This window comes from Genypterus blacodes, unplaced genomic scaffold, assembly GCF_046128005.1.
Source record: "Genypterus blacodes isolate CSIRO-AG114 ecotype Tasmania unplaced genomic scaffold, CSIRO-AGI_Gbla_v1 ptg000156l_1, whole genome shotgun sequence".
NCBI classification, from domain to species: domain Eukaryota; kingdom Metazoa; phylum Chordata; class Actinopteri; order Ophidiiformes; family Ophidiidae; genus Genypterus; species Genypterus blacodes.
Genome location: NW_027466957.1, coordinates 1339217 through 1580560, shown reverse-complemented (window position 1 = coordinate 1580560; position 241344 = coordinate 1339217). Strand labels below are relative to the sequence as shown.

At 43.2% G+C, this 241344-nt stretch overlaps 17 protein-coding genes across 24 annotated transcripts; 9 read left to right on the top strand and 8 right to left on the bottom strand.

Annotated features, from left to right (window-relative positions):
• The first annotated feature begins 3405 nt into the window (after positions 1-3405).
• Positions 3406-15738, top strand: tmem240a (transmembrane protein 240a). Its single transcript, XM_076166095.1, has 4 exons — positions 3406-3462; positions 3840-3946; positions 8482-8690; positions 15584-15738. The coding sequence occupies exons 1-4, from the start codon at positions 3406-3408 to the stop codon at positions 15736-15738; spliced, it is 528 nt and encodes a 175-aa protein (XP_076022210.1).
• A 1765-nt stretch (positions 15739-17503) lies between these two features.
• LOC143013397 (uncharacterized) lies at positions 17504-25709 on the bottom strand. Its single transcript, XM_076167012.1, has 16 exons — positions 25416-25709; positions 23925-24001; positions 23716-23817; positions 23490-23549; positions 23335-23404; positions 23010-23175; positions 22774-22843; positions 22496-22651; positions 21992-22048; positions 21743-21868; positions 20896-21020; positions 20623-20674; positions 20466-20536; positions 20191-20358; positions 19862-19970; positions 17504-19766 (listed from the first exon to the last, which is right to left on the bottom strand). Exons 1-16 carry the CDS (start codon positions 25609-25611, stop codon positions 17787-17789), a joined length of 3585 nt encoding a protein of 1194 aa, XP_076023127.1. The 5' UTR covers positions 25612-25709; the 3' UTR covers positions 17504-17786.
• A 1018-nt stretch (positions 25710-26727) lies between these two features.
• LOC143013166 (succinate dehydrogenase [ubiquinone] iron-sulfur subunit, mitochondrial-like) lies at positions 26728-29665 on the top strand. Its single transcript, XM_076166700.1, has 8 exons — positions 26728-26884; positions 27721-27854; positions 27961-28046; positions 28189-28325; positions 28419-28535; positions 28736-28837; positions 28976-29098; positions 29189-29665. Exons 1-8 carry the CDS (start codon positions 26819-26821, stop codon positions 29267-29269), a joined length of 846 nt encoding a protein of 281 aa, XP_076022815.1. The 5' UTR covers positions 26728-26818; the 3' UTR covers positions 29270-29665.
• A 19991-nt stretch (positions 29666-49656) lies between these two features.
• fam43b (family with sequence similarity 43 member B) lies at positions 49657-52442 on the bottom strand. The gene has a single exon (XM_076166742.1). The coding sequence runs from the start codon at positions 52326-52328 to the stop codon at positions 51309-51311; it is 1020 nt and encodes a 339-aa protein (XP_076022857.1). The 5' UTR covers positions 52329-52442; the 3' UTR covers positions 49657-51308.
• An 8804-nt stretch (positions 52443-61246) lies between these two features.
• Positions 61247-63470, top strand: mul1 (mitochondrial E3 ubiquitin protein ligase 1). Its single transcript, XM_076167038.1, has 4 exons — positions 61247-61868; positions 61955-62042; positions 62155-62275; positions 62367-63470. Exons 1-4 carry the CDS (start codon positions 61749-61751, stop codon positions 63094-63096), a joined length of 1059 nt encoding a protein of 352 aa, XP_076023153.1. The 5' UTR covers positions 61247-61748; the 3' UTR covers positions 63097-63470.
• Positions 63471-64011: 541 nt separating this feature from the next.
• On the bottom strand, positions 64012-83166 carry vwa5b1 (von Willebrand factor A domain containing 5B1). The gene is made up of 22 exons (XM_076167037.1): positions 83013-83166; positions 82628-82789; positions 81612-81831; positions 81345-81499; positions 80625-80756; positions 79831-79955; positions 78880-79056; positions 78251-78361; positions 77919-78121; positions 76685-76799; positions 76329-76514; positions 75961-76162; positions 75635-75834; positions 74648-74891; positions 74010-74303; positions 73780-73917; positions 73489-73623; positions 72917-72988; positions 72186-72255; positions 71707-71830; positions 70461-71412; positions 64012-64118 (listed from the first exon to the last, which is right to left on the bottom strand). Exons 1-21 carry the CDS (start codon positions 83149-83151, stop codon positions 70750-70752), a joined length of 3867 nt encoding a protein of 1288 aa, XP_076023152.1. The 5' UTR covers positions 83152-83166; the 3' UTR covers positions 64012-64118; positions 70461-70749.
• Positions 83167-87109: 3943 nt separating this feature from the next.
• ddx19a (DEAD-box helicase 19a) lies at positions 87110-89047 on the top strand. The gene is made up of 8 exons (XM_076166820.1): positions 87110-87171; positions 87349-87451; positions 87527-87641; positions 87751-87928; positions 88044-88281; positions 88471-88633; positions 88720-88911; positions 88986-89047. The coding sequence occupies exons 1-8, from the start codon at positions 87110-87112 to the stop codon at positions 89045-89047; spliced, it is 1113 nt and encodes a 370-aa protein (XP_076022935.1).
• Positions 89048-89761: 714 nt separating this feature from the next.
• Positions 89762-91106, bottom strand: ubxn10 (UBX domain protein 10). The gene has a single exon (XM_076166971.1). The coding sequence runs from the start codon at positions 90826-90828 to the stop codon at positions 90055-90057; it is 774 nt and encodes a 257-aa protein (XP_076023086.1). The 5' UTR covers positions 90829-91106; the 3' UTR covers positions 89762-90054.
• A 139-nt stretch (positions 91107-91245) lies between these two features.
• Positions 91246-93109, bottom strand: cptp (ceramide-1-phosphate transfer protein). The gene is made up of 3 exons (XM_076167237.1): positions 93013-93109; positions 92759-92911; positions 91246-92629 (listed from the first exon to the last, which is right to left on the bottom strand). Exons 2-3 carry the CDS (start codon positions 92890-92892, stop codon positions 92107-92109), a joined length of 657 nt encoding a protein of 218 aa, XP_076023352.1. The 5' UTR covers positions 92893-92911; positions 93013-93109; the 3' UTR covers positions 91246-92106.
• Positions 93110-93378: 269 nt separating this feature from the next.
• ints11 (integrator complex subunit 11) lies at positions 93379-97901 on the top strand. Its single transcript, XM_076167015.1, has 16 exons — positions 93379-93589; positions 93831-93928; positions 94035-94108; positions 94207-94435; positions 94548-94646; positions 94722-94756; positions 94862-95000; positions 95100-95164; positions 95330-95519; positions 95610-95693; positions 95766-95855; positions 95984-96146; positions 96314-96486; positions 96596-96738; positions 96897-97026; positions 97716-97901. The coding sequence occupies exons 1-16, from the start codon at positions 93562-93564 to the stop codon at positions 97779-97781; spliced, it is 1806 nt and encodes a 601-aa protein (XP_076023130.1). The 5' UTR covers positions 93379-93561; the 3' UTR covers positions 97782-97901.
• LOC143013400 (lysophosphatidic acid receptor 6) lies at positions 97476-99798 on the bottom strand. The gene is made up of 2 exons (XM_076167016.1): positions 99624-99798; positions 97476-99225 (listed from the first exon to the last, which is right to left on the bottom strand). The coding sequence occupies exon 2, from the start codon at positions 99143-99145 to the stop codon at positions 98180-98182; it is 966 nt and encodes a 321-aa protein (XP_076023131.1). The 5' UTR covers positions 99146-99225; positions 99624-99798; the 3' UTR covers positions 97476-98179.
• A 4723-nt stretch (positions 99799-104521) lies between these two features.
• On the top strand, positions 104522-146316 carry acap3a (ArfGAP with coiled-coil, ankyrin repeat and PH domains 3a). Its single transcript, XM_076167025.1, has 25 exons — positions 104522-104703; positions 123408-123465; positions 125735-125854; positions 126566-126619; positions 132250-132308; positions 132552-132735; positions 133279-133323; positions 133460-133555; positions 134083-134157; positions 134748-134759; positions 137864-137976; positions 138345-138396; positions 138643-138743; positions 138840-138951; positions 139039-139247; positions 139879-139948; positions 140093-140187; positions 140286-140503; positions 140639-140728; positions 140949-141041; positions 141139-141365; positions 141516-141625; positions 141797-141907; positions 142022-142083; positions 145210-146316. Exons 1-25 carry the CDS (start codon positions 104657-104659, stop codon positions 145314-145316), a joined length of 2520 nt encoding a protein of 839 aa, XP_076023140.1. The 5' UTR covers positions 104522-104656; the 3' UTR covers positions 145317-146316.
• A 1120-nt stretch (positions 146317-147436) lies between these two features.
• On the top strand, positions 147437-155188 carry hipk1a (homeodomain interacting protein kinase 1a). 5 transcript variants are annotated; one of them, XM_076167100.1, is made up of 17 exons: positions 147437-147815; positions 148172-148923; positions 149021-149394; positions 149495-149618; positions 149704-149823; positions 149934-150020; positions 150130-150311; positions 150409-150559; positions 150659-150863; positions 150957-151075; positions 151363-151500; positions 152205-152356; positions 152456-152608; positions 152787-152957; positions 153061-153260; positions 153340-153470; positions 153585-155188. In XM_076167100.1, the coding sequence occupies exons 2-17, from the start codon at positions 148186-148188 to the stop codon at positions 154008-154010; spliced, it is 3471 nt and encodes a 1156-aa protein (XP_076023215.1). In that variant the 5' UTR covers positions 147437-147815; positions 148172-148185; the 3' UTR covers positions 154011-155188. The 5 variants fall into 5 exon arrangements, with proteins under 5 accessions (XP_076023215.1, XP_076023220.1, XP_076023219.1 ...); XM_076167105.1 differs by having other exon boundaries at positions 153340-153465; positions 153585-153771; XM_076167104.1 differs by having other exon boundaries at positions 153340-153486; positions 153585-153771.
• A 264-nt stretch (positions 155189-155452) lies between these two features.
• On the bottom strand, positions 155453-160037 carry sdf4 (stromal cell derived factor 4). 3 transcript variants are annotated; one of them, XM_076167005.1, is made up of 7 exons: positions 159890-160037; positions 158951-159287; positions 157925-158061; positions 157666-157779; positions 157408-157566; positions 157029-157204; positions 155453-156888 (listed from the first exon to the last, which is right to left on the bottom strand). In XM_076167005.1, the coding sequence occupies exons 2-7, from the start codon at positions 159259-159261 to the stop codon at positions 156712-156714; spliced, it is 1074 nt and encodes a 357-aa protein (XP_076023120.1). In that variant the 5' UTR covers positions 159262-159287; positions 159890-160037; the 3' UTR covers positions 155453-156711. The 3 variants fall into 3 exon arrangements, with proteins under 3 accessions (XP_076023120.1, XP_076023119.1, XP_076023121.1); XM_076167004.1 differs by having other exon boundaries at positions 159906-159986; XM_076167006.1 differs by lacking the exon at positions 159890-160037 and adding an exon at positions 159397-159802.
• Positions 160038-161200: 1163 nt separating this feature from the next.
• c1qtnf12 (C1q and TNF related 12) lies at positions 161201-173421 on the top strand. 2 transcript variants are annotated; one of them, XM_076166819.1, is made up of 8 exons: positions 161201-162350; positions 169566-169670; positions 169805-169916; positions 170101-170285; positions 170935-171043; positions 171189-171282; positions 172213-172291; positions 172415-173421. In XM_076166819.1, the coding sequence occupies exons 1-8, from the start codon at positions 162189-162191 to the stop codon at positions 172511-172513; spliced, it is 945 nt and encodes a 314-aa protein (XP_076022934.1). In that variant the 5' UTR covers positions 161201-162188; the 3' UTR covers positions 172514-173421. The 2 variants fall into 2 exon arrangements, with proteins under 2 accessions (XP_076022934.1, XP_076022933.1); XM_076166818.1 differs by having other exon boundaries at positions 161201-162368.
• A 12446-nt stretch (positions 173422-185867) lies between these two features.
• olfml3a (olfactomedin-like 3a) lies at positions 185868-190621 on the top strand. The gene is made up of 3 exons (XM_076166905.1): positions 185868-186135; positions 187249-187558; positions 189224-190621. The coding sequence occupies exons 1-3, from the start codon at positions 186025-186027 to the stop codon at positions 190006-190008; spliced, it is 1206 nt and encodes a 401-aa protein (XP_076023020.1). The 5' UTR covers positions 185868-186024; the 3' UTR covers positions 190009-190621.
• Positions 190622-191522: 901 nt separating this feature from the next.
• Positions 191523-200775, bottom strand: syt6a (synaptotagmin VIa; the record flags this gene model as incomplete). Its single annotated transcript, XM_076166195.1, has 6 exons — positions 191523-193664; positions 193841-193991; positions 195466-195637; positions 196617-196737; positions 199136-199697; positions 200366-200775. Coding segments are annotated over 6 exons (1488 nt in total), but the record flags the coding sequence as incomplete, so codon positions are not given.
• Positions 200776-241344: the final 40569 nt, after the last annotated feature.

Below are 241344 nucleotides of genomic sequence, written 5' to 3'. Positions count from 1 at the left end.
ATCTAGAGTACATAGTGTTCACATGGGACAAATATCTACTATGGAGAAAAAGCAAATATTGATTCATATTCAAACAAATGCTATTATTGTGAGAAGAATGTGTCATTGCAACATCGTTCCATGGGCTTCAAATGTTATGATGATGCAGAAATTTCTAGAGCCATCTGGAGCATCACCTGGGGGCACTTCAGGCACATCCGCTATTACTCATGCCACAGTTTGAGAGCTGTGCCGTACTATCTGCAAGGAAAGAGATCATTAAATAATGATAATAATAATAATTAATGGATGAATCAATGGACGAATTCATTGATTGTGTCCCTCCAGCCTGCAGCTCAGGATAAAATAAAAGGTTATGTTCACCACAGTCTACTGATGAGGAAGTTGGACGACAGAATGTGGAGGAGGAGTAGGCCAAAAAGCAATAAACAGAATGTTTGCTATGTAAAAGATCAGCAGACACACACTGGGACAAAAAATAGCCTCAAGTCACAAAACTGCATCACAAAACAAGAGGTAACAGAAAGACTGCTGTACTAAAGCTAAAAGAAAAAGGATAACATTTTACTTATACAGCAGGCTTCAAAGAATCATAACACACACAATCAGTACACATCTGCGGACTCAATTGCTATGTGGCTTATTATAGAGCACAGAGTGGTGTGTGTAGTGTGTGTGAACAGATGTAAATGGCCGGAAGGTTAACCATGCAGTTCTTCATATGCTGTGATCAGTGGAACAGAAGAGCAGTCAGCCAAGCCTGAAATAAAGAACAACACACCCTATATACTATATGTACTGTACATACATAATGTGTATGTGTGTTTGTGTGTGCGTGTGTGTGAGAGAGAGAGTAAAAAGAATAGAGCCAGTCAAAAGGTTAATCAGATGGCAAGAATATTGTGATTGTAGAGATTGTCAAGTCAAGTCATATTACTTAGATAGTATTGGATTGGAATGAAATCGCTCCACTTTTAATGAACATACAATATATAGGCACATAGCGCGCGCACACACACACACACACACACACACACACACGGAACACACACACACACACACACACACACACGCACTGAGGTTGCTTGTGAATCTATGGAGCTTATTGTTATTATTATAAGTAGTAGTAGCATTAGTAGCTTTATATCAAAGATGTCCACAGTACTGCATTTTACATTTACCATTGCTTGTCAGCTTCACTGTTTTACTGCTTAAGGGCTGCTGACATGGGCAATAGGTGTGTGTGTAGGACTGCAGTGTGTGTGATGGTACTTTGGGTAAGACTGGATTGCTCACATGATAACAACCGATACATAAACTTTAAGAGGTTACAATTATATTTGCAGTGGTTACTGTAAGTGCTGCATGCAAAGCAATTTGTTGGTAAATATTGAATTTCCTATATGCAAACAATCATAGGGACATAAAGAAAAAGAGAACATAACTTAAATCCTGAAGTGATGAAAGGAAATAAATCTGCCCGGCAAACAAGCAAATTCAAATAATTCTACGTTGATTGGTCAAGGGGAGCATTTGCTGTGAATTCACCACTGCTGCCTCATTATAATCCTGCAGTTTGTCAAATGTTGTTGTGTTTGGTTCCTATTGACCAATTTAGATCTTTTAGTGAATTACATTTTTTGACAAACACACCTGTGATTTGGGTAGATGATAATTGGCCACTTTGTATCACTTTGTGTTCATTATTTCAAATTTCTCTAAAGCATGTATTGTCAGGTCTGTGATCATAACAAGACCATTCTACCCCCTGTAGTTTCCAATTTAATTCTACAACCCTGGTGCTCATTTTGGTTCCTATCCTGGGTAGCAGTGATGGTGTGATTGTGGGTGATTAGTACAGTCTGTACTACCATATTGTAAAACTAACTTTGGGTTGTTTACAAGTTTTAATTTTAGTAAAACATATGGGGAATAAAACATATGAGTGGTTTAATGAACAATACTTTCTGTTTCATGGTCACTGTCCAGGGTGCTGAAACACATTTTAAAAATAAACGTTTATCTGGAGCAATTTCCTACAAACTTGCTGTGCCTAATTGTATTGTTTGTTCTTTATTCTATATGGTTCAATGCTGATGGTTTGGGGAAATATACTGTACTTGACATGTGGTAACTAGATTTGGACCTGTCATTTGTCCTCTGATACGTATAAGGTTTCAAATTTAGATAAAAGTTTAGTGGAACAACATGCATTGGTTACTGCTAAAACAATTCAGTCTGGACAAATTGGACTTGATTTGGACACTCAGGACAAAAAAAATGGCAGAATGGTATTGGACCAGCACCAATAACCCAGCAGGGTGGCACAGAATCAGAAAGTGAAGAAAAGATGAACAAGGATGGTGTGTGTGTGTGTGTGTGTGTGTGTGTGTGTGTGTGTGTGTGGGTTTGTGTGTGGGTGCAGGGGTGCTGGATTTTGGGGGTTCAGCCTCTGGAGACAAGGGGGGTTAAGCGATCACAAAGAGTATTATTCCTGCAAGCCTCTCAATGCATATCTGCAGGTATCCAGTAATGAACCCATAGGCCTGTGTGCCATAAAGGCAGTTTGCAGCGTTTCTCTCTCTCTCCCTCTCCCTCTCATACCGCCCACTACTCTCTCTCTCGCTCTCTCTCTCTCTCTCTCTCTTGCTCTCATACATACACACACACACACACACACACGCGCGCGCGCACACACGCACACGCACACACACGCACACGAGGTGGGAGTGGGTGCTGGTGTAGCTGCTGGAAGCCAGGATGGGATAATCATGCGTGTCTGGCTGCGGGCGTTGATGCAGCTGCCGTTGCTGGATTCGGACTGGACTTGGGGCGCAGGGTGGGTCTAGTTCCCGACTGGAGCTATCTGGACCTCATGTCGATGTTATCAAGTGTTCCGGGAAAGACGAGGGCGAAGGCCGTGAGAGGAGTTGGTCCAGCTCTTTGAAACGTCCAGGCGAGAGAAATCGACAGTTTTCGCCGATGGAGGATTGAATTCAACGTTAACTCTTAGAATAAAGCGCCGGTTTGGGATAACTCGGGGAAGGGGAGAGGATATCGAGGGACGCCGCCAGGACCTCGTCGTTTTCTTGAGGATATTTTTTAAGGGGAGGGGGGGTATAGATCTGGAAGAAACAATCACAAGGAGAGGACCGAGCGGCGGCTGCGTCTAAGCGGCGGATCTTTGGATGGAGAGAGCGCAGTGAGGGAAGATTGGCTTGCCGTGTGTAGGAGGACGGGACGGAGGGGGGACCGGGCTGTTTGAAGGGACGGGGAGCCAGGAGCGGTGCGGCGGCTCCATGAGCGGCTCCTGTCGGGACAGAGCGCCCAGAGCCCAGCCGGAGCGTCTTCACCGCCGCGGGTAGAATCCCGGGCCACAGGAAGGCGGCCAGTTTGGAAGTTTTAATGCATATGATCACAACCACCATGATTTTTATGATTCTTGGTGCTTCAGTTGTAATGGTAAGACATCTCCATCCTCCTCACTCACACCAGGGGTTTCACGTTCAACCACTGAACATTTTATGTAATCCGATTCTTACAAATATACATATTATTTCGTGAGAAAATAAATTGCAGCAGTTTTATCAATGACTTGTGGAAGTAGGTTAGCCTACCTATAATTACCTGCTGTCATAAATGAATCATCTAAGTCCGTTTCGTGGCAGGAATCACCCACTCTTAGATTGGAGAGGCTCTGCCCAGGATATCATCTCTCATTTCTTTGTGATTATAATGATTGTTATTTATCTTCATAATAATAAAATCATTCGCCTTCTGTAGGAATAGCCTAGCATATTGCATGACATGTCCCAGCTGACTGCCATGGTTCTTTGCAGGCGATAGCCTGTTTAATGGACATGAACGCACTACTGGATCGCTTTCACAACTACATCTTACCGCATCTACGAGGGGAAGACCGCGTCTGTCACTGCAACTGTGGAAGGTAAATGCCGTCACCCCGAACTGTATTTCGGATAAACATGGTGCTGTGTTGCTATTTTATCGTCAAATCCTAATTGCTGAAGAGGCCTGGAAGATTTCTGGCGGCGAAGCCGCGCAAAGCAGCCTGATCTGAGCCGATCAGTCCGTGTATATACCGACCGATGTTTTCACAGATTTGAGTCGTGTTGCTTACCACACAGATCCTTAACACGGTCGGTCGTGGTGGTTTATCGGCAGGTCGGATTTGGGTTTTGCTGCATCTGAAGGTGTGTGTGTGTTGGAGCCATAAATAGGTAATGAATTATGAGCAATATAAGGCCGTTCAAAAACAATCCGAGCATCAAGTGCGCCTTGCGTTTTACAGGCCTGCATGGTGTCGGAGAAAATATACACCTGCTGAGACAATTATGAACATATGAGTGTGGAAGTGAAGTGCTTATGGCTGCAGAGGAGCTATGAGGTGAGTGTTGGTTGCTCATCAGCCTACCTGCTGTTTGCTGTCACAGTAAGAGCAGACCTCAGGTCTGAGGTGGAGAAAAACAGCAGCAAGACATTCATTAATATATTACATCGGCTGTATTTACTCAGCATCCTGCATTTTCATCACCAGGGTCTCATACAGTGTTCTACGTGTTTGGATGAATATAGACATAGGGCACAGTGGGCATGTTTTTGGTATCATAGCTCCACAGTGCCCAAGGGTATGGCAACAGTGTGAGAGCAGGATTTGAAGTAAGAGTCCTTTGATCCAATAGACTTGCACCTATAGAGGCTGTGATATCAGAGCCTGAACGCTCTGTGAAGACTCATCACAGTTTAGACAGGTCAGTAGCCATTTAAAACAACAACCTGTAGTGTTCATACTGCAGTGTGTGAATGTTGGAGGGGGTGGGGGGTGCAATGTTAAATACAGAGAAATATGCCAGAGAATTCATATTCACAGGACAGGACACAGGCCTGAATGAGTGTCACAGATCTGGCAACATGTCTGGCAACATGTTGGATAAGATGACGGAAGACTGGAGGTTCAGGCTCTGCTTGTCTGTTCTTCCATCCATGAGCGGTGGAGGTGTTATGACACCCACTGTGCTCACCTTATTAGACTTGAGGACAAAGCCAGTGTCATTTGGTTTGGCAGTATGTCTTCTTTGCTTTGGATGTAGCTGTAGCTGAAGCATGCCCTAGCTGCTTCTGTGACAGAGAAGCCACTTATTTATTTGTACAGTATCACCTACAATGTTGGCAATGTTGTAGGATGGATTTTAGATGTCACACTGCATCATAATAATTTCACGATGGTCTAAATGATGTTGAAAGCATTGAGTTTTTGAGAAGCATTTAAAAGCAGGTGAACAGGAAGTAGGTGGCATATCCAAAATACTCCGTTGTTTTAGGAATATCTTCACCAAGGAGGCTATGTTTTCACTTCAGTTTGTGTGTTAAAACTCAAGAATGTACAGAGAGCTTTATCTGAAAGTTTGTGGAGGAAGGAACAATTGATTTGATTTTTAATAAGTATGGAGATATTCAGGTTACTTTTGGGAGGTTTCCAAGATCAAGGAGTTTGATTATAAAAGCCAAATATACACAGAAATGCAGGTATTGGGCGTTACAGCAGATTAGTGAGAGGTATTTGCTTAGTGGTTAGTTCTGATGCCTCACAGGAAGAAGAACCATGGCTTGGTATTTGGGTGACCATACTGCTCAGATCTCAGGCATTCCACCCAGGCTGCTGAAGTATCCTCTAGGTCTAGGAAGACATTGAAACAGTTCACCTTCAAGATCTGGTTTTGGTCTCCATCATTGGAGCGAAACACTCTTTGCTGCATTCTTTTCCAGAGATCACCTGCCGGTCAAACGGTGTGGGTGGACTCTCTGCTTAATGAAGTTTGTAGGTGGAGTTCTTTTCTTTGTCTGTCCATGATAAACACCCACAGTGTTTTCGGTCTATTCCATACAAAGGAACAAAATGCAGCACTCTGTAGTAACGTCTTACACAATTTTGGTATATCAGATGGTACATCAGATAAGAGCAACACATGGAACACTTATTTTTATAAAAAATGTTCATGATTCATTCCTTCCTGGAACCTGAAATAGAAAGTTTATATAAAACAAATCTAAGAATGGATGGATGGTCTTAAATATTGGCACAATATTATGTTGATCAAGTCCAAAATTGGAGACATGGCCCTGATCATCAGCCAAACCCTCTGAAGTTAAGGAAATTAAAATAAGATCCTTCCTTAACCAGTGCCTGTAATGTGCCAAAGTGTGCAATCTTACAACCAGCTGTTTCCTGTTGGAGCTCCCGCTGTGTTCTCTCATGGTGTTTACCGGACTGCTGCCTGTGTTGTTAGATTGGAAGAAGCCCTCATCCGCTCTCACCAGGGCAGGAAATACTGGTTTCATATGAAATACCTGAACCGCTTTAAAGTTTTTCCTTAGTCTCTTTGGGTACATTTCTCAAATTATCCTTAATATTTGCAATACAGTAAATGCATTTCTGAAACAATTTGTACACACAGCAGCACACAATAGATAACCTGCAAAAGCAACAACAACACAAGTTACACATTACTATATGAGGGAGATGGTAAGAGACTGAACAGGATTCACAGCAATGCAAAAGACCAGATTGTGTTCCGTCAAAACGTGTTTGCCACTTGAAGGTTCATGAGATGCTCCTCCAATCTATTTTAAGGACCTGGTTGATCATTGATTGATCTCACCTTCATTTTTGGAAGTCAAGCTTCACCTGAGAGCAATTAATCAATTCTGGACACACTTTTACCGAAATTTTGATTTATAGAAATGTACATTATGTGATGATAGTAAACATATAAGGGGCCTGACCTTAAACACAATAGGGTGAAGAATTGACTTATCTGTTACAAACACCAGACATTTTTTTCCTCAGATTCACAGATTCAATATTTTAGTTTTTCCCATATTTTCCACTCATACTCTCTTTTCTTTGCATGTGTTTGTTGCAGTCATTCACTGTGGATCTGTGGATATTTTTCATGAGATTTTTCAGAGATTCTGTTATGACCTCAACGTGAGAGATGAAAAACAGTTATTACCACTTTGACAAAGTAATTGCTGGTATTCAGTGTCACTGTCGTAAATGTAATTATAAGATCAGTTATGAGCTACTTGAACGCTTTTCGATTATGTATTTTGTCTGCAAGCTTTAGTTGCCGCCAGCAATGAAGGTGCATCAAGATAAGGCATTTGCATCAATTTTCTACAAATATATGCACGCATGTGAACATAGTTATCACATGATAGAATATCAATAGAGTAGGTGGACTGGTCTGGTTCTGATCTGGTTGATTCTGACCCACATAAGGATCTGGACCTGGTGGATTAAAAAACATGCTTGGATAAGGGACACAATAATGAAATTTTGTAGATTAACAAATAGGGCAGAAACAGCAATTACTTAAGTGTAGCTGGGATGTTGATTCATGACCTATATTTAATAGAGAGATAGACCCAGATATGTTGTTATAAGTTATATTCATTATCTTATATTCATGGTCTGGGAGGTGTCTTTCACCAAATTCATGGCTTGAAATGATGGTGTTGTAGTCACAAGCCTGGCCAACGCTACATTAGTTTGACATCATTTACATCAGTGAAAGTTTACACACCTATAGCTGATCTTCTGAAATGTTTTGAACCAACTACATCCCTTTAATAAAGGAAAACCTCAGCGACCAATCACAGAAAAACCTTCTGACTGCATGTGTACTGTGCTGAAATTAATATGTGTAGAGTTTGAGCCTGAAAAAGATGGAACATACACAAATGAACACACCATAAATAAAAAACACCAGACCATATTCAGATGTGACATTACTTCCACTTGAGACTTTGCTATACGTCATTGTGACCCTGGTTCTGTTGTGGCTAACGATTTGTATACAATCATGCAGTAATCATGATGTTACCTATGACCCTTGACATCACAAGAAAAACACTGAATATGACATAAATTGATCCTTTCGCTCAGTAACAGACCTAAGTTATGTAACTGTAAATAGACATTTAAATGTTACAGTCAGTAAGTAAGACACCTCTGCATGCATATCCTCACCTGTTGGACTCCATACCCCATAGTTCGATCAAGCAAAGCGTCATGTATATTCAGCAAATAACCCAATTATAATATTTTGTCCATGTATTTACTTGGTATTATCAGTGGCCTCAGTTTGAGAGCCACTGATTAATAATGCATTATACTCAATAAGCTAATATTAATTGTATGGAAATCACTTTCACACTCATAGAGTATGATATGATACAGCTTCCACACTGAATGGCTGGATAACTTTGATCCTAAAAGTATTCATGAAACTTTGCAACACAAAAACATTTACATAGGTTGGGTGAAGTCTGTCTTTGATATGCCTGTAAGTGTGTGATAAAAGTGTGAGAGAAATTGTCCAGGAACTCTTACAGAGACAAAAACTGGCCTTCATGTGCATCTAACACTTTTGTTTGTTCCCCTGTTTGATGTCCCCCCAGGCATCATGTCCACTATGTAATCCCATATGATGGAGACCATTCCTTGGTGGACTCATCAGAGAACTACTTTGTGAGTGACAGTGTGACCAAGCAGGAGATGGACCTGATGTTGGGGCTCTTGCTGGGCTTCTGCATCAGCTGGCTGCTGCTGTGGCTGGATGGAGTCCTACACTGTGCCGTCAGGGCCTGGAGGGCCAGCCGCTACTACGGTAAGCAGGCCGTCACCGTCTGCTATTTGGCTGAGGGCTCTGCTACTGTCAGGGCTGCTGCCAAGATTTTACAAACACTGAGGGAGGGGGTGTGCCTTTTATGGAGAAAAAGAGTTATTGCCTTTAGCTTAGAAAAATTAGGAATCAGGGGGACTTTTGGGGTTAATAATGTAATATTACCTTTCATCAAATATGAGTTCAACAATCCTATTATTCTCTCTATAAAAGTTCACAATTCATCAAAATTTCCAGCTTAATTCTAAAAATTTCCGAACTATAAACCACAGAAGATAAATCAAACCATGATAATAAAAGAATAAATCAAGGTTGTCAAATTGGACAAAAGCAAATTCCACATATAATTGCAACATGTTCAAACAACAAAGGGTTAAAGCCCCTCAATATACAACATATTTTGTCTGTTGTAAAGGTTTATCACTGCCATTCAGCCTCTGGTGGATCCATCTTTACAAAGCCCTGCTGCGGACACAAGGCCCGTTCAAAACCACACTCATTTATTTTAGTATATATTGGAGATCTTAGACCTTCCAAATGTACCAAATATGTGGCAGAAATCTCATAAAATGTGTTGAAAAATATGCATAAAACATCTGTTATATCTGGTAATGAAATGGTGTAAAACACGTTGGTCTATGAATATTTCATTCTGATTAAGTTCCAAAATGATTCAGTTGAGGAACAAGAAGATTGTGAATACTGCAATGCAATTATGTAAATGTTTTTAAGCTATTTAACTGCTGTATTCGCAGGGGTCAAGGTTCAAAATGTGTCTAAACTGTGTTATTTTTATCTAAAGCAACACTATTCCACACGTGATGTATCATTATTAAAACAGCAGCAGAGATCATTTTATCTGACCGCTCATATTTCATTGGTTATTTCCTAAACCATATATCAATGAGAGCGCCTGAAAAAAGTCCTGATCAGATCAAAAATACAAACTTATCTTTAAATCAAAAGCCATATTTGTGGTGAGAGAAAGCTTTGCAGCATGGTTTTGTACCTGAATCCATGTGACCTGTCTGTGCACGTATGAAGGGCCTGCCAGTTTACACAGCAGTCGGAGCTCTGACCCCACGCCATGGCTTGGCCCATTTTTGGCTCTCCTCACCTTTTCCCTCTGTTCACCGCAACCTCGAGGAAAATTACAGCCAAAACCCCTCCGACGGTGTGATGATTCAGAGGTATTGGTTGAGGTAAACACACATCGAAAGTGCAGTGAAATACCTGAACTGGAAAACCAGCTGCAAAGAGATTGCTTGATTTATTGATCTTCGTGATTGGCCGTTGCTTAAATAGACAATAGAACACAACAACAATCAAAAACCCAAGACGGAATTAAAAAAACGTAAAAGCAAAAACACAACACATAAAAGCTTTTTTTTCAGTATTTATCATACTGAATCTCAAATGGGGCCAGGACCATTGTAGGTAGAATATGTTCTTAAACTAAGTTAAGTATAAAGCACACCTTAGCATTACACTAGATACTAGAAATCTATAGAAACTGTTCTACTGCGGGAAAATTATTTTTTATCAGTGTTGTACAACGGTGACTTGATGATTACCAAACTGCAAATACAGCTGCAAATTGATCAAATAAATTATTCTTTTATATTCTTTTTAAAATTAAAACTGAGATATCTTTCGTTCCAGAAAAGCACAGATACGGTTCACACACTCGTGAGTTCATGGCGAGTTGGTAAGGCAGTACTTAGAGATTTGGCTTTGCTCAGAGGTGACATATGAGAGAGTAAGTGATGCTTCTGACATACTTGGGATATAAAATGTGATGTTTTAAACAGAACTGCAGAGTCGTACAACTCTACGGAAGATCGGAGCGTTTTTCCACACGACGCCAACAACATGATTGAATTATGTGTTATTACCATTGATGTTTCTTTCACAAACAGCTGATCACACCACATCTCCTGCAGAAGGAATATGTACTCCAATCAATCATTCTCAAATTAATTTTGATGCTATAGTTTAATGGCCCCAAGGAAAATGAGGCCCCACTGTCTGTCAGCATTTGTGTGTGTGTGCTAAAAGGCTTTTGTAAGCACTGAAACAAACAGCTCATGTAATGGCTTTTAAGCATTACTGGCTGTATCCGTTTCCTTATTTGATTCGATGATACAATATCAAATGTCAGCTGGCTATTCTATTCATTGTTTCAAACCACAACTGATACATTAGCCACACTCAGATTACTGTAGGTTTTTATTATGCGATAACAAAGTAGTAGTAGTTGTAGTAGTTTTAACTGAGTAAAGATTCCTCAGAGGCAGAGCTGTTATGGATGCAGACATCTTCTTACTGGTTAAGCTAAACAGCAGTGGGTGGAGCAAGAACAGCTCTGCAGAGTGCAAATTAGCTAATAGTCTAATATAATAGGCTAATCGTATTATAAAACCTGCAAATGGCATCAAATGCCTCTTCCATCCACGATCATGGCTTTCCTGATTGCTCAATGTCAGCAGAACAGTTCATTGCTTGCCTGGGCAGCTATAGGCTAGTGTGGCTGCTTTGAATTTCTCAGGTCATCTGGCCTAACAAGGCAGAAGTGTGTGTGCCTTCCATTAACAAGAGCTCCGGCCCCATTATATCAGCAATCCTTTACTTTGGAGTAGGACTCAGTCTGGAAAGGTGTTGTACCATTTACTGCTGCAACTGTCAGAGCAGCTTAGATTATTGTAATCATTGATTTCGCCGTCATCTTGTCTCATTTTTTTTCACTTTTTCCTCAGTGCTGCTTCAGAAAATGAATAAACGTAGTGAGAGTTTTTATTTTGTCATGTACAATAAAACCCAAATATGAGTAGTTGAAAAAAAATGGGTAAGTTCGTGTCAGCTCATGAAATCACAGTGTTATACTTGTTAATGTGAGCACATTGCATCACATCAAACAGGTCCTGGGCTTAAATCTCTCTCAGAAATCCACAAATCCACATGCAGTAGTAGCCAAGGATTGATTTCACTTCACTATCTGCTACAATGCAACAATCCCACATTCAAAGTGCTTAAATCACAGTGCATGTGAGTCGCTGCTCAATTTCCTGTCACAGCTCTCAGTGAAATATCTCTTTCATTCCTTTTACCATCTCCTCCTGTCACTGAAGACTGATTAAGGGTGCATGTAGCTTTAATCAAAGAATGCAGCTGATTTAATGAGACTTACCACGAGGTAACAAACAATACGCTTTCAACGCATCTACAAGACACATGTGAAATCATGACAGTATAGCATGATGTACAGTTTTAAACCCAACAACACACAGCGTCAGCAACAACATGTTCACGGCTGAGCTCAGTATTAGGCTCCTGGATTACAGTGGTACAGTCTCACGGCTCTGTCAGAGGCTTTTCCAGGCTGTTTTCCCACAACTGCCTTTAAAAAGCCAAAGACAATAATATTAGGATGCGATTTCAAAACTGCGGTGGAACCCCATTGAACGTTATACCGGCGCCCGCTGTCTCAATGTCATAGCAGGCCTGTAATGTGTTGGTGGCCTGGATCTTCGGTTTTAAGAATGATGCTAAAGTAGGTGATATGTGACCTGGATACTCGGACCACAATGGAAAAGCTCCTCGGGCTGAGAGGCGATCGTGTCTGGCAGCATTTTAATCAAAACACAAGTGCACCGGCATGGAAAATATAACCTAAATTCAAAGATAGCAAATATCATATACTGTATGTATTACACACAGTCCTTCAATCAATGCTGTAGGTGTGTGTGGCTTGGCCTCATGCCTTACACATATGTGCGGACAGGACTGTCTTACCAGTGCATTATAGTGCGAACCATAAAACACCCAGTGAAGGGACATCCATATTCATTACAGCAGCTATGGAGTGGGGGATATGGGCTTCTATGGGACTGGGAGGGAAAGCCCCTTTGCGTGCGTGTGTGTGTGTGTTTGTGTGTGTGTTGGCTGTGACGTTGATGCTAGGTCAGACTCGTTTAGCCTCCCCAAGATGAGGAGTGAAGGTGAGGCTGACAAAGGGGGGAGGATGAGGAGGAAGAGGATGAGGAGGACGAGGAGGAGGGTAGGGTGTGTGTGTGTGTGTGTTGTGTTGAGGGTGTAGGATGAAGATGCTGTCACATCCCCACCCCCACTTACACACTCTCTCTCTCTCTCCTTCTCTCTCTCTCTCTCCTGAGCTATAAATAGAATGAGAGAGAGCAGCTGGAATGGCAAGTGAGACACACACGGACACACACACACACACGCACCACACCACACTCACGTACACACTGCACTGAGACGCACATTGATTCCTATTCCTTTTCCCCTCCTAATTCCATCACTAGCTCCTCCCTCTCTCCTTATTCACTTATTGAATCTTCTCCTCATCCTTTTGCTGCTCGTCATCCATGTGTGTGGAATATCTGACATTGGTCTCTTTTGGAAAAGCTATGGGGGAATGAAAAAACCTTTTTTAAATGGAGAAAATGATGACTTGACGTTTGCTATGTCTCCCCCTCTCCCCACCCTCCCCTCAATGTGTCCTACACCCCCACCATTTTCTGCATTGCATTATCATTTAGATTTTTCTTCATCTCCATCTCTATCCTTTTATTCAAATGAGAGAAACCTTGTCTTCGTTGACCCCTTTCCTTTGGATACCCTTCAGAGCAGTCCTTGTGGACAGCATACCCATTCACAGCTATAAATAACTCACTCTTCCTCCCACCTCCCCTCCACCCAACACCTCTACCCCCATTTCTCGTCCTCCTCCTCCTCCTCCTCCTCCTCCTGCTCCCTCCACCCATCCTCTTGCATGGCCATTTGCTACTGGGTTTGCTGTCTGGGGCTCTCCCTTTTCTCTCTCTCTCGCTCCGCCTCACCGGCTCCAGCGTTGTAACCTGACATGCAAAAATCCGATGCTCCGCCATGCCTCCTTCACATTCATGAAATCCCACTTCGTTTCCGCCCAGTCACCGATTTGTGACAAGTCAGTCATTAGTGTGGTGAAAGAGAGCAAGAGCAGCGGGTTTGGCAAATGAGCATTGTTGTTGCTGAGCTCTTAAAAAATCGGAGGCCATTGTATTTTCTCCAGTAATGTCATCTGATGTAAAGCAAGAAGGATGAAGGGCATCCCATCATCATGCACTTGGAGTGATGCTATTTTCAATTCTCATACAATATTTCAATCACTTACTGAATTTCTTTCACTCATGTGAGAGTAAATAAAACACAATTTCACTCTCGAGATCTCTCATTTTTGTGTTTCTTTACTACAGTAGGGCCAGGATAGGGGTGTGTGAATGTGGGATTGTGTGGCTGTTAGGGTGGGGGGTGGATATCAGGGTGGGTTTGCTCCCCTTTTCTTTTCTTTTCTTTTCTTCCCTTTCTGTCTTGCCACAGCCCATGATGTGTTTTGCAACTACTGGTACAGCGGAGTGAGTCATGCTGCCAAAACTGCATCCACCCATCGTGGTACTAGCAGCACTGATGTTGTCTGTAACTCCGCGGTTACATTGGCACGTCATTTCACAATATCTTTACTGGCTGTGACTAGTTGCTGTCGCTCTGTATTGCTTCCCTTTCACAGATATTGCAAGCAGAGCATTGTTTTGGAGTGACTCTGTATGTGAGTTGGCTCAACACAGACACCAGAACAGTGATCTGACTCAGCAGGCCATCCTTCTTTACTGTCACCTTTGCATTTGCCTCTGTGAAACGCCCAGTATCGCCCGACTTTGATTATTATTTTCTTTTTTACTTCCATCAAAGGATGATAAATGTCATGTCACTCAGCAAAAGTTGCACCTATGATATCATCCCACTAACAGCATTAAGGTCATCTGAAACTCCAGGGTGAAATTGTCATTGTCCTGTCATCATAAGTGGCTGTGCCTTACCTCCGCTACTTTGTTTCCATTTTCATCTAATTCACATGTGTATTACATATCCGTGTTCTGATTGTTGTTTTTGTTTTCTATTTCTTAGTTCTTACTGTCTCTGTATAAAACAATGTAGAAAATGTCTCCTAAGCAAATGTTCATTCTCCACTCAAACTGAGGACAGTATCTTTCCTGTGCACAGAAATGACTCATGTGTGTGTGCTGGTAGTTGGTGTGTCTTGACTAAGACAGATTTCACACGTGCCACTGTCTTCTGTGTATTTATGAGCTGCTTGGATTTAACGTCTCTGAAAGCCTTTTTTCTTTTCCCATTTCTGCACAGCTGTGCAGGCTGAAGTGTTATTTACGATAAACTATACACACTGAATATTTTTCATGTTCTTGGTGGTATTGGTGATTTTGAGTTTGTAAACCACCTATTTATATCAACAACTACAGTGGATTATTGTGTATTATCATGAGAGAATGCTAAATGACTTAATGATTTGCTGAAATTTACAACTGCAGACCTTGTAATTATAAAATTAGAAACTCATGACCCTTTACTCTCACTTAATGTTCAAAACCAAACAATAAACAAACTAATGGATGCAGGTAAAAACATGGATTTCTCCCAAACTGGTATCTAAAAAGGTGATTTTATTTTTTAACTTGCCACAACAGAATTTCCAAATATTTCAATGAACCATGTGCTATTCTAGCTTGAAAAAACTAAGTGATTCTTTGAAGCAAATGATCCCACAGACTCCTTTGTTTATATCATCAACAAATATTGCTCTACCATGAAACCTGCGGAAATTGTGGCTCTACTTTCACCATTTCATCAACAAATAATGTTAGTCTGTGTATTAAAAGACCTGCCAAACAATTTACGATCCACAACAGCTTCCAATTTTGTGTGCTTGTTATAATGATGACCCCTTTGTTCTACACTTAGATCTCAAATTGTGCATTTGATATATACTGCATATAACTAACATGATGAAATCTGCCCTCCAGACACCCCGTCCTGGTCATGGCTGCCCCAGTTCTGCAACCTTCGAGACCTCCGTCGCCGAGCCCAGCTCAGACAGCTGGAAGACTCAAGCGGCAACATGGTCCACATCAAGCAGAAGCTCTACCACAATGGCCACCCCAGTCCCCGCCACCTCTGACTCTAAAAAATTAGAACAAAAACCTGATGCTTCCCCAAACCCATATCCTGTCCCTTCCCACAACCCTTACCCACTATCCAAACTGCCCCATGGCCAGCTGTTGCCTCAGAGACCCTGGAAAACTGCCCTCCCACTGTTCTATAACGCCCCCCTAAAGTCCCCATGACAAGACTTTCTGATGACAAATCCAAGTGCGTGTCAGCACTAACACCCCCGCCCCCCCTCCCCCACCCCCTACCCCCAAAAGTCAAAAATGGAGCAAGATGATTATTTGTTGCCACTGAAATCTTGTCTTATGTCCATGTCCACTGTTGGAGAATGAAAAAAAAATAATTTTTAAGGCTGTTTTTCTGTATAGAGACATTTTCTGTGTTCATTGTTAAACTTGGCATGCTCTTTTAGAACAGGGTAAGATGTGGGCAGTGTATGGAACAGGGTGGCAAGATGGGTGTCATGACTTTTTTTTTCTCTAGGGTGGGAGGGAGGCTTTATTGGGGCAGGGAGGTCTGAATGAGAATGGAGGGTGGGTGGGTTTTGTGAGGGTTAGACGCTGCTTCTGTACATACTTATAAATATGAGTAGGTCTTCAAAGTCTGGTGTGTGGGGGATTTTTGTGTGAGTCGTTTATCAGTAGAATACTTAATGATGGGACAGTGTGGATAAAGATTACAGGAATGAAACAGAAAGACGAGTCTGTCTGAAAACTGGATGTGAAACCATGTGATTTCTGCTAAAAACAGATTAATTAGCTTTGTTACTTAGTGAATTAACTGAATGTATTAATTTTTCCTGTAAATATGTGAGGGGGAGGGGAGCGTAAATGCTTGCGGTCAGGGTTCTCTTTGCTGTCTTGTTTAGTCGACACAGGAGGAGAAATGAATGCCAGCCAGTCTGTTCAATGCCCCCACCCTCTCCCTACCCATCTTCCCCACACTGCGTTCAACAGCACAGTTCAATTTGCTTTATCCAATTCCCTCTCACTTATCAAGAGCAACCAGCCTATCAGCAGAGGGAACCCTCTCCCAGCCCCCCCTCACCCTCTCTGTCCAGACATTGCTGTTGTGAGGATGAAATGTCTGTTTTATTAAAAGTGCCATTGAAGCACAACAGTGACCTCTGATGTTTGATTGTGTCATTCCAATCATGAGCGTGAATATGAGACACATTCCAGGAGGTAATTCCAGAGCTGCATCAACCAGTGCTGCTCTGTCACAACATTCAGCGAACGCTATATTTTAACTCAACAATTATTTGCAAGCGCCTCCATTTCAGGAGAGGGTCTTTGGTTTCCATGCGGTGTCTGCGGTGCTCCAGTTCAACAGACATGCAGGTAAGATGAAATGGAAACTTTAATTTGTACTCTTGTCAACACGAGTGTGAATGAGTTTGTCTTCATGCCCTGTGATAGACTGGCAACCTGTCTGGATGTAGTGGTCTCTCATCAAATGGATGTTGAGGGAGGATAAGATTTGATCATTATCATTAACATTAAGTTGACTGTCAAACACCTTCATGGATGACGGGTTACTGTGAACCAAGTCTTACAACACACACAGCAAATCTCCTTATGACATTTAAAAGAAGGTCATTAAGAACCTATCATTCTGCAAAAAGAGGATAGAATTCCAGGTTGTCTGAATTTAATCAAAGATCCAATCCTGTCCCAAGATTTACAAACCTTTTCCTAAAAAATGCAAGGGAAGAAACACTTACTTACTTATTTACAAAAATGGATAAATGTTCAAACACACAAAATGTTGTCTTTTGTTTAAAGATGTTTTTTTTAATCATTGATAACAGACAATATCTCTGAAAATAGCAACAGACACCAGACCGGAAGAATGCAAGCATATAAACATGGTGAGTAGTACAGCCAGAATGCAAAGCCTTCGTTACAATCATCTAGACATTATGGAATAAGGCATGATGGAAATTCCAAAAGCTCTTTAGTTACAAAATCACTATCACCTATCATTATTTATTCTGCCAGAGTGGTCAAAGATCTGAGGTGGTCATTTTGTTGCATTGGAGTGAGCTTCTGGTGGGTCTCAATTCTGTGTCTTTGGAGGAGGCTTTTTAATTTCCTCAGCACTGGGAGTTTGTTGTTCAGTGGCTCCATTCTCAGGTGTTGTAGACAGTTCTGAAGCAGCAGTGCCTGCATCAACCTTTGTTGCGATATCACCCTTCTCAGCACCTTCAGTTAACACTGCCTTTGCCTCCTCTGGAGCTTCTGTTGCTATGGCTGTAGACTCCTTGGCATCAACCTCAGTGGTCGCAGGATCTTTCACAACTCCTGCAGCTTCCTGAGTTGATACAGGGTCCATGGTCTTTGAAATCTCTTCTGCGATGTCAGCTTCCTTGGCAGTTTGGTCTGCCTCTGAAGGTTCTTGAGTCTCCTTGGCTCCAGTTTCCGTGACCAACTCCTTCGCTATATCTTCAGCTTCTTTGGGAGTTATGTCTGTTTCTGATGGTTCTTGAATCTCCTTGGCTTCAGTTTCTGTGACCAACTCTGTCGCTATATCTTTAGCTTCCTTGGGAGTTATGTCTGTTTCTGAAGGTTCTTGAGTCTCCTTGGCTTCAGTTTCTGTGACCAACTCCGTCGCTATATCTTTAGCTTCCTTGGGAGTTATGTCTGCTTCTGAAGGTTCTTGAGTCTCCTTGGCTTCAGTATCCGTGACCAACTCCTTCCCTATATCTTCAGCTTCTTTGGGAGTTATGTCTGTTTCTGAAGGTTCTTGAGTCTCCTTGGCTTCAGTTTCTGTGACTAACTCTTTCGCTATATCTTCAGCTTCCTTGGCAGCAACCTCAGGGGCTACAGTGTCTTGAACTGCTTCAGTAGCCACAGACTCAACCTCCGTTTTAGCCACAACATCTCCTTCCTTGGCAATCTCTGCTGTTGTGGCTTCAGCTTCGTTGGCAACAACCTCTGTTGTTGAAGGCTCTTTCTCTGTGTCTAAAATCTGAGCACCTGTAGTTACAGTCTGAGCCTCTTGGGTTATCTCTGAATCTGTGGCAATATCTTTCGTGATGGCTTCTGAATCATTTGGAGCGACCTTGGTAGGCTCAACATCTTGTGCAATTTCTGTAGCCATAGGCTCAGCCTCGGTGGTTGCCATGAGCTCTGCTTCCTTGACCATCTCTGTAGCCAAAACCTCAGCTTCTGTGGTAAGTAGAGCATCCTTGGTCACCTCCAAATCTATCTCTACCTTGGTAGCAACCTCAACAGTCGCATCAACAGCAGCGTCAGCCTCCAGAGTTGCTATGATCTCTGCCTCTTTGGACACCTCTGCCACTTCCTCTTTGGCGACTTCACTTACGACTGCTTCTACCTCCCCGCTGACAGCTGCCCCCACCTGTTCTGCGGCGGTTACTACAATTTCAGTCACCTTAGCCACATCGGTTGCTATTGCTTCTGTGTCCTTCACAATATGTGCCAAGGATTCAGTGACTTCAGCAACATTACTTGCAATTTCCTCTGCTGCCTTTGCAACATCAGTTGTAAGTACTTCGCCAATCTTGGCAGCATCTGTTTCTACGCCCTCAACAGCAGTGATTTCTGAATCCTGGATAGCTGTCTCTTGGGCGAGTCCAGCTACTGCAGCCTTTGGCTCCAGAGATTGTTCTGCAATATCCCCTACCTCTTTATCTATTCCTCCAGTTGTCTCAGTAGCAACATTACTGTCTTTAACCAAATCGACAGCCTCTTTAAGGATAACATCTGCTTCCACCTCAATAGCAGGTACACCGGCCATTTCTGCCTGGGCACCGGCGATCACTGCCTCAACCACTGGAAGCACTTGTTGGATGGTCAGGGGTGTAACTTCAACTTGTGGAAGAGAAGCAGCTTCCCCCACTGGGATCGCTGATGTCATTTCCTTCGGGAGAACTACTCCGATCTTGCCAACCCCCCCACTTGCTTCTGTCAGCAGCCAGTCCATTTTCTGTGCATGCTGAATGATGGCATCATCAACTCTTGCGTCTATCATTGCTTCGGTCAAAACTCCATCTTCTGAAGCATATGCTGCAGACTTTTGAAAATAAAAAATAAAAAAATCACATTAAAGTTAATTTTGCATTTTTCCCAGCAATGTAATATTTTTTTAATCTACTATTATCTACTCACCTGCCAGGCCACACCCAGTTTGGATATTTCACGTCCGGACATGCCTTCTGCTCGCTTCGCAATATCATTGCACTTCTCCCCATAGTCAAACTGAGCCAACTTTAATCTCCTGGTGAGGACAAGAGATTTGTAAGCTTTGACAGTTTAGCTACGATTGCACATTATTACTTACTTATATTTTTAAGTATTAAGTAAGATTGAGACACACTGTCTCCAGAACTTCACACACAGAGAAAATGGACCATTGCTTTCTTTTCTTTTTTCTTGTAGTAAATTGATTCTGCTCTAAGAGGCAGGAGAAACTCCATTATTGAAATGACTATACTCACTGTCTCCCCGTAGTGGCAGGACCCAGCACAAATTTGTCAAAATACAGGCGCACCAGTCTCTCCCTCTCCTCCACTCCCGGGAGAGCAAAGTTTACAATCTCGTCAATACGATCATTAATGGCCCAATCAAACTGCTCTGGCTGGTTACTTGCCAGCACCAGCATAAACCTGAGAAGAGAAAACAGGATTACTTGGACCCAGGAAGTGACCTTTTCAGTCACAGCAGTGACCTTTTCCTGCCCTGTCACGCACAGTGAATAATTTAAGATACCTACTTGTTGCTCTGCTCTCCGGTGCGGTAAAGGAATGCATTGAGAGTAGCTCTAAGGTCCTCGCTGATTTTCTCCTGCAGAGCAAAAATCAAGACTTGTGAATATATGATTAAAACACTGAGTCTGATCGATATGCATTTGGCACTGCAGCTTAACTTACTGTGGCTCGCTTACGCAGGAACGCATCAGCTTCATCTACAAACAGCAAGACGCTGCAGAGGGTCAGAGCACATCAAAGGGAATAAGGTTAATAACTCACTTTCATTACGCCTTTAAAGTAATTAGCAAGCGGAGTCACAGCAGCACTCTTATCTAACTGACATTTCTAGGTAGTATATAACAAAAATATTCAACTTTCACAGCTAATATTAAACAGGAATTACACATGGTAGAGCTTATTTAATGAAAGATAATAACATTATTACTGCCGTACCCACGGCCGCTGGTACTGGCCCAGTCAAACACTTTGTGCATGGCAGTCACTCCATCACGTCCCATGGGTGCCACATCTCCACCTGTCATGATGGCAAAGTCCATCCCTGAATGCAGAGCCAATTTCTGGAAGGCAACGTACAGAGCTACCGTCAGGATGCACCGGAGTGGCAGGAAGACATGCATACTTAATGAGTCAGTTTTGATGATTTTACAGTGGATGTATTATTTTACAGGCCAGTTCTTTTCTATGTAATCTGCATCCAATCTTTTTGTGATTGTTTTGTTATTGTTTACAAAGCAGAAATCATATCCATGCAGAGAGATTTTGTGCCGTTGACAAATCATCAGGAAGTTCTAGAAGAGAATTAAACAGCATTAAATGTCTGCTAACATAATGCTAACACAATCAGCCAGATTAGTCCCTGTGCACGGATACTGTATGATGTCATTGGTTATTCATTGTCATCAATTATCCAGGTGACTGACTGGCCAACATTATGCTGTGAAATACTGCAGCATTATAACAAGCGGAAGGCACAAAAAAGGAAAAAAGAAAAAAGCCAGCATCATTTCCTGTGTGGGAGGAAGTGAAGACTTTACAACACAAAATGTATATTCAATGGCTTGGCATGAGAAATAGTGACGAGCCTATCACTATTTCATTAGCAGTAAGCAGTACAAGAGTAATAATAATGTAAAAAAATGCTATAGGTAGAGGTACTTCACCCCCCCACCCCCATCTCCTCACATTTCCCATGTATTACTTGCTCATCGAGGCAAAATGTCAACATATAACCTTAAAAACAGATAGCATTGGACAACATATTGCTGAAGCCAAAGCGTACCTTGGCAAAGAGTGTTTTTCCAGTCCCAGGGGGTCCATACATCAGGATATTTCTGTACAGGCCTCGGTTTTGTCTGGTGTTGCGAGTGGAGATGGCGATGTCCCTGACTCGCTCCTCCAAAGACGGCTGTGATCCCGAGAATAATACCAGCAAGTCATTTTAAGGAGTGCAGAAATGATGCTTAAGTTGATGTTGTGGTGCAAAACAGACAGCTAAGTATGATAATATGATACGGCATAAACCACTCACACTAAGCACAACACCCTGCAGAGCATCCTGTGGTCTGCTTCTCAGACGCTTGACTGTCTAAAGGAGAGAAAAGTGTTACAGTGTGAGTCAATCGATCAATCATTGCAAGCCCTATATGTCAACAACTGAATTATGTCTGATGTCTGGGTGGTTATAAATAGGATTTCTGCCCCAGAGGACTACTGATAACTCAAACACTCACAGTATTAACCAACCAATGACTGAATGGCTGCTGCTGAAATTCAACAGTTCAGTCGCTGCCCATCATTTGATTGTCTTTCTGATTTTGACTTAATATCTTACAGATTCATAACTAAATAGACATGAAAATGGCATTAAGCACTCATCTGTTATCATGTCTGACCTTTAGAACCACCAAACTTACATTGGCATTACTTGTACTCGACCCACACATTATCCTGTTATGGTGCCGTTCGTGTAAATCTGTGAGCACCAACAAAAATACTTCAAACCATCTACCAACCACCAACTATCTAGTTGTACCTTGATGGGGTGTTTCACGCCTTCCAAGAGAGTAATCCTGGAGGTCTCTCGGACCAATGAGGGTTTTCCTAAGCGAGCCTCTATGTAGCGTCCAGCCACCGAGGTGGCGTTCCGAGCAGAATACACTCCTACTGCCAACAGTGTAAACCCTGCAACCTGCAAAAGAAATACACATTTGTCCAGTTCAAAAGGGATCTACTTTCTTGTGTGTACATAAAATTCACCCTACATGTCTGCAGGATTCCTATGATGAAAGTTAAAAGAAGCATGTGATTTACCGTGGCTGTGAGTTTGTCCCAGTCAGAGACGAAGGCCTTGAATCCTTCTCCAAACACTGTTCCCGCCGTCCTGTCATGAGCAGCAATAAACAGTTTTTACACAGATTACCACTTTATGGCAGCCATAGACACTGCTGCTTCCTTAACTGACAGCACACACTGACATGAGAAGATAACTAGACTATTACTCGGAAGATTGAAGATGAAAGAGAAGCCGAAAATCATTCCGCCTTCACCTTATGGATTCAAGGACAGTTTGTCGGTGCTCAGCCGCTTTAAGGCGGATCTGTTCCCTGATGATGTCCGCATTGTCTCGTTCCACCTGAGCACGAGCTTTGGCCTCCGCCTCGACTCGAAGCAGCTCGTTCTTGTGCCGTAGCTCCATTTCATGTTCAATGGTGGCTAGGTAGGAATGAGACAAATCATAATCAACCTCAGTACAGTCTCAGGCTTCAGCCCCACTTCTCCTCGGTTCTAAAAAGGTATTAACAATGATTATTTGTCCCAAATGTGACAATATAACAATGAGCCTTTCCGTATGTATTGACTGTTTACTTCTACCTTTTCTCATAGATTCCTGCTTCAAAACTGACTCCTCTTGCTTGCGAAGGTTCTCATCATTGAGGAATTGCTGTAGACGTGGAAAGTATTATAAACACTCCACCTGGATGTATACAGGTTGACAGTCATTCACAGTGCCACTTATAAATGATTACCTGTTGCCTGAGTTGATCATCATACCTCTGCCTGGCAAGTTTGTCTTGATATTGAGCCCTCTGGAGGCGATACAGAATAAGAAATTACAAATCCCATCAGAATCCATACATCAAACTTGGAAAGTGAGTAAAGAAAATCCTTCTGAACATGTATCGTTTTTACGTTGCATTGTAAAAGCGTATCTAGTGAACAGCACTTTCAGTTGCTGATAAGAAAGCTCCATACTGCCTGGTTTTGCTTGGTCTCCTCAACAAGTGTCTTCCGTCTCTCCTCCCCCTGGATCTGGATCTGTTCTCCCTTCAGCTGCTCCAAAGCCGCCTCATATTCCTGTTGAGGATATCGATAGTCGTATTCATCTTTCCTCACATCAACACATCTCTTTAAATCAGCCAGAGGTGCATCACTTTGATGACCTTTCACCCCAGGACACATACCTTCACTTTACTCTGATGCTCCAGCTGTACCGACTGCTCCTGCATGCGAGCCAACTGCAGAGCTTCTTTGGCATGTCCTATTGTGGTAAAGGTTAGAAAACACAGACGGCTTGCTTAGAGTAATGTTGGAACTTAAAAAGTCAACTAGCAGTTACGTGGTGGCAAATACAAACAACAATAACTCAGTTGACAATAACTCAGTGATTCTTAAAGTGGGGGTTGGCGCCCCCTAGAGATGCACGGAGGTACTGCATGGAGGGCACACGTGACTGGCTGAGAATGTGGAGCAAAATTGGAGTTGGAAGAATCTGTTTCGCATGGGAGCAATAAACAAACATGGGACTTAAGCAATGCTATTCATTCACATAAGAGCAGTTTTAATTTACACAGTGGAATAGAATTTAATCAGGGATAAAAAAAAAAAAAGGAAATACAGCTCACTCATCAGAGACAAATAGTTTGGATTGTGGTCATTAAGGGATTTATCAATTGACTTAAAATACAAAGACAACAGACGCACTTTGTTGTATAAACTGAATGTCCCCTTTTATAATCGGACATGTCCTTTTGTCAATACAGAAAGACAAGTGAAAAATATCAAGCTTATAAGAAGCACATTTGAGAAACACACATGCTGGGTAAAAATAAAGCCCTGTACATGCCGTTGTGTACACACTGACATGCATGTAATGGGACCAAAGGGTCAGACAGGTGAAGAGCTCTGGGACACTTTGTTCTTCTTCTATCACACACAGCACACGACACGACACGCCCCCCTAACACGAGTAACAAAGATCATTCATAGCTGCAGTATGTGCAGGGAATAAACTAGTTTTGTTAAGCCTTAAGTATGCGTGATCCGATATGTTGTTTATTTGTAACACGTGTATGCAACATGACAAAGAACTTCCAGCATGTTTCGTTCCGTCTGTGACCCTCTTCGACAAAACTTCCGACCAAACTCCATTCAAAGGGGAGACGTCACAGCACCTGTCCAAATACCTCACACACGCCACAAACTGACAATGATGACTTATTATTGACTACTTTGGGGTTTCTAATCACGCGTTACTGTTCCAATTTACGGCCAACTCACGGCAAACACTGGTTGAGCTTAATAGCAGCTTCTTCTTCTTACTTTGATGGAAGAATAGCGGGTGAAGTTGAAGTTGAATTTTGACGTAAAAGCGCTGAAATGTGCAATAGTTGTCTGCCGAATTAAAGAGTGACTGATAAACTATCAGTAAAGCATACAGCTTGTTCTCCAATCAGTGTTAACAGAGCAAAGCAACAACATATATTTGCCCTGCTAATATTGCAACGGAGTCCGTCAAGGGGGGCTCTGTCTGAAGAAAGAACGAAATGTACCGAGACTGTTTATGGACTCGGGGAAAAGGGATACAATAAATGTGGAACGGCACGTGAAAAATTAAAATGAATAAATATGTGATGTTTTATACATTTCAAAATTAAGGCGAACTTTGCACGTACGCGATTTGTCGAGATCCCTTGCAGCTTTTGCAGCTCTTTCCAGTCCAGTGGGGTCAAAGTTGCTCCACTTGTCTCCTGGTTTGTTTCCCCCCGAACCTCCAGCGGCTCCCCCGGCCCCTTCCTCAGGTGTACCCGCTGTCTGCTCATCCCCCGGCGGCGTCCCGGAGCCTCTCCCCCAGCCGAAGAGCCACGACATACTGCCTCAGTAAGCTTACAGGCTGGGATAAGGATCCGGTGCTTCAGCGCCTTCTACACGTTGGCTCTGTGGTTGAGGAATACCATGCTGCTTGGGGAGGTCAAACCCACCACAAACTGAAAACGGCTGCTTCCGGTCACAACTTTCCAAGTAAAATATTGTATGTTGTGACGTGTTCTCAGATTTAACAAAAACACTCAAAAGCATTCAAATGTTGAATCATAGCACATAAAATTCAAAATGACGTTGAAACGATAATATGTTGATGTTGTTCTCAGTCATGTCGACAAATGTCATGCTTCTACTTTGAAAGTACCTACATATGGAATATATAACATATCATGTGTGTGACGTGTAACGCGTCACCAATATTCCATGTGGGGTCTACAGGCAGACAATAAGCGCTCGATTCGGGGGGCCTCACAATATTATTATATTAATATTTATAATAAATTCCAATTTGAAACATACACAATTAAGTTATCCTATTACAATAACTGGTAACAATTTTCTACACAATTAGGGGAAGTTTGTTTCTGACCTTGAAAGGTAGTAGTGAATGATAAGAATTATTGACAAGAAATATTAAACATCAGCAGCTAATATAGACATAAAACAGCACTGGTAGTGGTTAATGTGTTTTTTTATTTGTGTGCATTAAAGACGAAGAATCTGGATTAGTCATTCTGAAAACATTGCAATTACATGAACATTTCAAGGTAAAAAAACAAACTGTTGCATCGGCATGAGAATCAAAAGTTAAAATAAATGTTTCCGTTATTTAGCATTTATCAGGGAAGTCACTATACACTGGAGATGAGAGTATACTTTATTCGGGGTAGATGTAACTGTCTCTCGTTTACATCAATGAGAGTTGTGACAAAGATGCTGCCTTTGAGGGAGTGTCCGAAACAATATTCACTAACTGTGCAGTGTACAAAAACATGTTTGTAATTGGAAAGCCTTGCCAAATAAGGTATTCCACGTAAAAGTTCTTAAATTTTCGTGTAAATGCAGTTGAAAATAGTGATGTACTGATTGTTTAGTTGTTTTAAAGTTTTGCTTAAACGGATGCTGCTGAAGGCAACACCAATGAATACTTGACGTCACCAGCCTTCGCCCTCGGAAGGCGGGGCTTGGAGTCACATAATAAAGTGCTTTTAAATCGTAAACCGACTATTGAGAAGCTTTGAACCGACCGATCAAGATGTCCGTGGCGTGCGTTTCCCTGAGCCGAAATATTTTGGCCATTAGGAAGTTTGGTGCGCTGGTGGTAAGTGGAAAATAATTTCTTTCAGGATTTGTGTAACAGCAGACAAATGGCTAACGTGCTATATTTGCTGCTTGTCTGATGAATGTTGGAATTTCTTCCAAACTAAATAACGTGAATGACACACACGCATTCCACGTTTCTTTATGAATACATTTTATGTTATGAATATCGAATACTTACCTCTGTCTTCTGATGCCGATTCATATACTGACTGTAATTTACTGCTGTCCAACTACGAAACCCTTCAGTTTAAACTACATGTCAACCTTGTAAGATTTAAATCGTTGTGTGATTAAGAACGACATTCCTTCTCAGAACTGAAATGATAAAGATCTACAATTCAACTTTCATTGTCCTCAAACAGCCACTTAGGTAACTTCAAAATACTGCACAGTGATGTAACACACGTGTCAGTTCCGCTCAGATGCCTCTAGGGGGAGTCACAGTACATGCTTACGAAACACCAAGACAATAGATGTGGACAATCTCGAGTTAATATTGATTAAATGATCACGACGTGGCAATTTCAGTTGCTGTTATCTCCACTTAATCTCCATTTGATTATATTTGTCGAAGTGGCTGGAAAACTTCAGTATATAAGTATCCGTGTCCCTTGTTTTATCTTAAATGCTCCTTATTTTGTCATGATTTCCTAAACCATATTTAGTTTTACTCATTAGGTTTGGTTCTTTGTTGAGATGTTGTTTTGGTATTTGATATCTGTTTTTTTGTAAGCAGGTTATGATGTGGCTCTAATGGTTAGATGGTCTCAGTATAATCAATTTCCAGTATTACTTGAACAACCTGAAATACTTTGTACTTTGTTTATCATGCAGATGGTTCGCCATGCTCAGGCCGCAGCCGCCCCAGCTCCTGAAACTAGAATAAAGAAGTTCCAGATTTATCGCTGGGACCCAGACACCGCCGGTGACAAACCACGAATGCAGACATATGAAATTGATCTTAACTCGTAAGACATGACTGCTTCTATATAGAGAACAACCTTGGCAGAATTAGTATTTTTTCCATCAACAGAATGAACCTTATTCACTTTTGTTGTGTGCCTGTTCATACAGCTGTGGCCCTATGGTTCTGGACGCCCTCATCAAGATCAAGAATGAGATTGACCCGACTCTCACATTCAGGCGTTCCTGTCGTGAAGGTAAGCAGAAAAGAGTCGGGGGAAAAAATAATATTTGGGTTCTACATGTACATTAGTATGTTCATATATGGCATTCAGTTTTCTCTTTGTAGTTCAACCTTATCCTAGACTTGAGTAATCAGACCACTGTGTATCTGTGCAGGTATCTGTGGCTCATGTGCCATGAACATCAATGGAGGCAACACACTGGCATGTCTCAACAAAATCGACACCAACACCAGCAAACCAACCAAGATCTACCCACTCCCACACATGTATGTGGTGAAAGACCTGGTGCCTGTAAGTGCAGAACTTGACTGAGTGATATGTAGGTGTCAATATTGGCATCCAGTGTGTTTTGGTTGGTCATTATCTCATGTTTTATCTTACCAGGATATGAGCAACTTCTATGCACAGTACAAGTCCATTGAGCCCTACCTGAAGAAGAAGGACGAGTCACAAGAAGGGAAGCAGCAGTATTACCAGTCAGTGGATGACAGACAAAAACTGGTACGTTTGTTTATTTTACAAATAATACGCAACTCACACACGACACACCCTCAGACAACCATACTGAATGTTTTCAGTTGTGGCCATAAGTAGCTGAACACACTGCATTCACACATCTTTTCACTGCTGATAACCTTCATCAGATGTAAGCTCATCTCAAGGCGGTTGCACTTTCATGATTTACTGTGGTCATTTTTCAGGACGGTCTGTATGAGTGCATCCTGTGTGCCTGCTGCAGCACCAGCTGCCCCAGCTACTGGTGGAATGGAGACAAATACTTGGGACCTGCTGTTCTAATGCAGGTGAGCCTATACATTCTAAAATTAGGGACATTGAAAATGTATTCAATCATACAGAGGTGACCCAATAATCAAAGAGACAATGTTGTAACTGTCAGAAGTGAACGCATATTGTAAGTACTGTGTGATGGGTATTCACAGGCGTATCGTTGGATGATTGACTCTCGTGATGAATTCACTGAGGAGCGTCTGTCAAAGCTTCAGGACCCCTTCTCCCTCTACCGCTGCCACACTATTATGAACTGCACCAAGACTTGCCCCAAGGTACAAAATACAACATAGACCTAGGTTTGCAGAATTAACAAGTTATTAGTAATGTGTCTCTCATTGTATGTTAATCTCACTTCTCCACAGGGACTCAACCCAGGAAAGGCAATCGCAGAGATCAAGAAAATGATGGCAACCTACAAAGAGAAGAAAGCAGCTGTTTCATAAAAATGCACTTATTCTGAATGAATTAAGAGAAGAGGCAATCATGATGCACATTGTCAGGATGCAAAGATTTTTTTTAAAGTTGTGTGTATGTGTACTGAATGGGTTAAGGAGAACAAGAAAGGGAATTATCAAAAAGGGTGCTAAGAGGAAAGATAAACCAAGGATATTCTAAGTTGCTGCTAAGTGAATCCTGCATGCAATGGTGATGTCACCATGCAGGACCAGCTATCATTTATTTGTTGGTTAGTGATAAAACTACTGGGCTATATTGTAAATGTTATTGACAAATAACTGACAATTGTATTCACACTGTAAATATGAAATGATGTTCAGCCAAGACATTCATCTCAAAATGTAATTTATGTTTTTGAACAATAAAGTTATCAACACGTGGAACTATTTAGCTATTTTCTCAACTGAAACGCATCGCAATACTGTGATTGTCACTATATTTGGTGAATCCACTGATGTGATGAAGCTGACATACTTCTGATGGCACTTAGCCACCATGGTAACTCTAACTGCATGGCAAGCCTGTTTGGACCAGCATATGTTGGAGCCTAGTTGAAGTAGTGCCTTGACCAATCGCCTAGTTTAGAAAATAGTATCACCGTTAATGCAGGAACTCCTTGATGCAACTCAAGTCCCCTCATATAATGTGGGGCCAGTATATTTAGAGAGCAGCAAAATCAGCTTGATTTCCCTGAGGATATGCCTGACTAACATCTTGTAGACATAACATACTAACTGACATCCCCCAAACGTTCCTCCTGTACAAAGGCAAAATTGATGCAAAATAAATAAAGATGCCCTCTTCACCCTGTTTCCCCACCCCTGCATTAGACCAGGGGCGGGGAATTCCTAACCAGCTTCCTGTCTACATTTCCATGCAATTCTTTGTCAAAACCACAGGGAGGCACTGGAGAGCTGCAAACGAAGGATTGTAGAACTATGAATATGTGATACAAACCATACAGTTAGTGACAATACAAGAGATGTGTCAGACACTGATACTTGTCATTAGTTGCCTTTGCACCCTCTGTCAAGGTTCTGTTGCCATTTCATCACATCAAACTCTGTACTGGCTGCAAAATGTTGAACAAAGAGTGAGGCCAAAACTTGAACATAACGTGATAAACTTTGACTACAAAGCGTGAAAATATCTCATTTTTTAGCTAAGTATCCACCTTTATTTGTCGAATAACCATAGAAGGCCATGCTCCACCGCTCTGACTTTACCTGGCCAAAAATGGATAGAAATGTTTTGTCTATCAAGTATAAGAAGGGCTGAAACCTTCCTATAATATCAGGGTGCTGTGAGTGATGAGCCTACAGGTGAGAAGAAAACCAGCAAGGCTTCTGACCCTCCATACAAGAACGTCTCTGCCTTCAGGTAATCTGCCTCTACATACTTTATTTGTGGCTTTAGAAAATGGGACTACAGCAGTGATTCTCAATCCTGTTCCTAAATTGTCTCAACACATCAGATCGCAATAATTGGGTGTAGGGAGGACAGGGAAAGATGGAAAGAGGCATCGCTGTGGCCACGAGTTCAGGGTTGACAATGACTTGACATGACATGGCATCTCTGCGCCTGCTGATCCCGCTGTTGGCGTCCTGCTGCGTCCTGCTGCTGCGTCTTCAGCAATGAAGTCGACACCACCATGTCTCCAGAACAGGAGGATGTGCAGCGAAAAATCAAGAAGAAAAAGGCAGCCGACACATGCAAGAAATGGGGTCATGCATTGGGACGCTTCGTGAGCTCCAGTGTAGCAAGTGTGCCATTTGCAGGGGGAACCAATTCTGCTTCAAAGCCATACAGGAAGCGCATCCTGAAAAAGAGAGACTGGATGTCGTGAGCAGGGAAGTTAGACACGCCAATGTTAAGCTTGACACCCTTCAAATTGGTATAACATGGGAAACCTGGGCTGCTGGTGCCTACCAAAAACCAATGAGCAACAGTGAAATATCCTGGCTGAAGTACATCGAGCTAGAGCGCACAGAAAAGGAGAAGCTGAAAAACAACTTCTTCACCCCTCTTTCAGCCAGTTTGAAGATAGCACTTTCATTCTGTACCCGTTCCTGCTGATCTACTGATTCTTCCCTCTGCCAAGCCTTTAACTTTTTGAGCGAAAGGTACAGGAAGGTTCTGGTTTGAGCTCATTATAGATCAAGCAACAGTAAAGACTGAAGAGGACATGAACCTGTTGACAAATTCCTCCTGCCCCTGTCTAGGAGTGGAGTCTTCAAACTGGTAACTCTCACTGCAATGATAATAAATAAATAAATAATTGCAAAGAACACCACTTCGCTTTTAATGCAAGACATTTACCACAGTCACAATGGATCGGCGAGACGGATGTGAAATGTGTCATCTCTCTTTTCATCCCGAGACAGTGAGGCGGAAGCAATCTGGGAGAAAATTCTCCAGATGCCAAATAAATGAAACATATGTAATTATGCAAATGCCTCCTAATGCATCTTAGTCTTAGGTAATGAATGAATGACAAGAGAATTCAAAAAGCTTCATCCATTCTCTTTTATGTATTTTTTTGCCTCCAGTTCGTTCCGCGTCTTTTTTACTGCTCTGTAGATTTATCAAGTTTCCCCTCAGAGAATTAGCAGAAACTGGAGCACTTTAATCATGTTTCCTGACTTAGGAGTGCCATCAAAGGCAGGGGGTGTGCTTTGTTCTGTGGGGAAGATTTTGCTGATAACCCCCCCTGAAGCTACAAACAGCCCAGTGACACACAATTGACACACCCCCCTCACCTCTTTACCGGCTAAACGACAAACACACTTGTAAAAACATCTCACACACATTGTTATTTTCCCTGCTTGATCTTTTTAATTACTGGGGGCTGTGCCTTCTGATTATCACTGAGTTAATGTGATGGTGCAGCCTACACCAAACTGTGAAACCCAATAAAAAAGTAGACAACTGCGCCAATTTCTAAGTTGGGGCGGTAGCGGCTCAGTCCATAGGGATTCGGCGCCGGAACCGGAGGAGGGTAGCCGGTTCGAGTCCCTTGTGAACCAAAAAGCATAGAATGGCAGCCGTAGAGTTGCAAGTCCTGCTCTATGGGCGCTGGCTGCTGAACTTTATAAATACTGAAGAAGAAGAACATCATGGTTTTCTGCAATCTAATCCAATGATAGAAATAGCAGTCAAGACGTGACAGCATTTGTTTGGTGCAGGAAAACAAGCTGCCCTCCTCTGCACTGGAGACATCATGGTTGGACATTTTGGACTGAGTGGAGTCTGAGTTATGCTTTCACACTGAAGAGAAGAAGAGAAGAAGAGAAGAAGAGAAGAAGAGTGAAGACACTGACACATTTATCACTGATTTAACAGACAGCAGATTAAAACAAAGTGGAAGGAAAAATGAGAGATTTCAGCTTTGACATCTACCAGAGGAGACAAAGTTGAAATTGTGCAAGACAAAAGGTAGCAAGAGGACAAAGTTTCGCTCCATGTCCTCTGAAGGACCACCGTGTAAAATTAATGTTGCCAGACCAAACTTATATCCGAGTCTCCTATCTGTAAGTCTTAAAAGGGGTGACAGAAGAGATCTCCAGAGCTGCCACGCAAAGGAAAGCAAGAGCAGCTCTGACAGTGACTGGTGGGTTTGGCTCTGGATGTCTGTTTGATGTTGAAACCATCAGACAGAATCTGAAATTTACTTGGCAAACAGTCAGAATCTTCAATGGATCTCAGAAAATCTTATTTCTTTACAAGATTCTCAATCTCACACGAACACACAAGCATCAGAACTCAGTGACAGTCAGATCTCATCTCAGAGCGGCAATATCATGATCATTACATGCAAAGAAGAGTCAGAGTCAGAGTCAAAATAGAGTCAGTTGTGACTTGGGAAACCTTTTTGATAAAGTTATATGTATGCCAAACCCTGATTAAGGCAGTACATCTGTTTAATACCATATGCAAATTCAAATCAGCATATGTCCATGTTAGCTTACATTGAGTAACAGATGTCGACTATTTTAGTTGCTCCATTCTTGTGTAATCACAGGAAACAATCTCTGCATGTTTTTTCCCCACCTGGTGAGCTTTATCTCATATGTGGCTAAAACGCTGACATGCGTATATTTGGTGAACATCCTGTTAATCCCTCACAGGTTTAAGGCTTAGTCTGCATGTTTGCCTTATTTGCAGTACAGGCAAGTCTGAGTGCAACATGTTAACAATACTAATACTATGAACTAGGCAGGACAGGCCTCTTCTTGTGTGTGTGTGTGTGTGTGTGTGTGTGTGTGTGTGTAAGCAGAACCTTCCAGCTCTCCTCCGCTCCGTCCAAGAGACGCGATCCAATACCAAACCGTGACAGAACACAACAGATTAATTTCCGCTCCCGTGGCCCGCAACCACCAGCGAGCTCTTCCAGCTGGAAATGGCAGACAGATTACATCTCATCCGCATGCAGAATGCAAGAAGTGCTGCCATTCATGGTGATTACTCGTCAGGGAGAAGGAGGGGCACCGATCAATATGGAGAAAAAGAGAGTGATGGGGTTCTGGACTACACGGCCATGATCCCCACTGCTGCCTGGCCACTTCCACACAGAGACAGGTGTGTTATGAGGCCTGCGCAGCTCCCCGAGCAACGCACAGGTTGTTATTTGAGCATCAGGACAGGAAGAGAGTAATGTATGTAACAAATTGCTGTTGATACATTTCTATTCATTTCTATTGACGAGCAAAGGGATCATCAATGACAAGATTATGTAGAGATCACGACAATGTCAGTTACTTCTGAATGATTCGATTTCACGTTGGCCTCTGCTTGATCTATCTGTCCGCAACTTCATGATGATCCCTCATTGTGAAACGATTCACCCGGTGGCTTTCATTATCCCCCAGCATGCAGTGCGGGCAGGCCCAATGCCAAACAAGATGGATCTTTTATTCATTAGTGGTTTGGGGCCCTCCCATAGATTAATAATAATTCAGCCCTCAGCTTTCACCCTTTCTCACACGTTCAAACAAGCAAACCACAAATGTTGATGTGATGCGGAAGTATCAAGGCGTTCAACAATTGGTTTGTGGCGGAGATACACAATAGCAAAAGGAAAGGATTGACATGTTAGTGGTGGAATGTCTTCATTGGTCTATAAAGATGGAGGAGTTTTACCCTGGAACTTAATTATGATTTGCAAAGCTCAAGTTATTCCTGGATCATCATCAACTCAGCTGAAACATCACATACTATATTATCATTGGCTTATGGAAACATTCTTGTGCAAGTGCAAGAATCGAGAGTTGAGATTCTGTTCTGCTTTCTCTGCTGCTGAGGAGCGTTCACATTACCTTCATGTTTATTCGCATGGGACTAATGTTAGATGATCTCCGCCGATCCACATGGGATTCAGATGACAGACTTCCTCTGCAATTAATCCAAATCCCACCAGTTCCCCAGGTAATACTCCTCCTCTGTGAATAGGGCATACAGAGGCTAAACAAGCATCTTTGGTAAATTAAAGTGCATAATATTGCAATGTAGCATGTAACAGAGGCCACTGAGGGTAAAACAGGTCAAGATGAAAACAAGTGCATCCCCAGCAGCAGCAGCAGCAACAGAGGCAGCTTGGCCGAGCGTTCTGCTGGCTAATGGCATCATTAATGCCGGGCACTAATTAAGATGAACGAGCTTTCCCCACAACAAGCAACATCCCTGCACTTAAATCTCCATCGCCACGTCAGCTTTTGGTATATTCGCTATCATTACTGTTTTAGGTGCAATTCACATTGTATCCTCGTTAAATGCTTGTTAAAGAGCAGAGTAAATTATGATTCACTTACATTCAGTTCCGATTGGGGTTGAAAGTTGCCAATTCGGACTGTTCCACTAATTCGTACGTCTTTCTAAGGGCCGCTTTTTCTTAACTGACCAGTTGTTTAGAGCTCGATTTCTCTCATTTAAGCTGAAGCCTCAATGTTGTTTTAATGCAGAATCCATTTGAGCAAAAGACCTAAAATTGGTGTGAAAAGAATAAAAGGAAAAGAAAAACAACATTGAGTGGAAAAGCATTACAACTAAAACAAATGTTATTTTGTTTGATTTGTCAGTTTTCTATTGCTCAACTGATCCCTTCAACATTTTAGAAGTACTTCTTTAACAAACGACATTTTGACAAGATAAGTAATCAGAATAATGCTTGACTGAACACATGAACAGATATTCGTATCTCCTCCTCCTCTCAGGATCTATTATGTTCTCCCGACACATTTCATTAAGAAGCTTTGAAATGTGGCAGAAGTATCTTTTACTACTAAACATTACCATCCTGGGAACAAACAACATCTTTAAACCAATGAATCATCCAGAGAGACCAGGGACAAGCCAATTGATCCAAAACCCCAAGTGGACACGTCATGCATTTTTTAAACTTCATGCCGATAACTTCTTTACTTCCCCCAGCAAACCCCTACGCATCATGGGAAATGTCCATCTCAAGCACATTCAAAATTGCAATTTCACCACATTTGCCGACATTTTCAGCAACGCGGCAATTTTTGTGTATTTGTCAAAATGTTACAGTCTCAGGCTCTTTACTGTCTGATAGACCACAGTGTTGGAAATGCTGCACACTGCTGAGATACGAGTTGGTGGAATAATGCTGGTTCAGCTTGGAGTCCCCTGTGAATATGTGTGAAAGCCTTAATCTACTCCAGCATGAATGTGCTGGAAAGAACAAGGAGTATGGATTGAGTACAAATACTCACAACTACTCCCTTCAGTCAAACCGTGACAGCATTATGACCTCCAAGAGCAGGTGAAAAAGTTCTGTATACACCTGGACAGCAAGACCAATTGTTATTCATGGGAAAAGTGCTCGAAATCAGTCGCAGTGTGCTGTCCAAGGTTCTTGGATCGATGTGTTTCATTTCGTCAAATGCATGTTTTCAGGCAGTAACAACAGTTCAGCTTCTCGGCCACAAATGAAGGTTGTTGTTTTTTCGCTGGGCAACTTTTTCAGATAGACTCCCTGTTCCTTCTCTCTCCCCTCTTCCATCTTGACCCTTCTTGTATTCCTGACAAATCTTCACAATATTACCCCTCCGAAAGATAAATCCAGGAGGCTTTTCTGGCCACGTTCCCATTCTCCATTATAATTACCCTTTATCATTTGGGTGAGAGACCATTCATCATTGCGCCATCACAACAAAGTTCATTTCAAAGGCACAACCAAAAATGTTTTACATCCAACTTATCTGGCTTGTAACCAACCGGTTTCCAGCACCGTCAGCAGGATGACACAGCTAAGATTTGTCACACTTCCTTCCAAGAATGAATGCTTTGATTTTGAAAGCTCAGCAGGGAAAAGGCAATTCTTTAAATAAAATAAATGTGACCTTGTAGCGGTTGCACACCTCTTTTGCGCCTCTACATTTATCAGGCGATAAATAAAGGCCAATAAAACAAAAACATGTCAAAAAGTTTGTGAAGATATGATTTTCCTGCGCTGTCTTGATTGTGAGCGTCATTTTTGATACGGCTCCATCTCTCTCTACGGGTCAATTAGACTGGAACACAGAAGTTATGGGCTTGTTTATGAAACACAGTAGATGCTCAGGCCTGTTGACGGGGCTTTGCGTGTGTGTTTGGACGTGCCGGTGCATCTTTGCGTGTCTTGGGCGCGGGAAGAAAATTGCAAACCATTTCTCTTTCCCACCTTCCCCACTAATGTCTCACTTGGGCTCCCTCACTCAGATTGCTCATTTTCCAGCCGCTGCTTTTTAATAGGAAGTCTATCCTCTGAGATTGGACAATTGGTGGAAGCCCACAGTGGGTCATTTACCAGCAGGATCAGTGCTCTATTTGGAATTGAAAGAGCATGACATACCTATTATATCATCGCAATGCTTCTGGTGGCTTTTTACACTCTGTTTGTTTGCAGCTCCTGACCTTCTGAGCCATGCATTATTGAATCTCTGATATTATAGGCCCATGAAATAACACAGAGAATAGTCATGATTTCATGGCTTGATGTTCTAGTGACTCGATTGTGTGTGTGTGTGTGTGTGTGTGTGTGTGTGTGTGTGTGTGTGTGTGTGTGGGTGTGTGTGTGTTTCATTTCATGTCATAAGCCATATTACCAGTCAGAAGTTTGCAAATTACGCTAAAATCAAATCTGTAAGGTATTAAGAAATATCACTTTTAGACAGCATTAAGTAGGGTAAACCAGAAGGGGACTTATTAGAGCACAGAACGCTGCCAAGGCCAAACAAGCTTAATTGTTGAGAAAGAAACAACAAAAAACAACAGAATATTGTTAGTGGATCTATCACTGGAACTGCAAAACCTCTTGTTTGTAACTGAATAAGCATCATTAGTGGTTGTCGCATGTTTCTAGCCCTGTTTGTCTCTATACAGTGCTACCTCATCTATGTGCAGATCAGGCATAATTAGGCATAATAAGATGTCACATTGCTTCAGGGGGGAAATTGAAAATGTCCCCTCTGAGCTGTAACAAATAAATAAATAAATATGAGCATCAAGCAGCATGAAGCTTGGTGTTCATTAGGAGAGGTGTTGGGATCCACTGGGTACATAAACACAAACTGCTGGGGTTCAGTTGCTCAAACTTTTATTAATTACTGTATATCATTACACAGTTGATATTTGTTTATGACTTAAGTGATGCATTAGATTGAATACATCAAAAGTGCCGCAGATAAGATGGGATAAGATAAGAAGAGTAAATGACTGCTGTGAGGTTAAGATTTAACCAACACCTTTCCCTCGACTACCATAAGCGGACTCAAATGAGGGGGGCTTTCCCTCCAATAATGAGGGAGGCTTTATTTTTAATCTACAATTAACTTGAGTCAGATTGAACAGACCGGCTTTGCTGTGTAGCTTAATTACCAGCTGCTAAATTGAAATGTAAATTTGCTCTTTCTGTTTCTACTGAGGCAGAACAATATAACAGCTCGCAGTGCAACCACAAGACAAAGAGGAGCATTTTCTGCAAAGAACTTTGAGGGTGTAATTCAGAACACACACACACACACACACACACGGCTGCTGAATACGGCTAAAGGCAGGTAAACACTTTATGCTAACTCTGCGTACTCATACGCAAGATGGCTGCCATGCCTTTCCTGCATTCTTTTGGAGCATTGGTTGTCATCCCAGAGAACTAATTTGCAAGATTCAGAACCCACAAAAGTAATGTAGACAAACCAACACAAACCACAAAGTTGACAGTTGATAGTTCATAGTTGATAGATGATGAGGAGAAGCAAAGTGGAATCCATCTCCATTTCTACCAAAGTATAAAATACAGATCTCATTCTTTGTCTATTGTCGCCATTTTTGATGACTCATGTTTTGTCCCTCACATTGCCCCCTAGTGGATAAAGTATTAAATCCAGACTGACGAGAAGAACGCAAGTGAGAATCTGAGCAACACCACTCACATATGTACTGCGGGAGGCTTTGGGCTGTATGATGAGTATAAAGCCCAAGATGTCTTCCTGTTATGGGCATAGTAGCTGGTTGTGATGTGGCTCATTTTCAGAATATGTTAATCAGTCAGAAAACCATAGTTAATTCAAGTCAAGGTTATTTGTGCAGTCCCAATGTCACATATCTCTCAAACTGTTCCCGACCCCAAAGGTCTCTAGAGGAAGACAAGGAAAAATCAGAGAGAGAGAGAGAGAGAGAGAGAGAGAGAGAGAGAGAGAGAGAAATTTATGTACATATTGCACATAAATAAATACATGAGGAGAGTCAACTTAAGTCAACAGGAGCAACACAGGAGCAGGAGTGAAGGCCACGGACGTCAAACCTTCACTATTATTTTGTCATAACGATAACAGTCATGAATTTATCATTCTGGTTTGGGAATGGTTCGTCATTTCCATATTCATGCTCCGAGGACATATTTGTTGTTATTATTATGATGTTATGTAATCATCCCTTTCTTTGTAACAGCGGATGACTAAGTCCTTCCCAAGTCCATCTTTTTCAGCGTTGATATTCTACTGCGGGTTAATTTAGACCCAGTTCATTAAAAATAGGCCAGGCATGCTTTTTCATTATTCCTTCTCCCATTAGGGCCTTGGAGGTAATGGTCTCGGTCTTTGCATAAATATTTACACCTCCATCCCTAATGTCTATCTATTTATTTAAGAGAAAAAATAACTGTCTCTCTCTCTGCCTCTCTACCTCCTCCAGGCTCTGCCTCTTGCCACCTACATCCTGTGGTCCGCTCGCTTGGCTCTTACTCTCGCTGTTCTCTCCAGACTAGATCCTTGCTTGTTTTGTATTCAAATCTCACATGAACGCCAACTGACTGAATGTTTAAGAAAATTTCGAACACAATTCATCTGCGCTCTCCACAGAAACCTCAACTGAATTTCGTGAAGTTCAGTCAATCAAACTGGAAAGAATTCTCAAATGTAGCCGTCTCCATCCCTAAATAATTAATTTCATTTGACCCTTTCACATTTAACACATAACAATCACTCCCTCTCCAGGTGCAGAGGTACGAAAGCATAAACTGCATACTTAACAATGAGACGAGTCTGTCCTCGTCTCTTTCAGCTGTGTTGCTGCTGTAGAAAGGAAAGACGAGGAGTTCATGAACCCTTCTTGCTCAAGAGAGAGAAGGAAAGCATTACAGCTGCTGTGTGCTACTCCAAAACTTTCAGCACTGAAGGCATATGAACCTTTATTACATTAAATAAAGCCAGGAAATCTGATATATTATTCATCTCCTTCGTAAAGCGATGAGATGCTCGCTGTACAATGTTTGCTTGGGCTGGAATCGTGTGTGTGATTAAGTTAAGATTTCTTGAGGCAGAGTTTTAATGAACAGTGCACATAGCCACCTCCACCATAGAGGCAAAGAGGTTGAGTTTGGATGAAAGAGCAGCACTTTTGCCTCGCTCACAGTGAGGAGGGACGAACTTAAGCTTAGTCTGAGGGTCCTCATCTTTTTATGCATTGTTTCAGCGAGACCAGGGCCTGAAAACGTACGCAGACTGATGTTTGTGTGTCTAGACAAGGCAGTTTTAGTGTTAACTGAGTCCATCTGTATGAATACAAATGAATAAGACTTCAGCACCAACGATGAGCACAGCTTTCCTATGCTCAGCCAGTACTCAGTCTGCATACCTGTCACTTCCCTACAATGGCATTCATAAATGGCAAAAGCCTTGAATAATGATAAGCTGCGTAAAAGAGTTTTTGTCAGGATGTGGACAAAACCGCGGTTGACTCACTTTTGCTGTGTGACTTGTGACTGTGTCCTCCCAATCTGCATGTCTCACAGATAACTAGGAGGCGGAGTGAAGTGACTAATGTGAGGCTATTTAGGGACGTCAGCGAGAGCGTCATGATTACCGTATCAAGCGTGGGTGATAATGATTTTCACACGCAACAAAGTTTACACTATACACCCTTCTCCTCAGCTGAGTTTGTCTCTTTGATTTATCTTGTGGCTTCGGAAAGTCATCCCCAACTTTCCTTCCTGAAAAACAACAACAACACTATCTGTATATGTTCAATGTTTCAGCAAGGACTGAATCCCTAATGAGGCTCTTTTGCTGTATTCACCAAGCTTCAAACACCCAAATGCATTTCACTCTCATTCTTTTGCACCCACTCCGTATCTAACTGCAGCACAGCAGAGGACAAATCCTGCCAGGCATCATTTACCAGTCTGAGAGTCACATCCAGCTTTGAGGGGTTTTGGCAGGCCGTGCCTCCTACCACCACATTGTTCAAAGCCTCAGCAGATTAGTTAAACCAAAACCCCTGCTGGGCACTGATATGACTGCTGTTGAATTTACTGCAGGCAGGATTGTAAGAGGGTCTGGCTCGGGCTCAGCCTCTCGCACTGACAGGCAGGTGTGCTTCTGCCAGCTGAGCAATGGGAAATACGAAGTTGGAGAGCGGCTGTTTACGCCAAATGAAAGCGTCCGGGGCGCTGCATGCGGAGGAGGTTGACAGAGGTTAGGACCCTCTGGTGAAGCCCCCGACCCAAGGCAATCTCCTTTTAAAAGGCTCTCATTACCCACAAGCCATTGCAATCAGCTATGCTGTAAATCCATCGGATCCAATTTATTCTGGAGTGGGCAGACACAGAGCTTCCATAGCAACTCACAGCCTACCGGGACTTCAACCTCACATCTACTCGCACCGCTGATTTGCAGAGTGTGACAGAGAAAAAAGCATCACAAATCAAAGAAATGAATATTAACACAGTGTCACAGTGTTCATCTATACGCTAATTTAATTACTTGCATCTCCAAGAAATCGCTGTAACCCATCATCTGAAGAGTCATAACTAATTAATTGTGCAGGTGATAATAGCAACACAAGTGTCTTTATGCTAATATGAAACACTAGACTTTGGAGGAAAAGTCCCATGGGTTTGCATCAATTCCTGTCAAGACACTTCCTCTACGTCTGTTCCCTCAGCTGAGACTAATGGAAAGCCGCTGCCTTTTTTTTTTTTGACGTGATATGCGCGGCTCCCCCTGTCTTCTCTTTACATACTTTACAACCAATCATGTTCGAGGAAGGACTGGCCTCATTGCTTTTTCTTGCAAGTGTGTCAGACCTCTAACTCATTTCACAAACTAATCCCTAAAGCAGGAATTGGAAGTTTTAACAGTGCATGCTCCCAGGGTTTATGGTCTTGAGAGTCACAGTGCCTGCATTACTCCATTAAAAAGGGAGATGACAGTAAATATTAGTAATTTCAGTAACAGTTTTACATTATTATATATTATAGATCAATTTAGTAAGTGACTTTCTTTGGGCAGTAGTGATATAATTGCAGAAATTACTTTTCAGCATGAGCAAGCTACATCTACACAAGTGCGCAGTGGGCAAAAGGGACACACTGGGCTATTTTAATACCAACACTAATAAAAGATCATATTGTTTAACTTATAAAAAACAAAACATCATCCTCTGGCCTTCCAGGTACTTGAAAGTACCATCGGAGGGACACAAACCACAGTTTGAGAACCGCCGCTCTATGTTGTTCCCGATTTGTGCTGATGTAGACTTTTACACGGTTAATGAGGACAAGATATGAGATTACTGAACAAAAAAATCTACAGCAAAATTCATCTCCCACAGACGCTTCACTGATCTTACGGGAAATGAGGACTTTTTTTTTTTTTTAGCTTGAAGCCTCAAGTATTACCGTCAAAAAAGTTCATTCTGATGTAAAACACATTAAACTCAGCGTCCCTAAAAATCCTGCTCTCCATTAATTTTTAGTAGAGCAGCTCCACGTTTGGCTCCTTGATGATTTCCCACCCAGAAGCTTTGGCTCTGTGGTTTCCATCATTAAGAGAGTTAATATAGGTTTTAGATATAAATTGTCAAAGTTGGGCATTTACTGTATAGACGCACATATACATGAAGTAAATCTGAACGTGTGAGTCGTTTAAATGAACAAACCTTATCCACAGTAATTTCATTGAGTGGTAGCAGAGATGTTTTCCTCAGGTCATCTCCACAGAGAAACCACGCTGCATATTTCTCCCCAATTTTCAGGAAATACTGCTCCTAATGAAGACTTGAGGTGGCTTTGCCGTGTGCACTCCAGCATTCATTCTCTCCCTCTAAATGCCTTGTTAGCAGCACATCCCACCACTCTCTCCCTCCCTAGCACGAGTGGAGGTAATTGTTTTCGGTATGCATCACTGAAATACACCCAGAAAGCAATAAACTGGAGGGGAAAACACAACAGCATGACAGTGGAGGCAACATTGTCTTAAATTCTCTCTCTCTCTCGCGCGCTCTCTCTTGGCCTTTCTGTTCGATGCAATGTTCCCAACAATTAGAGGGATACTTTATCAGAAATTGTTCTCCCCACAGTTTCATGAAATTTTAATGTGAGAGCTTCCAGTCACTGTATATTGTGTCAGTTCTGTCCTCATTATGATGGGAAGCAGCGGTGGGATTTGGGCATCAATTTTGATTTATTCCAGGCAGAGACAGTATTGAATAGAGAATGAGCAGATGTTACTATGCAACCTTTTTGCAAGTGAGAGCAGGAGGTTTTACAGTTGCAGATTGAGGTCACGGCGGGCTGTTCCTCCTTTCCAAAACCGCTTCAAGCTGCTCTTGTGTTATACAGTACAGTACTCTCCCTCTTACCGCATGTTAAACCCTGCTGTCGCCACGCAGAATTCACCCCTGATTGTTCCGTTCTTTTGCGGGGAATTTTACAGACAGGTTGGCTCAGCTGGAAGTTTGCCCGATCAAGCAGCAGCGCCAGAAGCTCCTGGATAAGCAACATTAAACGTCTCCAAAGACGGATGGCTAGTTTAAATGTTGTCATTTGCATATTTATAAAGCCGCTAATTTCACGTGGTGCGACAACAAAGTGAGACAATATAAAAGTTCCAAATCATTATGTTTATATGCAAACATATGGACGCCATGTTGGCACAACGGGTATCACTGTTGGCCAAGCAGATATGAGGAGTTTGCATGGTTTCAGTGCGTCTGAGTGTGTTTCCACCTGGTACTCTAAGCCGCGTTTACAACTTACAATAAAAGAAACATTGATATCTTAAACGCAAATAACTGTAAATATAAATGATGGCATATGGACACAAAAAGGCCTCAACAAGGTTATTAAATTTCAACAAAAATGGAAACTATCCCTTTAAACGAGTCACAAAATGCTTCTCGGTTCTGCTGTGCTGCTGTTGTCAGATAACAACATTTCTGTGGTGCTCAGGGTCACAGCTCCATGGCTACTGAGCTCAGAGTGGCAGCTGCGTTAGCCTGCAGAGTCTCTGTGGAGCTCAAAGGACACTGCAGGGTTCATGCTAACTATGTTAGTTGAACTGTGTCCCCCATCGCTTCTCATAAGCTCGTCTGGTCTACAGAAACAACATAAAAACTTAAATACAGCGTGTACACAAGCACTGGGGGGAAAGGGAAGGAAGGAGGAAGCAGAATCAAATTGCCTGTATTGAAACAGTAGGTTGACAGCGTTGGTTTTGCCAAACTCGGACAATACGACTTCAGATATCAAATCTCTGAACCTAATCTCTGAACCACTCAAATTATACAACCTGTTTTCCTGTCTTGAGGATGTTGTCGTGTGCACACTACGCATCTGCCGCTTATCACAATCTCATTGGCTCTCGTTCTGGAGCTGCTCACAGTAGAATCTCAAATTGCCAGTGACGGGCATGAGCAGGGGCTTGGCTCTGATCTCTTGCGTTTTTCGCAGATCAGAAAAGTTTGTTTGGGACTGAAACCTCACAGCTGAAATTGTGTAGTTGCATAAACGGGCCTTTGTTCAGCTGGACTGTGTACACATGCAAGGAAACACTTAAACACTCCAAATCATGACAAAACAAACACAACCACACACAACACACTGCCACCACAGTGTGTGTGTGTTTATGCTTAGCATCATAGATCAAAGGCCAGAAGCAGTGAGCCAGAGAGAACGCTTTGCCTGAGGACAGAGTCTATGTCTGGGGAGGAGTGTATGGGCTTTGAAAATGTGATTAGGGACAGGGAAATGAACTTTTGCTTAAATATATATGCTTGTCAAAGAGAATATTAAACACTCAAAGTACCCAACAGAATACCTCAGATCCACTCCAACTCATTTGTCTTCAAAGCTGATAAAACTGACAAGTCCAGACTGTATTCGTCGGGCTGGAACAACCAAGATATTAATGTTATTCCCCAGACGTGTTTGAAATGAGTGGCACCACGGAAGTGACAGGACGTGCAAGTGACAGGAGCGGATTCTCATCACTTAGGCTTTTTTTGGGGCAGTTTCATTGTTGTTATTCTGAAACAGGCCGCTTGAAAAAGATGAGCGTTGACAGAGGGCGACGTGGAGAATGACACGTAGAGTTTTTTTTAGGCAGTCTCGTCACGAAAAGGGGAGCTCCATTCATACATCTCAATAACTCCCACTCAAAAGGGATTAAAGCTCTTGTCAGTCTGTGCAAATCCCACTGCTGGACTGTAGAGAAATGTAAGGAATTTCTCGAGTGTGTGTTGTTGTGAGGTGCGTTTGGGTCACACCGCCGTGCCGTTCCTGCACTTGTGAACTTCTTTAGATTTTCCATATCATGTTAAATGGATGCTCACAGGAACCACAAGGACACTTACCAAGATGGAAAGCTTACTGAATAATGAATAACAATGAGAGTGTGTGTCTGAATGTTCCAGTAAGCCTGTCATACATCGCTGTTAAAAAACAAATAAACCTGAAGTTGTATAGCTTCAACCTTGACATCAACCTTCGTGTGATGTAATAGTTTGCATCTTTAATCTCCCTTGTCTGTAATGTAACCATGCTTGTGATGATTCCTCCCCTCTCCATGGCTGCCCCCTATAGAGATGGGCAGGTTGTGTAATGACCTCCTGCTGATCCTGAATGAGCTGGAGGGGTTTGTCATGCATGTAAATTGTTGAACCCTGAGGTAAGGAACCCGGGAGAATGTATTGAGATTTTAAACCAGCATTTAAAACCTCATTATATTATGTTTTGACGTGAAAATATCATCTTCATAATTAGATAGGTTTATCACAATAGAGGGAATGTCGGACCGGTAATTGTCTTCTGAGTCGACTTGCTTTATGATGTAAACAAGCTGTGCCACGGCCGTCTTGGGTGCGACTGGGCATATACACACACACACACACACCAGCTATAGGGACTCATGTGAGAGGGCGGAGACGAATAAAAAATGCCTGTCTGGGACTCAGGAGAGAAGATGGGAGAAACACTCACTCTGTCATGTTCATGGAGTCAAAACAGACATTAAATTGACTTTTTCTTGATCCCTAGTAAATAATAAAAGCTGTTTCTATAACATCAATTTTTATCGCTGAAGCTTTTTGTCTTATCGCTATGAAAGTACCTTTATCTGGGTTTGGAGTTTTGCAACGGTAACTTAATTGCAAACAAATAACAATAACATAATGCTAGAGGGCTTCAGAAATGACACAGAGCTGCTTTAATTAAATTGAGGAGGGAGGGAGTACAGGTTTAACTCCGCCATCTACAACTGATACTTCACTGTGTTGCATAAAAAAGATGCGCCAAAGATAAAGCTGTCCGATTTAGAAATGTCCCCTGGCTGTTTGTTGGTGTGGATCCTGTACCAGGGCCAAGGCTCCTCTGCGGCACACGCCAACCCACCCACAAGCAAGCGCACACACTCTGCCGTCTCCTTTGTCCACCCGTCACTGTCTGGAGCTCATCACAAGGTGAGAGAGGCTGTCTGCAGGAATAAAATGCAGTGTTGGGTGTACATGTTTGTGTCTTGGTCTGGCTCTCATTTATGAGTGTGTGTGTTTGTGCTCTCATGATTGCTTTAAGGTTCCTTGTTTTCCTCTCCGGGAAACAGGAAGATTGGAAACAGAAGTATGCTCGGCTGAATACTTTGTCATCCAATTTCAACGGCTTTTTCCTGGAGAAACAGATACAAATCCGCTGCCAGACTGAACACTGAGAACCAGATCCCCAAGTTTAATGACGAGCACATCTCTGCTGCTGCAGATATGATGATAATTGCGTCCAATTACCTTCCCGTTGCCCTGCAGGTGTTATGTAAGAGCTAAATATATGGAGCTTTGAGCCAGGAGCAAAATGGCGTAAGTGTCATGTTATTCCTCCGTCCAACCGCATCGAGCGATCGCTTCCAACAATGTCCAAAAAAACCTCGAAGGGTGTGTTTTCCTTACATTTGATACAGCTGGGTTATTAGTAACAGGATGAGCCAAGGTTAATATGAAGTGTCACTGGATTTCGCAATAACAATCAGTGAAGTCAGTGACGCACAAACCCAGCGGCCCAGGAGAGAAGCACCAGCAGCTCTGATGAGGCGCCATAAAAGAACAATTCAGAGACATTAAACCTGTGCACGCAGGTTATTGATTCCATGATTAGACTGTGTAATGTCTTTGTGACGTCAGGGGAAAACACATACGTGACACCTCTCTGTCCTGTCGCCTGCAGAGGAAAGACATCAGGCGATACAATTCTTATATGTTATAGTTAAAAGGAACTAAATAGGCTTAATAGTGACTCAGGGCAGGGAAGGGAGGGCAAGAAATAACTTATGAGGCTGAATTTCAACAAACTCAGCAGAAACTGGCTGCACTGTCATTTCACCAGCATAAATGTATCTGCACCATTTACCTTGTTACATAAAAACTTTCACTGCTCCGGGATGAAAAGTGGCTGAGATATGATTCACTTTACTGACAGCATTATCAAGCACAACGCACAAAGGAGGAGAGTAACGTTTGCTCAAGTACTGGATTCAACACAATTTGGAATACTTGACTATTTCCATGAAACTTCTATTCCGCTGCATATCAGAGGGAAACACTGTCACCTTCTACTCCTCATTTCTTTGATAGCTGTTACAAGAGTGTTGCGAACAAAACATACAAGCTTATTTGAAAGTACTCTCAATAGCTCCAAAATCCTTGCTGCTCATGACCAAATAAAGTGAATTTTATGTGTCAGACCAGTGAAGTTCCCCTTGAAGTAGGTGAAGGATTTGAACACTTTCTTACGCCACTCGCACAACTTCACTAATGCACATTTTTCATCCCAGACTCCTTTCACATTAATTTTGGCATTGCGCATAATGTTATCATGGGAATAACACTATAAAAGTTTCATGGCAATAACTAATCCCTGTTTCTCATGAATTAGTTAGCTGTATAGAATAGCTTTGCTCACTCGCACTACATTTTTTTCCACGAGAGCCGAAACTCCAAAGGAGCCGCCGTGGCCTCAGGAGATCATTTGACTGCTCGCTATAATGAGTTTTCACTCATTCATTTTAACGCCGTATGGAAACGATCCTTTTGAAGTGTGATACAATATTCAACACAAAGTATTTCAATCGGCGCAGCAAGAATTCACAAACGTATTTGTTTGTAAACTGGCACACCCTCTGCTCACGAGCATCCTCACCCTCAGTGTTGTTTTGACAGGGTTGCAGAGAAGCAAATCACAGAGCGTCTCATCTCCAAAATTGCCAGGTGTGCAAATCATTCCCTCAGAAGAATCAACATAAGATATGCATGAGGTGGAAAATGTTGCGTGTTAGTCTGCAATGCTGACTGTGTGGCTGCGGCGACAGGATAACCAGTCTTTGTAAGTAACAATGTGGAGGGAAATGACACTGAGCAGCATTCATAAACTCTCTCTCTCTATCTACATCTTTCTATCAAGGCACATTGATCCACAGCATCCTTCGCCAGCATTGTTAGTTTGTTGTCCCATGCAGAGGTTTTCCCCTGACTAAAGAAAAAAAAAAACTCCACTGCTGCCATCTGCTTTAGGACAAAACACTGTGTCTCTCCACACTGTGACAAGAGAGGAGCTGTTGTGGTTCTGTCACTCCGTTCTCTCTCTCTCTTCTTCCCTGCATGTTCGCTACAGGCACACAACATGGCAACCAGGTAAGCCCTGAACAGCTGCGTGCAGACACAGGGACAGCTTTCAGGGTCTAAACACACCCAGCACGGTGTCCGCTGTTTGCTTAGGCTTCATCGTCATTAAGACCGTCGCCGTGTCTGACAATGTGCCACAATAACAGAGTCTCTGGCTCAGGGTTTGAGCCCTTGTTATTGTGGAAGACGACCACGGTGTAGCCCAGCATGCACCTTGCTGCTGCCATCTGCTCCCTCATATCTGAGCTGAGCCCTGTTTACATAAAAACACTGTTCTCTTTGCTAACCAGTCCGTGTTAACAAAACACTGGCAGCATGTCAGGGACAATGCATTCCTGCATGAATGTCAGTGAGCAAACAGTGTGACTTCATCACATTGTGTACCGTACATGTGAATGTTTACCTGTGCAGAAACAGAGCATGTCCAAGCTGCTGAAGATCCAAATATACAACCGTGAAAGTACACAAGACCTTTCCTGGTATCCTGCCACGGCAGTGCAAGTGCTGCTCTGAGCGGATTTGTGACAATGACGGGGCCACCCTTTATTATCTATCTTCTGAAATTGGATCCTGTTCCTTTTCAGAGGTAGTTTATTTCAGGAAAATACATTGATGTCAAAGGTTTCAGATGAAGCTATCCCTTCAGAGAATCCTATCTCAGTAATTTCACCTCAAGTAACTTAAAATCATTTTGTTTTTCAGCCGCAGTTACAGAAAAACACCCTTTGTCTGCTGTTCAAAGACCAAACTGATCATGTGGATTGAACGCTGTCATGTCGTGTGTCTCTGCTGCTGTTATGTAAGACAATTAAACAGAACGGTGGAACAGTTTAACATGAATTATTTCACAGAACATTAAAATATTTATTGGAATGTAAAGTGATGTGATGATCTCATAGATAATGAAATATTGATACTTAGAATGAAGAGAGGCTGAGGACTGCAATCTGCCTGCTTACAAAACACACACAGACCAAACACATGCCCCAATGTGACACTACATGCAATCAAGCTGCTTATGTTGTGTGACACCAATAAAATTGTTTAACGACTCCGTCATCACTAAAATGGCTGATGTTTGCAGTAAAATGGTTGACGCGTGGGTCATCTTCTTGCATCAGTCGGTTCTGTCAGTGCCTGACAGCGGACCTGCAGAGGCCGGTGCTTTATGTTTGTTCCCCCGGACAACTCAATCCACTGATTGATCGCTGCCCTCAGAGTAAAGGGCCAACAACACACCGCTGGGCCCCGGCGCAAATTCATCACATTACATTAACATCTGAGGGGGACAGACTCAGACGACTTGTTTTGAAAGGGTTGATATTGTGCAGCAGGGGGACGTGATCTTTTTTTATTCTCTCTGGTGGCTCGGGATGCAATCTAAATATGTTGTTTCCTTTTCTCTTTGAAATGCAGGTACTTTCATATCAGAAACATGCTAATGATCCCTGATGGAATGCAGAGTTCTTGAATTCATTTGAATAATCACTAAGTTAATATCTAGAAACGCCTCCCCGAGAGATTCGACCAGGAAATCCAAGTGAGGGTTAATTTTTATTCATAATATTTGGTAAATAAATATTGAAATAGCTTCATCTTGTAATAACCACAATGCATCTTTGCGGGACAGGTATAACAAACAAGAAAATTTGCCGTGAGACATGTTCAAAACGTTTGTGTACTTACTTAAATACTTCACTTACTGCATTTTTGCCAGGGCTTTCTGTATGAGGTGCTGCCTGAAAGGAACACAGCAACGGCTACTGCAATATAGAAAACTACATGACATAAACTGGACATTGCTGCATAACTAGGTGTATGTGTGTGTGTGTGTGTGTGTGTGTCCCTGGTATCACAGTGTTATTTTGAAAAAAGCCAAGGATCAACAGCGTCACATTAAAGAAGAGAAAGGCTCGGCACTAAATGTCACCGCTGACATGTCATGCATAAAGGATAAGGACAGTAACGAATGAAAGCAATAAACGTGTCGACTCCATGGCTTGTTTCCTAAATTATAGCCTTATTAATTACTCGGCTGTGATCGTTAGTAAAACAGTATTAAACGCCTCGCCACTGAAAGGTCAGTGAACATCGTCGTGTTAGAAAAATTACACAAATTTACAAAGGACCGCTCTGAAAAAATATTACAAGTCAATCCGGAAAAAAGTGTCCCTGCTGGCAAACATACTCACAAAAATAAGGGATAGACGACTAACAAACACGTCCCCGGGGATTAGTGGTGCGATCGTATTGTGACCTGCACGCCATCTCGTCACGTCACTTCTTTTGAACCCTTGTTCCCTCATTGTGCTTTTGTTAGTCTGTGCGGCGCCGGCCCACCCGTGCAAACACGCAGTTTCCTCAACGTGGCAAACATGCGTCGGAGCCATCTGGCCGGTAGTTGATACGACTCCCACATAAAGACCATCTGCCGTTTCTCTACGCAACCCAGTAGTGGGAGAAGTTTGTGGTGAGCACCTCACGTTACGCAGATGAGGCAGGAGGGAGAGCCTGAGCGGGACACCAGGCAGAGAGGGCAGAGACAGGAATGTGTTATTGTGGTGGTGCACGAGCGTTAGACTTTTGTCACACAAGAGAGGTTATGAATGATGTAAACGTGTTGTTGTTGCTGTCACTGACAAAGTTGATCTGACACTGCTCCAACATGGCGATATCCCCCAGGTCCAACTCGGACAACAACTGAGTTGGGTCGGTGTTTGTCGTAAAAATCTTCTGCCGCTCCTTCTGCTCTTGATAGTCCGCTACGCTTTCGTCCGTGTACTCCTCCTCATCCTCTTTGTTGTCTTCATCCTCCTCCTCCTCCTCCTCCTCTTCCTCTTCCTCTGTGATGGAGTCGAGGCGGATGTCGCTCCCTGGGTTGTCGGCGGGCGGTCTGTAGTGGCACTGCCCATTCAGCAGCCTCCTCAGGGGCATCAGGGGCACGGCGTCCTCCCCCAGCAGCTGCTGCTGGCAGTGACGGAAATCACTCTGCCGCTTTAGCCGTTTGAACTCGCTGAAAGCGGAGGTGGCGTTCTGGTAGAGGCTGGCGGCGATGGCCTGGGCCTTCTCCGACTTACTGACCAGCACGGCGTGACACCGTAGCACCACTGCCATGTTCTTGACCTGGTGCCTGTAGATCCAGGCCAGGATCTTGGGCCGAGAAGGGTCGGCAGTGCAGTAAGTGATTCTGTTCAGAGAGTAAAGATGGATGGGTTTCTTTTTCCCAGATTTGTCTGGACTCATCTGGATGCCTTGTGCGCCCACCGTTAACCTCATTTTGATGCTCTGCTCTCCGTAGTTGCTCCTCGCCCAGATTTTGGCCACTGCCTCCTGCGTGCATCCCTCTCCCTTGGCTGTGATGGTGACCACACTTCCCAGGTAGCGCACATTATAAACAGGCTCCGCTTTGTTCAGCTCCACCTTCTGTCGTTTCGTGTGGAAAATGTTGCCCACCCATTCGAAGGGGCAGTCGGGGAGTAAGTCAGGACAGGAGCGTAGTAGAGAGGAGAGGATGGAGTGGTAGGTCAGCCCCGTCCCCAGGCTCTTAGGTTTACTCTTGGCCTCGTCCTCCACCAGAACAAACTTATTCCTCCTCCAGGGCAGCATGGTGCAGGGAGAGTTGCGGAGTGAGTCTCTCCGCTGGGTTTGCTGTCAGCTTTGGCAAAAGCGCGGAAAAACCAGTGTGTGCAAGAGAGAGAACTAAAGAGAAGCTGCTTTACGGAGCACAGAGGAGAGACTGAGAGCTGCGAGGCTCAGCCAGTCTGTTTCCCTACTCGCTCCTCCTTCCTCTCCTCCTCCTCCTCCTCCTCCTCTTTCTCTTGTGTTGTCTGCATCATGCAGCGCTGATCAGTGCAGGAGCCTTAGCCCAGCACTCAGCCACCCTAAAACCCCTCCCTGCTTTGCTGTTTGGCTTCCAAATGGCTCCCTACCAAAGCATTATTTGTCCGTCCAGCTTTGCACTGAGATATCAATGTATTTTCGAGTAAGGACAGTGCCTAGTCATGCTGTCTAAAGGGGCTTAACAGGCTACTTGTAAATTGTGGCTATCAAAGTCCATATCATTTAATGAACTATTCGTGTTCAGTGGCATGTTCAACAAGCATGTCAGTACAACACAATAGGTCATACTCTCACCATGTGGATGAAAGATATGCAGCTCTCTCTCTCTCCAAAGATTGCATATGTTGCCACCGAGAGGCAGAAGGAGTTCTAGCTGAAGTTGTGAAGTGTGTTTAAAAGAACTAAAGAAGAAATGTTTCTAAGCATCAAAGATTCAGAGGCCTACAGATAAATTATGCATTCGACATATGGATTCCCTGCAACCGAGCATGTAATTAATATTCTACACGGTCTAGACAAGTCATTATGCCACATGTGCTAGAGAAATGAAGTAAAATGCTGTGTGCATTCTATTATACATATACGGAACATTACACAGGCATTTAAACATGTGAACGAGCACATGAGTGGACACCTGCCCTAAATTACTGCCTAATCTTCCTCACATCTAGTGAGTCGCCGGCACTTTATAAGGAGGGCAGATAAAAGCTGAGCTCTTTCCTGCCGCAATGAATCAAAGTTAGTATCGTCTGTATCTGCCTAGCAGCCTGGACTGAATTGTCATGTGTAGATGAAACTCACTGCTGAGAGAATGATTCCGGCGGACAAGTAAGTTACTACGGCAACACTGCAAAAACAAAATGAAATGAAAAATGAGTCTGAATTGCTTTGGAGCACAATAAACTGGATACAATTTATTCCAATAATTACAGAGACAGAAAATACGAGTGCATAAAGCAATTTGGGAATTTTGTTACTGTTATTAATTTCTCTGTTTAAATCATGCACATTGACAACAGCCTCTTAGTAAACAACCCTGTACAGACAGATTGTGTGTGTGTGTGTGTGTGTGGGGCCAAATTCAAGACAGTCTAGAAATGTGAGAGCTGATCTAATGGTTGAGAAACAATCTGAGCAACTGAGCAGCTCCCATAATGGAGAGCTGGCGTTTCTTGTCCACACTCGAATCTCCTCAGACAATATGACTGAGGAGATATGACCGAGAGGCTTTATGCAAATAGCTCCGCTCCCATAAATCACCTCCGTTAGGCGAGATCGCTAATCTGTAACAGAAGATGAACACAAACGCCATCAAGCAGAATTGAAAAAAATCCATCACGGCTTGGCCTTTACAAAGATGGATGCCTGCATTCAGTATTGACTCATCTGCCATCTGAGTTATCAAGTCTATGAGAGGGATGTTCAGTGGATTTAGGATACGTGTCACCCTTGTTATGCTGCTGCTCCATATGGCCCCACTTACACCTTGCTTTAACATGCAGTCAGTATCTGAATATGTTAACCAGATGAGGAGAAAGGCATGTTAATGTGTAGAGTAGATGCTTGCAGAATGCGAATGCGATCTGCCAGAGCTCATATAGATTCGATCAGGAACACAAGACAGCTCGGATTGCAGCTGGATCTCTACTAGGCAATCCAGCTGGACACATGTGGCAATAAAAACCTGCCCACAGTTCTTAAACGTTAACTCACCTCAACCAACTGCTCACTCTCATTAATAAAGTTATTTTCATTCTGGAGTTGAATCTTGCCATAAATGGGTATCAGGTTATTAAAGTTATCCTTAATCTGGGTTCAGTTATTCATACAGAAGCTTTCATAGGTAAACAAACGCCCATGCACACAAACTGAAGGGTTTCCTGCTATTTTCCAATCAGGACATTGAGTGGAGAGCTGAGGATGATGATAATAATAGATATGTGTGAATTTAAGTTGAAAATTATAACCCAGTTTGATAATAGAGAGCAAATCAAGCATTTGGAGGAACAGCTACATCAATTTTACAGTTTAATGTAGTGGAGGATCGGTGACTGGTGTTCATTAGACCTTTTCCACTGGAACTAATGTCAACAATCAGCATCTGCGCCAACGCGTCATGGACTGTAAAAAGACGGAGCGAGTGCAGAGTTTGCGTTGATTTCCAATAACTCTCACTTCCTCTCTCTCCCTTCGACGTTCATACATGCCCATCTGCTATCAACACACACCACACACACACACACACAGCCAGGGTGCAGGGTGTTATCATAGCAATCCAATTACTTTTATCTGAGCAGCGGCCCCTCACACACCTCTTTGTCCTTATCCTTATTTATTTCCTGGAGACACCCTTTCCCCCCCTGGACATTGTATGCTACATATTTCTGTCTCGCAAGGCAGCCTAATTGAATTGAATTCTTCATCAGGCTGCACTTCTCCGTCACGGTGTAATTAATGAGAGGGGCCAGGCAGAGAGAGGGCCCTGGCTCTTAGATGGCTGATTTATGGCCGCGAGCGAGGGCAGCAGAGAAAACAAGACGGCGAGTAAACACAGAGGGAAGAAACGGTGACAGAAAGGGCTACACCGCTCTTCATACATCAGTCTGCTGCCAGAGATAACGCACTTTAAAACGCACCCAATCAAAAATTAAAGATGCGACAAGACCGATGAAGATGATAAGGCAGTGTCTTGTATATTGCTTTAGCGGTACAGGGATTCCTCCGTTTACAAAAATGTAGTCTATGCATCAAAGAAAGGAAATCAATAACATCTCATTCCCATACCACAGATTCCTCTAGGCTTGGCTGAATACATAATGCTGTACTAGTGAATCCTGTTTTAATGAACAGGCCGAGTCAAAGGACGTTAGATACAGCAGCTTGGTCTGTTTCTTTAGTAATACAGTCACAGATCAAGTCCTTTACTCCTATACTTTTACTTTATTGTAGGGGCTTTACAGTATAATGCACTTTAGTAGGTGATGCATCATTTGGGGACTTGCGGCAAAAGCAGAAATCCGTTAGTGCACCTTATTTAGAATTCTGAACACCACACTGATTTTCAATCAGCATCTGCATTTTAAAGTGTTGAAATTGCTGTAACTTTGTGCTGTTTAAACCTTATTTTGCATTCTCGCGTTCTCAACTTTGATTAGAAGAAGCCGTTCCTGTGATACATGCAGATTACTGACACACACACACACACACACACACACACACACACACACACACACACACACACACACACACACACACACACACACACACACACACACACACACACACACACACACACACACACACACACACACACACACACACACACACACACACACACACACACACACACCCTCAGGGGAACTGTTCAACGTGATTAGGATTCAGTGTTTTGTCATATGCTGCAGGTAAACATGTCACAATCTTAAAGGCCAGAACATGAGACATCTGTGCTGAGTACCTTTATTGTGCATCCTTTAATTGTGTAATCCTTGGAGGCAATCATCCGGGCATTGAATTCCATCCGAGTATAACCAAATTCAGGATAATCCAGAATAATGTGCTCTTCAGTGGGACAAAAGCCTAATTGTTTACTAGATATGACCAAAAAAAACATGCAGTCCAGTGAGAATTGAAAAATCCCTTGATCCCCATGATCCCCATGATCCCTTACTTATGTGATTTGTAGTCATAACAAAGGCGGCCTGTGACCATAATAACATGTGAATCAGAGTGCAAATTGTTAAATGTGTTTTGCCAGTTGAAAATCTGTGTTACTGTGTAAACCTGACACACTGACACAAGTGAGTGTTTGGTTGCTCAGCATGTAATTGGCTCGACTTTGCATCGGCGAGGAGGCAGTTTGTGTGAGGAAGACGAGGTGCCGGGCTTATCTGCACCAGTCACAGCCATCGGCGGAGTCATCCCCTTGACATTACGGCGTCGACACAGACGCAAATGATGTTCTTGTCCCATCTCGTACTCCTCCCATAAAGCTGCTGCCTCCATCTGCTGTCGCTATTCCTGATCGGTTTGAAATCTGTGTGAATGTGTGCGAGGCAGAAACCTGAACAGAAGTCATTTTGTGACGGGAGCAAAGAAAATGAAGAGTGAGGGTGTGGTGGTGGTGGTGGGGGGTCGCTCTGATCTGCAAGGTAGACTGTGTCCTCAAAAACAAGGTGACTAATGTTGAACAGAGACCCCCAGGACATTTCTGTTCTTTTCCCGGCCGGAAAAAGAGAGTGCACCTTTTCCCGACACAGGCCAGATGCAATTTCTCGTAGGCTAATCACTCATATGTCAGTCTGATTACATCAGCCTGATTCACCCAGGGGAAGTTTTCTGTAGCAGTTATTCATATTGCATCACAAAGGGTAATGGGTTCTGAAAGGTAGTTTGGGGCAGAGGAAGTAAGACTACATTTTAGTTTCTGTACAATGTAAGAGAAAAAAAAACATGAGGGCTACAGCCTTCCAGTTACTCTTTATATTAGCGCTCTCTTTAAGTACAATAATAACTCTGTAAAGTTTATTGGTTGCACTTAATGACTAAAACAAGTGTGGAGATGAAAGACAGAAGTTAAAACACGTTACACTAACACACAAAAAAAGTTGCGCTGAAAGAAACCAAGATTCAGAGAAATTGGCCAGAAAGTCAGAACACAAAGCAGCAGCAGCATATTGCCTTTGAAATAAGACGACTATGCTCTCTCAACTACAAAACCCTTTGCACTTACTAATGGAGGATGATGTACAAAGCAGACAGTTTGACTTGCGATAACTGGATAAGCGCAGGTGTATTAGATATTTTAAGCGTCCTGGCAAGACACTAATGTAATTATTGGTATAACCCACTGTTAGAAAGCTCCATTCTGAAGTGCTTGTCAAAAGTAATAAGAAATCAATAATTTAACATGATTTCGACACAAATATCTCCCCGGATGCACTTAACGTGGCTTATTTATGATGGAGTACTTTGACCAATTACCAAAATGGGAAATTTTTCCATCAGTACCAATACTGTTAATTTTTGAAGCAGCCTGAAGCGGCAACTGGGGTTCAGCTGTCTGTAAAGTAACTTTTGAGTTTCTTGTGTTAAATATAGAAGCAGCAGCAGCAGCAGCAATGCATTCATTTACACGCTGACTTTTTCAGTTGTAGTGTTTTGGGCAAGACTTGAACTAACCAGGCAGGTAAAAGACTCAAGTACACATTATCTTACCTCAGTAATGAATATTTCTAATCCACAGGTCTGTATGCTTCATTGTTAAGTCTGCAAAACAAAGATGCCGGAAGCAGCACAGTCAGGAGGAGGAGCAGTACATTTACAGACACTCATTCATTAATTTTTCAGTCTTTGATAACTTCTACATGAGTAATTATGGACAAAAATGTACAACAGCGTCTTTAATTAAAAGACAATGTGGATGATTTCCTGTTATTTACTGCAAAAAGGGATTTTGCCGGTATTGAAACAGCACATTTCCAAATTATTCCATTAGATCTACTGCCAAAGACATGTGGTATCTATCTAAGAACTATTTGGCTTTAGACGGAATGGATGCGATTGCTGTTGTTCTGGCTATCTTGAGAGGTTTGAGGTCAAGATGGAGAAAGTGCTTAGCATTGGTGCCGGCAATTAATCCTGTAATGATGGGAGGCTTCAAACTCACCAATTAAAACTGGTTTTGAGTTCCAGTAAAGCACAGAGAGACATGCAAGTCCGTGTATGAGACTGTTTGATCATTCCCATCTGCTCTGTGTGCAGGAGATTCATAAACCCGATGACAAAACATTGATGTGCTCAAAGCCTATTGATGGAAATATCTCTGCTGAGCCGTACCTTGGCTTTACGGCGGGGATCAAGGCGGTGGAGCTGAACCGATGCCCTGAGGAGGAGTGAGAGAGGAAGATGTGTGAGCTACATCTTCTCTTTACAAAATGTTTTGAAGCAAGCAAGGCTTTCAGATTGTGTAGGGATATTGCAGGGCACGCTTTTGTTCACAAGCACAGGGGACAAAAGCTGAGACAAAACTCAACACCTTCTGGGTTTTTGCTGTAATGGACGAGGGGGAAAATAAACAACATGGAATTCTGGGAAGAAATGAAGCAATACAGAGATGCAGCCGTCTTAAACCCAGTTGCCCTCCATCCTGCTCCTTTGGACTCACACTAATGCACGTCCACCATCTCTCTCTGTTCCCTAAGACCTGATGAGACCTGGTCTACACTTTAATTGTTGCTACCTGAAAGGCATTCATGGCTTGCATACATATTAGTACATGACTAATCGCCCAATGTTTCAATGTTGAACAGAGTGAATTCATCTCTGTCTCTGCAATTGAGCACAAAAGTTGTTCAGTTTCAGCAAATGTCATCAATTCAGACTCACTAAAGCAACACGGTATGCTAGTAGCATAGTATGTTAGCCTGTTTGACTCATGAAACTGAATCTTATGTTACTATCAAGTCAGCCTTAGTGGGTAAAATAAAGGTAAAAGGTAATAAAAAAAGTAGGTCAAATGTCTTCTGGTTTCCATGGATTCATTTACACTCGTTTAATTGACCACAATGCTTCAGGTTAGCCATTCAATTTTGTCCAGGCTTTGTAGCTTGTTGCTTTTGGACGGTTCCATTGATTCATAATCACTCATTCAGTAACCAACCAAAGTATAAAGACTCTGAGTCTCTACATCAATAAATGATACACTTAATTACCAGATGCCAAACATGTTATTTTCATTGCTGTTTTATCTCAACAGCACAAACTATTGCTCTTTGAATCCAAACACATGCCATCATTACATGGAAACAGAGTGAGCCTTCATACCTCCAACTGGCTCTTATTTCTCTCCTTTCCTCTGGGAACAATCCTCTGCCGTGTTATTAAAATCGCCAGCTCTGACATCTGACTTAATTGCTATACAGAAAAAGCCTTTGCTGCTTTGTTCTAAACTAGTTTATGCTTCAGGCTACATGTTCCAGCTTGAAAGGATCTTTGTCTGATTGCTGATTTCCACTCTGTTCATTTAGTAGTTAGTGTGACAAGGAACTGACACTACCATATATGTCCCATTATCTCCCTGCTCCACACACACACACACACACACACACACACACACACACACACACACACACACACACACACACACACACACACACACACACACACACACATCCCTGATTGGCTAAACCAGGTGTGTGTCATTCTAATCTGAGAAGAGTTACAATTAACTAAAAAGGAAGAGAATTGCTGTTTCTCAGAGTGTGAGTCAGGAGATTTATAGCAGAAAGCTTTTGAGTCCCTTCCTGTTGATGGATTGAGCTTCATATATTTGACACAATCCATATTTCAATCAAATAACCATATATCCCTATACATCTATTGTGCCTTTCATTTAATCATGTTTATGAAGGGAATTATGTTAGAGCTGTGCTATAAACTGGACTGAGGGTTTGCAGGGGGGGAGGATACAGTGGACAAACCATGCTGGCAACAAAGGCATGTGAGGGAAAGAAACTACTACAATGAACAGGATAACATTTGTTTCCCATCTAAGACAAAAACAGAGGGGAGAGAGAGAAAAGAACACTTTCAGCAGCTTTCAATAAATCCGCCAGAGAATAGAAATAACTTAGAAATAAGTTAAATAGCATCGACACTGTTCCTTTTATCACCTCACCCTGCCCACAGTGGAGTCCTACATCATAGGGGGAAGTGTTTTCACTGGGCTGTCAGCAGAGACTCTACTGGGATAAAAGAGGTTTAATGAAAAACACTCAACTCAATAATAATAATAATAACTCAATAAACCAAAACAAAGAAAACAAAATAACAATTATTGTTACATTTTACATCAGATTATTATATCCCAACTTCAAATTTTGAACTATATATTATCAATTTGTGTTTATTTTTGGAAATCATTATTGTGGTGTGGAATAAAGCAGGAAAACGTTCAAGTGTGTCATGTGACCCCAAACAAGAACAACGCAGAGACATGAGATATTTAGTAACAGCTACAGTCATTTATACTCAACTCAGCTTCTCTGTGGATATTGTGACTTGTCAAGTGCAGGTGTAACAAGTAGTAAAGTAAAGAATGCATTACATTCAGGTGTGTCAGTATCAGTCCTGGTATTGTACGTGCAGATTCCCTAACTGGTGTATGTGTCACCGGTGTATGTGTGAACAGACTGAAGCCAACATGAGTGGTATGCATTACAAATGTTTGGTATTATGAGCCACGATGTCTTCAGAATTGTAGTCTATTGTTGCAGCTATTGGTGCAATCATCGATGTACTCTTCAGACAGAAAAGCAAAATCTCATATAAGGAGGTGTTTTTCTGTCTAAAGCAGATGTGTGCATGGTAAAGCAGCAGACAAATGACATGTAAGATAACATGAGTAACACCAGTAAATACAGTTTAAATTTTTCTAACTTACAAAACGAAATATTAACAGATTTAAACATTGAAAAATAAAATTGATTTAGTCCCATAATGATCATTCGTACCAACTGTATGTATTTATTATGACATATGCGAATACTTATCAATTTTGAACTCGTCTATAATTAATAATTAATATTCCATTTGGCATTCGGCTCATTCATGGAGACCAGTTTACCATGAGTGATCCTATACTGACATCTGCTGGCTATGAAGAGAATTACAACCAAGTCGTCGGCATTATTATAGCATGACGCTAACTTTTGACCTGCTGTCCCCCGTTGGAGAGGGCGGCGAGTATTTGAGTAAGTTGACCAAATGGCGATTGCTGAGAGAAATGCGGTCATAAATATGGCGCATTATATCGTGAGGATTTAATTACGACATGTTGTTCTTTAGACAGGCGTTCACTAGCTTACTTAGCTGAAGCAGCGCTGGCAAAACAGCTAACTTAGCTAGCTAAACAAGCCACCAAAACATTGAAATGCACTGTAGCTCGCTATTTCCAAACAAACATGTCTTTAGGTTTATATCCCGGTAACACCGTCTACTATGTTAACACCACCAAACCAAACAGGCATTTTTGTATTTGACTAGAGTGTGTGGGTGTGTGCAGTTAAGTTATATTCTAAGACGGTGAATGTAGCGGACAGAACGCAGCTACAAGCTACATCAGCTGATCGACCAGCTACATCAGCAGCTCATCGCCACTGTCAGCACCGCGGTGAATACCCGGTGATGGATTCAGTTGGGAAACCCTCGACTGCACAACTGGTGGTTCTAGCCACCAGTTCGGCCCTGACTGCGGTATTCTATTCCATTTACAAGGGCAGAGCTACAACACTCTCCAGATTAAAGGTCAGACACACCTTTATTTTGTATTTGTTACAGATAGGACTCACTTTGATACGCTTGTTCACTGTTTCGTTGCTGTTTCTCCCCAGGATGCCAAAAGAGTGTCCATCGATGCAAATCTGGAGACAATCTTGTCTGAAACACCTGGGAGATGTGTCCCTTACGCTGTGATAGAAGGTGTGTAGTTGCTGTTTTTGTCTGTATTAATGTTAATACTGTTTGACTGTTTGGTTGTGACGCTTATCCATTTCATAGTTCAACCTTGCGTCTTGCTTTTGGCCCGCTGCAGGTGTGGTGAAGTCGGTAAAGGAACACCTCAACAGCCATTTTGTGGACGACTGCAAAGGTGTCATTGAGAGACTGACCCTCAAGGAGAAGAAGATGGTGTGGAATCGCACCACCCATCTCTGGTAAGGATGAAGAAGAACAAAGCGATTGTGTTGAGATTGCGAATAAGATCATTTATGTCTTTTAATCCATCTTTTCTTGTTTATTGTACAGGAATGACACAGAGAAAGTCATTCACCAGCGCACCAACACAGTTCCGTTTTCCCTGATGTCCCACGCTGAAGACATTACAGCCACCGTACGCGTGATTCGTCCCCTAGATGCTGCTGAGTTGGACCTGGAGACCATCTACGAGAACTTCCACCCCACGGTCCAGTCGCTGTCCAATGTCATCAGCCACTTTATCAGCGGGGAGCGACCCAAGGGCATCCACGAGACGGAGGAGATGCTGCGGCTGGGCGAGAGCGTCACGGGGGTGGGAGAGCTGGTCCTGGACAACAGCCTGGTGAAGCTCCAACCCCCCAAGCAGGGTTACCGCTACTTCCTCAGTCGGCTGGACTACGAGTCTCTGCTGAGGAAGCAGGAGAGTGGCGTCCGACTGTGGAGGATTCTAACCGTGGTCTTCGGCGTGGCCGCTTGCTCCATGCTCCTCTTCATCCTGTGGAAGCGCTACATCCACCACAGGGAGCGCAAGAAGGAGAAGAGCGTCCTGGCCGAGTTCAAGGAGCAACAGAAGAAGCGCATGCGTGATCTCAAAGTGGAGGAGAGCAGCGTGTCTCCCAACACCTGTACTGTCTGCCTGAGCCGGGAGCGCTCCTGCGTCTTCCTCGACTGCGGCCATGTCTGCGCCTGCGCCCAGTGCCACCGGGCCCTGCCAGAGCCAAAGAAATGCCCCATCTGCAGGGCCACCATAGCCAGGGTGGTCCCCCTTTACAACAGCTAGTGTGGAACGGGAATACAATCATGTTTGTCAGATTCTCTAGCTGCACATTCAATCAATGTCAGGATGTAATGAGTCCTGAATGAGACGCACGATAAATCTCTGAATTATTTGAAATGAAGGAAATCTGGTCCTTGTGTTTGGCGCAGGGGAGGGAGGGAGGGAGGAAAGGTGAAGGTTGCATGCTGAAATGTTCCATGTTAGAGTGTGAAGAACATGGTGGGAGGATAATTGTACAAGCCTCTGTCAAGCTGTTCCATTGTCCTGGATAGAGAGAGAGAGAGAGAGAGAGCTGACCCTGTCCTGTTGGTTTTGTGATTTTCTTTTCTTCCCTCCTGGCTGCTTGCTAATAAAGAAATGTGGAGCAGGTGTTCAGACTCTGCGGGTCCCCAGACGTTCATTTGCACCAGACAGAACAGAAGTGTCAACAAAGGTAAAAATCCGGCTCAGTGCCAGGCTGGAAACATTGCAGTCACCTAGGGTGCAACAGTGAATGTGGCTAATTGTTGGTGACCATTTAATGAAACGTGGTTACGGCACAAATACTATATAGGCTAATTTCTCTGAAAGTGAAGGAAATCTGATTTTTTTTTAAGGAATAAAACGCCTTGAGAAAAGCAGTAAAGAGTCGTTTTCAATTATTCAGCAGAGCAGAGCTGCCAGGAGAGGGAGATGTTTGCCTTTGGAGACCATCTGAGGAGAGAAAGGAGAGGAGAGGAGACTTTGTGATTGGTCTCCTCATGTTGGAGAGTAAACAACTTGACAAATGCATTACCAGACTTTGAACTGTTCAAACTCAATTTTTGGTGATAAAATGAAAACGTCCCCAAACATCCTGACAAGACATTCAATCTTCAGTTGCTCTCCCGTATTATCCATCGATCAATGGTCTCCTCCCACTCATTCTGTTGCAGGGTCACAGGGGTCTGGAGCCCATCTGGCCGACTGAGAGGCTGTGTACGCCCACAAAAGGTCACCGGCCAATCACAGGGGTCGACACAGATATTGGACCGGATGATTTAGGACTTTGGGGATGATTCACAGACGTAGAGAGAAAAACGTGTAAACAAACATGGAAGTGGATGTTCTTATCGTCAATCATGTTCTTATAATGAAACTATTTAGCACAGATATAGAGGCACAGTTGTAAGTACAGGCTACATGTTCATGACCCTGACCTTAACCAAAACAATAAACCATGAATATGCAGAATTTGCTCACTTACTGGAATGTTCCGCCTTGTATTGCCTACGGACGGTTAGGCTTCTCGGCTCAGAACCAAAATAAAGTGGTGCCGAGCTCCCAATGCACCATTTATCGAGAGGGAATGACTCGGTTTTAAGGAATTGTTTTCTTGAAACAGTTTGCAAATTATTCTTTAAATTAATAGAAAAAAAACATTTGGACTATATTTCTGTACAATGACGTGTAAGGCATTTAAGGTCAGCAACAACATGTCAAACACAGTTCCCACACACACTGAACAGCTGGGGGGTGTTTTTTGACCCTGTGGCATCATGGGAAATGTAGTTCTCGATCAGGACTCAGCTAAAGTTAGATTGTGTTGTGACAGAGTGTAACACCTCACTGACATTTAGAGGAGAGTTTGATACAACCAGTCAGGGAGGAGCGTTCGATAACAAAACACTGACATTTTTGCTCAATCAAGGAGAGGAGACATTAGACAAGAAAACCAGAGAATTTAAAAAAATGTATGTTGATCAACCCCCAGAAATCCTCAGCATTACATCACCATGTGTAACGCTGTTTGTGGCCTGTAGATCAGAAATACTCACAACAACAATATAATGAAATATATAAAAAATAAGGCATATTTATTCAATTTATGAATGCTTGGCTCTTTATCAAATACATCTGATATGTTGATGAACAGAGAAACATCACAACTCCCACTTCCTCGCTGTGTTCCAGCCACAGTCATTATTCAATGTGTGTGGGTGTATTTTCTTTATTTTTAGGGAACCGGTGAAGTATAAAAGTTTTCTTTCATTAATGCACATTTGCCCGCATGAAAAGTTTAATAATAAATCAAGCACATTTTTAATTCAATGCTTTTGGAGAGCAAGGACAGAGACGGTTAGATTCAATTTAAGGAGCGCAGGGATGCATTTGTGGGATCGGAGGAGGACGACTGGAGGCAATTTGGAAGAAAGACAATGCCATTTGTACATTCAAATGATCTATCATTATGCAAACAATGCCATTTGATCATCTGATATTACGCCATTAAGCCCTCAGATGTTTTATGTATCACTACATGGAGACCTCTGCATTGACATTCATACTGGCTGGGCAAAGTCCAGGAGTGCACTGAGCAATGGGTCTTTGTATGAACCTCTGCTAAATGTCAGAAGTACAATGTCGCCAAGCTGGAGGACTATTATGTACTAAAGGCACTGAAAGTCACATCGCTACTTTAAGAGGCGAAGAACTGAACCCCCCCCCCCCTGAGCTCCAAGTGCAGCCACACAACGCTGCATTCTTACCGCTACTTTTCCCTTTGGAACATTCGATCATTTCTACAGAGCATCACTCAAGCCGTTTATATGTACGATTAACTTTAAGTAGCGTCGGACATTTCTGATCCATGGTCAAACATTTGTTGTTCACAGACTCTAACCAGGATCAATCAGAGTAGAGAGGAGGTTTTACCCTAACACTGCTTTTTAATACAGTTTGACAAGAAATCAATGATCTCACTTGAGAAATCGATGCTTACTCCAGCTGTTTTTCACACATTAGCCAGATACACCGCTGCTTCTCATTGTGCCACAAACATGAAAGCGACAGCTCTGCCCGGCCTTAACCCAACACCATGGTAACCTATGAGCTCCAATCAGTCCTGCAGTGCTTTTAGCAACAGTAGCCATCACTGTACTGTAAGAGTGGCTGGACCATCAAAGACATTCTCCCTATTATCCCCCCACTTGGGAGTTTTGAATTTCAATGCCACATGAGGACTATGCAAGAACTGCATGCTAAGAGCTACACACAAGCTTAATGACGGAGGCGAGATGTTTACCCTGCTGCATTTGCTCTAGAATGTCAGCATTTGCAATTGTAAAGAGAGTTCCACCCAGGAGCATTTGAATGTTGGATTCAAATCTTCAGGAATCAGATTTCACCTGCTCCCTCGTCTGAGGTTACCGCTCACGTCACCGCTGTTTTTGTTTTCTCAAACAAGGAGTATAGCAGACATTCTGACAGGAAATTCAATTAGGCAAATGATTCCTCGTATCTGAATCTGAAATTAGATCATTGTGTAATTTGGAGACTTGTGTAATGACTGAGGTCAAAGCTTGAACATCCTTTTTACTCATAGAAGAGAGCTGTCAGCGTAGATGTCAGGCAGCGGAGAGGATTGATCTCCACAGATGGGAAGCAGGTCATTTGGTGCCATGCAGTACGCAGAGGATGGAAGGACTGTGTGTGTAGATTGTGTCATTTACAGATATATGCAGTTTCTTTCTTACAAGAACAAACCTTGCCAAGGCTGAACATATGGCTCTTATATGCCATAACACCCTTGATCATGAATATATGTCCCTAGAATTTAGAAGATGCTCATTTTTCTGTTATTTCTTGTTCATAATCTGAGGATGACCTCTCCAGAAATTGTCTTGAAATTTAAAAAGCTTTGAACAGGCAAAAACAAACAGAAGCTAAATCATAATTTCCTCTAAAAAGAAATTAATATCATCTAGTTTGGTTGTTTTTTTGATGTTCCTTTAATTTTTTTTTAAATTACCACAAAATTGTTGTCATTAGTTTTGTCATTAGGTGAACAAATGTGCTTTGAAAGCTGTTCCATCATCCCTTGGGACTGTTTGGCTAAAAATAATGCTGCAAAAATGAAGAGTGACGAGACGATGAAACGATTGTCTTTTTTGTTGTTGCTAGTACTTGTAGTTGAATTGAATTCCAGAACTACACTTTGCATTGTGGTATTACTTTTGATTCAGTTCTTCGGTACTTAGGTATTTTCCACCACCATACTGTATATGTGACAAGATTAGAGATTCTTGACAGTCATTGAAGATCTCTGTTGCCTGGCGACCAAGGCAGCTCCTCAGAGAGCTCTCCAACACTGAAGACTAAGGAACATATGGACTTGTATCTGAGAAGACTGTGATAAATAAATGTGTTTGTAAACAGAAATTAGTCGACGTGGATTTTCTTTGTTTGTAAATAAGAAACTCTCAACAAGTGTTTGACTGTATAAACTTAATTGACTGTTTATGTAGGGTCAGGGGTCATTCTCCGGGGGATGTCAATATTCATTGTACATTGTCAATCTTACATGGTTAGAATAATGTGAACGGACCCATGAAAAAGTAAACAAAACAGCAAAAAGGAAAGGAAAGGAATAAATAACTAAGGCGTCTTTGAGGAACACTTGATAAATAATACATTGACAAGGAACACTTCAGACTAAAAGCAATATAAAATGCGCATTCAGATCACTTTCCTTGCAGCTGTGAAAGCACATTTTGCAGCGATAGACACCAATAGTTGCCATGGGAACTGCTAATCATCCTATTAACTCTTGTACCCCAAAGTTCTGAGAAGGTTCTTCTAAAGTAGCGAAGGACCTGCCTCAAGACTAGATTTGTGCCGGACTGTGCCAACACTCCCAATTGTTCTCTGTGCTCTATATGTGCAGCAGTGTGATAAAGTGGTTTGGGTTCAATTAGACATTACATTACGATCATTTGGCAGACGCTTTTATCCAAAGCGACTTACATTACCACCCTTCGCAGAAGGGGGAGCAATTGAGGGTTCGGTGCCTTGCTCAGGGGCACCTCAGCAGGGGCTCGAACCGGCTACCCTCCGGTTCCCAAGCGGAAGCACTACCCACTGAGCCACTGCCATCATACCACTGTTCTGCTGTGGAGGGAATTCAAAAGGCTGTAGTATAAGAGAATCTTTATGGAACACACACAGACAGAAGTAATTGTGTGAATGATTGAAGATATTATTGTTCCTTTATTCTTACCTATTTTTTCTTAGTTTGAATCATTTAACCATGTAAGCTGAATATGTGCCATGCTTGAAGTGTTAGTGGAAGAGCACATTATGACATTTAACGTTTAAGTAGGTGCCTCTTAGTCTTAGAACGCCATTTAGAAGACCTTGGACCATTTAGAACTGCCTTGGCAATCACCCAGAACACCATAGCAACCACCCCAGCCACCACCCAGAATGTCACACCAACCGTCAAGGACCACTGTAACAACCACTCTACAGGATACACCATGGCAGCCACTCAAGTAACAATACAGAACACCAAAGCAACCAGCTTATCACCCAGAACACCACAGCAGCAAGTCCTGCTCAAGTCAACCCGCACAGTTTGAATTTCTTATCAGAGAAATTAAGCTTGTCTCAGTAGTTGTATCATTCTCAGCACAGTGTAATATTAGAGTGACCTTCTGTTTAAAATGAAATATTGTTTACCATCATTTATACTCGCACAGCCCTGTTGTTATAGCAATGAAAGGCAGCAAACCCTGTTGTCTGTCTGCTTTGATAGATGTATTTGTATATCACCATAGCAACCCTAAACTGAGGAGGCAACACTTAATAACAATGAGGAGATATCTACCTGAGGCTTTGGAATTATATCAGTTCAAAAGCAAATGTCATGAACTATAACTGAGATAATAGTAGTTGAGCCAACATACCAATGTCTCATGCAGTAGATAGTACCCTATCAACAGCTCAATAAAAACACCATTTGGGCATAAATTGGCACGGTGCATTCAAACACACTGTACACAATGCCTCAATACTGCTGAATAGATTACAAGAGAATATAAATCCATGGAAACATCACCCTCATCACATCTTCATTGTAAGTGTCGGTGTTCTTCAGCACACTGTACATGGTCAGGGTGCGTTTGATCTCTGAAGCAGGGTGGAAGGTGATCGTCGCACGGCGCCACATTAATGAGCCATCAGTGACGTAGACCAGGGTCCTTATCCCGTCTCACCCCCTCTTCACATCTCTCGCACATGTCTCACCCTCTCATGTTTAACAATGTACTTGGTATGACGCTCGGCTGCTGTCGTGTCATCTTAATTACCACATGGCTCTTTATTATGACTCCTTGTGTTGGTGTTGTACTTGTGTGTGTCGTGCATCTCAGCGAGCAAACCTGTCTTGTACAGGAAAGAGTCTGTCATCAAGGAGGTCATATATTTGTTTGAGATTTTAATGATCAGGGTGTGGAAATATTTTATTACATGCACCTGCAGAGCTGCTCATAGCATAGACATTTAGAAAGACACAACAGAAGCTTGAAACAGCCTCGAAACAGTCAACAATCATTTTTTAAAGGCACACACAGCAAGTCTAAAAGTACTACACTATACCAACTGACCCAGTACATAAAAATACAATTCCCCACTACAGTTTCACTGTTGTCACTGCAATTACAGCACAAAAATATTACTATAGGACATCTAGTATTACTCAGCTGGGTGAAGAACATAATACTGCACTTACTGGCTCCAACCATTAAACACCGTAACACAAAAAGCGCCTGTGTTCATGCGGGAGGATTTAGGCGACTGTAGCCTGAGCGGAAAATAAAATACCTGAGTGAAACAGAAGGAAGGAAAAGAACAGGAGAGAGAAAACGAGAGAGAAAGAAATGGGAACGGAGAACAAAAGAAGCATTACATTTCTGCCAAAATACAGCCACATAATACTCATACTTGAAACCATGGTTAGGCACTTGCGGTTAAATGAGCTGTGAGCATGGCAGGACTACATCAAGGTCCTCTCATCTCTGATTCACACAGCAGGACTGTTGATTGCTGCCCATATGTTCCTCAAGGCTAGTTCACACACACACACACACACACACACACAACTGAAAACCACAGCTAATGTGTGACCAAAAGCTCTAAAATCAGACACTCAGAGAAAAAATAAAACATAAATAGGAAATGAATAGTAAATAACATGCTGGTGGGATATACGATATATTCACAGCTTCCCACCCGAGCCACATATTTATATATTCAGTCAACCAAACACGTATCGTGCGTTTTCTTTAAGTTTTTTGCATATTTCCTGTCGCGGCCATCGGAATGCAAAATGGCAAGAATTACTAACTGCAATTCTCAAAGGCTTTCAAACAGACTTTTTTTTTTTTTTTTTCTTTGTCGGGGTAAAATAAATACGACACGTAACATCTTTTCTTAGAACAGGAAATTATTGTAACGGAACAGTTTTGCAGCATTCTCTTTGTAATACCGATACGATGACGACGATAGCTTTTCTCAGAGGTCAACAGTCCAGCATGCTACTTTTACTTCAAACACGTGACATACCTCACCTTTTAAACTCAAACCTCGTTTGAATCCCAAGTAGATCCCATGCTGAGAGGAACCCGGCTACAGTTTATGGCACCAGTAAGGTAATAGCTTGCACAAAGCGCCTCTGAAGTGCCTGTGATATGTTTGGAGGAGGAGGAGCACACAAAAAGACACGAAAGGTTCACAACTGCAACAGCAACGATCAGACTCCAGTGGACATACAGCTGAACGGAGAATAGTACAGCCTCAGTTAGCATAGTATCACATGGGATGATGTACTTTCAGATGTCTGTGTTGTCAGCTGGGGTCTCAGACAGTGTTTGGGTTGTAACAGAGCATGTTCAGCTGTAGGTTTTCGTCCCAGTGTCTGAGGATGATGAAGAGCTGGTTGGCAGCAGCCTTGATGGAAGCTAAATCCCGGCCCTCTGGGATGCCCTGGGCGTTCAACCACATGCTTGCTTTGGCGGCTAACAGCTCCCATTCGATGAAGTAGCTAGCGGAGCTGTGCTCCAGCCAGGCCAGAGCCACAGCTGTGGCCCACACCATGCTCTCCGGATCGAGCATCCTGTTTCCCGCAGAGCCGGGCAACGCTGCTTCCATACCGCCCAACACAGATCCCACCCCACTGTCCACCTGGGAGCTTAAGCATAGAGGAGACTCGGCGGCGGCAGACGGACTGCCCACCGAGGCGGGTCCAGCATCTGTCTGGGTGCCCCTGAGCAGCTGAGAAGGGCTGGGGCTGCTTTGGGTTTGCTCTGCGGGTTGCCGGTGTGTGTCAGGTTCACACGTTGATGTGTGTCCATCATCGGCACTCTCAGAGCGGCGGCTGCTGCCTGAGTGTGACAGGTGACCCAGACTTGTGCGGTGGCTGGTGAAGGGGGAGGTCCACTTCAGCTTGTCCATTGGCACGTTGATGGCATCGCACAGAGCTGTGTCGAGGGGAAATGCACCACAAGCCAACTGCAATAAGACCTGAAGAAAGAAACAGTTCATAGTGTGAGAGTACATGGTGTTTGGTCTCTGCACATTCCAAAACCAATGAAGCAAAGCGAGAGGAATGAGATGCAACAAAGGTCAGTATAAATCAGGGTTGCCCTCCCCTCACACGTGTTCCATAATGGGGTCAGATATAAAATGCCCTCAGAGCCATTTCTCTCATTAGCTAAATCAAATGATGATGACATAGTATATGAAATATATTTATGTGGTTTCAGTATTCCCTATAATGAATCCACAACACCAGGCACTCATGGATCTGTTACCCACCAGAGGAATGTAGTCTTTGCTTTCGTTCTCGCTCTCTCCCATTGAATCACCAGACTTGCTGTGTGATCGACACATGAAGCCTTTGGCAGCCCGAGAAAGGAGTCGAGTCCTGGTGAGCGCCAGTCTTGCAGGAGAGAGGGAGAGACAAAGGTAAATGGCAGCAAAGACTTCTTGGATTCACAAAACTAACTGTTGTTTCATGTTATGATGATGGAATATCTCATTATTGTCAGATAATATAATTCCATTAAATGACAAAGGCTTTCTATAAGGTTGTTTTTCCTTATTTGATATTGTATAATTGTCCGAACGAAGGTTAAAAATATATGGTTGAACTTCAACAGAACTCCCACACAGTCGATGACTCAGTGTTCCAGAGCGACTCGATTAATTCTCTCAGGTGTCTTTCTTTGCTCATGTCACATATAGGAAAGCGGCTCCAGCACATTTATTCTGACAGACATGCTCTCGTGTCCCACCTGGCAGAAAAAAGGCTCTCCACTGACTTCTGCGATTGGTCAGAGGTCACAGAGGGGCTCCTTTGGGAAACTTTGGAGACAGCCAGAGAAAGAGAGGAACAGAAATACAAAGAGAATGAGAGGCAGTAGCATTTTTCCAGTTGTCAACATGACTCACACAGCGAACAATAACACCAGCTGAGCTGTAACAGTGACAGTAGAGGAGATACTGAATCTAGTCGAACCCTATTTGTCAGAGTGAATCCCGCTGTGTGACATTGTGTAGTGTGTGTCGTGTGTGTGTGTGCATGGTCCTTAAATGCTTTCATTCGAGGATCGCCTCGCCAAATTAGCTGAAACAGTTGCACTCACTGATAAGAGTCCATGTGCTCAGGAAGAGTTCGTACCGTCTCAAGGTAAAAATGCTTTACACAGGGTACAATGCATTAAAACAACATTTAAAGGACAATAAGAACAAAAAAGCTACATTTTAAAATGAGTAAAACACGATCAAAAGAAAATATAAAATGACGTACAATGACAGCTTGAGAACCACAGCTTCTAGACAGAGAAAAATTGTGTTGACTGCTCTCGTCGCTTTACAACAGCAGGGGCTAAAATGTTAACAACCTCTCGTTTCACAGTTGAAGCAGTACAGGGATGCCCGGGGACAGCTTATCTGGAGGCTTTCTGTAAAGGGCAAATTGATGAGATGCGGCAGATTCCCTTACTGGTTGACAGATAGCACTCACCCTCTGTAAAGCTACATCTCTCCCAGCCGGAGGAAGAGGGGGTGCTGCATGGAGATAAGCCTTCCTCACCATCTAAGACAAAGATAAAATACTTACATTGATCGGATGGAATTGCACAATATTGCGTGACAATGTGTGTGTACCCACTGTGAATCTCTGACATAGCCGGCAGTGTTAAGCAGATGTTTGATGTTTGCTCGTCACCGCTCCTGCTGTTGCTATGCCACCGCTGAAATCCAATTTTAAATGTTGTGCTCCTTTGCTGTGGTCGGAGCTTTTTTAATGTTAAACACACAGCTCTCGGTGCGGCTGATGCCAGTGACAGCATCGTTTCAAAGATAGAGAAGAGTAGATCTACGTAGCTCTTCCTCCTTTCAAGTATCTAATTTAAATGCCCCTTAGCAAAGAGTATTTCCTCTTCGCTCCATGTACTCTGTCAAGGTACTCATGTACTCTGTTAATTTCCTCATCAAGGAAATCTAACTCTCTTCTAGTTGAAATTATCTCAAGTCATGTCAAATGTGTACCTCTAGTCCTAGAGTTTATGTGATTTGCAGCACATCACTTCTTACTGTGGGGCAGCAGAACATCTATAGCTTCCTCTGACATGCAGCCAGACTGGGAGCGACCCAGTCCGATGGAGTAACCTCGGTGCTTCCTGCTGCCTGAGCGAGAGCTGGAATGTGAGCCCCTCTTCAGACCTTCACCTGACAACGTTCAATGATATAACAAAGGGCACATGAAGGAACAGGTTGGTCCAGCACTGAATCACAATTTAGAATCAAAATCCATTATAAGTTTCTATGGTAAACTGGTGTGCATGAGTGCGGTTGACTTTATCACAGGAGAGCCATATGACTTACCTGGGTTTGTGTATTCAATACATGTCTGCAGATACTCATTAGTGTCCAGATCGATGGGTATAAATGCTGTGTATTTGCTCAGTATATTGCAGGCCTTGCTGGTGTGAATAGCATAGAGTTGATACTTCCTTCCAGAGCCTGTAAAATGATAACACAAATCATAAATAATGTCTAAATAATAAAGGGTTACTTGGATTTTAATTTATACCCCACTCTAACATGGAGCTCACCGTGCTCAATCTCACACTCCTGATCTGCCATGTGCTCAAAGTCGTGAAGGATGGAGCGTCCGGCCAGGTGATGGAAGGTTTCATTCCACAGCTCTTCGTGAACCTTTTCCTCACGTTCCCTGCCGTTCAGGTAGGGCTCGATGTCGAAGACCACCTCCCAATCCACCGCTTTCCCGCACAGCAGTCCAGACACCACAGCCTTGCAGTGGCCTTTGTGTTGGCTGCCAGCCCACAGTCCTAAGTTATGGCTCTCCTGTGGGGTTTCTGCTTGACATAACTGGTGGCCGTAACCATCTGAAATATCACAGGAGCGACACGTGACTCGTGATGGGAATTTTGATTTCATTAAATGTATGACTTGAATTAAATGTATGAGTTTTCATCGCCTTTGGTTGGATTTGTGATTTGAGCTTTATGTGGTGCTTTGTTAAACAATCTCCTGCTCAGTGATCAAAGCTTTCTATCTGAACACAAGTGCTGCCTCTTTTATGTTTTTCATTCATCTCCTTACCAATTTTCCTTTGAATTCCTAAACATAGAAACACATTTCCTGTTTTCTTTGAGAACCACCTCTGTGCAGTACAAAATTGTATTTTTTTTGTATCTTTCCATAACAATGGTGTTGCTTCTAGCCTCACCCATGTCCCCGCTGCTGCCCACGGACGGGCTGTCAGTGGAGGATCTCGACCCCTCCTCCCCTGCAGTTTTATAAGATGCGTGTTGTACGTTGCTGCCGGGTAGAGGGTTAGTCTGAGGCTGTGGAGGAAAATCAGGCTCTGAGTCAGCCTCTTGCTGCAGGGGCCCCTCCTGCTGAGGAGCAGATCTGTGGCAGCTGGCAGGGCGCCCCCTGGAGGATGTGGCACACAGGCTTGCCAGCTGAGGCTGAATACAACAGAGAGGAGAATGGACCCATTACTTCAAATACCCTGGCACTGGGCCTGCTTGTTGACATCAACCAGTTTTAAGCTATTTATGGAACCTCTTGTGCTAAAATGTATGTAGGCCATTTCATCATGCTTATCCAAGCTCATATTTGATGAGTTAGTGATGAGTCATTCACATTTGTACTAACCACAGCCCTCATTTACAGCAACATCAACAGAGGGACTTTCAATGGTTATATTCTTAATCTCAATTGCCTTTGTCGTTGAAGTCACAGTTTTCCAATAATCAGTGTTTACATAATTAGGAATATATAGATTAATAAAGGTAATTTGTAGCTTACAATCGATCCTCAGGTGAATTTACAAACAGAGGCCATAATTTCTTCACTGCCTGGTGAATTGGATTTGATTATTCTGAGGCGGCCCCTGACCAACATTCTACCCAATTAATTGTCATTAGTATATTTAGTGCCTTATTACTGAGGAGAGAGCATTCCTCTTTTGTTCTCCTGATTATACTTCCGTCCACACAAGGGTCAGAGACGGCTGTTTCCACAGTCTGAATACAAAAGTAATTGCAACACGTAAACATGAATATGACAATTATATTATGTTGCAGGCTTAACATCTGTGTACAACAAATCAAATGCAATGAGTGAGAAATAACCTACGTATTTCTTGCGTTTCATAACCTGCTAATAGTCACAATCACATGAATTCCGTCAAAGTGTGGACCCAAACCTGGTAGTCGTTCCTCCACTGCCCCTCGTGTTCAGGGCTCATCTGGCCTAACAGCTCCTGAACTTTGACTCTCCTCAGAGGATTCTTGGTCACCACAGAGGTGGGGTCACTGGGAGTGTAGACCTTCTTTGTTGGGTTGTAGTCCACTATCTGGTTAGTGCTGTACGCACGCCTTCTCGGTGATGTCTTTCTATCAAGTCCTTCAGTTGTATTCAAAGACACAGAGACATTCTGAGCACAAATATACTCTGAAGCACCCAAATATAGATTGCAACTGTTTTAACTTTTCAGACATCTGTGACATTATCTTGGGAAAAGATTCCTACCCATGTTGTCTTGTTCTGTGTAGACAGCACCACCGTCTATCATGGAGTCCTGATAGGAGTCATACAGAGCTCCAGAGATTGTTTCCCTGTTGAATCCCTGGCTGTCCACACCCATCTTCACCGGGTCCTCTTCTTGAGAATGGTAGAACACTGAGCTGGCTGATTCCATGGAGCGCATCATGCTGTATCGCCTCCTCTTATCCTGTTGAGCGATACATCTCGGCCAATTAATTCACTGAATAAAGTGTAGTCCTATACATCTCCTCGTGATACATTTCCTCTAACTGTGCTGACTTAATTGTGAACTAGAATTGTGCATCATCAACAAAGAAAATTGCCATGTGTATTGTCATTTGCCCTGCACTCACAGATTTAGGGTTGGAATGGTAACGCATGGTGTCACAAACCACACAATAACCAACCAGGCTGTCCCCTGGAAACAGAAAGGTGTTTCCCACAGGGGAAAGCAGCACTTCCTTAGTCTCAGGAAAGAGCCATTCAATGGAAATGTCACTGAGCACTGGAGCCATAGTTATCTTCAGGGACTTTATCATCTGTGGAAATAAACAAATTGGGTGTAAAATACGTGTCTTGAGCCGTTACTATGGAAAATAAGGTTCTTATTGAAAGTGGTCTATGACACATCATGTCCTAATTGGTATCACTGGCAGGCACCCAATGCTTTGCAACCATCGCATAATTACATAATAATGGCAAAAACTACCTTGGGCTGCAGCCTCTCTCCATCTGTCAGGAACTCTGCTGTCCCTTTGGAAACAGTAGCAAGTCCCTGCACCAGCCTCCTGCAAGCATTCTGTCCTATGCCAAATGTAAAACATCTGCACAGACAGATTAATCACTGCAGCTCTGCAGACAGATCCCGAGGTACATGAGCAAAGAGATCTCAATCATTGTTTCACTGCAGAACTGTATCTTGTGACATACTAATTAAAGGCTAATCAAATTTGTCAAAGCCGAATGAAAAAGAAGCACAGATGTTGGAAATGACCGTCCATGCTGCGAACCTAAGAGACACCTGGAGCTTCCCCTGGGACGTTAGCTGGGGCAATATTTTTATATTATCATTCCACTCTTGGCTGAGAGATGGGATTGCCATTTCATTCCACCAGAAATGGCCCCTTACAAATGAATGAAAGCAAGGAGTGGGGAGAAAAGGAAATGTGACCTTTTATATGCTTACAAATCTAACACAGATCTTCGCAAACAGAGATTCCTTGTTATTTGATCTTATCTCTGACTGGGTGTGACGAGTTGTACACACTATGTGATAATGGCCCGGGAAGTGATGAATGAGTTGGCCAAACTCTGTGTACCTAATGTAGTCATCAGGGGCCAGGCAGCTATTAAAACGCAGGAGACAAAAAGTCATTTATTTCCGGAATGGCTCAGGAGAGGACTCGCTGTGTGAGATGTGAATAGCAAAATAAAACAATGTCCCTGTATACTGCAGCTCTGTTTTGCCATTGGTGCACGGCTAGAGTTGGAATCCAAAGGGGAGCAGTTCTATGAATGTATTAGAGAGACACAGAGACACACCGAGAATGCTACTCTGAAGAACAATCTGATATACTGCATAACCAACAATGATAACCACATATGGTGCAGATTTCCTTGTTCAATTTTGACAGGATTAGAGGTCAATAACCAGGTGTTAGATTCAGATATGATGAGCTTTGCATGTATTAATTGGACGATAACTTAATTATCATTTGCTTTGATGCAATTGATCTGATCCTGTGTGGTTGTGCAGTTATTGCTTCAGTGGCTTTGAACACACTCAAATTACTCTCAAAAACATCCACATCAATTTGAGGGATGTATGATAATGCATGTGGGTATGAATCACATTCCCATTCTGTAAGTGCTTTAGAACCTATACAGAATCAGCTCTTAATGTAAATGTCCAACAGTATTAATGTGCTAACAGTAATACTTGCCTGATGTGTCTTGCGTGGCTGCGCACCAGCTGGATAACCTTGCCCGTGTTGCTCACGGCTCCGTCGGTGAGCAGGAAGAGCAGCCGCGGGTGACCACTGAACATCGGCTGCCTCATGATCCAGTTGAGCGGTCCCAAGATGTTGGTTCCCCCCATGTCGGCTCTGATCTTCTTGATATACTCACAAGCCAGGCCCAAGGCTTCCTGGACCATGGAGAAAATATATAGTGAGATTTATTGAGTTTATGTAAATCCACTGAGCCAGCGATGGATGGAGGCGTAAGGCGTTCATGTGTTGCTATGGTGCTGCATGTCTTTCTCCAGCTGATATACCTCCTCATAATTCTGGCTGGTTGTGAATAGGGTTTTAAATGTGGAGCCAAAGCCTATGATGTTGAAAAGGCAGCCAGGTACGAGGCTCTTCAGAATCACCACCATGGCGTCCTGAGAAAAAAAGAGTGTGGATTAAATCAATGACTAGGAAATGCAACAGAGCATAGATGCTGAAAACACAGAAAAAGGCAAAGAGCTCGTATGCGTTAGATGTTCATATTGGCAGGCTCATATTAGCCTTCAGCTCAGACTCTATATGACGCATATACAAACAAAGCCTGTAGGAGTCTAAAGCATGTGTAAAAGTCAACCAGGCCATTACATGGTTTGGTGCACAACAAGCCGCCCAGACAGACTACTAATTTACAATCACATTAAAAATTCAACCCAGGGTGATTTAAATTCAGATCTAATCTACTGGCATTGCAGAAGCTTCATGTGATGCCTGATAAAACCTGGAGCACTTCAGAACATGTGTGGTGAATATTGAGCAATGTATCCAATCATTAGTTTACATGGACTTTACACGGTTGGCACACACACACACAGATTACAAGAGCAGCCTTTTTTCGACCGTTATATTTTGATCTATTTGGTGTGAAGTAAAGTGCATTGAGACGAGCGTGCACCTTCACACGGTTGATGTTAACCCCGCTCATGCTGCCACTGCGGTCAATGAGGAAGATGAACTCGCCATGCACCTTCCTCAGGTCAGAGCTGATTGACTTGAGATCAGGGCAAAAATTCAACATGACCACAGGGTTGTGGAGGATGTCCTTATGGAGGCGCTTGTGGATGACATCTACCTATACAGTGGAATGCAGACAACACAATCAGAGTGTGACAGATTGGCGTTGTGGTTGATTGGTCACATAATAAGTGGACACAGCGTCACAAGCAACCAGCTCAATAGACAGAGCACATCCATTAGTTGATGTGTGCACAAAATTCAGGGCGAAATGTGACAAGCCTTTGGAGGGTTTCCATAGAAACATTGTCTTTCTTTTCGATCGCACGTCATTTTATGGCTAAGCGCTCTCTTTCTCCTGCCTGTTTTGGTCACTTAAAAACCCAATCACAGCTGACGCGTGGACGGACAGATATGTCAGTCTAAAGTGTATAAACAGCTCTTCCACAAGACATACAGCAAATTAATCCTTAAGAGAAATAAATGCAATGTTTATTCAGTAGCTATCAAAATGACAGAGTGTTGTCATTACAGTATACAGCGATATTGTGCGTTGTGTTAAGACAGGGACTATGTCTTGAAAGAGGACACTGTGGATGCAATTTGAACATGAAGTGCAATCTGGCTCAATCCAATGCAATAACACTGAAATGTATATAAACTTTGTTAAAGTTCATACTGTTTGTGCTCGATAGGCTGTAATTTCTGTTCTTGTTGCACTGCATGTTATAACACAAAAAACACTTAAGTGCTTCGATACAGCAGCACAACCTTCATATAGAGTTTGTTGTTATTGCAACTAGACTTCATGATATCACATACACTCAAATGGTGTCATTACGATATTGTTGCTCCCTTGGGTTTCACTCTGAGCTGTTCATGACACACTCACTTTCCTGTCATTACTGGAGTCCTTCTTTGTTGCCTTGATGAAATCGCTGCGGCCATGCAGGTACTCATCATACTCCTCCTGTGTCATGTCCCCGTTCTCAATCAGTGCATGTGGCAGATGAGGCTCTAGAAAGTGAGACATTCCATCAATGTGATATGAGAAATAGAAACATTCTAACACAATAACAGTGGAGGAATTCTATAAAACCTGGGGACTGTTTTGGACTGTGAAAATGGTCTGCAGTTATGCAATCTCTGCGTCCTTAGTCAGTTTTCACACACAACCATTGCTTTGTGATCATGCTGGCTAGTACACCTTTCATTTGTGATCTGCAGTGCACACTGCCTTTGCAGACAAGCAGGTCACCCCCCCCCCCCCCCCCCCCCCCACCCCCCCCCCACGCCCCCTCCACCCCAACTCAATTGTGCAGCATTATTGGCCGCAGGTCTGTTTGTGGACAAAGCCTTCATAAGAGGCCTTATTGTACGAGCAAGGCCGGGCTCATTCTTGCCTCTGGAAGACAACTAGCCCACACATACTGTTGGTCAAGGCGATATTGAGGGACAGAGAAAAGCAGAGCAAAATAACCTGTTCCTGCTCACCCACACACTCTGCAAGCATGTCAGTCATTAATAACCGGTGGACAGTTTGCTGCTATGGACACACACACACACACACAGTGTGACACTGATGCGATTATACGCTTACATGAAACTATGGCGAAATAGAGGCCTATGTTTTTTCTGATAACTGAAGTATTGTACTTTGAGTGAGAGTTGAAACTGCAGACCTACCGCTGGGGTAGATGAGGATTTGGACAGGACAGTCATAAGTGTACTTATCAGCCAGCGTGATGACCACGCTGGTGGCAGAACGGGCCAGAGGGTCTGCATCAGCTCGGATGGCATGAGAGGGGCTCTCTACACCTGCACACAGCAACCACCAAAGTAGATCAAATAACCACAGGCTCCATTAGTACAACCAGTACTAAAAGTAATAAAAAAAGAAATGCAATTTCAGAGCCCATACTTCAAATATTTAAAGAAGGGTCTAATATATTAATGTCTTCACGTTCAGCTGCAGCTAAGGCTCACAAGAACAATCTAACAAAGCGGCAAATATGGGTGTACAATTTCAATGCTACCTCACATATCAGGTTTAGTATGACCTATTACTGAGAAGGTTGAGCAGAGAATTGAGCTTGATTTCACTGATACACTCACCCATTCACAAACACACAAAACACTGCCACTCTCACTCTTAGCATTTCACCACTTGACATAGCACAATCACTTCTTACTTATGAAAGCAGCTTTACAATGAGAGCTTACAGAAGGGCCACCACAGGGGAGCTCATAATAGGAGAGCATACCAAGTAGAGGTATTTCACATTCTTAGAGAACTGTACTCACTGTGCTGTTCCATACATGTCAAGAGGAACTACACTCATAGAATCAATATCCCTGCAAATGTTTATTGCCAGAACAGCCAGAATAACCAGTTTATTCTCTGACCTGCAAGCAGGTAAGGGGCCCGAATCTCCAGCTGGAAGTTGAACTCGTAGTCCATGGAGTTAATGGTCTCTTCCTCCAGCAGTGAGGCCAAACACAGCTGAGCAGAGTTGGGCATTTGATCATGAGGACTTGAGGCGGAGGCATGCCTGTCCCTCCTTAAAATGCCAGAACACAACACAATCAAATGGAGCTCTCAGCTTGAACAACAAATGTTTAAATATGTAACATGGCGCATAGGGCTGGACATGTGGAACAGTGTTTTCTTACGCTCTGGGGAAGTTTGGCGATAGGCCCTGCTCCTCATTGATGGTCCTCTGCACCCGAGGCGTGCAAACTGCTGGGGAGGAGACCCTGATACCCCCACTGGGAAGGGTGCACAGCTCAGAGGAGGTACTGACTAGAATGTGGACCGTCTCCATTGGGGGAATGACCCCAAGGTTAACCACTAACACAGTCGTCTCCAAATCCTCATCCATCACTATGTGCCCTGTAACACCAGACTAGATTAGTCAAAAATTAAATTAAAACATTTACAGGCAGATGTCACAAGGATAACAGTATAACAGCTCTAAGTCTCTAAGTGTCAACAACCCTTTCATTCAGTGAAGACCTTTCCAACCTCTCCTGATTGTTCAATCTCAGCCCTGAACTCCCAAATCCTACGAGAACAGAAGGTCTTCTGTTCAATGCTCAGAGCATTAGATTGAAGAGTAAAGCAGGCTTGTCTCTAAGGTAGTCTTTTACATTACGTTATCCAAAGCGATTTACATTACATTACCACCCTTCGCAGAGGGGGCAGCAATTGAGGGTTCGGTGCCTTGCTCAGGGGCACCTCGGCAAGGACTCGAACCGGCGACCCTCCGGTTCACAAGCAGAAGCTCCACCCACTGAGCTACTGCCTCAATTCACACTCAATTCAATTCTTCAGAGCCCTCCCCTAAGCCCTCCCGTTCCTCCACTCAATCCTATTTCTACACAAACACTTTCACACAAAGGTATTTCTAGTTCTTTGTTGCAGTAAATTTCACTGCAATGTCATCATGTCATATTCCATTGTGTCTTATATATACACTTCTTTTTAAAAACAAAACAAAAAGTAACCCACTATTCCTCCTAGAGGGTAACATTACTTCAGTGTATCTACATAATTGCATACACTATATTCAGATGCATAAACAGAAGAAAGAAAGAAGACAGAAGAAACTTTATTAATCCCCCAAGGGGAAATTATTGGTAATGGTACATTTTTCACATGGATATCTTGGTGAAAGATGTGCACTTACCGCTGCAGCCCTGGGGGGCTCCATTGGATGTGTTGCAACAATCCAAATAACAGTCATCGATTTTTGCCTTGTCTTTGATTTGCAGTGTTATAATTTGGCTGGATATCATCGCCTCAAACCCCACAACAATGGAATTTTCCTCCAGTGGAAAAATGAAGATTCCTAAATAACAGGTAAACGTCAATGAGACAAGACAAGAGGATATAAGGGCACGAGCCACAATTCAGACAAGCAGCAACAACTCATATTTACTCACTATTGATGATATTTAGCACAATACTAAAAGAATGTTAAGCAAAGGTTTTTTCGGTGAGTTTTGGAACAAAGCATGGGTCATACATTGTACCCAGTGAAAATGTGAATTGATCTGCTACAGCATACTCACCCTCGATTGCGTGGTCTTCAATATTTTCAAATGTCATAGAAGCTGTCATGGCCAAAGTATAACCTCTGACACAGGAAGTGATGTCACAGACACTAAGGGGTAGAGCGCTCCGATTCTCCTTGTTAATGAGTCCAGGCATGGTGCTGGTTTTACAACTCTGGTTCGTCGCATTATGTCAAGAGAAGTTCAGAGAATAACATTGTCAGATAATTATACTGTATCCCACATACCTCTGTAAAAAAGCCTTCTTTCCCGGGTTCCTTTTTTTCAACCATTCTTATCTATTTGTTATGCAACAATAACATCAAACACACAACAGGGTCTCATTACATAAACTAGATGAGGCGGCCACCCAGATGTCTATTCAATTCATCACGTTCTGCATCCATGCTAGCCTCAGTCATATTCTCCTAGGGACATAATTAAAGCCTAAAGAGTCTTAGGTTGGGTGACAATGGTGCTTAGGACTTGTGTAGCTTGGTTTAACCTTATTCATACATACAGGAACGATAATCATAAGAGTATAAGACTGATCATACATAACATCATTGAAATAGTCAGTCGAAAACATTCAGATACATCAATAATTCTCAGGTTGATTTTGTAAGATACACAATAAAATTAGCTGCTGCTGCTGGGCTGTTTCATTCTAAATGTCATTTCATCCACAAGTAATCTTGGTTATATGCTGTCAAGGGTCTGCCTCTGCCGCTACACCAGAGCCCTGGCACAGGCTTGATAGGAAGGGTTATGACGAAAGCAATTTCCATAGAGACAGTGCTGCCTGCTTGCCTGCAGACTAACCAATAATGTCTCCAAAGTGTGCTATTATTGATGAAACCATGGGTGTCTGTGACCAAAATAGGTGATTGGCTGCTAATATGAGCCCGCAAAGATGTAGAAACCTCACATTATCTATTATTATTACGGTGCAGAAGAGGTTTTTGAGAATGAAGTATCTACTGTCAAATGTGATCGGTCAAACAGCCAGACTGGGGTTTTGGGCACCACATGGTTATTTATAGTGAGAAAAGGTCACGCAAATGCAATTTAACGCTACTTTGCTCTCTGTCTCAACAGTGCCATCAAGTGTCCAGTGACCCACAGACTGAGAGACCGAAAACCACATACAGCATACGTCCCTTTGTTCCTCTATCGAAACAATTTTCCATTTTAAGTAAATAAAGGCTGTTTAATTAGGGGTTTTGCTGTCAAAAGCACAACTCAAGCACAGTTACTGAAGCCTGACAAATACAAATGATTGTAAACTTGCAATTATTTGATTGAAATCAATTCTGCATAAGTAATTCACAACCGGTATAAGGCTTTTAAAAACAACTCCGTTTTACGTAAGCTGGTGGTTCCGTTTTTACAAGGCTGCCTTTTTCATTTCACTATTTCTGCTTGGATTAATTAGTGTTAAAAAGTGACAATCCCATGGTGTCCCTCGCCTCGTTGATTCAGCCACTCGAGTCATTACATGTCCTTTGGGCTTTGCTAAAGACCACCAAGCCATCAACTAAACGTTTTCTGTCAGCATTGCAATACTCTGTTCTTGTTAGTGTCGGTGAGCAGTGGGTGCAACCACCTGTTGAAACACAGTCTGTATCATCAGCCTGAATTTCTGTTTCTTCTTTCTATAAATCAGGATGTATCACTGGCAGTTTTTCATTAGCTTTCTGACCTTCTCCTTCTTAAAAACACACCAATGATGTAGTGTAAATATGCATCACTCACTAGGTTATGCAGAGATACACTGCAGCATGAAAAGAGATCATTACTATCATTACAGTGTCTGCTTCATTATCTTACCTTTCATTTGAGTCAAAGGGGTCTGCAGTGAGGATGTCTGTCTCTTTCAGAAGTCCACTTATGATAGCAATCCTTCTCCTCCTCTCCGACCTCTCTCGTCTCCCTTTTTTTGTTCTCTCTCTCTGTGGCGTAGAGAGAATAGGGGTGCTGCCACAGGTGGCACAAGCAACAGATGCAACAGATGCAACAGCCACAGCACCAGAAAGGGTTACAGCACAGAGAAAAGGATGGAAGGCAGGTGCTGCAGCAGCAGTTCAATCAAGCACAGCAACATGTGGTTATAAACACTCTCCTTTATTTCGCTTCTTCCCCCACTCCTCCTCCCTGTGGCTGCCGGAGTTGGGAGGCTTTGCTGACAGAGAGGGAGAGAGAGAGAGAGAGAGAGAGAGAGAGAGAGAGAGAGGGAAACAGGGGCTGAGAGAGGGTCCACTGCTATCAATAAACATCCCCCTCCCCTCCCCTCCCCTGTGCATTCAAAGCATCAGCACCACCCACTCCCTCTAGCTCTCCCAACAATCAATGGCAAGAAGAATCATTCAGGTGTTCTTTTTTAAAGCTACCGGGATCAATCAGTGTAGATGAAATGCAACATCGGGGAAGAAGAACAGGTGACAGGAAACCTATAATATCACCCATAATCTCTTTCAGTTTCTTTCTCTCTCGCTCTTTGTGTGTGTGTGTGTGTGTGTTTAGGTAGGCTGCAACACAGTATCTGCCTCCAAATGAAATTAATCTGCAGCCAATAAAACTCAGTCTGTATCATCCTCTCTGCACAAAGTGCATGCGAGTGTCTCTTTTTTTGCAACAGGTACAGTATATTGTGGATAAAAAATGATATTATATTTCAAGATGTAATAACAAGCTGGATGTGTCACAGCAACAGGTGCCTCCTCATATTGGCTGGAAACCTGTTGTACATATGAGTGTGTTTGGTCAAGGTGACATGTTTAACTGCATGACAACACACTCCAAACCTCGTTATGACCCTGAAGGAACCTCGTGGGTAGAACAGACGGATGTCAACAGCATAGTAAAAAAAAAATCCTTGAATTGAATGGAAGATAATTGTGCTAGTCAGTGGATTGAAATAAAAATAACACTAAGAACATTTTTAATATTTTATCCTACAATGCACCAATAATTTTATACGGATTTTAAATACCCTTAATTGTAAAACTCAAATTATAAATGGCGATGGTTGTGCGGATTATTTTACATTATGGTGCATTTAAGTGTTCTTCGTAAACCTCGTCATTCGTAAATCTCGTCATCAATGTCTCAACTCGTATATGTCTAACAGAAGCTGTAGTGGCTTTAGCTGCAATAGCTGAACAAAAATAATTCCGGCCAAGGATTATAAACGCCTCCTAAACCATTTGGGAATATATATGTATAAGGTTGAAAAGGCTGACAAAATTTATGTTTACGTTGTATGAAGGCAGCGTGGGTTGGTGGGAGTTTAGTGGGCGAGTCGAGCGGGTTGATTGACGACGACGACGCTCCGCCTCTTCACCTTCGCACTCATTTACAACTCTGTGCTACCAATTGCAGTCATTAAAATAAGTTTATTAGGAGTATAACTGTTGGGATATGTTTGGGAAATCTTCGCCGCAAGTTTCTGACTTTAAAGAAGTCACGACTCCTCCTGTGAAAGTAAGTTTACTAGCGGCCGAGCTGCGAAAGTTGAATGAAACGTGTGCTAATTAGCGCTGTGCTCTTTGGCTAATACCGCTAATTTTCTTCATATCGCATAAAACGTCATTTTCTTCAAACAGTCCTCTTCGAAATTGCATCGACTGAGTGGTAGAGTAATGGTGAATGATATAAATGGTAAGTATACAGTGTCATACTTTCATTAATCAATCAATTGAGCTCCCTGATGGCGTTTGACTTCCTTGGCTAATTGTCCCACCTGTGTGCTAGGAAACATCGTGCCGGACTATGGAAGGTGGGGAAGAGGGGAGGACAAAGCGGACCCCGGCGGCCTGACAGAAGCGGGAGATTCGGACCAGGTTGACCCGACTGAGCAGTCGCTGTTGAACAAACAGCTCCGTCGCAGTCTGGTGAGGAACAGAAACCAGGTGGAGGTTCTCCAGCGGGACCCCTCGTCTCCTCTGTACTCCGTGAAGACGTTTGAGGAGCTCAGGCTGTGAGTCTGTAATGGAGGCCGCTCACAGTCACTCTCTCCCTCTCTCTCTCTCTCTCAGTGATGAAGCTCTGCAGCATTCATCCGGGTCATTTTGATGTCTTACAGGAAACCTGAGCTGCTCACAGGTGTTTACATGATGGGCTTCAACAGACCCTCCAAGATCCAGGAGGCTGCTTTGCCCATGATGCTGGCACACCCGTGAGTTTGTACATGTTTTTGGAATTTGCAGAACTAGTTCTTGCAATATACTTACCAATAGAAAACTGCTATTAAGTTTGATACTTGAGCCTTTTTAGTTCACATGGCAACCAAACTTGGACTCTTAACTCTGAATGATTACTGTCTCATCTACCTGTTTACATTCTCTGGTACCAGACCTCAGAATCTGATTGCACAGTCACAGTCTGGCACAGGTAAAACTGCAGCTTTCTCCCTGGCCATGCTCAGCAGTGTAAACCCAGATGATAAATGGACTCAGGTAAGCAACATTTGTAGTTTGCAACTTGCAGGCCCTGAAATGTTTCTTCGTGCTCAAACTGTCTGCTTCTTCCAGTGCCTTTGCGTTTCCCCAACGTACGAGCTTGCTCTGCAGATTGGTCAAGTAATTGAGCAAATGGGAAAATTGTGTCCTGATGTGAAACTGGCATATGCCGTTCGAGGCAATAGAGGTGATTATGATGAAGGACAACGGGTGGGATCTGCAGCCAAGTGGCACCGGTTGCCATTTGATATGTTGACATGATGGTGTTATATCAGTGATATGTGCGTTCTGTTAAGGGGAGCGAGGCGTAAAGCTGCAGGAGCAGATTGTCATCGGGACACCAGGCACAGTCCTGGACTGGTGCACCAAGTACAAGAACATTGACCCCAAGAAGATTTCTGTGTTTGTGCTGGATGAGGCTGATGTCATGATCTCTAAACAGGGTCATCAGGACCAGAGCCTTCGTATCAAGAGGTGAACTCGGAATATGAAAGATTCTCACTTATTTTCTTTTGTCAGTTCCGTGTACAAGCTCCCCTCGTCCTTTGTCATTGATATTTTTCTCCATTCTGTGCCGTGACTGATGCAGACTGCTGTCAGACGACTGTCAGTTGCTGCTTTTCTCTGCGACCTTTGATGACTCTGTGTGGAAGTTTGCAGAGAGGGTGGTTCCTGAGCCGAACATCATCAGGCTGAAGCGGGAAGAGGAGACTCTTGACAACATCAAGCAGTTCTATGTGGTCTGCAAGGAGAAGGAGGACAAGTTCACAGCGCTTTGTAATTTATATGGGGTCCTTACCATTGCACAGGCTGTGGTCTTCTGTCATGTAAGTCTGGTGTGTTGTACTAAACGGCCGATGGTACTGCGTATGCTAATTGCCAATACATTTTCCATACTCAAAAAGATGCTGAGTGCATTTTACTGAACGTACCGATCATGGGCACCATATTTTGTACTTTTATTTGTTGATTATGCTGTTGGAGCTTTTCAGACACAACTGATGCCTTTCATACAGACTCGCAGGATGGCTTCCTGGCTCAGTGGACAGCTTGTTGCAGAGGGCCACCAGGTGGCGTTGCTAAGTGGGGAAATGACTGTGGAGCAGAGAAACGACGTGATCAAGCGCTTTAAGGAGGGCAAGGAAAAAGTGCTGGTGACCACAAATGTTTGCTCCAGAGGTCAGTTGTTTTTTTTTAAAGCTTGTTTTTATGTCAGGCTGTGATTTGAACATTTCAGGTACATTTTTTGCACGTACTGATTACAGGAATTGACGTGGAGCAAGTGTCGATTGTGGTGAACTTTGATCTCCCCATTAACAAAAACGGGGATGCCGACAATGAGACTTACCTCCACCGGATTGGCCGCACGGGACGCTTTGGGAAAACAGGCTTTGCCATTAGTATGGTTGACAACCAACACAGCATGAATCTCATCCACCAGATCGAGAGCCATTTCAGTAAGTTCCTGTCTGTCTCCGTTTTGTTCTGTTTGATTGTTCTGCTCCTGACAAACATGTTGTTTTTCTCACAGACAAAAGGATCTGGAAAGTTGACACGGAGGATCCTACTGAAATTGAGAGACTTGTAAACTGAATACATGGCTGCAGTTGGACACCTTACTTTAGAAGATTTAGGTCCTTTCATGGAAGCACTCACTAACTACTTTTTCATGTTGCATGGGTCTTTAATATTTCCTTGGCCATATTGAGATCTTAAGTCTTTAAGATTTGATTGTCTGCCACAATTTTTTGTTAATTTAATAATTAATGTTTTAAGAAATTAAGAGATTTTGGTTTGCAGTGTTTAATATATGATTTTTGGTGTGGCGTGGTTAATATGTTTGGATTGGTTGGTAATGGTTCAGTTGAGCTGTTGTATCCTCGAGTGACTTGAAGCATTTAAAGTTTTAAAATGCCTGTTTCAGCCCATTATCAGCAGGTGATAAAGGTGGCTTCATTTGGGTTTATGTCAGACTGACAGATCGAGCTTTGGCTTGTTTTCTTTTTTAGTACCTTTATCAATTCCTGTCATTGTATTGTACTTGTTTAAAAAAAACAAAGGCTGTGAAAAAATTGCAAAATGTTAAAAAGCTGATAAAGATGAATGGTATGTAACCTCATCATCCTCTGTACTTTTCAGTATGTTTGTAATGGTGTTGGAATAAAATTTCCAAAAAGAGTCGGTTGACAGATTCTTGCTAAATCACATTGGTACTTCACAAAAAAATAATACATAATGGCCCATATGTTGTTGCTACATTACTCTGTGTCCCTCAGCAGGCCAACAGGTATCAAACAACTCTGGTTTTGTGTTGTGATAAAACATCAATACTTCCACACAATTAACCTCTTTTTATTTTCCAGACCAATGACCTAAAATCTCTCAGATTTGCTGCTGGTCATTAGCCAACTATACAGCATGGAGTTTTACTTAAAGCACTTTATAAGAAGATAACTTGTGTGGTATTATGTATAGTTGTAAGGGAAGACAACCTTGAAGAGTTGTTACATCAGCTGATTCAAATATTACATTTGCTTTAAACACTCAAAACGCCTTTCAACACACTGATGTGTGGTCTGAATTCAGCAAAACAAATAACTTCATTCGTGGTCCAGTAAGCTGTCACTTAGAGAGATACACACCACTGATCTGTTTATGATGCCACACTGGGCCAAAGTCATATCCATGTCTGTGAAGCTCCTGCGAGGCACATCCATGGTCTCAACGGAAACCCGGTCATACTTGGTTCCATACCTGGATTCTGCACTGGCTTTCACCATCAGCAGGGTGTCTGTGGGCTTAAAGTGCTGTTGAAACCTCCCACCACACGGTGCCCGGACAGCTAAGAGCAAATTATCACAGCCAACAGCCGAAGAGCAGCGTTTTTTGATTTCTCCAGCCATCGTTGGATCTGAGCCAGGGGAAGGAATATTCAGGTCTGCATCAGCTTTTTTGGTCAATCCTGTGGTACTAATGTGGGACCCAGACCAGGCCTTTGCTGTGTGTGGATCTGGTTCTGCGTGTCCATGCTGTTGCTGAAGGCGAATGTGATCAGATAAGTTGATCTCGGACATCCTTTTGTCCAAGACTTGGTTGGGGTTCACCTCTGATGATCTCCTCTCGATAGATGGGAGGACCTTGTACTTGTTTAAAGACGGTGTTGGAGCTGCAGGAATGTGTACCACTTGATCCTGGCTGAGTGGGCTGGCCTGTCTGAGCGCAGACTGGGGCTGGGTGTGGCGCTGGCTGTCCTGCCTGATGAACACAGGAGTTCCAGGTGGCGTTTGGATGCTGTCTGCCTCACTTCTATCTCCAGAGTGGTTAACAGCAGGTCTGCTTCGCCCTTTGGAGGACTTTGGCCTTGCCAGATGCATTGGTCTGCAGGTGTAGACTGTCTTACATCGGAGTTCAGGACAGCCTGCCTGTGACGATCCTCAGTTTCTAGACTTCAGTCCTTTGAGTAAGAACCTTCAGCTAAATTAACAACATGCTTTCTATTAGCTTTAACAGACGGAGGTTTATAATCTTAATCTATAAAAACATCAATATTACTGCAGCTACATTCTACAACAAATCTCTGTACAGATTTCTTACGAGCCCGTCCTGTTTCAACAGGAAGTCCTTCTGTTCAGCGTCAGCGAAGTTACCTTGACAGTATGGTTACCTTGACGACAGAGGGCAAGGAGCCCCCTGGTGTTGGAGGCTTATAATTGCACTTCCTTCCAATTACCTCAACAACAAACTTAGGCAACATAAAGGTCCAACCTAACTCATCAAAAATCACAATCAGAGCCATTTAAAAACATTTTATTTGTGTTTATCAATCACATATTGTTGTAATCATTCACTATAGTTGGAAAAAACATTAACGGACAGAGAAATATATGTTTTAACAATTATTGGTGCCTTTATATCTGTTCATAAGCTATAAACATTACATATTTTATAGCTTGTACATCAAAAAGTAAAAACTGTATTGAGGCGGTACAGTGTGAGTACAGTAGGGTTAAAAACTCAGCAACCAGCAGCTACCTCGAATGTGAATAGGAGTAGAGTGGACCTTTCCTTTGGTCAGTGGTTAATGTGCAAGACAGTCAAGACAAGACAAGACAAGACACACTCACACTTACATATTTACTTCATGGTGACTGACAAAGTTTTATGCACCTTTGCAGTCTCATTCTCCTGGGGCAACCCTCTTATACTCACTTCATTGTAATCAATGTCATTAGTTTTGATAAACAATGAAAGCAGACTTAGAGCCTTAGAACCTTTTGGGTCCCATTGTTGTTCCCTTCTTGGATTTCAAGTAAAAAGTAACCCAAGCTACAAAAAAGAGCATGACAAGATTGTTCTTCATATTCAGTGATAAACAATATATATTACATTCAACATTCATCTATAGTAGAATCTGGAATAAGAGCTACATTAGTCTCTTAACATTCATAGACCCGGTCCCATCATGTTTGATTATAGCTACAGTGTTTGAGTAAAATGATGATAAGTGTCAAAGACTTTACACATAATACATATCCCTTAACCATACATACATTAATCATCTCCGACATGACAATATTAAAACAGCCTATACTTCATAACCTGTGTTCACTCATACTGCATGTCAGTGGTAAATGTTTGCACCTTTTGGCGATCTAAGGTATCTCAAGCAGGTTATTCTTAGCATAAAGTTCCTCGGTGATCTGATACACATCATTGACAAGAGGCAGAGCTTCTCCTAACATGGTCACCACCTGCTCAGGAGTGCCTAAATTCATGGCTTCAAAGAAAGCAGAACGGCCTGAGAGCATGCAGAAAGCCATGCCTGCAGCCTTACGGACAACCCAGGGGTGGTGCTGGGCCAGAGACTCATTGTAGGCATCTGCACACATGACAGATGTTTTGCTGTCCTCAGTGCTGGTGCGAAGGCGCTCCAGGAAGAGCTCCAGCCACCTGAGGGCACGGTGGAGCCTCAGCAGAGTACGGCAGCCTGATTCTGTATGGATGCCTCTCTTGGTGATGTCCACTAGTTGATTATCCAGCTCATATTTCACCATTGACTGGATGGTGACATAATGAGAGGCATTCTCGCTGTTCAGATAGTTTTCCAACACCTGGATTTTGTTGACAGCATCCTTAGAAATGAAGCCAAACACAGTCCCCAAGTTGTTTAGAAACCTATTACAGAAACAAACATATTCAATTAGCAATGTATGATAACATGGATTGCCGTTTAAAATGTGATAGGCAGTACAATTAGTTTTGGAATCCCAGGAAAGACTGATCCTTTGATTCTAAAACACATACTTTACAAGACCACGCCACCCAGCGACGTAGTGTTCAGTAAAGACTTCCTTGTCTTCCGACAAACATAGTCGGAACGCGTCGAAGACCTCTCGTAAAGAGAATTTCTGCTCTTCTGAAGCCACCGAAACTGCCATGGCTTTCTATGCGGAAATGCTGTCGATGGAAACAAAGATTAGAACCGATTCGATTTGTCCAACGACTGTTTCATCGAAGTCAATTATAGCGTCATGGTTTATTTAAAAGAACGAACTCACCTTAACGTGAGAGTGAAAGCAAAATTACTCATTACTCTTCGTCGCACTCGTATGACGTATGAAGGTTCTTATGCGCCTCCTCTACTGCGCAGGCTCAAGACCGGAAAAATACCGGAAATTAGCTATTTAACTTCGCAATAAACGTAAATAAACTCGCGCAATACTTAACAACAATCGCCATGATGTATAGTGTATTGTCTTCATAGCAATACATATAATTATATATGTATTACATATAACATATAATAAAATAAGTCTACAATGTCTCAAAAGTATTTTGAATGTCGCCTCGTAGTCCTGCAACAGATTTTACAGAGTGGTTTTATTTTGAATTTGACAACCGGATGTTTTTGGTTTTCACCCTGGCTAACTTAATGCTGTTAACAAAAACTCGGATACACGACATGACCCACATGTACACAAGTTAGACAAAAACATTTCCTTGCAAACGAGACCCTGTAAATCAGAAACAGCCAGTCCGTCACCAGTCTGCAGAGGCTCGGTGCCACTCATCTATCTACATTAACCGCCCATCCCGATGAAAGAGCAATGCCGGAGATAAACGTAACACCGCTGGGTGAGTACAGATGCTAGCTAGCACGTCCACAGCTAGTTCCGTCAACATTGAGTTAGTAAACAAACTGTATTTATATAGCGATTTTCGTAAAAGGACGTCACATTCACATTCTCTGTCTAGCACTGTCTTAACCGTGTTAAGTGGTGTATTCTTTGTTGCCTAGGTGAAAAACAGCTGGTAAGTGTCCATATTAAGGGTCTGTATTTTGGTCGATTATGTGTCTGCATCTTCCCTCTCCTAGGTGCTGGACAGGATGTGGGCCGCAGTTGCATTCTTGTCTCCATTGGAGGCAAAAACATCATGCTGGACTGTGGGATGCACATGGGATACAATGATGATGTAAGTGTTTTATTTGTAAGCCTTTTATGTGTAGTTGTAGGTAGTAGTTAAGGGACAGATACACAGCAGTTGTAATCCCAATGTTGACTCTACATTGTAATTCCAGAGACGTTTCCCAGATTTCTCCTATATAACCCAGAATGGACGTCTGACCGACTTCTTGGACTGTGTGATCATCAGGTTTGTCATCTGAATAGTCACTATCAGCCATTTCTATACAATGAATACACGCAAAGTAATTTCAATCATTTACATTTTAATAATATCTCAATTCGTAGCCATTTCCACCTGGATCATTGCGGCGCTCTGCCCTATATGAGTGAGATGGTGGGCTATGATGGACCCATCTACATGACGCATCCCACCAAGGCCATTTGTCCCATCTTGCTGGAAGACTTCCGAAAAATCTCCGTCGACAAAAAGGGAGAAACCAACTTCTTCACCTCACAAATGATCAAGGATTGCATGAAGAAAGTGGTACCTTTGAACCTCCACCAGACCGTCCAGGTGCGGCGCTGATATCATTTCTCTGTGTCTACTCATCTTAATCCTATCTGCACCAGCGACCCATCTCCTTTGTTGCCTATTAAGAAAGCTGTGTCTGTTGTGCTGACGGCAGGTGGACGATGAGCTGGAGATCAAGGCGTACTATGCAGGCCATGTTCTGGGAGCTGCCATGGTGCAGATCAAAGTGGGATCAGAGTCTGTCGTCTACACCGTGAGTGTAAACATGCCTGGCCTCATTTTTGAGTGGGTGGATATCAAATACTAAAGTCTGTTTTTGTTTTTGTAGGGGGACTATAACATGACACCAGACAGGCATTTAGGGTAAGGAGCGTTTGTTTAAAGATCCGCTGCCTGAGCTTAAGCCTACACGGTGGTTTATGTCTTCAATCTCATGCTGCTCGGTGTGTTTGTTTTCTGTCTCTGTAGTGCTGCGTGGATCGATAAATGCCGTCCAGACATCCTCATCTCAGAGTCCACGTACGCCACCACCATCCGTGACTCAAAGAGATGCAGAGAGAGGGACTTCTTGAAGAAAGTCCACGAGTCCATAGAAAGGGGAGGAAAGGTCAGAGTTACGCTGCGAGTGGAAGATTTGCCTGCGACTTTCTTGAGGTATCATGAAGAAAAATTTAAATGTTCTTTTCTTGTGTTCTCTTCTTTTCAGGTTCTCATTCCAGTTTTTGCCTTAGGGAGAGCACAAGAGCTTTGTATCCTGCTGGAAACCTTTTGGTAAATCTATCTATTTTACAAACAATTCCCCTAATTCCTACATGCTGCTTATTTGCATCCAGTATCAGTTTGTGTATGTCATCAATTTTAGGTTTAGATTTGTGAGGAAGATTTCACCCTACAGTCAGAAAAGGCTTCTTAAAATGACTTCCCCTCACTCCACAGGGAGAGAATGAACCTAAAGGCCCCAATCTACTTCTCCACTGGGCTGACGGAGAAAGCCAATCACTACTACAAGTTGTTCATAACGTGGACCAACCAGAAGATTCGAAAAACCTTTGTACAGAGAAACATGTTTGAATTCAAGCATATCAAGCCCTTCGATCGCTCCTATGCTGATAATCCCGGACCTATGGTGAGTGGTTGGTTTCCAGCGGGGTTAAAACTAATTTAACTCAAGCCAATTCTGGGGTGCAGTGTTATAAATTGGTGTGTTCATTCTTAGGTGGTGTTTGCCACGCCTGGTATGCTCCACGCTGGTCAGTCTTTACAAATCTTCAAGAAATGGGCTGGAAATGAAAAGAATATGGTAGGTTTCCTCAGGGTGAGATATTTTTAAAGATGACAATGATCAATCTGTAACGACTTCTTCACTTCTTAGGTAATTATGCCTGGTTACTGTGTACAAGGGACAATAGGCCACAAGATCCTGAATGGACAGAGGAAACTAGAGATGGAGGGAAGAGCAACGGTCAGAAAGATGTTTGTTTTTTTCCCAAAGCATGATCTCCAGCTCACATCATTCCCTCTTTCTCCTATTTGTCCCGATGGCTGTGTTCTGTCTGACAATTGACTCACTTGTCTTTGCGGCTTTTGCAGTTGGAAGTGAAACTACAGGTGGAGTACATGTCCTTCAGTGCCCACGCCGATGCTAAAGGTATCATGCAGCTCATCCGTATGGCAGAACCTCGGAACATGCTGCTGGTGCACGGAGAGGCGGTGAAAATGGAGTTCCTCAAGGGAAAGATCGAACAGGAGTTCAGTGAGTGCACTGTAACTGCGTTTGAAGAGCTTAGAACTTATAAGACATCAATAATGTGCAGTTTGCTCAAGGTTTCCTGAACTTTGAACTTTATTTGGTGTTTTGAAATGCTTGCACACAGTTAAGAGGGTGCAGACGTGTTAGTTCTTGTGTCTTTGGAACTGCAGGTATTGACTGCTACATGCCAGCCAACGGAGAGACGGCGACCGTGTCCACCAACCCCAGTGTGCCTGTGGATATCTCCCTCAACCTGCTCAAGAGGGAGATGGCTCTGGGAGGGTCGCTGCCTGATCCCAAAAAACCTAGAACCATGCACGGAACTCTAATAATGAAAGAAAATGTAAGTTCACTGGAGTTCTATCTGATAATACACTTTCTGGTCTTCTCAGAGATGTGTGTTTAAGTGTCCGCAGGGGTTTACTCATCACCGATCATCTTCCCATGAGCAGAGTCTGAGGCTGGTGTCGTCAGAGCAGGCCCTGAAGGAGCTGGGACTCAACGAGCATCAGTTACGCTTCACCTGCCGCGTGCAGCTCCAGGACCCCCACAGCGACGCGGACACACTCCACAGGATCTACACACACCTCAAGAGGTAAGGGGAACTCCTGCAACGGCTTCATTTCTTTCCACCTAACCTGAAAAACACCTTTCTGGTTCTGACTTTGTTCATATTGTGTAATTTCTGCTGCATTTTTCCACAAGTAATCAACTAACTCTTTTTGTTATGCACTGCTTGTTTGTATGGTCCAGCGTGTTAAAAGGTTACACCATCCAGCACCTCCCTGACAGCACAGTCATGGTGGAGTCCATAGTCATCAAAGTCTCCTCCTCCGCCGAAGACGCCAACACCAAAGTTCTTCTGCTCTCTTGGAGCTACCAGGTAACGCAAACGGTCATGCGTACAGTGAAAGCGGGCGGGGGGTGGCAGGGGGGCGGGGGAAGTTTGGTTTTGTTGACTTCAGCCTCTGCGCAATGGAAAGAAAGTAATTTGGTGATGCCTTTGAACACGCTTGCAGGCAAAGCTCGTGTGAGACGCACCACTTCCTACTTCAACCACAGCTTAGTGCTGCTGTGGGTTCTTTTACAGTGTCTCCTATATCTCGTAATCAAAAAGGTCAACCTCTATCAGATAAAGAACCATATTAGAAGATTTTCTAGAACAATCAACCTTTTCTGTTCATTTGCTGAATGTTTGTGATGTGACTGGATACATATATCTTTTGAAAGTGCGGTGGCATTATCTAATCTGCTTCACATTAATTACACAAATCAGTTGAATTATTTATATAATATAAGAAGTACACTGGCTATCAACACAAAGGCATCATGTTAAAATTCAATGCGTTTATTTAGCTTTTTGTTGAATACATTTACTTGATGTAACCGTCAAAAACATCTGTAAACATCTTTTTGTGATTTATTCTAATTTGAAAATATACAGGAAGAGGAACAAGTGTAACACATATATGGATTCATCTGAGTCTTGTTAAATTTTTTCACTTACTATTGTAGAATATGATGCTCAACAATACTGACTGTTTGACTCTCTGTTCTGACTTTCTTTGCCAGGATGAAGACCTCGGCAGCTTTCTCTCAACTCTGCTGAAAAAAGGGCTTCCTTCAGGATTGTGCTAAAATACATTCTTGCCCCTTATGTTCAATGTGTAAAAAAGAAATTTGAGACAAAACAAGAATTGACTGATGTTCTGTCCTACTTCATTTGCACTCCTTGTGCAAGAACACTCACATGGAAGTTTATTATCAAAATATCTCATCCAGTCAAAGTGTCTGTAAATGTACTGATATTTCTTTAACTCCATCCTCGATCATGTCCACCATTACAGATCCTCTTCATAGTTACAAAGCTAGACAGCACTTTCTGTAGTTTAAAGCCTATTTGAATAAACGCTTTTATAGAAAATGATTGGTTTTAATTATTTTAGAGCAACTACATTGGCATCCCAATGAAACCAAGCACATAGTGAAACATATTTACAAAAGACGGTCTTGTCTTCCTCCTCACTCCCTCCTCTTCACTCTGAAATAGTATAAACCCCCCTCCTCCGCCTGACTCTTCGCAGCACCCATTTCATCTTGAAGCTCCTCCACTTGCAGTGACTCGTGGTGACGTAGTAAAGAATGGGATCCAGGCATGTGTTGAGGGTGACCAAAGCCATAGTGACCCGCCTGGCATTGTAGATGGAGTTGGCCCATGAGCCATCGGGGATCACCCCCATACGTCGAAGCAGATGGAGCAGATAGACCACATGGTAGGGCAGGAAGCAGAGCACCGTTATGGCCAGGATGATGTAAATCACCCTCACTGCCCTGTGGGCCGCTTTAGTCCTGATCCTGGAAATGCGTCTTGCAGCCAGTGGGTAACACACCAGGATGATCCCAGAGGGCAGAAGAGAGCCAAAGAGCAAGTTCAGCCAGCTGTATGGCGCCAGACGCCTGTCCCATTCTTGCTTGGCAAAATTTTCAAAGCAGCTCTGATTGGACATTCCATTATCGTTGTTAGTTTTCAGGGGTCCCATTAAGATGAAGGCCACTATAGCTACTCCAGTAACTCCCCAGAGCACCACACTCACCACCACAGACCAGAAGGAGCTCTGTGACCTCAGATAGGTGTGCGGATGAACAGTGGCTATATATCGGTCCACACAGATGCAGGTCATAAAACAGATGCTCATGTAGATGTTGGCAAAGAACAAAGTCCCAGTGACACGGCAGGTCATGTCTCCAAACACCCAGGTGTTCCTTTTCATGTGATAATGAATGCGAAAAGGTAAAACGCAGAGGATTATTATGTCTGCCAGAGCCAGATTGCTGATAAAGACACTGAAGGCTGTCCGGGGAGTGATTTTGAAGGTGAATATCAAGAAGGCAGCAACATTTCCTGGTATACCTAGAATTAAAGCCAGGCTGTAAACCGCTGGGAAGAAGTAGTACTGGTAGTCGGGTGCAGTGGTAGTGCTGTTCGCTGTGTCCATGTTCATCGTTGCAGATCAGTAGATTCAGCTGTATTTCTGTCTGGACTAGGAAACTCTCTCTTTTTGGCTAGGTCTCCCTTTAGCAGCTGTAGCAACACAAACGTTCACATTCAAATGATTTTACATTAATTTACACAGCCTACATGACCAATGAACAACAATAGATTTTTTTATTCCGCTTGTAACAATGTTTCTGTCCCAGGAATTTTAATTCATTTATCGCAACAATGGAAAATATTTGGGGTGACATTTATACTTGCTCTGATATCATTTTCCATTAAAAAAAAAAATTCTAATAAATCCAAGACAACCCATGAAAACTTTTTGAAAACTTTTTTTTTTTTCACTCTCATCAATACAATACCTTTGAGCATTAAATCACTTGTATTGATTGTATTGTGAGTATTATTATTATTATTATTGTAAGAGTTAAACACATCGTAAGTAAACAACACAAAGAGTTTATAAAGAGAATGGTACTTACTAGGTTTTAAAGAGCGTTCCTTGCCTGATCTTCAGACACGGATGTGTACATGTTGAAAATGTGAGAGAAATCTGTGTTTTGTTGCTTTGCGTGGCTGGAACTTATCTTAGATGTTTGCTCAGGCTGCATAATTTCCTGTCTCAGTTTACTGTAGGTGTATAACAACGAGCAGGAAACCAAAGTGTGAGTTCACGCAGAAAGATATTTTAAAGATTGTACCGCCCACACATAGCAGGGTATGCATGAAACCTGTGGGGTTAAGATCACTCAGCTGTGCAGATGTTAAGGTCAACAGTTTATATAAGGAGCTCTCTCTCTTTTTTTTTTAGGGTATGAGTATTTATGTTGATGGTTGAATGTCAAGCTCATTAAGTGCCTCAGGTGTGGGGGTGGGGGGTGTTTCTTAGTTTGGCCAGAGGTTCCCCACCCCTGGTCTAGATTATATTCTTCAGTAGTCTCAAGTAAACTGCCCTGGCTCTTGAGCAAAACATTTTTTCAACCGTGTATTTACCAGAGACGGTGTCGTTGAAGGGACATTCAGAAGAAGGTAGCTTTTTACAACATGCATCTTTTTTTCTCTTGGGACCTTTTTGTCATCATTTTCTAAACATGTGTACAATGCTGCACCTGTTTGTGCCCCTGCAGATTGGAGTGAAAAAGCAGATGGTGGTTATTGATGAAGAGGAGGAGAGAGATGGCGTCATCTGTGAGGGGTGTTGAAGGAGCGACTGCATGCACCGGCTGCTAGTTTGCATACTAATGTGATTCAAAGTACGGCTACATTCAAACATTATAACACTCATCCACTACCAGTGTACTTTATTCTTCTTCAGTCTCATAAGAGGACATGGTTTCATCTACGTATGGACAGAGGTTTCCCATCAAACAGGTGAAGCTGTCATCCCATGCGTACTGTTAATCTTTTTTTCAATACCAGAACAGACAGAACTTCAGAGGAAAAATTGTGTCTTTAACAATTGTCCTCATCCAGACGGCTCTATTAGAGAAGAGGAGAGTAGTGATGGAGAGCTGAGAGATCTCCTAGATGAAGCAAATGGAGCTGCATCCACCAGCAGTCGCCTTCGGGCCTCCATAATCAATCAGCCCAGCAGCTCCACTGGACGACGGCACAGCGAGAGGATGCGGAGCCGAGCAAGCAGGAGTCCCAACCCACCATCTCATCGCCCTCTGGTCGACACCACAGATGCTTCAAACCGTAAGTTATCATGTGTGTGTGTGTGTGTGTGTGTGTGTGTCTGTGTGTGTGTTTGGAGTGTATCATTACCACTTTTTACATTTCTAAATGTGCTGTTGTCAGTCACGACCAGAGGGTGGCAGCATTTATTCAGCAGAGTTATTATTAATAGTTATTCAGCTGGGATGTTGAGCTCCTTCCATTGATGATCTGAGCCAGCCTGTTGAAATGTGGTAATTACATGTTGAATGATGTCGAGGTGCCAAGAGCAGCGTGTACAACATGTTAACAACTCACTGAGGTAAAGGTGTGACATGTGACAGGTCAGACATGTTGAACAGATCAGGTATTATCTGGATTAAACCTACGTCCTTTACACCGACACTTGTGTTTAAAACGGTAATAAGGCATGTCTGCTATATCTACATTGTGGAATCAGTATTTTTAAAATCCGCATGATATTTCCATCACCACAGTTGCTATTTTGATACAACATGCTGTAGGCAGACTCAGTAGGTAGGCGGACTTCTGTGAGGCAAATGAGACGTCATGAGTGCCTCCTGCTGGTCTGTAGGATTCCCTCACCCTGCCTCTCTCAGCACGGTGCCATCGCCTAGCAACAGCAATCTCAGTTTTCTCATCCAGTTATCACCAAGTGGAGCCGAAACTTGCTGTGATACACGATCCCAGACATTGTTCTCTCCCTCTGACTTAATACTGAAAACAGTCAAATTAACACAAAACTGGAAGTTGCCCAGTAAAGCGAAATCACATCAATGAAACGCAAAACTCGTTTGAGAGAAATGAAACACTAAACTGAGTTCGTGAAATTGAAATTTACACGGTTTTAGACCAAGACATATGATTCAGCCATCACTTGTGTATGAGTGTGTCTATCATTGTGTCTTGTGATTTATCGAGCATGGGACTGAATAAGCCTGCAGCTCATCTTGCCCTACTTCCTCTTAAACAACATGCACAGAAAAACATAGTCACCCTCAATTGTATGTTTAGCAGAATTGTTGACACTAACAAATTGTCCTGCAAAGACAATATAAGGTGTGCTAGTTAGACCAAGTGTTTGTTTGCTTTTGTTTACTTGTATAGTGACATAATCAGATGTCACTTTCAACTTCGGAGTAATTTACATTCAGAGAGTGTGTTTACTACTACAGCCCAATCTCAATGAAAAATTAAGTCATATTTATCCCATGATAGATAATCAATAGGTGCAATTTGAGCCAGATGTGGATGTTAAAATATGAATAAGGACTGTAGCAGTAACAGTACGCCCATTATCAAGTTCTATCACTTTGTCTGGTCTTGTTTTGCCTTGGTGGAGGTACGCCCTTAAATGAATTCCACTCCAGTTTAAAATGTCTTAGTTTATTTATTACACATTTCTGAATAAGAAGATGTACATTATTTTTAACAAAGTCTTCAGTAGGATGGGTGCAGTAATTGAATAGACAGCATCATACAGGTGCCTTAACATTGCAATGATGTCACTGTGTGCCCCCCCTCTCCTCCCCCTCCTCCCAGGTCACGCACACATTCACTCATCTTACAATGCAGTAGTCATACTGCAGCATAATAAATGTTGGAGTGCAGCAGTGCCGAGACCACATACCCATGCTTAATACGGGTCGCTCGTGGCAGAGGTTTTCGCTTCATTGGTAGCGAGTTGCGCAGCCTTGCACCTGCAGTCAAAAAGGATAACATTACAAGCTGTGGGCTCAGCAGTGCAGCCTGCAGACCAAAGAGTAGTGAGAGCCATACTGGAGGAGTGGGGAGCAAAAGTAGGTCACCCTTGTAGAAACTCACACATTTCTCCTTGTGATCCCCCCACCCCCTGCAGTAGTGCTTGTGTCTGCCATTAGAGGGCATTTCATGTGAGCAAACATGAGAGTCGACAGCTCTTCTACTCTCCTCTTCACGCACAAAGGCGGGAAAGCCTTAAGCATGCTCTTTGTAGATATCACACTGCTGGTGTGTTGGAAACAAGCACAGCATGGTGCGGGTCATGAACTGTCCATTAATGATATCATCATTTCTACTACTCTGCAGTATTTACACGATCAAGCATCCAAATAGTTTATCCAGTCTGATAAGCTGTATCAAAAATGTAAACAGTTAACCTTCAAATCTAAATCACTATCACTATCATGTCTCTATACTGCTAGAGCAGCTGCCAGTAAAGTGCCATGAAGGGCAAGTTCATCACATAATCAGATCATTTGATGCCACAATAAAATACAGAAAGTGTTAGATATGTAATGCCTGCTCCCAGCGTAACGCTTCACTATCATTCTGCACTTTCTGATGAAAACAGCTTCATAGGGAAACAGCCTGTGCTTTGATCTAAGGTTTGCTGTTGATTTGATTTCTCTAAATTTAGTCCCAAAGCAGTGGACGACAATTAAGAAGTGTGAGGCCTGTATTGTTGTTGTCACTGTCACCTGGTTTACTACTTGAAGCCAGTGAAGAGCCTTGACATTGCTACATAAATCTGGTGACGGCCCCTGGTTTTGTTTAAATGTAGTACTACTGTACATGTAGTCAAGACAAAGATCTCCTTTCCCAGCCTGAGCCACGGCCTTTTTAAAGCAGAGGATCAGGAGGAACAATGGCGCTCTATGAAACCTTCAGTGAATTCCCAAGCAGCCACTCTTTCTCTCCGTCTCAGCATTCCCATTTCCTGTGAATTAATAATAGCCTTAGTGTGGAAATGGATGCACTTAAAGTATCCTCATTTAACAGCTGTGCTAGAGGAATGAACAAGTAAGAAGACGAAGGAAGCCCTAATTATGTGAAAGTTTGTGTTCAGAATCAGGCTGTTAGATTCAGTGAGTTGGCCTTTTTGATCTAATTGCAAGAGAGAGAACAAGAGATGGGATTCAAAAGAAATTGCATCATTGTGCCACAATATAAATACATCTCCATTATACCCTTCTTCTAAATGTGTAGATATATAAACTAATCTGAGGCTATGAGTATGTGGCACAGGCCTGATCACAGTTTTCTTACTTTTGCTTATAATGACACGTAAGTGTGTGACGCTTTAATGTTTCAGGGTTTTCTGTTGCATTAGTAATGTGAATCCAAAAATGTTTGTCTAAAATGGTTTGGTACCTTCTCTGTTATCAAAAGAATAAATAACACGGAATTATTAATCCTCCATGAGACAGATCAAGAAAAAAACCCTAAATTCCGTGAGTTGAATTGTGACGTCAGGCGAGGATTCTGTTGCGTTCCCGTACTGTCGTAAATACTAAAGTTCTTGGGAATTCTACTTACATACAAAGTTGCAGGGCTGTGACAGTCGAAACTAGTTGTGTCTTGGTATACTACTCTGTTAAATAGCATGTGCACTACAGTAGTATAAGGTGTTCTTTTCAAAAGGTTTTCGGTCATTTATTTTAATATCTACAACGTGAATGATGTTTCCTCTCTGTTCTATCACTACCTGTGTGCTCAGTAGTTTTCAATTGTTTAACTTCAATCATAAAACGGGATATAATATGTTGCTCACAACGTCCAAAAATAATATAGAGTGAAGTGCTGCTCGCAAAATTCAAAGAAGAACCGTCCTTCCTTTGCGCTCTCGTTTCGCTCTCCATGTCCGGACACCTAAAAGCCGGAGTTTAGAAAAGAGTCCCTGAATGCATCATCGTGTGCTGTACTGAATCAGATCCACAGATCCCAGACCATCAGAACGCGGCACTCACAGTGGAAAGAAGCTGCGGAAAGAGGATCACTCTCTCGGATATCCACATCTTCGCTTTAGAGAGATGAAAGCCGCATTTTAAGCGCGTAAAACTTACTTCCATCCTCAAAAATGACGGTGGATTTTGAAGAATGTGTGAAAGATTCACCCCGATTTAGGTAAGAACATGTTTCTCTGATTGATCTGCTGGTTGAAACATTGATCGCCTCAATTCTGTTACATGCAGCGAGATTTGATATTTGCGGGGTGTAGTGCGTCATCATGTGGTTGTTTCTTTTTGGTTGGCTGTTATTGACATTAATGCATTGATCCGATACAATGTGTCTGGATTACAATGACACTTTGAAATAGCATAAGGCTTGTTGGCATTTGTGTGTAAAAGTCATCCGTTAGTAGTGTGTGAGTGTGCGTGGTAATGAGCCATGCAGCTTTATGAATTGTCACGTGGACTGATTCCGGACTGCTCAGATCCAAACCATCTGCCCCCGGCTTGTCAAATTTCCAAAATGATCGTAATCCTAAATCAGCAGAGGGAATGCTGGGAATTATTTATCCACATGCTTTTATATCAGGAATTCATCTGAACTTTGCATTGACATCCCTCATAATGAACTACTTCCCAGAGGATGCAGTTCAAACAGTGTCACTAATCATCGGATTGGAGGAGGCTGAAGGTTTCCGTGCACACTCCCAGCCGCAGCCCGTGACTGCCGTGAACCAAAGGTTAGATAAATAAGGCAGGAATTCCTCTACACCCACATCTAAACCTGGCCCAGTCTGCCTCCAAGGAGTACTGCGAGGGGTTGTCTCTGAGCCTGGGAAGTCCTGCTTAGCCCGGGTCCTTTTACACATCTGTGTGTGTGTGTGAGAGAGAGATAGAATCTGTGCACCAAATCAAAGACTTCCAGACTTGGCAGCAGCACCTTAATGACTGCCATCTGGTGCTGGAGAAAGGCAGATCTCAGGAAAAAAGCTGACTGAAGGGTATTTACACAGACCTTCTCCCTGCTTGTTTCATATGTTAAGTGAGCCAAGGAGGCAGTGAGGCAAGCTGCATGCTAAGAGTCACCGAACTCATTATTTGCAGCATCAACCTCCCTCCCTCCCTCCCCTGAAAATGCCTGTCTGTTTTTTCACAACATGAATGGGCGGATGAAGTTATCTCATATCTGACAGGGGCTGTGAATGAGGAATGAAAATATGTGCTGCCAAGCCAGAGCTTCTCCACTGGCGGAGGAGGATCAAACAAGATTCCAAATGAAGCTATAGTGAATGTGTTTCCAGTGTAGGTTAAGAGTTGCATATAGAGTCTTTCATCTCCTGCAAAGAGCCTTGATATGCCTTGCGGGGACGGCGAAAGAGACAAAGTTAAAGCGTGTTTTTCCAGCCTCTGACGCCTGTAACAGAGATTTCAGAGAGCATTCAAACGGTGCCTTTGTGTGCCTAAAAGCAGCACACGCGCGTTATGTAACAACTCTGGAGGTGGATGATTGGAAGGAAGTGGGCCCATGAATGCAGGGAAAATCAAAGCTTTTCACTTTTAGGATTTGCGCTTGTCTTTGCTTCCCACACATGTAACATTGTGCAGGAAATCCATTCTAGGTGAATACGTCGCACATGTGGCGGGCTTCTGCTACCGGCGGTGAGCTAAGACCACCGAAGCAAAGACCCCGCTCACGATGAGATTAATCTCCCCCTGCTTTCCTGCTGTTGGAGAACAGTGCTGTCTAAGCACTTTCAAACAGTGATGAATGGACTTGACCACTCCAGGACCTCACAAACTGTGTCTTGCTTCTTGGTGTGTATTTCTGTGTTTTGTCTCTATGGATACTCAGACTCGGGCAGATGCGAGATCGCTGCAAACATTGATGCTCGCCACATGTGGTTTGGAAAACAGTGCGGATGATGCCATGTGTTTGTGTTTGCTCCTGCACAACATTGGCAACATGTGACGTTTGAGCTGCTTCCTCCCCACTGACATGTTAGTTTAAGGTCACAGTCACATCGCCTGGGAAGAAAAGGACTCTGTAGCTGCACTGTCCACGCTTTATAGCTCACCTTTATTGTTTTGCATGGCACTACTACTTAAAAAGGACACTGTGAAACTTTAGAGCATACTTTGTCTACACTCCTGGTGCAATTTGGCCGGATTTTCAACAACCTTGGTGCTCCGTTCTGGTGTCCCTCAGCAGAATATCTCTATTGTCCAGTGGAGTGTCTTGCTTCCGCTGAGAGACAGACTCCTTTCACTGAGTCTGAATGGCCCAGAGCAGAGAACCCTGATGATCCCCCCCCCCCCCCCCGGCAGTGACGTGCTTGTCATTGACTCACAGAGAGCCTTCCCGGGGAGTTTCCAAGGCCACTGACCTGTGCTGCTCAGCCAGTGCGTGTATGTATGTATGTATGTGTGTGTCTGTGTGTGTGTGTGTGTGTGTTTCCGACATCTGTGGGAGAGTGACTGGATGGATGGATTTGTGACACAAAGTCAGATGACAGAGTGGAGTGGGGGGGCGGCGGGGGGGGGGAGCCTGCTATGGAGGAATGCGGAGAATGTGCTGTAACATCTTGCTTTGTAAAGGGACATAAAATGTGTGTATTTAATGGACAATATATGATTCAGTCTGTACAAAATGGGGAATCTGAATCTATAACAGCAAACTAAATATGGACTGGGCAAGATTTCCTACAGTTCACGGTTTGTTTGGCTTACTGAACAAGCAACTACTCATGATACTACTCATCTCATCTCTGTGAAAACTGGGAAACAATTTATTTTGCAATTAGATGAGGCGGTTTAATACTTAATCCACGTCGTCTATATTCGACTCATTGTCAAACACATTTCGAGCCCGTCTCTATTTTAAACCTAAGCCTCAATGCTGGGAGTCTGGGGGATGAGATTCATCTTGCTCATGCTTGTGATGGGTATTTCTGCTGAACATGCATGTCTGTCTTTCCGAGGTCTTGAAGATGTTTCTCGCCTTCTTGGGAGATCTGCATCTTCAGCTGCACGAAGCTGGAAGGAAATTCTACCGTGTGGCCTCGTCGCTTCTGCTCTATTTCATACTGACCTCCTTCCATCTTCCGCCTGTGTCAGTGGCCCTTCTGTTCAGCTGACAGACCCCCCCCGCCCCTGAGGTTGTGGCTTTGGTCAGCATGAATGGGGGACACACACCATTACTGTAATTGGGAAAACATGTTAATAAGCTGACAGCTATCACACTGCTGCTGATAATGAGACAACTGTAGCACATGTGACCAGTTTTGCATGATTTTAATGACCGCTTGTGATGTCCACATTAGACGTATTTATTAACTACCTGCTTTGTTACCATCTGTCCCGCCCATATGAGTTTGTTTACAGGTTTTCAATTTCACCGTGTCTTTGATTTAAAAGCTCAAAGGAGCCGGCCCTTACTGTTTTCACCGTCTCGTTAAGACTGTCAGCGAGAGCTTTGAGGTCCGGAGCCAACAGCTCCAGGTAATGAAAGTGGTAGGGATTAAGGCAGCAGTGAGGCAGTGTGATGGTTGTGCGCTTTAATCCCAGATTAGTCCATATTTGGCCGGATGCATAGGTGTCACACCTGAAAACAAATTCCAAATTGGTGTCATCCATTCATGCATTCATTCATGTGAGGGAACTGATCTAATGATAGAGGACAGTAGTAGTTTTTTTAATCACCAGCTACACCATTGCTGGCTCCCTGCTGAGAAGGCAAAGTGCCATTAGTGCCATTGCAAACAAAAGGAAACGCTTTCATCTTTTCAAAATAAATCCAGATGAAGGGGGTTTCTAGTTGGAGCACCCAGATTCTTCCCCTAGCATGTGACACAGCTGTGAGAATGAGGCTGCATGTAGATTATTAGAATGTTCTCGAATAGTGTTTTGGAAATCAAAGACATTGATTTCTCATTATAATTTCAAAAAAGTGTTTGTTTTTTACCAGCAAGAAAGATGAAAGTAGCCAACAAAGCAATGTGAAAGTAATGAGCTCTTCTCATTATGTCCAGATAATAAAGTAGCATGTATTTATGTATTGTGTTGAATTGTAGTTTATTTCTCTCAAACTTCAGAAATGTACAGACGGATATAAAAGTAGAGTGAAGTAGCTGCTTTTGTAGCGCATCGACTGGTTGAGTTTCCAGCCAGTTAATTGGTGATTCTCTGTTCCTATCAGTGCAGATTAAACCCCGGTGACATGCTTAAAATGCAGGGATGATCTCATCGGCGAGCCTTTTGTGTTGAAGGAGGAGGCAGGGGGGGCGGGGGGGCTCGCCGCATGAGCCTTGGCCGTCCCGGTCATTTCATTTTAATGAAAAGCAAGACGGTTCACACACAGCACTCACAAAGAGCCACGGGAAGCAAGGCGCTGCATTCTGAGTGCTAATCTGCTCCTATAGGGACATCCGGAGAGGTGACAATGACCTGGAGTTTAGAGCCAGAACAAAACACAGGACCTGACACCACCACCACACAACTGGCACAACTGGCAAATGTGCCATCACCCCGTCTCCTCTCACTCCCCCTTTTTTGGCCGTCACAGGTTGCTGGGCCTGCGTTGCAGACATTGAATCTGCACCATGGCGACATCCTGAGCCTTAAACGATGGATGAGTGCTCGTAAATTGGCATTAGTATTCCCGTCACAAGCCGTCGTGAATGAAACCGGTGATGACTAATGTGGGGCAGGGGCACTGCACACAAACACGCTGAATAGATTTTTTAACCCTGACAATCAAAGGCTTTGTTCACAGTATGGTTCGATAACGCCGCTAAGAACTCAGCATTTTGTTTACCCTCGCAGATTGGATTATGGTAATGTGGACCCAACATCTGATCTCAATTTTGCATGGGGCGCAGATATCAGATGTCTTATTGTGTTTGGAAGAGAAGGTCCACCCCCCGCCCTGGACAGAGACTCGGTCATGTGAGTCTGCCATGGAATCGATGACTGGAAGCGTCAGAGGAAGCGTATCTGTGTGTTTGTTGCTGTAAAAATCCAGAGTCAGTGCAACAATTGGCACAGGACACACCGTGTACGAAAGCAAAACAACAGGTTGCTAGATTCCCTCATATTTGGATTAGTATCATCTGTGCACACTTGACCCTCTCTGACCTGCGCAGGGGGGGAGTTAATCCTCGACTGCAACGTGACTCCGTGGCAGGCTGACGGTTATGCCTTGTCAAATGGACTATAATTCTGAGTTAATATAAATATTCTGACTAATGTCCCTGGTGGATTATCCATACTGAACAGCACAGCCTTTCAGATTTACTACAGGAAAAGTCTCACATAATAGGACGAGGCAGCAGCCGAGAGTTGTTCTCTTCCCCTCCACTTGGATCAGTCTTTTTCTTTTTTTTTTAGTTGCTTTCACATCACATGAATTACTTCAAGAGCCAAGATTGTTTAAAATTCTTTGCTTCAGCTCTCCGGAGTGCGTGACCCAGAAAGGCAGTGCAGAGGCTTCAGCTTTAGGATTCACAAATCAGATTAATCTATATCAGGTTTTCTCATTACTGCCGCCATGCCGTTTGGCCCGGCCAGCATTTCATCAACCCGTGTTTTATATTCAGCACAGATTGCTAATTGGGAAATTTCCAATTTCCTCACCGCGTAATGGCCGTGCATCCCGCCTCTCAGTTGTTCATTACCGTTGCTTGTCCTTCAGACGGAGGCGACGTGTCCCGGGGACATTAAATGGGACACAGTGACCTCTTTTCGCTGGTTTGTTGTAACACTATCAGACCCTTGATGAGTGAATCCGTCATCGCACAAAGTCGAATCCTCGTGTGTCCTGGGACCAGTGGAAAGGTTGACACGAGAGTTATGACTAACAGATTTCGCTGTTTAATGGCGTGTCTCTGAAACTTCTCCCATGATAACCCCGCTGCTCGGAAAGCCGTCATCCCGCAGGGGGAAAGTGGCCGGGGGAGTTTCCAGGTGTGTCAACATCATCCCTTTCTCCAGTCGCCTGCCTGTCTAACACTTGGGTCAGGAAATGAGATGAAGTTATTGAAAGAAGTTGTGATTTCAACCATACCGCACTTGGCTCTTTGTCACCAGCTGGGGAATATGGGGCGATTGTAGTTTGTTGTTCTGTAGTACACTTAAGAAGCCGTTATCCGGTGAGGGAAGAAGAGTTAAAGTTACAGCGTTTGGCTCCCCTGGAAGCCAGCGCTGGTTCTGCTCAGTTTTGAAATGCTGAATCACACGTGTACACGCATCTGTTTTTCATTTGTTCTCTCCCTTTCTCTCTCTCTCTCTCTGCCTCATTCCCCCCTTTTTTTCCTTTCCATCCTCTGTGAGCGGGGGCAGACGTCCTGGTCGCGGCTGGGCCAGAACTGGGTCTAAGGGATGGGTCAGGAAATGCGTCACTCTGCTCGAATATTGAAAGCGGGTCCAGTGTAAAGGGCAGAGCTTGGGGGAGCCTGTGATGAGGTCGCTGACTCCCCTATCGTGACACCCAACCCGTCTGCTGTAGGCTGAGTCACTATGTGAACCCGACTCTGTTTATGGTTGCACAATACATTTGAAAGACTCTTACCTAGTGTTCACTGTGACCAACTCCTACAATTAAAACCCTCAAATGACTTTCCAGTCCAGTATTTTGTATGAATCTCCAAATATGGTAGATTTTTGATTTTTAGATTACTTGTTGATTTATATACGTATTGAGAAGCTTTTTGTACCTTTTCCTCACATTAAACCCTCTGAACATTCAAGGGATTATGTCAAGGCTGATGTTGTTGTTTTCAGACCATAGACCAAGATTTTCTCACTATTTTTAACCTTTTCTGCCCAATTTTGTCATTACACAAATGTCTGAACATGTATTTGTAGTACACAGTCAGCATTTTGTCCAATATTAGATTTAGCCTCATTTAGATTTTGGCTTAAGTGCTTTTTCATTGTTTTCTCGCTGTTGTTTGCGTTCCCTGGAGAGTGTGGTTTTGGTAAAGAGAGACCAATGAGCCGTGTCTCAATTTCACTATTTCTCACAATTCAGCATACTTCTGCTGTGCTGCAGTAAGGACTTGTTGTCGTTCTCTACCGAGCCATTTTCCACCGTCACCCGCTGAGGTCAGTCAGGTTGCACTGCGCTCTGTCTTTGTTTTTCACATCAAGTGTCGCCGACAGATTAGAAATAAAAATGCTGTCGTTTTCTTTTCCACTAACATGGAAGAGCACTGACTGTGCTGCAGGTTACGTGGATCCTGTTTCCTTGCTGACAGTGTCACGCTCCAGTCAGGAGTCAACTTTCGGGTGTGTGGGCCTGTTGGTGAAAGGGGTTTAGGGTCACGGAAGAGTGCCATAGTTTGACGTCAGGAGCATGTTGCTGACTTTAGACAAGAGGAAACACCTGTAGGAAAGACAGAAGGAAGTGAGCAGATCCATCACCTCTCCTGTTATCTCTCAGTGGGCACTGCTGTGACATTCATGTGATGTATGGGTGGGTAATGTGAATGAGCAGCTCCTCACGCTAATATGAACCATGGATCTGCTGTTTAGGCTCCGTCTCCATGAAAGTTTAGTTTGTGTCGTTACAACTCTTGGATCGAATGTAAAACAGCAGACTTTTCGTGTTTTAAGCAGAATGCGTCAAACGGTTGTTAACGTAATCCACATGGAAGCAGCCCCGTTGTATCAACTGTTGTTTCTGCGAGTTCCATCTCAAGTTTTCAGACAGGAAAGAGCTGAATGCTTCACACGTCTGGTATGTCTTTCGAGTGCAAGCCAAGCTGCGTGTTTAGCCCACAGAAATGCCGGGAAGACTCCCAGCTCAGCCCCACCATTGCCGGACACGTCACGACTGTGTACGCGAGGGGTTTTCACAGAGGGAATTCTGCTGTTTCGCCAAAATGTCAGGGCGTTACAAAGTCGGGTTGGAGTTTTGTGAGCAGAACTCTATTCTGCACTGATTTACGCAGGCAGACTGGTTTGGCGCCCAAAGAGTAGTGTGTGAGCAACACGTCTATGGGACATATTGTCTCCCACCGTTCAATGGAACATTGTCCAGGCCAGATCTGACAGAGTAGTTCCTCTGCTGGCTTCTGTCTGTGTGTGCGTGTGTTTATGTGTGAGAAATGATGCATCTCTCTCCTCTGAATATCTTCATTGACATTTTTGTGTGTTGAAGTCATTGTGGACCACCCCAAGTTAATATAATCCTGCTCCTCCAGCTGAGACCGCTCATATCCTGACCTGTCTTGGGCCAGTCAGTCTCCCATTCCTCCCCCCCAACTATATCTGATCAGCAGCATCCCGCCCATATCCACTCAAGCAACAGTGTTGTGTTTGTCTGATTCAACCTCTCGCATCCTAGGTATTAATAAACACACATTGTCAGACGTACATTCAAGTTCCAAAGTATCTGAGTGGTGTGGTGCATTGTAGTACCGAAAGGGTTCATCTTTGTCACATTTCCTCTTCATGGTTGCCTTTGTTGGCTACGGCTCTGCTCCCCGTCTGAAGTGCCATTTCCCCATGGGCGATGGTGGCCTAATTCCATGGCTGAAGGGGGATGGATGGAGCTGGCATTGCTTGATGGATGGGGACTACACACCCAGCTGGTTTGTCAAACAGCCTAATTATATCAAATATTAAAGCCCTCACCCCGGCTCAGTGCCAAATGATACAGTCAGAGTGTTTTAACACTTTGGTTTTGGACTTTAAATACGTCCAAGAAGCTTTGATCAGCTAAATTAAATCATTGTAGTACTCAAAAATGAGGCCCTATGTGCCGCTAGGCCCGAAGAGGACAGATGATGATGATGATTACTCAAAAACAAATGTTTTCATGATCAATTCATAAGCTGCTTTTAAAATTGCCTAAATTTGCTCTGGTTGCCTGTGTTGTCATTTACAGTTCACTCAATTAACTCATTTAACTAGAAATTAACTGAATCAGGTTGAAAGTTATTTTCTGAGTGACTAGTGTGTATCGTTTTTTTTGTAATTATTGATTTGAGCCAAAGCTGTTTATTGTTGTGAAATGGATGGAAAACACTCTAATGAGCAAATGTGTGTAACATCTAACAATCACACAAATCTATTAAATTCACTATCAAAATTGTAACTGTAAACTCCATTCACCCCGTCAGTGAGGATCTCGCCTCTCCTGCCCTCCGCACTGATATCAAAGTGGGAGATGCTGTTTATGAGATTTCCAAAATGACTTCACCACTGACCCATGCATCAAGGTCAAACAGAACTTATTGGCAGTTTTCCCATTCATTGTCCCTGTTTCAGCTGCATTCCAGTTCACTCTTGGCAGAAAGGAAGTTCAGGAGGGCCGCACCACATAGCTGCTGTCAAATTCACTGTTCAGCACGGAAGGATAAAATCAATGTTTATAAAGCCCTCTGACACTAATTTAGAAACTACTTTACTGGGAACTACCGAGAGTAGAAGCTGGAATGTTCCCTCAGCCAATTTCTCAATCTCTTCCGAGTGCTTGAAGTTTCATCATTGCTTCAGGTGAGTTAGTAATTCCATGTGCCAAATGTATGCTTTGTGCTAAATATAGGAAACGTAACAAGTGTTTTATTTAGTTTGGTCTTGCAAACTGCCCACTAGTTCCTTAACCATCAGAGAGCAGCTCTGATGAAATGTGACACCAAAAAAATGGTTCAGGAATTGTAGTTACTGGTTCCGAAACGAAGGAATCTTGTAAAAAAAAAAGCTTATACTGCACTGAATGGCACGATTATTAACAACTAATCTCCTATATCCCCTTTGCTGTGGTTGCTGTGTTGGGGAGAGACTGGAGATGTGTTATTAGGCAAACCCCCGAAGCTTTGAGGCTTTAAGGGACATGACTGCGGTGTGGAAAAAAAGGACCAGACTACAAATTTTACTTGATATGAAGTCACTGACTGTCGATGGAAAGCCTGTTATAGACATCTCACACGTCCTCCAACTCCAATTTCTCAGCCACAGGCATCACGACTGATCATCAGTATGCACACTTGATACATAATTAAAGTTTGTGCATGCTCTAATTGATTTTCATTGTATTTTACTGCCTTGTGAGTAACATTAGATACTTTCAGGTAATTGCGGTGTGAGCCAGTGTAGCTCCTACCTTCCCCCACTGACCTCTTTCTCCCGTGTCCTCCAAAGGCCTTCAGCCAGTACGGACTGCAGCATCCAGCCACACGGTCACTAAGGCAACGCTGATGTCCCAGGATACTCTGAAAAGACGACTTGAAATAAGCAGTTTTTCTCGGACTGGATAAGATGCAATGTATTTGGATCTCTAAATATGGCTGAGTCATAGTTGCAGATTTGGAATAGTAGTGAAAAGGCTGACACGGAAAAGAAAACCATCGTAGATTCAGCTGTGAGTTTATTCTGCATTGTGGGTTACAGCTTATAATTATGGCGTTTGGAGGCACGTGTTTGGACCGGTCGACTCTTCTTCTGCTTCAGTTTGTATTTTATACGTCAGACTTTCATGCAGGTCAGGTTCCTTTAAATCTGTCAGTTAAAAATGGCCATTTATGATTATTTTAGATTTGTTTAAACATCAGAAAAAATCTGGGATCACAGGGCAACAACAAAGCAGCAAATACTTGTCGCATTTATGTATTTTTAGCAACAAGAAGCTTTTATGATCTACTCTACCAATTTTTCTATTCACTCTGCTTGGCTCTAGTAAACATATTCAGTTGGATGCCATTTTCATTCACATTGAACCCTCTTGAGTGTAAAGAAAGAGCGGGAAAGTTCCGCTCAGCTGCTGCCTCCGTGTCTCGTTTTTCTGCGGTTGTGAAGCGACACATGCTGTGTTGGAGGCTTCTGGCTGTTGTTCCTTGGCAAGCTCGCCCAGTTCTTGCAGCTCTGGGTCGTCAGTCAGGGGGCCGGTGGCAGCTGCTCGCTCCCCAGGGGTCAAGTTACCATTGCAGGGTCACTGCAGGGTCAGGAGTCAAGGTTTGGCAGTCTGTATCTACTGTACGTGAGGTATGTGATAAAGAGCAGCTAGTGTTTTTGACTTTACTTTTGGTAGGAATGAGGTAATTGAGGTAGTTGTGGGTAAATACATGTTTGTTTGTACGTTTTGCTATCGAGAGTATTTCAAAATTTTGGAATGGACATTGAGGAATGTGTTGGAAGGCTGGGGCGTGGTTGAGGGAGGATCCCATTACATTTGGTGCAGATATGATCCAGGAACTTTGAAAAACAAACAACTCTCTTGCCGCGATATTTGATACATAAGTTGATGTCTCCACCGGTTATAGAATATCAATAGATGCATTTGGTCCCGATATGAATGAGTCGGCTCTAGTATAGGGGACACATTAATGGAGGGCAGAAACGTGCAACAATCACTAATGTGTAACTGAAATAATGCTGATACAGAAGCTTGCTAAATGTTGTGCATCTTTAACACTTACAGAGATAAATCCATCATAGGCTTTTATCTTTTTATGGTAGTATACTAGAACCAGACAGAGTTTGTGTCGGCTTGTTTGGCTTTGGAGGAGGTATGACCTCTATTGAGTGTACTTGTTTTTTTCTGTCAAAGCCTGAATGTGACTTTTTTTTAATGAATTGATTGAATTTTTATCCCTGGACTTTTGCACTGGTGTGACCCTGAGCAGGCCTGGCAGGGTTTTGTAGGAATAACTTCAGAGTGTTGGAGCTGCAGGAGTTTTGTTTGACTTGAGTGTTGCTGCTGAAGAATGATCCTCTCTTCTTCTCATCATGTGCACATTGAGGAGATGGGATTCATCTGCTCACATTAAATGGGAATGTTATCCCCTGCTCAGGGACTGCAAGCCTGGCTGCTTTACTGCCTGTGAACTGTTGGCTGTTGGTCAATGCCAGAACTAATGTCTCCCTCCCCGGGAGGGACTGAAAATATGCACACGTGTTGTTCAAGTTCCTCAACGCTCCGATACAGACATAGTGTGGAGCTGCAGAGATAATTCATTATTATATATGAAAACTTTTCTTCCCATGCTTTGACTCATAACTGTGTTCCTCTGTACTTGCATTTTTAGATTTGACAAATGTTTTTTTTTAAAGCGAGTTGATCAAAAAAATTACATTTCAGATGTGACAAGAAAGAAATAAGGGGGAGAGACTGCAAAGTTGCAATTTTAAGCACAGGCAGTCATATTTTAATATGTACTTAAGTGGGGAAAAACTGCTGCTTTAATCCCAAAAAAATTGTGTCAGTATTGTTTGTTCTGTCAGCGGGTAACTTGGTTTTTACACCAAACGGCTGTTGGACTATTTTGGTGCCGCATCCTCGTTCCGCTCATGATTCATGTGCTGTGGTCTGTGGTGTACAGAGAAGCACCACAGAGCCCACGATGAGGATATGGAAGGGTGAGTTGGTATGGGTGTGCCAGGGAAGGAGGGGAAGACAGCAGACAGGCAAAAGTTCACTCACAGCAGGCGCTCTGGTCGGCTGAGGTGGAACACTTACACTGCCAACCAGACAAGATACTGTATCTCTCCTTGATTTCGGAGAGGTCGATGTGCAGTCAGAAGGGAGGAGTGTGTGTGGTCAGCCAGAATCAAATCCCCATCTTTCTACATTCTCCCATTTTTTTGGAACTGTGCGTGCGTGCGTGTTCCATTTTAGAGCTCCCTGTCCAACCCTACTTAAACTCAGCTGGCCTCCATATGCAGATACGTCTCTGAGAGTTTCTCACATACTGTTCATCCCTCTAGGAAGTTCTGTACAGTATTATATAGGAGCACCTGCATGTCTTGTAATTTCATCCTGCCAGTGTGCCCACCTTGGTGTTTAGGCATGATGGGTCCCTGCTTCCTTTCTCTGCAACAGTGGACAGATGCAGGAAACGATGATTCCTGCGTTGATCATATCTGAATCCAGTGATGGAATTACCCAGATGGTGAAATACATTAATGTGCTGGAAAATGATTTCTCAAAGAAGCAGGCACTGGTCTATGTGCAGATGCTCATTTTACAGGCTGCTGCTCATTGCATGCGACAACTAAATTCCCCAAAGTGTGTAGTTAGCCCAGTAGATTACATAGTTAACTGTTGGACGTGTGAGCCTTGTAAAAGTGTTTCTCGGCCCACTGATGATGAACTTTTCATGACATATTTGTCCTTTCCAGCTCTTTCCCCAAGCGTCTGCCCTTGTTAGCGATTTACGAGGCCTGGCAATGTTGAAGTGTGGACACATAAATGCCCTTCTGCTAAAGCACGACGGTACATCTGGGCCGGTACATCAACAACTACTTCTGCATTCACAAGGTGGTGTCGCATTCACTCTTTACAACAAGGACATAAGATTGGCCAAGTACATTTCCAGCCTCCTGAGGCGAGGTATGCCTGTTTTGATACAAGCTTGTGAAAAGCTTTACAGTACCCAGGTTCAAACCTAAAGAGGTACAGCCTGAGCATGTCACTCGGCACCATGCTGCTTTCCTTTCTGAGAGTGAACACGCTCTAGTATTTTTCTTTGATGAAGTGGTTTTACCCCACACATACAATATTTAGTGCCAGGACCTGGAAAATCCATCAAATAGACAGTTTACACACTTACTTTCTGTCAAACACTGAACTATTGAGCATCCAGACTGACAGATCAAATGTGTCAGTTTCTACCAATGTCAAATCAAATAACAACTGATTAACAAAAATAATTCCAGACTTGCGGTGGAAGAACCCTTTTTTTATGACCCAAGCATTTTTCACCACCTGATTGATTGTTTATTAACCATAATGAATCCATTAGTATCAACATATTAACTCATTCTGACGTTTGTGTTTCTGATGAGAAAGTAACTCCAGACTAGGTCCCCAACAATTGTTTTGTATGGCAGTCGTCTATTCAGGTCTCTAATGCGTGTAAAAGCCTGTGGCCCCTAAGGTCAAGGGGTGCGGTACCTCCTCTGAACTCTGCACCAGACAGTGCAGTCACAGGCCTGCCTTTAATCAGACACAGAAGGCCCCTCTGAAGAGAAAATAGTTTAGTGGGAGTGTTGGTGGTCCCAGTGTTCAGTCTACTGAATGAGTGGGTGGGCTGGTGAGGGTCGTCTGCCTGGGAGGGTGACGCCGATTGCCTTAGAAACGGGACTTGGTAAATGGTTGCCACTCAGCTGTTTGGCTGCACGCAAGTATTTGTTGCTGTTGGGAGCTCAGAGGGGGGATGGGAAGGGTTAAAACTGTCACTTCACTTCTTGTAGAGCCAATCATGTTAGCCCTGCCCTAATGCAGACTGTCATAACTCATGAGAGCACCTGTCTTGAGAGATACATTTAACTCAGGGATGGATACTACATGTACACGTTCATGCATCTCCATCTGCATTCATAGACGGCTTAATGCCCGAGCTGCCAACATGTTGTCATCGGAGCATAAATGAGTAATTATTGCTGCACCAGACATGTCATTTTCTGTGAAGCCATTAGTGCAGATGTGTGTGTCGAAGACGGCCCAAGGAGCTCGGTGCAGAAATGCGAGCGGTGTTTACACTGCGGCTGAGCTCTCACCCTCTTAAAGGACAGAAAGCAGGAACACATCAGAGCTCTCAAGTGGAAGTAAAAGCCTGGGCTTATGAAACAATAGCCATGGCTTTGAACTCATGTTGGGAAGAGTATTACTGGAGACATTTGAACTCTCGCCGCACCCTGAAAGCATTAGGCTTGGGTTACTGCAGATTACAGGGCAGTGTCATTCTTACATTATTTGGGTGATGATGAAGATGTGACGCCAACTGGATGACTAGGGGGGGGGGGGGGGGAGGGGGGTGCTTTTCTTTCAGGTGGAGGTATGGTTCAGGTTGGCAGTTGCAATGTGGGCACCCCTCCCAACGATTAAAGGTCACAAAGTTGTTGAAATACATGAAATCTGTTCTACTTTATACTTCTAATCCTCTGGCTGTGGTTAATTAAGTTTTAAGTTTTAAGTTTAGTTTTAGAGTCAAATACAAGGCAAGATAATGGTTTAAACATGACTAGCATACTTAAAGCTTTCAAACCCATAATTAACCCTGATTTGTTGTTTTTGTTTTTATTCATGGTTTGGTTTAATTATTATTATTTTACCTTCATTTGCTGCACCACACCTGCACCAGTGGATTAAGCAAAGAGTATAAAAGTGACCATTCTTTGCCTCGGTTCCTCTTAGTTAAAGTAAAATTCCACAAGTCATGATCCTCACCGTAGTGTTAATGCTTCTACTGAGCACTCCTGTCACCGCTGCTTACGCGTTAGATGGGCTGTAGTTATTGTGCAGGGAGGTAAGATGTTCTCTGCCTCACAGGCTAGTGCTCTGAAAATAGACTGGTTTGGGTTTTGGGTAAGTGCTTGGCATTGCATAGCCAGGGGCACCAACCTGACCCCGCACTAGCCCCTATCGTGGTGTGGAGGAGGAGGAGGAAGAGGAACAGGGCTGTTGTTAAACATCGGCTTCGAGGGAAAAGCTCCAGGATGTCCCCCCGCCTCCAATCAACCATTCAGCCCAGTAATCCTGCCTCTATTAGGACACTAAAGCAATCAATATTATAACAAAATGCTGTCAGCTCTCCAGACAGGAAGTGGCTTTGTCACAATGGGACCCTCAGACTGACTGGCCCATCCTGTCTCCAACCTCTAGGGTTTCCCCCTCCTCCTCCTCCTCCTCTTCTGGCTTCCAAAGCTGCACATTGTCCTCAGAGAGTGTTCTTTGCATAGCGAAGGATAGAAATTAAAGAAACTAAAGAACAGCAAACAGCAGATTGATATCAAAAAGTTTGCTGATTACCAAAGTTCACTTGAACGTAGCATCTGGACACCTTACAGCTGTTCTCATTTGTAAGCTGGCACTGGGAATGGAGCTGAGTGACACAGCTAAAGCACTTGTCGGATAATTCACTCTCCCAGTTTGCTAACATCTGTAGTTCTGTCAGTTCCCCCCAGCTGGGAGGCAGCGTGGGTTTTGTTTGGGACTACTGATTGTATTTTAGGGGTCACTACCTGGACCCTGTGTTGGTTCTCTACTCAGCATCCCACCTGCTCATTCTGCATACAGGCCACCAAGCTGGTCTGCCTCAGTTCACTCTCCAAAACACAACCCTCTGGGGCATCTGGGCTCAGCTGCATCCTCCTCAGCCATCCGGCTCACACACAGCAGCCATTGTTTGCCGTGGCAGATGGCATTTTATGCTCCAGGAAAAATGCTGTGGCGTGTACAAATTATGACTTTACAAAATATCTAAAGGCCTTGAGCCGTGTCTGTCAGCGTACTCTAGCACCGCGTGATTCTGTGTCACATGTGAAATAAATTCTTAGAGATCTATTCCGTGATTTGGGGCTAGTAAACAGCACCTCAGCCATTCCTCTGGATGCCCCGTCAGCATGTCACCAGCCAGAAACCACCAGAGCGCCGGCTTGCTCAGCACAATCCCAGTGTTTATTATGTTTTAACACTGTTCTTTTATACTGCACTGTTACATGTCAGATAAATGCTCCCAGACTAACCATGCACTCCAACACTCACGTATAACTTCAATCTGCCTAAACTGGTCAGAAATGTGTTGTATTGTGCTGTATATTGCATTATTACAGTATTAATTAGCCGTGAAGGACAGGCATTGACTGTATGTATATTATGACACATACTTTGTTGTTTTGCTATTATCTTTTCTATGAATCCATGTACATGGATGGAATGAATAGAATTCCCTTTTTGCTGAGTAAATATACACTACAACATGTTGCTTAATAGGACTATGAGGAGGAGGAAGGAGACGAGGCCAGATTCCTTGGTGCCTTTGTCCAAACTCATCTAAAACAATATTTATCTGCTTTATCACGAGTAATGTTCTGTACTCCCAGTATTGCACTTTCTTGTACTCTGCTCTCCATAAAACGTATCCCCTCCTTAGAGGATGGAACCTAAACTAGTTGGGAAACTAATCTGCCCAACATGTGAGGCAGTAAGATCTATGTTGATTTAATAATTCATTGATCATTGATCTTCTTATAGCAGGATGTTGTTGTGCATCATGTCAGTACCTACTTAGCTCGTCTGCTCCCCGTGGTGGAAATAAGGGTCAACACACAAGCACATCGGGGACCCTCTACGGCCCACTTAGGAGATGGTTGCCATGGTTACAGGCCTTGGGCACTGTGTGCATCCATTATGGAAGGCATGTGCAATGAGACAGGGCAGTGGGGGTTAGAGCCTAGAGGTTGAGCAGGAGCAGCTGTCCCATGAACCACTGTCCACTCACTGTGGAACACGTCTGGAAGAGGATGACAGATCAGCAAACACGGGCTACAACAAGGATGCTCTTGAGAAACGACACCAACAACTGAGATTGATGCCCAGTGGTTGGTGTAATGTTCCATGGAAATATGTGAATCAATACGCAGCAATAAGTAGAGTTTTCAACACTATTGGTTTGTAATGTGTGAAGAGCACAGAGAAATTTGGAAATGACAGAATGTTCACTATGATGAATGACTTTGAGTGTGAACATTCTGAAATTTGTTATACACGTGATGACACTGATGGTAGGATTCAGAAAAATGGTTATCAGTAGTATATGGGCCAATAGAAATGCAGGAAATTGAAGAAACGTGATATACGGAGAGCAGTCTGGCTGTTGAAATACGTGAGGTCAACAAACCGCCTTTAAAAGATCATTTTAAGCTCTTCATCTCATATTAAGAGGGCAGAGTCAGAAATGACATCAGCAATGAAAACAGTGTTGCTGAGTGCAAGATTATCCTTGGGTGTGGTTGGCTGAGTGTTGTTCATTTGGAGTAACAAAAACATACATCCACATGTGGGATCATACCGTATCGACTATTTAGGTAATGGATGTTTCCATTCTGCGTGAGTATGAGCTTTTGGCACATATTCCGCCTCTGGAGTATATCTTCCCGTTCCATTTGAAATGGGATGGTGAGTAAATGCTGTGGGGGTGGAGAGGAGTATGAGAGCACGTGCCATCCTTCGTCCCCTGAGCCTGCTGCAGCCCTGCCAAGCAGGCTAATCCGTCCTAGGCCAGGCGATGATGGCAGGCGGGGAGAAAGAGAGAGAGAGAGAGAGAGAGAGAGAGGGCTACAACAGTTTTATGTCCTGCCAGCAGATATACACCACATATGTTGATATCACAGACCTTAATCACGAGAGAAAGAGGGTGAGGAAGTGCTGAGAGGAAGAGGATAGATCACATTTACACTCCTGTGAAACCATAAGGTCCCCATAGGCAGAAGGAAGGCGATAAGAGCAGCATGTTAGTGATTTATATATCAAGGCAGTGAGGGACGACAAACGTACAGCTGTACACAAACCACACACTCCCAACTGAGGTCAGGCTAACAGATGAGTGTGAGGAGGAGCTGGCCTTCAGCTGCAGCAGGCATGGAAGAATTACTCCAAGTAATGGTAGAAAATGGGAAAATACTAATAATCTGTGTAGTCTAAAAAGCAATGGTGCTAAAAAGACATCATGGCTCAAATAGCTTATTCTATGAAGTTATTCTGGAAGATCAATGTTCTTAGTTTCTTTCCACCCCTGGCTTGGAGGACTTGTGTTTTTTAAGGGATACATGGAGACGGCAGCTGTGTGTGTGTTCGATTGGATATTTGGTTTCTCTGTCATTATTAGCTGAACCGCGCCCAGCACGCTGTCTCACTCACTTAACACCCAAACGGTGGCTCAGTGCAGCGTGAACATGTCTAAGTTTGGCTCCTCAACGCTCCATCTGCCATTCACAGACTTACGGGCAGACCTCATGCTTTGTAAGGACATGGGGAGTCACGGCCAGATTGTGGAACAGCCATGTTTCCAATCTGAACAATAACATGTACAGAGCTATTTTCATTCCCCACATGTTGCCATGCAAACACTGACAACCACTCTTTCTTTTGCTTTTCAGGGCAAATATTGATGAAGTGGAGACGGAGGTTGTGGAGATTGAGGCAAAACTAGATAAGGTAAGACATTTGTCAAGATCATTGTCTTCTTCTTCTTCTTGGTTCTTTTTTCACCGTCATCATTCACCGGAATCCATTTACTTTGTCTACAAGCATTGTCGGGGAGATGAATAACAATAATCTAATCCATTTAGCAAATAAAAAGAATGCAAGACAGCAAAGAAGGGAGTTGGTACATTCGATTTCTACATTAGAGTAGGAAGAAGAATGGGGACTATTCTCTGTTGATTTGACAAATGTAGAGTTTAGCTGAGTTGTTTGTTCCAACATAACAGGATGAACTGAATGAATCGAAACAAAAGACTGAACCAATTACGACCGGAGGGAGATTAGAAGTGAAGGAAACACAAAAGACAAAAGTATGCGCAGTGGAGCTGTCAAATGTCTGCAGAGTACATTTATTTAGCTAAAACATACAGAAATTTCTCTACATATATTCTTACAGGCTTCCTACACTCATCCAGGCCCGCATAACATTATACGGTAGACCCACTTAAAGAAAAATGACTCTGAAGGTGTTTTTCAGCTGAAATTGTAGTTACTATCACGCTATATCTTGTTGCACCAGATCTCTATGAGGCAGATTGTCCATTACAATTAGCCGTTCTCTGTGCACATTGCGATTGCAGTCTGTTTGCCACATAATGGGCATCATAATCCCTCTCTTTCCTGGCCGCTCAGATCAGGAGCGTCGAAACGTGACGTGGCAGCAGAGCCAGTTGACATTTACGGACGGTATTAGAACGCATCGCACTGGCTTTGAAAGCAACCAGTTAGCCTGTAATGAGGCGGCCAGATGCTGTAATGCTCATGTCAAAAGTCCATCTGTTCCTTTTGACATTGAATTACAGTATGTGTCAGCCAGAGCCAGGATTAGTCATACACGACCAATCATAGGCAACGCAGATGTTTGCAAACCACTGGCGTGTCTTTGAGTACCTGCATGATACTGCTTTTGACCTTAAATCCTCTAATTGACTTTGCTTTGGAGATGAAGCCAACTATTTTCCACAACATGCAGTTCTGGATTAGATCGCTGGTTGTTTTCTGGTCTCTGCATGTGGAACTTTAATCCATTTGCAGAGTTGAACATTAGATTATGTAAGGAGGGGAACAAATCAAAAGCAGGAATTTACGCCATTACTGATTTGAAGTTTGTTTGATTCTCTTATCTAGATCACCAAAAGCTCCATGCAGCAGAACATCAAGGGATCCATTTAGGTTTACTGTTCTATATTTTTAATACCAGTTAGATGCTTTTACCGTACTGTTTGTTCAGCTATAGACGTATAGATGTATAGATGGATCTACATTCATTACTGAGTGAAGGCCACATGTTGTTTTAATTTGACTCACCACATTCAGCATATTAGTCTCTGTCATCTGGGCAGTCAAACCTCAAACTCCCAGTCTTCCTCTATCTGGACAGTAAGGTGGGATCCAGCATTATCAGTGCTTTACTCAGCCTCTGCACAATGTCTCAACTCTGCAGGGCTCCTTTTAGGGATTAAATTTAAGGACAAATAGCCGCGTCTCAAGTCTGGTTAGCAGCTGGGAGCTTATGAGACTTGAAAAGAAGCGTCCTCAAAAACAAGAAAACCTTGGCCGTAGAACAGAGAGTGAAGAAATTAAGTTTCTCCTCATGAATGTAGAAGCAAAACAATGGCTTATAATGCAACAGGATTCGTGGCACATCTCACACATCTTGCAGACACACTCAGGGAAGATGAACACCACAGGCCCTTCACTGTGGTCTGTAATATAACAACGATCATGTGGTGGAGATAGAAGTGTGACACAACACATACACGCTGAATGATCAGTGTCTGGGTAACATTAAGCCTCTATGGCGTTTATTATTTACTTGACTATTGCATGTGTTTCGGGTGCCATGCTGATGTTACAGGCTAACATAGGGAGCCCACCCACGACCGCACATTACTACAGCTGATAGCAGATAACAACAGATACACACCTGTATGGCTCACATCCTTACCCATGTGCTCTGAGCATAATTGCACACGTTTGCGGTCTTGAAACAGAAATGTGAGCTGTGTGATTCTGTCCTCAAGCACTGATTGTTCCTCACGTTAACCTCAACATCTGGTTGGGCACATTTCTGCCTCACCAGTCCTGTCTGATATAATGTGATGATAAACTCTGCCCCTTTAATATGAGGGTATGATGGAAACATTTAAGATTTTGATGCTTTACTTTTTCCTCTTTGACTGTTCCTCTCTCTCTTTCTCTCTCTCTCTCTTCTTCGCAGCTGGTGAAGCTATGCAGTGGGATGATAGAAGCAGGGAAGGCGTATGCCGGCGCCAACAAGCTCTTTGTGAATGGGATCCGGGATCTGTCGCAGCAGTGCAAGAAGGATGAGATGATCTCGGTGAGGTTCTGAGCCGGGATTGTGTTCATTTCTATCTGGCTTGTGTTCGTAACCTCATATCCTTGTCGTACTCCTATACTTTTCTCATTTTTCCTGTCATCTGATGCGTGATACGGTTTCCTCCCAGAAAGGAGAATTTCCTCATCTTTGAGGCTTAGCCTTATCCTGTGTGTATGTATGCGTGTGTATGTGTATGTGTGTGTGTGTGTGTGTCTGTGTGAGTAAACGTGATTACTAATGGATTACTAAGCGAAGCCCTGGAAACTTGATTTTGGCCAGACTCACAGATTCTCCACAGCTTTGGACAAGATTCATTACCGCTAACATTAAGTGCTATTAAAAGCCTTCCTGGCTTTAACATATGACTAATTGTGAGTTTCTTGCTAAAGTCCTGTTCATATTTGTATTTTCCATTGTAAAAAAAGGAAGAAAACTGAATCAGACCTGCAATTATAGTTCTCCTTTCCCGTAGGAGATTTAAGGGAAAAGCCATAGACTACAAAAGTTGCCAGGTTTACTTACTTAGAAAAAAAACAACATTTCTGATGTTTGCATTCAGAATTCAAATGAATAAACTGGGACATTCAGTGACTTGAGCGTATATGTAAATGCAACAGCTGTTTTGAGAATATTGCTTCATTCACAATATCATCTATTTAAGGACACTGTAATATAATACGTTTATATGATTATGGGTTATTTTCTTTGCAGGAGTGTCTGGAAAAGTGCGGGGAAAGCCTCCAGGAAATCATCAACTACCACATGGTAAGGCAGCCTTTTCTCCAGGCCATCCCCGCACGCTCCACACAGAGTAAGCTGTGTCAATAAAGATCAGCATAAGTGATGTCATCGCATCATGAGACGCTGGCATTAGCTGGCATTTAGGCTTTGCTGTGGCCCCGGGTTCCATTTAGTGCAGCGCCAAAGGTCAGACTGAGCTGCAGCTGAACTGATTCCACATGGGCTGTTTCCTTCACACTTTATCAAATCTGTCTTTGTCTGTTGCTGTTATCCAGTGGATTCACATTGTAGCCAGTACCTGTCAATCAGCGCAGTATGGCTTTGCAGATTGCTTTAAGATCATTTAGCAACACGTATGTAGTGTATATTCAGCATTTTGCAACCAATATTTTCCCTGTCGCCTGGTCTGCTGCACGTTTTACTGCTGCATCACTCCCCCCACACACACCTCCTCCCTCCTTTACGAGCCCCCCTCCGCCCAACAAGGTCCTTTGAAGTCCATTATCTTGAATGGTTTGCGTGCTTGATGATGCCTTGAAGAGCAGAGCGTGTGTAGATGACATTCTTCCCTGAAGGCGGGAACAAAGATGTGTCGCCGCAAATCACCCTTCTCCCCTCCAACCTATTGGTAGATACAAAGGTCAGCGTTACAAATGGAGGGTTAATGGCTGAGGTCAGTGAGGCGAGCGTGGACTGGCGTTGGTTGTGGGTCATGCTGTATAACCTTGACATGTTATGGACGGTGTGTTTGCGTGACAGTCACTGTACAGTACTGTGGCGCTTTGTGTGTGTTAGTACCCATACAGTAATGGTCTCTAAAGATGTGTGTGTGTGTGTGTTTGCCCTCAATGGTCACACGTTTGTTACATCAAGTACATTATATCCTTGAGTAAAACATGGTATTAACATGATGTTTGAAAACAACACATGACGGAGTTTGTTGACAGACACAGATTGACAGTCCATGTCGAGATATAAAGATATAAAACTTTCAAAAACACAATTTATCAGCCGCTTTGATCATGTCCGCCATAGAACTCAGCTCAGATGTGACGACAGAGAGCTGAATTATATTGAAATCATGGATCTCAAGCTGAGGACGCCCGCTGGAGAGGTTCCAGTACTTGTTGTTCACAGTGAATTCATTTTGAAGTTAGATTTGACCTCACCTAGGTAGTGTTTAAACTGGACTCTTTTGTGTTTGTTTTTGTCTGTCTGTCAGGCCGACATTTCCTTGGATACGCGTGCCATACTTTTAGAAAACTCGCAGTAAGAGAGCCTGGTGTGGCCCTGGATCAGCTGGCTTGTCCACTGTGAGCTCAGCTGAGTTTCCTGCCTCTTGCTCCCCCTCATCTCTCCCCTCCAACTGGTCCATGAGAGCCAAGAGTCTCACTGCACAGTAACGTGATGGCTGATGGCTTTTCAGAGCTCTTCCTCGGGACTTTGATGTGAAAACAGAACACAGCAGGACACAACATGATTGAGGCGATAAAACAGAATTACAGTAATAACCTCCAAGACATGATAATATTAGCAATGATGTGAACTTAAAGCAAATTGCAGCAGGGAGCAAAAGTGCAATCTGCTGACTTGAAAGGTTTTTACTGCGTAGTTGAATTCGCTGAAGCGGCCAAGTTCTCCGTCGACATCTTCTAGGTTGTTTTTATAATCTGGGAAGACATGGTGGACAATTAACAGCGTAGCTCTCCTGTAGCTGAGGGACTCCAGCAGTGCTGCAATGAATAAGAAATGATGGCGGAGGTCCCTGTGTGTACACGCTTTGCCATGCAGCTGCCACTGTGCTCACCCACTGCAGCGGAGGCTACAGAATGTTAAATGACCTCATACCAATGGGACCGTTGAGTGCCAGCCACCCTTGTCACAGTTCTACTCTGATGCCTTTATAACACATAACATATATAGAGTAACATGCACAAACAGCACATATGCTTCAGTATTTACACGGATCTGCGCTTAGACAAGCAAGAACACAGGTTGAAGAACAGCAGAAAGGATTTGGATGTTGCTTCTCTTGCCGGTTCAATACCACACAAGCGAACAAACAGACTCTGCGTGTATGAATGTCAGATACAAGCCAAGTGTAGCTCCTTTTACATTAGCTGTGAGTGCATTCTTTCACTTTTCACTTTCACAATAGATTTTCCCTTCACATGGGCGGCAGCATCAGCAGAATCAGGCCAACAGCTTAGCAGTCTCTGTGTAAATCAAGCATGAAATTCCATATGAATACTCAATAAATTATTGACTTGTGTTTGAATCTCTGAGCATCCATTAGAAATGAGGGTAGACTGACACATGGATTGGGAGAGAGACGAACATGTGAGCCGCCTCGTGTTACTGCAGTGAAAACACGTTCAAAAACAGTATTTAGGCGTGGATCTGGCTCTTCGTTTAAGGAGACGGAGAGAAAATGTGGGTGGAAGAAGTTAGAGTTATAAGAATAAAATGATCAATTGCATATAATTCTCTGGATCTCCATGCAGTGGAACAGAATCTGCTGTGCATACTGCATTAGTGAATTCCTGTGTGGGATGCCAGAGCTGGTGTCTCGGTTATATTTGGAAACTGGAAAACAAAGCAAGAGACGGCAGGAAAATAGTTCTGTCTTGCACTTCTGTACGGTGCTTATCATTCCTTACAGATAGTTCATATAAACATATATAAAATCTCACAGATCTAAACAATACAGGTTTCACTTTGCCTGCTGGTAAATTTCTTGTTACTGCTGCTGTATTCTCTTTAAGATAACATTTGTTTATTAGAGAGCAGAGCAATAGAGCCTGTGTATTTCACAATGAGGCTTTTCTGTTACTGGAAGTTCCCTGATTGAAATCTCCTTACCGGGGTTCTCAAACTGTGGAACTTGGAGTGCTACTAAGTATTTGCTTATAAAATAGTTTCCACTTGTTTCAACTCACTCAAAGTTCAAACCAGGAGTAAAGATGTAGACGTTTTTGCCTTTACTGCTCTGGATCTAAAACTACTGCCAGAGTGCCCTTGGGCAAGACTTGTCAACCTAAAGGAGCTCAGCGGCACCAGCAGACGTCTGGCTGTACGAAATATCCCCCTGATGATCAACACAGATAGGATTAAAGTCTCACAGTCCGCCATTGTGATGTTTGTTGCCGCCTCATTCCTGAGCTCTGATATGAAGGCATGGAAGATGAGTGTGTCTACGTGTTGGACAATGTGTCTTTGTTGGGACACATTCCAGATCTCCTCTGGATGTTGACGCACTGCGGGATATGAAAGTAAATTGTTATGATAGTCATTATTTTGGGAGAAGATTTCAGGTTCCTGTGCATAGAAACTATGATCTCATTCACACTGTAAAGCTGCAGAATGAGCTTAAGCTTTGAGGTGGTGTATTATTAATCCTTCCCCTTAAGGCGGAGCAGTTCACACCTCTGTACATGTCAGTCAGCTTCAAGATCAGTCCGCTTCGAGCCTGCCACTGGGACTACAGCATCTGAAACTGTGCAGTGTGTATGTGGGGCTGAAGTCTCTTCTGGATCTCCTCCTATTCCTCATCTTCATGTAGTTCCACCCTTTTTTGGAAGCTCCGTGTTGCTGTTTCACTCTATCCAAAACAACACTGGTGTCCTGCTTGATTGATTGGTTGAGGGAAAGCTTGCATATGACCCAAGTCCTTAGAGTTTGAGCTAAAAACGCTTCAAGAGCTGTAGTTTCAGTTCCAGAATGGTTCCTGGATCCTTGAGCGAAATGAAGAAAAGTTCCTGAATAAGTTCCAATTCGGCATGAAAGACCTCACACACACTCACAGCAGGTGTTGAAGCAGCAGATGGAAAACACCGGCAATAGAAATGCAATGACTTGTTCTGGATAGGTCCTATACATATAGAGTATGCGGCTTTGTTGTTGTTGTTTGTTCTGTATTGCTCACTAAATCTGTCTTGCGATCACTCACCACACACACTCACCACACTGACCACCTGTGGAGCGTCTATAAGCATATCTGTTGCCACAAAGCAGCTCAGGAATGCTGCACAACCCCCAACGCCAGGAAACCCCATAGCACTTTTCCAGCCACACACACTCACACACTCACACACACACACACACACACACACAAACAACACGGAGGTGTGCTTGTTTACTTGTCAACTTATAAAAGACTGCGGTTCACACGTGGCTGTCAGCCGCCTCAGAGCTCCCCCCGCAAAAATCTGCCAGTCCGCCCTCGTCATCCTCATACGTCTGCAGAGCGGCTGACCTAATCTCACACCCAAACGTTTATGGCCTTCGTGAGGATTTTGTTTTGAGTCGCCACGTGTCGGCCAGAGACTAAGATTCTAATTCTCACTTGCACTTTTATAGGAGCTTGTAAAATCACGTCCAGAAAACCTAGTGACCCCTGCACACACAGGCCAGGTTGTTTTCTTGAACGTGGCCCCAGAGCACGTTGCTTTGAGACGTCAGGTCCATTCAACGAGCTTTACTTACTAGAACAGAGGCTGCTTTTCCTGTATTTTACTGGCAGGTTGGATGAGGAAGGCTTTTGTTTGGAATTGGATGGAACTCTTTGTCTATTAATGAAGCACGGTAGATGGTTTTTCGGACGTGAAGGCACAAACACAAAAACAGGAAGGGAGGTCTGCTTCAGAGTTTCACTCTCACACTCGGCCTAATTTGAAGCCAGTAATTTTATAGAGCAGTAAAACGTAGCCTGAACCCACCATCAAAACAACTTTCTAGAGGGAATGTAGAAGAACTGACCACTTCCATCTCAACCACTTTCTTATTTTTAAGTCTTCGTCTAGTCAAAGTAAAGCTGTTTACGTGTTTTTTGTGTTTTGCTGGTTATGACGCCCCTCTACATCCAACTCAAACTCTAATCTGAACTCTTTTATGGGGCCTAAAAAGCTCAGATTTCTAATCCAGGCATGTACACAGTGGTCTATCCACTTAGTCAGGGAGGATGAGGATGCATAGCTTTGAACAACTCCAACTGCTCTGTTCAATTATGGTTAAGGCACTAAATCTTGGTTATCTGTGGGTTCACACCCTGCACTGGGTGCAGACTGCAGCAATGTGGAATGCTTCCTCCGAGTCTCCCTCCCTCTCTGCCCGTGTGACCTATTTAGAAGCAGCATCAGAGGGAGAGAGGGAGAGATAAAAATATATAAATATATAAAATGTCTAGCTATAGGCTACGTGGTGTTGGAGCGGGTGTGTTTGACTCTGACTGACATTCTTCCATTCATTTCAATTGGCTTGAGGACCTGATTTTGAGGCATTTGCAAGTAGAGTGCGCCCCCTATTGGTTGAAAACACCTTGGCAGTGATATTTTCCATCTATATTCTTATGCTACACTTTTTTGGGGTGTTCTGAGTTTATATTAATACAGAATAGAACATTTACACGTATAAAGATGGAATGGAAAATGTGAGGTTGTTGCTCTAATTTAACAGCAGCGCCTGCAGTCTGTTCTGTGGAAATGGATTGGATATGGTCTTTAATTATTAACCATTTCTTCTGAGGAATAGTACCATGGTAATCGTAATTCTGTGTATAGTGTGTGTGACATTTCTGACCCTGCTTTGTATCAATATGTGTACTAGACCATAGAGTGTTTCAAGGAATACACCCTTTTTTCCTCCATCTGTTTCAGATCCTGTTCGATCAAGCTCAACGGTCTGTGAAGCAGCAGTTGCACAACTTTGTGAAAGAGTGAGTAAACCCCTGGTTCCAGATGTGCTGTATCAGTAGATCAGCATGAAAATCCAGCACAGGTGGAAAATGTCAAAAGCCCTGTTGTTGATTTGTCGTCCTCCTGCAAAACATTGAGGCATTTTTGAGTTTTATATGTCACAAGACCCAGATGTGTTATCATAGACATATCATGAAAATCCAGTTGAAGTTTATTATGATGCTGTCGCTGAGCTGATGTCTCACTTAAACATATTTTTCCAGGGACGTCCGCAAGTTTAAGGAGACCAAGAAGCACTTTGATCGGGTCCGTGAGGACATGGAGATTGCCCAAGTGAAGAACGCGCAGGCTCCCAGGAACAAACCTCACGAGGTGGAAGAAGCCACCAGCACACTCAGCATCACCCGCAAGTGCTTCCGACACCTGGCTCTGGATTACGTGTTACAGGTCAGAGAAACGACTCAAACCTACGAGTCGTAAATAGAAAGCGTCTGAAGGCAGGAAAAGGCCAAACCTATGGGAAGATGCTCCATATGTGCAGGACATGTGATCTCTTTAATGTAGCGCAAAATGTCATTTAGCCTCGCATCAGTTGCGGAATACAAAGCAGCTACGCTTTCATTCATAAAACGCCAGAGGGAAAATGCTTTCCTACAAGTGCAGCAGCAAAGATCACCGCAGAAGGAAATGTGTGTTTTCCATTTTGAATCGACGGCTGTGTGAAAGGTCGCCCACTATTCACCCTGCGGCCTGAAAGGGGATACACCTTGGTTTACTGCTTTTGATGGAAATATAATTAGAAAAGGAAAGGGTTGACCACTAGATGGAGTTATCTTAATGCATAGCGTGTGAGTACATGGTCAGGTTCGTGTGGATGCTATCAGACGGACGGATCAGCGAAAGAAAATTCCATGTTTTAGTCCATTTTTAAGAGTTTTCCTGTTGTCCACATTCATTTTTGAATCACATTTCCATTTCTACTTCTTGCAGATCAATGTCCTCCAGGCAAAGAAGAAATTTGAGATCCTAGATGCTGTAAGCACTGTTCACTTTCTTGCAAACCTATTTCTACCACTGAAGAACACGCTTTCATACATTGTGCTTTCATATTCTGCATGCTCACCTACAGCAGTCTGATTACAGCCGTCCATCTGCTTCCCTCCCTGCACAGATGCTGTCCTTCATGCACGCTCAGTACTCACTGTTCCAACAAGGTTACAACCTGCTAGATGAGATCGACCCTTACATGAAGAAACTGGCTGCTGAGGTGAGCCAAAACAATGGCATCTTCATCACTATTCCGCTCACACACGCTCAGTTCCCCAGACTCTGTGTCTTGTCTGGAAATTGGAGTTGGCCTCATTTGAAATATTGATGTGGGTCGGCTGCGTTGTTTCTTCTTCTACTGTGTATTTATGGATCTAGCAGCCCTTTTTTGGAGCATGCACTGTATTTAAAAAAAAAAAAGAAAAGGGATCCATTAGATGAGGAAGGAACATTTTATCCCCTGACATGGATGGGACAAGGTCAGGAAAGATGTCAAACTTCCTCTGACATCCTGCTGAGCCTCAGGGTCTGTGTTTAGCTCTGTTGCCTCTGAGCAAGAAGGGCCAGGGTTTGAATCTGACTGTGGCCTTCTTCAACACTCCTTTATACTCCAGAAATCTTCATCGAGCTCTAGCAGTGTTGCCTGTGAGATTCATTTAACATCAAAATGAATTCCATTGAATGTCCCTCTCTTAGCAGCACTAATCTTGTTTCTCTCGGTTTTGTTTTGGATCTTCTGACTTTCAGCTGGATCAGCTGGTAATCGATTCAGCCATGGAGAAGAGGGACATGGAGCACAAACACGCAACCATTCAGCAGAGGGTGAGCTCCTATTTTGAAGGATTCACTAAGTCTAAACAACAGCAGCACCAGTGTCAGGAGGGTTAAAGCCACACACACACACACTCACACAGAGGCTTTGGCCATTAAGCCTCTCAGCAGGTTGATACTGTTCTATACTCAGAAGCTGACAGGGTGTGAATGTGCTCACATCACACCTTCCAAGTTCCTGTCTGCCACCTGGCCCTCTGTGACTGGATGATCAGACGTGTGCAGCCGGGAAGTGTTTTATTAATCTTCCCTCACTGAGCGCAGGCATTGATTGAAGTTGTTTTGGTGTCAGAGCTGTCAGACACTATGGTTCATCTCTCACTGAGGGACAGAGTGGTTGGTAATTTAGACTGTCCCTCCCTGCAAACACACACACACACACACACACATTCAAATTTGCAACAGGCATGGAAATGTTGTTGAGGACACACAGGACATTCAGAGGTGCACTCCAGCTGAAGGATGATTGTATTGTCTTAGAGTGTCATTCAGGTCTAATTCTGTGTTCTCTCTTCTCCTTATTCTACACTCGCACCCTCCCTCCCCCCTTCCTTGACTTCACCTGCTGCCGTGTGTTCCAGACCCTCATGCAGGTGAGTACTCCTCTGCTTTACGCTTTTTAAACTTTCATTTCTCCCCGGAGCTCGTCTGTGCGGAAAGAGGAAGCGGCTCATTAGCGAAGCTCTTTGAAGTTGTCTCAAGCTGTAGTTACGACTCCAAGGCCTTTAGGCAAACGCATCCTGAATGATTTATACGACAATTAGAAACGATGAACTTGGTTTAAATGTTCCTGTATGCAGACTGACATGATCCCTACTGTGAAGGGCATCAACATTATAAAGCTTTTCAAAGATTCCGTGACAGAAGATGACCACTTTTTAATTTTAGTCCATTTTATCTCCTTTTTATTTGGTAATTCCTCATTCCCTTTTATCCTTTTGTTATTCATTCCATCTGTCTTTCCTCAAAGACCTGTTTTCCTTGTTTCCTCCGACATCATGGCATCGAGCATGTGCAGTGGGCCTTGTGTAAATTGACACAGGGCAAAGGGGGCAGTGGTTACACACTACACGCTAAAATCAGAGGAGCAGAGAGGGAGTTGCTGCTGCTCCCACCATCGACTCTCACTACAGCCGGCAGAGCGAGCAGACAGTGCAGTGCAGTGAAAGTAGCTAAATGGCAGAGTCATTCATTTTTAACTGCAGATTTAATGGAGAAACCCTGTCTAAGGCTCCACCTACTCCTATAGTTGTACGTTTACAACATCAACGTCGAACTACACTACACAAATGTTCAGATGCTGTAATAAAATAATGATAATGAATTGTTTGTTTGCATGACGCATTTTCAAAGGACAAATTCAAAGCGGTAGACCTAGAAAACATAAAGAATATGGTACATTATTAAATAAATCTACATAATGTAAATGCGTACACGGTGAAACACAATGTGGCGGAAAGAAAACTCAAACAAAAGTTGAATAAGTCAGGACCGCTGTACCTTTTATGATGGACTGTATGCAGTCAATGTACACATGTAGAATGGTGCCACTCTTCTATATTACATTATATTAACTCAGGGTCTAAATCTAATTATTTGATGAAGTTGTGCATCATTACAGCTCTGGTTTCTGCGTGGTTTTGCTCGGGTAGATTTGTAATATTTCAGCATCTGGATCCATTTTGTGCACCATTTAGTGTCGTGGTACATTATTCAGGAAAGACTTGTGAGTTGTTGTAGCCTTTGGTGACTTCAGCAAAGTAGAACAGGTGGGAGGATTGAGGATTAGATGAGTTGGGATGATACATGATGTTACACTTTAGTAATAGGAACACTAGAGAATGAGCCGAGAGCAGACGGTGTAATCGCTGCTACTTGGCAGTGGAGAGTCCCGTGGCTTAGGCTGACCGATAAAGCATCCGTCTAATCAGTTCCTGTGTTCTTGCTGCCTGCTGCTCCCAAAATGTACTTATTTGTTCCTTTTCGCCTGCTCCTTCAATAATGTATCCGTGTTCTGCTTTTCCATCTGTTTGACGACGATTCATTAAATATAGAAGGGTCTTTGTTGTGAGTTTGAGAGATTGAAGAGTAGCCTATCGCCCTGTCTACATTACTTGTTTACTATGAACACCCTGTGATGCTATAATGCAACTGAACACTCAATAAGCTGCATCAACTGGTTATAGATTTCCTCGCCCTGGTTGGAGGTTGCAGTAGGAGTGAATGTCAGTGTAGTCAGCAAATCAAACCTTTCCCTGGTGGTGTTTGTTCGGCGAGCTGGGCTGCCTGCCAGTTAGATTCCATCTGGGTCAACAGGGCGCTGAATCTCCCTGTCGTCTTCAGCAAAGGAGGTGTGTTTAGGTTCAGTTCAGCCCCTGCGAGTGTGAAGTGTTAAAGCGGTCTCTGTTGCCCTTTCAAGAGCGGCTACAGTACAGCGCTGTGGTCCATTCTCCCCGCAGCAGCCTGTCAGGGACACACTGGCAGCTGTATGGTAATGAGTCCCTAATCTCCGAGCCTCACAGGGCAGCGGGCAGGTGGCGGTAGAGGAGGTCAGCGTTGGAATGGTGCCGTGAGAGCCGCAGTCCTCCGACGGGACGAGGGGAAGCGATGCCTTTACTCTGAGAGCTCTATTTTCTTTAAATCTTTCCACTTTCTACTTTTCAATGCTGTTGGAATACACAAAACGTTTGAAGATGAAGATCTGCTGGTGGTGGGAGAGCACTTTGGTGGGTGGATGTGCAATTTGTTGGCTGTTTGTTGCTGTTGTGTCTGTTTTTAGTGCATGTTCTTCATCTTTATCATCATTTAGACATAGTAAGACAAGTAGCTTACAGTACTGCTTCACTCAGCATCATCATTCATAAAAGAAGTCGTTCTATTATTTGTTTATTTGGATCTGCAATGTGTCCTTAATGGAGTGCTGGGAACTGTTGCATCTGAATTCTGTAAGTCAGTGAAGATGAGTGTGTTTCACTGCCGCGGACGTTTTAATGTATTTCTGGGTTCTGTCCTATTACTCATTCGTGTCATATGAGGTTCCAGTCTTGTGGGAAGTTGGAGTCTGGTGTTTTCTCAGGGCCGCATGCATGCAATGCTGCAATTTAATTTGGGATAAGTTGATTTTCTGTGCCTGCTGTATATTACATTAGTTTATTCAACTGTTCTTCATCAAAAACAGTGGTGAGTCCTGTGCCTCGGCAAAACTCTGTGCCTCCAGCCCAAAATGCCTCTTTCTGTTGCTTAGCGATGTCACAAGTGGGGAAAAGGTTAGAGGGTGATTTCATGAGTCACACTTTGTTTTATGTAATCATTTGCGTCACAGCTGTATCTGTTAAGAAATGCCGCACACACACGCACACGCACACGCACACACACGCGCACACGTGCACACACAGAATGCTGGCATGCAACTCATATGCAGACATGGACTAACATGTGACTCGTTCTACATGAGCGCACAATTTGTGACGATTTGGTGGGCTTATGGACGGTATCTGCTGTAAAGCGTGCATCGACCGTTACTGCCGCCGTAGGTCCACACTGTGCATGGAACAATCAGGGCTCCACCGCAAAAATGTACACGCCGCAGCGAAAGGGTCAGAGCAACACCCTGCACAACAAACAGCCGGTCATTCTGTCGGCCATGTCTCTGCATTCAGCTCACGCGTCGCATCTCCTCTCTCTCTTCTTCTTACAGGACTTCGCCTACGATGACTCCAAGGCAGAGTTCAACGTGGACGCGCCGAACGGTGTGGTGATGGAGGGCTACCTGTTCAAGAGGGCCAGCAACGCCTTCAAGACCTGGAACAGGTAAACTAAGCAGGAAATTAGAAGCAGGATGCTGTAGAAGTGGTGTTTTTGCGATAATGCAGCGTAAGTGCACTCTGAAGCGTTATCGCCCCGTTGATTCCATGCTTGGCTTCACGCAGCCCGTTCCCTTTCCCTCGTGACGGGTTAGCGTGACTGTGATGTTAGGCGATTATAATGAATTCTCCTCAGGTGCTCTGGTTCCTGCGAGGAAGAGAGCACGTTTCACTCCATAATGCCTTTTACCCGCCCAGGATCACTTGTGCCCACGGTGACATTAGTTCACCTTTGTGCGTTCACCCTCTCACATTGGAAGGATATCCATCTAAAATGCATGTTTTATTCATCTCTGCATCTCCTTCACTCCACAGACGGTGGTTCTCCATACAGAACAGCCAGCTGGTGTACCAGAAGAAGCTCAAGGCAAGTCCATAAATCTCCCAGCTATCATCTGTCCCGGGGGTGAAATGGGTTTGGAAGAGGTTAAGTGCAACTTTAATGGGGCAGGTCGGATGCGAGCGATGGGAGAATGTTGACGCTTTTAAAGTTGTGGTGACCTTCCATCATCAGGCTCTCTGTGTCAAGGTTCACAGTCACGGTTGTGTTGTTTTCATCCGGCATCTTCCATAATGGACCGCTTGTATATTTTCTGCTTCTGTTTGTTCCCAGGATTCCTTGACAGTTGTGGTGGAAGACCTCCGTCTGTGCTCTGTGAAGCCCTGCGAAGACATCGAGAGGAGATTCTGTTTCGAGGTCGTCTCCCCCAGCAAGTACGGCACCCGTCCTGCTTTTGTCTTGCTGCCATAGTAACACAATCATCGCTTTACTAACCTTTTGGACTTTTTTTTTGCTTGTGAATCTCTCAGGAGCTGCATGCTTCAGGCCGAGTCTGAGAAACTGAGACAAGCATGGATTCAGGCAGTCCAAGCCAGCATTGCCTCAGCCTACAGAGAAAGTCCAGACACCTACTACATAGAGGTGGGGTCAGAAACACTTTGTCAATAAATTCATCTTGAGCTGTTATTTATGTTGCGTGTAAATTTTGCACTTTTCTCTTTGTCGTAGCATTTGGACAGAACAGCCTCGCCATCCACCAGCAGCATCGATTCGGCCAGCGAGCCGCGGGAGCGCAGCGTCCGCGGGGAGACCATCCTGCAGAGGATCCAGTGTCTCCCCGGGAACGAGCAGTGCTGCGACTGCGGCCAGGGCGAACCTCGCTGGGCCTCCATCAACCTGGGCATCCTGCTGTGCATCGAGTGCTCGGGCATTCACAGGTAGATTTCAACGAGGACCGCGTCGCAGCACCGAGCGCTAACGGGATTAACCTTGCGTTTGAATTAGAGTTTAATTCACTATTCAAACTGGTGAACATAGCGGTGATGTAATGCCACGCTGCAGATAGATGAATCCCCTCTTCGTCCAGATCAATGCGCTCTTCTGTTGCATCACGCTGTTGCATCACTGCGGCCGGTTTGCAATCTCCCAGTGGGAAAGTTTCCCTCGGGAGATGCAATTATCCCTGCTTATGTAATCTCAACCCCTCCCTGTGCAGCCCACCTGTTGAATATTCATGTCCCCTCCTGGCTCCACTTCCTGCAGTGAGATCCTCTCCCTCGTTAGAATGGAGGATGAAGCGCATCTTTTTTTTTTTCTCCCCTCTAATGTGTCACCGTTGCCTGGATACAAGTCAGCTTCACCCGTGGAACTTAATGATTTGCATGACATAAGGATCAGCTTCTCTTGGCAAACACTCTTGTGATTTTTAGCCCCCGACAGCTATTTATACCGTGTCAGCATACAAATCTCTGCCGTATGACTCATTTGAAACGGTTTCGTGTTTTCCTTCCGTTTCCATCTGTTGGCACACAGGACAGCATTTTTTTTCTTACACATATTCTCTTGCAGGAGTCTTGGAGTTCACTGTTCCAAGGTGCGCTCGCTCACGCTGGACTCATGGGAACCAGAATTACTAAAGGTACGATACGTCTCAACGTGCTGCCAAGTGGAGGCAGAGAATGCAGCAGTTGTTGTTGTTGTTGAGCCATAAAGCAAATGTTAACACTCTTTTGGGACAATTAGTGGCAAATGCTTCACTTCTCTTGTCTTCATTGCTTTGCAGCTAATGTGTGAGCTTGGAAACAGCGTCATTAACCACATCTACGAGGGCTCGTACCAAGAACAGGGTCTGAAGAAACCATTACCATCTAGTTCAAGGTAGGAATTCCTAGCACCGATGTATAAAGGTTCTCCGGCTGTAATGAAATCAAACACTTTTTTACAGCGTGTGCTCTATCTTTCTGTGTTATCTTCAGGCAGGAAAAGGAGGCTTGGATTAAGGCCAAATACGTGGAGAAGAAATTCCTGAAGAAACTGGGCCCCACTGAGATCCTCATCAACGGAGAGAGGAAGTCGGAGCGGCGGTGGAGTGTGAAGAAGTGTCGCCGGCACAACAGCGCCACCACCGTGCCCAAGACGCGGCGAAGATACAGACAAGAGCCTGGGAGCGTCTCGTCCGCCACCCTCTCTGCAGGTACCCATCTCCACCTGGACCTTCTGATAATGACTGCATGGCTCAGTTTGCTCCTCTTCAGATGGGCAATAATGAAGCTCTAACAGGTTTTCTCCTCCTCCGCGCTCATGATGCATTCATGTTTGTGTCTCACAGCAGCTGCTAAGTTTCGGCGAGATTCTCTGTTTTGCCCCGATGAGCTGGACTCTCTCTTCTCCTACTTTGATACAGGATCTGGACCACGAAGTGAGTGACTCACTATTCTGACACCCACAGCTCATAAAACAGCTCTTTATTCTCTCATACTTACTCTTTTCATGGCCTTAGATAAGACGTGTGTGTCTATAATAAAGTTAGACCAACACACTCCGCTTGTGTTTACATACAAATACTCCTTAAAGCAATAGCGACTGGCCAGACTGCAATATCTAACGTGTCCATGTTCTGGCGTCTCCCGGTCCGGCAGGCCTGAGCAGTGACAGCGGGTTGGGAGGCAGCACAGACGGCAGCACAGACATCCTGGTGTTTGGATCAGTGGTGGACAGCGTCACAGAGGAGGGTGAGTCCAGAGACCCACGTGTAAAAGAATGTACCAAACAGTCCCGCATGCCCCTTATTGTGAAGTTTTCCACGATGCTAACTCTTCGTCCTGTTAGAATGCGAGGTGTCGGACGACTCGAGCGCCGAGGCCGAGCTGGAGGCGGAACCGGAGACGTCCGACCCAGAGGACGTGAGGGAACTTCATCCCGGGGCGCTGCTGTACAAAGCCTCCAAGGCCCGCAACCTGCCTGTGATGGCCGAGGCACTGGCCCACGGCGCCGACGTCAACCTGGTGAACGACGAGGACGAAGGGAAGACGCCCCTCATACAGGCTGTGAGCGGGGTGAGCCATGTTAGCAAAAGAACCTGCGTGTGAATGGGAAACATTGATTTTTGGGTTGGACATGTAACATACATGTCGTGCATCGGCAGCCGCTATATCCACGCTTGCGTTTCCGAGACAACACTAACTGGTGTTCTGACTTGACTCCAGGGTTCACTGATAGCCTGCGAGTTCCTGCTCCAGAACGCCGCTGATGTCAACCAAAGAGACTCCAGAGGACGAGGCCCGCTGCATCACGCCACCTATCTGGGACACACAGGGTGAGTCATGCAACATGAGCAACAACACCAAACCCATGTTCCCTCCATAAGTGCAGGAGGATTTGAGTTTTGCTTCCCAGCGAACAGCGAACGTATATATTTGAAAATTAGAAACCGATGGAACTCTAAGTGTAGAATGTGATCGCTCCCTGTTTGTCTCTGTATTTCCAGGCAGGTGTGTTTATTCCTCAAAAGGGGAGCGACGCAGAATGATGAAGACGAGGACGGCCAGGATCCTTTGAGTATAGCTGTCCAGCAAGCCAACGCAGATATCGTCACGCTGTATGTCCAATTTACAAACACACACTCTCCCTCCTTTGTCAGGTTTATTCCTTTCAACTTTCATTCCCCTCACTCTCTTTGTCTCCGTGTTCCCTTTTTCTTCTTCTGTGTCAGGTTACGTCTGGCCAGGATGAACGAGGAGATGCGAGAGTCGGAGGGACCCTTCGGCCAGCCAGGTCAATACCCAACCAGCAGCCCCACTGAGCAGCAGTATAAGAAATGCATACAGGAGTTTATCTGTCTCACCATAGCTGAGTGCTAGAGGAAGAGTCGGCCTCTATAATCCGGTCTGATGGCGTTATAGGATCAGTTTACAGGGGGTGCCATTAGACGAAAGACTGACTGCCAAAGACCCGTTTAAGGGGGGGTCCCCCTCACCAAGGGTTCTCATTACCAGGTTAACTTCTCTTCATCTATTCAATGTTTTTTAATCGGCAGCAGCTAGTCAACAGCGTTTGTCCGCCGTCAGCTCTTCCGCTCAGGATCACACACGCGCTGAATTCCTTTAATGATGTCAGATTTGAACCCAGCTGACTTTGTGGTACAGTATTAAGCGAGGTGCCGATCTGTCCCAGCGTAGCACACGTGAGAACTCACTGCCAGGGAAGAATTGGAGTCGTTGGTCCTTTACAGGGTTATTCTGTGATGTCAACTTTATATAATATTCAGCATTAAAAGCAATCAAATCTCTATTACTTAATAAGTCATCAGCGGTGTATTCGGGACTAACTTTGCCCTTTTTATTTGGAGCGGTCAGTGGATGTCGCTTTGTTGTATAGAGTGCTCTGAACCAAAGACCTGCCACAACACACTGGATTCAGATTTCTATATTTAGTGTCCCGGGGGTTGAATTTGACCGTGTGACTGTAATAACAGTTGGATCAGACGGTGGTATTACGCCAAATTGACTCCTTACAGCGTCCCACAGCCTGTTGATTTGGCTGTTAGAGATACAGTGAAGGCCTGTGGAGGGTCTGCTGTCTGTGCACATGTGACCGAGCTCAGTTGTGACAGTCACTAGAGGAAACTGTGAGGCGAAGAGGTGACTGATAGAGAGGAAATGATCAACGTCGTCACTGTATTGATCCTAGAAGTTGATCGACTCGGGGGCGGGGCGGGGGTGGAATTATGCACTTTTGTTACCAACGGTGATTTGAATTTTTGGTTGTTACTGTTGTGTCGGTGTAAAAATCATTTAATGGAATATGTTTAGTTTGGTTGTTATTTATGATGATGATGATGCCCAGAGCAATAGTGCAGTGATTAGTTCACTACAAAGACCCTCAAATATTTTTTGTATTACGTTTATCAGTGCAGATGGTATTTTTTTTAAGATGGATATATTTTGTGAGGGTTTTTTTTTTTTTTTGCTCACACACACATTGCACCAGTATTATATACACACATGAGAAAGAAGACAATAATACTCCAATAACTCATAATCTAAGACCATTTGAAATCAATCAGCGGAACAATCGGCAAGGAAAGGCGGACATTTTGATAAAACACAACGACTTAACTCACATACATTATTGTATATACTGTATTTGTATGTTCAAATGATTGTTGACAACATTTGTTTATGGTAATCTGATGTATCACAACTAGGCAGGCAGTATATTTGTTCTTTCAGTATTTGTTCATCAGTCAAATAGTGCATGGCTGGCTGTCTGGGCTCAGGTCTTCCCTAAGCTCTGTTGCTTTTGTTTACTTCTGTACTCGGTGTATGTGAATATTTTGCATTTAGTATTGTTGAATACTGTTGATGACTATATTATATACTGCTAAATCATGAGAGCAGTGCATGGAAAAAATGCATTTCTTTGTCTGAAATCGATGCAAATAGACTGAACACCACTTTTCAGCTGATGTCCACTGGCTGGATAGATAGCTTGATGACGAAGAACACGGCAGCCGGGCCACTATGGGAAAGGATTCAGACTGCCACTGTGTGATATAATGTCAACATCAGCTTATAGTCTCACTCTGACTGTGGTTGGCTCAGTTATTAGACCCTCTGGTAGCTCACAGATTATATTGGACACATTCCTTGGTACATGTGAATAGCCTTGTATGTTTTCTGAGCCAAAATTTGCCTAAATGACAATATAGAATTACCGTCTCCCAAAGATATTGCTTGACTGTTAGGGTTGCGGTTCAAGCCAAAGGCCGCAGACAGGAAACGTTCACGATGGTTACGACATACAAGAGGAGCAAATCTCCTTTTTTTTAACATTCAAAGCACTTTGAAATATAAAATATAGCAATCCAACATTTGCCCTTCTAAATACGTGGCGCCCAAATTGTCACGCTTAGATTCTACTTGACGATGGCTCTGATCACTGGCCAAACAGTGATTATGAATACCGTGTTGTACAATGTCTATATCGGTGCGTATAGACCAACAAGTTGACTGTTGTGTAAATATATACTAAATCTCTTTTAACACAACTGCTTGCTTCTAATATGCATCTCTGAACTTTTCTGTATTTGTTCTGTTTCTGACTGTTATCTGTACAATTTCCTTGAATATTGTAAGAGAACGTATGTCTCAGAATATACCTGTCGCATATTAACACTTCATGTTACCAACGTTTGGTAGCTCCTCCCAGTGACTTCTAAAAATACACAAAAAAATCAAATAAATCTAATGTGTGAATAACTAACTTCTCCCTTTGCTTCTTTGCTTCATTTCTAAGTCTGACACCATGATACTAACTTTTCACTTCTTACATTACTGGCACACGTTATGATCACATGTTAGTGATGTTCACCGCATGATATAACACATTTTTAAAAGTTCTAATATGCATGGTTGCAATGGTAACACCATAGAAGATTGGTTTATAAGTAAAACATCGACTACTCCATGCCTTGTAGTCTTTACTAGTGGTCTTATTGTCGCTCTCTCTCTCTCTCTCACTCTGTCTCTCACTCTGTCTCTCACTCAGTGCAAGACTGGAATGTTTATTCCCCATTTTAATTAGTCAGGCCCGGGCGCTCTCGTGAGACACAAAAGAGTTCAACTGCTTTTGTTATGTCCGCAGATCCAACGGTTACCATGGCTACGGCGAAAGTAAAAGATCAGAATTTGCAGAGTAGAAAGAGGGAAGCTTTGCGGTGCCTCAGCCTGTCTGGCTTTGTCATTCACGAGGCGTTCAAAAGCTCCTCTAGTTTCCCCTTTTCAAAATCAACGTGCTGATTGTTAGTGGTTTCAAATGCGGTGACAGTCAGTCTTTTCCAGAAAATTCCCATGTCTATCATCTTCATCATTTCCTATTATTTCACTCTTTTCCCATCAGGTGACGCCACATACCTCGACATCTTCAGAGAGTTTTCCCACATGGCCTCACACAACCCAGAGAAGCTGAAGCGGAGGAGCGTGCACTTCCGGCACTCCTTCAGATAGTCCGGCCAGTTGGAGAGGAACACAATCATACTTGAAAAGCGCAACAGCCACTTTCCATATGGAGTCACAAGAGTTGCATCTGATCGGAATCATGGATCATCTACGAGCGTGTGCTGAAGGCCCAACCCATTACCCGACTTTATGAAGATTTCCTATCTGGCCGTGTCACAAAACAGTCTCTTAAAGTCACAAAACAGTCTCTTAAAGTCTCTTAATTGTATAGAAAAAAACAGATTTCTGCACTATTTTCAACTCCTCAACTCCTGGTGTATTTACACAGAAATGATGCATACATTCTATCATCACACCACAATCTATCCTGTAAGTTTAAATCTATTCAAGATTTAATGGAAAGAACACAATTACAACACTACTTTGGAAAATGCTGTTGTTCGAAAGCCTCGGAGACACTCTTGTTCATCATAGCTGCCTATATAAGTCAAATAATCTTGTGCTGATTTCAATTCATCCATTTATTTTGATACATTTGTGATATTGTGTTATTTTGTGAGGATCTGCTGGACTTGTCCTCCTTTGTTTTCTTCTTCTTTTTCTTTTATTTACGTTATATATAAATATGTAAACATAGCATTGTTTTGTACATTGTTTATTTTCTTCTGATTTAATTTCCAAGCACTTAGCGGTTGTTGTTTTTTCCTTTATTTTGACATGAATTACCATCTGCTAATTGAAGGAATGTCATCAATAGTTTATGTAAGCGAAAATGTATTTTTGCCCATCTGTAAGTGTAATGCATGCACCTCTCTCATTATATGTCATACTCTTGAACTTGAACTCAGCTCATTCTAAACTGTTTGTATGAAAAGTGACATTATTAATTACTCAGCATCAAAGCCCACATCTTGAATTCAGAGTGTTTTTCATCTGGATGGATCTTTTATTATGGAATGTGTGTGTTTTGCATTGACTATGCTGGTGTAGTCTTTGTAATGTTTTGCACGACCACTATGAAATGCAATGCTTACATTACTGTATCCATGCTGTAGAAGCAAAAATGCTAATATATCTGAAAGAACAAGGATACTGATAAATGGTGGATGAAGAAAAAGGATGATTTATGTCTTCATTTAATACTGTAAGTGTCAACTCACAGGCAGGACAACCATATGAGGCAACACCGCCCTCTTGAATTGAAATAAGCCAGTTACAAAGACACAATCTCCCTGTCAACCTGTATCTATTCATTTGCGAAGGTTATTTATTTTTGTTTCCTCATATTGTTGATCCCCTGCTAGAACACAATAGTCACGAGTGAATAGTGCTTGAACTTGATCAGACGTTTCCATATTCAGCATATTATTGACTGTCAAACGGGTAAATTTCCATGTTCCAGGCACGTGTACGTTCCTACTCTTGATATCTGGCGCCACCTAGAGGATCTATGTGTAGCATACATCACATTGCGTGCGTCACATTTTGTTTCCAAGCCTCACGCTCGACAGACCAGTGAAAAGTATGAACACATCATATTTTTCGTTAGTAAATTTTATTAACACATTTTGTTTTTGTGAACTTCTCAGAGACGTATTAATGCTAATCTAAAATAGCTTAACTTATTATTAAACTCTCGTCAAATCAGCCGCCCCTACATTTGGAGTGCACGCGTACTTTCGCCTTTACGGTAAATATATTGAAATGGAATTTGGCAAAATGTAACTCAAGGATATACAACTTACTACGTTCGTTTTTCAAAATAAGATGCAAAGGTCACACAACAGCCAAATGGCATTAGTATCTATTGGTTCGAGTTTAATTTAATTTCTTCTTTAGTGTTAGTGTGTAATCAGAGTTCACAACCACATTTGTTAATGCTAGTAGCCATAGATATATAGACATATTATCTAACTCATCAAATTGTACACTCCAAGCCACTCTCAGGGGAAAATGCGGAACTATAAAAGTTACCAAAATGCTATAGTAAAGGTTCTGGTGTGTATGTAGAGTTGTCTTGAAACCCTGCGTTGATCTTACTTTGAAAAACGGATGTATTCACTTGTGTATCCTCGCGCTAACTTTGCCACGTTCAGTTTCAATGACTTTACCTTAAAGGCTAAAATGCGCGTGCAGCGTAAATGAAGGGGCGGCTGATTTGACGACGGAGTTGCCAAAGACGGCAGGATGGACCGCAGTTTGCAGACGTCAGTTACGCTCCGCAGGTCGGGTAGGAAGTACGGCGGACTGTAGGTGAACATGGCGATGGAGGTCCGTTTAAGGCGACAACGCGCATTTTGACCATATCTGACTTTTCTCCTGACAACATGCACATTTCGCTTCAGTAGCTTGACAAGCGATGTGACTGCAGATCGAAGTCGGTTGCTTGTAGCTTGCCTGGTTAGCTAGCCGTCCTCCGTGCAGCCTCAGCAGCTGATCAGGCTCAGCAGCCCCGGCTGATCAGCTGCAGCAGCACGCAGAGCTGGAAGACAACATGACGAGGCCTTGATGTCAATCAGCGACGGACTGTTCAGTCATCACATATAGGTACTGTATCTGTGTGTGTGATGGACGTCAGGAAGCGTCTTCACCACTGCAGTGCTCTGATTATAAAGCTGTCAAACTATAACCCGAACGTGAAGTATCGGGGTGTGTGAAGCGGGCAGGCCTGTGTCAGACGGGTCACACACAGATTTATGTGTCTTCTGATGAAATTGATTGATATACAGCTGTTTATGAAAGGCTGTCCATCATCTGGGCAAAAAGGAACAAGGGGGAAAATATTTGTTATTACGAAATCGTCCCATCCAAGTTTTATTACCTTGTTATTGGTCAGTAATCTAGTGCCTGTGAGCTACTGTGGTTAGTTTGGGTTTGGTTGGTTACATGTGTCCCGTCCACAGTCTCGTCTGCAGACATGGCGTCCCAGCTGCAGGTGTTCTCCTCCCCCTCTGTCTCCTCCAGTGCCTACTCTCGCTCAAAGAGGCTCAAGGTAGAGAATCCATCCTGGGATGTGAACAATCAGCCGGGAGATAATGGTTATTACCAGCATAGCCCCACGCAGGGTTCTGTGCCCTCCACCTCCGGCTCCAACTTCAACCCCGTGTACAACCCGGGGTCAAGGGAGCAGACGGTGGTGCGGGCGGCGGACAGCACAGGTAGCCTTCGCAGACCGCCCTCGTCCTCTTCCTCCTCGTCGTCCTCCAGCCGCCGCATCAAGGACGCGGAATCCTCCTCCCAGCCCTGCGACATCTACAACAAACAGTGCAGCTTGAAGAGGAAGAGCGAGGAGGTGGACAGCAGTGACAGCGTCCAGATTCTGGAAGAACTCTCAGCTCCTGTGGTGTCAAACCGCACCGGTGGAGGAGGAGGAGGAGGGGGAGGAGGAGGAGGAGGAGGAGGCACCACCACAGCGCAGTCGATAGCACATTCCACCTCCACCACAAAGAGCAGCAGCTCCCACAGCGAGGGCGACTACCAACTGGTGCAGCACGAGATCCTCTGCTCCATGTCCAATAGTTACGAGGTGCTTGAGTTCCTGGGACGCGGCACCTTTGGTCAAGTGGCAAAATGCTGGAAGCGCGGCACAAATGAAATAGTGGCAATTAAAATCTTGAAGAATCATCCCTCTTACGCTCGACAGGGTCAAATTGAAGTGAGTATGTCGTGATGGCAACAGAAGGGATTAGGAAGGGATCAGGTAGCAGTAACCCTTGATCACTGAACACATCTGTCTCCCTCCTCTTCCTCAGGTCAGCATCCTGAGCAGGCTGAGCACAGAGAACGCCGACGAGTTCAACTTTGTGCGCTCCTACGAATGTTTCCAGCACAAGAACCACACGTGCCTTGTGTTTGAGATGCTGGAGCAGAACCTGTATGACTTCCTCAAGCACAGCAAGTTCAGCCCCCTGCTGCTGAAGTCCATCCGGCCCGTCCTGCAGCAGGTGGCCACCGCCCTGATGAAGCTCAAGAGCCTGGGGTTGATCCACGCCGACCTGAAGCCCGAGAACATCATGCTGGTGGACCCTCTGAGGCAGCCGTACAGAGTGAAAGTCATCGATTTCGGCTCGGCCAGTCACGTGTCCAAAGCAGTTTGCTCCACCTATCTGCAGTCGCGTTACTACAGGTGAGGCGTAAGAACGTAACGTGTCAGCTTTCTACTAGTATCGGCTGAAGGGACGTCTTGTTTAATGGAGTCGGTCGTGTTCTCTGTGATGTTTCTGCAGAGCTCCAGAGATCATCCTGGGCCTTCCCTTCTGTGAAGCCATCGACATGTGGTCTTTAGGTTGTGTCATCGCTGAGCTGTTCCTGGGCTGGCCCCTCTATCCTGGGGCCTCAGAGTACGATCAGGTCAGTCAGATGGAGAGAGATGGAGAGGAGAGTCATGGCGGAAGGTGTCAAATCTCAGCTAACGTTGCATTTCCCCCCTCGCCAGATTCGTTACATCTCTCAGACCCAGGGGCTTCCGGCGGAGTACCTGCTGAGTGCAGGGACCAAGACCAGCCGCTTCTTTAACAGGGGCCCCGACTCCAGCTACCCCCTGTGGAGACTCAAAGTAGGTGGCTCTGCAGGGACGAGTCAACAAAGTCACTGCAGCTACGTCTGCCCTCACATTTTACCGTAAGCATACGACCGCAACGTCATGCTGTGTTTGTCTTTCCACAGACTCCTGCAGAGCACGAGGCCGAGATGGGGATCAAGTCAAAGGAGGCAAGGAAATACATCTTCAACTGTCTGGATGATATGATGCAGGTCAGGAGGTCGTCGTGTGTCTCAGCTCAGCTCCTGTCTTTGTCTTCTAGCAGTGATTGATGATGATAAGATGTTTATGGGTTATTATCGCCCTCATATCTGGCTGCAGGTGAACATGACAAACCTGGAGGGGACGGACATCTTGGCCGAGAAGGCAGACAGACGGGAGTTCATAGACCTTCTGAAGAAAATGCTGACGTTGGACGCCGACAAGCGCATCACGCCCATGAAGACCCTGAACCACCCGTTTGTCACCATGACACACCTGCTGCACTTTCCTCACAGCTCACAGTAAGCAGCCCGACGCCAAGGTCAAAGATGATGAAGAGTGAAGCCCAAGTATCGATAAGCGCGCTGATTCCCTTCTCTCTGTCTTCCTGTTTGATAGCGTCAAGTCCTGCTTCCAAAACATGGATATATGCAAACGCAGATGCAGCGCGTTTGAGAACGGGAAGAATCTGTTTGCCAGCAGCAACACGCCGAGCGCAGCGACCAACCTCACCGTCACCTTCAGCAGCCAACTCAACCAACACAACCAGGTACCGGCGCCGTGTAAAAGCCAGGGATCCGTTTGACTCCCGGGTTTTGGGGCGCGACGCATTGTTCTGATGTCCCGCTTTTCTAAATGTGTCTTCCAGATGTCCTCCACAGGGGGCCAGTCTCTGTCCTTGAGCAGCAATGTCCCGTTGTTGAACTACCAGCCCGGCCTCTACCAGCAGGCCACCATAAACATCCCCGGCCTGGCCCAGCAGAGCGTCCCGCTGCAGACCAGACCCACCCAGCTCTGTGCCCAGACCGAGCCCTTCCAGCAGACACTCATCGTTTGCCCCCCGACCATCCAAGGTGAGAGGACGTTAGGTCCCACTAAGCTCTAAGAATGTAGAAATCTGCCTCAGGCCTATCAACTTCATGTTTACCTCCATCTTTCCCTTCTAGGTCTTCAAACATCCAACAAGCCCTCAGGTTACCCAGTGAGGATGGACAACTCAGTACCCTTAGTCCCCCAGAACCAGTCCTCCCAGCCCCTCCACATCCAGCCCAGCATGCTGGCCCAGGTAGGACCTGTCGCTTGACCTCCGACCGTCTCTGTCCATTTGCTCGGTTACGTAAGTTTGTGATTGTGGAAATCTTCCCTCTACTCTGGTTATGTGTTCATTTCCGAGTTCGTACCGAGTCCGACATCATGCAGGTATTGTCGTATTGAGCATATTGAGCTGCCCCCCCCCCCCTTCTTCATTGGAATTCAGCAGAACGCGGAGCAGATCTGTTCCAAATGTCTCCTCGCCCCCTCCTTTAGTTCCACTCCTTCCATCATCCCCTCCACTTCACTTCCCTTCCCCAGGCCTCCTTCAACCCTTTGGTGGTAGCCAGCCTGTACGGCCCTTTGGCAGGAGCGCTGCCCTTAGGCTCCGTCCCGCTGGCATTCGGGTGTGGGGGCGGAACCCCTGGCGGCTTACTGGATCAGAACGCCTCCATGCTGGTAAAGCCACTGTCATGACACCTGCCTTCCTCTTGCCTTCCTCTTCCCCCGGTTTTTCTCTTTTACTTGCACGTTTCTGCCCTTTGCTCATCACATAATAACACATCTCTTAGGTTCCAGCGCTGGAATCTTTACTTCTTCCCTTTCACTTCTAATAAACTAACAGATTCCTTTTGGTTTCAGGTTGGCTGATTTGTAACTGGACTCTTTCTGTCCTTCAGGGCTGAGGACCTGCTGGCATGCGTGCTTGGCCTCCGAGGCTTAAGAACATGAATGAAGTGTTGTCCTCTTTCAGTCTTTTTACACAAGCTTGGTTGACCTGCCATGACGCATCGTATTTTCAACTTCAGGGGTCACTGACGCATGTTTCCTCCTCATATGTGCTTCTCTCTGCACAGGGTTAAGGCCGGGTCAGATGGTGGCCCTGAGGCGTCATCTTCTAGTCTTGTGCAAGTGCTTTGTTCTAAAGTTGAGATAGATGTACTTCCAGCTCCATATATGGTGCATTTCCCTCCTCTGCAGGCATGCCGGGTGTCTTTAGGCAGTTTGGAACCTCAGTCTGTATCTACAATCTGCATGTGGTCACACCTTTCCTCTCAATGTGCCTCTGTTAGAAAATGTTACATCATGACTTCTACTTCTACATCTACAGTATTCTTAGCAGGTTCTTTTCTTTTCTTCCATGTGTGTATGCATGCAAACAGCAGGGTTGGCCTGCAGGTACCCAACAGATCCTCATTCCTTCCACATGGCAGCAGATGCCAGGCATGGCCATTCATAACCCCGGGCCTGCCGTAGTCCCTGACTCGCCCATGGGAGCCCCCATCTCTGACAGCCAACAAGCCTCTGGCTGGAGGTGAGTTCTGCCAAATGTGCTGTGTGAGAAGCAACCGGGGGTAACGGGACGTTCAGTACGCAACAAACACAGCGAGTTCAAAGAGTTGTTTCCTTTTAGGGGTCGTCACGGCAACCAGTACGACAGCCTCAGCCAGCAGGACTCTGGCCCGGGCCGTCACCTCGCCTCTCAAAACCACAACTCAGGGGCGACTCACTCAAGGTCCCAGCAGGGCAAGAGGTCTAAGGCTCGACATGCTGAGAGCAGAGCCAGGTCAGAGGTCATGCACACACATCACACTGTGAATGTGATTTACAGTACTTTTCATTTTAAAAAGCAGGAAAAAGGATAAAAGAACCTCTACAGGCGTCAGTTCTTCTCTCTAGGCTCCTCTACATGTCGCCTACACAGCTGGGATGTATGTGCAGCTGAGCGTGTTGTTCCCCTGCAGGCCTGTGTCGTCACTGCAGCAGGCTGCCACTGTCGTCCACAACTCCCCCACCTTCGCCGGCGATCAGTCCCAGCCGATCGTCATCTCTGACACACCGAGTCCCGCCGTCAGCATCATCACCATCCACAGCGACTCAGAAGATGAAGATGACAGGAAGTTCCCTGCTGCCTGGTGAGGTCATTTCCTGTTGGGGACACTCCTTTGAAACAAATTTGGTCATGTGATGATGGGGCCAATTATCTCATTGATTCCTACTCCCTGTTCTCTCCTGCAGCTCTGGAACAAGCCAGCGGGCCAATGTGATCAGCTGTGTGACGGTGCACGACTCCCACGACTCTGACTCGTCCACCTGCAGCCCCCTGAGTCCCAAGAACAGCTCAGAGCCCACCAAGTCTCTGGCCATCGTAATGCCCTCGGTGAAGAGCCAGCCGGGGGAGAACGCCGCTCACAAAGCCCCTGCCGCCGCTGCCCCAGGTTCACTGCTGCACACGTCACATTCAGCAGGCCGCGTCTGAAAGTCATCACGGTGTTTAATGTGGTTTTGTGACGGCAGATCAAACTACAAGCGGCTCTGGAAAGTCCAAGAAGGGGTCGGCCCAGCAGTTCAGTTGGCCCGGGGATTCCAACACGGATCGCCTTCAACGGGCTGCGTCCAGCAGATCCCAGCCTCTTAACCTGAGTCAAGTAACAGCATTTAAATGTATTTGATGTCTGCTAGAGGGTTCTTTACCTTTTAATGTCAAGACTCACAGTAACCCAGTTTCCCTTTAATTGAGCTAATGATCTCTGTTGTTTCAGGTACCACAGGCGATCATGACGTCAGCCCTCGACCAAACAGGAAGCAGTAGTTCCCTGAGGCGGCAGCCCACATACCCGCCTCCTGTCTCCTCCCATTCCACCTACCGACTTCACGAGAACACTCTCTTCGGCTCGACCCCTAACCTGTACGCCTACCCTGCGTCTGCCGCCCTGGCCTCCGTGTCCCAAGCGGTGGACCAGATGCAAGGGGGCTCGTCCCATCGCCACGGCAGGGCCACCGGGGCTTACTCTTCGCTGGCGCTGTTCCAAAAGAACAGCACCCTCGCTCTGGGGGGTCCTGCTCTGGGACAGTACGGCAACATCCACCATCCCCAGCAGCAGCAGCAGAATCCGCTGGGGGGGCAGCCTTTCCACCGCTCCAGCACCGCCTACCAGAGAAAACTGAACCAGTACCCGTACCTGTAAAGGCTGACTGAGTCCACATTGTAGCCCTGCATGAAGACCAAATGGAGACCGAGACTAGAGCGGAGCACAAGCTCATCAAAAGCGACTGTGATCGGATTTGTTTTAAACTCATTGACTTCTCATTATTGTCCACTCCTTGTTTTTAAACGTTTCCCTGATGATTTGGAAAAAAATCTGATTAATCATAGAATGTTTTTTTAGATTTTTATTATTTTTTAAACATCTATTTCATCTCATTCTGTGTCTTTAGTTATGGCCCATGCTAACCATGTTAAGAGTCTTAATTGTGTAATTCCAGGTTTTAGATATGATGTGATGACAAAGCTGTTTTATGGACTTCATAGTTTGAAAATCGCATTCACACATTTACACACAATTGCCTTACTTACATAGGCAACCCAATTTCAATATATTAGCACAAAACACAACAGGCTTACATGAGGTGAATCTGTTGTTTGTTTCCGTTCTGAATGTGTCGTAGTTATGTTAACTGTACTATAGAAACAAATTTAGAAAGTAAGCTCTGTACTGTATGATGATGTGTCACTGTGTCCTCAGACGTTTCTCACTTTGTTGTTGTTTAGTTCAGAGCATTATTTATATTTATATGTTTAGTATGTCCAACTAAAAATACATTTCATTGGAGATTAAGTTTTTCTTATTTGTCATTTCTAAGGTTATTGTTAAGGTTGCATGTGTCTGACATGGAGTAGCATTCAAGAGAAGGTTTGCAGAACACCACACACACACACACTCTTGTGCGGTGTTGCTGAGTAGGACAGTGCAGTGTTATACAGTATTTACTTCGACGTGCGACAAACTACCATGATAGTGGAAATGTAAGCGCTCTTGTCTTGTGAAGTGACGTCGTCTGTGTAGTGAAGCGTGCACCTAAAATCTGATCGGTACCTCACTATCATGTAAAAAAGAAAAAGTAAAGCCATTTAGATTGCAATTATACGATTATTTTACGGTAATGCGTTTGAATTCACATTGTGAGTGATCAAATCTGACAAATGTGAGTCATGGTGATATGAATTGATGTTCAGTATGTAACCGTATATGAACAAATATTTGGTTTGGTGAAATGTTTTTACAATCCTGCGGTATTGTGAAGTGCTACATTTACATAGAACACACAGTGAACCTTAAGTCGTATATACGCAATAAAATCTTACCAAAACAATTCAGTCGTGGCTGACTTTGTGGCTGTTATTATGCTGTGGGATCTTTTTGCTGGCAAGCTTCGGGTCCAGTTGTGTCTTTTAATGAAATACTGAATAAGTACCGCCTCAGTTACATGAATGAGGCAATATTTCTTCGTCTTGCTGCAGGAGAATGAGCTTCTAGAGCGCCCCTCCCCCCCACGTTACACCGATCATATGTATTGTTTTATATGCATTAACAAAACAAGACAAAAGCACACGTGACGTACGAACATCAACATTTCACTCAACTTTATTTCAACACGCAGGAACTTAAACCGTGAGCAAAAACAAACAAAATATCTAAAAAAATAAACACCATGCACAAGCCGCATTTTTAAAAACACAACACAAAGAAAATCCAGCTTGTTTTAAATTAATAAGAATTATTTATTGTATATCTGCAATACATTTTATAAAGCTATGTCACATTCTGTTCTCATATATTTTTATCTTACAATTCAAAGAGCGAAAACTGTGGCAGGATCCAAACTAAACGGTAGACTGCAGAGTAAACATGTATCTTATTCAACTGGATGTCCATGCATTACAAACAAGGTGTGTATGATGTAACCAAGCACTAAAGTAACACGAGAAACACCATGTGCAGAAGAAAGCATCCGTTATGTTCACACCTGCTCATCCGAATCCTTCCGATGAAATAAATATGTTGAGAGCATGAAATGAAGATTGTTTGTAGTGAAGATACAAAAAGCAACTGTTTCCATATATTAGTCTGATAGACATTTAGTTGACTTGTAAATAAGAGTATATACACCATTAATATAGATCAACTATTTCTTTTTACTCTTACAGTTGTTGTTCTCTTATCTTTACCAAAGACAATCAATACCCTGTTTATTACTAGAAGGACGGATAAAAGCTTTACAAGGAAAATTGGCAATTTGACCATGGTGACTAATAATTAGTGTGTCAGCAGTAAACTTCATTCATAACCGATATCTCTGTTAGGGTTACTCCTTCAGCAGAATTATACAGTTTTACAATTTCATTCGACTAGGGCGTGTTAAAGTGAATATTTACACTGTATACACACACGCACACACATACATACACACACACACACACACACACACAGAGACACGCACACGGACAAACACACGTGAGCTAAAATAACTGACTGGCTGGTAAAAAGAGATCCTGCAGAACAAGCACGTGACCTAGCTGTGCAAAGTCTCTGTCACTACTGCACCAGGAAAGAGAAAATAAATCTACTATGGGTTCAGGTTCCTCATATACACACTCCCGTATGCATGCGAGGTGAGTCCGATGGCACACGAGGGGAGGGGGGGCAGAGCGTGATGACTTTGATAACAGTCCAGAGATGAAGGATGGGCGCTTTAATTGGGAATCAGCAGTGAGAAAAGCTGATGAGGTTAGGCGTGAAATGACGGGATTGCACGCTCAAACTTGTTATCGCCCGCAGGCTTATGGAGTCCCTGAAGGAGCAGGCTGGAGGGTTTCGCCGCCTATCCTCAGAACTCCTCGTGCACGTTCCTGGCGTAGTCCATGAGCTTGCTGCCTGTGAAGTACTCGCTGTACTTTAGGATCTCGTCCAGCTCCAAGTTGTGATTCTGGTTCTCGTCGGCCACGGCGATCATCTGCTTGGCCTCGTTCAAGGCGTTGTGCTCGTTCATCGGGTCCATGTACTCCTGCGTGGACAAAGACACGTACAATGATGTTAGAGAGGGACTGTCAGCGGAAATCAAGTTTCAGTTCCATGTTTGTATTGGAAGGACTGTTTGGAAACTGGAACTATTCGATTGTACATCAATCAGTGACAGAGATTTACCTCCAGTTCGTCCATGGTTACGATGCCGTCGGAGTTTGAATCAATAACTTGCTCAAATTCCTTCTTCCTCTCCCGGACCCAGTCATCGTCGATGTCCTGGGCCTGCTGGTTCTCCACCGTGCCCACGGGTAACGAGATGAACTCCGACAGGGACAATTTCTTATCGCCGTCCTGGTCTGCGAGTGAAGCGCAGGAACATCATTCACACACCTTCAACATCAGGATCCAGACACTAACAAACCAAAATGCGTGTCTGCAGTCTGTTTGCTTAGCCGGGATAGACAACTCAGATTTACACGAGTGACGAGTACATCATATGTAAATACACAGGATTGTACATCAACAGTTCAGATTTAAAGTACTGGAGAAACAAATATACCTAAGTCGCGAACGATCTCCTTCACCATGTACTTCAGCATGCCTCTGCTGTGCTCCGGGTGGAGGAACGACAGGAACTCCTGCTCGTTCAGCAACTGGTCAGCTGGCGGGTTGTCGGCCTGAAACCAGCGGTCTTTCAGGCTCTCTAGAACCTCCTGAACTACAGTGAGGGAAACTCTACGTGAGTATACAAGCACCGGTGATCTCCTGTACGTGCTTTAAAGAGATGGCAGTATCGTTCGTATTGTTCTCTACTTACTCTCCTCGTCCAGCTTCAGCTCTTCGTTCTTCTTGATTTTCTCCGCCGTCTCTTTCTCGTTGAATCCTTTGCTGGCCAGAAACTTGACTTTGTACTCGTCCCATGTGACATGACCTGTAGGGTTTGGACGTGTTGAAAGGTTGTTAAGGACACAATGTAAACAACAAACAACCTAAACTGTTCCTGAGAAGGACATTGAGATTTTAATACAGACGACAGAAGCCTGGACCCTCACTCCATCCCTCCCTCGCTTCCTTACCGTCACCATCTGGATCAACAGCATGGAAACTGTTCTTGTTCTCCTTCACGGCCTCCTGAAAATGCTCCTCCGTCTTCTCCATGATCCAGCGCTGCATCTCCTTGGCGCTCACACTCTTGTCTTTGTTGAAATCGACTCTGTGGGAGAAACAAACGTTTGAGCAGCTGATTGAGCTCGAGGTCATAAACATTAACTCAATGTCAATATTCTAGCAAATGAACCTAGCAGCAATTTGATCTTTATCTTTCTTCTACTCTATTCATTCAGTTCACTCAGTTTTCATTTCTGGTTGCAAAGGGGAACCTTTCCTCCCATTCCTTGTGGCCGTTGCAGGTTTGAATAAGCACAAGGGGCGAGACGGCATTATCTCAGCGCTTATTTGCGTGAGTGAATAATGTCGATCGCCAGCCGAGCCCGAAGGTTAACCCAACATTACGCAATCTATGTGCTAAAGGGGCTCAAAAGGTGGCAGGCAGCATTAAACCGGCACATATTTTCATGTATGAATATGTGTGATGTGTGGACAGGGTTTAGGAGAAAGCACACAAAGGTCCTGGAGGGTGCATTGCTATAGTTCTTATAACAAGGCTGTTCTATTACCATATAAAGTCAATTTAAGGAATAATCTTTGAGGATTTGTCATGTAACTTTCTTCCAGGCAAAAGAAATGTGTTGTCAGTAGAGAGGATTAGTCTTAGACATGCACTGGCTCTTCCCCTCATCACACAGTTTATCATTATTGGACCTTAGAATAACGCCACACTGGCCTGCAAACATTTGCTCCGTAAATTAAATATTTATAATACAGTGATAAGCATAATTAAGAGAATATGCATTTACAAGCCAAGTGACTCATTTTCAGAACACAAGTTCACTCTGAATACACCCGTTTCATGTTGCTGGGGCTTTGAACAGCAATCGACATTCTTATGAGTTCCAAACAACCTGATCAGCTGGGTTACTATAATTAACTACTGCCAGGAAGGCTGACACACAAAGACAGAAATAAAACCAAACATGGCTTACTTTGTGAAGATGTCAATCAGCTTCTTCCGGTTCCTCCTGGGCTCTGAGTCCTCATCAAACTCCTCCATCTCTTTACCCAGGAAAACCTCCTGATGGAAGTCCCTGTTCAGGTGGCCGTCCCTCTCCATCTTGAGCCCGTTCAGGTGGTCTGGGGGCTGGATCTCGTTCTCGTCCTTGCTTGCCGGGGTCTTCTCCTTCAGGGCTGACACGTTGGCCGGCCGTGCCAGCACATCCACGGTTTGGAGCAGGAGGTAAACAAGCATGGTCAAGGCCAGGAGGCTTCTGCGACACTCTTTCCCCCAGGCTGCCATGATGGGTGGTTGCTTACCCGGATGTTCTAAGGAAGAGATGGAGTGAACATAACGTCAGATTAATTTCAGTTTATGGGGCAAACAGCTATTTTTCTACTTGTTTTATTGATAATGACTTTATTTTTATTACACTACCTGCTCAACAACTCTGAATGACAATTACAGTGTAGAGTAGACCGCGAAAGTAAACAACAAAAGCTAAATAAGACCAGGTCGAGCCAAACACCGGTTCATAGAAGCGCCGGAGCAACACGTCACATCTTCCCCTGACTCAAATTACGTGTGTTTGGAACGCCGACTGCGCAAGTTGACATTTCGCCACTTGTGACGCCGTTATACATATTAGTATTATTATTAATCAGCAGCGTGGAAGGGAGCTAACGCGCTAGCCTGTCAGTTAAGCCTCGTCACGCTCGCGCTACGAATTATTTAATAGTTTGCTATATGCTAAGTGGCTAACTAGCGCGCGCAGGCTAACAACAACACCGTAGCTAACTGCGAGGATTACAGACGTAAACTTAGAATGAGGACGTAAAACGCTGGGAAGGACAAACCTGCCCGACTGCGGGAGTGACACCGAATCACCAAGGTAACACAATGAAAGGCGGCTGTGTATATTATAACTTACAGCTGGCTGCTGTTACCCGGGACTTCCTAGTTAGGCTGAGCTGCGGTGTCTCCGGGGAAGATGTTAAGACTCTCGTTCCACGATGTTTCGGTTTCTTCTCTCAGGGAGTGAAGTGGTTTGCACTGTAGCGACACAGCTGACTCTGATTGCACTTCCGAAAAGCACTGAACTCGCGAGAGTACAACCCACATCCGGTTTACACTTTCAATGTAAAATGCTGTACTGGATTTCTGCCGCACAGCACAGAAGTCTACGTTGAAATATTGTATAGACCTTTGTGACTTTTCAAAGAAACTTTGTCATTTTTCTAACTTATAATTGCCGCGTCCACTCGGTCTATTAAGTAGATACCAACATTGTACATATATGTAATATAACTACAAAAACCTGACTTGATATATCTTTGTAGTTGTCTTAGGTTTTAAAGATTGAACACAAACACACAAACTGTCACTTATATTTTGAATTTAAAATCACACCATTTCCGATTTTAATGCGTTTTCTCTGGCAAACTTGACGCTGCTTGCAGTATTGCTACGTTTTCAGGAAGCAGTAACAGCGGATAGGCGGATACAGAATTGGAACGCTCCCGTAGGTCGATTTTGTTGTGCTGCACGCCATTGCCTCTAAGTGGCGCTGTGGGCAAATGTTATATCTAAATAAAGGTTTTTGTAAATAAGTAACAATTTGTTAAAGCTGGGCATTCATAACTTGCTAATTTTCTTAATCAGAGGATAAGAATGGTAGATGACTTTACGGAAGAAAAAGGGAAGGTCCAAATGAACACTTTGGTTATTTACTGGATCCTGAAACATGCACTCTTTAAAAAAAACACTGATTACAACAGCACATTTAGTAATACACAGGTACACCCTTTACACGCAGTTAAATATTATGATTACTATACTTTGGCACTTTTTCAAGCAGCAGATTGCACAAGATATCACAAAAGTACATAAGCCCATCTCTATTTTTTACTTGGATCTAAACATGGGGATTTGGTGAGAGTAGGCTAATACTGAGCCAAAATGACAGGCACTCACAGAAAGATACACACACGTTTGGACACATCTCTCTCTCTCACACACACACACACACAGACACAGACACACACACGGCCTGTCTGCCAAAGAACCTCTTCAGCTTGTGCATTTCATTTATGAGATAAAACAGAGCTGAATAAGCCAGTGGGGTTGCCAATAGAGGCAAAGGAGAGAGAGAGAGAGGGAGAGAGAGAGAGAGGGAGAGAGGGGGAGAGAGGGGGAGAGAGGGGGGTGGGCGGACGGTGGGGGATGATAAAACTCCACTGTGCGTCCTCCTGTAGGCTCAGTGAGAGAGCAAAACAGCAACTGAGACCAGAGGGAAAGCAACAGGCAAAAGGGGACCTACCACACACACCAAACTGGCTCTCTGGTATGAAACTTGTACATGGCCTTGGACTAGATAACGTGTCGGGGCAGTCATCAGAGAACACCTGAGGCAGAAGATCCCGCTGCTACACATTAAGGGTTCACAGTTTTATGATTTGTGACAGCTGCGGGGAACCAGTTCTCACTTCAGGGAGAAAAGAAGAACACTGAGCAAAATCAAAGCTGGACCATATCCATCTTCTCTGAAGGCATTGTTCACTCTTCACCCCCGCGGGCACATGGTGTGAGGACAGACATGCTGAACTGCATATTTGGATGAGAGGCCAACATTTGTGGATCTTGCGGCTTTTCCAACCACCACACAGCGTTGCTGGAGAGTGGATCCATTGCTCAATGTGAGACACAGCGGGAGAGAGGGTAAAAGAGAATATTGCCATCCATCTCACTCCCCCAGGCTCCCCCATAGCCCAACCTCAGCTTTGGACGCCCCTCCTCTCTGCCTCTTTTTTTGTGCCCCCTTTGCCCCCTCCACCCTCACCCCCCAACAGAGCAGAAAGCGTGAAAAATCTCACTAATGGGTTTATTTGCTGTCAGATCTGTGCCGATCTGCCATTCCCTTGGACCACTCTGCTTGACACATTTCATAGTTGAGTAAGCCTCTTGGCTTTCTGGCTAGAGTTAACTGTGCCCCTGCAAGTTCTGCCGGCTGAGAGCTCATCAAGAGGAGAGCAACGGCAGAAGCAGTCAGTCTGACAGCCTGTTTGACTGGGAGTCCCTGAAGCCGCATTCCTCTACTCCCCCTTGTGTTTGCAAGCCTCCATCCAGTGCAAGTTGCATCCTCAGCTCCTGCCCGATCCGCCCTTGAAGAGTCCGGTTGTTTCTACAGGGATCCAGGTGCTGATTGAGAGAGAGAGAGAGAGAGAGTGAAGATGTGGTGCGGGGCAGGGCCTCTGGCTGTGGTTGCCGCAGTGTTTTGGACCCAGTGTATCCTTTTGGAAGGAGTGGATGCCAAGAAGGAAAGGAAGAGGCCAAAGGAGGGCACCCCACAACACACAGAGGCTCACAATGCTACTGTCTCCAACAGCGAAGAGGTCGGTGCAACTATCAAGGTAGTAGCTGAAATCTTTCCAATGTTAAAACACTTAGATACTTAATGCTTAGGATTTTTATAATAGTATGGTTACACTTGATTTAAACAATCTACCATCAATCAGCAGCTGATTTATAGTATTATTGCCTTTAAACTACAAATAACACTTAGACTCTGCACAGCAAAGTGTGGCAAAGGCACAAGTTAAAAGAGGACAGGTGTGCCCTGCTAGGTCAAGGCTCAGACAGAGAGACAGACTGAAATGTGTGAAACGCTAAATGGATGACTTCCGGAGGAATGCCAGGAATGTGGACATCTGAAGGCTGATCAATGCATCAATTAGTCCACACTGCAGGTGTCTGCAAGCAATTTTCCAGCCCGACGTGAACGAATCGGGAGAAGCCTCATGAATCACACAATGAGATAAGATAAGATAAGATGAGATATTAAGTTTTGAGTCGAATCCTGCAGTATACGCACACCTTGATATTGATTTATTGCTGTTGTTGTATATTTGCTACAGTTTTCCAGGAGGAGATTTGTTTTGCTTTCAGCCCACCCATTATGTTGGCATTCTCATAGAACCCTCACTGCCTGGTGTACCAGCCTTCAGCCTTCACTTCAGTTCCAACCACACTGTCTCTGGAATCCCGACAGTTTTCTTCCTCAATCCAAGCAGTGAGGCCTTCTTTGTATCTTTAAGGACACATTGTAGGTGGTTGCAGCCCGCCGGTGTTTATTTGACTTGCTTTGCCCTGTAAAAGCAGAGGCTATGAAGGATGACCTTGTGTCAACCCTCGAGCCCGCTTTAAATTTGCACCCCATCGGGATTTCACTCCTCTGTCTCGTCCCTCAAGGGGTGGGGGGGGGGGGGGGGGTGTCTTTACGTCTTCGCAAACACCATTTCCCCCTGAGATCCCTGACAGGCCTACTGTTGTGATGTAATTCCTGGGAAAGTTGGGCAGGCAGATAAAAACGGACCTATGGCTACGCTGTTCCCAGCCCATTGATTCTGTCATTCACAGGCCTAGCCCGACTCCGCTGTGTCTGGGACATCCGATAGGGGCGGTGCGGCTCCGAAAAACTGGGGCAGCATGCCGCGTAAGCCCCTCACAAAGCCCCATAGAAAGGGTCCTGAAAGAGAACACCTCTGTGAGGATTAGACCCCTGCACCTCCCTCACTTGCATTCTTTTCATCTCATCTGTCACAATCAGAGGGTAATGACATAATAACTCTTAGGACACAGTGTTATGCCAGGTAGCGCCTGTGCCAAAAATTGTCACCTCTGAGCGTGGAGCATAACATCTGCTTGTGTTGGAAGTTGGTAAAATGCGCGGCGTGCTTTGCTGCCACTCTGTCCGGGGTTTGTGTTAAAGAAAAAGGTGAGCCACACACCGTGCAAGTGGTAAAGTTGTTTTTCTTGGGTAGTTTGTGAGTTTATCCTATTACACATCTGTAGCTTTTATAACCTTTGTGAAAACAACACTTCCATTGGAGCAGTCTTGGCAAGAAATTTGTATTTCTTAACAAGCCAAACATTTACGCTCCACATTTACATTTTTTTCACCCTTGTGCCCGGTGGAAACAGTGGAAAGTTCTTATGATGGCATTCACTCTCTATCTGACCAATCCTGTGTGTGGGCTGTTGGCAGCCTGCAGTCGTTGACCGCATTCCATGAGAGAATTTCCATTTGAAACTGATCACAAAAGGTGTGGAGTTGCACCGAGTAATTTTTTTTCCACGAGATGATAACAGAGGATTCAAACAAACTTGAACTCTGAGCTACATCACACCGTTCTTCTCCAGTTTATACTTTGAGAATATGTTGAACAAAATAAGTGGATTAATGCCCCGCTGACAATACCCCACTCCTGCCTTACTCTGCACTGATAAACACTGCAGAGGCGCTATATGTAAGCCTTATTACTCCACTCTAAAGATGAGAGGGATCTGTCAACGTTGAGAGCAGTGAGGGATCTGTGATGGCTGTAATTGAGGGAGTGAAGTCAAACATCACGCCTGGTGTGTTGAGTAATGGCTGGGTTTAGCCCTGGGCAAAGGTTTTTGTTTCCTCTCCCTCATCCCCAGTGATGATTAATGCAGCAGCGTGTGGGACCTTTTGGAACCTCTGCACAAAACCAAAGTCCCACAAGAAACAGGGCCCGTGTGGGAGTGCACACCTCACACACTACTAGAGTGACCCACCTACGGTGTGTATAACACACCCACTTACATGAGCGTGAACTCTCCTTTCATCCCGTCAGGCGGCTGAAAGGGTCATGCTTATTTAACATCGTTAAATGACTTAATGAACTCATCTGTGAGAGGGGAGAGAGAGAGCAAGAGTGTAAAAAAGAAACAATAAACAATCCTTTGTCATGACATCTGACATTGGGAGGGAAAATAAACGGTCTGGACAGAATCGTGCCAGAAGTTCTGTTTTCACGGAGCAGACATAGCAAGTCTGTTTTATTTGGATTTTGTATTATTTCTAATAGCTTTAGATTGATGCCAGATTTATCGAAATCCCTTAATCTTGGCTGATTCTTATCATGTGCCGGTCATGTTCCTGTGATCCACACGGGATCCTTACAACCATCATTCCTGCATTACAGCTACTCTACTTTACAGTGCAGGGGTCAACTTTTGGAATCATGCAAAGGCAAGGAGTACGGCTCAGTCAACACACTGTATGATGGCATTTGTTTTTTTTCTGAAATTATTTCTATTTGTCTTAATTGAGGGATGATACTCAGAGAGACGTCCACAATTTGGTCAACTGACATTCCATCCTGTCAGAAGTCCAGGAGTCTTGAATGAAGTGTAAGATCGCCCCAGAAGACCCCAGAATATACACACAAAACTCCTCTTCCCTTATTATATTGGGTAGTTTTGAATGTGTCATCTCTCTCATTTGAAACTGAGCTGAGAGACTCACAGCTCAGACCTGACAGGGACAGGAAAGCAACATTTAACTCGCAATCAACCGGGATAATGTTGCGGGGAAATTTTTCTTCCCAGGCCGGATTAAATTGTATTTCCATCCCAAAGCCTCACCAGAGTCCACATATTGGGTATGATGTCACTACAGCATATATACTGTAATATGTGGTTGAACAGAACAAAATCTTGCAAGGGGAGATATAGTTACAGATTTAGGGTTAGAACGAGTTTGAGACATCTAATACTTGTTTTTTGATATACTTACATGTGTTTTATCTTTTATCTTATGATACACAACACCACTGGTTTGCAATTTCAGCTCCTACCCTGTAACCTTGTGTGTGTTTGTCCCTTATTATATTGCTCAGAGAAACTGTAATATAACCTGACAATATAGGAGAACAAATTACACAAAGAAGAGAAAAACAAGCCGCCTACTGTATGTTCTTATGTGTGTAAGAACATAGTGTCTCATAAGTGTACAACCTCCTATTGAATCCTATAAAATGTGGAGGATCTAATGACTTCCTACCTGAAGTAGCACCAGGGGCGTACATGGACCTGACATGGAACTGGATCACCAGCGCTTTTCAACAGCTCCTTTTACCTACCACAGGGAAAATGAGCACTCACTTCAATTTCAAAGCTATAATTTGTAAGGAAAAACAGATGTGACATCACCATCAAAGTTTCTCTTTGGCTTAGATTGACGTTTTAATTGAAGTGGAGGAGAGACGAACTGTGGTGATTTCTTAAACGTAAACATGAATTAAAACACTTTCTCTCACATGATAAATGTTTCCTCTGCATGTTGTGACCGTATTGACAACAACCGAGTCGTTAATACCTAACATTTTGGATGAAAAATCAAATTTAATTATGTTATGCACACAGCGAGTCAATTGAGTAATAACACAGTGAGAAGATAAGACAGTCAGCTTGCATGTCTAACCTCCAGGCGGTGTGTTTTCGTGAAGTGCAGCGGTGGGGAACATGGGGGCGGATGCATCGCAACCCGGGAATACACGCGGGTTTGCAGGATCCCCCTCGTCTCACACAGCACGGGGATCCCTGCCTCCCAGGGTGTGACTGGCCCAGTGTCACCCATGCGTGGATGACTGCAAAGGGAGTAGTGTAAAAACAAGGGATTACTGAAGGCTCTCTATCATCCTGTCCAACCTTAAACCTGCGCGTGTGTGTAAATAAGCTGAACGTTCATGAAAATAGGATTTATTTGTGCACATGGAGACATTGGGGATGCAGAGTATGTGTCTCAGTATCAGCTGCAGCTCTGGAGATGTTCTGACAGCTGGTGTATCTCCTATTATACTGCTCCATTGAATTCAAACCAATATTACAAAACATTCACTTAAAATGCATGAAAATGAATTATTTCTGTAGTTCCAAACGATTCTATGGTTATGAGATCTCCTGATCATATTACAGATACAGTGTTCATTGTTGTCTGCCAGGAGCTGTAGACATAACATCCAATTCCTCCAAATTGAAATCCACCGTCAGTGAAGAAAAACAGATTCTCGTCTTTAGAATGCTTGACGCAATTTCCCAGTCTGTGAGGGAACGGCGGGGTCGCTGACAGACGAGGCCACTTTGAGGCACCTTCACATCACCGGCGATCAAAGCGAAGAGAGCTGGTGTTCCTCATCATCTCTCAGACTTGAACCCGCTCGCTCCTCCTCACGTCGTTCCCCCGGCTCGTACGTGCTGACGCAGAGCTATGCGAGCGAAAATCCCACAGTTTACTTTGCGCCACGGTCAATAGGAGGGAGTGAGAGATTGAACCCTTCTGACAGGTTTTCCCCGTGTCGTCGGGGCAATATGGTTTTCATGACTTGAGTGTGCAGACTCCAACAAGGTCTCTTTGATGTTCTCAGTGTAGACAGAGACTCACCTGCAATACAATGAATCACATACTTCTTGGCATGTTGTATGAGCCACCAGCCATCGCTAGAGCATGTTAAGCTCTGACAGCATAAATGTCTGAGTGTGTAGAACAAAATCTGTACAGTGGAAATAGTTGAGCACTCCTGAAGCTGGTGATTAAATGATTTATATAGTTATTTGCTGTTATTTTTCAGCTTAGAAATGAAGGTTATAATTACCTTGGTTGTAGCCTTACTTTCTAGAACAGAGAAAATCCTTGAGGGCAGGGTTTTAATGGTTTAATTACAATGGCGTGTGTTTAAGAGCATAACAATCCCAGAGTATGGTTGATTTCCTGGCAGTGACATGCTAGTCTTTTTTTTTTATTATGTAGGGAAAAGCTAAGAAGTGTAATTATAAGTCACATGTGTGGGCCGACTCGCGCTGTTTCATATCTCTGGAAGGACCGATAATGATCTCTGACATAAAAAACAAGAGCAAATGTGAGGCTTTGATTTTATTGGGATTAGCAGCTATAGTGCTGGCTGTCATAATTGGGTGTGTATCTTAGAGCTGTCTAAAAGGCGTTTGTGTTGATGATTCACTATCTGACAGACACTTGCACAGTTAATCCAAGTGGAAATGTACTGAATGTGCCAAAGGTATGGAGTGCTGATGTAATCATAATTCCCCCAATCTTTAAATTTGTTGAGCCTTTCAGACCGGGTATCTTAATGAATAATGTTCTCCATGAAAATGTTACATACCAAAGGAAACAATACTTTAGCCTCAAAGTCTTATGGAAAAGTATCCCGGTGTTGAGAAAGAATCTGTCTCGCTTTTATCCCTCTCCAAGCCTCAAAAATCACAACAAAAACATAGAATGATCCAACATGTAGCAGGCAATGTTCCTGTTAAGTTGTTTATTTTGTCTGCTGTCAGAGAGAGAGAGAGACACACAGAGACAGAGACGGAGATGGAGACGGAGGGAGAGACAGAGAGAGAGAGAGAGATGGAATGCCTCAAACCCCAAATATAAAATCTTTTTTTTTCTTCCCCAACTTATTGAAAAGACAAACAAGGAGTTACTTTGTGGCGATGGAACAAGAGGCGAGTCTTTAACAGTGAAGAAAGGGGCATGTTGGTTTTGCAGATAAGTGATCCGTGTCCCGCTGCCAAACCTAAACAAATTCCATTTCAGACAGCTCACCTTCGTGGCTCGTCTTTATCTCCTCTTCTATCTGAACTGCAGTCACTTGACATTTGGGGAGGGGTTACAGGGTTAGATTCAACCTCGCTGTAATTGGAATTCACACAGCTTCACATTTTTTTTTTACCAAAATAAAAGCCCCCACCAGCGGATCTTCGGCGGAGCTTTGCTTTCACAGGTCTTCTCGGAGCGTGTAAGGGCGTCCTTCCTTCGTCCTCCCTTATCTCCCTCACAGATCCCAGGCTCCTATACAGTCATTCATCACAGCTCAGTTAATTCAGATAAGTAAAACAAGCGTGCATAAGGTTAGGAAATAGACTAACAACCTCAAATCATAACACTCCCTGTAGACTTTCATGGTAATGTATATACATGCGTTATCTGGTTTATTAATACGTCAATTTTTATGCTACTCAAACATGGATTAGCGTATGAATAACTGCTACGTCTTTGGGCAAATGGGAAAAAGTGTTTGTGCACCGATTTAGACAGACTTCAAACTAATTGAAGTCTGCAATCCACAGAATTAACATCACACAAACACCAGAAGAGTCATTTTTCACCAGACTGCTCATGGAAATTTTAATGTGCTGAAAGAAAAAACTCCCCTCCACTTTGCAAAGTTTGTTTACATTCATCCAAACCTACTGGGCAAATACAAACTGACGTGGCACCTGAGCGAATTATCTGGAGTGAAGAAACGGACCGTTTGGAGCGGGATGGACTTTACGAAAAAGCTTTATTCCTCTTCAGGGATTTGTAGTAGACTGGGCAGGAAAGAAAGAAAGAAAGAAAGAAAGGGAGAAAGAAGGAAAGAAAGAGAGAGAGGTTTCCCTATGTGACCTTCTGTGGTGTCTGGCACTATTTTAAATGTATCTGAGGGCAAAAGTTTCCAATGATGGTTTAAAAGAAGAAATTATGACTCATTGAACTCAGTTATGTTGGTAGGTACCTTCCCTTGTTTTAAGTCCCTCAGGGCAAAATCATTTCATAACACGATATCTGATTAATCTTGTAACCGTAGTTTTCCTTCAGGTGCTCATGGCAACATCTGAATACAAGAGGTTTGTTGTTTTCCTGTGTTAGGCCTGCAATCCTTATTACTGATTATACTGAAAATGTCTTTCTTGCTTAATCATCATGTTGGTCTTTCTTGTTGTCGTCTTCTCTGCCACAGGTTTCGGACCAACAGAGACTGGATCCACTGGGTTCATGGATGGACTTTGTCAAAAGACCTGTTGACAACTTCCCGGGAAAGTGTCGCAAGAAGAAGCGACCTCTGGTAAATTGAGGAGGATTGTGTTTTCTGACCAGCAGCTGCAGCAGTAGTATATGTAGTGAATGGCAAATAAGGCAAAATTGTTATATTTTCCAAATCAAATTTAACACGGGATTTCTGCGTATCTCTTCCACTAGCCGGGTCCACCTGGTCCACCAGGTCCTCCTGGCCCACAGGGACCTCCTGGATCTCCTGGGGCAGAAGTGACCCAGGAAGTTCTTCTCCAAGAGTTCAAAGAAATGATTAAAGGTACCTTGAACCATGTTGATTTCCAGCCAAGATACACTGAAGCTCTTCTTCAGCTGTTCCTCAGGTTACCAAGGGCGCTCTTCCATTAAGTTTCCACTGCTCTATTGACCCACCTTGACAATAATTCAGCTGCAGTAGACGAGGTCGATCCTGCACTGTGATGATTTGGATGTGTTTCTGTCAGAAGCCACAGAGAGGAGAGCAACGGCCCTGGACAGACAAACCAACCCCAGCCAGGTGCCTATGGCCGTCCTCACAGTCGAGGGGACGAACTCCTACCGCAGAATAGAGGAAGCTTTCCACTGCAAGCTCAAGGGACCCATTGTGATCGACAAGAAGACCCTGGTGGAGCTCCAGAACTTTCAGACAGTATGTTTGTTTGAAACCAAGGAAATGTTTATGAACTTGTGTTGAGGTTAAGCTAATGTTGGGCCACTCCTCCTTCACAGGTTCCATGCTTTGTTTGAGTGTTACTACTCATCTCTTAGTTTGCACTGGGGGCATTATTGTAGAATCGTCCCATAACTGGTAACTGGCCCTGGGGAAACAGTGCCACTCTGACGCTCAGACTGGCCCTTTGGTCAAAAATATCTACTTTTTCAGTTCTCCACATCACTCTCTGGGCGGCATACAAAAGGCACTCTGTCTCTGACTTGGAATAAAGTGTGTATTGGACAGAAATAGACACTGTTTGAAACAGCATGCTGTAGTGGAAGAACTGTGCCCTGTTGGGATGGGCGGACAAGGAGGGAGGCTGAGGTGTAGCCATGCTGTCTAAAATGCTAATACAGCACTATGTTGTTGGACACATTACTTTGGCTTTGGAAATGGATATTTGAAATGTTTTTACACAGTCAGAAGTAAGAGCCAGACAGGCGAGGAAAGACAAAGAGTTGATATTCTTTTGGGAAAATCAGTGGCCAGAGCTTTTGCCTGTTGAAGTGTCCGTCTAAGTTCCCAACAGGGATCAATTCAATATCTTAAGAAATCTAATCTTTTGCCATTGTTCTGCTTTCAGCCTCCAGCTAAAGGAGCTTTCCTCCGAGGATCAGGAATGGACCAGTCTACTGGGAGATACACAGCACCTATCACAGGGATCTACCAGTTCTCAGCTAATGTCCACATTGGTAAATAGCAATAATGGCCCTGACACAAATCTCTCTAAACTGTTTCATCAGTCAAATAAAAAGCTGTTTTGAGGCATTATTAAATCAAAATTGCGTAAGCCAGTATCCACGGGTTTGTGATTGTGAAACTTGTGTCTCTTCACAGATCATAATGAGGTGAAACGGAGCAAAAGTCAGCTGAAGGCCAGAGACAATGTGCGGGTGCTGATCTGCATTGAGTCGCTCTGCCACAGATACACGTGAGTATGCTGGAGGTGAATCTCCTATTAATGTGACAAGAACAACAACCAGACACTCACCATACGTTACATTCTTGACATTTTTGTTTTGACACTATTTTGTACATGACGTGACAGTGATGCTTTATCGGTGTTTAATGCTGCCACCAGACTTTACGAGCTGTTAAAGGTGCTGTCTGTTACAGTTTGTGTGGAACCAGTGTGGCATTTCCTGTATAAAAACTGAACAGATCCTTAAAGGAAATGTCCTTTCCCGTCGGGGCCCTGTCGCCTAACTAATCTTTATAGACTCACCTTTGACACCTCTGACAGCCTGTTATATCCAACAGCATAGCAGCAAAGTGCCCTTGTTTATGTTGTGGGAGGCAGATAATGAGCAAATTTCAGACACAGTGCGTCTACATGGCAAATATTAAATATATATATATATAATTGGAAAGGCTTATGAGTTCCCTCCAGTATTTCCAAATTTCTGTTTACACAAAGTCAGTGAAAATGGCTAAACGAATTGCTCCCCAAACTCTCCCCCGGACTGTGCGGAGCCCAGCAGCCTCCCTCCCATCGTGGTACAATGAGAAGAACGTATAAATAATATTATTATGATGGGTTACCTAACCCAAAAGAGTTCTTGGCTTGTGCTTTTCTCACCAAAGCTCCAGCCAGTCTCACCCTCCCACACATGAAAATGCAGAGAATGTGAAATGAGGCTCATTGTGATGGCAGTTGGAGTAAAGACAAACATGATTGATTTGTCATAAAAATGTAGCGTTTTCCACTTAACAGGAGCCAGTGCTCTCGCTGTGCGGTTCAGGCCCGGAGCCATGTAATAACCCTTTATACAGGCTTTTGCTTAAGAGCTCTTGTTTGTTAATACAATGGATTTTTGCTCGTAATAGTTATGCAGTATTTCACTTTTTGATGTGTTTGCAGCTCCCTGGAGATGATTGTTGGTTTAGAAAGTAACAGCAAGATATTCACTGTGAGTGTACAGGGGCTTCTGGAACTGCAGGTAAAGTACACACACACACACACACACACACACACACACACACACACACACACACACACACACACACACACACACACACACACACACATTATGTCTGTGTAAATGTGCTTTTCCTCTCGGCAGGTTGGGCAGTACACATCCATATTTGTGGATAATGCAGCTGGAGCTTCCATTACAATACAGAACGGCTCAGATTTCATGGGCATGCTGCTCGGTGTATAGCCTCACTCCTCGCCCCTTGAGCAGGGCATCATCCAAGTCGTCAAGTTTTGCTATTTTTCTACGGACTGCTTTTGAGCACCAATCACACGATACCAGCCAAGGGAGAGTCGAAAGGAGTCTGGCCTCAGAGAAAAAGGAGGCATGGGTGCTGTTGGACTTGGCAAATGGTGAAAGGACAGTGTGAAGAACTCCAGGACTGAGTTTGTCTTTCACAGAGCACTGCCATCTCCCCAGGGAATTTTGTTGCTTGTTGTCACACCAGTAAAATAACCTGAAAAAATAAAGCAGTGAATGTGTCTGTTAGTGTTTAGACGGTATGCTGTCATGATGGGTGAAAATGTGGTCGCAACAATCTTAAATGTCAATGTTGTGTTGCTCTCTGGATCGCTGTCGGATCAGCCGGCGACATGAAATAGTACTATTGTGTTTTCTATGTATACTGAGGTGTTGTCGACTCTACGTGATCTATGATGCAGTATAAACACTTGGAATGTAGTTACTTTTTCATGGATTCAATCTCACATTTATATATGTTATATGGTACATAGACTCTGTGAGTACACTGGACGATGGAAATATGCTCAATAGATATTATATGACCCACAACATCCCTATATGTCATTACACATATTGTAACATTTATTATATTACTGCCCATTTTAAAAGTATCAAAGAAATCCAGATGCTGAGAATGAAATTTCCATTTGCGTTATCATTAAACTGTTTATTTTTGCTGTATTTTTCTGTTGTTTTGGCATATTGTTGTTTGTAATTTATCACACGAGATTATCCAGTCATTTTTGGAAAGTCATTTATTAAAAAAAACACTGAATTTTCATTTGGTATTTATGTTTGCGATGTATCCACAGATTGTGGCAAATTAATCAAACCCAACTTCAGTGACGATCTCACGGTTTGTTAATGATATGTTGTTATTTCAAATTAAACACTTCATAATGTAGCCATTCGTTTGATATCGCTGCACATTCATTCAAATGCTGTCGCTCACATAGTGTACAAGCTCAGGGAAGGGGAAGATTATCAACAGAAGTGTTTTTCTTACGCTCAATGATGCACTTATGGAAAATACTCTGGAGTGCAGGAAAGTTTATATTTCTCTGTTATATCATTTGAATTGTAAATTACCCAAAATACCTCAAATACCTCTGCAAACATTGGCGGCCTGCCAGGTAAATTGCTGCGGTTACCTGCTTACCTGTAAAATACTGACTTGAACATTTTGGCATTTGAAGAGAGGATGTTTGACATGTTTTAGGAAAATAGCTATTAACTGATGTTCAAACTTAATGGACTCAATGTTCATCAGGTAATTATTAAATAATCTTTGATGATATTATGTATAAGCGATTGAACTATCACCAGGCCCTAAAATGAAGCTTTGAGGCTTTATGGCGTAGATACAGCAGAATGAGTATGTAAGCATCAGTGCATGAATGCCTTATTAAAGAAGCTTCTCATGGCAGCATTGCTGAGATGCCAACTGTCACATACTGTACCCAAGGAACAAACCACAAGAACTTTGCACCCAGGCGCTATTTCAGCTTCCTCGCACACATTACGGGAATCGACTGCTTGCTGAAAAAAAACAACATTTTTTAAGCTCCTAAATTGCATTTCTTCCTCTAAATGAATGGGCTCACATTTTCAGGCACCAGCCTCCGTGTATCTGTATTTCCTCTGGGCTTTATTTTCATGAGTGATGGCTAAATTAAATTAAAGCTGTTGATGATAAGTATACTCTTGCGAGGCATAGCTCAGCCAGAAGTCATAGGGTGCACAGTATTAAGTGACTGGCCATCGCTGAAGTGTATTAACTTATTCAAAAGGTGTAATCTTTCAACATGTTAAACTGTGTGGGGATGACAGCAGATATACGTTTCACAAAATATTTGCCCTTTCATTGCTCAAGCAGCAAAAGAATGGCACACACTTGTGAGTTTTGATTGTCTGGTGTGTGTTTTTTCTTGAAAATGTGTTTAATGACAGCTATGTGAGCATGCCGTAACGCATTCGCTGCCCTGCCGTGGAACATTGAGCCTGCCAAAGTGGTTGCGAAACCGCCCTGTGCCGCGGCTCTGACAGGAATTTCCCATCGCCCCATTATCAGCATCAGACAAGCTGAGTGATTGCAATTACATCTGCCCAAATGCTAAGAGCAACTGCTTTCTCTCTTTTCCTGCAGAGGAGTGAGGTATTATGAATGGCTCCATTGTGAATCTGTGAGGTTTCTGTCTGCCCTGTAAACCTACATAGTTAAGCTGTATAGCTTTAATGAGGCCTTAATTATGAGATTCCTTTACCTTAGAGACTGACTCACATGGGACTGCTTTAACCAAACCACCCTGTGTGTACTAATCCTTGAGACAAACAGACACCAGAAAAGTGTGACCATTGTCAACACAACAAGATTTTTATTACCTTTACTACAATATCCATCACTCCTATTCACCTTCACTATTAAAAGTGCTTATATGAATGGAAGCACACTTATTCACGTATGGTTATAAAAGACGATCATAGTTGGAGACCAAAAATGAAGAGGATGTGACATTTTGGCTCGGCGCCAGCCACCGACTCGGCCCCCGTGCACCCTGTCTTTCTTCTCTGTTTGTCAGCACTTCCAAACATGGCTACCTGCAGAGAGCAGAGAACAGCAGACAGACTCTCTTGGAGATGCCAGGCTCCTGTATATTATGTTTTTAGCATGCCTCAGATTTTTTCACAGCAGCCTAAGTTACTCCAAACAGATCCGGAGTCCAAGTCCTGCTGATATCGAGGCTGCTCCAAACACACCCGTTGCTAAGATACCGTCCCTGGTCCTCTTAGTCTCTCTTGTTGAGAAGTTGTAAGAGCGGCACAACAGAGAGAGTGTGTAACTCATTACTTGCTGGGTTTCTTTGACCAAAATAAATTTAGGGAACGGGTGAGGAGCTCAGAGTAGAGCTTAAGGTGCTTCCTGAACGCCTCATTCGAGTGATATTCTGGGCAATTCCAACTGGGAGGAGACCACGGGACAGACCCAGAATAGACTAAAGGAGTTATTTATCCTAGGTCTTCTGGGAATATCTTTGTATTCCCCAGAAAGAGCTGGAGTCTGTGTCCAGGGAATGTCTCCCTACTTATATAATATCTTAATAGATTTAAATCCACAATTTTTCAATGTTGAAATGACTTATGTGTAAAGCTCAAGTTAATGACGTTGGAGAAATATAGCTCATATCATGTTGGGTGTTATACCTTGGAGATGCCTGCAGGAAATGACCCCATTATGTATCTGAGCAGAATTTAACTGTCATCACTATTTCTCTGCAGCTCGTGCAAACTGAATATGTCGTATCTTCTTTTCAGTAACACAGCACCGAGGGCATCTGGGCGAGAATGGTTTTAAAATCAGACAGCAGCTATGTAAGCATTTTTGGTAATTTAGTTCTCAAATTGCCGCTGTCAAGAACATTTAAGTCTTCCCTCATTTATGTGTGGCTCCTCAAATTGTGTCTCATGTCTGCATGGCTTCGCTTCGTCTCTGTATCTTTCCACAATCTCATGGTGCAATTGCGCAAAAAGTTATACGAGGACACGGGGCACATTAGAAGTGACATCAGCATTGGTCCAACTTCAGCACATTGACTTGTACGTCCAATACACACAGACAAACGCACACACACACACGCACACACACACCTCACTGCATGGACAGGCGGCAGGAAAGAGTCTGTTGGAGTTGGAGTGGAGACAGTGGGTTTTAATGACACAGTATCTGTCAGAGAATGCCGTTCCCATAATTATGCTCTGTCTGACATGGATCTGTCATTGGCATTGATTGTTTGTCCTGATGCCCACCTCATTGAGGAGAGAGAGTGTGTGTGTATGTGTGTGTGTGTGTGTGTGGAGGGGGTTAGATGTTTGGATTCCCTGGATTTGGACAGGTTGCATTCAGGAGCCCATGGGAGGCCCAAACTGGAGCCATTGGTGAGATTGGTATCGTGTTAATGGCTCCACAGGCTCCAAGATACATAGCAGCAAAACCATAAGAAGCAGAGGAATGTGGAGCTCCTTGAATCGTTGTCATAATTAGGGACAATTGCACACGCAGACCCAAGACCTATTGTGCTCGTTTGGAACCTGTCTTGTCTGAATTTTCTCATGTCTTACAACTTTGTGTCCATGTCTGTGTGTGTATGAGTATGTGTGTGTGTACACTTACAAAGATGTGTTGACTTCCAGATAGCTAGATAAATAACTTAAGCTTTCTCAAGTCTCCAGACGACATTCTCAGGCTTTCCCGGCAGCGGCTCAAAGCTCGGTTGTTATGAAAAACATGTCAGGCGGTGCAATACGTGCCTCCCCATAGGACAGATGATTAGACCTTAAATAGCACTAATGACGCTAATAAGGGCAAATATCCCTCATTATCTTTTCTGCCGGACTCCATGCGATAGGAGAGGTTGGCGAGGGGAGTGCAGGTGAAGAGACTGAGGCTTGGGGGCTCCTGGTGATAGAACCAGAGAGGAATCAGGTGGCGATAGGTGATGGGCGGACAAGATAAGGCCTACAAGTGATAAGGGTGAGGCCAGAGTGATACACGGGAGGCCGAGGGGCCCGGAGTGATGTTTTATGATATCGCTGTCGTCGGAACAAGGCAAGCATGAAACATATCCTTCATAAATCCTTCGCCAAAACTAAATGATTAGATTAAGAAATTGTGGAGGAAGGAATTTCATGACAGAAAGGCGACATAAATCAGAACCAACTGGAAATAATCAAATTAAGTACAAGTTCTTCAAAATTGCACTTAGGATCAGTGCTTTGGTAAATATGTTCAGTTACATTCCACCTCTGGCTGTAAATCTGTTCGCTATCTCTGTTATTATTAGGATTTATTTATGACACTAACTCTGCAAGGGCTCCTCCTTTCCTGTCGTTGTTACGACATTAATGAACTCCTCACTTCCTGAAAACTTTTTGCCTTAATTAAATTCTGTGGCCACACCATAACATTTACATTTCACTTCAAAAAACAATATGAACAATATGTCTGGCTGCTTCTTTGCTTCCTCACATAGCTTTGATTTGATTCAGACACACACACACACACACACACACACACACACACACACGGATCCACCACCACTCACGTTTGGGCAAGTACCATCGACTCAGACTCAAACCAAGTGACTGCTCGCAAAGCTGAAACGCTTGAGTCATGGGTGATATGCAACAGGAATGTGTACAGATAAACACACTGGGAAAGGATTCACGCCAGCCTTCTATTGATACACATACTTGACCTGAGAGCTCAATGGGGCCAAATACTCCTAATACTAATACTGCTACTATCTAACCAAGTGCTCTGATTACATGGGAACCCATTTTCAGCTTTCCTAACTTAACTTTGGCCACTGGATTGTCTGTCAGCAGAAGCAGAAATTGGTTACTGCCTAATTGATTAATCAGCTGCAGCTGTGGCCGTTAGAAGCAGCTGCGTCTAATTGCCAATTAGACAGAAGCACCATGCACAACACTGTCCAACATCCCCCACGGTCATACTTACGCATTAAACGTTGATTATATGGCCATTAAGGCAATAAAAATGACTTTTTCCGAACATCACGTAAGCACCATAGTGCAAATTGAAATCAGCATAAATTGAAGTGTGCTTGTTCAGAGTGACAGACCATGATTACTAGATGGAAAGTCGATTTATTCAGGCATGTAGACGTCAGCAACATCAAAATAAGAAACCTTGTGGCACAAGCTGTGGATGCCCAATAAAATCCATATTTTCATTGCTGATGTTAGAATTTAAGAATATAGGTTAAGTCAACCTCTCTCATTCAAAAATACATACTGGTTGTAACTGATTTGAAGTACAACTCGTTTGAAGTTGTGAGTTGGCACTGACACTAACACGTAGAGAACCAGTCCACATGCCAAGTCTAGTACGTGATGATGGGGACAAGAGACCCGACAGAGCCGACAGAGCCAACAGAGCCGACAGACCTCATCCTGCTCCTGCTTGTATAGAGCTTGACCCGGTGACTCTCACGTCAGTAGCAGCGCGGCTGCACCTCTCGCTCTGCAGACTCATAAAATGCCCAGACCTCTGCCATCCGTTTGTTCACATGTGTAATCTCATACATCACTCTCTCCATTCCCGGGCAGCTATAATCTCTCAGAGGCTTTTAGTTGAAATCCTGCTGACAGTGTTATTTGAAATGCGTTTACTTATCTGTGGGAAAACATCTAATGGTGCAAGATGTAAGATTTCATGTTGCCTTAATGAAATTGTTTTATTGGAGTACATTTTTGCGGGGAAAGTATTTTATTAAAGCTATCTTCGACTGCTCCCCCCTTTTTCCTTTTTTTTGTTGGGACTGTTACTCAACTACATTACCACCCTTAAGACACAGGGATCTAATGAGATGGGATGTGGGATGAGGCTGTCAGTATGAAAAGAAAAATACAAAACAGCAGTTTGCTTTCACACAGTTCACACACTACAAACTATAATCTTGCAAATCCAATCAAATCCCAGGGATGTATGTTGCATGAGTGCACACACACTTTATTTCTCCCACTACTATGTGATTTGAACCATGGATGCATTTGAATGAGAAAGAGCATTTGTAGATATTCCGGCACGGTGATTAAAAACCATAAAAAATGCAATATTTGTGGACATAACTCTTCCGCCTAGAGACAGGTTAACAGTCTCGTGCTGGCAGGATGAATTCCTGAAATAAACTTTCCAGACCCAGGGAGTGAAAACAACTCCCTTTCTTTTGTGAGGGAGACTAGCCTCGGCCCGATATTCATCAGTGGGGATAACCTCTGACCCCAGAATCATATGACGCTGAGTGCTGGAGATCCTGGTGCAGCCAGACAGTCTGTCTGAGACGCCATCTCTCTCTCTCTCTCTCTCTCTCTCTTCCCGACACTCTCTCTCCCCGTCTCTCTCTGTCTCCCACTTCTCCTCTCTCTGCGGCTTTTCCAAATACATGCAGCCACACGTCCTCTTGGACCACATACGTTCGGATTTCAGCTGACAAAATCAAGAAGCAATGAGAAATCTTAAAGAAAACATGGGTTGGCACCCCAGCCCGCCGCACCCCAACCCCCCTCCCTCTCCCCCCCGACCCCGAGACAACCACTGCTGTCGCCTCCACTCCAAAACTCAGAGATACCAGCATGCAGACAAGATGCTGGCCTCTCACCGCTCCAAACAATTACCATTAGGTAGGCCATGACAGAGCTTTTCCACACCGTGCAACAGATTGAAACAGCTGCTGACAAGCCCATCTCTCTCTCTCTCTCTCTCCCTCTCGCTCTCCCTCTCTGGAGTCTCGTCTGCTGTGATGCTCTGGTTACGACGCTGGCTCAGGACGCTCTGATAAACAACAAACCTAATTGGCTTCTTATCGCAATCACGCATCTCAAAATGTTTTAATTGTTGCATTCCAGCCCTCAGCACCGTCGCTAAGGTGTAGCTGTTGCATTGCTGGTTGGTGTGATCACAGGTTTAACGTGCAATGTGTGTCGCGGATGATGTATTGGAGCGTTTTTATATGGGACATGTAGTAATTACAGAGGAGCTATGGATAAATCTCAGGGGAGGATACGTTCATACTTTCACTATTCCAGACATGAAGCTCCTGAACGTGTAATTATCTTATAAAAGAACTATGCCTCTTTCACGTTCACTCAAACAAATGTAAGAGTGATTTCCAGTAACATAACCACCAGGATCTGGTGTTTACGCACCAATCAGTGTTGGTGCTTACATAATGAACTTGAGCAGTTCCAGCTAACAGTCATTTCGAGCTCTTCTGTTGTGTTTCCTTGACTTTCTTCATGATGTGCTTACTGTAAATGACATACGGTACATGCTCTAAAGACGTATAGTGGAAAAACGCAGGTGTGTGTTTTGATGAAAAGGCGTCTTACGTCTCCCCCTGCTTTTAGGAAGAGGCCGGCCTTGCCCGTGCATACATCTCTGTTCACTTCGTAATTTGGCAAGCACACTGTTTGAGGCATTTCACTCAAGTGAGTCATGGTTAGAGTGGAGCGCTGTGCCAAAGAGGTGTTGGGCTTGAGTGCTACGGCGCTCAGAATGAGGTGGAGAGCATGAGGTGACATGTTTAGCTGGTATAGAGGATATGAGAGATGCTGCTGTAATGAGTGCTTTGTACGTTAATGGTATGCACGAGCCCACCTCCTGCTATGTTTCCTCACTCAGCTCCAGAGGCAGAAACAGCAACAAGAACAATGCCGAAACATGTCATGTGGACGAGCTCAGAGCACACACACACACGCATGGCTGGAAGGGCGGTGCACGCAATATAATCTGACTCCAACACGGCACACAACTAGCATTGCAAAAAGCTACAAACTCATGAAACTTTGTGAAAATATACAGTATTTCTCCCTGCAAAACATACAAAGACACTATAGAGTCGCTGGATTCTGTGTTGACACCCAGCAGGCTTTGCTTTATGTCTTTTACAGGATTTTGCAGTGTAGCTCAACGAAGCTCCACTGGAGGATGCTGAGCCATGCTTGCGAGTTTTGATTGAGGAGTAGTAGTATGGCTAACAGCTGTGTGCTCCCATCCAGGGACAACTGGCTGTGACGGCATTTCCTTGGATATTCTCTCACATACTGTGTCTTTATTTCCAGTGGTCAAGCTGCCATGCTGAATCCCCATGCAGCGCCCACCGTGGATAAATGCTGCTTTGTCAGAGTTTTTCCCCTCTGAGCAGCTGTCCACAGGCCCTCAGGCTCTTCTGCTTAGCAACCCGAGTGCATGTCGGCTGTCAGGACGATGAAAAATGAACATTCAAGTTGACAGACAGTTTTCATTATGGAGCACAGTTGACGTTAGAAATTAAAAATATTTTTCCTCAAAAGGTGCCTGAATGCAACCTGTTAAAGCTAAACATGCCTGTGTGCTGTACATGCTTCACGTATGAGCATAATGTACAATAATGTGTACCTGAAATATAGGGTGGATAAACATCCAAGCAAACAGTTTAACAGTTACATGACCCAGTAATGCTGTTATAATGTTCTCAAAGATGGTTATTGTCTGAATCAGTTGAGAAAATTGAGAAAAATAGTTGGCATTGCTTAAATATTCAGCGATCTAGTGACAAATCTATCACTAGGATAGAAAACAGACTTAGATGTCATAAACATTTAAAACTACTGATCCAAATTTAAATTTCAAAACATTTAGCCTAATGTAATCTATTAAAACAATTCAAATACAATTTTTGTCAAGATACTTTGAAGTGTGAAGATCATAAATGGATTTCACTGGAGAAAGCTATTTTTGGTTTGGTCTCATTCAAGTCATGATGTTGTCTCAAAGCAGATGTTTGGAATATTTGCATGCAAATGGCCCATTCCACTTTTAACCTTGTTATGCTGTTGTAAGAGCTTGAATGTTTTACTACAATGCAGCAAATCCACTCACTTTGAATTATCTTAAAACATGATGCTGTGACTTTAAGCATTCTGGATTTTACAATGCGAGCTCTGTGATGGGCTCCTGCATCCATAAACCCACTAAACAGACGTAAACTGATATAGAAAATGACTGAGTATTGTGCCAAAAAAACAGAAAAACACACAAGGAAAGAGAGTTTTTATGAGACTGAATTAGCACAAGTGACAACAAAAGGAGAAACTCTAGCAGCAGAAACAGAAACAGAAACCTTGCCGCTGTCTGGATGCTTAAATATATGAATAAATATTGGAGCCGCGCAGAGCAAGCGTGTCACTAATAAGGCCTTGACTTTTACCTGGACTGACAGGCAGAGAATGGGAGGAGAGGAGGCGGCTCCACACTGCTCAGTCAGCCAGAAAGCCCCCAAACGGCAGGGCTAAGGCAGGTCAAGTGATTTGGCGCCTCTGGTGTATTAAAGCTATTTACAAGGGTCTAAAGGATTTACGTTGCATCACCGTTCTGTCTGCAGTTTTATATGACCTGGCACTAGGCTGTCGGGTTTTCTGACCCCCTCAATCAATAAGAAAGGGCAATAAAGAATGTTGTCTTTAAGGGTGTTCAGTTTGGTTTTTGGTTTTGTTGCAGAGGAAAGAGGTTTTTATGGGCGGCTCCTGACGCCTGGTGTGAGGGCAAACACATGGGAAGACGTGAGATTACGTGAGATCCTCTGGAGTCTTTCATGCACACCCACACACAACCACACACACACACGCTTGCCCACAATACAGCGAGACACACTAAAAAAACATAAACAGACAATGCCAGCTAAAGTCTTTCCAGGGGGCCCAAGGAGAAATGGTATTGCTTTTGCATTTGTTTTTTGTTTTAGATAATAATAATAATCTAATGAAGCCTCTGGTCTCTGTGGTGCATTCTAACCCCCCCCCCCCTTCTGCAGTAAAAGTGTGTGTTTGCGTATATTTCCACATTCTAAATCGCTCTTGAAAGCTAATAAAAGCAGGATATATGTAAACGATCAGTCAAAGATGTTCCACCATTATGTTTAAGTTAAGTCATACCTGGTTCATGTGAGAGTTTGCAGTTACAACTCTAAATTTTGATTACATATGTCATAGAGTATGTCTGCATACACACACAACCTCACACCAACTCCTCCTCAATCATATTCTTCAGTCAGGGCGTCACATCTCATTGCCTTTTTATATTTAGCTGCAAAGGAACCTATGATATAGTCAAAACATAGATTCAGCGTCTTCACACAGGTTGTGTTATATGTCATGTATGGTGATGTGTTCAATGCTCAGTGGAAGAATTTCATCTATCAGCCTGACATTCTGCTCTAGTGCCTTTTTACACAGACAGACGGATGCTGCCATCTTGTGGATGAATCATTGGGGTGGAGGGAGGAGTACGGGCCAAATCAGTGAGCCCAGATTCATTTAATCATGCCAGAGGACACTTCGTCGTCTTTCCCTTGAATATGTCAAATCGATGGAATCTGCCCTCAAATAAATGCCTGAGTCTCAGCTAAACAACTTCCCTGTGTAGCTTCCAGCTTAAATCGTTATGAGATTCCAGCAAGCCACTGCTTAGTACCAAACAAAACCAATCTTGAATGACGCTTGCCCTTTGATGACATCACACAAGTCAATGTTGCAATTAGCCAAGTCATTAATAAATCATTAAAACTCCAAACCTATTGGCAGACAGTGTGAGACAAATGCTTGAAATTGATTTAGTGAAGCAGAAAGAGGGACACAACTGTAATTACTGCTTACAGCCTGGAACTATGATTGAATAAAACCTTTGAGGCACGGACTACACACAGATGTACACACATAAACACACAGTGCAAGCTACAGCAATTGGCCTGTCTCTGCCCCCGCCTGCCAGCTCCAGACAGGCAATGTGGTTCAGATTAGATCCAACACTAGGTAGCCATTTCGGTTCTAAAAGCAGCTGTACGGCACTTTGTTACCATGACGACAGTGGCCGTCTGTGTGTGCCGTCTGCAGGCTTATAAATAGACCCGAGGTTGTGTTTGAGTTCACTACAGGACGTCGGCGGGCATCAGACATTAGAGCACAGTCATTAGTTCTGATGAGAGGCTGACTTCAATCCCTAAACACACTCTGATCACACAGCACCGCTAAAGTTTTAACACTTGGCCCAGTGTGAGACTTTGTCCAAAATAAAGCTCAGAGAAGCATTGTGTTTGGTGGAGTGTGCTCTTCATAGAGGCTTCACTAATAAGCAAGGTTTTGCAGCACTACAACAGGGGTGAAAGGTCAGCGTTCCCAGTGTGAGTGTAATCAAAGCCACACTCAGTGAACATGAGGGGGATACGTACAGTGTTCTGCTCCCACCCGTGAGAGCAATGCAACTATCAGTGAAGTGTTATTGACTAATTCTAGCTGTCAGTGTGGGAGTGGAGCTGTATTCTCTTACACAACAAGACTGATTAACTGTGACCAGTACAGACAGAAACGTCCAAGTTAATGAAGCTAATTCTCCAAAGAATATGTTTCTTTTATGTAAAAAGAAAAAAGAAAAAAAAGACAACAGCTGTTCTGGAACGTTTAAGCTACTTTCTTTTAATGTTTTAATGATGCAGACTGCAAGGTTGAGGAGTGGGCGGAATAATAGAGAGAATGAAAAAAGACTCTGTCCTCCTCTTCCTCCTCCTCCTCCTCCTCCTCCTCCCCCATACCTGCTGCATCCCAGTCCTGCTTCCACAACTGCTCCCACATAAGAACACAAGATTTAATTGACAATTAACATAGTGATAATTATATGAATAGGATCAATGTTTTCAGTGTTATAGGCTCTGTTTTGGTTGATCAAACCTATTTTCATTAGAGCTGTTTTCCATAAGATCAGAGCTATTTTCCACATCCTGCATTTCAGATCAACGCTGTTTTCAGTGTGATAAGCTTTACTTGGTGTGATCATAACTGGACTGTACTTACAGTATATTGTGCTTCTTCACATGTACCTCCCACTCACCTATTCAAACACACACTCATACACTGATTCACAAGGTGCCAGCACATCAGCAGCAGTTCTAAATGCTCCCGAGCAGGAGCCAGGAATCAAACTCCTCTACCTTCCACAGACACGGCGCAGTCAGATGTTTTCAATATGATTACAGTTATTTTCAGTGTGATCAGAGCTATTTTAAGTGGGGGCAAGTGAGGTTTTGTCAGGGGGCCAAGAATTCCATCTGTAGAGGCAACAAAATCATCCAAACACCTTCACTAAATCTTGTACACTGAGAAGATGTTGAGTATGGTTAGACAGCTTGTTTATTGTACATTTTAATTGATTAACTTTTGCTATTATAGTCCACTCTCTCGTTAAATCTGTATATAATTTCAGTAAGATAGAGTTTGTCTTGGTTTGTTTGGCCTTGGCAGAGGTATGTGCTCTAATGAGTGCCCATCTAGTCTTACAGATCATTTTATCATATATTGTGGACATTGTTAGACATGCTGCAGTAATGTGATTCACAGCAGAAATGTTATAAATTCAGCTGAATATGATTAAAATATATGATTGCTTATGATTGCCAAGATGATATTGCATTGTCTCTGAGCAAACTCATTTCAGGTTAATTATGAATTAGAAGCGATTGGGCCTAAAAAGCTGCGTCCTATCACTGAAGAAGAATTTCCTGCCTGTGTGTTTGACATTGTGTGTAGGACAGATGCAACAAACACGCATGTTGCTGCACACGCACACAGAATGAGCGGAGCACATTGACTTTTTGAGGACAGAGAGGAGTAAGAGGCTCAAGGCTCCTCCCTGAGAGTTTGTGAAAACATTCCAGCAAAGTGAGAGCGGTCAAAGAATTGGACACTCTCAGAGAGGCCTCTCACTCTCTCTGTCCTGCTAACGTCTTCACTGTGTCAGTCTACAAGGTGTGCTCTATACAAGTACAGCAGCAAGGACAGACACCTGAGGAATCATCTGAAAGCTTGACAGACAAAGAAACTCAGCTCTCCTCTTCATCAGCCCCACAATGAAACCGGCTGTAGTCCTCCTCGTTTCCACTGCTTGGACTCTCACCTCAGCTCAGTACTATTACCAGGGCCTGATGGATTATCTGGAGAACAGACTGCTGGCTATTGAGGTAAGAGGAGATTCTCTATTCAATGATAAAGGATTTACTGAACTTGTTTCCATTCATGAAAAGGTGCCACTTATCTCTCTAATACTGTGTAAGGGATCGTGACTGGAAGGTTTCCATCATTTCTATCTGGAATTATTATCTTAAATACAAAGTCCAATTAATGCAATCTCTGTTTAGTCCATCAAACTTGTAGGGGCAAAATATGAGTTAAAGCATGCAGGCTGAGCGCTCCTTCTCATGCAACATTGGATCTCAATCCAGCAACATTATAATTTCCCCCTGCGCTTAAAGCAACAATTCAACAATAATGCACACAAGACGAAGCTTTGGGTCATGGGCAATGCCATCAAACATCATAACAGCATAATTTAAAGATCATTTCTACAGGTAGAATCAAAATGCATTTCAACGCATTGCCTGTGGGAGGAAGGAAATTACTGAGTGCCGTGTTCTTTCATTTAAGATAATGGAGAGATGAGATGACGACACATTTATGTTGGAATGAAACATGCAACGTTTGCTTGTTTGAGTTGTGTGCAAAATAAAATATAAGGGAATTAAATGTCTGAAATGTTTCTTTTAATGTTTAAAAATGTATTTGGAATACATTAAACTCATAACATGATTTAACTTCTTTACCATTTTGACTGAAATGAAACTCTCTGAAACTGCGGAAATGAATTCATCACATTTGCAGCTCACTCATCCCCAGTTTGATCTCCCGTTGCTTCCCTCCAGTATCAATTCCAGCCTGCGCCTAAACTTGCGTATTGATGTGAACATAGCACTTCATCAGAGGGTTTTCATTGGACTTCTCATTTCCATTCGACCACAGGCCCGCAGCAGGCAGAGAGACAGGGAAACAGAGGAGGAGACAGCAGTTATTACTTCTAACTCTGAATAAATCACCTGTCACTCTCACTGTCAGTCACTGGTGGTGGAGATAATGCTTTTATCAAACTGAAACTGCAGCTAAATTGACAATATTCCTCGCAGTTATAAAACTTGAAGAAGGCAAAGACAACTCTGTGATCTTCCTGGTTGTATTGTTTGATGATTCCCAGCACTGCAGTCTTCTCTCTGCTCCCTGCTGCTGTTGTTCGTGTCTTTCAGGACCGGATGGAGATGTGGCATGTACAATCCCATCGCTATCACACAGAGCTGCAGGATTTCAGCAAGTTAACTGCCGAGACCATGGATGGGATCAGGAAAGACCACAAAGTGATACACAAAGACCTGGAAGGAGCTGCAGCTCGAGTGGAGCATGTGGAGCGGGAGATGGACTACGTGGAGACCCAGACGTCCCCGCGGGCCTGCGTGAGAAAGGCAGATAAAGTGTTGGAGCAGGGAGCCTGGAGTGTGGAGGAGAGGAGAGAGGAGGAGGAGGAGGAAGAGGACTGGGAGAAAGTTCACTCAGTCTCTGGTAATAAACTGGGAGACGTACTTAAGTCTAACTAAAATCACTAAGTAAAAGTAAACATACAACAAATTAAAAATACAAATCTAGCTTGCAGGATGCCATTGAAGTAGATATGAATATTTTAAAGTATATTCATGTATTTGAAGTACATTAAAAATATATTTCCTTCGTAAAGTCAGAGGCAATCTTAAATATGTGATCTGTTACTTTCATTTTCATTCCTGACAGAGCCAGGCCCAATATTCTCTGCATGATTCACTGCTGCAGTTGAATTTAGCATCAAACTGGGGGAGCTTTACCTTAAGTGTTGCTGTCGTGGAAAACCGATGCTACCGGGACACAAACACAGTCTTGTTACAAGTCATTTCGAGCCAATGGGCAGCAGTCAGGTTTTCCAGGAGGATTGTGGCCTCGATGCAACTCATCTGTTCCAGCAGAGCTTCTCTCTCATTGCACCGATTGAGTGCAGTATTTGTCTTTATGATCTGATACTCAGGCTTGCTGCCGCACACGAAGAAGGGATACGACTCCTTAACTGAATCAACAATCGCATTTTCGGTGGTAAAATTATACATTTTCAGACCCAAAGTGAGTTTTTAGGTATAATCATTGTAAAACCTGAGGGAGATTTCTGTCTTTTAGATCTTTTGCACAATACAGAGCTTTCTATTCATTGGAAGGGACAGGAAGCTGCCTGGAGGTCAGCAGTGTTGCTCTCCAAGCTCGAGCTCTCTCTGCACACACTGACGCTTTGTGAGTTTCTGGAAAGTGACTGAAAATGTACTTTGCCGCACTGCAGGAACCCAATGCATTTTATTTTTTTGCCTAGTGCTAATTTTGCTTCAGGACACATCAGGAGCCGTCCTTTGTAGATGCATTAGAGCCAAAGTCTGGTGTATGTCAGTACTTCTCTTACAGGAGATGTGCTCATCTTATCTGTGTACTCCACACATATACCCTCACTTACACGGGTCATTGTGTCCAATTTCCCCCTGACTGGTTTGTGTTTGGCTTAATATGGAAAGTCAGATACAGACTGCTGCAGGCTGCTGGATGGATTTTAAACATGTCGGTGCAAAAACACATTTCAGACGGGCAATGGAACGTTTACTGGAGCATGTATATGAAACTTGGACCGGATTTGAGGAAAGCGGGTCAATCTTTAAAGAATTGCATTACCCTTTAAACCTGTTCAGCCTATTTGAAATAGATTCTCTGTAGAACTATATATAATATATATATACTTATACTTATTCCATATAGAAATCTAATACAAACACATTTCAGCCTATACTTGGGAGAGGTAGACTTATTGATTATCTGATGTATATGTAGCCATGTACAGTATAATGTATAGATCTGTATATATGTTGATATATATACTGAATATCTGATAAAGTGTTATACATCGTAACACATAAAAAAATTATTATTGGTCTTGGTCAGTGTGTTGATACACAGTATTCATAGCTCATAGACAGTCTGTCCTTGATGTTTATTTTATTACAGTAATAATGATCACATCTATATAATCACCATTTATGTGGCCTAGAAAACGTTGTCAGTGAAAGTAAAACACTGCAGACTAACACCATCACTGTGTGCTTTTCCATCGTTATCACTGCAACCACAGATGTTTTGTGACCCTGTGTGATTTCCCCTCTGCAGACTGTGTGGACATCATCTCCAGCATCAAATCAGTGAAGATCCTGAAGCGCGTGGGCAGTCCAAAGGGCATGTGGACCAAAGACCCCAGGTCATCCAAAGTCTATGTCTTTAATGGGACAGCGGGAGACAGAGTGTACCAATTCACCTCCGTGCTGGACTTCTCCACGTCTCCTGGAGTGAGCAGCAGCAGACAGATAAGGCTCCCTTCTGTGTGGTCAGGGCCCGGCAGTGCTGTTTATAACGGCTATCTGTACTATATAAACCATGAGGATGACACAGACATGCAGGTGGTCAAATTCGACCTGCTGGGTGGTTCTGTGACGGACATCACCATCTTCCCTGTGGAAAGCCACGCTCCTGTTTACAGCCTCAACCCAGAAACGGTTGCAGACCTTGTGGCAGACGACGAGGGTCTCTGGCTTCTGTATGCCACCAGTGACAGTGAACCAAACATCAACTTGGCAAAGATGGACTCTGACACTCTGGATATAGAACAAATGTGGGACACCAGTTGCCCACGGGAGAACGCAGAGGCGGCTTTTATCATCTGTGGGACTGTCTATGTTGTTTATAACACCCGCCTAGCCAGCCGCTCCCGTGTTCAATGTGTGTTTGATGTCAACGACGTGTTGGTCAGTGAAGAGGCTCCTCTGCTCTATTTCCCCAGGAGATACGGAGCCCATGCCAGCCTCAAGTACAACCCTGAGGAGAAGCAGCTCTATGGCTGGGACGATGGCTATCAGATCATTTACAGGCTAAGCATGAAGAGGAAACTCCTGATTTGAACAAGACACAGGTGCTAGTTCACTGGCAAAGACAGGAAAAGTATAGCAGAAAAATGTATACGAGCCAGTCCTCTTCAAGTCTTTGCCCTCACAACCTACAGACCAGTGTCAAACTCAAATCCTTTACTAAAAGCATAATGGGAAAGCAATACTCCATTACAAGGAAAGGTCATGCTTTGAGGAGTCTGTAAGAAAAGTGTATAAATATTAGCAGTAAAATGCACTCAAGTGTTCCAAGTAAAAGCCACTCCTTTGGCAGCTGCAGTGCATGTTAATGTGGTGATAATAAAATTGGGATGAAAGGTTTTTCATCATCAGCATCCAATAAAAATCCAAGAATGAAATGATACAAAGTCCAAAATTGGAGATGTGATTCTCCGTTCTGAAACTCAGAGCTGTTAACACGACTCTTGGCTTATGGCACATGGCTCGCCTGTCTTGGCTTGGATTTGACTTGTTGATCTAAGGACCTCCAAATCGTACTGAAATGCAGTGCTTTGGTAAGTGCACTTACCTTTGCTACATACTCATTTAATATTCCTCACCCAGCAGGAGCCTCTGAGCCGTTATTCATCAAACTGATCTGTGTAATAAACCAAAAACACAACCAAAAACCTGTTATCCTCTTTGCTCTAACACAGCTGGCCTGTTAAATCCCTCTGCCATGTTCTTAGTGTTGTATCCTCATTGAATGTAGCTGTTTCCAAATGTGTCTTCCTTTATTCCTTCGCATGCTGCACCACTGCCTGTTTTGTTATAGTATGATGTGTTGCCAGATGTTAGATTTTTGAACCAAGAAAAAAAAAAAGCAGAACCAATAATACATTTAACACCATAGAAGAGAAACAAACCGCTCCAACAAAAGAACAGACGTTTTTGGGAGAAATGTGCTCTTTCAGCGTCGTTTATTTCACACTGGGTCACTCATGTTTCGAGTCTTGATGACAATCCAGAATCTAAAAGTAAACTTGGCGCAGATCTTGTCTGAACTCACAACTGTTGCTGCAATCACCAGGACATTTTCTCAAACATTTCTATTACAAATACAAAGTGTTCAATAGAAAATTTTGGAAATTCACTGCTATCCATAACAGTTGGAAGGGATACAAGATCATAACAAGGAACATTACAAGGTTAGGCAAAGCTAGGTTTTTGAAACAGTCCATTAACAGAGGAAATGGATTTATCTACTATGAAACACACCACACTGGCAAATAAATGAATGACCATCATAAAACGCATGTTTAGAAAAGGGATTTCAGAAAGTACATCATTATGCAACCACGTGTTTCAATTTGACACTGAAGTAAGTAGTAGAATTCTATCCTTAATGCTGCTAGTCTAATGAGGGATTTCACCATCCAAATCTGTGTGAGTTAGAGTTTCAAGTTTCAAACACTCACACATTCACGGAGAGATGTTAATGCTGTGATGGTTTACGCCAAGCACGGACAATTACACACCGATTCATTCTTTTTATACCCAGTGTCAATTAGGGAAATGCCACAGTTCCGTAATGCTGACCTGTCCACCCATCAGCCCCCGCGCTGTCGTCTCTGTCTCCTCTCGCAGACACACTGTGGTAAATAGCTCGCTCGGGATACACAAGCAAATGGCTAAAACAGATCCTGCAGGGTCTGCTCAAGGCATCTGCTCACGTTTGATGTCCCAACCCCCAGTTTTTCAATGACATTCACGTTTGTGATATATGACATGTTCACTGCTTGGGCGTCCGAGCTGCACAATTACTATTCCAGAGTCAGGTTAGAGGGGGATATTCTTGTCCGTTGCAAAGCCAGCAGATGTGACCAGAAGTTCTACCTGGCTGCTGTTTGATCAAAACTGGGCACTAGTCAAGAAAAAGGTCCTCGCCATCGCCAAAATAAATTTTCTGCCTGACATCACATCACATTAACTCCATGGCTTATCATTCCCTGGCCTGGATTTACCGATTTGTGTCCAATTACAACAAAACACTGAGAAATACAAGCCAAATGACTGCAAACCTGAAAAGTGGGAGAGGAAAAAAAAGTGGATTTCGTCATCACAAAGACATATGGAACCTCCATTACTTCATATTTGCTCTGTAAATAAAACAAATGGAGACGCTGGGGTTTTAATTAGGAATATGAACGCCTCGCTGCCTCTCACCTGAACAATTACAGAATCAAATATCGGACAATAACACCGGTGTTGTGCTCAGGCTGTAATCTTGTGTGTCAATTTGTAAAGAGAGCAAATAACACAGAAATCTATTAAAGAATCGTAGATTGATGATAAAACATACAACATGGGATATTGTTGCCAATCAGGCATCAGGGTGATTAAATCAAACACACCTTATCCCACAGAACCAACAGAGGGAATGGTGACAGAAGGAATAACAAGGAAGTCTCCACATTATTACTTGGGGCGGGGGGGCATTAGATTAATCTCAATCACCACCACTATCAAAAGATATATGTTTTTTATATCATATCTGAGTTTCTGTGGTGAAAATAACACGTACAGACAGACGTGACAGCGAACTCTCTGTGGGGAACACGGAGAAAGATGTGAGGGTGTGTAAACTGTCCAACACCATGATGCCATAATGTTTTCATCAGCGCGTTTCAAATCACCTTAGTCACTTTTATGTTGATTTAATGAGCCTTTGCCGGGTGTTTTCTACTCCCCGCATCTGTTACACACCACGTTTTGTAATTATCTCATTGGCGGCCTTCTGATGACACATAAAATGCAAAAGTTACAAATGTTTTCTCTTCAGCCAAAATCCAGCCTGTGCTCACTAAGCTGGAGATTAATTATTGATGATACTGGAAGTAAATGGAAAGTAAACTCAGCTGGAGGCTCAAAATTAAGCTCCTCTGATCACACAAAACTCACACAAATAACGCTCGATGCTGTGGTTTTACATCTAATGGTTCCAAAAAATGCTACAGTTCAGTATCACTTGTTGCGAATACAGCACTGTGGAATTCTGTATCTGAGCGCTGTCTGGTTTGACAACCGCTCCAGACCCTGTCTAGGATCCTCTTATTCTCCGTCCTCAGCTTCCCCTCAGAGGCCTGGGCCGCTTTCATGGAATCCAAGCTGTCATCAAAGAGTCTCAACAGCACAAAACTCAATCTGCAGTGTGTGGAAAGTCTCCTCTGAGGACGCCGTGCTCACAGTCCATTTGTCTCAGCCTTTAGCATTAAGCTTGATATTAAATGTCCGTAGAGTGGAGATCCAGACCGCTCTCAGGCACGTTGATGTCCTCACAACACCCACGTTTAAGATCAGTGGAAATCTGTGAACCTAAACTTCAAGTTGACCCAACAAGACTGCACTTCTCACAATTAACTGACTGACATTGATCCTACATCAGTTCTCGGGAGTGCTCTGGGGTGAGATTCAAGAAAGGGAGGGCGGAGAGAGGGAGAGAGGGAGGGAGAGAGAGGGGGAGAGAGAGAGAGAGAAAGAGAGAGAGAGAGAGAGAGAGAGAGAGAGAGGAAGCGAGGTTATGTTTCTCGTCAATCAGACAGACAGGAAGCGGAGGGTGATAGCCCCCTTCTGGGCTGCCGGGTCACAGGTGGTTCTGCTCAGGGACTAGCAGGGGGCCTGGGAGAGGGGCAGGAGCCTTGGCTGTCAAAGCTGGCGGTCCTTGCTTTCCACTGCAGAAGACACACACACGCACGCACACACACACACACACATAAATTATTGATTCACAAAGTATACACACCGCTTTCTGTTCTTTTCATTAAACAGGAGCACATTCCTTTAATGAGCATCACAGCTGAGCCCTGATCATTAGACAGATACAGAGACTATTGGAACTAAAACCCACCTCTTTCTCAGACTTCTTGGACTCCAGCAGGGGGTGCCAGTGTGCAATGGGTTTGCGTGGATATGCCAGCATTTCATTCCAGTGGTCCCTGCCAAGTCCTTCAGCATTGCATCCGAGCCGCATCACGCCGATGATCTCATTGTGACCGACCCTGTGGACGAAGCACACACATGACGTGCACTCTGTGAATACATTTGACTTGAAGTGACAGGACGAGCCATCTGTCACGTACAGGTAATAAGAGCGGAGTGACATTTTGTTATTAACGGAGGAGGGATAACGCAGCTGATCACCCCGGTGACTACACAAGTGATTCAGCTCAGTAAGTACAAGGCCGGCAGAGCAAGGGTGGGAAACGTTTACGTCCAAGAGCTCTTTGCCTCATTAACACTGTCTGGAGGGTAAAATGGAAGCAACATGGCGTTTCTTTCAAAGGTGATGGTTATTATTGCAAACAACAGAATGTGTCATTATCACAAGATTATGAGCACATCTGAATGCTGAGCTCATTGTTTGAGTTTTCCATGGAAGAATAATAACTGATAACATGGAGAAATCAGTGGACAGGTCCTCTACAAAATGCAGACTGTGACCTTTTATGGTTTATATTTAATTAGGTCTTACTAAGTATAAACTGAGCTTGTCCTCCTCTGACACTGTTTGATAAAGAAATGAATTGGAACAAAAGAGCCAGGGCTGCAGGTTTGGACTTTCAATCTAATGTTATCAGCATGGCAGCACAGCCTCCCTCAACCAAACACTTATAAGTGTACATAAACAAATGTCAAACCCAGTAGTTATCAGACAAATGCCCTTTAATGTGAATGGACCCACTTGTGGCTCCACGGTTGCTTTTATCTTGTGAATCCAATTGTTGTTGAAGCAAATAACTTCCTTTTCAAATGTTGTTCAAATTCCAACCAATCTGGGTAAATGTGTATGACATAATGCATGATATCTAACATAAAGCCTATTTCCATTATAATGTAATGGTGTCTGGGGGATCATATTCAATATATGATCACCAGACATCCTTTTGTGCTCAAATGAACCAAAAAGATACATTTTAAGAAACTTTTAAGGGCAAAACAAGCATTTAAGAGGTTCAATCTGTGGATCTGACCTCTCACATTTCTCTTAATTTGACAGATGAACAGAACAGAACAGAAAGCAACAATAAACTAAAAGTTATTAAAAAGCTCTTCATTAATCTAAGAGCAGACTGAGGAATACAAGCACCCAGTTGGGTTACACTTTGATCTATTAAGGATCAAATTCAACTGTTTTACATTATGTATACTAAGGAGATACTTTTAAAGCTTACTGTGATGAGTTTAAAGGGGCTTTAAAAGGACAAAATTACAATTTGGTTCACTAATGAAGGCGCAGAAAATGTCTCAATTGAATTATAAGAGCAGATAATTAAAATGGGGCTTACTGGAAAGTCCTGAGCGTCTCCTTATGTAGTCTACATTTACAAAAAAAACACAACGTCTGACCTTTTACATCTGCCCTTTTACAATTCATGTCCTCATTCTGTCAGCTGCTTGATTCCACTTGTCGTCACGGCTTCACTCACTGTTCTTAAACAACATTTGTTTTCTGAAGAATGTGCTTTAACGTACAAATCATAGTCCATGACGGAGATGTGCAGATTGACGTGGTCCATGCTGTCGGGCGGGATGTCAAAGATGATGGCCTCGTTGTAGGTAGGATTCAGCGTGTTCTTCTTTATGCTCGTCTTCTTCTTTTTCAAACGTCTCCCGTCACATATGAGCGACACTTTGACGTAAGGATCTGATCGGATGAGAGGAAGAAAAACAAGAGGTGTAAATTGCTAATAAATAACTGTCATACTGGCTGAATGCTCTCCAAGTTCCCCATATCAATCACAGGGGAAAATACAGATTGGGCCTTTGAGGATGTTCAAAAACAGCTTTTGCAATGTTTCCCTTATCTGACAAAACATCTTTAATGCTTCCCATTAAGGTGGCAGAAATGTGAAGGCTGTAGTGCCACCCAATGTCTTTCTGTCTCTACTTAAGCAAGAAAAGCATCCCTGTAGGACTTGGCAACAGTATAGTGCATAAAAGTAGATGAGTCTAAGCGTCCTGTAAACAAAGAAGCCCATCGATAGCTTAAATAGCACGATTGAGAAAGCTTCCTGTGAACGCTGATTTCAATCTTCATCCGTCAGTGACTGAGCACCTCGTATGATCCATTACGCCGGCGTTTTAGTCAGATGTGAGCTTGCCCTAAATCCATAAACAAACCAGAGTGCTTGCTTTGCAACCCTATATGCTCGAAGGCACAAATTCATCGCTACAGTTTACGACGCACAGATTGAAATAATGGCAGACGGCTAAACCTCTGAAAACTCTACCGATTCAAATTGTGACTCGCATTAAAATTTCGCAAAATGTCATAAAACAAGGATAGCAAAATGTCACATTCAACCCATATGACACCTGAACTCTGGCATTTAATCCACAATAAATGTCACCATTTTACAGGCGATATCAGTATTACTAAAATACAGACGATGGGAAGCGGAACTGCAGTCTATTAGAATAAACAGACTGCCTGCTACTATTTGCTGACAAAGCATTCATATTGCATGTTTAGAATATTAATAACCAGTAAAATAAACAGAACACAGCAGTAGAGAGGCGCTCCACTGGAACACACACACACACACACACACACACACACACACACACACACACACACACACACGCACACACACACACACACACACACACACACACACAGCCACCTGAGTATCCAGTGATGTCCATGGCCTTCAGGTTCCTGCATTTGATGACAGTAAGTGTGAGTCTGCCTGCAGTGGGCAGGTAGCATAGTGAGAACATGATCTCCCCAAGGTCAACACTCTCCTGTGGAAACACACACACACACACATGCACTTGACATACGCCTTAAAGCAAGATTTCAGTATCTTCTTTCTCAAGGTCTGATCTATATTGTGTTTATAGACTAGACCTCTTAAACACAGATTCAGCAAAGTAAAAAAGATGGAAATGAACAATGGAATGGTGCAGTCAGCCTTAATCAAATAGCAGAAACACCCACAGCTCTCTGCCACAGCATATGGTAGCCTGTTCCACAAGTAATCACAGGTGTTTACAGTGGATATGTGTAAAGTCGCTAATTACAGCTGGGATTACCTTCAATATATTATTGCGCAATCCATCATGATGCAAAATAATCTTGCAACATTGACATTTGCATTCTGGTCTGCAAGCTGCGAGTGTAAATGCCAGCAGGTCGGTGCAGGGTGTGCGGGCGAAATGTGAGTTTTTGGAAAGCCCAAAGGATAATATTTGCTTTAACACAAAGTGCAGGTTGGAGAATGAGTGCACTGTACTGTAGTAATTAAATCATATCTGGCAGTAAATGTCATATTTATCTCCACTGTGTCCAGGAAACTTAATTTTTTTTCACCTCATTCATTCAATCTTTATCAGTGCTTATATTGAGCAAGCCTTCATTTTCATATTTGTTCAGAAACATCAACAGACGCTTATCGAAGCTCAGTTTGTAATCTGAAGAAGAACATACAGGTACTAGGGCTGCATAACTGATGGACAACTTCATCAAAAACCTAACTTAGCTTTGAGTTAATTAGAAATAGCACAATAATAGATCACACAGGAGAGTCTTATGAAAGGAGTTTACAGTCCACTGGTTAAGCATAAAGCTTAGCCAGACCTAATGGCCATGTCGTCATCATTACCAAAGTAATGGAGGAGCGCTTTTGTCTGAGAAAGAGATAGTTTGAGACGATTATAGCCCAAAGATCACTCACGCGAGAAACATTTACTTTTCTAGACAAAAATTGCTCCAAGCACAACCACTCCACCTGCCCCAGATATCAGCTTTCCCTTGAATAGACGCTGTCCAATAACAACCCCGCTAAGCCAATTGTCTCAAGTGTGGTGAGAGTCCCGTCAGCTGCTCTACGGAGAGCGCTTCACCCCCGTTTTGCGGTTGCTCAGACCCCTAATCACTCTGAATGAGTCCGCTGATTGGTAAATCCCAACACATCTGTGCGCCGGAGTCTTAATGCGTCTCACACACATGCAGCTCTGATTGCAGCTTTGGCTGAAAATGTAGGGGATTTCGTTTGAAGGGTGTGAAAGCCATAATGTGAGGGCGCAGCAGGGATGACGGATGTGGTGCCAGCCTGAAAGTGGCACATTACATTACATTACTAGTTTTAGTACTGGTAGTGTTTTGGAATTTTGGCTTTTTTGTTTATCATGCATGCACTTCTTATATGAGAATCAATAGCTCTTAGTTGTCACTTTGATAAATTATCCTTTTCTTAAATGCCACTGATTGCCACTGATTGCCAAAATAGCAAGACAGAAAACGCCTGAGAAAGTGTGTGAATCAATAAGCCCGTCGGTCACCTCCAATACTTTATCTTCCTAATGCTTGTAGGTTGGTCTTATTGATGGATATCTCTCCTTGATCTATGAACTGAAGGAGGCTGCTTGCTCTTTTCCGTCTTGGCTCCACTCATTAAGCCGCACAGCAAGACGGCGTCTCTATCTTCCTCAGGATTTATGGAAAATCCAACTTCATGTTTCCCCTCTGTGTTTCCACTGCAGTCTCACCATCTGTGCATTCTTTATTTTGCCAATGTTGGAATTTAAAGTGAGCAAGAGATTCTGTCATAAAATCATTTGGTGGCTCAATAAAGAATGCGTGCCAAGGAGAGGGCCAGACGATTTTTTTCCTGCCTCCTAAGCAATAATGGCGAGATTATTGAACAACCCTCGAAGAAGCTCAAGTTCAACAGCTGGAGTAGGGGAGCTGTCAGGCTGAAGTGCTCAGTGGGGTGAGAAAGCGAAGACGGCTCTTAACGTCGCTTTCACACTCCGGTGATTGATCTTTTGTGACGTGGCATGTTTTTAATTTGGTTCGGTTGATTTCTCGTCTGATGGATATTAACCCGGCCAGAGAAGAAGAGACGTTGAAGTAGGATGTGCCGTCTGTTATCATTCCATACTATCACTCATTGGTCAGAAGTTAGGTGTGATGTCAGGCCGGTTAAAGCCTCGTGCGGTCGACAGTATATTGATCTACTTTTTCTATCGATTACGCAGCAATCCAGTGTATGTTTGACCGGGGAAGGACACCACTGATGTACTCTTACTGCTCCTGCCTTCATCTGCTATAAGGAATAAAATAGTGTATAACGTTCTTGAAGAATATCTAAGTAGGTATCTGGTTCATGCTGCATTTAGACTATTTCAGTCTACTTACACTTGTGGCATACTGGATGTCCCTCCATATATTCGTCTCCCTGGACAAGTCTGACAACTCAAACAGGTTGTCCACCTCCACCTCCCCAATCATATCGTGTCGTGAAAAGCGATCAAAGTCAAAGACGCTCATATGGAGCTTCCTGACAGCCAGGTCGTCGTAAGGCACAGGAAACTGGAAGCTCTCGTTGAACGTGGCGTTGAGCGTCTTCCGGTGGACGCGTGTCTGGAACTTCTTTCTGTCTGGCAGCAGGTAGACCTTCACGTAAGGGTCAGAAGTACCGCATAAGTCCTTGGCGGGGAGGTCTACAGCCTTGAGGATGTTGACTAGGAGCGCCTCGTTTTCATAGTCGTACTTGAGGGAGAAGTTAATTCTGCCACAGTTTTTGCTGCTGCCGTTCTTTGAAGAATCGTCCGAGTCCAAGGTCTTCTGTTGGTAGAGTTCAGGCTGGATGCGGCCGATGCTCGTGGGCTTTTCATCTTTGTCCACCATATAGTCATTTCCCAGGTCTAGACTTCCTACCTGCATCTGCCTGGGAAGGTGTCTTTTGAATGAATTGTGCCTGCAGGGGACACAGAGGATTGAAGAAAACAGTGAAAAGTGAACAGTTGGGAATTGTGTTGAAGAGCTGTTTTGAAGATGAGACGTATGACAGCTCTTGAATTTAAATGTGATTCTGTTACTTTAGCCCAAGAACAAATGCATATGCTTTTAGGGGACTGCATTTATAATGGAGGAACACCGAGGTTCTCTCATTTAAATGCTGAAAGAATACATGGTCTGCAAATAATGTTCCTGCAATTACATGTCTCCGCTATATTTAATTATTTCTCATGAAAGCCCATCACATATAATTAACCTCATCATAATGCCCTGTGATGCCAGTGAGACCAAGAGCAACACCATCTATTTATTATAATTAACTAAAGTACTAAATTGCCTACATCTCCAGTAAAATGTAAAACCTTCATTAGAATCATATTAACGTTATCTAATCCCTAGTGTCTGAAAACAAACTGTGTAGAAGTGAGGGACTCTCTAATTTGCACTTTTCTTATTTTTTAATGTTGGATTAATGAAGCTTCTCAACCACATTATGTCGTGTCATAAAATTCTGCTTATGTGTGCATGCAGACATGTATGTGTGTGTGTGTCCCTGTCTTTATTTACGCATGAATAATCACACTACACAATGTTATACACTACCATTTCCAGATAACTGTGACTAACCTAGTAGAGGAAGCTGGCTCAGTGGCTTGTCTCTGCATGCGCTGTGTGCGACGCAGGAAGTGCTCCCTCATGGAGAGCTGCACCTCAGCGGGGATGTCAGGAGATGTATGGCTTATCTTCACTGCTGCCTCCAGAAAACCCATAGAGTCCACAGGGTCTTTCACCTTCTCTGTCGCCATGGTGACCAGTGGCTGCTGGGGACTGGGCAGGAGGAGAGGTGGCTGGAGCGGGCAGAGATCTGGGCCGCAGGCCGGGCGGAGGACTGCCGGGCCGGAGAACAGGGCCTTGTTCCGCCAAGGAACCCAGCACAGCTTCCAGGAGACAAATGTGAGAAGGCCCAGCAGGGCCAAGCCGCAAACCACAAACACACCGAGCAGGACGCCGAAAGTAACGTCTGGTGGGGAGTGGCAAGGTCCCAACGTGCAGGATCACACAATATGGACAAACAGATGGCGGTTACAAGGGTGACAGAGGGGAGAGAGACACAATCCATTAGGTTGCAATTGAAAACAAGATTGTTCAAATGGTCTGGAGCTATATGAGCAGTGCTTATATAAGACTGAGGATAACCAGGATAAGGACACTGTATGAAGCTCAAATACATGTATGAAAGCAAACACATGTTTATCTGTTCTTAGACGCACTGTGGCACACACACACACACAGGTATATATATAAAAATATGCTATAGAAGGAGACATAATTACACTTGGATAGATAGATAGTTTTAAAAGTATAAACAACATGGCTCTTTTGATTTACATGCCACATGGGAATGGAGGCAAGGTAGCAGAAGTCTATGTGGATTTTACTTTGAATAGCATTTGCATGCATGAATAGAAGCAGATAAAGTCAAACTTGTTTATTCTGTGATGTTTTGAATGTGCTTCCTGGAGAACAAGCAGTGTACAAAGACCTGGAGACGTACCAAGAATGCAGACGAGCGCTGTGTGAGGATTCATAGGGACTCAGGGAAAAACAAACACAGAAAACATACCGCTGCCTTTTCCTTTGGGAGACGTGGCAGTGTTGCTCTAGTCCTGATTTATAGTAATTATATTTCACTACTTGATCGATGAAATCTTTCCCATATTTGCTGGTTTCCATTCTCTAAATTTTGCTGCAGAGTTATTTCCTGCACATAGTCGTTGCTAACATTAACTATATCTCACAGCGAGGTGATTCACAGTGGCCTCTCACTGGATTCTACACACACCTCTGCACAACCCTGTAGCATTCAGGAGATTGCAGAAAGCTTCTTTACACTTTCAATTTGTTCTGTATTCAGCTGGCTCTTTATTTCCTCACAGTAAACAATACCTAAAGCTCAAGCAGCTCTGAATCCTGCAGGAGAGTGTGTGCTCACTAATTAGGCTGGATTTCTCTGAAAATACATGTGAATACATTTCTTATCAGACATCAGGTTCTTTGAGTTTATAGGCAACTATCACCAGTATGAATAAATAGATGCATGATTTATAGTATAATTTATACACTGGCCTTAGGTGACTTTAATAAGATGAAATCAAAATTGATCCACCTCAAAATACGAGCTTTCATGTTCCTGAATGGCAAGTCCACTGAGGCGAATTTACAGCTTAGAGGCAAAAAGGCTTTCTGAGTCTAGAGGATTTATGCCAGAGGAGGAATTCTCAGCCTCCTGCAGCCTCGGCCTCTCTGTGTGTCATCTGAAATTTCACACAGGCCTCAACAAAGCTTCATCTTCACTGGACTACCGCGTGCTGAGTCCTTGCCTTTATCCCTGAAAAATTGAAACAGACCCGGCACTGTGCACTAATATAGGCCTCACTGATGACAGGTCCAGAGAATTGCATTGGATGCAAAACTAGAAGTTGGTTTACTTTTTCAGCAACAGTTCCAACCATGGAGGTGTAATGAGCTGCAAAATACACAATCTTAACATCTGTGTCTTAACTGCAATAACCATTTCGCATTAACACTATATTAAATAGGACGTCTTAGATTTCTCAGGGGTAAACAGCCGTCGTGCCCATGTTTTCTATTGTGATCACAGCAGATGGATGTAGGACTGCTTGAAGCACCAACACAGTTAATTGTGACGGGGTTAATGAGGGACCAACATATCTGCGTGATCTTCTGGCACGTCGGATAAGACTTCAAACATCATCATAAGGAGTGCAAAGATAGAAGAAGTGTTTAACGCCCGTATAACAGTGTGTTTGCTTCTTCAAAACAGCTTCCACATTTCTTTCTATATGACAAGACAATCAATTAACAAACTCCTAAGAATAGCTTGATCTCCATTATCATTATAAAGTAATGCAGTGCAGACGGTTCCAATCAATCTAGACTTATTACTGCATAGACACACATATCTAATGCAGTCTGCAAATAGATTTTCACAAGGAGATTTTACACCTACGACCTACAATCATAAAGTATATGACAGTAGGTTTCTTCCTCCACACTGGTAGTCAAAGGTTCTTTTCTTGTAGTCAGACCGCTTCCACTGTTGGCTTCATCGGTCGTGTCCCTTGTTTAATTGGTTGTGACACAGATTTATGTGGTGTAAATGAATTGTAAACAATCATCAGTGTCAGCACGGGTGTTGTTGTGTGGCCCAACTGTCAAACTAACGGGTTCATGTTGTAGTGACTTGGAGTGTTAGATGCTTAAGTGTGTGACAGTTTAATTTTTCTATTTATGGAAAACACACATGATGACACAAGCTATTAAAGCTGTGGGTATAAAGTTATGCATGTATGACAGAATTAGTATTCCTCTCACTCATCCTATTTTTTGTTTTCTATACGATGTGCAAGTTGTACAGATTCCTGGTTCCAACGAGCCTTACAAGCATAATACTAGAGTTTGAATAAGAATATGAAGGATTTCTGTGATTCAAATGGAACACACAAGCGGAGGAAGGCACATCACACCCCTTCCTGATCAGTGATGTGAAAAGCCTCAAGTGTATGGAAAGAAAAAGGAATCCAACTGATTTCTGCAGAAATAAAGGCACTCACTAAAGAGCAGCACTTATGATTTGCAGGTTAATTATGATCTGCTAACGTCTCAGATCTTTTGCTGCCTTCTCATGTGGACGACCAGCCACCTTGTATGCAAAGTGCTAATGGTGCTGTCAGACTGAGACAGATTGAGGTGTGAATGCAGGAGAAGGAGCCATAGAAAGCTTGGCTCATCGGTAATGGAGCGGAGCTGTGTGAACGTATGATTCCCTTAGGATACACACACCAGTCCTGACAGTGCGAGCCTGGCCTGACCTCGGGGTTTAGCGCACTATTAACCACCACGCCCACGGGTGCCATGGAGGAGTAGACTATCACTCTCTGTCTAAAAGGGTTTTCAGGTCCTTTCATGCTGGAAACAGCTTTGAAAGTGTTCTAAACTCCAGATTTTTTTTACTGTAAATGTCTTTCCAGTGGGTGTTGGCACAGATGGAAAGTAAGGCCGGATTGAAACAGGAAACATTCCCTGTGGCTTGCCTGTGCGGTGTGATAACTTTATTGCTATTATATATTTGAAGTTGATCTCTGTGCGTTGTGTTCCAAAAGCTACATCTGAGCAACCGGCAGTGAGAGTAACCAGTAGGGACTTCCTCCTCTCTCCTCTCTCCTCTCCCCTCTCTCCTTTATCCCTCCTCCGCCTCTTGACATGTGGACTCTTTGATTCAGCGATGAAGGAAAGCAGGGAGGGACTGATCGAGTTTCCCGTCTGTGTAAAGTCCCACCGAAACAGGGCCTCGGCTAGAGAATCGAAAGTGTGCGCAAATTTAATTAAGCTTTGTTTTGAAGTGGAGTCAGAGAGTAAAACGAAGCCTAAGGGGTTTTTTTTCCCTCTTCAAGTACCTCCAAATCTAACCTGGTTTCCATAGTAACCTGGTCATTAGATTGAATATGTACTCCCTCTGTTTGCTGTCATGAATTGACTCATCTTCAGCGGGAAAAGTCCACCCCAGAGAAAAGAGTACACATCAAACACACACACACACACACCAAAATGCTGTTTGCTCTGACTGCAGCATAGTTTGATCGCCAACATGAAGACAGGAAGATTTTAGTGTTTTATAATTACCCCTAAGTGATCAATGGCAATAAAACCACTGTTGTGTCATGTATTTCTGGCCTCATTGCCTTTAAAGGGCAGTGACTGGATGTGTGTGTGTGTGTGTGTGCGTGTGTGCGTGTGTGCGTGTGTGTGTGTGTGCTGGTGCTACAGTATCGGTGCCCTACAGCCCATAATTACTCAGAATCTCAGCCTGTGACACTTTGCTCTCTGCCACCACAACTGCACATTAAAAGAGCAAAGCTGCAAAAAAAAGTGAAATCGCAGGGGGAGGAATATTTTAGTTAACAAGAGATTTCTGCTTCTTGATAATAAAAAAAAAAGTTCCACTCATACCAGTAATAGTAGTAAATATTGCGTAACTTAGCCTCGGTTGATGGAGGAGTTATTGTGACACATCCAAGCTGTGTACGAAATCCAGTGGAGCATAAGCAAAGAGGAGCAGACGCGTCTAACACATCAGCGGCGTGGCGGCGCTCCACACTGACAGGCGACTGTGCCAAACACTGAGCTCAGGGCTTGTATGTTTGCGACGACCGTGTCTGTTGTCAACACTAACATCCTATATGTTCCGGCTCACGTTATAGATGCCTCTTGCTGGACATAATGAAAAAGGCAGTTACCACGACTTACATTGGTTTGAATAATAATAATAATGATGATGGATGGATGGATGTTGACGAACGGAAACCCATTTTGAGAGACAGGTTGTACTAATTAAACATTCCTACATGGACCATAATCAAATACCGCTGTGTGTGTCTGCAAGTTTAAAAGAAAACTTTAACTAGTTCAGGAGAAGTGAACTTTGGACAAGCAGTGACATTTAATTACATTGGAAATAGGCTTTGCTCTTTACTACCATCGTCTGAATTTGTACTCGTGTCCCCAAATATAACTGGAGGAGGTTGTCAATAGTGGCGTTCCTGTTTTGTTCCCCAGCGGGAGGGAATTCTGCACTCTAATCTTGATGTGGGTACCTCTGCCATTTCTGGATTTCTTTATCCTCTGTGTCGGTTTCGTAGGGAATCACAAAATCCCATAATCCTCCAGATCCTCAAATCCTAAAGCTCCTGTGTGGAGGAAGAGTTTAGACCCCCACAGATCAGCCGGGGGTCTGAAGAAGAATTAGAGGCCAGGGATAATAAAATATATAAAAAAAGAGAAGATTTCACCCACCAGGATGCAGGTTGCTGTCTAATGTTGGTGAGAGAACTCCTTCAGATGGGCTCATCAAAGCATCAGCTTACCCCTAGACTTTAGTTATTGTCCATTATGCATTGCTAGCATTTTTAAATTGTACTTGCCAGCACCTTGCCATAGGGGAGGAGTCGTAAACAGCTTTTTAAGATTGAGATGCTGAGTAAGCCACTCAAAATGACAGGGATGAATGCTAATGAGAGTGCACATTATAAAGATAATGAGCTTCTTCCAGCTTAGATGTTTCATACGAGTCATGGAAACAGGAAAGATGTTAACCACAGCGCAGAGAGAAAATATACAAGGACCACACGCTGTAAAGGCACAATAGATAACTTTTTCCATTATGTGAAAAGCTGCAGCCTAAAGCGGAAAAAAAAACAGTTAACCAAAAATTGGATGCTAAGTCAAATGCAACAGTGAGCTTCATGCACCTGCTCACATTCATTTTGCAGTGGCTGCAATATCCACCTTGGAGACGTTTGCACTGGTTTGTCAACTGAATCATTTAGTTCATCTCACAAATCCAACCTGCAGGGCTAAGAGGAAACTTTAAGGTTCAATGGAAAACAGATCAAAGTTCTGAAAAAGTTGAAAGTTCATGTAAATCAACACTAGTACTAATAGTCACTAACTCATTATGAAGGAGACTACAGATGAGGAACTCTGTGTTTGTCTTTATGAAGTCCATAAGATCATTTTCATGTGTGAGTGTTTTCCATTCCATCTCTGATTTATTGCACTAAACACTTTATTCTTTCATGGATCTGAAATCCACTTGTTTCAATCAAATCTATGCCTTTTAAGATGACACTCTCACCATTACATGCACTCGAAAACCTTACTGCGATAATGAAGCAATAAATAAGCCATTCAAACATCCTCTAATTGCCTTAATAAGACTGATATCGGCGGATATAGAAGTATGCCTACTTTCACAAACAATCAATTTGTGAAGGCGTGTAAAGATCGGCAAAGTGCGCTTGTTGTTTATTCAGAGAACAGCAGAATCTTATTAATTCTGTGAGTGCATATTTTTCCCTTTAATCTCAGTACAGACAAATACTGGGAATACTGTGTGCTTGTGTACGTACCTTCTTTGAGTTTGCTAATGGACATCGGAGGGTTTCGTACAACTTGCCAGCACTTACACTCAATAAGCCGCCCAAGAGAGATTCTCAGGAAGCTGTTATCTCATCTACAAGTGTGAAGTTAATCAAAGCAAAGTCTCTCCTCTCCTCTCCTCCCAGTCCTCTAGATGGTATATACATTAAATTTAAAATCTTAAACTCATTACGAAACGTCAGTACATTTTTCCCGGTAGTACCAAATGTCATTCGCCCGCTGTGCTCCGTTGTCGGTCGGGAGTCGTTCCCTCGGGGCCGCCGTCGTCCCGCTCGGCCCCGTGTTAGCATTCGCTGCTATCAGACAATTAACCTGCTTGTTGACCAGGAGCCCCTATCTCTGTCACACAGCTTTTACTCATGGGGGCCCCTTTTGCACAGAGTAAATATTGAAATAAATCACACCGGTTCACAGGCCTGCATTGGTTTTGTAAGACAAAATAAACATGAAGAGAAAATAGGTAAAAGGTTCTGAGCGGGGGCTGTTCAGACTGGTTTCTGTTTGTGTTGCAGTCTGCGTCCACACGATATGAGAAGCATGATTCAATAAAAGATTCATTAGTCATTGCTCAGATTACCTCATTTACACTGTGACACTGAGACTCAAAGCTCATATTAATGTTGAAGTGCTGCATCGTATTAGCAAATTCAAACTCAGCCATCATGAAGTTTGCCTTGTGTTTTATTATTAAAAAACCCTAAATGCCATTATTAAGCTGAAAGATAGTCCACTTACAGCTGATTGTGATGGATGATGAATGTCATTTCTATAAACATCGCTTGAAGCAAAACTATTTTCAATGAGAACGAAAATATTTACGATCACCCCACAGTGACTAAATGTTGTTTTCATCTACAGCCAACATACTCAATGCATGGACTCCGGTCCTGTGTACAGTTTAATCTGCAGCAGGAGCACATATTTCATCAACTTTACCCAGACTGTGTGAAAATGATAAATTACTATCCGGTCTCTGTCTCATAGCCGCAGTCTGAGGTAGGAACTAATGTCGCAAAGGTGAAATGGTGTGATGGGAGGAGGCTGGCACAAAGAGAACGAGGTTGACAGTAAAAACAGTGTTATTGGGGGTAAGTGGACAGAGGTAATGTGCATTCATTACACCGGAGGGATGTGAAACGCCTCTACAACAAGAAACATGTCCACTTTACTCAGAACCCTCCCTTGAATACGGAAGCAAGGACGACAACACTTAACAGGGTGACATTATCATATCCAGCCACCAGCAAAATAATAGAAGAATCAATGATACAGCCAGATGGAGCGATGGAGGCTCGGTCACACCCTTCTGCATGAATACAGCAGTGGAAGAGGTGGAAGTCTGCTTTCCAGATATAAAGTACAGTGCTTGATCCAAATGTCAACAAAAGGGCAGACTGACCACCATACTGCTCCTTTAACCTCTTTTGTATCATTATGAACAGTTGGTCAGTGACAGACAAAGGTCTGTATACACATACAGTTCAGGTGAGTCAACAAATGGTAGCCGACGTTACATTTACCTGCAAACTATACTGGAATTGTTTGTTTTCATTGCATAGTATTGAGTACAAATGCGAGTTAGATGCATACTTGGACAGATATTAATAGGATTCTGTGGTACGCTGAATATAAATGAGGACAGATGAGGAGATGCATGCAGATGTGCTGTGGCTCTCTCTGTTTATGTTAAACATGATCTGAATCTGTTACTCGGAGGAATTTTTGGTCAATTTATGCCTTAATAATTCCCCAAAATTGGAGTGGAATGAAAGTTTAAGCATTGATGTAGTTGCACTGAATGTCTTCTGCATTTCCCCAAACTCCTGATTCACAATATGGTTCATCCAAATCCAGCCTGATCCATTATCCTCACAGCTTCCGTCAGCCTGCTGGAAATGATTCTTTGCAGCACAGAGAGCTGTAAATATTTGACCCAATATGCGGTCCTATGATTTGTTTAATATTATATCTAGCAGAAAGGAAAATCATAAACAGGCCCAAAGATGGAAGCAGCGGAGCAGGTGGACTGCGTGCTGCTATCAAATACTAAAAGGAGGACAATTTATGACATTACAGGGCTGGAGCTCTTTTATTGGCTCGGTCCAGCGCCTCCTGCATGCCACCATATGGATGTTTCAATTTCGAGGGGTATCACAATAAAACTCAGCTGTTGCATTCTGGTCCTGTAAAAATAGATGAAGCTCATTTTCTGTCTCAGTAATTTTCATCACTAGGGCTTTTAAATGGATGTGCTGTATCCATCACACATAAACACACACACACACACACGGGACGCAAAGGTGCCTGCAATTGCACCGCGCAACGCCATGCGCCATTTAAAATGTTTCATTACCCCCCAAAATTGCACTGTTAATCATGAATAATACATATGAGCTCCCCTGTCATGTGTTAAGAGGATGACTTATGAGGAAGACGTGGGAAGAAACTATAGCTTTTTAATGTCGCTGATTAAGTTTCTGAAAAATATGTGGGTGAAACATAATTGAAATGGTAATATATCTTGGCACATCCTTAACAGCCTATTAAAATGCTACCAGAGGCTGTAAGGGAAATAGAGCTTGTTTAGCAAACATGGCTGTGTCATTAAAAATATATATATATCAATTATTTATTCGTATTAGTATTAGGATTAGTACTGACAGTTCAGAACCATCCCTTCCTTCCTTCCTCTCCTCCTTCCTTCTTCTCTGTGGGTTGGAGAGACCTTAGTTTAACTTTAGGACCCTATAATGAGCGAAGATGAAGTCCTGATGAGGAAATGATGCATCATCCATCAGCCAGAGTGGAGCTGACCAAGACCTGACATTTGAACCCACGTGCTCAGAAGGCTGCAGCCTCACCGTACATTAAAGCCTGGACCATAACAAGAGAAATGGCATGCGTCCAGCGTTTTATCACCGAGAGGCGTTACCACATTAAAGGAACACTAACATTGCTCAGCAAGCAATTTACCTGAGACAATTTGGCACCTGGTTGGGCATATTTGTCCTCTACATGGCCACTTTGGCTTCATCTGTAAGTTTTTGTTGAATGAATATTGATTGAGCGATGCACGATGCAGTGAGGAAGCTCTCCATCCTGCATGTGGTCGCCATGGCAAGTACATCGTTGTTTAAGTATGACATGAAGGATTGAAGTAACATTCATTTCATCTCATTGCTAAAGCGGTTGTCGTCGCCCCCCCCCCCCCCCGTGTGAGAACATTTTGGAGTTAACAACTGGATCTACTGTAACCAAGCTACAAAGTCATTTCTTCTCTGCAAGACTTTTTTTTCCCGGTATAACCTCCAACGCAGAATCGACTTTTTGGGGTTGACTTGAGAAGAAACCTAAATATACAGTATGTTCTTCAGTGTGTGTGTGTGTGTACAGTCATAAAGCAGCATGAAAGGCTGCCTTTAGGAGTGTGTTGGTATTATCCGTGCTCCTGTTGTGGTGGGCAGGTAACCGAGTATTCAGCCATAAAATCATGTTGTGATGAAGGCGTTGTGTAGGTTGCGAAAAGAAGGAATGCCTGAGCTGTAATTAAATAAAGGCTTTTAAGCTCTTCACCACTCACCTACTACCTGAGACTTTGTGATTTTTTTTAATTTGATTTACATCGTTATAAGGTCACATACTGGGAGCCGTGATGGTTAATTATAGAGCAGCTCCAGCAATGATTTGTTAAGTAGCCCTAAGAAAACTTGACCTGGTAAAAGTGCAGCTTCTGTTTTGACGTTTCCACCACAGTGGCTTTTCTGAGATGCAACATATTTACCACCTCATGAACTCTGAAACTCTTTGCTCCTCCAGCTCGTACGATCTTAGTACTTTGTCTCCTATGAAACAAGTGCAATCATTGTCAATACAGCATATCCGCTACTTTACAAGAGCAATATTGTTTCCCCTCACGAACAGCCGGGGTATCGATCCGAGCCACAGGGCTGTCAAAATACGCTCCAATTTAATATGGTATTGAAACAAATTGTGCCTGTTTTGGGGCCGTCACACACCTCAGCATTATCTCGCCGTCCCTCCTGCCTCGCACTCCCAGCTGTAAGCTTTGCAAGGTTTTATCACACCATTGTGCACCATTGTTCACACCCGGAGCTCCCCCTCGCAGGGCCGTTTTACAGTCCAGCCCCAAGTGAGTGACATTTGAACAAAAAGTCATAAAACACATCACATGAGAGAGCAAAGGAGACAAATGCCAAGATGCCTGAATCCTCTCGCAAAGGAAAGCAAGGCAAACCCCTGCGGGCATGCTGATCACACACAATCAAGTCAAACCACTGCTGCCCGCTCACACACACACGTGTTCACTCATGCAGATACACACACACACACACGCTGCCATTGCAACCACATCCGTCTGCACACAGTCACAGAAACACACAAAGGCCACCGGGGTCCTGTCATGGCAGAAAGATGAGGGTGAAGCTGATGAGAATGGCTGGATGGGTTTAATTCGGTGTTCTCCCAGGGTCTGTTCCTGGAAGGAGGAAGGATGGGGGGGGGGGGAAGGGTGGAGGATGGTGAGGGGGGTATAGCTGCACTGTAGGAGCAGATGAGGGGCGGAAGGGGGTCGGAGGCAACCGCAGAGAGAGCACGAGCACGGCTGACAGGATTAAAACCCACAGCTCTTAACTACGTAACAGGTTATGGCAGATTTGTGCATCAGATATTTTCAATCTATCTTCATTAACACCAAGCCAAACCAAGAATTTGCTTGTGTTCGGATGTCAAAGAGCTCCAATCCAAAGTGACAAGGTGTCAGACGACGATCAAGAATAACTGTGGCCCATGTGGCGCAGGCTGCTTCTGCTGCGTCTCCGTCTTATTAACCCTGCAGCTCTGCCCTTCATCAAAGTGACAACAAAAAGTGACATAGGCTGGAGCAAACACACACACACACACACACACACAGCAGCAGCAGCAGCAGCAGTAGTGACCTGACTTAACATTTGACGCTATGCAGCTGAGTAAAGTCTCCTCACCTCTTGCATACAGGTGGAGCCTTGAACATGAGGCATTAGCTCAGTCAGTTGCTCAATAATCGATGAAAAGAAAGAAAGAATGAAGGAAAGAAAGAAAGGGGAAAAGCCAACCAACAAGCAAATCTCCTGGTAGTTTCACACGGGATCAGACGGCGCTATAATGGGCCGAGGTGTGTAAGATAAGAGACAAAGTGCGGCGGCAGACATCCTCTCTAATCAAATATTAATCTATTAATGATAGAAAAGTGTATGATGACAGTCGAGCAAGGCGGCTGGGAACAGAGCAGAGGGGATATAGGTGGAATTATAGCAGTATGTATTATTCAAAAAGTGACCAGACGGGAGAGAGAGAGTAACGAGTGCAAAAGGCGTTTCAATGCAATAAGTGACGCATGATGAAGAAATAGAAAAGAAGACTCAAAATTGCTGCTTGTTCATCTGTTTCTGCATGTTGAGAAGCAGGAGCAGCGTCTCGGAAAGCTCCCACCCTCTCTCTCTCTCTCTCTCTCTCTCTCTTGCTCTCTCTCTCTCTCTCACACACACACACTCTCTCTCGCTCTCTCTCTCTCTCTCGCTCATCCCCCCAACAAACTGACAAACCTGCCTGCAACCTGTTTCACAGCAACACCGACTGAGCCGTCTGCAAATCAAGCCCGGGAATAAATCAATAATCACACAAAGAAGAGAAAATAAAGCAACGATCAGAGCATCACATTCACATCTTCAACCACTGATTCAATCAGCTGTGACAGCTTTTGTACTCACCGGTGGACTGTGTCTCACACTTTCTCCTCTTGATCCCTCACTTTCTCTCTCTCTCTCTCTCTCTCTCTCCCTCCCTCCCTCTCTCTGATTCTCTTCCTCTCTCTCTGTGTGTGTGTGTGTCTCTCTCTTCCTCTCGATCCTCTCCCTGGCTTGCTCCTGAGCAGAATGAGCCTCCACTGCGCTCAGGAGCCCCTGTTTCTATGGCAGTGTGAGTGTGTGTGTGTATGTGTGTGTGTGTGTGTGTGTGTGAGTGTGTGTGAGCAAGCCAGTCAGCAGGATACTGTAGTGCAAATGTCTAGGGGCAGATCCCTCACTCAGCCCAGTGAACAGTCACACAAGCTCAATAGCCTCTCACTTCAATCTTGTTGTGCTAAAACACCCGCAAGCCTCTTCAACTTCTGCTGCTAAAAGGATTGTTGGGACTAAACAGGCTGTAAAGGGGAAATAAAACAAATCCACCGAGGAAACGTTTGGTTGCTGTTCAAAAAGGCAATGCAGCAAAAGAAAAAGAGGGACATGCAAAAGTCTGTCAGCATGAATATTGATGTAGGTATCCTCATTAATATCAAAGCGTTTTCTTTGAATAGATGTCCACCTAACATATTCAAAGAGTTGTTTCATTTTCTACATAAATTGAGATTAAGTGAATGCATCATAAGGATCAAAGGGAGGGTGTGTGTGTGTGTGTGTGTGTGTGTGTGTGTGTGTTTTTCCCTGAGCAACACATGCACAGGTTTGCTTTGTTCCCTGTCAGGAGAGCTCGCTGTGATGAACGCACGTACATCCACGCGTTGCTTCAGGAGGCTGATCCAGCAGTGATCAGGTGAGCACGGGAGGAATTACGCCTCAGTCTGCAGTTCTGACCATAGTCATGCGACATATTGCAGCACTATCAGTACAATCTTCAACAGAGAGAGAGAGAAAGAGAGAGAGAGAGAGAGAGAGAGGGGGGTGGGGGGTTTGCACTCCCCCCCCTCCTCCAGTCTTCCCTCTATCTAGATTAGCATCAGTTCCTCAACAGCCTTTGGTTTGCAGAGGATGCTACTCTGACCAGAAGCTCAGACTGCAGCAACACCTTCAAAACCAAGTGGATACACAACGCCGCCACATTAAATAGAAATTAATGTCATCTGAAGAGCAGCACATGAGGATGAGCAGTTGGGAGGGATTCACAAAAAAAAAATGGTGGACCTAGAGAGAAATCTATCATGGGAAAAGGTTGCTTTGCTAACTCTTACAGTAACTAATGCATAATTCATCACGACGACATCCTCCTGCAGAATGTTTACATATTCTGGCAGGAAACTGCAATTCAGTGACATTGTCCTTGAATCTTCTATCTTGTGGGAAACCAACAGCTTGCAGGTTTCGCTTAATTGTTGGCGTGCAATGTTCGTACTGACGTTTATGAGCAAAACGCCGTTAATGAAATCCAGCACGTTTGAGGTTCATGATCTAAACAGGATAAATGATCATGTAACATCGTTATGTACATGAACACACACACGCTGCACAACTCTTAACATGGATTATGCAGGAGAGTTTGGTTTATAAGTGAACTGCATGACAATAGGCAGAGAGATAGTAACGCCTCAGCTAAAGGCAGAGTGACTGATGAGGGTTTGCTAAACAAACACCAGTGTGTGTACCTGAGTGCAATGTGTATGAGCTGCCAACCGTCAGGAGCAAAAGAATCACAATGTGGCAAATGGCAACGTGATATTTCAGACATCAGTCGCTCAATTTCCGTTCAATTTGATAGGACGGTGTGTTTTGGCTCTGTGTGGAATAAACAGATAAGCGACGTCACCTCTTAGTGGCTCTGCAAATAACTACAAATACTACAATGAACCAACTCCTACACTTTCCAACTAACAAAACACTCTACACACATTCACTTATTCCTACAAATTGCACTGATTGGCTAATTTGGGCTGCTACAATTAAAGTTCAGACCACTTACGTCCGCTGGTGTGATTTTGACGAGAGTTGTTGGGTGACACATTTCGGCGTTACACCCCAGCATTTACAAAAACACACTAATTGGCCTGATGTATGTGTTAGAGTTAAAGGTCAAGACATCAAAACGAAAGGCTGAGATGAAATCCAGCTCTCACTCACAAATTACCCTGACTGGCCCAACACAACCCGAGGCTGAAAAACAGCTCCAGTGGCTCGCCCGGTGATGTCTAACCCCTGGAATAATGGAGCATGAATGAGGTAATGGTGCATGAAGTTTTCTCTCCGCTTCAAAACTCTAATCGATACCAAAAAAAACAAACATCCTGCAACCTCCAAATGAAATATCTAAATCTAGAATTGTGAATATCGCTACAGTTCAATCAATATTGTATTTTGGATCAAAACAATGCCTGTGCATGTGTAGGCTGAGGAGACATACTGTACATATAAATAAACGGAGCAAATCCCACTTGACTGTGCCAACCGGTCCACAGGCTCTATTTCCTCCTTCTGTATGGGGGTGATACTCTCATGTGTAGAGAGGATTTAAGCACTGTTATCTGTATCCCACTGTGGACACCAGAGGACATAAAGAGGCAAATCCACTGTCCAAAGTCTGTAGTCTGTACTGCTGAGAACAAATCCCTGTCCGCCAGGGTTCCTGTCCTTGGTCTATGAACTGAACGGGAATCCTTTAAAGAACACCAAGGAGCTAGTTAAACAATGTACATCAAATTGATCAGATTTTCACAGTCCTTACGTTCCTTGAAGCACAGTGCAGAAGCGAGACAGGGACTCTCTGATTGGATTGAACCACACGCTGTACTTCCTAACTCAGCACTGAACCTTTTGTTTGAAAGACTTTTTGCTTTTTTGCTGACGAAAGGGATGTGGTTCCGGTCCAGCTTGGTGCTAAGGTGCTGTGCTCCAAGATGTAAGGAGGGAAGAACCAGCAAACAGGATTTATCTCGCTAAACGGATATCCAAGGCTCCCTCCCCTCCCCCCGTAGGAGCAGGGTAACCTGAGCCTCCCACTAACTGATGAGCATGAACGCTGATAAGAGATGGATGTGGATTTTTTACCCAAGGGCCCAAACAAAAAAAGAACACGTCTCTGTGCTGATAACGCCGGAACAATCTCAAACATAGCATGAAGGAAATTGTTTTCTGAGGAATCCTACTCGCAGCAGTACAATTAGCTCTATGTACAGGCCACAAACCCTGCGGGGGCTACTAGTCGCTATAAGAGCAGAGAGGGAGCTTTCTTTACTGTTGCAGCTCTCTCAACAACTACGTGAGGAGGAAGCAGAATCAAATGAGGTAGATCATGTCCTACATTTTCATTAATCAGACTTTGCTGGCATAAAAAACCTTTAAATAATGTATGGGGAGATTTTATCTAGAATTAAACACTGCCCCTAGTGGTCAGATTGAAATTAGAAAACCAGCATTTGACCAGCCAATGAGTTTTCTGCCTTTAAGAGTCCAGCTGAGAGCAACACTTAACAATCAGCATGCAGTCCTTTTTAATATGTCTCCTTGGACTCTTTTGTTCCGTCTGCCTATGACTGAGCACTTCTAAGGACTCCTAATGACAAATAAAGTTCCTTTACTGCCACTCCATGTCAATTGTGGGTTCAGACTTATCACAGGTCTTCCCAGAGGTGTGGAAAAAGACTTACAATTGATGGACAAGAAGTGGCTGTTGTTTATTTTATAGATAAATAAATCTTCAACTGAGAAGGAGATAGTGTGTCTGTCTCCTGTCTCCTAAATCAGAGTAGGGAGCAAGATTGAGAATTGTCTCTGTTTATTTGACAAATGTGGAGTTAAGATGTGAAGCTCGAGCGGCAGAAGCTGCAGTGAATGAACCAAAACAAAACCTCCACCCACCAGTCCCTCTCTGGTGATGCCTCCAGACGTGTGATATTTGAGACAATTACAGCCTAGGGGACGTGTCAGGAGTAGAAAACACAAAAGTCACCCTAGGGGCCCTGCAAAGTACACAGAAAGTGCCAGGGAAGATGTATTTTTTTTACCTTTACCTTGTAAATAATGTAAAAAGTATACCGGGACATGCAATCCCTGTAAATCTTATGTCAGAATTTTTCAGTCTGTGTTTTATAGTTTAGTATCAAAGGTATATGACTGAACTATTGCGCAAACACGGAGCCAAAACAGGTCGATTGCTATTTATTTGTACAGGAGAAGTATGATACGCTTACACACACAGATACTGACCAGTAACATCACCTACATAAATGAGCAACATGCTTTAATTCAGGTTAACATGCTTTAATTCTAGTTACTAGTGCTCGATTGTCTTTCATATCTAAATATTTCATGGTAAAGTAAAAAAATATGATATGAATGAATCCTTAGCTGCATAAACTCCACATCTGTGAAGCAAACTTTTTCTACACCAGGTCATAAAGTAGAACTGTAGAGGGAAACAAGTCATCAAACATCAAATTACCCACAGAAGAGCTTTATTTTATGTTCACTGTTGTTTTTGTGTTTAAATGAACCATGTCGTGTTTTTTTCCAAGAGCAGTCATAAACAACTGACAGATAGATAGATAATAAGTGTTGTCACTTTATAAATCATGTGTATGGATTTCTAACTCTCCTCCACACATTGTAAACCGTACCCAAGGATTTTTTAATCTGTTCACACAGTTTAAGAATCTGTGCTGCAAATTTACAAGCCACACCATCAGTTTGATCATCCATACACACGGATTTGTAAATCAATTATCTGGATTTCACAAACCGCTCCCTTATAATTGTAATTGGGGCTTGGAGCGCAGGGCGATGGAACGCTTTGCTTTCATTGATTTTTATAACGGAAACTGGGGGGGGATGATAGATCTGAGAGAGGGGAACCACAACATCATTTTATCCCTGTCATCTTTTAAATGGGTTTCACCACCGAATTGGGTTGTTTATTAGGAAAAAAATTATACAGCGCTGGTCACCAACCCTGGGTGGACACACAGCAAATGATCAAATACTTCATCATCCATACAGGCACGGTTTAACATGCATGGGGATGGATGCACACATTTCTATTTACAGTATAAACCTACTGACCCCTGCAGGCTCGGTGGATTTTGACACAGATAGAGGGAGGTCTCGCTATCTAAATGCCCCCTAAAATTGTCATAGCATTAAGGCGTGAAACCATACAGAGCAGTTCAACCAAGCAAACAAACAGCACTGCATGGGGCAGAACACAGAATAATACGCTGAATTTGATTTCTTATTCAATACCTTCCAATTTACATTTTCAGTGCACTGCATACAAAGAAAGGCAGACTTCCCCTCCCAAACACACACACACACACACACACACACACACACAGGAATAGTAGTGATTAAACTATAAAACTACATTTAATTGTCCATAAATCTTTTAAATGATTCAATCACAAATGATTTGATTGTTTCATAATATATTTGGATATACCTTTAATGTCTGAAGAGGTCCATTACATGGTCCATTACCACTGGTGAACGTGAAGGTTAAGAGGTAAATATTCATATGCATATGCTCAACCCTCACTGGCATACACTCAGCACAATTCATTTTCTATAATCAACCATAATTGAGCCCCTCATCATATTGGGTCTGCTTATGGCTCGTGACCCTGGGAGAAAATCTAAATAGAGTTCAAAGAGGACTGAGTTCATCGTACAGGGTTGTGCCCAGGGGCTGAGGCTTCAAGAATACAAATATAAGTGTAAATCCACTCAGGCATTCACCAGCACTGTTGGGGCGATTGAAGCCCAGTCACGCATCAGGAATGCTGACGGGGGTTCCAAAGGAAGGCAAGCAGGTAAAAGGACAAACTCAAATCAAGCTGGATCCAAGAGGCTCAGGCATCATGGGGAAAGGGAAAGGGATTGATACGAACATGTTGAGGGAATTTTAAAAAGCTGATTTAATGAAGGAATAGAGATAGCTTTAATCTCTGACCTCCTTCTCTAAAAGTATCTTTGTAGTGCAGTGTAGTTTATCTCTATTTTCCTTCATATGAATCTGCACACCATGGAAATCAATAGGGGTGAACAAAGCATTTGGGTGTCTCCTTATCAAGGTTCCCTGTGGCAGAAGCAATGCAAAACAATTACAGGGAAAAGCCTTCTTGAACAGAAGAGACATAAACAAAGAGGCGACCTCTGATCTTTGATTTACCTGGGTTACCTACAAAGTCCCCGGGGCGGTTGTATTTCACACAGCTTTTCTGTGCTTTAATGTTACACACTCTGGCTGCAGTGGTGCCTCTGACTGTGACCTTCTACATTTACATTCACGCGCTTCTATTTTTAAATAGGAAGACAAGACAAAGGGCCATGTGCAGTCTTGCGTGCCGTCTAATTGCAGCTTGTTAAATCCTGCTGGTACACTGTGTACACTACATGGTTGCAAAACACAGTTTGAACAGAAAAAAAAGAGATGAGGGGAAGGAATGTAACCCGATAATAAAAATAAGGCTGTCCTTATCAAGCATAGACAGTGATTGAAATTGATTTGTTTAATTAAATGATACCGCTCATACAGATAAATCATTCTAAACCGCTCAGTTCACTCAGATTCCGTATAATACACACTTTTTCTAGTGGTGTGAGCAGTCCGGTTGGAGATTCCACTCAGCAGCAGAGTGACCCACTGCACTCTGAATGCAGGGCAGCACCACCGCTCCACCGCTGACACATTCTCCCTTTAGTCTTGAAGGGGCCTATAGCCTTGGCATCTCTCCAGCAGGGTCAAGACTATAGAAACACTTCAGGAGTGTATTATCGGTGAACTGTGTAGGATACTGGCGACAGATGGGTTGTTGAACTTCTGATTGGTATTTTTCGAGTGCGAGGGATGTGTTCAATTCATGTGGAGTATCCTTGAAATGGAGTTAAATCAGGGGCAGCAAAACAAGAAGAGGAAAAAGGTTTTCAGCACTTCAAATATAAATGTAGCTGAACCATGAGGGGGGGTCAGGTAGAGTACATGTGGCAGGTAATACAAAAGGGAGAGGTAACCTATATTTACACGTATACATAGTTATGCAACCTATATTTTAACATGCATATATTCATAATAAAATTGAACTGAATCAAAGAAAGTACAGTGGCAGCTTAGGAGGTGATCTACAGTGCATCTCCCCATAATAAACCCACTTTAACTCACTTAAACCAAACCCCAACTTTATTACTTCTTATTCCCAGTCCTGATATCAAACCCCAGGCCAGATAATACCATTGATGTTAGTGATGAATATGAACCAGACCCAGAATTTAAGGCTGAGATGACTTTCCTCCACTGTGTGATCACCCCTCCCTCCCTCAGGGACAGGGTGAGGAGCTTGGACATCAAGAGGTAGCTCAGAGTACAGAGGACGTTAGCTGAGGTAACCTGCTTTAATTCCTCCTCAGTGCCTCCTTTGAGATGTATTCTGGGCACATTCAACTGTCAGGAAACCACTGGGCAGACCCAGAATGTGCTGGCGTGATTATACATTCCAGCTGGCCTGGGAATGTCTGGATATCCCCCAGGAAGAAGTGAAGGATGTGGCCGAGGAGAGGGACATATGGGATACTTTGCTAAGCCTGCTGCTTCAAGAATCCAGATAATCAGTGGGAAATTAATGCATGAGTGGATGAAAGAGAAGAAGTTCCATTGACATGTACAGTATGTGACATGATATGTCACTATTAGAATAAATAAGACAAGCCTCATCAGCCATATTTGTAACCTTATAGACTTGTCTTAGTCTTATGGAGATGAACTCACTCACTATCACTTTTCTCTTTTCTGTCTTGTCTGATGCGTGACATTAATTATTGAATGTTCTGGTTTAGTAGCAGCTAGTGGCGGGTGATAAGTCACCATGCTGATGACAGAGATTCACTGCTTCACTGTCATGTCAAAGTGTTTCCAGCATTCCCATTGCTGTTCTTAATTACACGCTTGGCTGGGGATTATCTTGTGAAAGACATGGCTCAACCAGGGGATGAATTACCATCTGTAAACCTTATTTACATACATAGATTTACATAAATGACCCCACAGTTCTTCACTCACACCATGGAACTGATACATTTCCCCTATTGTAATGTCACTGAGGAGGAACTGCTTATAATTTGCTCCACAAATTACAGCATTAATATGACATCAGCTATGACATAACTGTTGCTTAATTGAACATATTTATATTAGAACCATTTAAAAAAAACAGCAAAAAGGAGGAAGTGTTTGAGGAAAGCGGGGATAGTAACTTTATCATGTTTTGTGTTGATAGAGTTAAACCAAAGAGAAATTAGGCTAGATAGCAAGAAAATAACAAATCTTCAAATCAGTGATGTTCATCAGCCTCTGAAATTAGAGGGCTGTTTAGAGCACATTAGTCAGCCATGTACAACAAGCGCAGAGCTGTCAGTGCGTAGCTGCTGTTCAGCTGCCCTGTAATCTACAGAACGCTGCAAGGTATTTTTTTCTTATTTAATTGTAAGAAAAGTTCCACCTCCGTTGTTTCCATTTCAAAATGTTGTTGAAGAACTTTCACCCCAGCCTCAGAACTAATGATTTCCCAGCAGTTGCGTTGTTGTAGGAAATAATCAGTCTCAGCGAGTATTATATGTGTGTGTGTATATCATAGAAAAGGTCCTAAAGTGTGTTATCTCAGTGACTGTAACTACTTGCAATCTGGTTTATAAATGAAAACTTCCTTTTTCAGGGGACAATAAACACTGTATACTGATGCCCTGTGGCTGATAAAAATGCTATGGAGCTACACGGATGTTTCACAACTCCAATGTTTCCCAGTGAACCCATGGAGCAATTTTCTGCTGGTGGACAGGCTGGAAGGTCATTCCATCAATTCTTGTCAGCGTAGGTAACATCACTTCAGGGCAGGCCGTGGCTGCTTTGCAGAGGGCGCTAATATAATCAGAGGCTAAAATGTCACAACAAACCTCACACTGCGCCTCTATCGGCTCTATTCTGTGAAAGGACCGGGGGGAAAAAACTAATTCTCAAACGAGATCACCTCTTTGTTTGAGGACCTTTAACCTGACAATTACATCACCTTACTTTTGCATAAAAGCGGGCTCATATTCCCATACAACCCGGGAGTGTGCACACACTCGCACACAAACACACAAAGGCACACTTCTCTGCGAGTTGTAAGTCTTTTGTCATGAGGTTGTTATTCAATTTGTCCTGGCCCCATCTCCCTGATTGTTCTTCTTTTGAGTCATGTTTCCTCAGGGGACTGTTAATGGCAGGATAAGTGAAAACACAAAATATAGGAAGCAGCAGAGATTCCAGGAAATTGAAGTGATACAGTCTGAACCGATGGAGGGCCTGAGGCACCGTATGTTCTAGGTGCACTGTCTAACGCATTTTCTATTCCCTCACAAACACAGAATATATAGGCACACACAAAGGGTTCTTTGAGCAATGGACTACTTTAATAGACTAATAAATAAACTGCCCCCCTGTCCTTTTGGCTGAACAATAAAATAAATGGAGTAAACTTTTGAAGTATTTTTTTTACTCAGTTTTGCAATGGCTGCAGGTAGTCAGAGGGCAGGAAACACACTGATGCATACATATCAGATCCTTGGTTTGTCCCCTAAGCGTAAGCATTTTTATTTTATTTAAGCTTTCATGCATGCAATGTTTCTAATTAGTGGATAAAGTATTAATGCAGCAGACCTCCTCCTCATTATCTTGTCAACGTTTAGCCTGTGGCTCAGAACAGTATCAGTAAAAAAAACATCTCTCATTCTTCACCTGCAGGCAACAGATGTGACATCTCACACCTCGGTGTTCAGTGTGTGAGGAGGCGAGTGGAGGATATGTTTTCTCATGGCTGTGTGAGAATAACGACTCCATTTCAAGTTATTTCCACCTGAGATATATAGAACACATATGTCTTAGAATTTTGTCAACATACATTCAGTGTTGCTATGGACAAACCGGCTTTTGATCAGTCGCTCCAACTAATATGTGAAATACATTGTCACGTGATAAAGCATCCTCTTTTCACATAGATGATTCAACATGAAACTCAATTACAGCTGAGTTGCTTGAAGTAACCATTCATGTTGTGGACTGAAGACTTCTGAAGTTAACAAAAAGCCTGACTTTTCAGGTGAAAGCCTGTTTCACACAAATATACACACTGGACGCACACAAGCCTACTATTCTTTATGTGAACTGAGGTTAATAATATGCTGTAATATGCTGGGTTTATGTTATTCACAGCTGACTGTGTTAAATTCACTGCTGCAGGTGTTTGGATGTGGTGAATATTGCTTGGGCTTATGTTCACATATTCAATAGACAGACTCTGGTTCATATCTGGAACTTAATACAATTTAATCTGGACCGGGAATCTACGTTTTACAGCAGCCTGACGCAGATCACATCCACATCTTGGCTACTTTGCTTTGCATAACGCCGCCCTGTCCCTATTCCTCTTTCAACCGCTTGCAGCCACAGTAGATTGTTAGAAGTAAGAGCTTAAAATTGTGACATTTCATCAAAACTAGCCGATATAAAGCAAACAGGATGGATGACAAACCAGCACAACACCAATTACTTGCAATGATATGGTTGAAAACTGCTGCAGATCCTCCTTGTATTGAGAACATTTACATTCATACACACACTGTGGACAAGTTCAGAGTTGGTATTGGCGGATGCATTGTGGACTTAATACCAAATTCAGACTGCAGACTCACCAGAAGTGATCAGCACATGCCTCTATGTCGGCCTCTATTCACACAGACCAACACTGCATGCAGGGAATATCTTGTTTTGTGAGGTTTTGTATCTTGTCATCCTGTCATCATGTCTTGGCCCTTTGTCACTTTTATAAGAGCAAAGCTGGAGCACAAAAAGAAAAGGTAAAGTGTTTTTTTTTATTTGCTACAGCTGGATTCCCAAATGTGATATTTGTGTGCAGTTATTTGCACACAAACTATCAGTGAGACCAGCAGACACTGAAAATGTCATGGAATCTGACAAAACATGGAATATGTGTTGCAGTCTTTAGTCATTACTCTGCGTTCTTAGTCTCAAATTTATAAAACAAAATCACACCATGTTAGTTGGTGTGATTGTTTACGACAACATATTGCACGTTAAAATTTGCCTGCTTCTCCTATTGTACAGGTTTTGGCAGCATCACAGCCAGGTGCTGGTTTTAAAGGAGGGACAGGAGACAATGGAGAATTGAATTTGCAGAAAGCTGAACAGCCGGAGATACTGGCAACCTCAGAGACGTGGGCTGGACATGTCTGATTTTGAAAAATGTGCCACCCAGAACTGGAGTTAAGCACCTGTGGATCTCAACTCTGAAAACCAAAAACCTTCCCCACAGATCATTTGACTGAAGCAGTCCCACTTAAGTCAGCAACTCTGGATCGGGCCCCATTTTTTGCTTCAGCTAACTCAGTGTCTGTGTTTACATTTGTCATCACAGTCAAGAATCAATACCCGCCTCTGTCTGGACATCACAACTTTGGTGCCTAAAATTGGGAATAAATATGAGAATGCATAACAAGATGCCTTTCTGATGTCTTTGCCGATACTTACTTTTTGTTAGTAACAGAGGCCGGATTAGAAAAATAGGCATTAAGCAGTTCTGCAGTATAACATGTTAGAGTTAAATATGCAAGCGTTGTAAGTTCTTATCTAGAGCTACAGCCGATCCAATCACATGCAATAAAAGATCACAATATACAGTGATATGCTGGGTCATAAAGGGGAAAAATAGTCTCTTCTGTTGTTTTCTAAGTTGCCTAAATCACTTTATTGATCACGCATACAATGGGCCAACTGTCTCAACAACTCAAATGTAAGTATTAAAGAATTTATCCTCTTTACTGATCTCTTTTGGTGATAAGCCAGCATTGCAACATTTACAAAACTCAAACTCCTGCTGGACAAATGTGGCCTCCGACACTGTGCCCTTTGCTTATTGTGGATTATGGAGAGCATAAACAGCAGTCTGAGACTTTCATTCTTTAGCTGGCAGTAATGATGGCTCGAGTCCTCCATCACTGAACAGAAGAGTGTTTTTTTATTTTCCACAGTGTCGACTAAGTTAGCTGTGAAAGCTTGAGATGTGAGCAGCTGGTGAGGAAATGATTGAGAAACAACATCAACATACAGCATCACAGCATCACAGCATCACTTCACTTCACAGTGGGAGGCAAACGGTTCACTTCTAAGTCTAATTCTTCTGATTAATTGATATACTATATACGTCCGTAAGAATATTCCCAACATCCCAAACCACATTCAAATAAAGTCGCCAAACAGAATAAACGTTGGTATCATGCTTCCAGTGGGCAATACAACAATGGCTTAATGATGTTTCCAACTGGCTTTGTCTTAACTACAGAAGTTAACCGAGATATAACTTAAATCTTCATTTCTTTTTTTATAATTGAGTAGTCTATTTTAATCAATTACCCTTGACAGATCGATTGAAAAATGGAAAACAGCCAGTAAATAATGGTAGTGACAGTAATTGAGATCTTCTTGGTATCATGACAGATTTTCTCCCTTGAGGAATTGCCTAAATTAGACGAAAAATGGCTGACATGACCGACATGACTTTCAGTGTTCTGCCATTTAATTTTATTACCCTCAAATGTTTCTCATTAAACTGTGTGATGAAGTGTTCAGAGCTCACATCTGATTTCACACCATCATGTTTGTGAGTTTGTGACAGTTGCATCGCTCCCCCCTGCGGCCTAAAGCTCTCGGCATGACAGCCAGGACGAGTCAGAGTGACAAAACATCTACAAGAGAGAAAGCAGCCGCGGGAACTATGACATAAGAGTTAGATGGTGTTACATTATAGTCGAGAAGCAACAAGAGCTTCAGAGTCAAACGAAGCAAAACTCCCAAAATAAGCAGAGAACTGTTTTCCTCTCTCCCGTTCTCGTTCAACATTACTCCCCAAACTTGACACCTTCAAACAAACACCACACCTACAAAATTGTAATAGACTGTTTCCCTGCAGACAGCGAGAAAAGGATGCTGTGATGCTTCATTGTTCTTCGAAGCTCCCAGCACTGCTTGGGGGCTCGATTCTTCAATCAATAAACCAATGTTAGCGTTCAATAGTTCAGCTGGTCATCGTAACACACAGCGGGTGTCTGCATTATTCAAGCCCCTGGTGCATTTGTCCTTAATGACATTAATCTATTTAGTAAGAAAGAAACATATACAACACAGCACTTACTAACAACAAAAAAACAATAATAACACGAAAAGGTAGTGCCAATGTGTGTTTTCTCCTCTGTTCAGTCTAGGAGGCAGGATTTGTATTATTTATTCATGGAAAAATATTCACATTCATGATAGTACCACAGCTGTTCAAAGGAGGAGGAGATAAAATCATAAGAAATTAGCACCATCGGGGACATCCTGGTAGCTATTGAGCTTCAAAATTAAATTGTAGGAGGGAACGCCAGAGAAGCCTCCAGATAGAGAAATGAAGGCGTTCCTATTTATAATGCCGACCACAGTCTCCTTACAGAAGGGCTGCTTGGTATTCAGACCAATGTTTGACTTTTGTCTTTAGCACATTCATTTTAATGAAAAATGTGTTCCACTCGGCCAATCATTGCTTCCTCCTTCTCCTGAACAGGCTTCTGGAGCTTTCCCGTGGTAACGGCTCCATTTGAACCCGAAGCCTCAGCCAAACACCCAAACCTGGATAATCTCAAACATGCCTCCTTACACCTTGAGAGCCAAACAAAGGATTAAGTGCTGATGAATAGAAAATCCTACACTCAGGCTTCCTGATCCTGAAGCTTCCAACTATTTTGTATTTGCTTATGAAAATGGGTTTTATTTTTCTGATTACTACCGCATCATGTTGTTGAGGGGATATATTTGGTCTCCTCAGCACAGAGGGGACAAAGGCACATTTATCTGTTATAATTTGCAACAGGAACAGGAAAATAACGGCGTATTTAAGTTATATATTGCTTTGTTTACTTTGTTGAATGTGTGTGATTTCATGTTTGAATTCATGGCTTGTATTATTATATGGGGTGAAATTAGCAGGTGAAGTTATTTATGTTTGTGTGTTTCATGTGTAAGTATTTAAATATATTCATATTAAAGTTTAAAATCAACTTTTTGAAGGGTCATACTTCTTTATAATAGTACCATAATATAACATATTTAGTGAGGAGCCCGGCCCTTCGTGATATGAGGGGAATAAGGGGCTACGGCAGTCTATAGTGAAATGTTGTATCAATAAAATCCTAAGACAGTAGACAGTGCGTATGAATTATTGAAAGGCGCGGCGGTTCGGCTGGAGTTCTGATCTCCACAGTGCAGTTAATTTGATGTTCTTGTTTTGCTGTTTTGGATTCAACCTGCAATGCACCATCCGTCCCTGCACACACCACGGACAGAGGGGAACACGAGTGGGAGCTAAATGAATGATGTGGTGATTCTAATGTCCTCTGCCAGCCAAGGTCTTGTTTAATAAACCTCAAGATGAGATGGGCGTGTGAGAAATAATGTGATCAAAATAATCTTTGTCAATTCAAGCCCACACACCTGAAGCTGCAGATGATAATGAATTTGTAATGAGCATGAAGGTGTGTGTGTATGTGTGCGTGTGTAAGTGCATCTCACCATTCTGGAGCAACACAGGATTAAGGGATATGTTTTGTAGTCTGTATCAACACTCTGAAGTGAATATCAATATCTCAGGCGGGCAGTTGATCAGTGGGAAATGTTCCCTCAGCAGAGTGTGAGATGCTGATACCAGCTCTCATTTATCTCACTGACATAGTCAGGTGTTCCTTTTCACACAGCAGGTGGATCCTGTGCAGTGACACGTTAACTCTTAAGTCAATCAGACAGCTCAATATTCAACAAACTGGACAATAAAGACAATGGGTTATTATCTCTCAACCCCATCAGGACAGAGGGAGTAAATGTCTCAGGGTTTCTAATTAGTTCTTCTTATTTTACCATAATCGATTTGAAAGAAGAGAGGGGATACTCAGCCAACAGCGAGGAAATCACAGGGAGATTTACTTGAGTAAACTGACTCTGCTGCTGTGAGCCTGATAGCTGCATTCTAACCGCTGTTTGCTCACACACCTAAAGTGCTCTTATGCACTGTCGCAGAGGAGAAAAGGTAGCAAATGAAAACACTACGTTTTCATATCCCTCCACATCCCATAAGAGGGGAAGACACATTTTGAAGACATAGATAAACACATTAGAGGGAGACTGACCAAAGCTGAACTGAAGTCAATGGCAGAATGTGTTGTGAGGTCAGAATATTTGTTGTATTGATCCCACACCTCTGTAGGGGAAATTTATTGGCCGGGACAGGCAAAGGGCTTTAAACCATCAACCTTGTTGCTGTGCGGCAACAGTGTTAATCATTGCACTGTGCTGCTGTAAAGAGAAGAATAGAAGACTATAAGAATAATAGCATCCAGATCAAATTCCATCTTTTGATAGTCTATAATGGGACACATTTGCCCCTGGGTCACACTTCACCCTTCCATCAAGCTTTGTCAACATCAGCTCAGATGTGTTTAAGAAAATGTGTAAACAAACACAAGCAAATACAAACAGGAAAAATCTGGGTTCCCGCTCTATTTGCCAAAATGCAGAAAACGCAAACATAGGAATGCATCTCCACCTCATCACAGGCCTGCGTGTTGACCAGGCTCCTTACAGCTTCACCACTCCCTGCGGCGCACCACATACCATACATTCACGTCATGTAACCCCAGCCTTTACTATACATCCTCCAATGCTGTCAGAGGCAGCTGGTCGTGCCTCCAAATGGCAGAAATCATTTACATCAGTGGCTACATAACATGCAACGACATGTAGCGTCCCCATATCTCAGCAGTAGATGCCAGTGGCACTGTGATGTACATTCACTGAGGATGATGTGAGGTGATAGGGGACTTGTGCAGGATCAGTGTTTCCTCAGGCAAGAACAAAGCCTTGTGTCTTTATAATTACAACAAACTCACAACTGAAATTGCAAGAAAAAGGATGAAAATAAATGGATTTGTGAAGAATTGTTACTTTGCTGACCCTCTATAATGGCATTTTTATATGTAAAGGATTACACAGTAAGTATGAAATCATAGGTACATTTCTACAACTATTCTAAACCCAGTTTAACAGCATCTGCCAGTGTTGTGCCATGAGCATTTACAATCTAAATGCGCTCATAAAACGGAACTGACATCCTTAAATTGCAACACTTTCTGGTAATAACTGCAAACAACCCTCCGTTATGAATGTGAATTTTATTCACCACCGGGAAATTCAACCAATGTTTACCAGCACAAATTATGCTGGCAAGCAACTAGACAACATAAAACAAAGGTTTAAACTACAAAAGGCTGACAGTAGTCTACAGCTGCACCCTTAACTATATGCATTTTAAGAGGCAGGATCGGTCGTTTACAAAGGCTGAGGCGCAGCGCAAGTGCCAAAGCAACAGATGCACGAGGCTGCAACAGATGTGTAAATCATCCTTCATGAACAGGTTAGACATCACTTCAAGACATTGCATCCTCCTGCATGTTAACTATTGTTTGCCTGTTTGCATATGTTCTTTATTTACAAAAATCCATTTAAGAAGGCGGTATTTAAAATCTGATCTGTTTAAATTGTAACAGTGAGGTTGAGTTGTCGAGACAGCTCAGCTGGCATCAGTCCGCCTTAAGGCTTATCTATAAAAGGCATAGAAGCTCTGTTCTATGCAGCAAAGCAAGGAGTCGATGTGAGTTTACTTTATATACCTTTTGCTCCTTGCCTCGGGGTAAGAGAAACTCATTAAGCATGTATTAATGGCTTAGAAAGGTTGAATCGAAACACTGTCCGAGCAACCATATGTGACTGTACATGTGGCAAGCAAAGAGCGAAGAAGCAAATCCATGTTAAATGAGCAGAACAGCAGGCTGTAATCATCTACAACAATTGCACAGAAGTAAAGAATTGATAGAAAAGATGGAGAAAAAGATGAGCTCACTTTTGAGGAGAAATGAAGACAGTGTGTGTAAAGCACATGAGGAGAGCTACTACAGCACAGAGAGCACAGACAGGAGTTAATAACAGTCCTTACCGGGGTCTTTGTGGTTAGAGGTCTGGCCAGACAACAGGAAGAGGAAATCCTGACAGGTGTCCCGATCCAATAGCGAGCTGTTGTGCAGACAGAGGTCAACAATTAGGGTCACAGCTCTCTGACAGACCATGTCATACTCCTCTCGGTCAGAACTCATGCTCCCAGCTGCATCCTCAGCCGTGTGTGTGCTCATCCAAGGGGACTAACACACCCACACACGCAGCAGCCTGGCATGCAGAAGATAAATGCAACTTGTCTGTGTGCTCGGCTGATTTTTTTTTCTCTTTCTTCCAGAATCTCTCAAGCATGTGTGTGTGTGTGTGTGTGTGTGCGTCTGTTCGTGTGTGTAGCATATATTCTATGTGTGTTTACATATGCAACTTTGCTTAAATATGAAGTGAGCAGGATAACTAGACGGAGATTGCATGAGATTGTGAATATGTACAATATGTGTGTGTGTGTGTGTGTGTGTGTGTGTGTGTGTGTACGTGGGGGTGGGGGGGAGGGGTCGAGGGCACTCTTATTCCCATGGACAAAGAGTTGCATCACATCTATGCGAAAGAAACACAACAGTCTGTTCACTGGGCAACACCTGATACTCCTCACCCTGACTGTAGCGCAAGTACCACTCCCTGTGTGTGTGTTATAACTAAAACAACCTTATAACAAACACTGGGCTTGTTTTTCTCAGGTCGAATGACTTGGCTGGTCCCTTAGGTCAGGACGGTCTCATGTGATACATTTCCCCCAGCTCAGTCACCTGTGACTGCCAGATCTCATCAGTCCCACCAACGCTCTCCCATCACCTTGATGGCGATCCCTGAGCGTTTACAACCTATAATGATGAGGGTGTATGTCTGAGAGAGAGAGAGAGAGAGAGAGAGAGAGAGAGAGATCATTACATATGGCTCCATACACTCTCCTCAAATGGTCACTTAGAGAGTAGTTTGATATGTGGCAATTTATTTGAATTTGCAGAGGTGTGTGTCTGTCTGTGCGTGTGCTTTGCAATTGTGTGTCAATGTAAATAAGTGTGTATTGCACATTAGAGTGTTTAATTGCCTTATTGTATCTACTGGGACACAGTGGCTAATGAAGCTCAATAAAAGAGAATGCATGTCTAGGAGCAGATCCCTGTGCTACTGTCCATAAACCTCTGTGGGTTCCATTCAAATTAATTTCTCATATAGAGAATCAAATGCTCTGAGTCGGTGAACATATAAATGTGTTTTTTTGGAGGTTTGGCCACAGAACTGTACAATATTAACAAACTTACTCCAACCAAGGCTCTGGTAACGGGCAACACACCCCCATGTAAAGACAGATTATTCACTTTTCAACTATTCAACTATTATATTGAACTATGTGAACCTGATAATTCTGATTGTTCTCACTTAACCATAAATGAAAGTAATTGAATGAACTCCATGATGACTTGACCATTAGAAAAACGATTTGATGTATATCTAATTACAAAGTGATGTTGAGTTCAACCAGATCTTGGTTGACTTCCTTTCCTAATTGAATTATAGCAGGCTACACAGCCGACGCTGGTGGGCTATTTTTCCAAGATAACTAGATCATTAGGAGCTCATCCTAGTCTTTTCCTCATCCTCTTCTCTCACAAAGGTTAAGATCTTAGGTCTACTGCACTTCCTGTTATTGACTTTGGATGTACTCTAGGCAATCCTGATTAACAGGCAAATAACAACTGCCCGACTGCAGGCCTTCAAAAGACTCAATTACTTTTCAGCATCTGCCGCAACGGACACTGATTGGCTCATTTGTGGACCCTGTGGTCTTTTTAATACATGCAGCTTCACCAGGTTTCACAATTCACAAGTGGATGTAACTTCAAACCAGCAAATGCATACAATACTTCCAGCACGACCAGTGTAAGAGAGTTTTATCCGTGAATAAACCTGGGATGTTCTAGTTCTTCCTTGTGCTACAGCATCGTTTGGAAGGCAATGCTTCTGGATGACATGCAGGTAATGCTATGGTCTCTTGTTGAACTCGTATTCCATCACTCTAAGGCATCTGGGAAATTACTTTAGTCAACAAGATAACATACCAATAAGAACAAAAGCTCCCAACTTGTCCCTTTCTATTCCACATTAATAATAGTAATCCTATCTTCAGTTTGCAGTAAGCGCAGGCAGACTTTTAGACTTGCATTTCACATCACAGTGTGTGCTTGAATAAGCTCAGGGTAACTAAACTAGATAACACACAATGGGAGTCAGCAGAATAATATCAGCAGAGACAAGAGTAATAAGCCACAAAATAAATCTGAAAGAATCAAATACAAAGCAGCGAGAAGAGACCACACTTTCCTCATCTAGTAAGGGCTGATATATATTTGCTGGTGTAGGAATGACCTCTCGCTGTATTTTAACCACAGCAAAGTGCAGATTAAACAATTTAGATTTGACCAAGCAAGACATTAGGTCTTCTTTATTAATTATTCACAGTGCATCGTAAGAAAGAATAAAAAACACTGTCAGTCGTATATTTTTTTCCATTTCCAAAATTTAAAGAAACACAAAAATAAACATAAACCTTCTGTATGCCGATGAAGAATAAATATGGTAATCAAGCCCACAGCGGAGAGCACTCACGGCTAATTTAACTAGTCAAACTCACCAATAATACAACAAATTTCCCCTTAAAACATTTCTTTCAGTTGTCTGATTCGGCCTAAAAGCTATAAATAAATTACCAGGGTCGTATTGATCATTTTGTAGCAGGTGTGGGCTTTTTTTTTCTCCACAGCAAATGAGGAGGTGGTGGCATATGAGGTCCTTGGTTTGATATGCAAATCAACGTCATCTGTGGCAAATCTTTCTGTGGTGACAGCCCGGTGGCTGCAGATGTTGAACTTGATTCATCGTGGCAAATGCATGACAAAGGGAAGGTTCAGTCAAAGCTATGCTAATCAACGTCAGCACTTCCAAACTTATCCTAGGGGTAAGGATGGCAGGATCTCTATAGCTTGGATAGTAGTGTTTGTGTGTGTGTGTGTGTGTGTGTGAGCGTGTGTGTTTCATTGTCACAATGTGTTAATCAAAAACTCTCATCTCAGCTGTGGGGCAATGAGAAAACTATTTCTATTTTGACTCATAGTTAAGCTCATTAGTAACAGTCTTGAATTGTGTAAACAGGATTTGATGGATGAAGCGCCGCAGCTATAGAACAGATGAAGAGATGAGCAATAAACAAACAAATCTGCGAGTGAATATTTCACTAGATCCCGTCGGATTTGCAACAAAGCACAGACGTACTATTTCTGTAAGATCCTCAAAGGGGTTTAAGATGCTTATGTAGTCAAATCACAATGTGTCTCAATAAGGCCGACCATGCAACGCGGTGATGAATGAGAATGGCATTACCCCCAAGAATGGATAGCGATCACCATAATTATTCTGGTTCCAGGTGTAATGCGTGCAGTGCAGTATCTCATCCAAACATGTCCTGAATGTCATTGAGATGAGGTGTTTAAATTGAGCTCCTTGGGCCCAGAGGAGTGATTGAGTCTTGAAGGGTCTATTCTCTGCAACCGCCCCGCTGTCACCAACATCAATCCAAGTCTCGTAAATGTTAGCCATCAGCATCTTATTATTCAGTAAACTCATAATTTCTTATGTCACACACGATGCAAACCAACAACAAAATACCTTCCCATTACGTTACTTGTCCAAAGTCAGTTTCTTGGATCTCACCAGTACTAAAGACTGCGATTCTGTTTGCTGAACGAACACTTTAATCTGCAAAACCCATACTTTTTCTTATGGTTTGTCTGTTTTCTCTCTTTTTTCCTCCCACAATCCATACACATGCAGGTTTGACGAACTCTAAGATTCAGAATCGCTCATGGGTATGAATGAAAGTATGAAGACTGAAGATTGTGTGACTGATCATTGGGCCAATCCGACGTATTCCTTTAAGAATCCGAACAAATTACACACTAAACTATGCTCGCCAGCTGTGTGCAATTAATACAACTCATCCTCCTTTAGATTATTGTGCCAGAGCATCTCTTAGATCCCAGGCAAATGAAGGCGGAGGGCATCAATAACGTCTTTGATCTATTCTCTGGGTATTAGACAAAGATAGAGACGTGTGCGTGGGGGGACAAAAGAGTTGGCTTTGAAAGTTGGAAGCTAAAGAACAGCAAAGTGTCCGCATTGCACATCTGCTGACATTGGAGACGGGCTGGGTTCACATTGGGATATACATCATAACTACTGTGTTGACACTAACACTCACCTGCATTTAGGACTTGCGAGAGAAGTGACACTTGTCCCAGTCAGCGACATTCGCAGATGATTCAGTGACAGCGGTGAGGGGTCTTTGCTTTTGCCAAATGATCTCTACTTCCTGTTTAGCTGACTGACATTGCGTGCTTTTAAGTTGTTTACAGCTCAGTGTGAGGTCATGCTTCTCTCCCAAGGTAATGTGGCTCATATCTAGAGGAGGAGCAAGGAGCTACTTACATCTGGTGCAGGAGTTTACATATTTTTTGGGTGGTATTGATGATTGAGAGCATCCAGTGTGGGCATTGCGTCAGACTGCAGAGGCATAGAGAGGTGAACTTTGCTTTACCCCGAAACAAACTGTTAATAATAAATGAAAGTATAGATGCTCCCTAGGCAACACCAATTGGAGGCTTTGTACAAAATCTGTAGAAGATCCTGAGCCTGATCAACCAGAATCAAATTTTAATGTGGTTTGTCTTATATTGCATTAAAGCAGAATGGCCACACTTTGTTTCCATGGGTGTTTCACTATCAAATAATGCAGTTCACCTATCTCAGCCTATATATATGCAGCAGGTGTTGACTCTGTGGGGGAGAAGCCTCCTTGTTATTCATAAGCCCCCTCAAAAGCCAATCACATGGATCCACTGCCCCGGGATACATATTGATGGCCCGATAGGTGTGTTAGTAATTTAACACTCATGTGGCACTATATTGAGCAGGTGGCGACACACGCAGCTGGGAGATGACAAACTAAATGAGCTTGTTTAAAATGTGACCCCGTCGCCACGGCAACTGATCCCAGGGCGCGTGCAGCCTTAAAAATTGAAAATCAAGGGTGAAGAAAGAACGATTTAATTTAAAATATGCATGTGTCCGGCATTTCAGGAATTTTGCTAATTTATGAAAAAGTAATCAACCCATGATTAACCAAATAGAATTTCTCTGGGTTTATATCAGTGAATAGAATAGCTCTTGTATACTTGAAAGCATATACTAAAGTGCTATGAGAACAATATACAGATTTAATGTCTTTTTTTGAATGTAGTGAATATGTACATAATATCTCGTGGACGCAAGGTCGCCTGTCTGCATTCCAAAGCTGCTTCAAGCCCAGACTTCCTCCTGTCTTCCCCCACTGATACAGCCTCTCCAAGTTCCAGAGCATGAAATTATTCAGGCAGAAGGGTGCTTGGATGTGGAGCAGGAGCGTGAGATTTGTGTCTGTGCAGATAAACACCGGCTCGACTCTCGTCTCCACCATTTGTCCTTTTCAATTTCAAAGGGTGCGCGGCGGAAAATCTTCACGATCCCTCCCTGTCATGAGAACATTTCACAATCATATGGAAAAGTTTCGCTTCAAAATAGCTTCACTTTGTAAATGTTATTTTCACGGTGACCTCTGACGTATGTTTAATCAAAGGTTTAGACTTTGCTTTATTGAGTCACGTTCCCTCACTGTTAGACCCTACTGGGATAATTGTGTTCAAGCAGCAAACTCCCCTGAAAAGCTGTACAATGGGTTACAAAGGCGTTTCTCTTTCTTTCTAATAATCAGTTGAGGTCATCTCCTGCCCACCAGTTCTCGGTAATCTCCATCCATAATAACACATCTGTGTCAGACATGTGGCAGGAAGCAAGAGCCCCAAATCTAAACGCCTTTGGTGGCGGAGGAGGCAAAGCTGCTCTTCGAAGACAGACTGCAAGCGACATAATGCTCCACAGCACTCCCAGGGCTTAAAGTCTTATTATTTTCTACCGACATTACCGAAATGAGGAGTTTTGTCAGCAGGGACGCTGCTGTGCTCGTGTCACTTGCTCTGTACAGACAGCGAGGGTGGTATGGCTGACTGTAAAAATGATGGAAGCTCAAGAAATTTCCCCTCTCATTATTGACTGTTCAATTTAGCTGGCAGCTCATATCTGGGAATAATTTGGAAGGGTTGTGGTGAAGGATTAGTCATAAACACAGTAAGAATTAAATCAGGCCATGGATTGGAATGTAGGCGCAGAGCCAAATTTAGAGTTATCCAATTATTTTATCTGTCACAATGCTGGGTGAATGCGTTGGCTAGATCCTAAGCGTGGGTGTCATTACATCTATATCTGAAGTCTATTGCTTATAATAGTTTGACTTATTCTTATTATGTTCAACACAGTGCTAAATTGGGGCACTTTGCCAATTTAATTGAGATAAATTGGGACTTGGAGACCATTGATCTGAGATGACTGGATGTTAAAATTCCATCATTTAGATTCATCCTAGGATACTCTTTTCTTTACTCAGCCAGCTGATTGACTGATCAAGAAGGATGCTTACATACACCAAAGGGTACATACAGGTCTCTGCACATACGTTCCAGTAGCCAATGTCGCCCGCCATGTTGTTAACTATCACTCTGTGCTTGCTGACCCCAGACGATCCGGCACTCGTGTACACAGTGTGTGACAGCATGATTAATTGTGTGGTGCTACGAGACAAACTAAACTACCACGCGGATTTGTGAGCAGGCTCCGGCAGTGGGGAAGAATGTTATTCTTTATTGCTGGTGTGAGCGACACAGCTGGTGTGATGATAAATGTGACTGTGTGCAACCCAAAGAAACATTTTGCTGATGTCTTAGAAAAACCCTGTCAAGGAATCTTCCAATGATATATTTTTCAGGCGGATATATGAGTTCTAATGCACCATTTAGATGCTTTGATGGTCCCAGTAATGGCAGCATAAACGATCTTAGTCTCCCTCTATTTCAAAGACTGAGAAGGGGATGTCAGGCAGGTTTATTGCAAGTGCAGAAAATATGAGGAATATTTTGCGAATTCCATGTATATTTATTCCTTGTAGTGTTTACTCAGCAAATGCAGATGTGGAAGCAGAGGTAATATCCACACATACTGTCCCACTCATCCGTGTTGTATGATTGGATTAGCCTGCAGATTATGATGCTGGTTGTGTGCACCAGGGCAAGAGATAACCATGCCTTCAAATAATATTAATCACAATAAACCAACACTTAAGAGTTCCCCCAGTGAATGCTAAGCAACAGAAAAGACTCATGCATATCAGCTACGACCACCAAGTGTACCACAAGCAAGACTGATTACAGAATACAGAAATGTTTACATATTCCCAAACCATGTAGAAATACTCAAGGAACACATTACACGTTTCAATTAAGTGCTTTTCAATCTCATCTCTGATAAATATGATGATTACACTTTGCAATTTTGTTTTCATCTGCAGTTCACTGGCAGATTTGCTCTGCAGCCAGAAAGATTATATCCGATAATGATCAGGGCTCGCAGATGAAAGACAATAATATGAATTTTCTCATATTCTTGTGATCTTGACCACGGTGAGTAAACACAGTCTGGCTGAGACGGGGGAGGATGTATGTGGAACATTGAGATGGCCTCGTTGTGTAATTTAGCATTAACCATATATTACATGTGGGTCACGAAAGTTAGAGTGACAAGCACAGATTTTGCGTCGGTACATGGATGATAGCAGCTCACACGGCTCACAAATACAGACGCAGGGATGTCTGACCGAGAGATGCTCTTCATGACTGACAGCACAATAACAGTATAGCTGAACTCTGGCAATAATGAGGGCTCATGAATGACCATGAAGCAGGGAAGAAGCCATGACACTTTGTTACCATGACTCCTTCCCCTACCGCCTCGATAATAAACACACTGCCAGATGTACTGTGTGGATATTGTTTGCCATTTAGAGAAAGTATTTTAACATATTTACAAATGCCTGAAAATACACCAGGAGGAATTGGCGTATTGTTTTATTTCAGCAAACCTCATTTTGTTACTGGTTTAGGATACACCTCTTATTCTGAGCAAAACAATACATGCAACCTAATTATGATGAACAAATGACTGGTTGCAGGGGTCACAGCATAACACCCCCTTAAACTACCACTGCACTGCTGCATATGAACATTTCCACCTGGTGTAAACAGTTATAAATAACCCTGCTAACATAAATAATAATACATTCTGGAGTGTGTGAATAATAATGACTTACATACAGTGTATTATAGGGTTTGTTTTACCTTTATTTGTCTGGAGAAGACTGCTTACCAAGACAAGAATGCAGCTTCCCAGTGATGCAGCAAAGGTGAATACAATAAAGATGAATTTGGTTTAATATTTTATGATGCAAGACTAGTTATTAATTTTGCTTCTCCCTGACACCCAGCTCCCCAAAACAATACTTCTACTAATTTAACAATCCCAGTGTTTGTTATTGCCAAGTATATCAATGCTTTCATTCCTAGAGGAGGGACACTGCACAGCAATTACACAGGAATTCAATCAATCAAACGATATCTTGTCTCTTGTTGCTCTTCATGCTTTTTTCCTCATTGTTTAATTTCTTGTCACTCTTCTAATTTCTCTGCAGTTCTCTCACGTTGCTCCCCCATCTCCATTGATGACTCTATAAGGGTTTCTCTCTCCAGGGGGATGTATTGACATTCAAAGCTACACTCTGTCATATCAATACTTTAAACAGTGATGTCCCTAAATATGCATCAGAGCATCACACGGACAAATGTTCATAAAGCATCAGTGATATAGAAGTAGCTTGTTGATTTACTGCTGCACTGCACCCATGAGAGAATTTTGTAAACTTTTCCTTTTTCTTTGCCTGAACAGACACAGCAGGGAATTTTTATGGAAAGTTGATTGATTTCTGAGTGATAAAGGATGCTCTTTAAATTCAACTTTCATTTTATCCACAAAAGCTGGATAAAGTGATTCCACTAATGGTGACATTATTTTGAATATATTTGAATAAATGAGAGTGCACCAAATCTTAGAATGACGAAAAACAACTTATTATTTCATGTTTTTAGAATATACACAGATATATTCGAGCTGTCCGTGTACAGTTTTTAATTGAATATGAATAAAGGCTGTTGGGCTAACAGAACTTATATTTGTTCAGGCTATTGAAATGTTTCTGGCCTGAAAATAACTTTCATCAAACAAATAATGGGGTTATTTGTGGATGCTAGAGCATCACAAACACAAGAGTTTATAAATAATGAATACATCAATACATGGGTACATTTTATTTATTCAGTACTCCAAACCAAAACATGCCTAATGATTATAATAACAAACCTGTGTGCAATACAGGATGATACATGAACGTAATACAGTAAACAGAATACTTCATCATAAGCTTGTAAATACAGGAGAGCCCTCAGCTGCTGCATACACAGCCTACAGTCTGACTGACCCAGGAGAAGGAGGCAAGACAAATCTGTCTGCGCTATCCAGATGGATTTTAGCGCCATGATAATGTTTATTCTATTATAGATTAATGAGGAAGACATCGTTAGAGAATTATAATTACGGCACTAAGGTAAAAGACATAGAATATCACCATCTAGTGACCACAAGGTGTAAACATTCAGTTTACTCCTTATGTTTGTCTCTGGCTTGCCTTTCAGAACTATTGCTAGAATGACTACTCAAAGGAATGACAGTGTTGAAATGCTATTATGAATCTGTCATGAGTAGCATTGAAATAGGATGATATATAGGAGACAAAGCCTTATAGAGGACACTTGAGCCAACCTACCATGGCGTCAAATTACAGCATAGAGTCATAATTGCTGCTACCTTCCATATCATTTTCATCTGCATACGTACAGTAAATTTAAGCTGCTTGTATGTTTTCTTGGGGAATATTTTAAATAAATTTGTTGGTAATTTTGTGCAATGCGATGTTCGATGATTTCTTTATTTCAGTCCATTATTCAGTGACATTTTAATCCCCTGTTGCATCTTTGTATTTTCACATTAAATGTTGAATCCTATTAACTATGTAGAGAAATAAAATGTCAGTAACAGAGGTACAATGTCAGTGTGACCTCTATGTCAGCAGTTATTTGCCAACACTGCCTGAGGGACACAATGAGGCCATGGAAAGTTCACCATCAGGCCGCTCCTAATTACACTGCAAATGGTAATTTGCTTTGTGCTTCATATTCTAGGCCTTCATCTCGCTCCTGCCTACTCATCATTATCCCCTCACAGGGATGAATGACAGCTGTAGATGGATGTACTGTTCATGACTTGTCTTCACCATGGACTGAATTTTAAGTACTCATTGAATTAAACATTAAACCATCCTTTGTTAGTATTCAATGTCATTTCTCTGTTAGTTTAAATCAGTACAAGGTGACTGAATGCACCTCAGGCATGAATTCAATTCCTCTGAAATATGAATACCAAACTTGTGTCCACGTCCAGGCATAAGTTGAACTGTACAAACACATTTTAATTACAGCACAGAATATCTGGCATGCTTTACAAAGAGTGGACTATGATATGAATACTGCTTTAAGTAAATATTCATTGTCTAAATACAGGCACTTGAGATTTAATATATTCTAAAACTAATTCTGAAGAATTCATGTATAAGCTTGTCTCATTGACCTTATTTGCACATTTTGCTGACACGGTACTAAATGAATTCACTAAAATGTAACAGACTGGAATTGGATTCTTAGATATGTTAGTGCATATTGGTTTGACTTATTTGTTGTGATATGGAGGTTTACTGAAGTAATACTCCTAGATCCGAGATAAGCTTCTTGATTTAAGTGGATAAAGTGGATAATCGTTCACTGTATGCACATTTTTAATTAAATATCCAGTCAAACTTCAGCAGAGAACTCAATAATTCTACCTTGATAGACGCTGCATTGCAACTTCAACAAAGCAGTGTGTTTCTATAGCTGTTTCCAAGTCTGTAATATGGACCTTAATGTCTACATGAATACAAAACACACATTTCATGGTCCATTGTTTTGGGCTTTCACAGTTTCATGTACCTGTCAACACCAGATAGTCCTGGTTGGGATGTCATATATTCTGCTGTTCATTGCAAGTAAAGACCCCTATTGTTCTTTCTCTCATGATTTGAGGTGTTTCTGAATATATACTTTACTAGATTCAGCTTGTACTTCAATACGATACCATATTAAGGGTTTGCTTGAATTTAACTTTCTCTTTATGTTAAGATATTGATTATTTAGCTTGAATACAAAGTTACACAACAAAGCCACACCCTTTCCCTTCTCTCAGCCGTCTCTCTCTTGGGTAGACAACCACACACACATATACACTGGGTAAGATAAAGCTAAATGAAAACATCCTGGCAGGGCAGGACAAACACAATGATATGATTAAGTAAAATGTGGAAATGTTGCCACATAAAAGCAGCATAGGTGTCCCATAAATGATCAATAGTGTAATTTCCCTATTATTACGCTCTTGGATACCAAGCACAGTGACTGCATGTAAGTATGTGACACATTCTCTCATGGTTTTTTTTTTTTTTTACGCTATTATTTTTACACCCCATGTTACACTTAAAGTAAACTGTCACATCAGGTTCTACAGGGTAAAATCTGAAC

Bases quoted from the DNA above. Each gene is read 5' to 3' on its own strand.
- tmem240a (XM_076166095.1), top strand. From the start codon at position 3,406: ATGCATATGATCACAACCACCATGATTTTTATGATTCTTGGTGCTTCA. The intron at 3,463-3,839 runs GTAAGACATCTC...GGTTCTTTGCAG, and splicing joins TTGGTGCTTCAGTTGTAATG to GCGATAGCCTGTTTAATGGA. The intron at 8,691-15,583 runs GTAAGCAGGCCG...TCTGCCCTCCAG, and splicing joins GAGGGCCAGCCGCTACTACG to ACACCCCGTCCTGGTCATGG.
- LOC143013397 (XM_076167012.1), bottom strand. From the start codon at position 25,611: ATGTCGTGGCTCTTCGGCTGGGGGAGAGGCTCCGGGACGCCGCCGGGG. The intron at 22,844-23,009 runs GTGAAGGCGGAA...TGCTCATGACAG, and splicing joins ACTGTCCTTGAATCCATAAG to GACGGCGGGAACAGTGTTTG. The intron at 22,049-22,495 runs GTACAACTAGAT...TCTCTCCTTTAG, and splicing joins GCGTGAAACACCCCATCAAG to ACAGTCAAGCGTCTGAGAAG.
- LOC143013166 (XM_076166700.1), top strand. From the start codon at position 26,819: ATGTCCGTGGCGTGCGTTTCCCTGAGCCGAAATATTTTGGCCATTAGG. The intron at 27,855-27,960 runs GTAAGACATGAC...CTGTTCATACAG, and splicing joins TATGAAATTGATCTTAACTC to CTGTGGCCCTATGGTTCTGG. The intron at 28,536-28,735 runs GTACGTTTGTTT...GTCATTTTTCAG, and splicing joins TGGATGACAGACAAAAACTG to GACGGTCTGTATGAGTGCAT.
- fam43b (XM_076166742.1), bottom strand. From the start codon at position 52,328: ATGCTGCCCTGGAGGAGGAATAAGTTTGTTCTGGTGGAGGACGAGGCC.
- mul1 (XM_076167038.1), top strand. From the start codon at position 61,749: ATGGATTCAGTTGGGAAACCCTCGACTGCACAACTGGTGGTTCTAGCC. The intron at 62,043-62,154 runs GTGTGTAGTTGC...GGCCCGCTGCAG, and splicing joins CCCTTACGCTGTGATAGAAG to GTGTGGTGAAGTCGGTAAAG. The intron at 62,276-62,366 runs GTAAGGATGAAG...TTTATTGTACAG, and splicing joins AATCGCACCACCCATCTCTG to GAATGACACAGAGAAAGTCA.
- vwa5b1 (XM_076167037.1), bottom strand. From the start codon at position 83,151: ATGCCTGGACTCATTAACAAGGAGAATCGGAGCGCTCTACCCCTTAGT. The intron at 79,057-79,830 runs GTGAGTGTGTCA...TCCACTGTATAG, and splicing joins ACTCCAGTAATGACAGGAAA to GTAGATGTCATCCACAAGCG. The intron at 78,122-78,250 runs GTATATCAGCTG...TCCATGGTCCAG, and splicing joins CCAGCCAGAATTATGAGGAG to GAAGCCTTGGGCCTGGCTTG.
- ddx19a (XM_076166820.1), top strand. From the start codon at position 87,110: ATGGGCTTCAACAGACCCTCCAAGATCCAGGAGGCTGCTTTGCCCATG. The intron at 87,642-87,750 runs GTGATTATGATG...CGTTCTGTTAAG, and splicing joins TGCCGTTCGAGGCAATAGAG to GGGAGCGAGGCGTAAAGCTG. The intron at 88,282-88,470 runs GTAAGTCTGGTG...CCTTTCATACAG, and splicing joins AGGCTGTGGTCTTCTGTCAT to ACTCGCAGGATGGCTTCCTG.
- ubxn10 (XM_076166971.1), bottom strand. From the start codon at position 90,828: ATGCATCTGGCAAGGCCAAAGTCCTCCAAAGGGCGAAGCAGACCTGCT.
- cptp (XM_076167237.1), bottom strand. From the start codon at position 92,892: ATGGCAGTTTCGGTGGCTTCAGAAGAGCAGAAATTCTCTTTACGAGAG. The intron at 92,630-92,758 runs GTATGTGTTTTA...TTTCTGTAATAG, and splicing joins GGGTGGCGTGGTCTTGTAAA to GTTTCTAAACAACTTGGGGA.
- ints11 (XM_076167015.1), top strand. From the start codon at position 93,562: ATGCCGGAGATAAACGTAACACCGCTGG. The intron at 93,929-94,034 runs GTAAGTGTTTTA...TTGTAATTCCAG, and splicing joins ACATGGGATACAATGATGAT to AGACGTTTCCCAGATTTCTC. The intron at 96,147-96,313 runs GTGAGTGCACTG...TTGGAACTGCAG, and splicing joins AAAGATCGAACAGGAGTTCA to GTATTGACTGCTACATGCCA.
- LOC143013400 (XM_076167016.1), bottom strand. From the start codon at position 99,145: ATGAACATGGACACAGCGAACAGCACTACCACTGCACCCGACTACCAG.
- acap3a (XM_076167025.1), top strand. From the start codon at position 104,657: ATGACGGTGGATTTTGAAGAATGTGTGAAAGATTCACCCCGATTTAG. The intron at 133,556-134,082 runs GTGAGCCAAAAC...TCTGACTTTCAG, and splicing joins TGAAGAAACTGGCTGCTGAG to CTGGATCAGCTGGTAATCGA. The intron at 140,188-140,285 runs GTAGGAATTCCT...TGTTATCTTCAG, and splicing joins CCATTACCATCTAGTTCAAG to GCAGGAAAAGGAGGCTTGGA.
- hipk1a (XM_076167100.1), top strand. From the start codon at position 148,186: ATGGCGTCCCAGCTGCAGGTGTTCTCCTCCCCCTCTGTCTCCTCCAGT. The intron at 150,864-150,956 runs GTGAGAGGACGT...TTTCCCTTCTAG, and splicing joins TTGCCCCCCGACCATCCAAG to GTCTTCAAACATCCAACAAG. The intron at 151,076-151,362 runs GTAGGACCTGTC...TCCCTTCCCCAG, and splicing joins AGCCCAGCATGCTGGCCCAG to GCCTCCTTCAACCCTTTGGT.
- sdf4 (XM_076167005.1), bottom strand. From the start codon at position 159,261: ATGGCAGCCTGGGGGAAAGAGTGTCGCAGAAGCCTCCTGGCCTTGACC. The intron at 158,062-158,950 runs GTAAGCCATGTT...TTTCTCCCACAG, and splicing joins CTGATTGACATCTTCACAAA to AGTCGATTTCAACAAAGACA. The intron at 157,567-157,665 runs GTAAGTAGAGAA...CCCTCACTGTAG, and splicing joins GCTGAAGCTGGACGAGGAGA to TTCAGGAGGTTCTAGAGAGC.
- c1qtnf12 (XM_076166818.1), top strand. From the start codon at position 162,189: ATGTGGTGCGGGGCAGGGCCTCTGGCTGTGGTTGCCGCAGTGTTTTGG. The intron at 162,369-169,565 runs GTAGTAGCTGAA...TCTCTGCCACAG, and splicing joins AGGTCGGTGCAACTATCAAG to GTTTCGGACCAACAGAGACT. The intron at 171,044-171,188 runs GTAAATAGCAAT...GTCTCTTCACAG, and splicing joins CTCAGCTAATGTCCACATTG to ATCATAATGAGGTGAAACGG.
- olfml3a (XM_076166905.1), top strand. From the start codon at position 186,025: ATGAAACCGGCTGTAGTCCTCCTCGTTTCCACTGCTTGGACTCTCACC. The intron at 186,136-187,248 runs GTAAGAGGAGAT...CGTGTCTTTCAG, and splicing joins ACAGACTGCTGGCTATTGAG to GACCGGATGGAGATGTGGCA. The intron at 187,559-189,223 runs GTAATAAACTGG...TCCCCTCTGCAG, and splicing joins GAAAGTTCACTCAGTCTCTG to ACTGTGTGGACATCATCTCC.